This window comes from Bufo bufo, chromosome 11 (assembly GCF_905171765.1).
Source record: "Bufo bufo chromosome 11, aBufBuf1.1, whole genome shotgun sequence".
NCBI classification, from domain to species: domain Eukaryota; kingdom Metazoa; phylum Chordata; class Amphibia; order Anura; family Bufonidae; genus Bufo; species Bufo bufo.
The window spans coordinates 18359943-18648300 of NC_053399.1; the positions used below are offsets into that span (position 1 = coordinate 18359943).

Below are 288358 nucleotides of genomic sequence, written 5' to 3' on the forward strand. Positions count from 1 at the left end.
ATTTTCCGTTATAACGTGATTATAAAGGAAAATAATAGCATTCTTAAGACAGAATGCTAAATAAAATGGCCATTGAGGGGTTAAAAATAATTAAAAAAAACCTCACCTCATCCACTTGTTCGCGCAGCCGGTATCCTCTTCTTTTCTTGCTGAGGACCTGCAAAAGGACCTGCGATGACGTCACCCCAGGTCCTGCTGAATGAAGATAGAAGAGGATGCCTCTATTATTCCTACTGGAAGTTTATAAATAAATTGCCAGCGCTCTGCAATAAAGGACCTTCTGGGTGTGACTAGTTGGAGGTGTATCCTTGCACAGTCTGACCCTGGCAGCACTGATTTGGTAATGTCAGACTGGGCAGGGACACCCCCCTTCCCCCCCCCAACTTGTCACACCCAGCTGGATCTTTTATTGCAGACTGCTGGCAGTAGGAATAATAGAGGAACGGCACATAAGAAGAGATGCTCTGGAATTGTTATTCCATGGGGAATGCAAGTAGTTACTAAAACAGACCTGTCAGGACGGGGGACGGCTCCTCTTTAAGAGTAAATATTTGCCAGCAATTCTATTGATTTTGTAGTTTATCTGTCTCTGAGAAAGCTGAGTAGCAACCAGAACAGGGCATGTCACCCAGCTTTCCCAAACCCCTGAATTGCAGATCATCCTGGTCATGCCATTCAGGAGGGGGGGGGGCGGGGGGAGGATAGCCTATATTGGCAGCCATATTGGTTGCCACCCAGCTTTCCCAGGTACAGATACACATTTTAGAATTTCTAGGACCCAGAAAGAAGGGAAGGCTTCTTCTTACCGTTTGCTTCACCTCTTTATGAAGCTTTTAGGCCTCCTAATCCTCCAAAGCTGCAGCTTAATGCGCCGGTTATTGCGGCGTTAGCGTATTTAATCGCCGGCGATATAAATAATTACAGGGCAGTTTTGGGGGGAGACGCGAGATAAAAGTTTGCTCTTTGTGTAAGACAAGTAACTGCTGGACGTCCTGGCAAATAGTTTGACTTTAATTATTTTAGGTAACACGAGTAACTACCGAGGTGGGGGAGGGGGGGGACAGTCTGCTTTCACGACGCGTTCTGGAAATTTAATTTGAGCTGGTGGCTTATTCCCTGAGTGCTGCGTATTCCCCTAAAATGACCTGCAACAGAAGAGCGCCATCAACCTGCCTTAAAACCCCATCTTTTCACCGTGCAGTACCATGTTTCACCACTTCAGCTTCCCATAAACAGCAATGCAACAGCGCCCCCACCACTATCTCTCTATACAATATCCTTATCTTTGGAATGCATTATCTTTGGACTGAACAGTCACCCAGAAATATCAGACACCTCTTCCTAATCAGTAATAAGAGATCTACTTACACCTAGCAGCACATATCAGACGGTTTAACCCCTTTAAAAGGTAGCCGATAGGTGCTGCTGTGATTTACGGCAGAGAATTTGGAGGCGTCCTTGATGAATTTAGCGTTTCCCGTGACTGATCCATGTGGTCGGGGGAAGGAAATCATGAGAAATTCAGGAAATTACTTTAATAAATCTGCCCTGATGCAAACGCTAGAACTGGAATGTAAGAGGTTAAACCGGAGACCGATCACGTTAGAGACAGTCCAGGTTAGGAGTGAGTTAGGATGTCGTTTTCAGACAGCTTGGGATGTGAAGAAGATAGAGACAGCTCGGGAGCGTTTGTGGAGACTGTTTAGAACGTAAGAGACAGTTCAGAATCATTGGAGATAGCTCAGAACCTGAGAGACAGTTGAAGATCTGGTAGAGACACAAGGTAAGAGAAAGTTCATGATCTGATGAATATCTGATAGACAGAGGGAATGCAGCATCATTTGGAGACAGCTTGGGATCTGATGAGATTGAGTTCAGATCCAAGGGAGAGAGAAAGAGACTGTTTGGGACCTGATGGAGAAAGTTCAGAATCTACTTGGAACAGTCTTGGATTTGGTAGTCTGAGCGAGGACAACTTGGTGGTAGAGACAGTTCTGGAGAAACAGTACAAGATTTCCAGGAGACAGTCTAAGTAAGAACATAGTTTGGAGAGTGGACATTTTGTAGTTTGGAGACATCTTGGGACCTGAGGTGGAGATGATTCACAATCTGAAACAGATGAAGATTTTGGTGGAGTTGGAGACAGTTCAGGACATGATAGAGAGAGCTAAGGAGGAGAGAGTTCTGGACCTGGTAGAGACATTTCAAGATCTGCTAGAGAAAGTTATGGGTCTGAGTAGAGACATTGTAGTTTGGAGACCACATGGAAGGTGATGGAGACAATTCAAGACATAATAGAGACAGTTTAGGGCAGGGGTCTCAAACCTGCCCAGATATATGGGCCACGCAGAAAGATTTCCAGTTTTCGGGCAGCGTGCCTTTTAAATACGATACGACACACATGGGGTCACACTCACCGCACTCGGCCACCCCTGGGAATGACGCTGGACAACTCCTCCTTAATGCAGACCCCAGATAAGACTGCAAAATGAGTACAGACTTTCAGACTAGAACCTCAAATTCATACAGACCCTGAATTTGAATAGACACCCAGATCAGACCCCAGATTCATACAGACCACAGATTAGATTCTAAATGTATACAGACCCGAAATTTATAGACCCCAAATTCTTACAGACCCCAGATCAGATCCAAAAAGTATACAGACCCCAAATCAGACCGCTGCAGCCCCCATAAACCCCTGTCACACAACGTCAGGTCACAGTGTGCCCTGCACGTACATCCTGAAAGCTGTACGCACTCAGGACATAGGGCAGAGCCAGGTGAAGAGGATCAGGGAGCGGTGAGTAATGTCAGCGCAGAGCTAACCGTGCCATACTCACCGCTCCCTGAGCTAACCGTGACATACTCACCCTCCCTGAGCTAACCGTGCCATACTCACCGCACCCTGAGCTAACCGTGCCATACTCACCGCTCCTTGAGCTAACCGTGCCATACTCACCGCACCCTGAGCTAACCGTGCCATACTCACCACTCCCTGAGCTAACCGTGCCATACTCACCGCTCCATAAGCAAACCGTGCAATACTCACCACTCCCTGAGCTAACGTGCCATACTCACCACTCCCTGAGCTAACCGTGCCATACTCACCACTCCCTGAGCTAACCGTGCCATACTCACTGCTCCCTGAGCTAACCGTGCCATACTCACCACTCCTTGAGCTAACCGTGCGATACTCAACACTCCCTGAGCTAACCGTGCCATACTCACCGCTCCCTGAGCTAACTGTGCCATACTCACCACTCCCTGAGCTAACCGTGCCATACTCACCACTCCCTGAGCTAACCGTGCCATACTCACCACTCCCTGAGCTAACCGTGCCATACTCACCGCTCCCTGAGCTAACTGTGCCATACTCACCACTCCCTGAGCTAACCGTGCCATACTCACCACTCCCTGAGCTAACCGTGCCATACTCACCACTCCCTGAGCTAACCGTGCCATACTCACCACTCCCTGAGCTAACCGTGCCATACTCACCACTCCCTATGCTAACCGTGCCATACTCACCACTCCCTGAGCTAACCGTGCCATACTCACTGCTCCAGGAGCTAGTCGTGCCATACTCACCGCTCCAGGAGCTAACCGTGCCATACTGACCGCTCCCTGAGCTAACCGTGCCATACTCACCGCTCCCTGAGCTAACTGTGCCATACTCACCTCTCCCTGAGCTAACCGTGCCATACTCACCACTCCCTGAGCTAACCGTGCCATACTCACCACTCCCTGAGCTAACCGTGCCATACTCACCGCTCCCTGAGCTAACCGTGCCATACTCACCGCTCCAGGAGCTAACCGTGCCATACTGACCGCTCACTGAGCTAACCGTGCCATACTGACCGCTCCCTGAGCTAACCGTGCCATACTCACCCCTCCCTGAGCTAACCGTGCCATACTCACCGCTCCCTGTTCCTCCTGTCCTGTATTAATGAGCAATTTAGCAATGAAAGCGCTAGTTAGTTAGTACCGCCCCCCTTGATGTGCCACACAAAACTGCCATTGGGCCCACATGTTTGAGAGAGTTCAGGATGTGATGTTCTGAGGGGTCTGAGGTGGGACATGATCGTTTGGAGAAGACTTGGGATCTAAGAAAGGAGATTGAGAATCTAGTAGGAACAGTCTAAGATTTGCTAGATGGCGGTATGAGGACAGAGAGAACTGATGGTAGAGAGTTTAAGGAGGACCCGTCCCCTCTCCTGACGTGGTTATATTAGTAACGACTTGCATCCCCCATGTAATAATTCTGGAGCATCTGTTCTTATGACTTTTTGTTGTGCCGTTCCTTTATTATTCCTGCTAGAAGTTATGGAGACCGTATATTAGTAGTAGTTTGCAGTTAAGGTCCAGATGGGTGTTACTGGTTGGGGTGTGTCCCTACACAGTCTGACATTATACAATCAATGCTGCCAGGGTCAGACTGTGCAGGGACACACTCCTAACTGGTAACACCCATCTGGATCTTCACTGCAAACTGCTACTAATTTATCCATAACTTCTAGCAGGAATAATAGAGGAATGGCACATTCATAGAGTGATCAGATTAAATGCTCCAGAATTGTAATTACATGGGGGATGGAAGTAGTTTCTAAAATAGACATGTCAGGAGAGGGGACAGATAGAAAAAAAATAGTACAGAACATCCAAGAGACAGTTAGGTTCTGACACGTGAGACAGTTTGGAGATGGACAGAGACATTACAGGAACTTATTGAAATTCAGACAGCACTGGATCGGATTGAGGGAATTAGGTGACAGCTTGGGAGATTTAATGCTGATAAAGGACGTTCAGGTTGGAGAGAGTTCAGGACCTCAGAGAGACAGCTCACTGGGAAGGGTGATGATTGGAGACAGTCGAGAATTGGATTGAGTTAAACTTGCAGTACCACAGTTTCACCACTGTCTCTGGCAAACATTTTACATAGACACCAATGTAACAGCGCCCCCATCTCTATTTTAACCAAACTTTGGTATTTAAAATATAATTGGACTGAATGTCAGACCCAAATCCTTAATGTAGAATAATTAGAATCCCTTCCTATTGCTTGTATGGCATCCATAGGGACAGGGGGAGTAGCAAAGGTCAGACCTGTATACGGTTGATGCGACCCTTGGAAAGAGCCCTCCCCATAGATCAAGAGAGGAGAATGGGACAACGATGAGGAGATGTCATTATCGTAAGCCACGTCATATACACCCTATAATATACCGCCCTCCATACACGCACATGTCTGTGATGTAGAGTGTAAGCTCTGCGTCCGTGCACTTCTCTGTGTATCACTTGAACTATTTTTATTGTAAATTGACTTTCTAAATAGACAAAGGTATAAATAAATATACCGAAAAACTTCTGTCTCCTGGTGTGTGATCCCTGCAGAGTAAAATACGAAATGTTCTTACACGACTCAGTTCTATAGGAAAACAGGATGACAGCCTATATGGCCGAGAGAGAGATAATAGAGAGAGAGATAATAGAGAGAGAGATAATAGAGAGAGTGAGATAATAGAGAGAGAGTGATAGAGATAATAGAGAGAGAGATAGATAATAGAGAGAGAGATAGATAATAGAAAGAGAGATAGATAATAGAGAGAGAGATAATAGAGAGAGATAAATAGAGAGAGAGAGATAATAGAGAGAGAGATAATAGAGAGAGAGAGATAATAGAGAGAGATATAATAGAGAGATAATAGAGAGAGAGATAATAGAGAGAGTGAGATAATAGAGAGAGAGTGATAGAGATAATAGAGAGAGAGATAGATAATAGAAAGAGAGATAGATAATAGAGAGAGAGATAGATAATAGAGAGAGAGAGATAGATAAGAGAGAGAGAGATAGATAATAGAAAGAGAGAGAAAATAGAGAGAGAGAGATAATAGAGAGAGAGAGAAAATAGAGAGAGAGAGAGATAATAGAGAGAGAGAGAGATAATAGAGAGAGAGAGATAATAGAGAGAGAGATAATAGAGAGAGAGAGATAATAGAGAGAGTGAGATAAGAGAGAGAGATAGATAATAGAGAGAGAGAGAGAGATAATAGAAAGAGATAGATAATAGAGAGAGAGAGATAATAGAGAGAGAGATAATAGAAAGAGAGATAGATAATAGAGAGAAAGATAATAGAGAGAGAGAGATAATAGAGAGAGAGATAATAGAGAGAGAGATAGATAATAGAGAGAGATAATAGAAAGAGAGAGATAATAGAGAGAGTGAGATAATAAAGAGAGATATAATAGAGAGAGAGATAATAGAAAGAGAGATAGATAATAGAGAGAGAGATAATAGAGAGAGAGATAGATAATATATATAGAGAGAGATAATAGAAAGAGGGAGATAATAGAGAGAGATAGATAATAGAGAGAGAGATAATAGAGAGAGAGATAATAGAGAGAGATAATAGAGAGAGAGAGATAAGAGAGAGCGATAATAGAGAGAGAGAGATAATAGAAAGAGAGAGAGATAATAGAGAGAGAGAGAGAGATAATAGAGAGAGAGATAAGAGAGAGATAATAGAGAGAGAGAGATAATAGACAGAGATAATAGAGAGAGAGATAAGAGAGAGAGCGATAATAGAGAGAGAGATAATAGAAAGAGAGAGAGATAATAGAGAGAGAGATAATAGAGAGAGAGAGAGATAATAGAGAGAGAGAGATAATAGACAGAGATAATAGAGAGAGAGATAATAGAGAGAGAGAGATAAGTGAGAGAGAGAGATAATAGAGAGAGATAAGAGAGATAATAGAAAGAGAGAGAGAGAGATAATAGAGAGAGATATAATAGAGAGAGAGATAATAGAGAGAGTGAGATAATAGAGAGAGAGATAAAGATAATAGAGAGAGAGAGATAATAGAGAGAGATAATAGAAAGAGAGATAATAGAAAGAGAGAGAGAGATAATAGAGAGAGAGATAATAGAAAGAGAGGGATAATAGAGAGAGAGATAATAGAAAGAGAGAGAGATAATAGAGAGAGAGAGATAATAGAGAGAGATAATAGAAAGAGAGAGATAATAGAGAGAGTGAGATAATAGAGAGAGAGATATAATAGAGAGAGATAATAGAAAGAGAGAGATAGATAATAGAGAGAGAGAGAGATAATAGAAAGAGAGAGATAATAGAGAGAGAGATAGATAATATATAGAGAGAGAGATAATAGAAAGAGGGAGATAATAGAGAGAGATAGATAATAGAGAGAGAGATAATAGAGAGAGAGAGATAAGAGAGAGAGCGATAAGAGAGAGAGAGATAATAGAAAGAGAGAGAGATAATAGAGAGAGAGAGATAATAGAGAGAGAGAGATAATAGAAAGAGAGGGATAATAGAGAGAGAGAGATAATAGAAAGAGAGATAATAGAAAGAGAGAGAGATAATAGAGAGAGAGAGATAATAGAGAGAGAGAGATAATAGAAAGAGAGAGATAATAGAGAGAGAGAGATAATAGAGAGAGAGAGATAAGAGAGAGAGAGATAATAGAAAGAGAGAGAGAGAGCGATAATAGAGAGAGAGATAAGAGAGAGAGAGATAATAGAGATAGAGAGAGAGATAATAGAGAGATAATAGAGAGAGATAATAGAGAGAGAGATAATAGAGAGAGTGAGATAATAGAGAGAGAGTGATAGAGATAATAGAGAGAGAGATAGATAATAGAGAGAGAGATAGATAATAGAAAGAGAGATAGATAATAGAGAGAGAGATAGATAATAGAGAGAGATAGATAAGAGAGAGATAGATAAAAGAAAGAGAGATAGATAATAGAGAGAGAGAGATAATAGAGAGAGAGAGATAATAGAGAGAGATAATAGAGAGAGAGAGATAATAGAGAGAGAGATAATAGAGAGATAGATAATAGAGAGAGAGATAGATAATAGAAAGAGAGATAGATAATAGAGAGAGAGATAATAGAGAGAGAGAGATAATAGAAAGAGATAGATAATAGAGAGAGAGAGATAATAGAGAGAGAGATAATAGAAAGAGAGATAGATAATAGAGAGAGAGAGATAATAGAGAGAGATACTAGAGAGAGAGATAGATAATAGAGAGAGATAATAGAAAGAGAGAGATAATAGAGAGAGTGAGATAATAAAGAGAGAGATATAATAGAGAGAGATAATAGAAAGAGAGAGATAGATAATAGAGAGAGATAGATAATAGAGAGAGAGAGATAATAGAGAGAGAGATAGATAATATATAGAGAGAGAGATAATAGAAAGAGGGAGATAATAGAGAGAGATAGATAATAGAGAGAGAGATAATAGAGAGATAGAGATAATAGAGAGAGAGAGATAATAGAGAGAGAGATAAGAGAGAGAGATAATAGAGAGATAGAGAGAGAGATAAGAGAGAGAGCGATAATAGAGAGAGAGATAATAGAAAGAGAGAGAGATAATAGAGAGAGAGATAATAGAGAGAGAGAGAGATAAGAGAGAGATAATAGAGAGAGAGATAATAGAGAGAGAGAGATAATAGACAGAGATAATAGAGAGAGAGATAATAGAGAGAGAGCGATAATAGAGAGAGAGATAATAGAAAGAGAGAGATAATAGAGAGAGAGATAATAGAGAGAGAGAGAGATAATAGAGAGATAATAGACAGAGATAATAGAGAGAGAGATAATAGAGAGAGAGAGATAAGAGAGAGAGAGCGATAATAGAGAGAGAGATAAGAGAGAGAGAGATAATAGAGAGAGAGAGATAATAGAGAGAGAGAGATAATAGAGAGAGAGATAATAGAGAGAGATAAGAGAGAGAGAGATAAGAGAGAGAGAGATAATAGAGAGAGATATAATAGAGAGAGAGAGATAATAGAGAGAGAGATAGAGATAATAGAGAGAGATAATAGAGAGAGAGATAGATAATAGAGAGAGAGATAATAGAGAGAGAGAGATAATAGAGAGAGATAAGAGAGAGAGAGATAATAGAAAGAGAGAGAGAGATAATAGAGAGAGAGAGATAATAGAGAGAGAGAGATAATAGAAAGAGAGGGATAATAGAGAGAGAGATAATAGAAAGAGAGAGAGATAATAGAGAGAGAGAGATAATAGAGAGAGATAATAGAGAGAGAGATATAATAGAGAGAGAGATAATAGAAAGAGAGAGATAGATAATAGAGAGAGATAGATAGAGAGAGAGATAATAGAAAGAGAAATAGATAATATATAGAGAGAGAGATAATAGAAAGAGGGAGATAATAGAGAGAGATAGATAATAGAGAGAGATAATAGAGAGAGAGATAATAGAGAGAGAGATACGAGAGAGAGATACGAGAGAGAGATAATAGAGAGAGAGAGATAATAGAGAGAGATAATAGAGAGAGAGAGATAATAGACAGAGATAATAGAGAGAGCGATAATAGAGAGAGAGATAATAGAAAGAGAGAGATAATAGAGAGAGAGAGATAATAGAAAGAGAGAGAGATAATAGAGAGAGAGATAATAGAAAGAGAGAGATAATAGAGAGAGAGAGAGATAATAGAGAGAGAGATAATAGAAAGAGAGAGAGATAAGAGAGAGAGCGATAATAGAGAGAGAGAGATAAGAGAGAGAGAGAGATAATAGAGAGAGAGAGATAATAGAAAGAGAGAGAGATAATAGAGAGAGAGAGATAATAGAGAGATAGAGAGAGAGATAATAGAGAGATAATAGAGAGAGAGATAATAGAGAGAGAGAGATAATAGAGAGAGAGATAATAGATAGATAATAGAGAGAGAGATAATAGAGAGAGAGATAATAGATAGATAGATATGTGATAGACAGATTGATAGATATTAGATATAGATACAGTAGATAGGTGATAGATATGAGATGGATAGATACAGTTGATCACCCTAATAATGCAGTTATACAACTTTTCTTATATCTTTGCTTAATAATGAGACACATTTGCTGTTCCGGACTCCGGCTGACAACCCCAGTGAGAGCCGTGATGATTGTCACACTAGTTGTCAGACGCTTGTCTTGCCAGAAGAGTCCAACTCAAGATTTTCAATAAAATAGTCCCTTTTAGCCTCTTCTCAGAAGCTGGTGTTTAAAACCAAAGGCTGGAGACCTGCATGGACCTAACACTTCTCACACCTGAGGGTTTGTTACAGTTGTATCCAGTCTAGATAATCAGCTCGGACTGAAGACTGATACATTGTTACCTGCACTGATACATTGTAGACAACTGTCACATTTGTGCTGCTGATGAGATTGTCCAGACTTCAAGCATTAGGCCATGTACAGGTTTTCAGCCTTTGAATGTAGACCTGGATGCTCCTGTTCACTGACAGCAAGCAGAGATCTTGAAAAATAGTAAACCGTTGAAATGCAAACTGTATTAGGAAGTAGGAAATCTTTTCATTATACAATGCTGTTACACAGAACAGGAAGCAGAGCGATGACCTTCATTCCTACTCCTAATTGGCGCGGAGACGACCGCTGCAGCCGGAGCGCAGTCGCCCTGAACAGCGCCACGAATTATAAATCTTCGCCGTTAAACTTGATATTTTTTTTCTTTATGGTTTGTTTTCTCCTAGTCATGATGGTAAAGGTAATAGGAGGCAGCGCCATACGCTGAACCGATAAATCACCCCGCTCGCCGCGCCCTGCACTTTTACATTGCGTGTAATGACTAAGTCGTAGATCATGCGGGCTGAGAGCGAAGCGACCCCGCGGCGAATGACATTATGCATGACGTTTCCTTAAATCAGGTCTCGCGCTCCCCCAAAATATCGCACTGCAGGTAAATGGTAAATTAGAAACACACCTCACCCCCCCCCAGGGGGGCACAAACTTACATATTCGGTACCAGAGCCTTGTAAATTTGGCAGGTCACTAGTGTGAACGGAGCGCGGCCTCGTCTAGATACGTATATATCACCCCGGTCATTACATACAACTACTTTTCCATATTGTCTATTAGGTAACTTGGGGGGAGATTGATGCCCCCAGTGATTGCCTTAGCAGGTGCAGTGGGGGAGGGGAAACACCTGATTTCGAGGCGACGTCCACGCGGTTAATAAATTCTCGAAGTATATTCTCACAAGCAGATAATAATCATTGGCAGGGATAAAATTTTACTCTGTTCTTTTAATTATTTCTGTGTCTGGAAAAGCTGGGTGACAACCAATATGGCTGCCATAAAGAAGCTCTGCCAAGCTGTGTAACGCTATGAGCCCGTGCTGGTCACATTATACACTGCTCATATCCAGGACTTACGACCACCCTGCAAACCGATGGTCATGGTTGCACTTTTTCCTATAGTGTGAAAACACGACCACCAGCGCTGGATTGCAGGGTGGTCGTACCCATGGAAACAAGCCGTGTATAACGTGATGGGAAAATGAAGCCTGCAAAGGAGGCAACGTGGACAATCACAATACATTAGTAAGTGCCTTGTATTAACTTTCTCTACATGATAAATGCCATTTGCTAAAGTGAGACGACCCCTTTAAGGGCCCTGTTTTATTAGGGGTCCATTATTGCCAGAGCTGCGGCCCAATGAAGGATCCTCTGGTGGGCCAGTCCGACTCTGGGAAGATGGATAACAGGAGCGTAACAAGGACCCACGGGGCCCAATGGCAAATCTTGGAATGGGGCCCCACACCACCATGATCACCTTCGGTAGCATGAACATGAGAAACTTAGGATGATGATGGTCTTTCACACGGGCATGTGCGCCCCGTTGCCGTATTGCGGATCCGCAATACACGGGTGCCGTTCCGTGGGCATTTGCGGACCCATTCACTTCAATGGGTCCGGAGATGCTGAACGGAAGCACGGAACCTATCTTTTTGCAGAACGGCCTGATCGCGGACCCATTAAAGTGAACGGGTCCGTGATCCGCTGTGGCTGCCCCACGGACTGTGCTCGTGCATTGCGGCCCACATTTTGCTAGATAGATAGATATGAGATAGATAGATAATAGATAGATAGATAGATAGATAGATAGATAGATAGATAGATGATAGATAGATAGATAGATAGATAGATAGATAGATAGATAGATAGATAGATAGATAGATAGATAGATAATAGATGATAGATAGATAGATAGATAGATAGATAGATAGATAGATAGATAGATAGAAGATAGATAGATAGATAGATAGATAGATAGATAGATAGATAGATAGATATGAGATAGATAGATAGATAGATAGATAGATAGATAGATAATAGATAATAGATGATAGATAGATAGATAATAGATAGATAGATAATAGATAGATAGATAGATAGATATGAGATAGATGATAGATAGATAGATAGATAGATAGATAGATAGATAGATAGATAATAGATAGATAGATAGATAGATAGATAGATAGATAGATAGATAGATAGATAGATAGATAGATAGATATGAGATAGATGATAGATAATAGATAGATAATAGATAGATAGATAATAGATAGATAGAGAGATAGATAGATAGATAGATAATAGATAGATAATAGATAGATAATAGATAGATATGAGATAGATGGATGGATAGATAGATAGATATGAGATAGATAGATAGAGATATTTCTATCTTTCTATCTATTATCTATCTATCTATCTATCCATCCATCTATCTCATATCTATCTATTATCTATCTATTATCTATCTATCTATCTCTCTATCTATCTATTATCTATCTATTATCTATCTATCTATCTCATTCCAGACACTATCTCATTCCAGCTTATCGGTTAAGCTCTCCTTCCCAGCGCTTCGTCCACTGCGGCTTCATCCGGTTTTCCTCCATCATTCGCAGAATTACCGCGGATCGGCCCCTAATCCTCTCCATGGAACGATCCTAGCAGATGTTATCGGGCGGCGGACCTCTGCGTACAGCTCCCACGGTGGGACATCAGTCTATAAATCGTCAGCCGTCTCCGCGCACATCTGTAACGTATTACTGCGCCCTTTCCCTGCGCCGTCAGCTCGCCTAGAAAAGCAAACACGAGCGCCGCTAATCTCCGCATTAAACGCACCGTGACGGACATATTTGTACGGAATAAATATACAGCGGCGCAGCCGTACGTCTGTCACTGCGGGATGAAAGTCGCCGCAATCGTCCGCGTACGGTGTCAGTCTGCCTGATGGCTCAGCGCGAGCAAATGTGGGCTCTGCGCCGATCTTAACCCTTTTTTCCCCTGTACGACATCACACATAGGTACATAGGGGGGGCTGTGCAGAGGGTTAATATCTGCATCTGGGAAAGTTGGGTAGGTAGATAGGCTCCCTCAGCTTCCATACCTTGCTGCAGATTTGCTATTCTATAGTCTGGCAATAGCTACCCAGCTACTTATGTCCTATGTCCATGTCCATCCACTATCTCATCCATCCCATTATTACGTGTACGTATGTTTTTGTTTTAATAAATTGCGCTGTTTTACTTTATTGGCTCTCTGCGTGAACCCTTATGTTTGAGTGCCGGTCCAATCCAATTCAATTCAATTTTACTGATTGTGTAACTACATGACGGTAGAAGTATTACTCCATTTATGGGTAGTTTTGCCATTCAGGAGTCTAAGAAAGCTAAGTGAAATCTCCTATGGCCACCAATGTTATCTCCTGGCAGGTCTGTCTTGTTATGCAGCAATATGAATGTTAGAGAATGTATTCATATATACAGTACAGACCAAAAGTTTGGACACACCTTCTCATTCAAAGAGTTTTCTTTATTTTCATGACTATGAAGGCATCAAAACTATGAATTAACACATGTGGAATTATATACATAACAAACAAGTGTGAAACAACTGAAAATATGTCATATTCTAGGTTCTTCAAAGTAGCCACCTTTTGCTTTGATTACTGCTTTGCACACTCTTGGCATTCTCTTGATGAGCTTCAAGAGGTAGTCCTCTGAAATGGTCTTCCAACAGTCTTGAAGGAGTTCCCAGAGATGCTTAGCACTTGTTGGCTCTTTTGCCTTCACTCTGCGGTCCAGCTCACCCCAAACCATCTCGATTGGGTTCAGGTCCGGTGACTGTGGAGGTCAGGTCATCTGGCGCAGCACCCCATCACTCTCCTTCATGGTCAAATAGCCCTTACTTTCAAAGTTTTCCCAATTTTTCGGCTGACTGACTGACCTTCATTTCTTAAAGTAATGATGGCCACTCGTTTTTCTTTACTTAGCTGCTTTTTTCTTGCCATAATACAAATTCTAACAGTCTATTCAGTAGGACTATCAGCTGTGTATCCACCTGACTTCTCCTCAACGCAACTGATTGTCCCAACCCCATTTATAAGGCAAGAAATCCCACTTATTAAACCTGACAGGGCACACCTGTGAAGTGAAAACCATTTCAGGGGACTACCTCTTGAAGCTCATTAAGAGAATGCCAAGAGTGTGCAAAGCAGTAATCAAAGCAAAAGGTGGCTACTTTGAAGAACCTAGAATATGACATATTTTCAGTTGTTTCACACTTGTTTGTAATGTAAATAATTCCACATGTGTTAATTCATAGTTTTGATGCCTTCATAGTCATGAAAATAAAGAAAACTCTTTGAATGAGAAGGTGTGTCCAAACTTTTGGTCTGTACTGTATGTATATAACTGATTTGATAGCTTGGACATTGGCACCTATCCGTGTATATAGAGAGTGAGCCGTCCCATCACTATTTATTTACTAGTTACACAATTAGGCAAAGCTGGGTGACAACCTTAGTCAGTGCAATATTGGTTGGCTGTATTAGCGGCCATCCAGCTTTCTGAGACTCCTGAATGGCAAAGCCACCTAGTCATTATGTAATATATGCTCTCACATGGCCACTTGCCTTGGAATAGATTTGCTGGGTGACAATATGTGTAAATAATGAGGACTATATGGGTTGTCACCCAGCTTTCTTAGACTCTTGAACCGCAAACTTGCTCAGATATGTAGTGATACTGTGAGCTCAGTAGTATGTAGACTTGCTGGGAAAGCTGGGTGGCAGCCTTTGTCAATGCAATAATGGTTAGCTGTATCAGCAGCCACCCAACTTTCTTAGACTCCTGAACCGCAAACTTGCCCAGATATGTACGGATACTGTGATCCCCTACTCTCATATAGCTGCTGGGAAAGCTGGGTGACAGCCTTTACAAATCCTGGTGGCCCTATTAGTTCAAACCCAGCTTTCTTAGGCTCGTGCACACGACCGTTGTTGTTTTGCGGTCCGTTTTTCACGAATACGTTATTCTGTATCTGAGGTTTTTTTTTTTCTCTGATTTAAATCCTTATTCCACAAAACATATCCGTATTGTTTCCGTATTTGATCCGTTTTTTGCGGATCGGAAACAGTAACTTATTAATCACCAAACACATGAGCAATATGGGACTGGGCGCAGCATTTCTACAGTGTGGATCCGCAAAATACGGATGTGTTCCGTGTGCGTTCCATTTTTTGCGGACCCATCGACTTGAATGGGGCCTCGGACCGTGATTTGCGGACAATAACAGGACACGCACTACTTTTTTGCGGAACGGAAATACGGAAACGGAATGCACACGGAGTACCTTCCGTTGTTTTTGCGGACCCATTGAAGTGAATGGTTCCGCATAAGGTCCGCATAAAAAACGGGAATGGAAGCGGAAAGAAAATACGTTCGTGTGCCTTAGGCCTTAGACTGCTGAATGGCAAAAATCCCCTAGTCATTTAGTAATATCCATTCTCTCACTTTCATATAACTGGGAAAGCTGGGTGACTTTCGCCAATGGTTGGCGCCTGGCTTTCTTACACCCCTGACTGCCATTCAGTAATATATATTCTCTCCCTTTCAGATTTGAACTGTAATAAGTCCACATCGGTGGTCACCCAGCTTTCCTGAATGGGGTGGGGTCTCCCCTCTATGATGAGGCTGCCTTCGAGGGGTTAACCGGGGCGGCTGCGGATGGCCCTGGCAGGAGAGGGGTTAATGTAATAACGAGTGTTTATGCAGTTGGACCGCGTTAGGACGACGTAGCCTGTAATTGTTTCCACACCGGCGCAGACTCGTAATCAGCAGAAATCATCTCTCAGATCTCGCCGCCGCGGATTTACTGACCCCCAGAAAGCCCCCGGGCGCCTCCAACCCAACCCAGTGTAATAATAGTCCCAAAATCCCTGCTCTCCGCAAAAAAAAAAAAAATAAATTACTTTTAATTATCTGTTCCTGGAAAAGCTGGGTGTTAACCAGTATGGCCACCATGGCAGGCTCCATAGGGATGGTCTCCCAGCTTACCTTAGCTTTCTGTGATAACATTGTATTGGGTTACCGTCCCTTTAATGGCAGCCATTAGTATTAGTCATCACCCAGCTTTCCCAGGCTCCTGAATGGTACATGGGAATATGGGACGTATCCCAATAGAAGTGGGCTCATCCACCATTCAGAGTTCACGGAAAGCTGGATGACACCCCCCTTAACCCCCTCACTGCAGGCCTGTATTTATTTAAAGAGACAGAGTCCTAACTGTGACCGGTGACTTGTCACATTGTTTCAGGAAGAGAATGTTTAAATATCTCCGCCTTATCGCTCCGGCGCTAATTCAATATGGCGATTCATGGCTGGACGGATGGATGGTCACCTGGAATCTCCTGAACTTTCCAAAACCCCCCAAAAAAGGGGAGGATCTGTGACCCCCAAAATCAAATTATTCTATAACGTTCCAATAGAATGTTACTCACATGTAGCAGAGCTGAACGCGTCACTAAAATCATTCCAGTCTGCAGCCCTATGTCAGTGGTGCCAAAGGATGAACACAGCTCGTCTACCCTGACATTTTCACCACTGCTGCATCCAATGGAGGGACACACAGGACTTTTTCGGGGCTCCAGGTGATCACAGTTGTATACGTCGGCGCTCCCCCCCCCCCCCCCCCCCCCCCCCCGATGCCAATTTCTTAACCTAACCCCTGTGCCACAATGAAAGCGCTCACTGCCCATAGCCCTTCCGCTGCCCCCCTCTTGCCCCTACCTGGTGCTGCCTGAGGCGGTCGCCTCATTGGTGGTGCGCCCAGCAAGGGGAGTCACGGAAGCTCATCAATACTTTTAATCCGGCATCTGGTAATCCAGAAAGTGGCCATATGAGATTTCACTCGGCTTTCTTACGCTCCTGAACGGCAAAATATCCGGTAACGTATCGTCTCTCACTTTCAGATTCGGCTGTAATGGGTCCACACCGGTTGTCAGACGGCTTTCCTGAATGGCGGTTCCCCCCCCCTCTCTATGATGAGGCTGTCTTTGAGGGGTTAACAGGGGGCGGCTGCGGGTGGCCCTGGCAGGCGAGGGGTTAATGCAATAACGTGTGTTTAGGCAGCTGGACCGCGTTACGACGTGGCCTGTAACTGTTTCCGCGCCAATTCTATTAATCCGCCATCTGGTAATCCAGAAAGTCTGATCATCCAGAGCTTTTTTTTTTTTCGAAAAGGAAATCATTTTTATTTTTTTTATAACTGTCCAATAATCCAGAATATCTCAGAATCCAGCAGTTCAGTCTTAACTGCCTGCGACATTTGATTCCGAAGACTCACGGAGGCGTCGGCGGAGGAGCATCCCAGACTGCCCGAGAAAAATGAAACGTTAACCTCTTAGCATCGCCGTATAGAGCGAGGCAGCGGCGCAATAAAACAGGCTGGAAAAACACATTGGGTACCCCCCCGGGGGCCCCCAAATTTATAGGAAATCCAATAAAAGTCAGAGAACAAATAGCCGGGGCTCCCAGCGGCTCAGGCCGGGGCCAATAAAACGCTGTTCCAATCAAATGGGAAGGGGACAGGCGAGAGGCTTAGTCCCTGAGAAAACTAAACATCAAGACCGAAAATACGGAGCGCGGCCGCTCTCGCGCCAATAAAGTCCGGCGACGTGTCACCTGGGAGAGGCGGGTAACAAAAAAAAAAAAGCCAGCTTCTACAATGAACAGGAAGGAGAGGACTGAGAGCGGGGGGCCGCACCAGGGGAAGTCATCACGCCCGCACTAAAACCTTTACAAGACCCCCGGCGCAAACCTGTAAAAGGTGACAATACTAGCGGGAGTGTAAAGTACCGTGGACGACGCACATGTGCGGAGCCAACGTTAACCTCTTCAGCGCCATGGCCTCCGGAGGCGACGCATAGTTCAGGTTGGGCCCCAACTTCTGGAGGGGGCCCACGGGCTCTGACTGCAACAGGATGTATCATCACTACAATATTAGATTGTTTTAGATCACCGTATTGGTGACCTATAGAAAATGTGGTCTTTTTCTATGTTTTTTTTTTTTTTTTTAAATCAAGATCTCCTCTTGCTGTCAGTGAATGAGAACACCTGTTTACATTCAGAGGCAGTAAACCTGTCCATACCCACTCCTGCCCTCGGAAGAGAAGTGGATACAATTGTAGACTTGATACAATGTATCAGACCGGAATCACAGAGCGTCGTCGAGACGGGATACAATTGTATCTACTTGTAACCGAGAATTGTAAACAAGAGTTCTCATTCACTGACAGCAAACACATCTCTCCGCTGGTTTTATACAAATGTATCAGTCTGCAAGCAAGGGTGATCGGCTTATAGAGCATTGTCTAAACTTAATACCATTGTACCTATGCAAGTACAAGGTGACAGCCTGAATGTAAAGAAGAGTTTTCATTCATTGACAGCAAACACATCTCTCTGCTGGTTTAATACAATGTATCAGTCTGCAGTCCAGGATGATCAGCTCACCGAGCACTGTCTTGACTGGATACCATTGTGTCTAGCAAACACAGGGTGACAGCCTGAATGTAAACGAGAGTTCTCATTCACTGACAGCAAGCAAATCTCTCTGCTTGCTTGTTACAATGTATCAGTCTGCAGTCAAGGCTGATCGGCTTTATAGAGCATTGCCTAAACTGAATACCATTGTATCTAATTGTAACTAAGCAAGCACAGGATGACAGCCTGAATGTAAAGAAGAGTTTTCATTCACTGACAGCAAAGATCTAGAAAATGGTGATGGATCCAAATTTACTGGAAAGCTGTAGAACATTTCCTTTAGGCCTCATGCACACAACCGCGGTGTATTTTGCGGTCCGCAAATTGCGCATCCGCAAAACACGGCTGGCATCGGTGTGTGCGTTCCGCAATTTGCAGAACGGCACGGACAGCCATTGATATAACTGCAAAACGGACAAGAATAGGACAGGTTATATTTTTTTTTGCGGGGCCACGGAACGGAGCAACGGATGCGGACAGCACACGGAGCGCTGTCCGCATCTTTTGCGGCCCCATTGAAGTGAATGGATCCGCATTCCGACACGCAAAAACAACGGTCGTGTGCATGAGGCCTTATGCACTAATTAAAACTGATTCATTTACATGGTTCATCAGTCAGAATACATGGAGGATGAGGCCCCTGGAGGATGATAGGAGTAGAAGGACATTTGGACCATATATCAATTATTCAGAAAAAATATCATTCAACTCATAGGACAGAAACAAGCATCACATGTCTGTTCTGGTGTGCAGTGCACTGCAGTTCACAGTTTCACCAGTAGATGGCAGCATTTAAAGTGACATCAGGGGTATCTATGCAGTGAAACTTCTCACTTCTTTGAGAAAACCACTTCTGACCAAGACCAGATTTCCTGTCACACATTATATATATATATATTAGTCCATTGTAGTCAGAAATGGCTAGTGACATATAGCACATTGTCCCTGGTGGTCAGCAATATGAAGCACACGGTCTTATGGCCGGTGGTAGGAGGGCTGTACATGATTGGTATGTAGGACATTTATCCCCTGGTGGTCAGAATACAGTGGTGCACAGTACATGCTCCTCACCAGCGCCATATATTATTCGACCCCTGGTAGTAAGTGCTACATTGTGCAGAGTCCTGGTAGTCAGTGGTATTTAGTTAATGCTCACTGGTGGTCATTTGTATGAAATAAAAGGTCCCTGTGACTAGTAGAATTTAATTCATAGTCCCTGGTGGTCAGTGGTACACAATGTGCAGTTTCTGGTGGTCACGTAGCATGTAATGTATGGCCCCCAATGATGCCGATGTTATGTAGTGTATGCTCCTTAGTGGTCAGCAGTGTGTAGTGTATCATCCCTGGCAGACAGTGGTATGTAGTGTATGATCCAGGAAAGGCAATGGTATGTAATGTATGGTTCCTGGTGGGCAGTGTTATGTAGTGTATGATCCCTGGTGGGCAGTGTTATTTAGTTTATGATCCCTGGTGGGCAGTGGTATGTAGTGTATGATCCCTGGTGGGCAGTGTTATGTAGTGTATGATCCCTGGTGGGCAGTGTTATGTAGTGTATGATCCCTGGTGGGCAGTGTTATGTAGTGTATGAATTCTGGTGGGCAGTGGTATGTAGTGTATGATTCCTGGTGGGCAGTGGTATGTAGTGTATGATCCAGGAAAGGCAATGGTATGTAATGTATGGTCCCTGGTGGGCAGTGTTATGTAATGTATGGTCCCTGGTGGGCAGTGTTATGTAGTGTATGATCCCTGGTGGGCAGTGTTATGTAGTTTATGATCCCTGGTGGGCAGTGGTATGTAGTGTATGATTCCTGGTGGGCAGTGGTATGTAGTGTATGATCCAGGAAAGGCAATGGTATGTAATGTATGGTCCCTGGTGGGCAGTGTTATGTAGTGTATGATCCCTGGTGGGCAGTGTTATGTAGTGTATGATCCCTGGTGGGCAGTGTTATGTAGTGTATGATCCCTGGTAGGCAGTGTTATGTAGTGTATGATTCCTGGTGGGCAGTGTTATGTAATGTATGAACCCTGTTAGGCAATGGTATGTAGTGTATGATCCCTGGTGGGCAGTGTTATGTAGTGTATGATCCCTGGAGGGCAGTGGTATGTAGTGTATGATCCCTGGTGGGCAGTGTTATGTAGTGTATGATCCCTGGTGGGCAGTGTTATGTAGTGTATGATCCCTGGTGGGCAGTGTTATGTAGTGTATGATCCCTGGTGGGCAGTGTTATGTAGTGTATGATCCCTGGTGGGCAGTGTTATGTAATGTATGATCCCTGTTAGGCAATAGTAGGTAGTGTATGATCCCTGGTGGGCAGGGGTCAAGTAGTGTATGATCCATGGCAGCGTTATGTAAAGTATGATCCCTGTTGGGCAATGGTATGTAAAGTACGATATCTGGCAGGCAGTGCTATGTAGTTCATGATCCTTGGCAGGAACTAGTATGTGGAGTATGATCACTTGCAGGCATTATGTAGCATATGACCCCCTGGCAGGCAGTGGTATGTAATGTATGCTCTGTGCCTGGCAGTGGTATTACTGTATGACCCCTAACAAGCAGTAGTATATGAACCCTGGATGCAGTGGTATCTAGTGTATGCTTCCTGGCAGACAGTGGTATAAAGTATATGACCCCTTGCGGCAGTGGTATGTAGCGTATGACCCCTGGCAGGTAGTGGTATGTAGTGTATGATCCCTGGTGGGCAGTGTTATGTAGTGTATGATCCCTTGTGGGCAGTGTTATGTAATGTATTATTCCTGGTGGGCAGTGTTATGTAATGTATGATCCCTGTTAGGCAATGGTAGGTAGTGTGTGATCCCTGGTGGGCAGGGGTCAAGTAGTGTATGATCCATGGCAGCGTTATGTAAAGTATGATCCCTGTTGGGCAATGGTATGTAAAGTACGATATCTGGCAGGCAGTGCTATGTAGTTCATGATCCTTGGCAGGAACTAGTATGTGGAGTATGATCACTTGCAGGCATTATGTAGAATATGACCCCCTGGCAGGCAGTGGTATGTAATGTATGCTCTGTGCCTGGCAGTGGTATTACTGTATGACCCCTAACAAGCAGTAGTATATGAACCCTGGATGCAGTGGTATGTAGTGTATGCTTCCTGGCAGACAGTGGTATAAAGTATATGACCCCTTGCGGCAGTGGTATGTAGCGTATGACCACTGGCAGGTAGTGGTATGAAGTATATGACCCCTGGCAGGTAGTGGTATAAAGTATGACCACTGGCAGGTAGTGGTATGAAGTATATGACCCCTGGCAGGTAGTGGTATGAAGTATGACCCCTGGCAGGTAGCGGTATGTAGTGTATGACCCCTGGTGGCAGTGCTATGTAGTGCACAGTCCCTCTCATCAGCAGTATTTAGCGACAATCCATGGTGCTCAGTGGCAGGTGCTATACAGTTTTTCCTAGTGATATTAATATAGAAATACGTCCTTGAGGGTCAACAACACGAGGAACCGGATTTAGTACAAAACTGGTTAAAAGAAAAAGAGACCAAATGTCCTAATAAACTGAAATAATCCTCGTGCAGAGTTTAGAGGAAGATCTTATCTGGAGCCTTAATCTTCTCCCGAGCAGCTGTTTTCTCAGTAAAATGACAATTCTCGAAAATCCGGCCAAATATAAACAGGGAGGACGAGTCTGTAATAAACGTCACAGATCAAAATAGAAAGTGGTTCTACTGGAAACTGAGTATATGTTACTATCTCTAGTACTAATAACACATGAGGAAGAAAGGACCCGACCTGTCCCTGCCGCACCGGAGTGACGAGCCTGCAAGAAGACATCTGCTTATACAAACTTATACTACTGTACATAGCAGTAATATAGTAGTTATATTCTTGTACATAGGAGCAGTATTATAGTAGTTATATTCTTGTACATAGGAGGCAGTATTATAGTAGTTATATTCTTGTACATAGAAGGCAGTATTATAGTAGTTATATTCTTGTACATAGGAGGCAGTATTATAGTAGTTATATTCTTGTACATAGGAGCAGTATTATAGTAGTTATATTCTTGTACATAGGAGCAGTATTGTAGTAGTTATATTCCTGTACATAGGAGCAGTATTATAGTAGTTATATTCTTGTACATAGGAGCAGTATTATAGTAGTTATATTCTTGTACATAGGAGGCAGTATTATAGTAGTTATATTCTTGTACATAGGAGGCAGTATTATTGTAGTTATATTCTTGTACATAGGAGGCAGTATTATAGTAGTTATATTCTTGTACATAGGAGGCAGTATTATAGTAGTTATATTCTTGAACATAGGAGGCAGTATTATTGTAGTTATATTCTTGTACATAGGAGGCAGTATTATAGTAGTTATATTCTTGTACATAGGAGGCAGTATTATAGTAGTTATATTCTTGTACATAGGAGCAGTATTATAGTAGTTATATTCTTGTACATAGGAGGCAGCATTATAGTAGTTATATTCTTGTACATAGGAGTGGTATTATAGTAGTTATATTCTTGTACATAGGAGGCAGCATTATAGTAGTTATATTCTTGTACATAGGAGTGGTATTATAGTAGTTATATTATTGTATATAGGAGCAGTATTATAGTAGTTATATTCTTGTACATAGGAGCAGTATTATAGTAGTTATATTCTTGTACATAGGAGCAGTATTATAGTAGTTATATTCTTGTACATAGGAGGCAGTATTATAGTAGTTATATTCTTGTACATAAGAGCCAGTATTATAGTAGTTATATTCTTGTATATAGGAGCAGTATTATAGTAGTTATATTCTTGTACATAGGAGGCAGTATTATTGTAGTTATATTGTTGTACATAGGAGCAGTATTATTGTAGTTATATTGTTGTACATAGGAACAGTATTATTGTAGTTATATTGTTGTACATAAGAGCAGTATTATAGTAGTTATATTCATGTACATAAGAGGCAGTATTATAGTAGTTATATTCTTGTATAAAGGAGCAGTATTATAGTAGTTATATTCTTGTACATAGGAGGCAGTATTATTGTAGTTATATTGTTGTACATAAGAGGCAGTATTATAGTAGTTATATTCTTTTACATAGGAGCAGTATTATAGTAGTTTTATTCTTGTACATAGGAGCAGTATTATAGTAGTTATATTCTTGTACATAGGAGCAGTATTATAGTAGTTATATTCTAGTACATAAGAGGCAGTATTATAGTAGTTATATTCTAGTACATAAGAGGCAGTATTACATGTATTCTTGTACATAGGAGCAGTATTAGAGTAGTTATATTCTTGTACATAGGAGCAGTATTAGAGTAGTTATATTCTTGTACATAGGAGCAGTATTATAGTAGTTATATTCTTGTACATAGGAGCAGTATTATAGTAGATATTTTCTTGTACATAGGAGCAGTATTATAGCAGTTATATTCTTGTACATAGAAGGCAGTATTATAGTAGTTATATTCTTGTCCATAGGAGGCAGTATTATAGTAGTTATATTCTTGTACATAGGAGCAGTATTATAGTAGTTATATCCTTGTACATAGGAGCAGTATTATAGTAGTCATATTCTTGTACATAGGAGCAGTATTATAGTAGTTATATTCTTGTACATAGGAGGCAGTATTATAGTAGTTATATTCTTGTACATAGGAGCAGTATTATAGTAGTTATATTCTTGTACATAGGAGGCAGTATTATAGTAGTTATATTCTTGTATATAGGAGCAGTATTATAGTAGTTATATTCTTGTACATAGGAGCAGTATTATAGTAGTTATATTCTTGTACATAGGAGCAGTATTATAGTAGTTATATTCTTGTACATAGGAGGCAGTATTATAGTAGTTATATTCTTGTACATAGGAGCAGTATTATAGTAGTTATATTCTTGTACATAGGAGCAGTATTATAGTAGTTATATTCTTGTACATAGAAGCAGTATTATAGTAGTTATATTCTTGTACATAGGAGCAGTATTATAGTAGTTATATTCTTGTACATAGGAGGCAGTATTATAGTAGTTATATTCTTGTACATAGGGGGCAGTATTATAGTAGTTATATTCTTGTACATAGGAGGCAGTATTATAGTAGTTATATTCTTGTACATAGGAGCAGTATCATAGTAGTTATATTATTGTACATAGGAGCAGTATCATAGTAGTTATATTATTGTACATAGGAGCAGTATTATAGTAGTTATATTCTTGTACATAGGAGCAGTATTATAGTAGTTATATTCCTGTACATAGGAGGCAGTATTATAGTAGTTATATTCTTGTACATAGGAGCAGTATTATAGCAGTTATATTCTTGTACATAGGAGCAGTATTATAGTAGTTATATTCTTGTACATAGGAGCAGTATTATAGTAGTTATATTCTTGTACATAGTTGCAGTATTATAGTAGTTATATTCTTGTACATAGGAGCAGTATTATAGTAGTTATATTCTTGTACATAGGAGCAGTATTATAGTAGTTATATTCTTGTACATAGGAGCAGTATTATAGTAGATATATTCTTGTACATAGGAGCAGTATTATAGTACTTATACTCTTGCACATAGGGCAGTATTAGAGTAGTTATATTCTTGTACATAGGAGCAGTATTATAGCAGTTATATTCTTGTACATAGGAGCAGTATTATAGTAGTTATATTCTTGTACATAGGAGGCAGTATTATAGTAGTTATATTCTTGAACATAGGAGCAGTATCATAGTAGTTATATCATTGTACATAGGAGCAGTATTATAGTAGTTATATTCTTGTACATAGGAGCAGTATTATAGTAGATATATTCTTGTACATAGGAGCAGTATTATAGTACTTATACTCTTGCACATAGGGCAGTATTAGAGTAGTGTAGCATGCATCTGATCAGATGGAAATCTCTGTGCTCTTAGACAGACAAGCACTGAGTATTTTTGTAGGTCGATGTGTGGCATGTTACAAATGCAGATGGAATTGGGACTCGTAAAGTTTACATTGCTTTTTAGTCATTTTAGATGGTGTGTGATTGGCGGTGAATGGAGGTTTTGTGCCATAACTCAATCATTGCAATAATCACTACATTGTGCATTGTTTGAGCCCCATGGAGGATGAAATAACCTGAATGCACATTAAATTCAATCTTCTGTTTCCAGACTAAGACGTGACATCTTTATAGCCGTGTATTACAAATATTATTAAGGTCGGGATTACCCTGATTGCTCGTTTTTTTGTGGCTGTATTTAAATGTTTTGACATAATTCTGTGCACCGTACATTAAACATTTTATGCCCTTGTAATCCTATAGATCAGGCTAAAAGTTGCCACAAAGTAAATGTTTTGACCCAAATGGATGATTTTATGGTCTGCAGAGGGGTAGAGAATAAACCTGATCAGGTGACACGGGACAAAATCACTTCCTTTTCTATATAAGTAAAAAAATCAAACAACCAGAGAGGAAAAAAATAGTAATTTAAGATTTTTCTAGGGTTACTGCAAACCTCAGCTGAAAATAAAATAAATATCTGACATACTGTGAATATGCGCTTATATAAATAAAGTTAGAGACTTTTAAAAAGTCTAATTAAATAAACCTTACTGATAACTGTACAGTGTACAAGGTGAAACCAGTTTATTCAGTAAGTAAGAAACTTCCCAATAATGCACTGATTATATACTGTGCACAAAGTCACGTTTTAAAATCTAACTAAAATAATACTGCCCCTACATACAAGAATATAACTATATCACTGCCTATGTACAAGAATATAACTACAATAATACTGCCCCCTATGTACAAGAATATAGCTACAATAATACTGCCCCCTATGTACAAGAATATAACTACAATAATACTGCCCCCTATGTACAAGAATATAACTACAATAATACTGCCCCCTATGTACAAGAATATAACTACAATAATACTGTCCCCTATGTACAAGAATATAAATACTATAATACTGCTCCTATATACAAGAATATAACTACTATAATACTGCTCCTATGTACAAGAATATAACTGCTATAATACTGCCTCCTATGTATAAGAATATAACTACTATAATACTGCCTCCTATGTACAAGAATATAACTACAATAATACTGCTCCTATGTACAAGAATATAACTACAATAATACTGCTCCTATGTACAAGAATATAACTACTATAATACTGCTCCTATGTACAAGAATATAACTTATATCATACTGCCTCCTATGTACAAGAATATAACTACTATAATACTGCTCCTATGTACAAGAATATAACTACTATAATACTGCCTCCTATGTACAAGAATATAACTACTATAATACTGCTCCTATGTACAAGAATATAACTACAATAATACTGCTCCTATGTACAAGAATATAACTACTATAATACTGCTCCTATGTACAAGAATATAACTTATATCATACTGCCCCCTACAGACAAGAATATAACTACAATAATACTGCCTCCTATGTACAAGAATATAACTACTATAATACTGCTCCTATGTACAAGAATATAACTACTATATTACTGCCCCCTATGTACAAGAATATAACTACAATAATACTGCCCCCTATGTACAAGAATATAACTACTATAATACTGCCCCCTATGTACAAGAATGTAACTACTATAATACTGCCTCATATGTACAAGAATGTAACTACTATAATACTGCCTCATATGTACAAGAATGTAACTACTATAATACTGCTCCTATGTACAAGAATATAACTACTATAATACTGCTCCTATGTACAAGAATATAACTACTATATTACTGCCCCCTATGTACAAGAATATAACTACTATAATACTGCCCCCTATATACAAGAATATAACTACTATAATACTGCTCCTATGTACAAGAATATAACTACTATAATACTGCTCCTATGTACAAGAATGTAACTACTATAATACTGCTCATATGTACAGGAATATAACTACTATAATACTGCCTCCTACGGACAAGAATATAACTACAATAATACTGCCTCCTATGTATAAGAATATAACTACTATAATATTGCTCCTATGTACAAGAATATAACTACTATAATACTGCTCCTATGTACTAGAATATAACTACTATAATACTGCATCCTATGTACAAGAATATAACTACTATAATACTGCCTCATATGTACAGGAATATAACTACTATAATACTGCTCCTATGTATAAGAATATAACTACTATAATACTGCTCCTATGTACAAGAATATAACTAATATAATACTGCTCATACGGACAAGAATATAACTACAATAATACTGCCTCCTATGTATAAAAATATAACTACTTTAATACTGCTCCTATGTACAAGAATATAACTACTTTAATACTGCTCCTATGTACAAGAATATAACTACTATAATACTGCCTCCTTTGTACAAGAATATAACTACTATAATACTGCTCCTATGTACAAGAATAAAACTACTATAATACTGCCTCCTTTGTACAAGAATATAACTACTATAATACTGCTCCTATGTACAATAATATAACTACTATAATACTGCCTCCTATGTACAAGAATACAACTACTATAATACTGCTCCTATGTACAAGAATATAACTACTATAATACTGCTCCTATGTACAAGATTATAACTACTATAATACTGCCTCCTATGTATAAGAATATAACTACTATAATACTGCTCCTATGTACAAGAATATAACTACTAAAATACTGCTCCTATGTACAAGAATATAACTACTATAATACTGCTCATATGTACAAGAATATAACTACTATAATACTGCTCCTATGTACAAGAATATAACTACTATAATACTGCTCCTATGTACAAGAATATAACTACTAAAATACTGCTCCTATGTACAAGAATATAACTACTATAATACTGCTTCCTATGTACAAGAATATAACTACTATAATACTGCTCCTATGTGCAAGAATATAACTACTATAATACTGCCTCCTATGTACAAGAATGTAACTACTATAATACTGCTCCTATGTGCAAGAATATAACTACTATAATACTGCCTCCTATGTACAAGAATATAACTACTGTAATACTGCCTCCTATGTACTAGAATATAACTACTGTAATACTGCCTCCTATGTACAAGAATATAACTACTATAATACTGCTCCTATGTACAGGAATATAACTACTATAATACTGCTCCTATGTACAAGAATATAACTACTATAATACTGCTCCTATGTACAAGAATATAACTACCATAATACTGCCTCCTCTGTACAAGAATATAACTACTATAATACTGCTCCTATGTACAAGAATATAACTACTATAATACTGCTCCTATGTACAAGAATATAACTACTATAATACTGCCTCCTATGTACAAGAATATAACTACTATAATACTGCCTCCTATGTACAAGAATATAACTACTATAATACTGCTCCTATGTACAGGAATATAACTACTATAATACTGCTCCTATGTACAAGAATATAACTACTATAATACTGCCTCCTATGTACAAGAATATAACTACTATAATACTGCTCCTGTGTACAAGAATATAACTACTATAATACTGCTCCTATGTACAAGAATATAACTACTATAATACTGCCTCCTATGTACAATAATATAACTACTATAATACTGCTCCTATGTACAAGAATACAACTACTATAATACTGCTCCTATGTACAAGAATATAACTAGTATAATACTGCTCCTATGTACAAGAATATAACTACTATAATACTGCTCCTATGTATAAGAATATAACTACTATAATACTGCTCCTATGTACAAGAATATAGCTACTGTAATACTGCCTCCTATGTACAAGAATATAACTACTATAATACTGCTCCTGTGTACAAGAATATAACTACTATAATACTGCTCCTATGTACAAGAATATAACTACTATAATACTGCCTCCTATGTACAAGAATATAACTACTATAATACTGCTCCTATGTACAGGAATATAACTACTATAATACTGCTCCTATGTACAAGAATATAACTACTATAATACTGCCTCCTATGTACAAGAATATAACTACTATAATACTGCTCCTGTGTACAAGAATATAACTACTATAATACTGCTCCTATGTACAAGAATATAACTACTATAATACTGCCTCCTATGTACAATAATATAACTACTATAATACTGCTCCTATGTACAAGAATACAACTACTATAATACTGCTCCTATGTACAAGAATATAACTAGTATAATACTGCTCCTATGTACAAGAATATAACTACTATAATACTGCTCCTATGTATAAGAATATAACTACTATAATACTGCTCCTATGTACAAGAATATAGCTACTGTAATACTGCCTCCTATGTACAAGAATATAACTACTGTAATACTGCCCCTATGTACAAGATTATAACTACTGTAATACTGCCTCCTATGACATCAGTGTCAAGCTCATGTCTGACTTGGACCGCTTCTGGGCTAGCTTCACCAGGTTCAGAGAAGAAGAGAGCTGGAATAAGTTCAGTTTTATCCCCATCTCTAAGCCAGATACCATTAATGTCACCATCATCTTCTGGAATGAGTCGGTTTCCCACCAGGACATTGTAGTTTGGCTGAGGAGACATTGTGACCTTATGTTAGAACTCACTAAGACCAGGGATATGGACGGTATCTGGACTGGGGGGTGGAAGGTCTTGGTGAAGCTTCATCAACACCAAAATATAACTCAACATCTGCCCAATTCTTTCTTCATTGGCCGGGTGAAGGGTGTATGTTTCTAAGCAGGTCAGCCTAGAAAGTGCTTTAAGTGTGGGAAGACTGGTCACTTGGCGAGTGCGTGCACTATGGTGAAGTGCAACCTGTGTGGGGAGGTTGGTCATGTCAGTGCAAATTGCCAGGTCATTAGATGTCATTTGTGTGGTAAGATTGGTCATCCCCACAGGGACTGTCCTGACGCCTGGCATAACATCTGCAAAGACTTTCCATACGATGACTTACTAGCAGGGGCAGATGACCTAGAAGAGGACGCGATATCAGGGTCAGTACCGACTGGGACACAGTTTCAACAGGACATACTACACAGTGATCCAGCACAAACCCAACCCGAGTCAGAAATCAATGAGGGGAACGTGGAAGTGGTCACACAGGGTGTAGACTCAGAGGCTGTCTCTTCTTCTGCTCCAGTGTCCACCACTGGGGAAAATAAGCAGTCTAAAAAAAAGAAGAAAGATAAGTCTAGACGTAAGCCTGAGGGTGAGTGGACCACTGTCCAAAAGCCAAGTAAGGTGAAAGTGGACAGTAGAGCAGATGGGACAATGACCACCAATAGATTCAGTCTCTTTTCTGAGTCAGAGGCAGAAATGGAGAGTGAGTTAAAGCGTAGGATGGCTGAGTATGATGGGGACCCAAATGATGATCCTCCCTCAACAAAGAGACCTACTCAAGTTGAGCAACAGCATGATTCAGACATGGAAACTGGTGGTGGTCAGCGGGAGTGCTCAGACTCTTTATGATGAAGGGGTCAGTCTCTCTATTTTTTGTACTTTGTCTTACAGTGATGGCTGATTTTTACCTTAAATTCATCTCGAGTTATGTGAATAGCATGAAAGTAAGGAGAACAAGGCATGCTGTGTATGAACATCTGAAGTATTTGTATGCTGATGGTTTCTTCTTGCAGGAGACCCATCTAAATACTTTGGGACTTGTACGAGGGCGATCTGCTCCTTCCTTCTGGTCACTGGCTGTGGAACCATATGCCGGGGTCTCCATACTGTTTAACACCAGTGATGTGACCATACATTATAGATTAACGGAGGTTTCGATGGGAAGATGTCTAGTCCTGGAGGTTACTATCTGAGATAGAAGGCTCCTGCTCATCAATATCTATGGTCCACAAACAGTGACTGAGAGGCTTGACCTTTTTAATGAGGTAAAGCCATACCCGTTCACATCTGTTCCTGTGGTTATGGAGGGGGACTTTAATGCTGTTTTGACATCCAGTGACAGACCTACTGGCAGACCCCTTACTAGAGACTCGTGGTTCGGCCAGTCTTAGTCAGGGAGAGCTGTGCTGTAGAAGGGACAGATAGTGTAGGGAACTGAATTAAGTTTTTTTGTTAGGCAGGGTTGGTGTTAGAGACCCAAAAGTCCTTTTAAGGACTATTGTTGTGTCTGGCAGCAATATGTATTTTTAGCGCAACCTGCACTAAATTGCATGCAATCGTTTGGCCGCTGCAGACAGCGAAATTATCTGCGCTACATCTCCAGTATAAAGTGTGCGCAGCCTAAAAATATCTGTGACATCCAGTGTACTTTTTCCGTAGACGGTGTCCGCTGCGGACAGTGACATTACCTGCGCTATATCTCCTGTATAACGTTTGCAAAACCTAAATATCAGTGACATTCAGTCTAATTTATTTGCACATACACTTACAAAACCTGCGCTACTGTACGTGTGACAGACTTGCAAGCATACAGTCAGGTCCATAAATATTGGGACATCGACACAATTGTAACATTTGTGGCTCTATACACCACCACAATGGATTTGAAATTAAACAAACAAGATGTGCTTTACCTGCAGACTATCAGCTTTAATTTGAGGGTATTTACATCCAAATCAGGTGAACGGTGCAGGAATTACAGCAGTTTGCATATGTGCCTCCCACTTGTTAAGGGACCAAAAGTAATGGAACAATTGGCTTCTCAGCTGTTCCATGGCCAGGTGTGTGTTATTCCCTCATTATCCCAATTACAATGAGCAGATAAAAGGTCCAGAGGTCATTTCAAGTGTGATATTTGCATTTGGAATCTGTTGCTGTCAACTCTCAAGATGAGATCCAAAGAGCTGTCACCATCAGTGAAGCAAGCCATCATTAGGCTGAAAAAACACAACAAACCCAGAGAGATAGCAAAAACATTAGGCCTGGCCAAAACAACTGTTTGGAACATTCTTAAAAAGAAGGAACGCACCGGTGAGCTCAGCAACACCAAAAGACCCGGAAGACCACGGAAAACAACTGTGGTGGATGACTGAAAAATTATATCCCTGGTGAAGAAAACACCCGTCACAACAGTTGGCCAGATCAAGAACACTCTCCAGGAGGTAGGTGTATGTGTGTCAAAGTCAACAATCAAGAGAAGACTTCACCAGAGTGAATACAGAGGGTTCACCACAAGATGTAAACCATTGGTGAGCCTCAAAAACAGGAAGGCCAGATTTGAGTTTGCCAAACGACATCTAAAAAAGCCTTCACAGTTCTGGAACAACATCCTATGGACAGATGAGACCAAGATCAACTTGTACCAGAGTGATGGGAAGAGAAGAGTATGGAGAAGGAAAGGAACTGCTCATGATCCTAAGCATACCACCTCATCAGTGAAGCATGGTGGTGGTGGTGTCATGGCGTGGGCATGTATGGCTGCCAATGGAACTGGTTCTCTTGTATTTATTAATGATGTAACTGCTGACAAAAGCAGCAGGATGAATTCTGAAGTGTTTCGGGCAATATTATCTGCTCATATTCAGCCAAATGCTTCAGAACTCATTGGACGGCGCTTCACAGTGCAGATGGACAATGACCCAAAGCATACTGCAAAAGCAACCACAGAGTTTTTTAAGGGAAAGAAGTGGAATGTTATGCAATGGCCAAGTCAATCACCGGACCTGAATCCGATTGAGCATGCATTTCACTTGCTGAAGACAAAACTGAAGGGAAAATGCCCCAAAAACAAGCAGGAACTGAAGACAGTTGCAGTAGAGGCCTGGCAGAGCATCACCAGGGATGAAACCCAGCGTCTGGTGATGTCTATGTGTTCCAGACTTCAGGCTGTAATTGACTGCAAAGGATTTGCAACCAAGTATTAAAAAGTGAAAGTTTGATTTATGATTATTATTCTGTCCCATTACTTTTGGTTCCTTAACAAGTGGGAGGCACATATGCAAACTGCTGTAATTCCTGCACCGTTCACCTGATTTGGATGTAAATACCCTCAAATTAAAGCTGACAGTCTGCAGTTAAAGCACATCTTGTGTGTTTAATTTCAAATCCATTGTGGTGGTGTATAGAGCCAAACATGTTAGAATTGTGTCGATGTCCCAATATTTATGGACCTGGCTGTATATACCATTTAATATGAAGTAGGCGAGCAGTAAGGGACGGGGAAGTGGCCGTGCTGCTGATGGTGCACGCAGAGGCCGTGGTGAAACTGTGCCTGCTGCCAGAGCACCATAAACACACTCATCCACGATACCAAGCTTCATGTCCCAGTTTGCAGGGTGGCGCAGGACACCACTCTTGAAGTCAGACCAGTGCGACCAGGTGGTCGGTTGGATTGCAGCAGATAATGCTTCCAGTCGGTTAAGCACCACCCTGTCTTCCACAAAGTCCAGTCTCAGTAGCCAAGAGTCTGATCAACAGAATCCTCACCCTGATCCTCCTTCCTCCCACCCTGGAGAGTCCTGCCAAACAAATGATCCCACACTCGGATATTCCGAGGAGCTCTTTTCATCGCCTTTCCTTGATTTGGGCCTCTCGCCAAGCCCGCTTGAAGAGGGACATGAGGAGATGGTGTGCACTGATTCCCAAACTCTTGAGCATCCACAGTCAGAAGATGACGGTAGGGAACGGCAATTAGTGTTTCATGAGGTGGATGATGATGATGAGACACAGTTGCCAATAAGTCAACGGCAATTAGTGTCTCAAGAGGTTGATGATGAGGATGAGACACAGTTGTCAATAAGTGAGGTTGTTGTTAGGTCAACAAGTCAGGAGGATGACCAGAGTGAGGAAGTAGAAGAGGAGTTGGTGGACGATGAAGTCACTGACCCAACCTGGGAAGGGGACAAGCCGAGCGACGACAGCAGTACAGAAGGGGGGGGATCTGAAGCATTGCAACAGGCTGGAAGAGGCAGTGGGGTCGCAAAAGGGAGAAGGCGGGCCACACCAAACTGGCCCGCAACTGTTCCCCGGAGCACCCCCTTGCGGCAATCTCCCTTGCCAAGGAGTAGGTGTTTCGCAGTCTGGCTCTTTTTTGAGGAAAGTGCAGACGATAAAAAGAATTGTAATTTGCAACCTGTGCCGTACCAAAATGAGCAGGGGAGTGAAGACTAGCAACCTCACCCCCACCAGCATGATCTGCCACATGGCATCAAAGCACCGTAATAGGTGGGCCGAACGCCTGGGTTCACAATCTGGGTCTGTGGGTCACACCACTGCCTCCTCTTCAACTGTGCTACGTGCTGGCCAATCCCCTGTCCAAGACGCAGGCCCGGATGCCTCCCGCCCTGCACCAGGACCTTCGCAAGCACCATCAGCGACCACATCCACTTCTGTGTCCCAGCGCAGCGTACAGATGTCCATACCCCAGGCCTTAGAACGAAAGCGCAAATACCCAGCCACCCACCCACAGGCCATAGCACTAAATGCGCACCTTTCCAAATTGCTAGCCCTGGAAATGTTGCCATTTAGTCTTGTGGACACTGAGGCTTTCTGCAGCCTGGTAGCGTTGGCCGTCCCGCGTTACTCAGTCCCCAGCTGACAATATTTTTCCTGGTGTGCCGTCCCCGCCTTACACCAGCATGTGTCCCGTAACATCACCCGTGCCCTGACCAACGCAGTTATTGGGAAGGTCCACTTAAGGACTGACACATGGACAACTGCTTTTGGCCAGGAACGCTACATTTCCCTGACGGCAGACTGGGTGAACATTGTGGAGGCCGAGAGCGAGTCGTTCCCTGGGATGGCACAGGTGCTACCAACGCCAAGGATTGTGGGCCCTACTTACATAAGGATTTCCGCCACCACCTACGTTAGTGGCTGCAACTCCCCCTTCTCCTCCTCCTCCTCCACTTCCACCTCTGAATTCTCCTCTTGCAGCACCAGTCAGCCATCAGCCGGTAGCTGGAAGCAGTGTAGCACTGCAGTGGGGAAGCGGCAACAATATGTTTAGGTGACAAAAAACACACCACCGCAAAGTTGTGGCAGGAGATAAGGGACCAGACTGAACTGTGGCTCTCTCCACTCAATCTGCAAACAGGCATTATCAGCGTAACCATCCCACTTCTGTGTCTACTGAAACGCTCGCTGCTCACAATGAAGGCGGACGCTTTGCATGTGGAAGAGGTGGAAATAGAGGAAGACATTACACAGGGTGATAGCCAGACCACCCTCCGTTCATCTTCTCAGCGCGAATTGGATGATGATGATGATGAGGAGGAGACGGTTGCCTCCGCTACAGAGGGTAGTACCCACAGCAGGTTTATTCCATCTGTTCAGCGTGGATGGGCCAAAGAGGAGGATGAGGAGATTGAGAGTCATCCTCCTGATGAGGACAGCAAAGTCTTGTCTGTTGGTACTCTGACACACATGGCTGACTTTATGTTAGGCTGCCTTTCCCGCAACCCTCATGTTATACGCATTTTGGCCAACACCGATTACTGGTTGTTCACCCTTCTTGACCCCAGCTACAAAGAGAACTTCTCATCTCTCTTTCCTCTGGTGGAGAGGACGAGCAAAATGGTGCAATACCAGAAGGTCCTTGTGGAAAAATTGCTCCAAAAATTTCCAGCTGACAACGCTGGTGGCAGAGCACGTAGTTCCTTGGGCAACCGAGGAGGGGAGACGAGGGGAGCACACAGCAGTTCCAGCAGAGGCAGGGCAACACTCTCCAAAGCCTGGGACAGTTTCATGTCACCCCGCCAGCACCCTCACCCTGATGCGCGGCTGTGGCGAAACCAACCTCGCCACTGGGTTTTGGAGAGGACTGGCTGCTGGCCTCTTGCCCCAGGATTATGGGCCATATACTAACTTTTAAACCCCTGAACCGATTCAAGTGAATTTTGGATAGGTTTGTCCCCACGTTATACTGTTTGAATTAATGTAAGTTATATGTATGGCCAATGTAAACTCACAAAGTTGTAACAATCTATAATAATTGTAACTTGTCAGCTTGGGAGGAAAATGCTGGGTGTGTTTCTATTGTGCCATTGTCCCATTGTGTGTTTAAATGGTGATGTCTGTCCTGTTGTATCTACATGTGTATTGGCGATCTCCCTTTGTTCTGAGAGATAATTGGATTGCTCCTCAGGTTGTCTCCAGACAGAGGGGAGGAGACCATGATGCATTGTAGGAATATGTTGTCCTATGTCCCAGTCTTCATTCTGGTCCTCTGGGGGCGTGAACGATTGGTTGCTGTAGTTGCATTGTATGTGTTGTTAATTACTGATTGGTTGTATTTCAAACCCCTGTGGGCAGTACTATGTTTTTGGTTTGTGAATAAAAGAGGCTGTACGTGAAGTACAGTCAGTTCCTGTTTCACCTTCAACATAGAGCCTCGTCTCATGTGTGTGGGGATTGCTATACGTGTATACTCCCCTGGCTATAACTACTAGCTCTTTTAAGGGCTGTTCCTGATCTCGGGTTTTAGGAGAGGTCCACCCACTGGAGCCGGGAGCCTTGTCGTAGGTCCAGGGTGGGTAGGAGACGGTGAGACCTCAACCAAGCTTCGGCGGTTCGTGGGGTCTGCAGTGCGTACGGTGTCAAGTGGAGTGCTTGGAGTCCTCGGAAAGCACTAGGAGCATTCATTCAACGGAGGTACCCGGTCGGGGTGCCAGGTGATCCGTTACATTGGTGGCAAGCAGTGGGATGGCGTCCTAGTGTGAGGAGAAGCAGCTCGGAGACACCGTTCGTGGAGTTACAAATTGAGGGCAACGCTAGTATCCGTACAGCGCCCCTGGGAGCAGAGGTATCCAGCGACTTGGAGCAGACAAGTATGGAAGGCTCTGAAGATGACTGGCTGGCCGAGGTGAGGCAGCGAGTGGCCCAGTATGGAGGTAATGTGTCCATGGATATATACCAGGCCATCTGGAACCAGGTCACAGCCAAGCGACATGCAAGGATGGAACGAGAATTCCGACTGGCGAAAGAGAGCGAAATTGCCCAGCGGAAGGAGTGTTACAGCAGCCGAGCAGAGGCTGCATCCGAGGAGGTTAGCAGTCTCCCCCTGAGGCGGCCAGAGGAACCCGAAGTAGGGGTCCTCATAGACTGGTCCTGTGAGGAACCACAACAGGCAGGTGGAGACGGGACCGAGGTCTCTCCACCGGGATGCTGGGCAGCTGGCCCAGACGCTCAACAGCAGCCGGAGTTGCCAGGTGTGGACGCAGGTGGTTCTTACTCGCAACTGTTGAGGGACCTCACAGACTGGTCCTGGGAGGACCCACAGATGGCAGGTGGAGATGGGACCGAGGTCTCTCTACCAGTCCTACAGGGATGCTGGACGGTTGGTCCAGATCTCCAGCCATCTCCGCAGGGATACCAGGAGGAGGAGGTAAGCGAGCCCTCCCCTTCCCAGGTACTTCCCAACCGAGTTCTGGGGGCAGGGGATGAGCCTGCGATATCCACTGATCTCTCTCCCCAACCACAGGGGGACAGCACCCCTAACTCCGATGGTGCAGATGGGACCACGGTCTCTGCACCAGACCTACCGAGATACTGGACGGCCGGTTCAGATCCCCCACCAACCCTGCAGGAATGCCAGGAGGAGGAGGTAAGCGATTCCTCCTCTCCACAGCCGATCTGCAACAAGGTCCTGGGGATAGGATTCCCTGACCACATCCCAGCGGAAGAGCTGGCATCTGGGCAGAGCGCAGTCGGCCTCTGCCCTCCCCTATCCTCTTCTCCAGAGCCGGACTTCCCACAGGCTACCCCAGCAGAAGAGCTGGCATCTGGGCAGAGCGCAGTCGGCCTCTGCCCACCAAGTACCTACAGCTCCAAGCTGGAGAACCACAAGGAAGCGAGGAGTAGCAGATGCCCACTCAACAGCTGGGGACATACAGAACAGAGCCAGGCCCCAAGATTCAACAGGTCCAGTATTGGGTTGTGGTTGGACTGCCAGACTAACTCCGGTACTGACCGTGAGGTCAGGTATCTGGTTAGTCTTCCCTGGGAGGGGGAGATGTGTGGCGAAACCAACCTCGCCACTGGGTTTTGGAGAGGACTGGCTGCTGGCCTCTTGCCCCAGGATTATGGGCCATATACTAACTTTTAAACCCCTGAACCGATTCAAGTGAATTTTGGATAGGTTTGTCCCCACGTTATACTGTTTGAATTAATGTAAGTTATATGTATGGCCAATGTAAACTCACAAAGTTGTAACAATCTATAATAATTGTAACTTGTCAGCTTGGGAGGAAAATGCTGGGTGTGTTTCTATTGTGCCATTGTCCCATTGTGTGTTTAAATGGTGATGTCTGTCCTGTTGTATCTACATGTGTATTGGCGATCTCCCTTTGTTCTGAGAGATAATTGGATTGCTCCTCAGGTTGTCTCCAGACAGAGGGGAGGAGACCATGATGCATTGTAGGAATATGTTGTCCTATGTCCCAGTCTTCATTCTGGTCCTCTGGGGGCGTGAACGATTGGTTGCTGTAGTTGCATTGTATGTGTTGTTAATTACTGATTGGTTGTATTTCAAACCCCTGTGGGCAGTACTATGTTTTTGGTTTGTGAATAAAAGAGGCTGTACGTGAAGTACAGTCAGTTCCTGTTTCACCTTCAACATAGAGCCTCGTCTCATGTGTGTGGGGATTGCTATACGTGTATACTCCCCTGGCTATAACTACTAGCTCTTTTAAGGGCTGTTCCTGATCTCGGGTTTTAGGAGAGGTCCACCCACTGGAGCCGGGAGCCTTGTCGTAGGTCCAGGGTGGGTAGGAGACGGTGAGACCTCAACCAAGCTTCGGCGGTTCGTGGGGTCTGCAGTGCGTACGGTGTCAAGTGGAGTGCTTGGAGTCCTCGGAAAGCACTAGGAGCATTCATTCAACGGAGGTACCCGGTCGGGGTGCCAGGTGATCCGTTACATTGGTGGCAAGCAGTGGGATGGCGTCCTAGTGTGAGGAGAAGCAGCTCGGAGACACCGTTCGTGGAGTTACAAATTGAGGGCAACGCTAGTATCCGTACAGCGCCCCTGGGAGCAGAGGTATCCAGCGACTTGGAGCAGACAAGTATGGAAGGCTCTGAAGATGACTGGCTGGCCGAGGTGAGGCAGCGAGTGGCCCAGTATGGAGGTAATGTGTCCATGGATATATACCAGGCCATCTGGAACCAGGTCACAGCCAAGCGACATGCAAGGATGGAACGAGAATTCCGACTGGCGAAAGAGAGCGAAATTGCCCAGCGGAAGGAGTGTTACAGCAGCCGAGCAGAGGCTGCATCCGAGGAGGTTAGCAGTCTCCCCCTGAGGCGGCCAGAGGAACCCGAAGTAGGGGTCCTCATAGACTGGTCCTGTGAGGAACCACAACAGGCAGGTGGAGACGGGACCGAGGTCTCTCCACAGGGATGCTGGGCAGCTGGCCCAGACGCTCAACAGCAGCCGGAGTTGCCAGGTGTGGACGCAGGTGGTTCTTACTCGCAACTGTTGAGGGACCTCACAGACTGGTCCTGGGAGGACCCACAGATGGCAGGTGGAGATGGGACCGAGGTCTCTCTACCAGTCCTACAGGGATGCTGGACGGTTGGTCCAGATCTCCAGCCATCTCCGCAGGGATACCAGGAGGAGGAGGTAAGCGAGCCCTCCCCTTCCCAGGTACTTCCCAACCGAGTTCTGGGGGCAGGGGATGAGCCTGCGATATCCACTGATCTCTCTCCCCAACCACAGGGGGACAGCACCCCTAACTCCGATGGTGCAGATGGGACCACGGTCTCTGCACCAGACCTACCGAGATACTGGACGGCCGGTTCAGATCCCCCACCAACCCTGCAGGAATGCCAGGAGGAGGAGGTAAGCGATTCCTCCTCTCCACAGCCGATCTGCAACAAGGTCCTGGGGATAGGATTCCCTGACCACATCCCAGCGGAAGAGCTGGCATCTGGGCAGAGCGCAGTCGGCCTCTGCCCTCCCCTATCCTCTTCTCCAGGGCCGGACTTCCCACAGGCTACCCCAGCAGAAGAGCTGGCATCTGGGCAGAGCGCAGTCGGCCTCTGCCCACCAAGTACCTACAGCTCCAAGCTGGAGAACCACAAGGAAGCGAGGAGTAGCAGATGCCCACTCAACAGCTGGGGACATACAGAACAGAGCCAGGCCCCAAGATTCAACAGGTCCAGTATTGGGTTGTGGTTGGACTGCCAGACTAACTCCGGTACTGACCGTGAGGTCAGGTATCTGGTTAGTCTTCCCTGGGAGGGGGAGATGTGTGGCGAAACCAACCTCGCCACTGGGTTTTGGAGAGGACTGGCTGCTGGCCTCTTGCCCCAGGATTATGGGCCATATACTAACTTTTAAACCCCTGAACCGATTCAAGTGAATTTTGGATAGGTTTGTCCCCACGTTATACTGTTTGAATTAATGTAAGTTATATGTATGGCCAATGTAAACTCACAAAGTTGTAACAATCTATAATAATTGTAACTTGTCAGCTTGGGAGGAAAATGCTGGGTGTGTTTCTATTGTGCCATTGTCCCATTGTGTGTTTAAATGGTGATGTCTGTCCTGTTGTATCTACATGTGTATTGGCGATCTCCCTTTGTTCTGAGAGATAATTGGATTGCTCCTCAGGTTGTCTCCAGACAGAGGGGAGGAGACCATGATGCATTGTAGGAATATGTTGTCCTATGTCCCAGTCTTCATTCTGGTCCTCTGGGGGCGTGAACGATTGGTTGCTGTAGTTGCATTGTATGTGTTGTTAATTACTGATTGGTTGTATTTCAAACCCCTGTGGGCAGTACTATGTTTTTGGTTTGTGAATAAAAGAGGCTGTACGTGAAGTACAGTCAGTTCCTGTTTCACCTTCAACATAGAGCCTCGTCTCATGTGTGTGGGGATTGCTATACGTGTATACTCCCCTGGCTATAACTACTAGCTCTTTTAAGGGCTGTTCCTGATCTCGGGTTTTAGGAGAGGTCCACCCACTGGAGCCGGGAGCCTTGTCGTAGGTCCAGGGTGGGTAGGAGACGGTGAGACCTCAACCAAGCTTCGGCGGTTCGTGGGGTCTGCAGTGCGTACGGTGTCAAGTGGAGTGCTTGGAGTCCTCGGAAAGCACTAGGAGCATTCATTCAACGGAGGTACCCGGTCGGGGTGCCAGGTGATCCGTTACAGCGGCCTAGTGTCACAAGGAGGGAAATGTTTTGGAAGATGGTGAAGGAGTACGTAGCAGACCGTGTCCGCGTCCTCAATGATCCCTCTGTGCCTTACAACTACTGGGTGTCCAAGCTGGACACGTGGCACAAACTGGCGCTCTACGCTTTGGAGGTGCTGGCCTGCCCTGCCGCCAGTATTTTGTCTGAGCGGGTATTTAGTGCTGCTGGGGGCATAACAACTGATAAGCGCATCCGCCTGTCAACTGAAAATGCTGACCGGTTGACTCTTATCAAAATGAACAAGACCTGGAATGGCCCTGACTTCTCTACTCCACCAGAGGAAAGCGGCTGAACATAAAGGCACTTTAAATGTGTTTTTTATAATGTACTGAATACACTGTATTCCCATGCACCCCTTCCACCACAAACAAGGGTATATGGTTGAATCTTCCTTTTCTCCTCCTCCATCATATCAACATGCTTATTAGTCTGCCCTCGCTTCTAATGCTGTAGATGGTCACCAGCAGGCCATCAATCATAATTTTTCAAGGGTGTATAATGCCCTCCTTTATGTGTAATAATGGGTGTATTGGAGTGTCGGTTCCTTGTAATTTTTGGCAGCTCTTTCACTTAGTGCATAGGCTTTTTGAGTGTAGGAGTCCCACAATGTGAATGAGGCCCTCCTTTATGTGATATACAGGTTGTATCGGAGTGCCTCTTACTTGTAATTTTTGGCAGCACTTGTACTTTATATATATATATATATTTCTTTCCCTTTTTCAACAGGTGTGTCTTTAAGTTAAAAATTGTTTTATTGTGTTTTCCATAATGGAGAAATTGTATGAGCTCTGAATGTGATTTCTGTTTTGAACTGATGGAGACATTTTGTTTCATTTAATTGTATTTGTTTTGTTTTTTACAATAAAAATTGCCTCCTATGTACAAGAATATTACTACTATAATACTGGCCCCTGTGTACAAGAATATAACTACTATAATACTGCCTCCTATGTACAAGAATATAACTACTATAATACTGCTCCTATGTACAAGAATATAACTACTATAATACTGCTCCTATGTACAAGAATATAACTACTATAATACTGCTCCTATGTATAAGAATATAACTACTATAATACTGCTCATATGTACAAGAATATAACTACTATAATACTGCCTCTGTGTACAAGAATATAACTACTATAATACTGCCTCCTATGTACAAGAATATAACTACTATAATACTGCCTCCTATGTACAGGAATATAACTGCTATAATACTCCTCCTATGTACAATAATGTAACTACTATAATACTGCCTCCTATGTACAAGAATATAACTACTATAATACTGCCTCCTATGTACAAGAATATAACTACTATAATACTGCCTCCTATGTACAAGAATATAACTACTATAATACTGCCTCCTATGTGCAATAATATAACTACTATAATACTGCCTCCTATGTACAATAATATAACTACTATAAAACTGCTCCTATGTACAAGAATATAACTACTATAATACTGCCTCCTAGCTGTGAGGACGTGTGTCAGTAGCTCTCCTGAGGCTTTAGATGTCTGGAGAAAGCCCAGGGCGGGGCCACTCTGGGTGGGGATGCTCCCCAAGCAAGGCCCAGGCTCCAAGGCCTATTCTGGGAAATAATTCCCAGACTTCTCACTCCATGGATAATTATCCAAAAGTTTCTTTGGAAGGAAGGAATGTTCCGAGTGTTGCCAGTCCCAGTGCAGCAGGAAGCAAAGATGAAAAGAAAATGTTGGAAGTAAAGAAGGAGACATCACTGAGTAAGAGCATGGCTGCAGGTGTGCAATCCACCCCACCCGCAGGCAGACAGAGGAGAACTTCCCTGGAGAAGCAGACCATGCAGGAGAATCTGCAGCAGCCTGTCCTCATGCGGTCTGACCGCACACGTTACGGGAGTGGGAACAGCGCAAAAGTCGCCAACCCGACAGATGAGACCAGAGGGAATACTGAAGGAAGGCTTCATGGGGCCACAAGTGCAGTCACTGGGAAGAACCAGGGGCCCAGTCCCCAATCTGGAGATAGTGACCTTGCAGCAGTGACCACGGCTGCACCAAGTCCAGTGCAAGGACCAAGCAGAGGGACGCCTGTAAGGAGCCATTCTGTGAGTACACAACCCCCCAATACTCAGCGTGCACCTGAACTATGTCTGGCCGAGCGGATCCCAGCTCTGGTCAAGAGACTAGAGACATTAAAAAGGACAAAACTACAGCTGCAGAAACAGATAGATTGTGTCTATAAGCTAAAGGCAGCAAACCCCAACAATCAGGCCGTCCACGACAAGAAGCTGAGCTCCCTCGCTGTGCAGCTCGCTGAGACTGTGCAGGACATGGAGGCTGTACTGGAGCAGATGGGACCAGTCGCTGAATCCTTCAGGAACCAGCAAAGACTTGAGGGACATGGGGGAAGACCTGCGCCAGAACCATCTCCAACCTGTCCAGATGACACCCAGCAGGCCTGTGCAAGACCAGTCCTCAGACCAGCCAGCTTCCCTTTTGAGAAAGGGAATTTGTACAGAGAAGTGGGAGAAAGTGTCCAGCAACAGCAAAGACCTGCAGAGACTCCTCAAAAGGTACCACAAGTCCCAGCAGTTTGTGATGTGAAGCAGGACTATGGACTCAAACCAGAAGGTAACTCTGCAGTAGCAGTGCAGTCACCACAAGCCCTGGGGGGCAGTAGAGAGCAGCAGGACTGTGGACTCTCGCCTGAAGGTAACTCTGCAGTAGCAGAGCAGTCACCACAAGCCCTGGGGGGCAGTAGAGAGCAGCAGGACTGTGGACCCTTGCCTGAAGGTAACTCTGCAGTAGCAGTGCAGTCACCACTAGCCCTGGGGGGCAGTAGAGAGCAGCAGGACTGTGGACTCTCGCCTGAAGGCAGCAGTGCAGCAGAGAGCTCACAGGTCATGGCTCAGCAGGACTGTCGGGGCTCTGTAGAGCAGGATCATACTGCTAGTGACTGCATTGATATGACTGTATGTGATGTTACTGATGATGTTTCTGCAGAGGGGAGCGCTTCACAGTGTGTGTGGGATTTGGGGTCATCTCTAGAGTCGGGTCCACCATTAGATCAGCCTTCAGAGGCTTGTGACCTGCAGAGTATTATGGATGATGGTGGGGAGGGGGCTGTACAGTCTGATGCACAGCACTTCCCCCCTTTAGTTACACCAGGAGTGTCAGACCCTCATAGTGCAGGCGGTCAGCAGCCACCACAGCGCCCCCAAGTACAGCAGGAGGGTGGAACTGGTGGTGTCTCCTCTGGTAATGCCTGGAGCCGTGGGTCACCATCCTTCAGGTCTAATGTGAACTATACAGGTCAGGCTTTTAAGAGGAGGAACGTGGTCAGGTTCAAACATAGAGGGGCCAAGGAGGATTTGCCTGACAGGAGGTTTGTGGTCCGTGAACTTCTGTGCCACCAAATGGGTTTCCTGCCATCTAACATCCTGGCAGTGATAAACCTTCCTGACAGGCAGGGGTATGACGTCAGTTTTAAACTCATGTCTGACCTGGACCGCTTCTGGGCTCATTTCGCCCGGGTGAGAGATGCTGATGACTGGAATAAGTTCAGCCTCATCCCCATCTCTAGACCAGACACAGCAAACGTCACCATAATATTCTGGAACGAGTCGGTACCACAGCAGGATATTGTTGTATGGCTAAAAAGACACTGTGACCTAATGTCAGATCTGACCAAGACCAGGGACGAGGATGGCATATGGACTGGGGGGTGGAAGGTCCTGGTAAAGTTACGGCAGGTTAACAACATCACCCAACATCTGCCCAACTCATTCTTTATTGGCCGGGAGAAAGGGGTATGCTTCTATGCGGGTCAGCCTAGAAAATGTTTTAAATGCGGAAAGGCCGGTCATATTGCGAGTGTGTGCACCCTGGTAAAATGCAACTTATGCGGGGAGATCGGCCATGTCAGCGCCACCTGCCAGAACATCCGGTGCAACCTCTGTGGTAGGATCGGTCACTCGCACAGGGACTGTCCAGACGCCTGGCATAATGTTTGTAAGGACTTCCCTGATGAGGACTTGCTGGAAGTGGCAGATGACCTAGAGGAGGAGACGCTGTTGTCAGGGTCAGCAGTGACACCGCCCGAGCCTCAGCACAACATGGGTGACAATATAGGTGACATAGTGTCTGACCAGTCCCAGCCAGGAGCCACTGAGGGGAACGGGGAGGTCACTGAGCAGGTTGTGGGCACGTCGTCTTCTGCCCCAGCATCAATAAATCCGCAGAAGAAACGGAAGAAGGACAAAACCAGCCGTAAGCCTGAGGGGGAATGGACCACTGTCCAAAAACCTTCCAAAAAGAAAGTAGACCCCGGGTCAGGTGTCATGACTATCACAAATAGGTACGGTGTCCTATCAGAGTCAGACGCTGAGGAAGAGATGGAGAGAGAGTTAAAGAGGGTGGTAGATGAATTTAATGAGGACCAAGAGGGCGATCCCCCCACAAAAAGGAAACCCCCGCGAGCTAAACGTCTGTCCGAATCGGACATGGAGACAGGTGGTCGGCAGGTGGGCTCAGACCCAGATCTATGATGATGGGGGGAATATCTCTGCTTCTTGTGCTTTGCTTTGCTTTGATGGCTGACTTTACCCTTAAAGTGTTCTCCAGTAATGTGAACAGTGTCAGAGTGAGGAGGACCAGGCATGTGGTTTATGAACATCTAAGGTCTCTTGATGCTGATGTCTTTTTCTTACAAGAGACACGTTTGAATACTTTAGGACTCTTACGGGAAGCCGAGCGTGAATGGCGGTCTGGTCCATCCTTTTGGTCACTGGCTGTAGAACCAAGTGCCGGGGTCTCTATCCTCTTTAACACCAATGATGTACATATACATAGGTTGACAGAGGTATTGATGGGAAGGTGCCTAATTCTGGAAGTTACTATTCGGGGTAGGAGGCTCCGTCTTATAAATATCTATGGTTCGCAGACAGTGACTGAAAGGGTTAACCTTTATAATGAAGTGAAGCCATATCTCTTCACATCTATCCCTGTCATCATGGCTGGAGATTTTAATGCCACCAGGACATCTTGTGACAGGACCTCTAATAGGCCTCTTACCAGAGACTCCAAGGTCTTAAACAGAATTATTCAACAGGCCGGGTTGTCAGATGTGTTTGTGCAGGGTGGTCGGAAACCAAAATTTACTTATTTTTGTGGTGAAAGAAGAAGTCGGATAGATTTAGCTCTGGTGAGTCCTACAGAGACCATTGGTGAGAAAGATGAGAAGATCGTCCCTTATTCAGACCATCTGGCCTTATATTTCTGTTTGGGTGTCACAAAGTGTTCTGGGACAGGTAGAGGGTTATGGAGACTTAATTCCAGTCTATTAGAAGACCCTTCGGTTCAGAGTCATGTTCACTCTCTTATACAGAGTCAGCTAGAGAGAGTGGACTTTTATGACAATATGGCCGACTGGTGGGAGGATGTCAAGGATGAGATCCGATCCCTCTTAAAGAGACTGTCAGTTATAAAGGGGAAGAGTAAGTACGGCCAGTATCTCAAGCTGCGGAAAGAATTGGAGTCACTATATTCGGCGGGAGGGGATGACCAACAAAGGATAGACCGGCTGAAATCTGAGATAAGGCAGTATCAGTACAGCAGGTACACCTCCCTGGTTCTTGAACGGGATTATGGGACCTTAGGGTCTCCTGATCCCTTTGAGAATTGCCGGGAGCGAGTGGCAAATAAATCTGTCACCGGTCTCACTGACCCCCAGGGTGTTTTGCAAGAATCTCGGGAGGGTATCCTGGGGGTGGTGAGATCTTACTATGCTGACTTGTTTCAGAGGAAGGTTTTGGATAGAGACAAGATGACCCAATTCTTGGAGGCAACTCCGCTCCCTGATACTAATGATTTGGACCTTTCTCCTTTGACAGCAGATTTGACGGTGGCGGAGGTTAAAGAGGCAATTGATAAGTTACATCTGAAGAAGGCACCAGGTCCAGATGGGATAACAGCAGAATTCTATAGGACATTCAGAGACCTCTTGGCCCCAATCCTCGTGGATGTATATACAAATTGTCTAGAAAGTCACCTGATGCCTCCATCCATGAGAGTGTCCTCGCTGATTCTGCTGTCCAAAGGTAAAGAGCCGAGTGACATCAAGAACTGGAGGCCGATTGCCCTCTTGAATGTCGACAGAAAGATTCTGGCAAAAATTCTGTTTTCTAGATTAGTTTGTCTGTCCTCAGCACTGTTGTCAGGCTGTCAGTTTGGCACAGTAGAAGGGCGGAACATCTCTGGAGCAGTCCTCTCGATAAGGGAGATGTTTGAGAGATGTAAAGCCCTGAGGGGTGGGAGATATGTTGTGAGTCTTGACCAGGCTAAAGCCTTTGACAGAGTAGATCATGAGTATCTATGGGCCACTTTGTCAAAGTACGGTATTCCGGGGCAATTCATCGATTGGCTGAAGACTCTGTATTGCGAGGCTGAGAGCTTTCCTCTGGTCAATGGTTGGCAGGGTGATACCTTCAGGGTTGAGGCAGGGGTGAGACAGGGTTGCCCACTGAGTCCGCTGCTGTATGTATTTGCCTTAGACCCATTCTTGAGGTCACTGCAGGAGTGTGGTTTTCAGGGGGTGCCAGTCCCCCATTGCCTGCCCCTGAGTGTTGTTGCCTATGCGGATGATGTGACTGTAGTGATATCTGAGCCTCGTGAGGTGGAGATGTTGTCTGCGGCCATCAGAAGTTACTCGGAGGCCTCAGGGTCTCTGGTCAACCTTGAGAAGAGTCAAGCTCTCTGGATATCAGACAGTGATCCAGACTTTGATCTGCCACAATTTGTGAGAGCCTCCACCTATATTAAAATCCTAGGGGTCAAATTTGGGAGGAATGATAACGCCAAACTAAATTGGGAAGAGAAGTTGGAAGCCGGAAATGCAAAGGTTCAGCGATGGAAGAACTGGAGGCTGACCTATAGAGAAAGGGTTAAAATGTTGAAGACTTACCTGGTCCCTGTCTTCTTGTATGTCTCTGTCGTTTTTCCTTTGCCGGAATCTTTCTCCGCTAGGCTCTTTAGCCTGTTCTTCCAACTGTTGTGGGGGAACAGGTTGAACCTGATAAAAAGAGGGATCACCTACCTACAGAGGAGAGAGGGTGGGTTGGATATGCTGAATCCAAGGGTGTTCTTTGACTCCATGTTTCTAAAAGTTAATTTTGGTTGCCTGGACTCAGAGAACAGCTTCCTGTGGGTGAATAGTATCAGGGACTGGATAATGCCTTTTGCAGAGTCTTGGGTGCGAGGCGGCAGTCTCAAGAGGGGTCGATGGACGAGTGACTACCTCCCCCAGTACCTGGACTATGGGCTGAAGTGTGTGAGAAGGTGGAAGATAGAGAAGTCCTACATTGAGGGTAAGCCAAGGAAAGATCTATACGTGAGGGTCTGTAGGGCTTTCTTTTGTTCTCCACTTGTCTTGAGGGATTGTGTGACTAGCACTTTACAAGAAAGTCTGAAGCGCCTCAATGGGAATCGACTCCCCGCCAAATTATTTGACATAGCTTGGTTGTCATTACATGGAAAGCTATTTGTTAGGGGTAACCTGAAATTTTTAAGTGTTTCAGATAGGAACTGTCCTCTCGGTTGTCAGCAGGAGGAGACGATGGAGCACTTAATATCTGACTGCAGGGGTGGGAGGAGAATATGGGAAGAAGTGTCACAAAAGCTAAACATCCCATTACTGCAGTCCCTGACTTATGCTGATATAATCTATGCTGTTCCATCCAGAAATAGGAATGTAGACAGGGGGACAATGTACCTGATCATTTCTGTCATAAAATACTACCACTGGCACATGAGAACCCGCGTGTCTATACACAATGAGCCATTCCACCACACCACAGCCGTAAGCCAAATAATGTCCGAGCTCCAGTGGGTTAAGTCATTAGAGATAAGGAGTAACCCGAATAATAGGAAATTATGGAGAAATGTGTCTTTGGTTTAAAACAGAAAATATGATGTTATTTTGTGTTTTTTTTCTCTTCTTTTTCCCCCCCAGCAAATGTGGACTTTCTAAGTTTAATATGATTCTATAGTCATTCTAGATGAGTAGTCATTGTGTGTACAATGCCTGTTATTTTTTTGTTTTTGTAAGAATGTATTTTAATTGTTTTTTTTGTTTGTTTTCACAATAAAAATTGCCTCCTATATACAAGAATATAACTACTATAATACCGCTCCTATGTACAAGAATATAACTGCTATAATACTGCTCCTATGTACAAGAATATAACTATTATAATACCACTCCTATGTACAAGAATATAACTACTATAATACTGCTCCTATGTACAAGAATATAACTACTATAATACTGATCCTATGTGCAAGAATATAACTACTGTAATACTGCTCCTATGTACAAGAATATAACTACTATAATACTGCTCCTATGTACAAGAATATAACTACTATAATACTGCCTCCTATGTATAAGAATATAACTACTATAATACTGCCTCCTATGTACAAAAATATAACTACTATAATACTGCTCCTATGTACAGGAATATAACTACTATAATACTGCTCCTATGTACAAGAATATAACTACTATATTACTGCTCCTATGTACAAGAATATAACTACTACACTGCGTGCAGAATTATTAGGCAAATGAGTATTTTGACCACATCATCCTCTTTATGCATGTTGTCTTACTCCAAGCTGTATAGGCTCGAAAGCCTACTACCAATTAAGCATATTAGGTGATGTGCATCTCTGTAATGAGAAGGGGTGTGGTCTAATGACATCAACACCCTATATTAGGTGTGCATAATTATTAGGCAACTTCCTTTCCTTTGGCAAAATGGGTCAAAAGAAGGACTTGACAGGCTCAGAAAAGTCAAAAATAGTGAGATATCTTGCAGAGGGATGCAGCAGTCTTAAAATTGCAAAGCTTCTGAAGCGTGATCATCGAACAATCAAGCGTTTCATTCAAAATAGTCAACAGGGTCGCAAGAAGCGTGTGGAAAAACCAAGGCGCAAAATAACTGCCCATGAACTGAGAAAAGTCAAGCGTGCAGCTGCCAAGATGCCACTTGCCACCAGTTTGGCCATATTTCAGAGCTGCAACATCACTGGAGTGCCCAAAAGCACAAGGTGTGCAATACTCAGAGACATGGCCAAGGTAAGAAAGGCTGAAAGACGACCACCACTGAACAAGACACACAAGCTGAAACGTCAAGACTGGGCCAAGAAATATCTCAAGACTGATTTTTCTAAGGTTTTATGGACTGATGAAATGAGAGTGAGTCTTGATGGGCCAGATGGATGGGCCCGTGGCTGGATTGGTAAAGGGCAGAGAGCTCCAGTCCGACTCAGACGCCAGCAAGGTGGAGGTGGAGTACTGGTTTGGGCTGGTATCATCAAAGATGAGCTTGTGGGGCCTTTTCAGGTTGAGGATGGAGTCAAGCTCAACTCCCAGTCCTACTGCCAGTTTCTGGAAGACACCTTCTTCAAGCAGTGGTACAGGAAGAAGTCTGCATCCTTCAAGAAAAACATGATTTTCATGCAGGACAATGCTCCATCACACGCGTCCAAGTACTCCACAGCGTGGCTGGCAAGAAAGGGTATAAAAGAAGAAAATATAATGACATGGCCTCCTTGTTCACCTGATCTGAACCCCATTGAGAACCTGTGGTCCATCATCAAATGTGAGATTTACAAGGAGGGAAAACAGTACACCTCTCTGAACAGTGTCTGGGAGGCTGTGGTTGCTGCTGCACGCAATGTTGATGGTGAACAGATCAAAACACTGACAGAATCCATGGATGGCAGGCTTTTGAGTGTCCTTGCAAAGAAAGGTGGCTATATTGGTCACTGATTTGTTTTTGTTTTGTTTTTGAATGTCAGAAATGTATATTTGTGAATGTTGAGATGTTATATTGGTTTCACTGGTAAAAATAAATAATTGAAATGGGTATATATTTGTTTTTTGTTAAATTGCCTAATAATTATGCACAGTAATAGTCACCTGCACACACAGATATCCCCCTAAAATAGCTGAAACTAAAAACAAACTAAAAACTACTTCCAAAAATATTCAGCTTTGATATTAATGAGTTTTTTGGGTTCATTGAGAACATGGTTGTTGTTCAATAATAAAATTAATCCTCAAAAATACAACTTGCCTAATAATTCTGCACTCCCTGTATAATACTGCTCCTATGTACAAGAATATAACTACTATAATACTGCTCCTATGTACAAGAATATAACTACTATAATACTGCTCCTATGTACAAGAATATAACTACTATAATACTGTCTCCTATGTACAAGAATATAACTACTATAATACTGCCTCCTATGTACAAGAATATAACTCCTATAATACTGCTCCTATGTACAAGAATATAACTACTATAATACTTCTCCTATGTACAAGAATATAACTACTATAATACTGCTCCTATGTACAAGAATATAACTACTATAATACTGCTCCTATGTCCAAGAATATAACTACTATAATACTGCTCCTATGTATAAGAATATAACTACTATAATACTGCTCCTATGTACAAGAATATAACTACTATAATACTGCTCCTATGTAAAAGGATATAACTACCATAATACTGCTCCTATGTACATGAATATAACTACTATAATACTGCCTCCTATGTACAAGAATATAACTACTATAATACTGCCTCCTATGTACAAGAATATAACTACTATAATACTGCTCCTATGTACAAGAATATAACTACTATAATACTGCTCCCATGTACAAGAATATTACTACTATAATACTGCCTCCTATGTACAAGAATATTACTACTATAATACTGCTCCTATGGATTTGTATATAATTATGTTATCTTCCAGTCATTCTGTTTGTATTGTATTACAGATTATTAATTCTCTTTAATTAGTTGTTATTTTTGTGTTTGCGGCAGGAACATAGAGTTATTTCTGTGCAGAACAAGAAGGAAATTGCTCTCATCCATCAGTCGGGTTCTTTTTGAGTTGTGGTGGTTTTTTGTAGCTTCTTTCTTCGGCGTTGTTTGGTTGTAGCTGTTTTGCATCTTCTCTTTGCATTGAGCCTGTAAGGAAATAAGGAGCCAGGAATAGACACAACGTCGCCGTCACATCTCCTCTTAATGGGAATAGGGAGGCTTACTAAGAGATGGTGCGCCTAATATTTAGAAATAGCAAGTCCCTCATTTATTTTCATAGAGGCTCCTCTTCCAACTTGCTTTAGGAATTGGGACTCTTAAAGTGGGTGTACCTAGAGGTTTGGGGGGCCATAACTAAAATAATCATCAGACCCTATCACTATATCTCTGCTACCCAAAATGGGAAGGTCCAAGACTCTGCGGTTCATTCCTATCCCTTGTATAAGAGTGGTGTCAACACCTTTGGCCATTTTCTATTTGTTTTTATATTGCAGTGTTTTTTGGTAACAGGGAGGAGCTCTATAAATATTAGCACCGCCCATGAGGAACATAACCTAAACTGGAACCTCTTTTTTTCTGAGGACCCTTAAATAGATACGCAGAGTCAATAGTAAAACTGAGACAATGTATCCAGGATGTGAGAAAGATGTTGAAATTACCAGGTTTAGATACACACGTGATAGGTTGAGATACACCAGCACAGTATGACATGAGATGCTTAGATACATCAAGACAGTATAGGGCATTATCAGGGTTATATACAATGGGATAATATTATTAATAAGCTTAGATACACCAGCACAGTATTAAAACTATTGGCTCATGTACACCAGGACAGTATCACACATCATAAGCTTAGATACACCAGTACATTATTACACATCGTCATCTTATATACAGCAGGACAGTATCACACATTATAGGCTTAGGTACACCAAAACACAATCCCACATTGCAGGCTTATATATGGCAGGACAGTGTCACACATCATAAGCTTATATACACAGTATTACACATTATAGGCTGAGATACAGCAGGACAGTATCACACATCATAGGAATATATAAACCTGTACAGTAAAACACATCACAAGCTTAGATACACCAGTATTACATTTGATAGGCTTATATTTACCATGACAGTATTACACATCATAGATACACCAGGAAACTATCACAAGTCCTATCCTTATATACATTTGGACAGTATAGGTTTAGATACACCAGGTCAGTACCACACATGACAGATGTAGCCACACCAGGCAACGCTCTATAAATTATTCTATAATGCGGTATATAGCGGTGTAATGTGCACCGTCCTCACAGCTCTCCACTACACCTGGCGCCATGAAACCTTCCACGTGTGATGGATTTATTAGAAATAATAACCCGTATAGAAGCCGTATTAAAGGACACTGCCCGGCCCCGGGATTAATAGGGTGAGGCCGCATCGGGCTGCAACCTGCTTGTTACATGATAACTCACTGCAGCCTCTATATACGGTATATACAGTACACATGGCCTCTATATACGGTATATACAGTACACATGGCCTCTATATACGGTATATACAGTACACATGGCCTCTATATACGGTATATACAGTACACATGGCCTCTATATACGGTATATACAGTACACATGGCCTCTATATACGGTATATACAGTACACATGGCCTCTATATACGGTATATACAGTACACATGGCCTCTATCCTACGGTATACAGTATATATACACATGGCCTCTATACACAGTATACAGTATATACACCTTACCTCTATACACAGTATACAGTATATACACATGGCCTCTATACACAGTATACAGTATATACACCTTACCTCTATACACAGTATACAGTATATACACATGGCCTCTATACACAGTATACAGTATATACACCTTACCTCTATACACAGTATACAGTATATACACCTTACCTCTATACACAGTATACAGTATATACACATTGCCTCTATACACAGTATACAGTATATACACATGGCCTCTATACACAGTATACAGTATATACACATGGCCTCTATACACAGTATACAGTATATACACATGGCCTCTATACACAGTATACAGTATATACACATTGCCTCTATACACAGTATACAGTATATACACATGGCCTCTATACACAGTATACAGTATATACACATGGCCTCTATACACAGTATACAGTATATACACATGGCCTCTATACACAGTATACAGTATATACACATGGCCTCTATACACAGTATACAGTATATACACATGGCCTCTATACACAGTATACAGTATATACACATGGCCTCTATACACAGTATACAGTATATACACATGGCCTCTATACACTCACCTATACCTGAACTGTATTCACCTGAACAACCCTCTGATCCACCGATTCTGCTGACTCTGCACTCCTCTCCACATCTGCATAAAAACGCAGAATAATATTCTGTCCGCGCCTCTCATCTCCCATCTCATCGCTCCCCGGAGTCAGGACAAGTCAAAGGATTCTTCTTGTTTACTTCTATGTCTTCAGAAATGTGCATATATTTCAGGAAGATTAATGCATAAGCCTCATCTTCATATTCTATTATTACTGGTAGATAATGCTTATATTATACCAGCTGTACATATATAATTATATACTGAAATACCCAGGTTATACCAGCATGCTCCATATCACTATATACAAGAAGATGTATAACTTATACCAGCTGTACATATATAATTATATACAGGAGATACCCAGGTTATACCAGCATGCTCCATATCACTATATACAAGAAGATGTATAACTTATACCAGCTGTACATATATAATTATATATAGGAGATGCCCAGGTTATACCAGCATGCTCCATATCAGTATATACAAGGAGATGTATAACTTATACCAGCTGTACATATATAATTATATACAGGAGATGCCCAGGTTATACCAGCATGCTCCATATCACTATATACAAGAAGATGTATAACTTATACCAGCTGTACGTATATAATTATATACAGGAGATGCCCAGGTTATACCAGCATGCTCCATATCACTATATACAAGAAGATGTATAACTTATACCAGCTGTACATATATAATTATATACAGGAGATACCCAGGTTATACCAGCATGCTCCATATCACTATATACAAGAAGATGTATAACTTATACCAGCTGTACATATATATTTATATATAGGAGATGCCCAGGTTATACCAGCATGCTCCATATCAGTATATACAAGAAGATGTATAACTTATACCAGCTGTACATATATAATTATATATAGGAGATGCCCAGGTTATACCAGCATGGTCCATATCACTGTATACAAGAAGATGTATAACTTATACCAGCTGTACATATATAATTATATACAGGAGATGCCCAGGTTATACCAGCATGCTCCATATCACTATATACAAGAAGATGTATAACTTATACCAGCTGTACATATATAATTATATACAGGAGATGCCCAGGTTATACCAGCATGCTCCATATCACTATATACAGGAAGATGTATAATGTATACCAGCTGTACATATATAATTATATACAGGAGATACCCAGGTTATACCAGCATGCTCCATATCACTATATACAAGAAGATGTATAACTTATACCAGCTGTACATATATAATTATATACAGGAGATGCCCAGGTTATACCAGCATGCTCCATATCACTATATACAAGAAGATGTATAACTTATACCAGCTGTACATATATAATTATATACAGGAGATGCCCAGGTTATACCAGCATGGTCCATATCACTATATACAAGAAGATGTATAACTTATACCAGCTGTACATATATAATTATATACAGGAGATACCCAGGTTATACCTGCGTGGTCCATATCACTATATACAAGAAGATGTATAACTTATACCAGCTGTACATATATAATTATATACAGGAGATGCCCAGGTTATACCAGCATGGTCCATATCACTATATACAAGAAGATGTATAACTTATACCAGCTGTACATATATAATTATATACAGGAGATGCCCAGGTTATACCAGCATGCTCCATATCACTATATACAAGAGGATGTATAACTTATTCCAGCTGTACATATAGAATTATATACAGGAGATACCCAGGTTATACCAGCTGTACATATATAATTATATACAGGAGATGCCCAGGTTATACCAGCATGGTCCATATCACTATATACAAGAAGATGTATAACTTATACCAGCTGTACATATATAATTATATACAGGGGATGCCCAGGTTATACCAGCATGGTCCATATCACTATATACAAGAAGATGTATAACTTATACCAGCTGTACATATATAATTATATACAGGTGATGCCCAGGTTATACCAGCATGGTCTATATCACTATATACAAGAAGATGTATAACTTATACCAGCTGTACATATATAATTATATACAGGAGATACCCAGGTTATACCAGCATGGTCCATATCACTATTTACAAGAAGATGTATAACTTATACCAGCTGTACATATATAATTATATACAGGAGATGCCCAGGTTATACCAGCATGGTCCATATCACTATATACAAGAAGATGTATAACTTATACCAGCTGTACATATATAATTATATACTGAAATACCCAGGTTATACCAGCTGTACATATATAATTATATACAGGAGATGCCCAGGTTATACCAGCATGGTCCATATCACTATATACAAGAAGATGTATAACTTATACCAGCTGTACATATATAATTATATGCAGGATATGCCCAGGTTATACCAGCATGGTCCATATCACTATATACAAGAAGATGTATAACTTATACCAGCTGTACATATATAATTATATACAGGAGATACCCAGGTTATACCAGCATGGTCCATATGACTAAGAATGTACATATAACCTATGTTGTAGCGATGATGATGGTATAATAGGTGTTTTTTCACACCGTCTCTTATATAGGTCAGTACAGTAAGTTCTCCGTCATGTGTTTCCCTCCTGACAATGCAGATACCCCCGGGGGGGCAGCACCGGCAAGAGATGAAGAAATGCTGCACAACCTGTATCTCCGTAGACAGTATATCATGGTGGATTCCTCTTAAAGGGGCTGTCCACAAAGTGGGAGCGCTTCATTATAGCTGCCCAAAAGTAGGCCACCCCTTTAAGGGGAGGGTAGCCACAATAATATTTTTTAAAGGGCTACTCCATTTCGTAGGGCAGTTGCTGAGAATTTCCTTGGACACTGTAAATCAGAACTCCTGGATCATTTGTCACATCAGGTCTTATACTCCAGTCACACCCAGAGCTGCAGGTACAATTGTGCTGGTTGTCATTGAAAACAGGCAGCAATTAGCCCCCACCCATAGAGAGATGTTACCTTGGAGTTTAACTGTGATAGGCGCTCCCACAATGCACCGCTCCCTGGTAATCTGGGGAGTTCTGAACGGAGCTTTGGATGTAACTGGAGTATAAGCATCGTATTATGGAGATTTGGACTTTAAAATAAGAAAATCATATCAGAAGTAGGATTCTACTTTTCTATCGCTCTCAGTGTTTCGCCGGCTTCTCCTTCCCAGGCTAATAAATTAATAATCTGATCGGATGGCGTCCAGGGACGTGCATGGAATTCTCTATTAGGCTGCGTAGCTATAACCACTGAGCGCAATGTATATACAGGCTGTATATAAGACTGCGCACACTCCGTGACTAGGGTCAGCTGAGACTAGGTGACATCTCTTCTTAACAGTTATAACCCATAGGAACCTATTGATATAGTTTCCAGCTTGCAGAGCAGAGCTGCAGTGTAAAGCATGGTGGCCGCAGTCAGGCAGATTGCAAGTTTTAGATTTCAGATTACATTAGACTTAAAGGGGTATTCTAATTAGATGACATTATTCCCTACAGAGCTTAGCTATCTCCGGAGCTCCCTTAGAAATGAAAAGAGCGGCTGCATGCATGCCCATGACCGGCCTCTCTATTTAAGGGGGGCTGCAGGGGATACAGGGCCCCTATTTTTGTGATTGGTGGGGGTCCCAGTAGTAGTGCCCTCATCGATCTAATAGTTATCCCCTATCCTGTGTAATATACCCGGAATACCCCTTTAAATAGAGAATGCAGTGGAGTCATCAATCACAGCTGTGTCCTAGTCTAGCTGCAGTGTAAAGCATGGAGGAAGTAAAGAGAAGCGGCTAATAACGAAGAGAAGAAATGGCAGCATTCTGGGTGATTTTCTTCAGAAGTGACCACACTGACCACAGGGGGCGCCATAAAACAATGTACAAAGTAGGAGTTAGTGGGCAAAATTTTTGGGAAAGTTGGGTGGCTGCCATTACAGTTGCAATAATGGTTGTCACCCAGCTTTTCTAGAGCCCTGAAAAGCAAAGTTACTCAATTATGTAGTGATAAAAGCTGTAACCGCAGCGGAAATGGAATTCAGGACTCTAGGAAAGATGAGTGGCATCCGTTGTGGTCACCCATCTTTTCCGGTACTTATATAGAATTCTTGTTTTGGGCAAAGGTAGGTGACTCTGAGAGGGTAGAGGTGGGCAGAGTACAGGAAGACACATAGGACAGAGAGGGCTCGGCTAGAGCTCAGGTGTGGGTTTGGAGTAGCAGTGTCTGGCAGGGGGTATATGGGGAGTATAATATGGGCAAGGTCCAGATAGGTGGGCAGCATTATGGGCAGAGGGGTACAGTCAACACTCTCCAGATAAAATGACAGGATAGGTGTGTAGAGGGTGTAGGGTGGGCTCTGCCTGGGTGGATGGACAGGATATATGGGCAGAGGTTTATGGGGGGCACTGTAAGGTAATTGGGCAGGATACATGGGCAGAGGTGTAGGGCACTGTCAGGTAAGTGGGCAGGATACTTGGGCAGAGGTGTAGGTGGACACTGTCAGGTAATTGGGCAGAGGTGTAGGTGGGCACTGTCAGGTAATTGGGCAGGATATATGGGCAGAGGTGTATGGTGGGTACTCACCTGGTAAGTGGGCAGGATACATGGGCAGAGGTGTAGGGCACTGTCAGGTAAGTGGGCAGGATACTTGGGCAGAGGTGTAGGTGGACACTGTCAGGTAATTGGGCAGAGGTGTAGGTGGGCACTGTCAGGTAATTGGGCAGGATACATGGGCAGAGGTGTATGGTGGGTACTCACCTGGTAAGTGGGCAGGATGCATGGGCAGAGGTGTAGGTGAACATTGTCTGGTAAGTGGGTAGGAAACATGGGCAGAGGTGTAGGTGGGCACTGTCAGGTAATTGGGCAGGATACATGGGCAGAGGTGTAGGTAGGCACTGTCAGGTAAATTGGCAGAGGTGTAGGTGGGCACTGTCAGGTAATTGGGCAGGATACATGGGCAGAGGTGTATGGTGGGTACTCACCTGGTAAGTGGGCAGGATACATGGGCAGAGGTGTAGATGGGCACTGTCAGGTAAGTGGGAAGGATACATAGGCAGAGGTGTAGGTGGGCACTGTCAGGTAATTGAGCAGAGGTGTAGGTGGGCACTGTCAGGTAAGTGGACAGGATACATGGGCAGAGGTGTAGATGGGCACTGTCAGTTAATTGGGCAGGATATATGGGCAGAGGTGTAGATGGGCACTGTCAGGTAATTGGGCAGAGGTGTAGGTGGGCACTGTCAGGTAATTGGGCAGGATACATGGGCAGAGGTGTATGGTGGGTACTCACCTGGTAAGTGGGCAGGATACATGGGCAGAGGTGTAGGTGGGCACTGTCAGGTAAGTGGGCAGGATACATGGGCAGAGGTGTAGGTGGGCACTGTCAGGTAATTGGGCAGGATACATGGGCAGGGGTGTAGGTGGGCACTGTGAGGTACTTGGGCAGAGGTGTAGGTGGGCACTGTCAGGTAAGTGGGCAGGATACATGGGCAGGGGTGTAGGTGGGCACTGTGAGGTACTTGGGCAGAGGTGTAGGTGGGCACTGTCAAGTAAGTGGGCAGGATACATGGGCAGGGGTGTAGGTGGGCACTGTGAGGTACTTGGGCAGAGGTGTAGGTGGGCACTGTCAGGTAAGTGGGCAGGATACATGGGCAGAGGTGTAGGTGGGCACTGTCAGGTAATTGGGCAGAGGTTTAAGTGGGCACTGTCAGGTAAGTGGGCAGGATACATGGGCAGGGGTGTAGGTGGGCACTGTCAGGTACTTGGGCAGAGGTGTAGGTGGGCACTGTCAGGTAATTGGGCAGAGGTGTAGGTGGGCACTGTGAGGTACTTGGGCAGAGGTGTAGGTGGGCACTGTGAGGTACTTGGCCAGAGGTGTAGGTGGGCGCTGTCAGGGGTAGGTTTCTGGGCACTGTGACGCCAGGAGGGGCAGATTCCAGTGTCCGGGCGGGGTTCCTGGGCAGAGCCGCGGGCACAGCTGGCAGAGGAGGCCGGGCACACGTGGGTTCTCCCCTCCTCCTGCCCACTCAGGGCTCGGGAGGAGGAGCCGCTCTCCCTCCGCTCGTCTCTCCACTTCCTCGGTGAAGTTGTCGCCGCTGCTGCCGGGTGCGGTGCGGACCTCGGGGGGATCGTGAGCCCGGCGCCCCCGCTGCTGCTGCCCCCGCCATGGCCGGACACGAGTGGGACTGGTTCCAGCGAGAGGAGCTGATAGGACAGATCAGTGACATCAGGGTGCAGAACCTGCAAGGTACCGACCCCCGGCACAGCAGCCCGCCCCCCAATATACAATGCACAGCCCTGCACTGGGCACAGCTGCTGCAGAACATCCTGCCTGTCATCATCAAGCTACTTCTCTTCCCTTCTCTGGGGCTTTCTCCACGGTGCCTGGTTTACCTTGGCATTTTAGGGGTTAAGACATAATGACTAATCAATTGAAGAATTATAATTTGGCCATGCTGAGAGTTGTAGTACCCCAGAGGCTAGGGGAGGGGGTTATATATGCTGCTGCGGAAACTCTTTAGCCTCCGATGGCTTCCTATCAGGATGGGGCTGTAGAACTTTTGCCCAACTTTGTTCCCCTCAATGGGTTTTATTGGGGCATGGGGGGTGATAAGGTTGCCCATGCTGCGGAACTACAACCCCCAGCATGACCAGGGAACAATGTGGCTGGGGCCCCTTGCTGCCTCTTGTGACCCGGGGGCTGCCAACAACCAAGGCGGCAAACCAACCTGTAACTGCTGCTGCCATATGTATATTGTATTTATCTGTGCCATGATGGGAGTTGTAGTCCCACAGAAGCTTGACAGCATATGGTTTCCTACCTGATTTATAAAGGCAGAGACCAAGGTCAGCCAGCACCCTGGAAAGGTTCTGCCCCCGGGCACAGTGTTTTCACGGATCCGCTGCCAAGTGTATAATGAGGCGGAGAAGGATCCGTGAAGTTATTCCTGAGACACCAGGATGTGACTACAACTCCGCTCGTCTTCATGGGACCTGCAGGCTTCGTACTAAGTGCAGAGACGTCTCCTCTCCTGTCCAATATCCATTCAGTCACTACATGTATCTGTTTCTGGGAAAGCTGGGTGACAACCAGTATGACCGCCATTACAGTTACCTCAGGGGTGCCACTTTCTGATGCCCCTGAAGGGCAGAGCTGCCTTGGTATGTAGTGATTTGGGGGTGCCCGGTCTCACCACTGTATACCCAGTCAATTCTGCTGTGTCCAGAAAAGCTGGGTGACAACCAACCACACTTAAAACTGACGAAGGGGTTGTCACCCAGCTTTCCCAGACACCAGAGGAGTGCATTTCCCTAGATATGAAGGGATGCACCCTATTCTCTATGACTAGACAGTCTTGCTGTTCACATGGAAAAGCTGGGTGACAACCAACAGATACCCTTTGAGCTCACTAAGTGGTTGTCACCCAGCTTTCCCAGACACCAGAACAGCACATTTCTCTAGATATGAAATGATACCCCCTACTCTATACGAGGAGCCTTTCTGTTCATATGGAAAAGCTGGGTGACAACCAATAATAAGCTCACTAGGTGGTTGTCACCCAGCTTTCCCAGACACCAGAACAGCACCTACATATGAAATAATACCCCCTATTCTATATGAGGAGCCTCATATGGGGGTTGACAACCAATAACCGCCATCAGAGCTCCCTAAGAGGTTGTCACCCAGCTTTCCCAGACACCAAAGAGCCCATCTCTCTAGATATGAAGGCATACTCCCTATTCTATATGAGGAGACTTTCAGTTCCCATGGAAAAGCTGGGTGACAACCACTAACCCCCATCAGAGCTCCATAAGAGGTCGTCACCCAGCTTGCCCAGACACCAGAACAGCACCTACATATGAAATAATACCCCCTATAGGAGTCTCATATGTGGATTGACAACCACTAACCCCCATCAGAGCTTTATAAGAGGTTGTCACCCAGCTTTCCCAGACACCGAAGAGCCAATTTATCTGGATATAAAGGCATACAGACTATTCTATATGAGGAGCCTTTCAGTTCCCATGGAAAAGCTGGGTGACAACCACTAACCTCCCTTAGAACTCACTAATAGGTTGTCACCCAGCTTTCCCAGACACCATTTTCTTAGCTATGAAATAATACACCCTATTCTATATCACCAGGCAGCCTTGCTGTTCACATACCTGGGAAAGTTGGGTGACAACTCCCATATAAGTGTTATTGGTGGCCCTGACTACCCCCCTTCCCATGTATGCTACCAATCTGCCCACCCCAAGCCTTCCCTGGACAAACGGGTGACACTGACCACCCCTACGGAAGTTGTACCGGTGACCCAGCTTTCCCAGAAACAGCTAAACAACCTGAACGGAGTTTGTATAAACTGTGCCTACTCGTACCGGTCGCTTCCTACGGCTATGTTCACACTTATAGCAGCTTTGTTGCAGGAAATTCTGCGACGATTGACCTATTCATGAATGGAGCTTGCAAAAATCCAAGCACCCGCTGCAGAAACGTCCCCGTCTTCGTGCGTGGAACGGATTCGTAATTGCAGGGATTACCGCAACAAATCTGCCGCGTAGTAACAGGTAAAGGACGGATACATTGTTGCACTGTGCTCCGCACCCGGCTGCGAAGGGTTAATCAGCCGGTGACCTGCACCATCTGTCTTGTACGGGTTGTTCCTGGAAACATCAAAGGGCGGCCGTTTGTGGGTGAGAGCGTCGCAGGCTTGGGTGTATAGGGGCCGACAACCCACACCTAGCCGCGGCGGGAACATCGTAAACCGCGTTTTATTAAGTTGCATAAGTATTAGTCCCCTTATGTACTAAGGGACGCAGGATGGAAGGGTGATTCAATGAGACACTGGGGACACTCCTGCTGGAGTTAAAAAGCACCTGTAAGCATACTGCCTGGTAGGGGTGATCCTGCTGCTTAAAGTGGTACCAAAGCTGAAGTGCACTAGGCTACGCCCCTCATGCACTGAAGCCCTCATTCGCATAAAGAATAAAAGTCTTTCTTTTTTTTCATGGGAATATGGCAATTGGTTTTCACAAGAGTTTAAGCAGCAGGATCAACCCTATCAGGCAGCGATCCTACTGACAGATGCCATGCTTTCACACCCAAGGTCAGGACAGCCCGGGAAGTTTTTGGTGGCAGGAGCCACTGACTGTTTCGTCCTCTCATACTTGGTGACATTGACGTCATTTTGCAGGGGGGGGGGCCTGTGCGCATTTCTATAGGAAAAGAGAAAGGGGCGCTAGGACGAGCGTCTCCGTTTTTTATGGTCCCCAAAGCATCTACATGCACGTGTGTGGAGAAGCAGCCATAAGCCTTCATAAGAAGCAATATAGCAGCAAATCCCTAATATAAAAGCGATTGTACAGGTAGATTAGGAAATCAGGGCCACTTTCTTCCAAAAACAGCGCCACCTCTCTCCACAGGTTATGGGCGGTGTTGCAGCTCGGCTCCATTCACTTCAATGGAGTGGAGCTGCAATACCAGAAACAACCTGTGAACAAGTGTGGCGCTGTTTCTGAAGGAAAGCAGCCACGTTTAGTAGGGTTTCTAATCCTGTACAACCCCTTTAAGAGTTGGTTTTCCCCTCCCTCTGTGAATGTGTCAGCTGGCGTGCGGTGACTTCTCCTGGCTATGGTCACGTGGGATCGGTTCCTGGCAAAGGTCAGTGTTTTCTAGTGACGTCACTTGATGTCCTTGCTATTTTATCTTCACCTGGGCAGAGTTTTCTACAGGAAGCTCCTTGAGATCTGATAAAGTTTGGTGTGATTTCCAGACTACACCTCCCAGCAGGCTGCAGACTGGGGCTTGTAGTTATCTGGGTAGCCATGCACTGCTATAACTCCTTCTGTTGAGATGTGTAACCTGATCACTGTGGTTTGTCCCTCCTGGGCTGCCATAGTTTAGGTTCTGCAGAAGGGGGCAGATAATCAGAGTGGAAAGGGAGGAGAGGGCAGGGGCTGTGCAGTTCTGTGAGGCCTGGGTGACTCTGTGACTACAGCAAAGCTCCACAGCTCATAGAAATGGCTGCTATAACTTAGTTACCTCCTGGACCATGCGCAGGATAAGGCCTCTTGCACATGACCGTATGGCTTTTTCAATAGTTGGCGGTCTGCAAAAAACGGATCCGCAAAAAATACGGATGACGTCTGTGTGTATTCCGTTTTTTGCAGAACGGAACAGCTGGCCCCTGATAGAACAGTACTATGCTTGTCCGTTATGCGGACAATATTAGGACATGTTCTATCTTTGAACGGAACGGAAAAACGGAAATACAGAGTACCTTCTGTATACTACGGTTCGTATACAGAACGCAAAAAACGGAACGTAAACGGAAAAAAAACGTTTGTGTGCAAGAGGCCTACAGTAAAGATTTTATAGTCAGACTACTGTCACCCCCTGCTGAGCATAGTACAAATTGTAAAGAGGAATGTGGGATAGGAGGTAGCAACTTTTCTGAACATATACTTGTCAGAGATGGAATCTAGACCATGCATGAAGGGATCTGGGGGGGGGGGGGGGGCAAAGTGGAGGAGACAGAGGAGTCTGGAGGGGACATAGGGGTCTGGGCAGCACAAAGAGGACTGGAGGCCATAGAGGAGTCTGGAGGGGTAGAGGAGTCTGGAGGGGACAAAGAGGTCTGGAGGGGGTAGAGGAGTCTGGAGGGGACAAAGAGGTCTGGAGGGGGTAGAGGAGTCTGGAGGGGTAGAGGAGTCTGGAGGGGACAAAGGTGTCTGGAGGGGGTAGAGGAGTCTGGAGGGGTAGAGGAGTCTGGAGGGGGTAGAGGAGTCTGGAGGGGGTAGAGGAGTCTGGAGGGGTAGAGGAGTCTGGAGGGGTAGAGGTGTCTGGAGGGGTAGAGGTGTCTGGAGGGGGCAGAGGAGTCTGGAGGGGTAGAGGAGTCTGGAGGGGGTAGAGGAGTCTGGAGGGGTAGAGGAGTCTGGAGGGGACAAAGAGGTCTGGAGGGGGTAGAGGAGTCTGGAGGGGGCAAAGGTGTCTGGAGGGGGTAGAGGAGTCTGGAGGGGTAGAGGAGTCTGGAGGGGGTAGAGGAGTCTGGAGGGGTAGAGGAGTCTGGAGGGGGTAGAGGAGTCTGGAGGGGGTAGAGGAGTCTGGAGGGGGCAGAGGAGTCTGGAGGGGGTAGAGATGTCTGGAGGGGGCAGAGGAGTCTGGAGGGGGCAGAGGAGTCTGGAGGGGACAAAGAGGTCTGGAGGGGGTAGAGGTGTCTGGAGGGGCTAGAGGTGTCTGGAGGGGTAGAGGAGTCTGGAGGGGGTAGAGGAGTCTGGAGGGGGTAGAGGAGTCTGGAGGGGGCAGAGGAGTCTGGAGGGGACAAAGAGGTCTGGAGGGGGTAGAGGTGTCTGGAGGGGGTAGAGGAGTCTGGAGGGGTAGAGGAGTCTGGAGGGGGTAGAGGAGTCTGGAGGGGGTAGAGGAGTCTGGAGGGGGCAGAGGAGTCTGGAGGGGGTAGAGATGTCTGGAGGGGGTAGAGATGTCTGGAGGGGGTAGAGGTGTCTGGAGGGGGCAGAGGAGTCTGAAGGGGGTAGAGGTGTCTGGAGGGGGCAGATAATCAGAGTGGAAAGGGAGGAGAGGGCAGGGGCTGTGCAGTTCTGTGAGGCCTGGGTGACTCTGTGACTACAGCATAGCTCCACAGCTCATAGAAATGGCTGCTATAACTTAGTTACCTCCTGGATCATGCGCAGGATAAGGCCTCTTGCACATGACCGTATGGCTTTTTCAGTAGTTGGCGGTCTGCAAAAAACGGATCCGCAAAAAATACGGATGACGTCTGTGTGTATTCCGTTTTTTGCAGAACGGAACAGCTGGCCCCTGATAGAACAGTTCTATGCTTGTCCGTTATGCGGACAATATTAGGACATGTTCTATCTTTGAACGGAACGGAAAAACGGAAATACAGAGTACCTTCTGTATACTACGGTTCGTATACAGAACGCAAAAAACGGAACGTAAACGGAAAAAAAACGTTTGTGTGCAAGAGGCCTACAGTAAAGATTTTATAGTCAGACTACTGTCACCCCCTGCTGAGCATAGTACAAATTGTAAAGAGGAATGTGGGATAGGAGGTAGCAACTTTTCTGAACATATACTTGTCAGAGATGGAATCTAGACCATGCATGAAGGGATCTGGGGGGGGGGGGGCAAAGTGGAGGAGACAGAGGAGTCTGGAGGGGACATAGGGGTCTGGGCAGCACAAAGAGGACTGGAGGCCATAGAGGAGTCTGGAGGGGTAGAGGAGTCTGGAGGGGGTAGAGGAGTCTGGAGGGGACAAAGAGGTCTGGAGGGGGTAGAGGAGTCTGGAGGGGTAGAGGAGTCTGGAGGGGACAAAGGTGTCTGGAGGGGGTAGAGGAGTCTGGAGGGGTAGAGGAGTCTGGAGGGGGTAGAGGAGTCTGGAGGGGTAGAGGTGTCTGGAGGGGGCAGAGGAGTCTGGAGGGGTAGAGGAGTCTGGAGGGGGTAGAGGAGTCTGGAGGGGTAGAGGAGTCTGGAGGGGACAAAGAGGTCTGGAGGGGGTAGAGGAGTCTGGAGGGGGCAAAGGTGTCTGGAGGGGGTAGAGGAGTCTGGAGGGGGCAAAGGTGTCTGGAGGGGGTAGAGGAGTCTGGAGGGGTAGAGGAGTCTGGAGGGGGTAGAGGAGTCTGGAGGGGTAGAGGAGTCTGGAGGGGGTAGAGGAGTCTGGAGGGGGTAGAGGAGTCTGGAGGGGGCAGAGGAGTCTGGAGGGGGTAGAGATGTCTGGAGGGGGCAGAGGAGTCTGGAGGGGGCAGAGGAGTCTGGAGGGGGTAGAGGAGTCTGGAGGGGTAGAGGAGTCTGGAGGGGGTAGAGGAGTCTGGAGGGGGTAGAGGAGTCTGGAGGGGGCAGAGGAGTCTGGAGGGGGTAGAGATGTCTGGAGGGGGTAGAGATGTCTGGAGGGGGTAGAGGTGTCTGGAGGGGGCAGAGGAGTCTGAAGGGGGTAGAGGTGTCTGGAGGGGGCAGATAATCAGAGTGGAAAGGGAGGAGAGGGCAGGGGCTGTGCAGTTCTGTGAGGCCTGGGTGACTCTGTGACTACAGCATAGCTCCACAGCTCATAGAAATGGCTGCTATAACTTAGTTACCTCCTGGATCATGCGCAGGATAAGGCCTCTTGCACATGACCGTATGGCTTTTTCAGTAGTTGGCGGTCTGCAAAAAACGGATCCGCAAAAAATACGGATGACGTCTGTGTGTATTCCGTTTTTTGCAGAACGGAACAGCTGGCCCCTGATAGAACAGTTCTATGCTTGTCCGTTATGCGGACAATATTAGGACATGTTCTATCTTTGAACGGAACGGAAAAACGGAAATACAGAGTACCTTCTGTATACTACGGTTCGTATACAGAACGCAAAAAACGGAACGTAAACGGAAAAAAAAGTTTGTGTGCAAGAGGCCTACAGTAAAGATTTCATAGTCAGACTACTGTCACCCCCTGCTGAGCATAGTACAAATTGTAAAGAGGAATGTGGGATAGGAGGTAGCAACTTTTCTCAACATATACTTGTCAGAGATGGAATCTAGACCATGCATGAAGGGATCTGGGGGGGGGGGGGGGGGGCAAAGTGGAGGAGACAGAGGAGTCTGGAGGGGACAGAAAATTCAGGAGGGGACATAGGGGTCTGGGCAGCACAAAGAGGACTGGAGGGCATAGAGGAGTCTGGAGGGCGTAGAGGAGTCTGGAGGGGGTAGAGGAGTCTGGAGGGGACAAAGAGGTCTGGAGGGGGTAGAGGTGTCTGGAGGGGGTAGAGGTGTCTGGAGGGGGTAGAGGAGTCTGGAGGGGGGTAGAGGTGTCTGGAGGGGGTAGAGGAGTCTGGAGGGGGTAGAGATGTTGAGGGGGCAGAGGAGTCTGGAGGGGGCAGAGGAGTCTGAAGGGGGTAGAGGTGTCTGGAGGGGGCAGAGGAGTCTGGAGGGGGTAGAGGAGTCTGGAGGGGGTAGAGGTGTCTGGAGGGGGTAGAGGAGTCTGGAGGGGGTAGAGATGTCTGGAGGGGGCAGAGGAGTCTGAAGGGGGCAGAGGAGTCTGAAGGGGGTAGAGGTGTCTGGAGGGGGTAGAGGAGTCTGGAGGGGGTAGAGGAGTCTGGAGGGGGTAGAGGTGTCTGGAGGGGGTAGAGGTGTCTGGAGGGGTAGAGGAGTCTGGAGGGGGTAGAGGTGTCTGGAGGGCGTAGAGGAGTCTGGAGGGGGTAGAGGAGTCTGGAGGGGACAAAGAGGTCTGGAGGGGGTAGAGGTGTCTGGAGGGGGTAGAGGTGTCTGGAGGGGGTAGAGGTGTCTGGAGGGGGTAGAGGAGTCTGGAGGGGGGTAGAGGTGTCTGGAGGGGGTAGAGGAGTCTGGAGGGGGTAGAGATGTTGAGGGGGCAGAGGAGTCTGGAGGGGGCAGAGGAGTCTGAAGGGGGTAGAGGTGTCTGGAGGGGGCAGAGGAGTCTGGAGGGGGTAGAGGAGTCTGGAGGGGGTAGAGGTGTCTGGAGGGGGTAGAGGAGTCTGGAGGGGGTAGAGATGTCTGGAGGGGGCAGAGGAGTCTGAAGGGGGCAGAGGAGTCTGAAGGGGGTAGAGGTGTCTGGAGGGGGTAGAGGTATCTGGAGGGGGCAGAGGAGTCTGAAGGGGGTAGAGGTGTCTGGAGGGGGCAGAGGAGTCTGGAGGGGGCAGAGGTGTCTGGAGGGGGTAGAGGAGTCTGGAGGGGGTAGAGGTGTCTGGAGGGGGTAGAGGAGTCTGGAGGGGGTAGAGATGTCGAGGGGGCAGAGGAGTCTGGAGGGGGCAGAGGAGTCTGAAGGGGGTAGAGGTGTCTGGAGGGGGTAGAGGAGTCTGGAGGGGATAGAAGAGTCTGGAGGGGGCAGAGGTGTCTGGAGGGGGCAGAGGAGTTGAGCGGGTAGAGGAGTCTGGAGGGAGCAGAGGTACAATGTATCAGCGCAGGTACAATGTATCAGGGCAGGTACAATGTATCAGAGCAGGTACAATGTATCAGGGCAGGTACAATGTATCAGCGCAGGTACAATGTAGAGGAGTCTACCTGCCCTGATACATTGTACTCTGCTCTGATACATTGTACCTCCAGACTCCTCTACATTGTCAGCACAGGTACAATGTATCAGAGCAGGTACAATGTATCAGTGCAGGTACAATGTATCAGCGCAGGTACAATGTATCAGGGCAGGTACAATGTATCAGTGAAGGTACAATGTATCAGTGCAGGTACAATATATAAGCGCAGGTACAATGTATCGGAGCAGGTACAATGTATCAGAGCAGGTACAATGTATCGGAGCAGGTACAATGTATCGGAGCAGGTACAATGTATCAGAGCAGGTACAATGTATCGGAGCAGGTACAATGTATCGGAGCAGGTACAATGTATCAGAGCAGGTACAATGTATCAGAGAAGGTACAATGTATCATTCTGGAGTCCAGGCTGTTTACAGAAGATTATGTAGACCTGATATAATTGTAGGAAAGCCAGAGATATGAAAATAGTTAGGTTGGTATGGATTTTCAACCTCAAGATGCAAGCAAAAATGTCCCCGTTCAGTGACAGCAAGCACAGATGTTGTAAATGGTAAAGCATTTCAGTTAGAAGTCTGCAAATCTTTTCATTATACCATGATCCCCATAAATGTAATTATTTAGAAGCTGATACTTGTGCTGTCTCCGATAGAAACCAAGTGGCAGTCAGGACCACTGCTTGCTGTATGTGACTGTGCAGCAGTTTCTGCTTGCATCATGTTGTTATTCCAGCCTGTGTTGTTTCCTGGGTGGTTAGAGGGAATGTTTGTACAAGACGGAGTTGTCATGAGTCTGGGCCTGGAGGTCACCGAGCAGTCAACAGGCACCTGTAGCCCCCTGTGTTACCCCAAGGCTAGGGGCCTTTTGATGAAATCAGTGACCTGTGACACCAGCATCTATGGGGGAGGGAAGAATGAGAGTAGGGGTAGGAATGTCCCAGTAACAATGGAGTCTGTCTGTGATGAGGAGGAGCTGGTCCTAAATAGTTCACATTGTTCCAGGCATCATGGCTGCCATGTAACACGGTGACCCCCCAGGAAGGGAAATCTTGTCGTATCCATAAGACTGAGTTCACATCTGCATCGGAGCCTTAGTTAGGGGACAGATTCCACCAAAAGTACAGGACAAAAAAGGGTAGCATGCTGCCAGACTACTGAACGGACACTTGACGGACCCCATTATAGTCAATGGGCACCATACATGTCAGGTTTTGCCGGATTTGGCACTTTTTTATTATTTTCTTTGTTCTGTTCTTATATCGGAGCCAAACAATGAAAATCATTATTGCTGATGTGAAGAAGTCCTAATCCAAAATGTATTAAAAGTTTGCAGGTAATACAGGGATCCGTAAAGGCTGCTTCATGAGCGGACAAGCCACAAAGGGCTAACACAATATGACCAATGCACAATAAAGTGTGTGTGGGGGGGGGGGGGGGGGCTAAACATTATTCAATTTATCCATTACTAATCCTGATTAACAAGAATTATACTTCAGAGCTGCGCTCACTATTCTGCTGGTGCAGTCACTGTGTACATACATTACTTATCCTGTACTGATCCTGAGTTACATCCTACATTATACTCCAGAGCTGCACTCACTATTCTGCTGGTGCAGTCACTGTGTACATACATTACTTATCCTGTACTGATCCTGAGTTACATCCTACATTATACTCCAGAGCTGCACTCACTATTCTGCTGGTGCAGTCACTGTGTACATACATTACATTACTTATCCTGTACTGATCCTGAGTTACATCCTGTATTATACCCCAGAGCTGCACTCACTATTCTGCTGGTGCAGTCACTGTGTACATACATTACTTATCCTGTACTGATCCTGAGTTACATCCTGTATTATACTCCAGAGCTGCACTCACTATTCTGCTGGTGCAGTCACTGTATACATACATTACTTATCCTGTACTGATCCTGAGTTACATCCTGTATTATACTCCAGAGCTGCACTCACTATTCTGCTGGTGCAGTCACTGTTTACATACATTACTTATCCTGTACTGATCCTGAGTTATATCCTGTATTATACTCCAGAGCTGCACTCACTATTCTGCTGGTGCAGTCACTGTGTACATACATTACTTATCCTGTACTGATCCTGAGTTACATCCTGTATTATACTCCAGAGCTGCACTCACTATTCTGCTGGTGCAGTCACTGTGTACATACATTACTTATCCTGTACTGATCCTGAGTTACATCCTGTATTATACTCCAGAGCTGCACTCACTATTCTGCTGGTGCAGTCACTGTGTACATACATTACATTACTTATCCTGTACAGATCCTGAGTTACATCCTGTATTATACTCCAGAGCTGCACTCACTATTCTGCTGGTGCAGTCACTGTGTACATACATTACTTATCCTGTACTGATCCTGAGTTACATCCTGTATTATACTCCAGAGCTGCACTCACTATTCTGCTGGTGCAGTCACTGTGTACATACATTACTTATCCTGTACTGATCCTGCGTTACACCCTGTATTATACTCCAGAGCTGCACTCACTATTCTGCTGGTGCAGTCACTGTGTACATACATTACTTATCTTGTACTGACCCTGAGTTACATCCTGTATTATACTGCAGAGCTGCACTCACTATTCTGCTGGTGGAGTCACTGTGTACATACATTACTTATCCTGTACTGATCCTGAGTTTTAGAATCCCCTAAGCTGGCGGTGGATCTGCCGGAGTTATGAGGAGGCGTCGGACTCTCCATATCTTTGGCGGATCCTCAGCCACTTCTGAATGTAAAGTATGAAGAAGCCAGCACTCGCTGCCCGGAAGAAGAGCCCACTCCACAATAATCAATTAAGAAAGACTCCCAGCCGCTGTGTCTTGATGCAGATAAACTGTTTATTCCATAGATAGAAATGGTCCTACAACCAGGACGCGTTTCGGCAATGTGCCTTCATCAACAGTTGATGATACCTGTTGATGAAGGCACATTGCCGAAACGCGTCCTGGTTGTAGGACCATTTCTATCTATGGAATAAACAGTTTATCTGCATCAAGACACAGCTGCTGGGAGTCTTTCTTAATTGACTTCTAAATGTAAGACAGTTTCCTGCCGGCCGTCCCCTTCCCCGCCCCCACACCACGGCCACTTTTTTAGACCTGCCGTGATCGGGGAGAAGTCGCAGATTGTGGCGCAACTAACCATCTGAAATACGCCTAATTTTGCCGTATTTGAGCTTGATAAATGACCCCCTATGTGTGTATCGTAGTAGAGGCGCACTTTGTGTATGTGTTGTATATTATGTGACTGTTGCTCTTTATGTTATATACATGTAGTGTATGAACCTGTGTTACAGTGTGTATGTGCACATTTGTGCTATGTGTATTAGGGCTTATGCACATGAACGGCAGGCGGATCCAGACCCCCCATTCAACTTGAATGGGTCCGTGACCTGTCCGCGCCGCCCAAAAATATTTATTTTGCGGTGCGGAGGCACGGAAAGAAACACCATGAAGCGCTCCGCAGTGCTTCCATGCTGTTCTGTGCCTTAGTTTTGCACCGGGTCTGCATCCGGGATATGGTGTGCACGCGGCCGGTGCCCGTATATATTGCAGACCCGCTGTTTGCGGGCAACAATACGTGCACGGACGGGCAGCCTGAGCCCCTATGTTCGTGGCATGCAGCGTACGTGTGAATGTATGTTTATATTGTATATGTACAGTATATTATGTGTATACTGCTGTTACTATGTATGTGTGTATAGTGCGTGCATATTATGTACGGTGCATGTTTTATAGTGTCTATGTATATTACTGTATATCACATATTTTGTAAATGCTATATACATGTGTGTGATGTATTTATGTTACGCGTGTGTACAGTATATATTATGTATGTGTGTATGTACATTGTGTACAATATGTGTTTATAACTGTGTATATTATGTACTAGCGTGCAGTGTATGTATGTTATATACAGTACATGTGTGTAATGTACTTGTGTAGTGTATGTATATGTTAACTACATGTGTGTAGTACATTTGTACATAGTATACAGTACAGACCAAAAGTTTGGACACACCTTCTCATTCAAAGAGTTTTCTTTATTTTCATGACTATGAAGGCATCAAAACTATGAATTAACACATGTGGAATTATATACATAACAAACAAGTGTGAAACAACTGAAAATATGTCATATTCTAGGTTCTTCAAAGTAGCCACCTTTTGCTTTGATTACTGCTTTGCACACTCTTGGCATTCTCTCTTGATTAGCTTCAAGAGGTAGTCCTCTGAAATGGTCTTCCAACAGTCTTGAAGGAGTTCCCAGAGAAGCTTAGCACTTGTTGGCCCTTTTGCCTTCACTCTGCGGTCCAGCTCACCCCAAACCATCTCGATTGGGTTCAGGTCCGGTGACTGTGGAGGCCAGGTCATCTGGCGCAGCACCCCATCACTCTCCTTCATGGTCAAATAGCCCTTACTTTCAAAGTTTTCCCAATTTTTCGGCTGACTGACCTTCATTTCTTAAAGTAATGATGGCCACTCGTTTTTCTTTACTTAGCTGCTTTTTTCTTGCCATAATACAAATTCTAACAGTCTATTCATTAGGACTATCAGCTGTGTATCCACCTGACTTCTCCTCAACGCAACTGATGGTCCCAACCCCATTTATAAGGTAAGAAATCCCACTTATTAAACCTGACAGGGCACACCTGTGAAGTGAAAACCATTTGAGGGGACTACCTCTTGAAGCTCATCAAGAGAATACCAAGAGTGTACAAAGCAGTAATCAAAGCAAAAGGTGGCTACTTTGAAGAACCTAGAATATGACATATTTTCAGTTGTTTCACACTTGTTTGTTATGTATATAATTCCACATGTGTTAATTCATAGTTTTGATGCCTTCATAGTCATGAAAATAAAGAAAACTCTTTGAATGAGAAGGTGTGTCCAAACTTTTGGTCTGTACTGTATGTATATGTTATTGTACATGTATAGTGTATGTATATGTGAGTAGTTTCTGTATATGTTGTGCACATGTGTTTATTGTGTGTATATGTGTGTAGGATCTGTATATATATGTTATGTACATGTATAGTGTATGTGTTTGTAGTGTATATATGTTATGTTCATGTGTTTAGTGTGTGTATATGTGAGTAGTGTTTGTACATGTTTTTGACATGTGTATAGTATGTCCTCATAGATTGTAAGCTCTTGCGAGCAGGGACCTCTCTCCTCTAGTTGACATGTTTGTCGCTACGCTATTTATGATCCTGATTGTACCGCGCTGCGGAATATGTGGATTGTTATTATTATTATTATTATGTACGATGCACGTTTCCTGCAGAGTGAGTTCTGCTCAGCGATGTGGAAGCGAGCGCAGTCCTTCGGGGAGCGGTTTATTTTTAGTCTGCCTTTGGATCAGTCGCTATCGCCCGGCGCCGCTCTGCTCTCTCCGCCATCGCTGGGGGGATCCTGGGGAGAGACAGGTTCGGAGGCTGGAGGCAGCGCAGGCAGATCTGACAGCCGGGCGGACACCGATAATTAGAGGCTGAGCGACCTTTAAAAACCGCAGAGAAACGATGAGCTGAGAGGCAGAGCCCACCCGGGTGCGCAGGGTCGGATCGCAGGGTCGGTGCGCAGGGTATCCTCCGTCAGTCTGCCATTCAGTTGCTGTATCTGCGGCTGCTGAGCTGAATGCAGATTTTGCTCGGTTCTAGGGTGGTTTGGGCCATGCTGGGTGCAGGGTGGTGGAAGCCCCGGATCATGGAGCATTGGGGGAAATGCCTCTATTGTTTTATTATTATTATTATTATTATTATTATTATTATTATTATTATTATTATTATTATTATTATTTTACCCTTTTTACCTGGGCAGTCCTAAGGCAGGGATCAGCAGCCTCCATCACTCCAGAAACTACAACTCCCAGAATCCTTCTGTCACTTCTGTGGGGGTTACAAGAACAGCTGAGTAAATGTGCATGCTGGGAGTTGTAGTTTCATAGCTGCTGGAGTCCTGGAGGCTGCTGTTCCCTGCCTTAGGGTAAACTAACAAAACAAGATATCACTGCCTTGGGCACCCCCCAAAAAAAATCATTGATCTCTAGCCTGCGGGTCTCACAGGGTCCCCCCCCCCCCCATATATTTTATATATTGTCTTTTTGCCTGGCTGGGCGTTAAAGCAAAGCCTTCAGTAAATGTTTTCTGTAGAACACAAGCAGCTCCAGTGCAGACCTATTTGTCTCCATGGTTACAGACTACAAACAGACCCAGTGTGTAGTCGGATCCTGCAGTCCTGGGTTACTTCCCTCCCCTCTGCCTCCTCTTCTTCATATTCTCCACATAGTAGAGCAGTGAGGGGACAACACAGACGACACAGGGTTTATTCGTAGTCTGTCACCATGGAGACACCTAGGTCCGCACAGGAGCTGCATACACAAAACGGTAGCAGATTTTTAATCAATACTAATTGCCGGTATGCTATAAAAGGCTGGTTACATAATGCTCTACAGCCGACACTATTACTCCTATCAGTGACAGCAGATTATATTTGTTACTATGTTTCTTTAGGCATTAGTGTATCTTGTGCAGTTTCCTCCGCTCTCGTGCCACTTGGCTCCTTTCCCTTATAGTAAGTACTAGTGGCACCTTGTCCCTTGCGATGCCAAAAATAGAAGCTGGCACGGAGTGGAAATAACCCTTCTACACCCAGAGAGCGGGCATATTCCGTGTCAGCAGTTTTTTGCGGAGCCATTAAAATGAATGGGTCCGCATCCTATCCGCAAAAAAAAAAACGGAACGGACACGGAAACAAACAACGTTCGTGTGCATGTAGCCTACATTCCGTTTTTTTTTTTTGCTGACCCATTTAAATGAATGGTTCCGTATACGGACCGTAAGGCTACATGCACTATTTTTTTTTGCCGAGCAACAGAACGGACATACCGATGCGGACAACACACGATGTGCTGTCCGCATTTTTTGCGGACCCATTGAAATTAATGGCTCCGCATCATATCCGCAAAAAAAAAACGGATCGGACACGGAAACAAAATACGGTCATGTGCATGAGGCCTATACAGAATGCAAAAAAACGGAACGGAAACGGGGAAAAAAACCCGATCGTGTGCATGAGGCCTAAGCCAGGATAAACCCCCCCTGCTGTAATGGCAGCTGTAGTGGTTGTCACCCAGCTTTCCCAGACTCCCGCATGGGACATCTACCTAGTCATGTATCACTGTATAACTACGGCCTGAGGAGGAGCTATAATTGTCATCCTATCGGTTGTCACCCAGCTTTCCCAGGACCCTGAATGGCTAGCTTGCCTAGTCATGGATCCATCACTGTAGAACCACGCAGATATTCGGAAGCCGATGGATGGTGACCCCTGGCCATATTGGTTTTCACCCAGATTTTTCTGCAAGAAATAAAATCTTGACGGCTTGGGGGGGTCGTGCTGGCTGTGTGGAGACTATAACTCTCAGCATGCTCTGAGACTGGACAATGAATTTGGCCTTGTTTCTTTTTTTTTAAAATCTGACGCCAAAGACCAGCGGCGAACAATAAACTACTGAAAAGTCGCTGGAAGAAAGGAGGCACATTCCTGGTTAGTGGTTCAGCCAAGCAGAAAATGATCAGGGCGCCTCCAAAGTCCACTCTGTAGAGGCCCTTTAAGGGTTAAGGTCGTCTCACTCCAGCAAGTGGCATTTATCATGTAGAGAAAGTTAATACCAGACACGTGCTAATGTATTGTTATTCTCCATATTAGTTCCTTCGCTGGCTGGATTCTTTTTTTCATCGCTGCTCGTTTCCATGGTTACGACCGCCCTCCAATCCAGCAGCAGTGGTCGCGATTGCACACTATAGGAAAAAGCACTGGCCTATGGGCGCTCCCACGCTCCTGGCGCTTTTTCCTATAATGTGCAAGCACGACCACCGCTGCTGGATTAGCAGGGTGGTCGTAACCACTGGGAAAAATGAACCAAGCCAGCAAAGGAGGCAATATGGAGAATCACAATACATTAGTAAGTGCCTTGTATTAACTTTCTCTACATGATAAATGTGATTTGATAAAGTGAGACGACGACCCCTTTAAGAGCAATATATATTTAGATATATTGTGCATCCTGAGCTTATTGGAGCATGAATAGAATGCCAGAACTGCAGTGAAGACTGACACACTGGCATAGCGGTCTGGGAGAAGGTGCAGCAAGGTGGCGGTGTAAGACAGGTTTATATGCTGGGTATCTGGGAGATTGGAGGAACACCACACCCTCCCTGCCGAAATGGGGCTGAATTTCAGTTTTCTGCAATAGACCCGAAAGGGAGCGCCGCTGTGTAGAGAAAATGGGGCTGCAGACCCTCTGTTGCCATGATTAGTGGGGGACCCCCAGCTATCAGCAAGGATTAGCATATGCTGAGAAATAGCAATTTGGTGGAATATTCCTTTAAACGCCCGTTTTGCCCTTGTGTCTGTGTCTCTGCCCGTTTTCAGGGCTCCTACAGTAAGTACATGACTTCAGCACTGCTATAGAGAACCTTGTATCTCAATGGCTGCAGCTAACAGTGACACCTGCAGGTGATGTGCGGTACTACACCCGTGGTCTTTACGCATAAGATCTGTAACATCAGACGTCCTAGGATTAGGCCTCATGCACACGGCCGTTGTTTTGGTCCGCATCCGAGCCGCAGTTTTGGCGGCTCGGATGCGGACCCATTCACTTTAATGGGGCCGCAAAAGATGCGGACAGCACTCCGTGGCTCCGTTCCGTGGACCGCAAAAAGAAATATAACATGTCCTATTCTTGTCCGCGCTTTGCGGACAAGAATAGGCAGTTATATTAAAGGCTGTCGGTGCCTGTCCGCAAATTGCGGAACGCACACGGACGCCACCCGTGTTTTGCGTATCCGCAATTTGCAGACCGCAAAACACACAACGGTCGTGTGCATATAGCCTTAGGCCTCATGCACCCGACCGTAGTTCGGGTCCGCATCCGAGCCGCAGTTTTGGCGGCTCGGATGCGGACCTATTCACTTTAATGGGGCCGCAAAAGATGCGGACAGCACTCCGTGTGCTGTCTGCATCCGTGGCTCCGTTCCGTGGACCGCAAAAATAAATATAACCTGTCCTATTCTTGTCCGCGCTTTGCGGACAAGAATAGGCAGTCATATTAAAGGCTGTCCGTGCCGTTCCACAAATTGCGGAACGCACACGGACGCCACCCGTGTTTTGCGGATCCGCACTTTGCGGAAAACACACAACGGTCGTGTGCATGAGGCCTTAGGAATACATTTTCTGCACCTGTTGCTGTTCCTTTGTTATTTGCACTTGTTTTATTTTGATGTTTGGAATCTGCAGAATTGGATTTTTACTACCAAGATTCGTTACAATGTTGCGATGTCACGTGACCTTGTGTCAGCGCTCAGCGGACATGAACAAAAACAGGATTAGTTTGCAAAGCGTAAAATCAGATTAAGTATTATTATGTTATTTTCAGATATTTCGTCTTGGACGTACCCCATCCCCCACAGATGGTTTCATTTCCCGTTCATTTCGTTTCATTTTTAAAGAGACACAAACCTTTAAAAAAAAAAAAAAGTGAGAATTTTTGAGTGCAAGAAGTTATGATGGATACAGGGTAGAAGCGATGAAATCTTTCCGGATTACTCAATATTGCAGATTAGCAGGTGGACGCTGACGATGTCTTGGGCTATGCAGGGGAGAGGCTGAGAGTCGAACCATTTCAGGCTATGGAGAACTGACTGTAGGTCAGGGGATTGGATCTATTGCTCCCTGTTATCAGCCATTTAAAGGGCATCTGTCAGCAGTTTTGTACCTATGACACTGGCTGACCTGTTACATGTGCGCTTGGCAGCTGAAGGCATCTGTGTTGGTCCCATGTTCATATGTGCCCGCACTGCTGAGAAATATGATGTTATAATATATGCAAATGAGGCTCTAAGAGCAACGGGGGCGTTGCCATTGCACCTAGAGGCTCTGCTCTCTCTGCAACTGCCGAGGAATAATAAAGATGTATCTTTTTAATGACGTCTGGAAGCAGCGTGCTAATTCGGGAAAAGCTGGGTGACAATACGTTTGCCATAACATATATATACCCAGGCTCGGGTAGAGGTGAATCCCCCACTGGGCCCCTGAGCAAGGTGGGGCCCTAGTCCCTAGACAGGCAGCTCACAGCCTATGTTCATGTAGATTATTTAAAAAAACACCCAGTTTATTACTATAGAGATAATCAGGTAGCTGACTTAAAGGGGTATTCCGGTAGGTAAACATTATCCCCTGTCCACAGTATAGGGGGTAACTATCAGATCGGCGGGGGGATCCTACTACGAGAATGGGGTCCCCGTACCCCCTGCAAGCCCACTGCTGCTCCCCTGAGATGACCGGAGCGGCTGGTTGCACATGCGCGTCCTCTCCATTGATTTCTATGGGAGTTCTGAAGATAGCTGAGCTCTGTAATCGCTGTACTGTGGATAAGGCCTCATGCACACAACCGTACGCATAAAAACGGATCCGCAAAAAATACGGGTGATGCTGTTTTTTTTGCAGACTGTATGCGCAACGATTCATCTTAATGGTTCCGCAAAAAAAAAAACAGAAGGTACGTGCATTCCATTTTTCGGATGTCCGTATTTCCGTTCCGGAAAAAAATAGAACATGTCCTATTATTGTCCGCATTACGGACCAGGATAGTACTGCTCTATTAGGCTCCAGCTGTTCCGTTCCGCAAAATACATCATCCGTATTTTTTTGGGCGAATCTGTTTTTTTTACAGACCGCCAAATACACACGATTGTGTGCATGAGCCCTTACGGAAATGGAATGCACACGAAGTAACTTCAGTTTTTTTTTTTGCGGACCCATTGAAATGGATGGTTCTGTATGCGGTCCGCAAAAAAAACGGAACGCACACAGAAAGAAAATACGTTTGTGTGCATGAGGCCTAAGGAATAACTTTTACCTATCGGAGTACCCCTTTAAAGGTACGGAGGCAGCACAGCCAATCTCCTGCCAGAATCTGCCATAAAATTCTCCGTTTTTTTCCCCTCTGACGTCAGAAATTGCAAAACTTTTAAAGGGATGCAGCCCACGGCCGCAAACTCCGCTTCTTCACAATAATTCCAGGATATGTGTATTATTTTCCTTCCCAGGCTGGGTCAGGACCTTCATTCTGACTGTTTCCATGGCAACACATGCCTTCTGAGCGCAAAAAGCGACAGTGCCAGCCTTCTAGGGACATCTGTCCGTAAATTTTTCCTTCTAAGCGCTTATAAATGGCAAGAGCCTCCTAAACCCCCCCTTCCCCTGTCCTCATCGTCCGCCAGCCTCTACGGCCCTGGAATCCATTAGGACTCAGTTCCCACGAGTGCTAATTTGGCGCGCCTGATATAGCAGCACAGACTTACACAGCGGAAGCGTTCGAGGGTCTGTCGAACACTGATCACTATAAAATCCTCTTATAAGGGAGACTAAAATGGTGCTACTGTGACTTTAAGAGACCCATGAAGGGTTAAAACTAAATACGCCCGACCATGTTGTCCTTTTAGAGCAAATAGCGCCTCAGTTCTAGTAAAACATCCGGCTACGGTTTGCAAATATGGGCCACAGCAAAGGATTCTGGGAGAGCAATGTAAACAGCGGGATATCGGTTATGTAGCGTCCAAGTGCCTGATGTTTACTAATTTAAAGGGGACACGCACATAAAATACAGACAGGTGGCGATTAGTGTTATTACTAGTGTGAACGTTTTTTTAGTTGTTAACACTCAACCAATATCAGGGATCAACGACCTCTGGTGCTCCAGCTGTGGGGGAACTACAACTCCCAAGAGTGCACATTTGCTTGGCTGTTTTCAGAACTCCCATAGAAGTGAACAGTGCATGCTGGGAGTTGTAGTTTCACAACAGCTAGTATACCAAAGGCTACTGACCCCTGACCTATATTAACTGGAAGCTTAGAAGAGAGCAGTATTACAGTAGTTATATTCTTGTACATAGGAGCAGTATTATAGTAGTTATATTCTTGTGCATAGGAGGCAGTATTATAGTAGTTATATTCTTGTACATAGGAGGCAGTATTATAGTAGTTATATTCTTGTACATAGGAGCAGTATTATAGTAGTTATATTCTTGTACATAGGAGCAGTATTATAGTAGTTATATTCTTGTACATAGGAGCAGTATTATAGTAGTTATATTCTTGTACATAGGAGCAGTATTATAGTAGTTATATTCTTGTACATAGGAGCAGTATTATAGTAGTTATATTCTTGTACATAGGAGCAGTATTATAGTAGTTATATTCTTGTACATAGGAGGCAGTATTATAGTAGCTATATTCTTGTACATAGGAGCAGTATTATAGTAGTTATATTCTTATACGTAGGAGCAGTATTATAGTAGTTATATTCTTGTACGTAGGAGCAGTATTATAGTAGATATATCCTTGTACATAGGAGCAGTATTATAGTAGATATATCCTTGTACATAGGAGCAGTATTATAGTAGTTATATTCTTATACGTAGGAGCAGTATTATAGTAGTTATATTCTTATACGTAGGAGCAGTATTATAGTAGTTATATTCTTGTACATAGGAGCAGTATTATAGTAGTTATATTCTTGTACATAGGAGCAGTATTATAGTAGTTATATTCTTGTACATAGGAGAAGTATTATAGTAGTTATATTCTTGTACATAGGAGGCAGTATTATAGTAGTTATATTCTTGTACATAGGAGCAGTATTATAGTAGTTATATTCTTGTACATAGGAGCAGTATTATAGCAGTTATATTCTTGTACATAGGAGCAGTATTATAGTAGTTATATTCTTGTACATAGGAGCAGTATTATAGTAGTTATATTCTTGTACATAGGAGCAGTATTATAGTAGTTATATTCTTGTACATAGGGGCAGTATTATAGTAGTTATACTCTTGTACATAGGAGCAGTATTATAGTAGTTATATTCTAGTACATAGGAGGCAGTATTATAGTAGTTATATTCTTGTACATAGGTGCAGTATTATAGTAGTTATATTCTTGTACATAGGAGGCAGTATTATAGTAGTTATATTCTTTTACATAGGTGCAGTATTATAGTAGTTATATTCTTGTACATAGGTGCAGTATTATAGTAGTTATATTCTTGTACATAGGAGCAGTATTATAGTAGCTATATTCTTGTACATAGGAGCAGTATTATAGTAGTTATATTCTTGTACATAGGAGGCAGTATTATAGTCAGTGGCGTATCTATCACGAGGCAAACAAGGCATTTGCCTAGGGCGGCACTTGCCAATGGGGCGGCAAAATGCCTTGTTTGCCCCTTGTCCCATCCATCTTATACGCCGGTATACTCAGATCCGATGATATATTCTAACCCCCAGGCGTTCCCATGGTGACAGGGACGCTTGCCTGGGGGTTAGAATATACAGGGCCACGCCGCTCACAGGAGTACATTTATAAACTGTAATCAGTAACTTTAACTTTAATCATCGCTGATCTCTTTACTTGGATACCTTACTCTTAGCTCCGGTAACAGCAGGCAGTGCGGGTGGCGCTCACTCACTGACTTCACGCGCCTGCTCCGCCTAGTCGCGTCTGTGAGTGTCGGGGAGGGGGATCTGTGGATGTCACTGTTTAGGGGGGAGATCTGTGGATGGCTCTGTTTAGGGGAGGGGGATCTGTGGATGGCACTGTTTAGGGGAGGGGGATCTGTGGATGGCACTGTTTAGGGGAGGGGGATCTGTGGATGGCACTGTTTAGGGGAGGGGGGGATCTGTGGATGGCACATAGGAAGGGGTGGGGTTTAGAGAGGAAGGGATTTGGCCTTGACAGGAAGGGGTGGGTCAAATTTATATTAAGGGGGTGCCCGAGTTTAGTCTCGCCTAGGGCAGCACAAAACCAAGATACACCACTGACTATAGTAGTTATATTCTTGTACATAGGAGACAGTATTATAGTAGTTATATTCTTGTACATTGGAGCAGTATTATAGTAGTTATATTCTTGTACATAGCAGGCAGTATTATAGTAGTTATATTCTTGTACATAGGAGCAGTATTATAGTAGTTATATTCTTATACATAGGAGCAGTATTATAGTAGTTATATTCTTGTACATAGGAGCAGTATTATAGTAGTTATATTCTTGTACATAGGAGCAGTATTATAGTAGTTATATTCTTGTACATAGGAGCAGTATTATAGTAGTTATATTCTTGTACATAGGAGGCAGTATTATAGTAGTTATATTATTGTACATAGGAGCAGTATTATAGTAGTTATATTCTTGTACATAGGAGGCAGTATTATAGTAGTTATATTCTTGTACATAGGAGGCAGTATTATAGTAGTTATATTCTTGTACATAGGAGCAGTATTATAGTAGTTATATTCTTGTACATAGGAGCAGTATTATAGTAGTTATATTCTTGTACATAGGAGGCAGTATTATAGTAGTTATATTCTTGTACATAGGAGCAGTATTATAGTGGTTATATTCTTGTACATAGGGGCAGTATTATAGTAGTTATATTATTGTACATATGAGGCAGTATTATAGTATTTATATTCTTGTACATATGAGGCAGTATTATAGTAGTTATATTCTTGTACATAGGAGCAGTTTTATATTAGTTTTATTCTTGTACATAGGAGCAGTATTATAGTAGTTATATTCTTGTACATAGGAGGCAGTATTATAGTAGTTATATTCTTGTACATAGGAGCAGTATTATAATAGTTATATTTTTGTACATAGGAGGCAGTATTATAGTAGTTATATTCTTGTACATAGGAGCAGTATTATAGTAGTTATATTCTTGTACATAGGAGCAGTATTATAGTAGTTATATTCTTGTACATAGGAGCAGTTTTATATTAGTTTTATTCTTGTACATAGGAGCAGTATTATAGTAGTTATATTCTTGTACATAGGAGTAGTATTATAGTAGTTATATTCTTGTACATAGCAAGCAATATTATAGTAGTTATATTCTTGTACATAGGAGCAGTATTATAGTAGTTATATTCTTGTACACAGCAGACAGTATTATAGTAGTTATATTCTTGTATATAGGAGCAGTATTATAATAGTTATATTCTTGTACATAGGAGCAGTATTATAGTAGTTATATTCTTGTACATAGGAGGCAGTATTATATTAGTTTTATTCTTGTACATAGGAGGCAGTATTTATCATGGACCCTTCCGCAACAGGTGGCAGGAGATTGGTGAGACTGGCAACACGTGGTTTGATCTGACATGTTTTCTGTTTGGATCAAATGACCTCTGTGTTGTTTCTGGTGGTTGCCACTATTGATGAGCGGCATAGACAATATTAGTTTTTTGCAATTTTTTGCGAATTTATTGCATAATATTTGTAATAAATTCACGATTTCTAGAATTCATGATCTCCTGTCATTATTTTCGCGATTGCACAAATCGGCACTAGTGATGCACCTAATTTTTGTGCAATACATGCAACTTCACATTTTATCAGGTCTCAGTAGTGTGACACAGTGAGGGGTTGTGTCTGGCAAGGCAGTTATTTTCCTCCCAGCATGTGCGGCTGGGCTGATTTCCAGCCAGGTGAGGTCAAATACCGGACCGGAGTTTAAGTGCCGATCCGGGTTTTGGCAGCATTTGGCTGTCCTTAAATAGGCAGCTGGGCTCAGCAGAGATGTCTCTGTTTTTAGGATCTGAGGCTTTGTACCGTGCTGTAGGGCTGAGAGCCGCACGCTGGGGAAACAGGCCCCCTAAAGCCTGCTGTGGACTACTGGACGCAGAACTGCCAGCAAGGTGACTTGTGTTATATGAACTTTCCATTGTGTGTGAATTAACACCAAGACTGCAAAGTTACGTGCTGTTTTGTGCAATTGCCTCAAGTGTGAATAAATTCTGACGTTTTGAGTTAAGAACTTCTATTTTGCCTCTGTACTGCGTCCGCTAATTCTGTCTACCAGAGCGCAACCCCACAATTGGCGGAGGATGCGGGAAAGAGCAGTGAGGCTGGAGTGAACGCCTATATTTTTGGTTTCTGCATTTTTCAGACACTGTTGTATGTCGTACAATAAACTAGATGTATTACAACCAGTGCCCCACGACAAAATGGAGGCTGTTGTGAAGGCCCTCATGGAGGCTAATCTGCAGCAGCGAGAGACAAACCTGCAGCAATGCGAGGCTAATAAGCAGCAGCAGGAGACTAACCAGTTGCTGCTACAACTTGTAATTGCTTTGCAGACAGCAGGAGCAACCCCGAGCGTCCACGATGCCCGGAAAGCAGTCTGTGCCGTGATTCATAAGATGAACCCCGCAGACGACATCGAAACCTACCTGACGATGTACGAGAAAGTGGCGATCAGGGAAAAGCTACCCCGTGACCAGTGGGCTGAGGTCGTCGCTCCATTCCTGGCATCCGATTTCCAGCGGGTGTATTTCGACTTGCCGGAAGATCAAGCGGCCGAGTACCAAAAAGTAAAGGGTGAGATTTTGGCAAGACTGGGGATGAATGCGTTGGTCCGGGCCCAGCGGGTACATGGTCTGTGAAGAATGGTTTAACCAAACATTAAAAAATATGTTGAAAAAGGTAGTGTCTAAAGATGGGAAGGACTGGGACCTCCTTCTGATCTATCTCATGTTCGCAGTACGAGAGGTACCCCAGGCCTGTACTGGGTTCTCGCCCTTCGAACTGCAAAATGGCAGACACCCTCGCGATCTCTTGGACGTGGCCAAAGACGCGTGGGAACAACAATCCACTCCACATAAAAATGTCATTGAGTACGTTACCCAGATGCAAAATCAGATAGAGACAGTGTTGCCTCTTGTTAGGGAGCTGTGGAGGCCGCTCAGCGAGCCCAGAGTCGAGTATATAATCGGCAGGCTCGGGTCCAGATCTTTAACCCGGGTGATCGGGTTTTGGTTCTGGTGCCGACCGTGGACGGTAAGTTCCTGGCTAGGTGGCAGGGGCCCTACGAGGTACTCGAGAAAATTGGAGATGTAAACTACAAGGTACACCAGCCAGGGCGGCGAAAGCCGGAGCAGGTTTACCATGTGAATTTACTCAAATTGTGGAAAGATAGGAAAACCTGTACAGAAGGCAGCCCGTGGCCGGGTTTTCTAGGAGAAGAGGTAACGGCCCCTCTGTCTGATGCAAGAGAGGCGGCAGCCTCTCCTCTAAACAGACTCAGGAGGCCAGGGAGTTCGTTAGTCGGAACACGGATGTGTTCTCGGACCTCCCTGGACGCACTTCCATAATCCAGCATGACATTGTCACTGAGCCTCAGGCAAAAGTCTGATTAAAACCATACATTGTCGGTACGCGTTGGCTTCCCTGGACGATATTGTCATCCACAGTACCGACTGGGAAAGTCACCTACCCAAAGTGCAGGCTGTAGTGGACTCCCTTCGGAAAGCTGGCCTAACCGCTAACCCCAAAAAATGTGCGATAGGGTTAGAAGAGACTAAGTACCTGGGGTATGTAATTGGGCGCGGAGTCATCAAACCCCAAGTGAACAAAATAGAGGCGATACGGAAGTGGCCCCGACCTGTCACCACTAGGCAAATAAAGTCATTCCTGGGAATGGTGGGCTATTACAGGAGGATTGTTCCCCACTTTGCTACTCTAGCCGCGCCCTTGACAGGGCTCTTGAAGGAACGAAAATTAGTGATGGTTCGCTGGGATGATCGGGCGGAAGAGGCTTTTGCTGCTTTGAAGTTGGCCCTGTGTGGGTCACCGGTTTTGGTGACTCCCGACTTCAAGATGGAGTTCGTAGTACAAACGGATGTCTCCGAAGTAGGTCTCGGTGCTGTACTGTCTCAGGAGGTCAATGGAGAGGAGCATCCTGTTGTCTTCCTCAGCCGCAAGCTCACCTCAGCCGAGACCCGGTACAGTATAGGGGAGAGAGTGCCTGGCTATCAAGTGGGCACTCGAGTCTCTCCGCTATTATTTGTTGGGGAGAAAGTTCCGCCTGGTGACTGATCTCTCCCCTCTGAAGTGGATGAGCCAGGCCAAGGACAGGAAAGCTCCAAAATCATCTTCTGAGTGGAAACCCATTACAGTCTATGGGGTCCGTAGGCTCAATTCAGCTCAGTTATGTGCCGAATCCGTCCTTTCCGTTCTACTGCTCCTATGACGGAAAGGCTGAACGATGATGTGAACTCAGCCTAAGGATTAGGATCCAGATGGAAGCACAGAGCACAGCAATAACACTGCTCTCTCTCAGAACTGCAAAAAAACAGCAGAAAATGGCTGCTGGGGAGGTTCTTATATAGTAAGGGGTAGGCAATTTCCTATTGGTTGCTAGGGATGTTGCTAAGCTCAGACAAAGACATTGCAGCCTTCTCATTGGACCACAAGCAAGAAGGGAGGTTACTGATGGAAAAAAAAATCTAGAATGTTCGTGATTACGAACATATAACACTATATTCTACATCTTTGCGAATTCTCAAAGTGCCGATATTCGCGATTAGAATATTCGCAAGCAACACTACTTGCCACACCTTCTTTTCCCAGGTGTGACTATTATGGTCATTTAACCCTCTCTATTTATTGTTGCTTCTCCCACTATGCTATGCGGTTTATAGCTTCAGTTTGAGTTGTGTATAGCTGGTGTGTGGATCTCGGCTGAGTTCCTGGTGCTGCCATAGCCACTTGCGGTTAAGTCTTTCCTTTCCCTTTTGTATTTAGTTTGGGTTCTGTGTGTTGCATTTCCCTATTGTTTGTATTAGGCCTGAAGTAGACTCCTGTTCTTCCTTCCTTTTGGAGGAACAGGTAGTCTCATCCCTGCCATTAGTACCAGGGTCTTATAGGGCTAGATAGGATTCTAAGTATTCCTGCGTATGAACTCGCCTACTTCTCGGGTCAGTTCATACTGGTTGTTAGTCAGGACTTTGATTAGGATTTTACTAGGAGGTGTCCATCACCTTTCCCTAGTTTCCAGGCCTTATTCCCTCACCCCTTTCCCTCCTATGTTCGGTGTTGTGTTTCCCTCCCACACCCGAACGTGACAGTATAATAGCAGTTATATTCTTGTACATAGGAGACAGTATTATAGTAGTTATATTCTTGTACATATGGGGCAGTATTATAGTAGGTTTATTCTTGTACATAGGAGGCGATATTATAGTAGTTATATTCTTGTACATAGGAGCAGTATTATAGTAGTTATATTCTTGTACATAGGAGGCAGTATTATAGTAGTTATATTCTTGTACATAGGAGCAGTATTATAGTAGTTATATTCTTGTACATAGGAGCAGTATTATAGTAGTTATATTCTTGTACATAGGGGGCAGTATTATAGTAGTTATATTCCTGTACATAGGAGGCAGTATTATAGTAGTTAAATTCTTGTACATAGAAGCAGTATTATAGTGGTTATATTCTTTTACATAGGAGCAGTATTATAGTAGTTATATTCTTGTACATAGGAGGCAATATTATAGTAGTTATATTCTTGTACATAGGAGCAGTATTATAGTAGTTATATTCTTGTACATAGGAGCAGTATTATAGTAGTTATATTCTTGTACATAGGAGGCAGTATTATAGTAGTTAAATTCTTGTACATAGAAGCAGTATTATAGTAGTTATATTCTTGTACATAGGAGCAGTATTATAGTAGTTATATTCTTGTACATAGGAGGCGATATTATAGTAGTTATATTCTTGTACATAGGAGCAGTATTATAGTAGTTATATTCTTGTACATAGGAGCAGTATTATAGTAGTTATATTCTTGTACATAGGAGCAGTATTATAGTAGTTATATTCTTGTACATAGGGGGCAGTATTATAGCAGTTATATTCCTGTACATAGGAGGCAGTATTATAGTAGTTATATTCTTGTACATAGGAGCAGTATTATAGTGGTTATATTCTTGTACATAGGAGGCAGTATTATAGTAGTTATATTCTTGTACATAGGAGCAGTATTATAGTAGTTATATTCTTGTACATAGGAGCAGTATTATAGTAGTTATATTCTTGTACATAGGAGGCAGTTTTATAGTAGTTATATTCTTGTACATAGGAGCAGTATTATAGTAGTTATATTCTTGTACATAGGAGCAGTATTATAGTAGTTATATTCTTGTACATAGGGGGCAGTATTATAGTAGTTATATTCTTGTACATAGGAGCAGTATTATAGTAGTTATATTCTTGTACATAGGAGGCAGTATTATAGTAGTAATATTCTTGTACATAGGAGCAGTATTTTAGTAGTTATATTCTTGTACATAGGAGCAGTATTATAGTAGTTATATTCTTGTACATAGGAGCAGTATTATAGTAGTTATATTCTTGTACATAGGAGCAGTATTATAGTAGTTATATTCTTGTACATAGGAGGCAGTATTATAGTAGTTATATTTTTGTACATAGGAGCAGTATTATAGTAGTTATATTCTTGTACATAGGAGCAGTATTATAGTAGTTATATTCTTGTACATAGGAGCAGTATTATAGTAGTTATATTCTTGTACATAGGAGGCAGTATTATAGTAGTTATATCTTTGTACATATGAGCAGTATTATAGTAGTTATATTCGTGTACATAGATGGCAGTATTATAGTAGTTATATTGTACATAGGAGCAGTATTATAGTAGTTATATTCCTGTACATAGGAGGCAGTATTATAGTAGTTATATCCTTGTACATAGGAGGTAGTATTATAGTAGTTATATTCTTGTACATAGGAGGCAGTATTATAGTAGTTATATTCTAGTACATAGGAGCAGTATTATAGTAGTTATATTCTTGTACATAGGAGCAGTATTATAGTAGTTATATTCTTGTACATAGGAGCAGTATTATAGTAGTTATATTCTTGTACATATGAGCAGTATTATAGTAGTTATATTCTTGTACATAGGAGCAGTATTATAGTAGTTATATTCTTGTACATAGGAGCAGTATTATAGTAGTTATATTCTTGTACATAAGAGCAGTATTATAGTAGTTATATTCTTGTACATAGGAGGCAATATTATAGTAGTTATATTCTTGTACATAGGAGGCAGTATTATAGTAGTTATATTCTTGTACATAGGAGGCAGTATTATAGTAGTTATATTCTTGTACATAGGAGCAGTATTATAGTAGTTATATTCTTGTACATAGGAGCAAGTATTATAGCAGTTATATTCTTGTACATAGGAGCAGTATTATAGTAGTTATATTCTTGTACATAGGAGGCAGTATTATAGTAGTTATATTCTTGTACCTAGGAGGCAGTATTATAGTAGTTATATTCTTGTACATAGGAGGCAGTATTATAGTAGATATATTCTAGTACATAGGAGCAGTATTATAGTAGTTATATTCTTGTACATAGGAGCAGTATTATAGTAGTTATATTCTTGTACATAGGAGCAGTATTATAGTAGTTATATTCTTGTACATAGGAGCAGTATTATAGTAGTTATATTCTTGTACATAGGAGCAGTATTATAGTAGTTATATTCTTGTACATAGGAGGCAGTATTATAGTAGTTATATTCTTGTAGATAGGAGCAGTATTATAGTAGTTATATTGTACATAGGAGCAGTATTATAGTAGTTATATTCTTGTACATTGGAGCAGTATTATAGTAGTTATATTCTTGCACATAGGAGCAGTATTATAGTAGTTATATTCTTGTACATAGGAGGCAGTATTATAGTAGTTATATTCTTGTACATAGGAGCAGTATTATAGTAGTTATATTCTTGTACATAGGAGGCAGTATTATAGTAGTTATATTCTTGTACATAGGAGCAGTATTATAGTAGTTATATTCTTGTACATAGGAGGCAGTATTATAGTAGTTATATTCCTGTACATAGGAGACACTATTATAGTAGTTATATTCTTGTACATAGGTGGCAGTATTATAGTAGTTATATTCCTGTACATAGGAGACACTATTATAGTAGGTATATTCTTGTACATAGGAGCAGTATTATAGTAGTTATATCCTTGTACATAGGAGGCAGTATTATAGTAGTTATATTCCTGTACATAGGAGACACTATTATAGTAGTTATATTCTTGTACATAGGAGCAGTATTATAGTAGTTATATCCTTGTACATAGGAGGCAGTATTATAGTAGTTATATTCTTGTACATAGGAGGCAGTATTATAGTAGTTATATTCTTGTACATAGGAGCAGTATTATAGTAGTTATATCCTTGTACATAGGAGGCAGTATTATAGTAGTTATATCCTTGTACATAAGGAGCAGTATTATAGTAGTTATATCCTTGTACATAAGGAGCAGGAGGTGCACAGTAGAAGGCCCCTCCCTGGGTGAAGTGAATATAAATTATGTGCAGTATCCTGAGGCATGATGTGAGGGTCATTTAGAAGTTTTTATGATAGCGTCTGCTCGGGAATGATCTCTGCACTGTTGATGCCCTCTAATAGCCGGTTCAGCTCTGCTGTGTTATCTGTGTAGCAGCCACTTGTTTCCTGCAGCAGTCTGGCAGCTACTGTCACTCACTTTGTCCCCATTGCACTAATTACTATTATATAAGTGACAAGTTCCTGCGCTGTTTATAGAGAAGAGGATCCTGGGAGCTGCTCCACTTTATTAATGTGCAGTAGTAATTGTGTCTCTGCTCATTAACCCTTATGGGTAAGCAGTGGGGCCAGTTCCGGTAACTGGTGTCGCACACCTATGGTGTATCATAGGGTGTGGGTGCCTTGATTAAACACACATCTCTATGGGCAGGGTTACTGCAGGTGTACATTAATGTATGGTATTCACCAGGCTGACAACACCTTCATTCCAGGCACATTACCTGTGCACTGTGACTGCACCTCTCGGATCTGCTGCCTGCCATGGAGCTCGGGAAAACTTACTGGGGTAGGAAAGCTCTGTTACCTTCCAGGCCTGCTTGAACACCATGGGGGTTGTACTGCAGGTCAGCTATAAACGTGGAGGTGTTGTTCTGCTCAGCATCTTGAGGGTTATTCTTGGAACTTGAAGGCATAGCTTCCCAGCATAGGAGTTGTGGTTAGGACACCTCGCTAAGCATGAGAGTTGTAGTTCCGACACATACCTCTTAGCTGAGAATTTTTGGAATTGTAGTTCTAATCTCTACAGAAGTAGCTGCCACCATAAGCTGATCACGGTAGGGGTTGTAGTCAGATGTATCATGTGAGAGTCACGTGAGTCCTAGTTTTTGCACATGTAATAGTAGTTACATGGCCTATGTAAACATGATAGGAGTTGTAGTATGGATATATGACAGAGTAGGTGTATTGCTTGTTTAATCATCATCGGAGTTGTAGTTCTGATATATCTAATAGATACATGGCTGCTGTAAACATCCTAGGAGTTGTAGTTCTGACACATGTATTAGTAGATACATGGCTGCTCTAAACATCCTAGGAGTTGTAGTTCGGACACATGTATTAGTAGATACATGGCTGCTCTACGTATCATAGGAGTTGTAGTTCTGACACATGTATTAGTAGATACATGGCTGCTCTACGTATCATAGGAGTTGTAGTTCTGACACATGTATTAGTAGATACATGGCTGCTGTAAACATCATAGGAGTTGTAGTTCTGACACATGTATTAGTAGATCCATGGCTGCTCTAAACATCATAGGAGTTGTAGTTCTGACACATGTATTAGTAGATACATGGCTGCTGTAAACATCATAGGAGTTGTAGTTCTGACACATGTATTAGTAGATACATGGCTGCTGTAAACATCATAGGAGTTGTAGTTCTGATATATCTAATAGATACATGGCTGCTGTAAACATCCTAGGAGTTGTAGTTCTGACACATGTATTAGTAGATACATGGCTGCTCTAAACATCCTAGGAGTTGTAGTTCGGACACCTGTATTAGTAGATACATGGCTGCTCTACGTATCATAGGAGTTGTAGTTCTGACACATGTATTAGTAGATACATGGCTGCTCTACGTATCATAGGAGTTGTAGTTCTGACACATGTATTAGTAGATACATGGCTGCTGTAAACATCATAGGAGTTGTAGTTCTGACACATGTATTAGTAGATACATGGCTGCTCTAAACATCATAGGAGTTGTAGTTCTGACACATGTATTAGTAGATACATGGCTGCTGTAAACATCATAGGAGTTGTAGTTCTGACACATGTATTAGTAGATACATGGCTGCTGTAAACATCATAGGAGTTGTAGTTCTGACACATGTATTAGTAGATACATGGCAGCTCTAAACATCATAGGAGTTGTAGTTCTGACACATGTATTAGTAGATACATGGCAGCTCTAAACATCCTAGGAGTTGTAGTTCTGACACATGTAATAGTAGATACATGGCTGCTCTAATCATCATAGGAGTTGTAGTTCTGACACATGTATTAGTAGATCCATGGCTGCTCTATGTATCATAGGAGTTGTAGTTCGGACACATGTATTAGTAGATACATGGCTGCTCTATGTATCATAGGAGTTGTAGTTCTGACACATGTATTAGTAGATACATGGCTGCTCTAAACATCATAGGAGTTGTAGTTCTGACACATGTATTATTAGATACATGGCTGCTCTAAACATCATAGGAGTTGTAGTTCTGACACATGTATTAGTAGATACATGGCTGCTCTAAACATCATAGGAGTTGTAGTTCTGACACATGTATTATTAGATACATGGCTGCTCTAAACATCATAGGAGTTGTAGTTCTGACACATGTATTAGTAGATACATGGCTGCTCTAATCATCATAGGAGTTGTAGTTCGGACACATCTATTAGTAGATCCATGGCTGCTCTAAACATCATAGGAGTTGTAGTTCTGACACATGTATTAGTAGATACATGGCTGCTCTACGTATCGTAGGAGTTGTAGTCTGGCCCATGTAATAGCTAAACGCCTTGTCCAAACACCATGGGCGCGGTAGCCCGGGCACATAGAGCATTGTATGTATGACGGCTGTTGATCAATGAGAAATGTCTGCATAGTATTTGTGTAAGGCTTCTATTCATGGACAGAATGGCGTAAATGAGTAATGAAGTGTATAGAGTAACGCTCAGTGGGAGAGCTGCACCATATAGTTATAGAAAAATGTTGTTTTTATATTATGCTGCATCAGAACCATTACTTTTCATGGGATCCGCAGGATCAGCCCTTTCTGTTTTTCGTGAACCATAATGATGTTTAGATAGAATTGTAAACAGAAGAATGTAGGTCACATGTTCTCCGCGCTACATTGTTTCATCCATAGTCAGCTTCTTAGGCCTAGTTCACACCAACTGTGTGTGATCCATGGCCGTATTGCGGGCTGCAATACACGGCCACAGTTCCGTGTGCATTCCGCATCACGGATGCGGACCCATTCACTTCAATGGGTCCGCAAATCCGGAATTGCGGAACGGCAGGCACGGAACGGGACCCCTCGGAAGCACTACGGAGTGCTTCCGTGGGGTTGCGTCCCGTACTTCCGTTCCGCAAAAAGATAGAACATGTCCTATCCTTTTGCGGAACGGCCGGATCGCGGACCCATTAAAGTGAATGGGTCCGCGAGCCGATGCGGCTGACCTACGGCCGGCGATCGTGCATTGCGGCCCGCAATTTGTGGGCCGCAGCACGGGTCACACACGTTTGTGTGAACTCGGCCTTGGAATCCAGCTTCGAGTGGAGGCCTCATCTTCTTGGAAAATTCAGGAAAATTATAGAGGAGCCTAAAATCTGGAAACAGTTGTAAATATTTATAAATATTACCGACAAATTAAAAAGCCTAAAAACTGGAAAAAGTTGTAAATAAAATTCATAAATATTAAAGAAAGAGTGAAAAGCCTAAAAACTGGAGAAAGCAGTAAATATTTATCTACATTAATGAAGAGCTTATAAGCTGGAAAAACGAATAAATATCCACAAATATTAAAGTGTTTATTACTGGAGAAATTAAAACTCCTCTACTCCACCAGATTGCTTCCAGTGTTGTATTTTATTTAACAAGCGGATTTCCAGTTCCAATGAAATGTACTGAACGTTATCGGCGTCTAGCCTTCTTCAGAACACTGAAAGAGCCGCAGCGTGTAGAGAATTACCCACAACCAGCAGCAGATAGGGTGGAGGAACCAAAATGGCCCTGGTCGGTGCTGGGTCTAAACTGGGCAGCAGCCCTATAGGAATGGTGCCATGAGCACACGCACGGTGCCATCAATTGGATAGCGGCTGCGCATGATATTGCAGCCCAGGTCTATTCGTTTGAACGGGACAGAGCTGCGCCTAGGACATGGTCAGAATAATAGGACTCGCACGTGTTTATATATACACTCACCTAAAGAATTATTAGGAACACCTGTTCTATTTCTCATTAATGCAATTATCTAGTCAACCAATCATATGGCAGTTGCTTCAATGCATTTAGGGGGGTGCTCCTGGTCAAGACAATCTCCTGAACTCCAAACTGAATGTCAGAATGGGAAGAAAGGTGATTTAAGCAATTTTGAGCGTGGCATGGTTGTTGGTGCCAGACGGGCCGGTCTGAGTATTTCACAATCTGCTCAGTTACTGGGATTTTCACGCACAACCATTTCTAGGGTTTACAAAGAATGGTGTGAAAAGGGAAAAACATCCAGTATGCGGCAGTCCTGTGGGCAAAAATGCCTTGTGGATGCTGGAGGTCAGAGGAGAATGGGCCGACTGATTCAAGCTGATAGAAGAGCAACGTTGACTGAAATAACCCCTCGTTACAACCGAGGTCTGCAGCAAAGCATTTGTGAAGCCACAACACGCACAACCTTGAGGCGGATGGGCTACAACAGCAGAAGACCCCACCGGGTACCACTCATCTCCACTACAAATAGGAAAAAGAGGCTACAGTTTGCACAAGCTCACCAAAATTGGACTGTTGAAGACTGGAAAAATGTTGCCTGGTCTGATGAGTCTTGATTTCTGTTGAGACATTCAAATGGAAGAGTCCGAATTTGGTGTAAACAGAATGAGAACATGTATCCATCCTCTGATGGCTACTTCCAGCAGGATAATGCACCATGTCACAAAGCTCCAATCATTTCACATTGGTTTCTTGAACATGACAATGAGTTCACTGGACTAAAATGGCCCCACAGTCACCAGATCTCAACCCAATAGAGCATCTTTGGGATGTGGTGGAACAGGAGCTTCGTGCCCTGGATGTGCATCCCTCAAATCTCCATCAACTGCAAGATGCTATCCTATCAATATGGGCCAACATTTCTAAAGAATGCTATCAGCACCTTGTGGAATCAATGCCACGTAGAATTAAGGCAGTTCTGAAGGCAAAAGGGGGTCCAACACCGTATTAGTATGGGGGCACTAATAATTCTTTAGGTGAGTGTATATCCAGCATGCTGACAGTTTCCTTTTCATTATAAAACACAACTTCTTTAGATCGATACCTCCTAGCCTGGCAGCTCCCATACAGTCTATATCCTATACTTCTATCGCTGTGGGTATCTGACTGGCGTGTCCCATACTGCATGACATCCCTCCTAGTATGTGAGTCACACCGCTCAGCACAGATCACAGGAGTGGAAATACTCGGGGTGTGGAAATGTGGGTGTATCCGGAATATCTAATGATTTCTAAACTTAACTCGTCTATAAAAACAACTGTTACACAACAAGCCGGAACAGCGCCGCCAATTATCCGGGGTTCAGTCCGTGGCTCGCAAGGTGTCGTTACTATTTAGCTTCTTTGTTATTTTGCTCTATTGCTCGCTATTATCCGCCATGACAGGCCGGGAGGGGGGGTCACTATTAGGCCTCATGCACATGACCGTTATTCGGGTCCGCATCAGAGCCACATTTTTTGCGGCTCGGGTGCGGACCCATTCACTTCAATGGGGCCGCAAAAGATGCGGACAGCACTCTGCGTGCTGTCCGCATCCGTTGCTCCGTTCCGTGGCCCCGCAAAAAATATATAGCATGTCCTATTCTATTTGCAGACAAGAATAGACATTTCTACAATGGGCCGCCCGTTCCGCAAATTGCGGAAGGCACACGGGCGGCTTCCATTTTTTGCGGATCCGCAGTTTGCGTACCACAAAAAACGGCACGGTCGTGTGCATGAGGCCTTATCCGTGTTATCCGCCATGAGAGTCTGGGAGGCGGCTCGCTATTATCCGCCATGACAGGCCAGGAGGGGGGCTCGCTATTTTCCGCCATGACAGGCCGGGAGGGGGGCTCGCTATTTTCCGCCATGACAGGCCAGGAGGGGGGCTCGCTATTTTCCGCCATGACAGGCCAGGAGGGGGGCTCGCTATTTTCCGCCATGACAGGCCGGGAGGGGGGCTCGCTATTTTCCGCCATGACAGGCCGGGAGGGGGGCTCGCTGTAGGACAGGTGAATACAATCTGTTCTGTCATTTCAGGCTGGTGCAAGGCTGACCGCGGGGACTCACGCACCGTAGGTTTGGTCTGCGTCGCTTGCGGATCGGATGCGGACCCATTCCTTCCGCGGCCCCGCGAAAAAGATAGAACATGTCCATTTTGCAGACAAGGATAGGACATTTCTATTGAAAATGGCAGCATGCACACGGCTGGGACCCATGTTGTGCGTATCCGTGATTTGGGGACCGCAGAACGGATAGCTGCACCCTATACTGAAAGGCAAATCTGCTGGGACATACATTCAGGACTGGAAGCCGGCTGACAACCTTTCTGGAAGCTGTGATGACGGCTCTATTGGTTGTCAGTCACCCCACCCCATACATGTGTGTGCCCTCTATCTCCAGTGCATCAGATGTGGACGGGGCCGCAGGGTCACTGTAATGACTGACAACCTCGCTGCCGCATCCACCTCGTGTCTCAGTTGGACATCCTGATAGTGACAGATCCTCTGCGCTGCTGTGGCCCCCAGCCATAGAAGCACAAGGCTCGGCTTTCATGTCGCCCGGGGGGACACTGACTGTATATACAACATTTACATTCCTGCTCCTTCAGCCGTCCGCTGTACATACATTCCGCCATTTTCACATGGACTATGAGATCTTCACTTGTGTGGGCTGTGACCCGGTGACCCGCTCGCCCCAATAGACCTCCTGTCCCCATTAGGCTACGTCTACACGACGACATTTGTCGCGCGACCCATTTTTATAATGATAGTCTATGGTGTCGCACTGCGACATGCGACAGTCGCCAAAAATCCATATCTTTTTGCGGTGCGGAAGCACGGAACGGAACCCCAGAAAGCACTCCGTAGGCTTCCATAGTGATCCGTTCCGCACCTCCGGATTTGCGGACCCATTGAGGTGAATGGGTCCGCATCCGTGATGTGGAATGGCCACGGAACGGCACCCGTGTATTGCGGATCCGCAAATGCGGTCCGCAATACGGCAACGGGCATCACACGTTCGTGTGAACGAGCCCTTGGGCTACATGCACACGACCATATGTGTTTTGCAGTCCGCAGATTGCGGATCAGCAAAAAAAACAAAAAACGTTTGCCATCAGTTTTGTTTTTTTGCGGATCCATTGTAACAATGCCATGGCCTCTTTCACACGAACGTGTGCGCTCCGTGGCCGTATTGCGGACCGCATTTGCGGATCCACAATACACGGGCACCGTTCCGTGTGCATTCCGCATCACGGATGTGGACGCATTCACTTTAATGGGTCCGCAAATCCGGAGATGCGGAATGGTGCTGAACGGAACCCTACGGAAGCGCTACGGAGTGCTTCCTTTGGGGTTTCGTCCCGTACTTCCGTTCCGCAAAAAGATAGAACAGGTCCTATCTTTTTGCAGAACGGCCAGATCGCGGACCCATTAAAGTGAATGGGTCCGCAATCCGCTGCGGCTGCCCCACGGTGGGTGTTCGTGCATTGCGGCCCGCAACTTGCAGGCCGCAGCACGGCCACGGGGCGCACACGTTCGTGTGCAAGAGGCCTAAGACTGCGGCTCCAACAAAACGGACAAGAATAGGCCATGTTCTATTTTTTTTTCTGGGGCTACGTAACGGACATACGGATGAGGACAGCACACGGTGTGCTGTCCGCATTTTTTGCGGACCCATTGAAATGAATGGGCCGCATCCTATCTGCAAAAAAAAAAAAAACGGAACGGAAACAAACAATGTTCGTGTTCATGTAGCCTTACTTGGTGGTTTTTGTAACTCCTATAGAAGTGAAAGGAGGATTCTGGGAGTTGTAGTTTCAGAGCAGCTGGAGTGCCGGAGGTTGCTGATGCCTGCACTAGGATACACCCCCACATCTGTGAGACCCGCACCTGTCTCTACATGGGAGCCTTGGGCGCATTGGGAAAGCGCGGCCGCCCTCCATTCTTTCCTATGGGAGCGCCGAAAATAGCTGAGTAGTGTGCTCGCCCATAGAAGTGAATGGAGCTGTGCCCGCGCTTGCACAGTGCACTTCCCATTCATTTCAATGGGACTTCCAAAAATGGCACCGTTCTGCTATTTTCGGCGCTCCCTTAGTAATAAATGGAGAGCGGACACGCATGCTTGACTTTGCGGGGTCTGTTCTAAAGATACGGTAGGTGCGGCTCCCACCTGTGCCCCCAATGTTTGTTGGCGATAGCCGGTTGTTAGCGCTGGAGCATTCTGGAAACCATTTAACCTCATTCATAGGCAGCGACGCGGATGGTAGTTAAGGGGTTAAGCTGGTCATACACATTAGATAAATGCCGCTAAACTGACTTTTGGTTGTATTATTGTAACGGAAGAGTTTGTGCAGATCCGCGACGGATCCGTAAAAACAGCGAGGGTGAAAGTAGCACCTGGATGTCCTCCCCGTCCATCGGCCTCAGCAGATTGCTCCTCTCCCTTCTGACGAGGCGCTGCCTCAGACGTGGAGACCTTAGAGTTAAACAGTGTCATTCATTATTCGGGTCGGGGGCGACAGGGGTCATTTTTTTTCACCGTCTAGTACTTAAGAACTTGGCAAACACGAACCCTTTGCTGTCAAAATATGCCCGTCAGCCCGGGCCTCGCTCACCTCCTAAAGATGACATTATACAGTACTGTACCTTTAAATAAAACACGCCGCCTGCGTGCCAGCGGGAGCGAATTGTTCAGGCGCCCTATTAAAACCATCAATTGTGAGCGGCGCGGCAGACGGGGGTTTATTTTCTCTTCAATTTAGTTGTTTAAATCTGCAGTCCTCCCTGGCACTTGTGAGATGGAGGAGAAATAAACGCCCCCCTCGTGTTTATTGTGCTAAGTCACAAGACCCTGAAAACCGACTCCGCGCAATGTACCCGGGGTGATGCGTATCTCGTATACGCGTCGCATTCCATGTCTGTGCAAAACAATGGGGATAAGCGTTAAATGCCTCCTGCACCGCTTATCCTGGACGTTCTAGTTTTATGTAAGTAAGGGCTCATGCACACGAACGTTCAGGTTTTTTTTGGTTTTTTTTTTGCTGCCCCTATGCGGAACCATTCACTTCAATGGGTCCGCAAAAAAAAAAAAGGGAAATGTGTGCATTCCATTTCCGTATGTCCACAAAAAAGATGCCCTTTTGCGGACAAGGATAGGCATTGTTACAATGCATCCGCAAAAAAAAACAAAAAACGGATGCAATACGGATATCACACGGACGTCAGACCGGAACATCCATACGGTCCTAGGACTAAGGGCTCATGCACACAAACGTATTTTCTTTCCGTGTCCATTACGTTTGTTTTTTTTGAGGACCGTATGCGGAACCATTCATTTAAATGGGTCTGCAAAAAAAAAAAAAAAACAGAAGTTACTCCGCGTGCATTTAGTTTCCGTATTTCCGTTCCTCGAAAAAAGATAGAACATGTCCTATTATTGTCCGCATTACGATACAAGGATAAGACTGTTCTATCAGGGGCCGGCCTTTCCGTTCCGCAAAATATACGGAATGCACACGGACGTCATCCGTATTTTTTGCGGATCCGTGTTTTTCGGACCGCAAAATACAGACCGTCATGTGCATGAGGCCTTAATCGTTGTGCAAGAAGAAGTTCTGCGAGTTTGTGTTGCCATTTCCAAGATCTCTGCTTATGGTCAGTGAATGTGGACCCTTACTGGCTGACAACTTGTACGCCAGCAGTACGTCTCACAGCTGAGAGTTTGTTACAGTTGTATCCAGTCTGGACAATCCTCTGTTGATGTATAACAGCCAGGACTCCAGATTGATACATTGTAACAAGCTATGAAGACGGGGAGAGATTTGTGCTGCTGATGGGTTTAGCTCAGGGAGGATTGTCTAAACTGGATACACTGTAACAGCCCATCAGCTGCATACGGAGTACATTCAGGTTTTTTTGCGGACCCATTGAAATGAATGGTTCCGTATACAAACCGTATACAGAATGCAAAAAACGGCCCGCAAAAATGAAAAAAACAAAACAAACGGTCGTGTGAAAGAGGCCTTTAGATTGTGAGCCCCATTGGGGACTGTTGGTTGCTAATGAAAGCGCTGCAGAATATAATAGCGCTATATAAGTGCGTAAAATAAATAAATAATGTGTGCGGGCACTGTGGGTGGCATTATTGGAGAGGGCACTGTAAAGGACAGAAGTGGGTAAAACCAGTGACCCTTCCTGACCTCTCCATTTTTTATTTCTTTGACATTCTTTTTGTTTTTTCCCGTTTTTTTTTTCCATTTTCCCAGGTCGCCTCCCAGCAGTCCCATCTTCTGCGCGTTGCTGCGGCTGTAAACTACGGCTAATGACATGCAGGAATCAATATTGTATGAGATTAGCGAGCGCCCGGCGTCTGTCCTGTTGTGTGTTTGGCGATATCATCGAGAATAACAACATAAGCAGCTGCAGCCGAGGAAGGTGACCGGTGACAGAGAGCGAGCCCCTGCCCCTCACCCACCCGCCCGCATTTAGGTGATTAAAGGGGCTCAGGCATAAAGCTTCTGGGCTAAATGCAAAATCTGTAACCGACCCCCTTCCCCCCCCGATCTGTGCCATATATACCAGAGGGGCCTTAGGCTACTGCAGGTTTACAAACAGAAAATAGACACAGAGTTTCCGTGTTACTCACGGTTTTTGGTGCGGATTTGATGCGGTTTTGTCGCAGATTTCCTCCCATGCATGGCAAAGGGTGGAATGTGCATGCAAAAATAATTGACGTGCTGCGGATTTTAAAATGAAACATGAAATTTGTTTAATCTCATTCACTTTGCTGGTACTGTGTTAGGCCTCATGCACACGACCGTTCCGTTTTTTTGTGGTCTGCAAAACACTGAAGCCGCCCGTGTGCCTTCCGCAATTTGTGGAACGGAAACAGGTGGCCTATTGTAGAAATGCCTATTCTTGTCCGCAAAACGGAACGGAGCAACGCCGGCCCCTGATAGAACGGTCCTATCCGTGTCTGTAATGCGGACAATAATAGGACATGTTCTATTTTTTAGCGGAACGGACATACGGACATACGGAAACGGAATGCACACAGAGTTTTTAACTTCAGTTTTTTTGAGGACCTATTGAAATTAATGGTTCTGTGTACGGTTCACAAGAAAAAACGGAATGGACGCGGAAAGAAAATACGTTCGTGTGCATGAGGCCTTAGGGCTTGTTCACACGAAAGTTTTTTTGCGTTCCGTACACGGTCTGTATACAGAACCATTCATTTCAATGGTTCCTATTATTGCCCGCAAATCACGTTCCGTGGCTCCATTCAAGTCAAGGGGTCCGCAAAAAAAACTGTACACATGCAGAATGTACTCCGTATGTCTTCCGCATTCGTTCGGCTTTTGTGGAACCATCTATTGAAAATGTTATGCCCAGCCCAATTTTTTCTATGTAATTACTGTATACGCCATACGGAAAAACGGAACGGAAACAAAAAACTGAATAACGGAATCCTTAAAAACGCCCCGCAAAACACTGAAAAAGCCATACGGTCGTGTGAACGAGCCCTTATACAGGGAGTGCAGAATTATTAGGCAAGTTGTATTTTTGAGGATTAATTTTATTGTTGAACAACAACCATGTTCTCAATGAACCCAAAAAACTCATTAATATCAAAGCTGAATATTTTTGGAAGTAGTTTTTAGTTTGTTTTTAGTTTTAGCTATTTTAGGGGGATATCTGTGTGTGCAGGTGACTATTACTGTGCATAATTATTAGGCAACTTTAGGCTACTTTCACACTAGCGTTCTGCTGTCCGCTCGAGAGCTCCGTTTGAAGGGGCTCACGAGCGGAGCAGAACGCTTCCGTCCAGCCCTGATGCAGTCTGAATGGATGCGGATCCGCTCAGACTGCATCAGTCTGGCGGCGTTCAGCCTCCGCTCCGCTCGCCTCCGCACGGCCAGGCGGACAGCTGAACGCTGCTTGCAGCGTTCGGGTGTCCGCCTGGCCGTGCGGAGGCGTGCGGATCCGTCCAGACTTACAATGTAAGTCAATGGGAACGGATCCGCTTGAAGAGGACACCATATGGCTCAATCTTCAAGCGGATCCGTCCCCCATTGACTTTACATTGAAAGTCTGAACGGATCCGCTCAGGCTACTTTCGCACTTAGAAATTTTTCTAAGTTATTAATGCAGACGGATCCGTACTGAACGGAGCCTCCGTCTGCATTAATATGATCGGATCCGTTCAGAACGGATCCGATCAAGCGCTAGTGTGAAAGTAGCCTAAAAAACAAATATATACCCATTTCAATTATTTATTTTTACCAGTGAAACCAATATAACATCTCAACATTCACAAATATACATTTCTGACATTCAAAAACAAAACAAAAACAAATCAGTGACCAATATAGCCACCTTTCTTTGCAAGGACACTCAAAAGCCTGCCGTCCATGGATTCTGTCAGTGTTTTGATCTGTTCGCCATCAACATTGCGTGCAGCAGCAACCACAGCCTCCCAGACACTGTTCAGAGAGGTGTACTGTTTTCCCTCCTTGTAAATCTCACATTTGATGATGGACCACAGGTTCTCAATGGGGTTCAGATCAGGTGAACAAGGAGGCCATGTCATTAGATTTTCTTCTTTTATACCCTTTCTTGCCAGCCACGCTGTGGAGTACTTGGACGCGTGTGATGGAGCATTGTCCTGCATGAAAATCATGTTTTTCTTGAAGGATGCAGACTTCTTCCTGTACCACTGCTTGAAGAAGGTGTCTTCCAGAAACTGGCAGTAGGACTGGGAGTTGAGCTTGACTCCATCCTCAACCCGAAAAGGCCCCACAAGCTCATCTTTGATGATACCAGCCCAAACCAGTACTCCACCTCCACCTTGCTGGCGTCTGAGTCGGACTGGAGCTCTCTGCCCTTTACCAATCCAGCCACGGGCCCATCCATCTGGCCCATCAAGACTCACTCTCATTTCATCAGTCCATAAAACCTTAGAAAAATCAGTCTTGAGATATTTCTTGGGCCAGTCTTGACGTTTCAGCTTGTGTGTCTTGTTCAGTGGTGGTCGTCTTTCAGCCTTTCTTACCTTGGCCATGTTTCTGAGTATTGCACACCTTGTGCTTTTGGGCACTCCAGTGATGTTGCAGCTCTGAAATATGGCCAAACTGGTGGCAAGTGGCATCTTGGCAGCTGCACGCTTGACTTTTCTCAGTTCATGGGCAGTTATTTTGCTCCTTGGTTTTTTCACACGCTTCTTGCGACCCTGTTGACTATTTTGAATGAAACGCTTGATTGTTCGATGATCACGCTTCAGAAGCTTTGCAATTTTAAGAGTGCTGCATCCCTCTGCAAGATATCTCACTATTTTTGACTTTTCTGAGCCTGTCAAGTCCTTCTTTTGACCCATTTTGCCAAAGGAAAGGAAGTTGCCTAATAATTATGCACACCTAATATAGGGTGTTGATGTCATTAGACCACACCCCTTCTCATTACAGAGATGCACATCACCTAATATGCTTAATTGGTAGTAGGCTTTCGAGCCTATACAGCTTGGAGTAAGACAACATGCATAAAGAGGATGATGTGGTCAAAATACTCATTTGCCTAATAATTCTGCACGCAGTGTAGTGTGTATGTAGTAGGAGAATATCTACACACAGTGAACGTCTGTTAGTCCAGAACCCAATAGTCCAGAATTCCTGCTAATCTGGAAATACTAAATTACCCAGAAATCACCACATGTGGCGGTTGGGGGGGGGGGGGGGGGGGGATTTATTGGCTGCCATGTTTTTTTCTTATCTCACTATGAGGACTGTTCCCCCAAAACTTAGGGCTCATTACAAAAGGTACATGTGCCAAAAGTTGCCCCTGTGTACGTCAAAGAAAGCATCATTTTTTTCCCCAGCTACCAGAAGTGAAGGCGTCGTGCCAATGACGCTGGTTGATACTGACCCCCAATGAGTGGCAGAGCCGACCCTGGGCCTTGTTTTACGCGGATTTATCCTCCCGTTTGGTCAGACGGAGCTTCCTAGAAGGTATTTGGTGCCTCTTTAATGAGCGCAGCCTTCGTCTGAGAAGAGCTCAGCCTCTAATCTCTGGGATTGTGCAGGCGCCATGACAGACAGGCGAAGCGAAATGAGGGTCAAGCGAGGCGTACGGTACAAATCCTGGATTGTGGGGAATTGAAGCAGATGGGTAAAGATTAGCAAAATACAATAAATAAATAAATAAATAGAATCTTCACAGCTGCAGCGGCGGCGGCGACTGGATATTCCATTATAAAAAGCCACCGCCGACCGCCCAGTCACCTGAACGCTCCATCACGCCGTCACCTTCCGGCTTTCTGGACGCGTTGCCTCAATTTGATTTGCATGAACACGTTGAGCAGAGCTGAGCCGACACCTGAAATAATATCCTCGTTTCCATGGTTATTAGAGTTTTATTGTGTCTCTCGTGTTTTATTATGGAAATAATTCTATATAATTTTCTTTCCCCTTAGAATTCCTAGACGCGCCCTCTTCTGTCAGGTTCAGGTTGTTTCTGGGAAAGCTGGGCGACCACCAGTATGGCAGCCACCATAGTTGAGTTGTCACCCAGCTTTCCAGTCTCCTGTCCAGTTATAAAGGGACGCTGGGTGACAACTCTTGTGGCAACTGCTGCTGCGGCGACCATATAGGTTGTCAGCTGGGTTTACCATGTACAGACGTATGTGAGGGTGTAATATTCTATAGGGCATGCATGCAAACGTGTGCCGGCCGTGCCCGTATTGCGGCCTGCCAACAGCAGGTCCGCAGTACACGGGCACAGGCCATTGGCACCCCGCATCACGGATGCGGACCCATTCATTTGAATGGGTCCGGAAGCACTACGGAGCGCTTCCATGGGGTTTCTCTCTGTGCCTCCGCACCGCAAAAAATAGAACTTGTTGTATTTTTTTTGCGGTGCGGATGGATCACGGACCCATTCCAGTTGAATGGGTCTGGATCCGTCTGCGGAATCCGCACGGATGTTTCCCGTGCATTGGGGACCGCAAAATTGTGGTCCCCAATGCACGGAACGGTGAACCAACGGCTGTGTGCATGAGGCCTTTAAAGGGCTATCCCTTTTTATTAGGGCTTGTTCAAGTGACCGTGCCGTGTTTTGCGGATCCGCAAAACAAGGATGTCGCCCGTGTGCCTTCTGCAATTGGCGGAACGGACGGCCCTTTAGAAAGGCTTATTCTTGTCCTCAAAACGAACAAGAATAGGACAGGACTCGTAATTTTTGCGGGGCCACGGACTGAAGCAACGGATGCGAACAGCACATGGAATGTTGTCCGCATCTTTTGCGGCCCCATTGAAGTGAACGGGTCCGCACCTGAGCCGCAAAAAATGCGGCTCGGATGCGGAACCAAACCATGGTCGTGTGAACGAGCCCTTAAGCTGGGGTGGAGTGACTCTCGATCTAGAGGTTTGCCCTACGTGGCCCCCTTGCCCTTAGGGCTCATGCATGCGAACATATCTTCTTTCCGTGTCCGTTCCATTTTTTATGCGGACCGTATGTGGAACCATTCATTTCAATGGGTCCGCAAAAAAAAAAAAAAGGAAGTTCCTCTGTGTGCATTCCGTATCCGTATGTCTGTTCCTCAAAAGAATCGAACATGTCCTATTATTGTCCGCATTACGGGCAAGGATAGGACTGTTCTATTAGAGGCCGGCTGTTCCGTTCTGCAAAATACGGAATGCACACGGACATCCGTATTTTTTGCAGATCCGTTTTTTTGCAAACTGCAAAATACATACGGTCGTGTGCATGAGCCCTGACAGTTTGGACTTCAGACTGATACATTTTACCTATTCTGATACATTGTAACAAACTGCCAACCTAGGATGGGGATTTTTACTGCTGATGTGTTGTGTAGACTGGATCCAATTATAACAAATCCTCAAGTGTGAGAAATATTAGGTTTCACTGCCAGCAAGCAGAGATGTTGAAAATAATGAGCAATTCAAACACAAAATACGGTATATTGGAAAGGTGCATAAAAAAAAAAAAGTAATTAATTTACATAAAACCGGAGAGCCTTTATACGCCCTTCCATCCGAGTATTGCGCCTTGCCCTCTAACTATAGAGAATTTGGGGATGTTTTTATTCACATCAGTTCACTTCCAGTAAGTTTAGTGTATGAGCGACTTGAGTGCATTGACTCGGAGCCGTAAAAAGTAGCAATTTGTTCCACTACAACGCTCAGCATTCTTTGCTCGGCCGTCATTCCAAAACCACACATGTGACATAAAATTCTCACAAAGTTTAATCCCCCCCCATGAGTTCTTGTAGGTGCCAAGGTCTATAAAACCGTTATAGGATCCTATTTCCACTAATTCTGTTATTCCAGGTGTAGTAAGAGGAGGAATTTTGGTAAAATAAACATTCTGCGTTAAAGATTTACAGTGGCAAAAACTGGACACGAGGGACTCCTAAACCGGACTGTGTCTGTCAGCGGCCATGTGGCAGGTGTAAGGGCGTGCCGAGCATTAATGGTGGTCACCGCAGGGTTCAAATTAGCCTCAAATCAGGTGTTTGAATTTTTACGTGATTTTTATCATTCAGATTTTATGTATTTATTTTATTGCCAGGATCTCCCGAATGGAAACCTAACGGATCCTTTTTTTCCCGTTCTTCTGCTCCTATAACGGAGCAAAAGAATGGAAATAAATAGCGCTGATCTGAAAGCGCCTCAGATGAGCATTACATTCAGTGCCACTATAGAAGTATACAGCACTACGTGCCTCTTATACCCAGTTCTCTTTCCTCATCTTCTCCATTCAGCCCAGACCGCCATGACAAATTTTTTCAGACACGTCTCTTCTCAGACATCTTAGATTCATCACTTTTCCATCATCCCTCCTGGTCCCCCAACAGTGTTATCCGGCTGCTATCCCCAATACTGTGCCCCCTGTGCTCCCCAATGCCCCCAATTATTGTACTGCAGAAATAATGGTGCCACACAGATATTCACCTATAGTAATAGTGCTCCCAACAGTCCCACCAATAGTACTAATTCTCTCCCAGAGTGCCCCCAATACTGATAGTGCTCCCTGAGACTGCCGGCATTAGTAGTAGTGCCCTCCAAATTGTTCCTAATAAAAATTATGCCCCCACAATAACCCCAGTAGTAATAATACCCCCACAGTGCCACCAGTAGTAATAAGGCCCTCTATACGGCCCAAGTAGTAATATTTGCCCTCTACCCCTACTATAGTGGTCCCAGTAGTAATAATGCCCCCTATAGTGGCCCCAGTAGTATTAATGTCCTCTTTAGTGACTCAAGTAGTAATAATGCCCACTATAATGGTCCTAGTAGTAATAATGCCCCCTATAGTGGCCCCAATAGTAATAATGTCCCCTAAAGTGACTCAAATAGTAATAATGCCCCCTATGGTGGTCCCAGTAGTAATAATGCCCCCTGTAGTGGTCCCAGTAGTAATAATGTCCCCTATAGTGGCCCAGTAGTAATAATGCCCCCTATAGTGGCCCAGTAGTAATAATGCCCCCTATAGTGGCCCTAGTAGTAATAATGTCCCCTTTAGTGACTCTAGTAGTAATAATGCCCACTATAATGGTCCCAGTAGTAATAATGCCCCCTATAGTGGTCCCAGTAGTAATAATGCCCCCTGTAGTGGTCCCAGTAGTAATAATTCCCCCTATAGTGGCCCCAGTAGTAATAATGTCCCCTTTAGTGACTCTAGTAGTAATAATGCCCACTATAATGGTCCCAGTAGTAATAATGCCCCCTATAGTGGTCCCAGTAGTAATAATGCCCCCTATAGTGGTCACAGTAGTAATAATGCCCCCTATAGTGGCCCCAGTAGTAATAATGTCCCCTATAGTGACTCTAGTAGTAATAATGCTCACTACAATGGTCCCAGTAGTAATAATGCCCCCTATAGTGGTCCCAGTAGTAATAATGCCCCCTATAGTGGCCCCAGTAGTAATAATGCCCCCTATAGTGGCCCCAGTAGTAATAATGCCCCCTATAGTGGCCCCAGTAGTAATAATCCTCCTATAGTGAGTAATAGTGTCCCCTATAGTGCCTCTCTATAGTGCTCCAGTAGTTATAATACCCCCTATAGAACCCCAGTAGTATGTCCCCCCCCTAAAGGGACAAAGCAAACAAAATTAATATACTCCCCTGACGCCATGCCACCACCTGCATTGTATGTCGCAGGCCTCTTCCAGCCTGATGCCTGGGTTGTCTGCGTCCCGGAGCAGGTGGTCTCAATGATGTCATCACACTGCATCTTGGCGCAGCCCATCGTGATGGTGTCATTGTGTTGCCTGAGACCCGGCACAGAAGGTCATGATGATGTCATTGCTTCACGACCTCCTGAGCCCCCCAAATGCCTCCTCTGCTTGAGGCCTGTGGTCTATGAGCGTAAACGATGGGAATGAGAGGCCTTGTCTTCCATTGTCTTCCATTGTCTTCCATGCCCTGCTGCAGTATTTGACACTATCGCCATCCTGAGGACAGCAATACAGTTATATGTGTGGCAGCCACTACATTCGGGGCCCTGGGCATCGAACCTTGTGTTTTAAAGGGGTTATCCCATGATTAATGCAAAAAGTGAAAATCATACATAATCTAGTACATGACGACCTCTTCCTAACAAAGCCCAACCCTGCACCCCCCATGGATCCAGAGATCTCCCCATTCATTGCTTCAATTGTTCTGCAAAATGCATTTCTAGCTGTCAGTTTAGGGGGTGTCCTTTCCGCTGCAGCTGGTGGCAGTTGATGGATAGAACTGAGCATCTGCTTCCATCTCAATGAGCAGGACAGAGGGGTTAGAAAAAGGGCAGACAGCAGGTGGCGCTATACTGATAGATTTCATTGAATAAGGCCACTTTCACACGAACGTAAGGGCTCAGTGCCCATGCTGCGGGCCGCATACGGCGGTTCCACAATACACGGGTCGCCAGCCGTGTGCATTCCGCATCACGGATGCGGACCCGTTCACTTGGGTCCGCAAATCCGGAGGTGCGGTGCGGAACGGAAGCACGGAACCACTACGGAGTGCTTCTGTGGGGTTCCGTTCCGTGCTTCTGTTCCGCAAAAAGATAGAACTTGCTCTGTCTTTTTGCGGAACGGACGGATCGCAGACCCCATTCAAGTGAATGGGTCTGCGATCCGCCTGCGGCTTCCCCGCGGTTGGTACACGGGCACGGAGCCCTTACGTTCTTAGACAAGAGGCCGAACTAAAAAATTTTATTACATAAGTATTTGATCCAGGTGCTGGTTTGAAAACTGTTGAATATTTTTCTTCTAAATCGCTTGACTGCACTGTATTTTCATGGGAGCAGCTTCCGTTTACGTGTCGGTCTTCACTGTGGTTCTGGCATTCTGTTCAGTCATCAGGAACTCAGGATGAACCAAGCTGAAAGTCAGCGTTTGGTGGTAGTGCTGCGCCAATAGATAAATATGTGTTTTACTGTTTCTCTTCATGGCGCTGTGTTATCAATTTACCCCGTGAATAATGTGGAATGTGCAGGATTTCTGAACACATTTCTCCTGTTTGGCAGCCAATTGATTCTTCCTCAAAACCTCCAACACTTGTTTCACATGAGTCACATGACTCTCAAAATCAGGGTAAAAAATCAACACAACAATCACGAATTTACCCAAGAATTCTCTGAAAATATCATTCATAAAATTTTGGAACACCGCTGGCGCATTGCTGAGTCCAAAAGGCATTACAAGATATTCGAAGTGTCCATCTGGAGTATTGAATGCCGTCTTCCACTCCTCTCCCTCCTTAATTCGAATTAAGTTATATGCCACCTTGAAATCAATTTTAGAGAACCAGGAAGCCCCCATTACTTGATTAAACAGATCAAGACTCAACGGGAGGGAGTATTGATTCTTAATCGTAATCTTATTTAACTCCCGATAATCTATACAAGGTCTGAGGCCCCCCATAGGAGATACCGAAAGCCTAATGTGCCCCTTACTGAGACTCTCTTTAACATAATCTTCCATGGCCTTGCGTTCAGGTCTAGAAAGATGATAGATGCGTCCCTTGGGAAACCTGGCACCCTCTACCAATTCAATGGCGCAATTGTAAGACCTATGGGGCGGTAGTCAGATGAGAAGAACACATCCATATATTCCTTTATGACTAAAGGCAATGTATCGGATTCTGCTGAGATCCCCGCTTGCACCACAGACAAGCATGAGCTGCATCCAAACCCCCATTTCACCAGTTCCCCCTTGGTGTCACTGCCACTTCTGTGAGAAGGTCTGACAGATGTCCTTTTCTACCTCTTGCATGATGTTCTTTGTTTTGGTTTCACTTTGTCATCTCATTTCCTTCTCCCAGGTGTCACCTATTTAGACTAATCCTCTTTCCTTTATATTCCCTCCCATACTGCCTCACTTTGCGGTTTATACTACTTCCTGGATTGAAGTGTTCACTGCTGGAGGCTTCTGCTGCTGCTTGTTCAGATAAGTCCTTTCATGTATTGTGTTTCCTTGCTGGCTTGATTCTAGGTGACCCTGACTCCCTCCGTATAAAGTGCAGGGAGCCGGTGGTCATGTCCCCTCACTATTATAGGGTATTCAGGTGTCACACAGTCTAGGTACGAGGGCATGCAATCGTCTACCTCTGAGACCCTTGTATGTGCTTAGCAGTCAGTGCGAGCTCTTAGGGTTTAATAGGGCTCACCTTTATGCTCCTTAGTTTGCGATCAAGCCAGTCGGATGTTTATCCATAACTTCCAGCTATCTGCAACATCATCCGTGACACTTGGTCCAGTCAATAATGGGATTATGGAACTGGAGCCAAGGCAACTCCAGTACTACCTCTACTGGTAAGTTTTCAAGAACCAACAGGGAGCATATTTCGGAGTGACACCCCCCCACAGTCAAGGATATACTTCACGGTACCACCCACCAGGGGGGTGGAATCGATAGCCATGATGTGGATGGGACTGGGTAGTGTCAAAATCGGAATACCCAACCCTAGTGAAAATTTCTGATCAATAAAAGTGGCAGCAGAACCAGAGTCGATAAAAGCATTACCAGAACATTTGTTATTTCCCATGGAGACAGTAATAGGTACTAGTAACTTACTCTTGACCACGTTAGGAAATACCTGGTTCTTAAGCTCCCCCGTCTTGGTCGATTTACCGGAGGAAGGCTTCTTGGAGCACTGGTTAATCCAATGGTCTGAGTCTCCACAATAGAAACAAGCCCCATGTCGGCGACGCTGATCTCTACGAATCATCCTGACCTGCATGGGTTCCTCAGAAGAGATATCGGCTCTGCTCATATAGGACAGACCTTTGGCTGGACCACCTCCTGGGGAAAAAGCAAACGTTCCTGCCGTCTCTCCCTAACACGTCTGTCAAGTCGAACCACGAGTGTCATAGTCTCTTCCAATGTCTCAGGAAGGGGTGGTAGTTCACTAATGGGTCTTTAAGATTTTTGGACAAACCTGACCTGAACAGAAGAGGGAACACACCATCTTCTGAACTGGGTGCAATACTCTGTCAGGTTCATCATACAAGGTTCCCAGGGCCTGGAAGAACCCCTCGACAGAGCTGAGACAACCAGCGTCGGAAGGCAAGGAAAAAGCCCAATCCGGGGGATCTCCTTGGAGACGGGGGATTACTATGCCCACGCGCTGGCTCTCAGAACCGGATGACAAGGGGCGTAATCTGAAGTTTACAGTTTTCTTTGAAGGGAAAAACTTTTTACGGTCACCTGAGAATGGTTCTGGAAGCTTAATCTGGGGCTCCATATGATGACTAGATGAATGCGGAGTGGAGGCATGTGAGTCAAATTAGAAACATGCTCCGTCAGGATAACCAAAGGATTCCTGGTAACAGTGGTAATTATGGCCTGTTATTCTGTCACACACACGGGGGGTGGGGAAGTGACCACTGAGCTCAACCCGCGCCCCTGTCCCTGCCTACTTGCCTCGTTAGTCCTAGCGACAAGGGACAACTGGACGACAAACCCTCAGCTAGGATAAGTGCGGGGAAGACTAACAACACAAGCAACAGAGTAGTCAAGCAAGCCGAGTCAGAAACCAAGAGAGCAGCACGGTACCAGAGGAGCAAGCGGAGGATCGTCAGGAGAAGCCGAAGTCAGAACCAGGAGAAAACGCCAAGACCAAGGGATGAGACGGACGGGTAATCAGAAGACAAGCAGGACCAACAAACCAGGTGAGTAATATCGCAGGAAGGACCTCAATAACAGGCAATCTGTGGCCAGCAGATTGCCTGTTTAAATAGGGCGCTGGTGGAGTCATGTGACGTGGCCAGCGTCACATGACTCCTGAGTTCCAATACAGCCGAGCGCCGAGTGATCAGCTCGGCGCTCAGCCCTCATGCGGTTTCCACGGGAACGGGGCGACGCCGGGCGCGCTGATGACGCGAGCGTGCCCCGGCCGTCCCCGCCTCCAGGAACTCCGCACCGTGACAGCAGCTCTGGGAGTGACCACAGTACAAGTCAAGATAATGTTGATGGCGCAGCCAAGTGTCTTCAGCTGATATGTGTGGTACGTTGTTTCCCCATTGTTCGTCATAGGGCAGCGATTAGTCATGTAAGGTAATTTCAGGAAATCTTGTAAAATGACGCAATAGCGCAGTTTCAGATTCAAGTGCAGTCATCCGGGTGGTTAAGATGTAGACGTTTGAAAGAGAGGGAAGGGTTTGAAAATGTGACAGATCTGTAGGACAATTATCTCATAGGGAGGAAACCAGACAATTACATCGGGGAGGGATGTCAGCGCCATGATGTCATCACACGCAGCTGGGACTCGTGGTCAGAAGGAGACTGTGTTCCATGTAGAGATGGCTCATTGTGTCCCCTCAGATGACAGAGACAAATTGTAAATGGGCATTTGTTTGGGTGATGGAAAACTAGGGAAGATAAGGATCCCATTATATTGGTGACCAACTGACAATAGTATAAAGTATCACCTGGTCACAACATCTCATAAAATAGATACTAATGGTATGTATGTAACTAAGATATAATACAGTAAGAATATAACTACTATAATACTGCCTCCTATGTACAAGAATATAACTGCTATAATACTGCTCCTATGTACAAGAATATAACTACTATAATACTGCTCCACTGTACAAGAATATAAATACTATAATACTACTCCTATGTACAAGAATATAACTACTATAATACTGCTTCCTATGTACAAGAATATAACTACTATAATACTGCTTCCTATGTACAAGAATATAACTACTATAATACTGCTACTATGTACAAGAATATAACTACTATAATACTGCCTCCTATGTACAAGAATATAACTACTATAATACTGCCTCCTATGTATAAGAATATAACTACTATAATACTGCTCCTATGTACAAGAATATAACTACTATAATACTGCTCCTATGTACAAGAATATAACTACTATAATACTGCTTCTATGTACAAGAATATAACTACTATAATACTGCCTCCTATGTACAAGAATATAACTACTATAATACTGCTCCTATGTACAAGAATATAACTACTATAATACTGCCTCCTATGTACAAGAATATAACTACTATAATACTGCTCCTATGTACAAGAATATAACTACTATAACACTGCTCCTATGTACAACATTATAAGTACTATAATACTGCTCCTATGTACAATAATATAACTACTATAATACTGCCTCCTATGTACAAGAATATAACTACTATAATACTGCTCCTATGTACAAGAATATAACTACTATAATACTGCTCCTATGTACAAGAATATAACTACTATAATACTGCCTCCTATGTACAAGAATATAACTACTATAATACTGCTCCTATGTACAAGAATATAACTACTATAATACTGCTCCTATGTACAAGAATATAACTACTATAATACTGCCTCCTATGTACAAGAATATAACTACTATAATACTGCCTCCTATGTACAAGAATATAACTACTATAATACTGCCTCCTATGTACAAGAATATAACTACTATAATACTGCCTCCTATGTACAAGAATATAACTACTATAATACTGCTCCTATGTACAAGAATATAACTACTATAATACTGCTCCTATGTACAAGAATATAACTACTATAATACTGCCTCCTATGTACAAGAATATAACTACTATAATACTGCTCCTATGTACAAGAATATAACTACTATAATACTGCTCCTATGTACAAGAATATAACTACTATAATACTGCCTCTATGTACAAGAATATAACTACTATAATACTGCTCCTATGTACAAGAATATAACTACTATAATACTGCCTCTATGTACAAGAATATAACTACTATAATACTGCTCCTATGTACAAGAATATAACTACTATAATACTGCACCTATGTACAAGAATATAACTACTATAATACTGCTCCTATGTACAAGAATATAACTACTATAATACTGCTCCTATGTACAAGAATATAACTACTATAATACTGCTCCTATGTACAAGAATATAACTACTATAATACTGCTCCTATGTACAAGAATATAACTACTATAATACTGCTCCTATGTACAAGAATATAACTACTATAATACTGCTCCTATGTACAAGAATATAACTACTATAATACTGCTCCTATGTACAAGAATATAACTACTATAATACTGCTCCTATGTACAAGAATATAACTACTATAATACTGCCTCCTATGTACAAGAATATAACTACTATAATACTGCCTCCTATGTACAAGAATATAACTACTATAATACTGCTCCTATGTACAAGAATATAACTACTATAATACTGCCTCCTATGTACAAGAATATAACTACTATAATACTGATCCTATGTACAAGAATATAACTACTATAATACTGCCTCCTATGTACAACAATATAACTACTATAATACTGCTCCTATGTACAACAATATAACTACTATAATACTGCCTCTATGTACAAGAATATAACTACTATAATACTGCTCCTATGTACAAGAATATAACTACTATAATACTGCCTCCTATGTACAAGAATATAACTACTATAATACTGCTCCTATGTACAAGAATATAACTACTATAATACTGCCTCCTATGTACAAGAATATAACTACTATAATACTGCTCCTATGTACAAGAATATAACTACTATAATACTGCTCCTATGTACAAGAATATAACTAATATAATACTGCTCCTATGTACAGGAATATAACTACTATAATACTGCCTCCTATGTACAAGAATATAACTACTATAATACTGCTCCTATATACAAGAATATAACTACTATAATACTGCACCTATGTTCCTATAACTATGGATTATCACACACAGGAGAATGATGGGAGTTGCTCCTCTGTGTACTCTCACAGTTGGTTCTATATTTCTATTTCCTGGGGTTTTTCAGGGCAGATTCTTTGGTTTTTATGGAGAATTAGTCCTGGAGGAGTCAGTGGTCCTGGATGGTGGTTATTAATGGTTCACGGCTGGCATCGCCCAGTTTTTATGTAGTGGCGGATTATGGAAGTTGATATTGCTCCAGCCTCGCTCTCTACAGGGTCCGCCATCATAAACACCACCCGGTGAATGGTTGGCAGCTTCGGACGAACGCTCTTCCTATGAGCCATTGATGAGAACCATAATAACAGTGTGTGGTCTGCGGGCACCGGCGGGCACTTAAGGCATCGTCGTCTGTGCACATTTTTCCTACTTTATGAGATTTATCTTGCCATTAACTTTACTGCCATCTCGGAGTGCAGGTCCTCCGGTATGGCGCTGCCATGTACTGTGCAATGTGTGGGACATAAAATATTACAGCCTGATATTCCCTCTTGGCCTTTAATACTCCGTCCATGAAATGGAAACACATTTGGGGGAAGTTCATGTTACTAATGTTACCGTAATATGGGAGGTTGAAGGCCATGCAACGCCCCGTACCGCCAGACTGCTCTACACCAGGTGGACTGGGGGATGGATGTGAGGAGAGACTCCATCACATCCTGGACTTCTAATGACAGAGTATTTTCCACCTTAAAGGGGTGATCCATGATGAATCTAAAAACTAAAAATCAGATATCATCATATAGTGCATGAAAATCTCTTTTTAAAGGGGTTTTCCGGGCTTTAAATATCAGATCGGCGTAGGTCCGACACCCGGATCAGCTGCATGAAGGGAAGACGCACTCTGTGCGCAGGTGCGTCTCCCTTCTCTCCTCCTGCAGATAGACGAGAGACAGCACTGCAGAAAGGACATGCCCCCCCGAGCTGCCAGCTTGCCATAAGCGTCCGTAGAATGGGTCCGGATCCGTTGCGCAATTATGCGGAATGGGTGCAGACCCATTCATTTTCAATGGGGCCGGAAAAGATGCAGACAGCACACAGTGTGCTGTCCGCATCCGCATTTCCGGTCCGCGGCTCCGCAAAAAAATAGAGCATGTCCTACTCTTGTCTGCAGCTGCGGACAAGAATATAAATCCTCTATCAAGTGCCGGCGATGTGCGTCGTCAGTATTTTGCGGTTCGAAATTTGCGGACCGCAAAACACTACAGGCGTCTGAATGGACCCAATGAATGAACAATGAATAGGGAGATCTTTGGACCCATGTGAAGTACAGGGCTGGTTCTAGGTTTGTGAAAGGGGTACTCCGGGCTTTTCGTATTGATGACCTATCCTCAGGATAGGTCCAGAATAACAGATCGGCGGGGGTCCAACACCCAGCCCCCCCCCCCCCCCCCCTACCGATCAGCTGGATGAAGCAAGCAGGAAGAGAGAAGGGAGACGGCACTAGCACACGGCGTGTGCCTTCCCTTCATACAGATGATTGGCAGGGGTGACGGGTGTCTTGAGGATAGGTCATCAGCCCGGAGAACCCCTTTAACAAACCTAGAACCAGCCCTGTACCTCACATGGGTCCAAAGATCTCCCTATTCTTTGTTCATTGATTTATAGCAAGCTGGTAACTCAGGGGGGCGAGTCCTTTCTGCAGCAGCTCTTTCCCTATCACATGAAGGATGGAACTGAGCATGTGCGTCCACCTGAGCAGTGTGGGGGGAAAACTCCACACTGAACACAGGAGGGAAGGGGAACAGTAACTGGGCCTGGAAACTAGGGAAGAAACAGGTCACCTTCTAGATAACCCTAATCCGGGCCCTGACTACCTATCAATATGAATAGACCTTGAAGGTAGGAATATTCATATGCAGGATACCTAGGCCCTTATATCCCTATAAGGTCCTGGAAAAAGGTTAGGGCCAGAGACAACCCATTCCTCCCCAGATGGACGATACAAACAACTGGGAATATAACAAATACAAACAAACGTGACACTTAAAGGGAGTCTGTCAGCACATTTACCGCTTTTTAACTGTTCCCATAGCGCTGTAGCCGCAACACAGATGATTAAAACGGTACCTTTATATGCTTTCGTGGACTTGTAAAACTGCCAAAAACGAACTTTGATGCATATGTAAATGAGGGCTCGCAAGTGCCCAGGGGCGGCGTCCACCGCGTTGGTGCCCATGCAGCTCTGCCTCTTCGGCTCTTATCCCCGCCCAGCCTCTTCCTCTGCCCGCCTATCTGTTTTCTCTCCCGCTCAGCGAGATCCCACGCCTGCGCGCTGACTTCCTTGACAGGGGCATGCGCTCTGCGATGCCCATTGCTGGCACGGCATCGCAGTAGCTTATGCGCATGCGCCGGCTAACGGATCAAACAGATAAACTTACCTCTCTTGGCGCTCTGTGTCTGCAGTGACAGCTGCTCGCTCGGCTTTCCTCCTCTTCTCCTGCGCCGATGGACCGCCTCCTTTCTGCAGTTTTCGCGCCGTCAGCCGGCACATGCGCATAAGCTACTGCGATGCCGTGTCAGCAATGGGCATCGCCGTGCGCATGCCCGTGCCAAGGATCTCGCTGGCGCGGGATCTCGCTGAGGGGGAGAGAAAACAGATGGGCGGGCAGAGGAAGAGACTGGGCGGGGATAAGAGCCGAAGAGGCAGAGCTGCCTGGGCACCAACGCGGTGGACGTCGCCCCTGGGCACTTGCGAGCCCTCATTTACATATGCATCAAAGTTCATTTTTGGCAGTTTTACAAGTCCACAAAAGCATATAAAGGTACTGTTTTAATCATCTGTGTTGCGGCTACAGCGCTATGGGAACAGTTAAAAAGGGGTAAATGTGCTGACAGACTCCCTTAAACTTCTGTGGAGATGGAAGAACAGGAACACCAGAGACGACCTCACACCAGCTCAGCCAAACCCAAATGAAGCTATCAACCGCATAGTCAGAAGGGCGGGGTTAGACTATAAAGGGTAGAAGTGATGACCACTGAGCAACAGCTGGGAAAAGGGAAGTGGTCATTAACCCTATCAACACTGAATCAAGATGAAATTACGCTCAGCCAATCTCCTCAAATTCCTGACATCAGTCACCTGAAGGACCGTGACACCTTAGTGAGGTGGACCGAAAAATCAGGACAACAACAAACAGCAGGTGGCGCTATATAGACACATATTCTTTAATAATTACATGCAGTTACAAAAGTATTTAAATCCAGGAGCTGGTTTTAAAAAAGTAGAATTTTTTTCAGGAGACAACCCCTTTAAGTAAAAAAAAAAAATTTATTTTTGTTTCTGGGTAATCTGGGTGACAACCAGTGGGGCTGCCATTATTGATGCCATATTGTAGACTGGAGCGTATCTAAGCAGCTTTGCATTCAGGAATCCAGGGCAGCTGGGTGACGATTGTACTTGCCGCCATATTGTTTGTCACCCAACTTTTCCAGTCCAAGCTGTTTAACCCTCAGAGGATTGTCTGGACTATATACAACTGTAACAGACCCTCAGCTATGAGAAGCATTAGGATTATACAGGTTCTAGATGGAAAAAAACGAAAATATTCTCATTCACTAATTATAAATATAATTGTTGACCTTTTCAAGATCTCTGCTTGCTTTCAAGGACATTAATAAATACATCTCTGTTATACGGGGGAGAGGTATCTGAAAACCTGTAGAGACCTAATACTTTTCACAGCTGAGGTTTGTTACAGTTGTATCCTGTATAGACGATCCTCTGTGAGGCTGATCTCCAGACGGATACATTTTACCTGCACTGACACATTGTAACAGACTAGGACAGGAGAGAGTTTTGTGCTGCTGATCTGTTTAGCTTACAGAGGATTGGATACAATTGTTGCAAACCCTCAGCTGTGAGAAATATTGGTTTTTGGTTTGTGGGGGGAGGGTATGTGGGGGTTGGGGCCTTATGTTTGTATTATTAAAAAATGCTAATAAAAAATTACTTAATTTAAAAAAAAAGAAATATTGGTTTTCTACAGGGTAAGGTTTCTGCGTTCCGTATACGGAACATTCATTTCAATGGTTCCGCAAAAAAAACAGAATGTACTCCGTATGCATTCGGTTTCCGTATTTCCGTTTTTCCGTTCCTTTGAAAGATAGAACATGTCATATTTGCCCGCAAATCACGTTCCGTGGCTCCATTAAAGTCAATGGGGCCGCAAAAAAAAAAACGGAGCACATACGGAATGTACTTTGTATGTCTTCTGTATCCGTTCCGTTTTTGCGGAACCATCTATTGAAAATTTTACGCCCAGCCCAATTTTTTCTATGTAATTACTGTATATGGCATATGGAAAAACGGAACGGAACCGGAAACACTACTGAAACAAAAAACGGAAAAACTGATCCGTTAGAAACGCCCCGCAACACACTGAAAAGGCCTCTTTCACACGAACGCGTGTCCCCTGTGGCCGTGCTGCGAACCGCAAAAGTCGTTGGCAGCAAGCAGAGATCTTGATAATGAGTGAAAGACCAAAAATTCTATTAGAAAGGTTCACAAGTTTTTATTGTGCAACGAAATAAGATGATGATTTACGTAAACGATTTACAGAAATTGAAAAAATTCCTTTAAGGTGCTGGCGGACCCCCCCCCCCTCCCCCACAGGGCCCTGGCACATGGGATAGGCGGGCCCCTAGGTGCAGGTACATTATGCATATTTCCTGTAGAAGCAGTCTGACGAGTCGAGTCACAACATCAAAGGGCTGCACCCTGTGCCAGGCTGGCGTGCCAGTGTCGCCAGGCGGGCAGGGTCAGCGGGCGCGCGGCAGTCATAGGTGATCGGTGACATTAACACAGCGCCTTTGTGTGAGGAATGAAAGCTTCCATTGTCAGGAGTTGTCTAGTGTCAACATGGGCCGGTATTGTGGGTGCAAACACTTCCCGGTCTGTAACGCGTGTCGCACAGGGCACACCCAGTCTTGCCTGGCAGTCGTCTCACTGAAATATTTTAAGGGGCACTCCAGATATCATCAAGTGATCAATGGACAATCCAAAGAATTTGGAGTGGGGTTGGAATAATAGGTGGTGATGATGAAACCTACTGGGCTGCTTCTTTCTGCTTTCATGACTTCTTCTCCATTCACATCCAAAGCGGCTGGCTGCTCTTGAAAGCAGACAGCGGTTTCGCTCAACCCCCCCCCCCCCCCCACTGTGACCTAACGGCTGAGCTCCTACCGCGTCGGTGTCATCAGAGCTCCCATCATGCACTATGCCGAATTTAGCTTTAGACCTGATTGGAGAAGAGAACCTCACAAAGCTCAGAATCTGTGAAAAATGTGTCAGTGGATCGCGTGGGCGACTTCTAGTCCATATCTAATGAAATCGTCACGCGACATCCTCATGCCATCTCTGCGGTCATGCAGAACCGTCTCCCCTATCGCCCTCATGTATCTCGCCCCCTACAGATCAGATAACTGTATTTACAGGTAACCGCTCCTAGGTTACCAATGACCCAGTCCTACAGCTATGGTGGGGCACGCACAGGTATAGCAGAGCCGAACTTGTCCTATAACTCTCTGTGGCTGCAGTCCTGTGTAAAACCACTGAAAACTCAATGACAAACTTAGCTCTGCTACATTGGCATGTGTTTTTTTGATAAGTCTAGGAAGCTGTGATATAGGGAGCTGTTTTTTATTTATTTTTTGGACTGTAGAACTGTCATATATTGTCATTTTCTGGATCCAAATTTTATTAATAACTCTGACCACTAGGGGCAGTACACATTCAGATTCTGGGTGGCATCTATCCTCCATGGTATTTGTATGGAGGTATTAATGCACTGACACCTGGTGGTCATTGTTGGTCCTGCATACCTTTGTTGCACAGAGACTATTTAGGAACAGGGTGCACTTTTCCCAAACTGGTGGATGAACCTTTTACTCTTTGGTCCTCTTCTGCATTTTATGTAATTTTGGTTGGAGGCAGTATATTGGAAGACGACCTACTAACATATTGGGGGTACTTTCGTGCTAAGTAATAAAAGCTTAAAGGGACTCTCCAGTTTCCAAATTTTAGTAGCCCAAAGACTGCATATGTTTCATGTCAGCGCTTTCCTTCCCTTGTTCTGAGCGTCACTGAACCCTGACTGGATGTATACAATCATAACTTCCTCTTCTCATCTGCAGATGTAAACAGGAAGTGCTGCATGTTAACATCCTGCCAGCATACAACAATGCCTAGAACAGGGGAAGGAAAGCGGCTGTCGTGAAAAACGGTTATATGGAACAAAAATATACTGTGTTTGTGGTACTAGGAGCAGATAAAAAAAATTTATATTATGAAACTGGAGAACCCCTTTAAGGCTTTCTTTACACATATATGCAATTACAAACGTATTCAGATCCAGGAGCTGTGTTTGAAAAATGTAGACTATTTTTCATAGCATAACCTTTTTAACATTTGGGGGTCATCCACATGGTCCATTCTCAACCTTTGGAATAAAGGTGGACACGTGTGCATCCCTTTATGTCTATATATTCAGTTTCCGTGCACGACGTGAACCAGTTTAGTTTCCGATGAAGACAAATTATCAGTTAGTTCATCTTCGGGGGGGGGGGGGGGAGGAGATTTTCGCTGCCTTGATTTCCTTGGAGACGCTCATAACACGGGGTCAAGAAGAGAAATGCGTGAGAAGCTGCCGAGGAAATCCCTCAGGCCATGTCTTCTACTGCTTTAATTGTGTTTAACCCCTTCTTGCCTGGGGAGTCCGCCGTGATGACTGGTGCTGAGCAGGTATCGGGGCTGCCCGAACATTCTCATGCCCTGCGCTGCTTACACCTCCTCCCAAAATTTTAATTTTTTTCGATTTTCAAAAACTGGGGGCCATAACTTTTTTATTTTTCCTTTTCACATAGCTGTACGAGGGCTTATTTTTTGAGATCTAAATCCACCATTTAATATTGTGTACAATGTAGTGAGGAGCTGGAAAAAAAAAATTCCAAATGGGGTGAAATTGGGGGGGGGACGCAAACAGTTTTATGAGTTTTTCTTCTTTACGGCATTCCCTATACGTTAAAACGGACCTGCTACTTTTATTCTCTGGATTAGGCCTCATGCACACGACCGTTGTGTGCATCCGCGGCCGTTGTTCAGTTTTCCGTGTTTTTCTGCGGACCCATTGACTTTCAATGGGTCCGTGGAAAAATCGGAAAATGCACCGTTTTTCATCCGCGTCCGTGATCTGTGTTTCCTGTCCGTGAAAAAAATAGGACCTGTCCTATTTTTTTCACGGTCAACGGTTCGCGGACCCATTCAAGTCAATGGGTCCGTGAAAAACCATGGATGCACACAAGATTGTCATCCGCATCCGTGATCCGTGTCCGTTTTTAAAGGCAAACTTGACTTAGAATTTTTTTTCACTTTTCATGTCCGTGGATCCTCCAAAAATCAAGGAAGACCCACGGAAGAAAAAACGGACACGGATCACGGAACAACGGAACCCCGTTTTGCGGACCTCGAAAAAATACTGTCGTGTGCATGAGGCCTTAGTGTGATTACGGCAATACTACACATGTATAGTTTTTCTTGCATTTTAATACTGAAAAAAAAAAAGTAAAACCTTGAAAAAAAAGTTTTTTCTCTTTTCGGCGCCATATTCTGACCCCTATAACTTTTTTTTAGTTGCGTGTACGGACCTGAGTGAGGGCTCATTTTTTGCAGGGCGGTCGGTAGTTTTTATTGATACTATTTTGTTGCAGTTTTTTATATAGTTTTTTTTTCAGCCAAGGTGGATCAGGCGGGAAGGATCCTTCCTTTTAGATTTCCCGTTCCTTCTGGCTCAAAAAAAACTACGGCACATCAAAAACTGCGCCAGACACGGCATGTGTGATTCCCACCTAAATCTCTTCCATCCACGGAGCAGATTCCTGTACATCCCACACAGATGTGCGGGACAGTCACAGTAATTCCTGTACCAAATCTGCCTTGTGTGAATGCAGCCCTACAGATCTTCCCAGGCCTTCCTGTATCTCGGAGTCCGGTGATACATTACATTGTAGGCTCCGCCTCCGCTTGATACATTGTATCCTTCACACAAATGTCACTTTTTAAATTTTTTTAAATGTAAATTCCGCATAAGGTGATGACGAGCTGGGCGAGACGGATCCTACGGCCGGCCGTGTGCAGTTTACGGCGCCCAGTGGAGCCTGTATCTACATCCTGGACTATAATGTGATTTATAGGAAGGAAGGAGGTTTTCCGCAGCGGCGACCAGACGGCGTGATCCCAGCTGCGCCGCCGACACCCGCACTTAACAGAGGCGATGACATCATTGCGTAATGAACGCTGCGGATGTACCGGGAACCGGCTTTTAACTGTGCTCATCACTTCTGTGTGACTGAGACCAGAGCGCCAGGCTCTGCAGAGCGTCACCCCTCATCTGCGATGCTCTGCAGACAGTTCAAACCAGTTACTTAAGTTACTAGAAGTTTTATGAAACTTTTTATCTGCTTCTGGGAAAGCTGGGTGACAACCGATTGCCGCCTGCCTTTATAGAAACCGCGCAGGTGGTACCCAGCTTTCCCAGAGTCCTGAGGCAGATTTAATACATGACTGGTCAAATATAAAATCCCGTATGTAAAATTTATATTTATTATGTCTCTTTTATTTTTTACTAGTTGAACGAGAGAATGTGCAGAAGAGAACGTTCACCCGATGGATGAACCTGCACCTAGAGAAGGTAAGAATCACACCCGGGCCCCGGTGCCTGAGGGGCCCCCAAACCCCTCTGCTCTATAAGACAACAGTATTAGAAATTGCGCAAGATAGACGGGAGCCCTGTTTTTGCATTGGGGCCCAGGAACTTTGCTACGCCTCTGACTTCAGAGCTGAGGGATGGAGTGTCTGCAACAAAAATCTCCCCCCCCCCCCCCCCCATCCCATCCTATCCCAGAATACAAATGCCAACGAGGCCTTTGGTTGATATAATCATAAAGAAAAATCTCCAGAGATGTCTTGCCGATTCCAAGCAGAATGTCGAATGCTGCTTTGGATGTAACCAGAGTGTAAGACATGATCATTATTGGCCACTAGGAGGTGCTGTTTCATCTGCCCTTTATAAAAACAAAGTTCATTCCTAGACTATATAGTATTTCAATATAGAATGGATTCCAAGCAGAATTCTGAATGCTGCTCTGGAGGTAACCAGAGTATAAGACATGATCACTGTGGGCCACTAGATGGCGCTGTTTCATCTAATCTTTTAAAAAATGAACTCATTCCTAGACTAGGTGTCAGGCCTCACGCACGCGGCCGTTGTTGTGGTCCGCATCTGAGCCGCAGTTTTGGCGGCTCGGATGCGGACCCTTTCACTTCAATGGGGCCGCATCCACTTGCTGTCCGCATCCGTTGCTCCGTTCCGTGGTCCGCAAAAAAATATATATATAACCCGTCCTATTCTTGTCCGCGTTTGGCGGACAAGAATAGGCAGTTATATTAACGGCTGTCCGCGCCGTTCCGCAAATTGCGGAACGTACACTGACGCCATCCGTGTTTTGCGGTTTGCGGACCGCAAAACACACAACGGTCGTGTGCAGGAGGCCTTATTTCTATATGGCATGGACTCCAAGCAGGATTTTAAATGCAGCCTTGGATGCCACCAGAGTATAAGACATGATCAGCTTTGGATGTGACTGGAGTATAAGACATCATTTTTGTCCACTCATTCTACGGACTGTGCATAATTAGGTCATAAAAAAAAAAAATAATCTCCTGGAGGAGATGCATGGGCTGCCCCGCCTCCTGGTGCTCGGCGGTTTGAGGCCTTACGGCGGGCAGGTCTGAGGTCGGTGTCTACCTGTCGCTGACGGCTGTCAGAGGTTTTATGAAGTATTTGGCTTCTGTGAAAGCCATTAGTGAGGGGATGATAATTAGATCATGCAGGAACGCTCGGCCCCCTTCTCCATACCCGGCCCGGGACGCCTCAGGAACGTTCCCGGCACAAGACTTGTTTTGTTTGGATACCAAATTTTTTATTCTTTTTTTTTTTTTTTACCCAGTGCCTGGCCTGGCACCCCCTCCCCCATCACCTCTGGTACCCTTCAGCTGTCAAGTGAAATCATTTATTGGAACTTCGAGGCTGGGGATCGGCCGGAGCCAAAAAACGTCTTTTGCTTCTCTTGGCCGCGGCGATGAAATGGAACATAAAGGAGCATTGAGCGTCCGCCGAGAATTCCGTCCGGAGCGGCTGAAGGAGTTAATACTGCTCGGGACCTGCGCAGGAAGAGACGCAGCAGCTGGAGGTGCGCGGGTCCTTGAGTTCCCCCCTAGACTATAGTCACAAAGCGCGGTCCGATTGTGGTCGATCCGCAAAAAAACGGATGCCGCCCGTGTGCCTTTCCGCAATTTGCGGGACGGAACAGGAGGCTCGTTATAGAAATGCCTATTCTTGTCCGCAAAACGGGGCCGCGGGACGGAGCAACGGATGCGGACTGTGCTGTCCGCATCTTTTGCGGACCCATTGAAATGAATGGTTCCGTAGACGGACCGTATGCGGAACGCAGAAAACGCCCCGTGTGCGGAACGCAAAATAAGTTTGTGTGAACGAGCCCAAAACCATACGGTCATGTGAAAGAGGCCTACATGCAGATTTTACTTTGTGTTTTGACCTGTCTCCCTTTTCAAGATCTCTGTTTGCTGTGAGTGAATGGAAACATTTTTCATGCTATGCTTGCCTTGACCTGATCACACAGCTATGGATTTGTCACATTGTATCGGTGCGATGGCTGATGCACACTTTGTGTTTCGATCCCTCGTCCTTTTCTAAATCTCTGCTTGCTCTGAGTGAATGGAACATTCTTCTAACTATGTAGAGGCTGATAACGTCACCATGACCTAGTCCTGACCCCACAGCTGATGGATTTGTTACAGTGTATCAGTGTTAGGCCTCATGCACACGACCGTTGTTGTGTTCCGTGCCAGTGTTTCCGTTTTCCGTGATTTTCTGCGGACCCATTGACTTTCAATGGGTCCGTTGAAAACTCGGCTAAAGCACCGTTTGTCATCCGCGTCCGTGATTCGTGGTTTCAGTCCGTCAAAAAAATATGACCTGTCCTATTTTTTTCGCGGATAACGGTTCGCGGACCCATTCAAGTCAAAGGGTCTGCGAAAAAACGCGGAGGCACACAAGATTGTCGTCCGCGTCCGTTTTTTTCCTATCATTTGGAAAGCAAACTTGACTTAGATTTTTTTTTTACTTTCCTTCATGTCTGGTGATCCTCCAAAAATGGAACCTCATTTTGCGCAACGGAACACAACAACGGTCGTGTGCATGAGGCCTAAGGGCTCTCCAGGCACATGGGGCTTTCACTGCACCTTCATACATCATCCATTTCACGTGGAGGCATTCAGAGGGGTTTTCTGCAAAAATCGGGCTCCATCGGACCTTATATATAGAAAGGTAGGGCTCATGCACATGAACGTATTTTCTTTCTGTGTCCCTTTTTTTTTTTGCGGACCGTATGCAGAATCATTTATTTCAAAAAAAAAGGAAGTCACTCCGTGTGCATTTAGGTATGGACATTCCACAAAAAAAATAGAACGTGTCCTATTATTGTCCGCATTACGGACACGCGGACATCATCTGTATTTTTTGCGGATCCATTTTTTGCGGACCTCAAAATCCATACGGTCGTGCGCATGAGCCCGTATTCTCCTGGTGGAGCCTGTGCAGCAGAGCCCGGAGGTTGTGCGTTGCTGGGGATTCGTGCCTGTGTACATCGGCCTGGACTCTAGGACAGGAGAGGGATCGGTGCAGAGGATTACCTACACTGATACATTGTAACAAGCACTTCAGCTGTGTGTGAAAACCTGGATCAAGACAGATGATGCTTAATCTCCATTTCTCATTTCCAGTCATTGGCAGCAATCCATCTTCTTAAGTCATTATCTGTTTCTGGGAAAGTTGGGTGACATCCACTATGGCTGCTGACTTGCTTCTGCCAAGGTTGTTCCTGCAGTCCTGGATGTCTCACTCCAGCTGCTGTGAGACTACAAGTCCCAGCATGCTCCATTCACTTCTATGGGGGTTCCAAGATGAGCCAAGCAAATGTGCATGCTGGGAGTTGTAGTTTTGCAACGGCAGGTTGCTGACCCCTGGTCTAGGTTGACTGTATTACCCCCTTCTGCTTCCGTATTGCTACACAGCAAGGCAGATTTCCCATTCCGGACTCTAGGAAAGTTGGGTGATGACATGCAGTGGCGGACTTATCGGTTGTCACCCAGCTTTCCAGACTGAACGGAGAAGTTTCTAAACTCTCAGTATTAAGTCAGGACAGAATTCCTGCCACTTGATAAGAAAATAATGTTTCCAGTCACTGACAGCAAGCAGAGGTTTTGGATGAATAATTAAAGATATGAGCTTTATATCCCAAAAATCTCCGCAAATGACTCTTTTCTTATTTAGTGGGAAGGTCCAATGCAGGGCTTGTCATCCAACTTTCCCAGACTACTGAAAGGCAACTCTGCCTGGTTACAGCAAGCAGTGGTTTTATCATTGAGTATCTTGGCAGAGACGCCATTCATGAGCCTGGGATGGGTGGAGGAGGGCAGTAACTAGCAGGAAAACGGGTTGACACCCAGCTTTCCCAGAAAAGCGTTTCTTAAAGGGCACCACGCGCCCCCGGGTGACTTTGAAGTCCTGACAGCTTTTCCACGGTTCCTGCGAATGGAGCCGGTGATCTGCGGAGTCTCACATTCGCTAATAGCTTTCTCCCCTGCACAAGTATTCATACCCCGGCCTCCTGGACTGTGTCACCTGCGGGGACTCCGCACTGAGGCTCATTTACCCCGTGTTTACACGACTGTCACAGGACGTTATCGGAGGCCGCGCTCTCCGCCCTCGCGGACAGTGATTGATCACATTTAGAGCTGCGGTATTTAACGTGATAGACCGACCATGTCAGGCGAGCTCTGGGATATGTGAGAGCACTGACATCGCCACCGCCATATGTTAGAACTGTTTACATCACAGGCGCGCAGGTAAATCCCGGAATTGACGCCAAATGTAAGGAAAATATTAGCGGGGGGGAAGGGTGTAATTATCCGCCACTGTACCCTGATGAATGACCCCCGAGCAACTACATTCATAGGGCCGGATACCGGCCCGTGTGCGTTCCGCAATCTGCAGACCGCACATGGCCGCCACCGCCACAGAAAACGCCTATTCTTCGTGCATCTTCCGCCAACAACGCCCCCATAAAAGAAACAAAAGAGAATGCCAAGAAAATGACAGTATTAATGAATGACCCCCTTAATGTTTCAACGCTGAATCTATTTTTTGAAGATCTCTGTTTGTTGTCAGTGAATAGGAATATTCTTCTGGAGACCTGTTACATTTGTATCCAGTCTAGAGAATCTCCTGTAACAATGGACTCCAAGTTGATACATTTCATCTGTGCTATAAACAATGAGGGGCAGTTCACACGGCGGAATTTTGGAGCGGTACACAGTGCCGAAATACTGCTGGCGGCCACGTGGTGTCTGCCTCCCACTGTCTTAAATCCGCGACTACGCCTAGAAGGGAAACCATATGGATGCTTCTGTATGGACTTCTAACTGTGTCCCCCTTAGGCTACTTTCACACTTGTGGCAGAGTAATCCGGCAGGCAGTTCCGTCGCCGGAACTGCCTGCCGGATCCGGCGATCTGCAGACAAAAGGACAGCATTTGTAGACGGATCCGTCTTAGGCCCCTTTCACACGGGCGAGTATTCCGCGCGGATGCGATGGGTGAGGTGAACGCATTGCACCCGCACTGAATCCCGACCCATTCATTTCTATGGGGCTGTTCACATGAGCGGTGATTTTCACGCATCACTTGTGCGTTGCGTGAAAATCGCAGCAAGCTCTATATTGTGCGTTTTCCACGCAACTCAGGCCCCATAGAAGTGAATGGGGTTGCGTGAAAATCGCAAGCATCCGCAAGCAAGTGCGGATGCGGTGCGATTTTCACGCACGGTTGCTAGGAGACGATCGGGATGGAAACCCGATCATTTTTATTTTCCCTTATAACATGGTTATAAGGGAAAATAATAGCATTCTGAATACAGAATACATAGTACAATAGCGCTGGAGGGGTTAAAAAAAAATATATATAAATTTAACTCACCTTAGTCCACTTGATCGCGTAGCCGTCATCTCTTCTGTCTCCTTTGTTGAACAGGACCTGTGGTGAGCATTAATTACAGGAACAGGACCTTTGATGACGTCACTCCGGTCATCACATGATCCATCACAATGGTAAAAGATCATGTGATGACCGGAGTGACGTCATCAAAGGTCCTGTTCCTGTAATTAATGCTCACCACAGGTCCTGTTCAACAAAGGAGACAGAAGAGATGACGGCTACGCGATCAATTGGACTAAGGTGAGTTAAATTATTTTTTATTTTTTTAACCCCTCCAGCGCTATTGTACTATGCATTCTGTATTCAGAATGCTATTATTTTCCCTTATAACCATGTTATAAGGGAAAATAATACAATCTACAGAACACCGATCCCAAGGTTTGGGTACCAAACATGCGCGATTTTTCTCACGCGAGTGCAAAACGCATTACAATGTTTTGCACTCGCGCGGAAAGATCGCGGGTGTTCCCGCAACGCACCCGCACATGTTCCCGCAACGCCCGTGTGAAAGAGGCCTTACAAATGCATTGCAAGAACGGATCCGTCTCTCCGGATATCATCCGGAGAAATGGATCCGTTATCTATTTATTTCACATTTTTAGACGGACGGATCCGGCTTTGCAGTATTTTTAATGCGGGATCGGGCAACTGATCCAGAATTTTGGACGGAGATGATACTGAAGCATGCTGCGGTATTTCCTCCGTCCAAAACGCCGTTCAGTGACTGAACTGATGCATCCTGATCGGATTGCTCTCCATTCAGAATGCATGGGGATGAAACTGATCAGTTCTTTTCCGGTATTGAGCCCCTAGGACGGAACTCTATGCCGGAAAAGAAAAACGCTAGTGTGAAAGTACCCTTAAAGGGGTAGTCCCACCTTAACATCCACAGGATAAGGGCCCATTCACACGACTGTTGGCGGTCCGCAAATTGCGGATCTGAAAAACACGGATACTGGCCGTGTGTGTTCCACATTTTGTGGAATGGAACAGTCCTATTTTTGAGGACGACACGGAACGGACCTGCGGACAGCACGTGGAATGGGTCTGCATCTGACCCACAAAAAATGCAGATCGGATGCGGACAGAAAATACGCTTGTGTGCTTGAGCCCTAAGCGCCTGATGGTGGGGGTCCGACGGCTGTAACTGCTTGCCCTCTACCAGGCGCTCTGGTCAGGTGGTGACCCGCTCTCCCTTCTCCTCACAGTGCAATCCTCCGCTGGAAGTTAAAGATTTGTTTCTCGATATCCAAGACGGAAGAATCCTGATGGCGCTGCTGGAAGTGCTGACGGGGCAAAGTCTGGTGAGTGCTCCGACCTGCTGGGCTTGAAGGGGTTGTCCATTTGTATACTGAAAAGTACTGCAGCTTTCTCTATCAGTTCCTCATCATTTTGAAGAACTCTGCTTGCTGTCGATGAATGGAGATACTCATAGCAATTCTAATCCTGATCTAGTTTAGCTCACAGTCTGATAGAAGCTCCTCTAGTCGACTGTCTCATCCTACTTTCTGTCTGTTTCCAGCTCCACGAGTACAAGTCATCGGCGCATCGGATCTTCCGTCTGAACAACATCGCCAAAGCACTGAAGTTCTTAGAAGACAGCAACGTGAGTGTCAGCTCTGTGGTCCTCTGACGTCTGGCTTTAATGGTGTCCTGCAGGTTGAGTGTACAAAAGTAATGTAATGTATGTACACAGTGACTGCACCAGCAGAATAGTGAGCGCAGCTCTGGAGTATAATACAGGATGTGACTGAGAATCAGTACAGGATAAGTAATGTAATGTATGTACACAGTGACTGCACCAGCAGAATAGTGAGCGCAGCTCTGGAGTATAATACAGGATGTGACTGAGAATCAGTACAGGATAAGTAATGTAATGTATGTACACAGTGACTGCACCAGCAGAATAGTGATTGCAGCTCTTGAGTATAATACAGGATGTAACTCAGGATCAGTACAGGATAAGTAATGTATGTACACAGTGACTGCACCAGCAGAATAGTGAGTACAGCTCTGGAGTATAATACAGGATGTAACTCAGGATCAGTACAGGATAAGTAATGTAATGTATGTACACAGTGACTCCAACAGCAAAATAGTGAGTGCAGCTCTGGAGTATAATACAGGATGTAACTCAGGATCAGTACAAGATAAGTAATGTATGTACACAGTGACTGCACCAGCAGAATAGCGAGTACAGCTCTGGAGTATAATACAAGATGTAACTCAGGATCAGTACAGGATAAGTAATGTATGTACATAGTGACTCCACCAGCAGAATAGTGAGTGCAGCTCTGGAGTATAATACAGGATGTAACTCCGGATCAGTACAGGATAAGTAATGTATGTACACAGTGACTGCACCAGCAGAATAGTGAGTGCAGCTCTGGAGTATAATACAGGATGTAACTCGGGATCAGTACAGGATAAGTAATGTATGTACACAGTGACTCCACAAGCAGAATAGTGAGTGCAGCTCTGGAGTATAATACAGGATGTAACTCAGGATCAGTACAAGATAAGTAATGTATGTACACAGTGACTGCACCAGCAGAATAGTGAGTGCAGCTCTGGAGTATAATACAGGATGTAACTCCGGATCAGTACAGGATAAGTAATGTATGTACATAGTGACTCCACAAGCAGAATAGTGAGTGCAGCTCTGGAGTATAATACAGGATGTAACTCCGGATCAGTACAGGATAAGTAATGTATGTACATAGTGACTCCACAAGCAGAATAGTGAGTGCAGCTCTGGAGTATAGTACATGATGTATCTGAATAGCTGCTATTCCTGTAGATTGTTAGATATTAGTGTACAGAGGTGAGGCTGCACTATAATGAGGGTCTGTCGTGTAGTATCCCCCCGCAGATCACTCATCGAGTTCATGCTTTCTGTGCACTGACCCCTCGCTGTGAGCGCTGCTGACTTTTCACTAATCGGATTTATGAGGTTTACGGCCTCCTTGATTCGGAATAAATGTTTGAGCCTGGGCTGTGGACGCGTTCCAGATTACGGAGGCACGTTGGGGCGGCTCTGGACTTTGTAGTTTGTGTTTTGACCCGCGGCTCGTTATAAAGGGTCATTGTGAGGCTGCGGCCGGCGCTGGCGTCTCAGGATACCTTTGGTTTGGTGACATCAGGATTTTCCATGAATGTTTGTCTGTTTCTTGTAATGACCTCATAGACTCCTATGTCTCCTGTAGGTGAAGCTGGTCAGCATTGACGCTGCCGAAATCGCAGATGGAAACCCCTCGCTGGTTCTGGGCCTGATCTGGAACATAATCCTCTTCCTACAGGTAGATTCCAGGCTTCACTTTAGCCCTTTTTATATTACATCCAGTTTTCTGCGTAATCCTCATATAATGAAACCTTCTGCAGATTTACAATAGACTTTGTGTTACAATTCTCCACCACTTTCAACATCTCTGCTTGCTGTCAGCAAAAAGGAAATATTTCTGTTTGCGTCCAGGATCTGAAAATCTGTGCAGAACTAATACTTTTATGGCTGAGGGTTTGTTACAGTTGCATCAAGTCTAGACTATCCTCTGTGAGCTAATCACATCGGCTGCGCACATTTCTCCCCGCCCTGAGTGTTTGTTACAATGTATCAGTGCAGGTAAACTGTTATCAATCTGGAGATCGTATAGAATGGATACGATAATAACAAACCCTCAGCTGTGAGAGGTATTGGGCCAGGCTAGGTTTTCAGCCACTGAATGGAAATAGGTATGTCCCAATTCCCTGACAGGAACCAGAACTCTTGAAACCGGCGAAGCACCTGGATCTGAATACTTTTGTAATTGCATGTAATGAAAAATTTTGTATAGCCAGTGAGTTATTCAATAAAATCTATCTGTATAGCGCCACCTGCTGTTTGTTGTTTTCCTTGTCCACCTCACTGAGATGGTCGCACGTGCTCAGTTTAAATCTTCAACTGCCACGAGCCCTATCTCCTGTTAGAAGCTGTGGGAGTTACAGGGAAAGAGCTGTATCAGAAAGGACACGCCCCCTGAGAAAGGACACGCCCCCTGAGCTGCCGGCATGAAATAAAATCTAGTAGAACAATTGAAGCATTGAATGGGGAGATCTCTGGATCCATGTGAGGTCCAGGGCTGGTCCTGGCTTTGTTGATGTCTGATTTTTTATTTTTACATCAATCATGGCATAGCCCCTTTAAGCTCCATTTGCATACAATGGACAAACCCTTTAAAAGGGTTGTTCAGCATTTTGTTATTGATGATCTATCCTGAGGACAGGCCATCAATTACTGATGGGCAGGGGTCCGACTCACGGCATCCCCGCCAATCAGCTCTTTCAGAGTAGCTTTGGTGTCGGAAGTTGGCTCTGGACCTGCACAGCGCAGTGGACAGAGCTTGTAACTGCAGCGCTGCTCCCATTAAAGTTAATGGGAGCACTGCGGCAGTAAGCAGCTCTGTCCACAACCCAATGGATGGTGCAAGGCTGGGAGTGGGGTGTCAAAGGGTAAAAGTGGATCAGCCTGGCCAAAAGGAGTAACAAGGGAGCAGGTCACCTCCTACAGCGTCCCTAATCCTCACCGTATGAGCGGACCCCGATGGTAGGACGACTCATACTCAGGATTCCTAGAGACCCTAAGTCGCCCTGGTAATCCCTCACCAAGGAGCAGGGAAGAGACGATCTGTTCATCCCAGTAATGGAGGAACAGGAGTCTCTATCTGAGGCCAGGCTGCAGGGAGAGGGGAACACATACAGCATAAGGAGATGGCAGGTAAGCGAGACCAGTAACACACTTACCTGCCACAGACACACTGACTGGAACCAGTGCACAAGTGCTGCTGTCCACACCAACATTAAAGGACACAGCACACACCACAAACCGCACAGGAATCCAGGACAGCCATAGCTGCAATAAACATGAGACAGGGGAATGGCTAGTGAACATGACACCAAACACCACCAGACATGTAACACCCTGAACATAACCCACTCCATACAAATAGGGACAGGAAGGGAAGGAGACACCGGGATGACATTGATGACCACAAGGGTGGCCCTCACTGGACAGGTGGAATAACCAGACAAGGCGCTTAACTCCAGCACCAACCGCGGCTGAAGTACAACTGACTCCTGACCTAAAGCCACAGGTATAAGAAGCACAAGTGACCACACCCAGTCAGGGAGTTAACCCTAACATCACCAGACAGGGGAAGGAAGCCACTTAAAGGGGAAGTGCACACACAAGCATACCAAACCACGTAACCACCGGCAACAGCATGCGTGGCAACCATGTCACGGCAATCACCCAGAAGGCCGAGACACCGCCACCGCATGCTCTCACAGCAACACGTTGCCGCGGGCAACCGCAAGTGTGGCAGCAGTGTCACAGCGCAAACCAAAGGCCGTGACAGCTGTGTAGTTACATCGCCAAAACAACTCTGAATCGGCTAATCGGCGGGGTGCCGGACCCCTGTCTATCAGATATTGGGGATAGGCCATGTATTGTAAAATCCTGGACAACTCCTTTAAGCTTTATTCCCATTGGTCAGCCACAAATACAGAACAAAATGGAGGCTATATAGTTTGATCAGGCTCTATTGACTCCTATTAGCAAATATGGAGCTGATACAGATGACTTCATCTGAATGTTAAAGGAAGTGTCATGTCTAGCGCAGAGTCTAAGGGGGGCGGAGCATGACAAAGGACTTCCGAGACCCAAAGGGAGAATTTGAGTGTCCTATATGGCACCATTAGACCCATTATCATGATGCATTTCAGACAACAGTCTGTAAATGAGGACTGTGACCAAAATGCGTTTTTGCTGGTATTTTACTTGACTGCGGATTAATGAATTTTTTTTTGCACGTAAGCTGTGACCCCTCCACCGCAGCAGCGCCCATCTGTCATGGATTTTCCCCTTCATTTTTCCCAATGACTTTGATTTACACCAGCACAACGGTAATCCTGTCCAGTACAAGTCCCCATTACTGGGACAAACCAATTTGTATCATGACATCCTAGAGTGACACCCACTTAATGCCCCCTCAAGTGGTAATGGGGGTAAAAAAGGGTTTGGCCAGGTTCTTTCTCTTTTGGATAGCCATCTCAGTTATAACAAGAAGGTACACCAGACATCGTTCCCCACTCGTGACTCTCCTTTCAGTCCTTGGTGGGTTGTACACCGGTCAGGTTGTTGCCCCAGGGCGGGGTGCAGTCAGTTACTGTATCTGCCTTGTGACTCTTGCATTTTTGAAGGCTCTCAATGATCTGCATTTTCTTACATTTTGGCGGTGTTACATTGTGTCGTTCCCTTGTGTCGGTCATGCAGTAATAGTCCTTGCATTTATTTTTTTCCTGCAGATTAAAGAACTCACAGGGAATCTGAATAGAATGTCGTCCTCTTCCAGCCTGTCCTCACTGCCCAGCGGGAACGAGTCTGACACGTCTCATCCCAGCACGCCGAGCACCGAGAAGAGTATGTCGGTTTCAATTAGGGATCAACGCAGAGCGATCAAAGCTCTTCTCAACTGGGTTCAGCAAAGGACGCGAAAGTAAGAACTGAGCCACGGCTGCACTGTTATTATAGGTGTCAATGGCCGCAGAGTCTCCTGACAAATCATCAAAGATAACACCTTACTGGTCCCAGTTATTCCAGGGACCATCAGCAGATGTCATATCACTAGTGGGTAGAGCTAGTAATGTTCTGGTAAATAGGAGGAGTAATATAGTAGTTATATTCTTGTACATAGGAGGCAGTATTATAGTAGTTATATTCCTGTACATAGGAGGAGTATTATAGTAGTTATATTCTTGTACATAGGAGCAGTATTATAGTAGTTATATTCTTGTACATAGGAGCAGTATTATAGCAGTTATATTCTTGTACATAGGGAGCAGTATTATAGTAGTTATATTCTTGTACATAGGAGCAGTATTATAGTAGTTATATTCCTGTACATAGGGGCAGTATTATAGTGGTTATATTCTTGTACATAGGAGCAGTATTATAGTAGTTATATTCTTGTACATAGGAGCATTATTATAGTAGTTATATTCTTATACATAGGAGCAGTATTATAGTAGTTATATTCTTGTACATAGGAGCAGTATTATAGTAGTTATATTATTGTACATAGGAGCAGTATTATAGTAGTTATATTCTTGTACATAGGAGACAGTATTATAGTAGTTATATTCTTGTACATAGGAGCAGTATTATAGTAGTTATATTCTTGTACATAGGAGCAGTATTATAGTAGTTATATTATTGTACATAGGAGCAGTATTATAGTAGTTATATTCTTGTACATAGGAGACAGTATTATAGTAGTTATATTCTTGTACATAGGAGGCAGTATTATAGTAGTTATATTCTTGTACATAGGAGGCAGTATTATAGTAGTTATATTCTTGTACATAGGAGGCAGTATTATAGTAGTTATATTCTTATACATAGGAGGCAGTATTATAGTAGTTATATTCTTGTACATAGGAGCAGTATTATAGTAGTTATATTCTTGTACATAGGAGGCAGTATTATAGTAGTTATATTCTTGTACATAGGAGCAGTATTATAGTAGTTATATTCTTGTACATAGGAGCAGTATTATAGTAGTTATATCCTTGTATATAGGAGCAGTATTACAGTAGTTATATTCTTGTACATAGGAGGCAGTATTATAGTAGTTATATTCCTGTACATAGGAGCAGTATTATAGTAGTTATATTATTGTACATAGGAGGCAGTATTATAGTAGTTATATTATTGTACATAGGAGCAGTATTATAGTAGTTATATTCTTGTACATAGGAGGCAGTATTATAGTAGTTATATTCTTGTACATAGGAGGCAGTATTATAGTAGTTATATTCTTGTACATAGGAGCAGTATTATAGTAGTTATATTCTTGTACATAGGAGCAGTATTATAGTAGTTATATTCTTGTACATAGGAGCAGTATTATAGTAGTTATATTCTTGTACATAGGAGCAGTATTATAGTAGTTATATTATTGTACATAGGAGCAGTATTATAGTAGTTATATTATTGTACATAGGAGGCAGTATTATAGTAGCTGTATTTTTGTACATAGGAGGCAGTATTATAGTAGCTGTATTTTTGTACATAGGTGTCGATTACTACAGTAGGTTTAGTGCAGTATTGAATTGTGGATGGAGTTGCTCTTTAATCGTGTTAATAATACTCTGGAGGCAGATGAATTAATATTATCTATGTATTAATTAGTGATTTCACAATCAGTGGGGTCTCCAGTTGTAATATATGCAGCATAATAACTACCTCCATTCTGGTGAAGTGACTGTTCTGCTTCCAGCTTAGAATGCAAATGAGACCTAAGACAAAGAGCCGAGCTTGTAATATTCACTTAGAACCTTGTTCATTAAATCCTTGAGTCCATGGAACATAGCGTTCAGTATTTTCTGCAGATAAGTGCTGACGGTGGGTGGCCCTGGAATGTCTTAAGGGTGTATTACAGCTGCCGATTCTTCTGCAGATGATTGCTAATGAATGTTCGCACAGTAACGTTGTAACTAGGGATGAAACATTCGAAGTCGATTTGCATAAAACTTTGTTTAAATACTGTACGGAACGAGCGTTCCGTACAGTATTAGAATGTATTGGCTCCGATCAGCCGAAGTTATTACTTTGCGAAGCCTCGCGTACAGTATTGAAACAAAGTTTTATGTGAATCGACGCTGGATGTTTCATCCGAAGTCGATTCGCTCATCCCTAGTTGCCGCCACCAACTGCCCGATGAACGTGCAAACGTTTGATCATCGGGCAATCCAAATCTTTTGACAGGTTAAAAATCATCGTTTGCAGGCGGCGGATCGTGGTGTCTAATTACAATCTTTTCCCGGAAAATAATGATCCAGTATAGGGAAGAGCAATGTTATAACGATCGCTCCTCTCTATACTGAGGAGGAGATCGCTGCAAGTAATAGCAGAGGTCTTCTCCGCCATCGAGCGGGCGACTGATGGGAAGTAACGCTAAATCGGGCTGATACACCCGTTAATTATTTCTGGAACCTTCTATGAATGTGATGTCCGGTCATTAGTAAATCCATGTAACCCCCTCCCCCTCTGCTCTACTAAGGTACGGGGTCGCGGTGCAGGACTTTGCCAGCAGCTGGAAAAGCGGACTTGCATTTCTTGCCATTATTAAAGCCATAGATTCCAGCTTGGTGGACATGAGGAAGGCACTGGAGAGATCAACCAGGGAAAATCTTGAAGACGCCTTTAGCATCGCCAAGAAGAGCCTTAACATTCCGCGGCTTCTGGAGCCAGAGGGTAAAGTGCAGTGTAAACTATACAAATGAGTCTCTTTCCTTGTGCCCCGTAGAGTATAATGGGCCGTGCGTGTCCAAGCATATACTGCCATATCAGTCTGACAATGGGGGTTCCTCTAGAGTACAGGGATGCTCAACCTGTGGCCCTCTAGCTGTTGCAAAACTACAACTCCCAGCATGCCCTAATAGCTGTAGGCTGTCCAGGCATGCTAGGAATTGTAGTTTGGCAACAGCTGGAGGGTCGCAGATTGAGCATCCCTGGTCTAGACTGTGACATATTGTATCCTAATGCAGTGGTGCACCGTCAATGAGGCCAGGTGAGGCCATTGCCTCAGGCGGCGTGACCTAGAGACAAGTTGGCGCGGGAAATTAGAGCTTCTATTGTGGAAGTGCTCATCTCTCTATAGTCAACTGTATGACAGTATGCCTTTAACAGTAGGGCGGGGGGTTGCCATTTCAATATTCCCCCCCCCCTAGCAGAAAGGCTAGGTGCGCCCCTGTCCTTATGTCTGGAAGAATGTTAACCCTTAGAGTGGTTGTCTCACAAAAACCAGCACCTGGATCTGAATAGTTTTGCAATTTCATGAAATCTATCTGTGTAACGCCACCTGCTGTTTGCTCTTTTTCAAATTTCTCTGACCATCTCATTGAGGTGGACGCACATGCTCAGTTGAATCCTTCAACCGCCACCAGCTACAGCAGAAAGGACAACCCCCCCCCCCCCCCCCCCCCGAGCTGTCAGCTTGATATACAGTAAATCTAGCAGAACAATGAATGGGGAGATCTCTGGATCCATGGGAGGTACAGGGCTGGTTCTAGCTTTGTTAGAAAGAGATCTCCATGTCCTATATGATTTTCATTTTTCACATTAATCATGGGATCACCCCTTTAAATGATTATACCTGTAAATAACTGACTCTCTAACAGACTTTGGGGAATACTAATACTTTCTAAAAAGACAGTGTAGCCTCACCTTATTTCCGCTAGCCCACGTCTTGTCGGGCGAAAACTCTTTAGAAAAGTGGCCAAAACTCTTGTTAAATGGCAAAGGCGAAGCCAGTCTGCCAGTTTTTAGCACTACCGTATATTCCGGCGTATAAGACGACCCCCAACTTTTCCATTTAAAATAAAGGTTTTGGGCTATACTCGCCGTATAAGACTACCCCTGAATGCCCAGCCCTCCCTGTCTTCAAGACGAGCTTCTCCAGTCCAGGGAACTGACTGGGAACTGTGGATGGCACTGTTATGGGAGGGGGATCAGTGGATGACACTGATATGGCGGGGATCTATGGATGGCACTGTTTAGGGGGGATCTGTGGATGGCACTGTTTAGGGGGGATCTGTGGATGGCACTGTTTAGGGGGGATCTGTGGATGGCACTGTTTAGGGGGGATCTGTGGATGGCACTGTTTAGGGGGGATCTGTGGATGGCACTGTTATGGGAGGGGGATCAGTGGATGACACTGATATGGCGGGGATCTATGGATGACACTATATAGCATCTTATGCTATATGTGTCATCCACAGATCTACCCCATGACAGTGTCATCCACAGATCCCCCTCCCCATAACAGTGCCATCCACAGATCCCCCCTAAACAGTGCCATCCACAGATCCCCCCTAAACAGTGCCATCCACAGATCCCCCCCTAAACAGTGCCATCCACAGATCCCCCCCTAAACAGTGCCATCCACAGCATAGGCGTGCGCAGCCTATTGCATTAGGGTGTGCACCCTAAAGCACAAACACTCTGCGCGCGTGTGTGTATGTGTATATATATATAGCCTTTATGCCATTAGCCACCATTATCAGCCCTTATGCCTCATTAGCCCCCATTATGCCTCATTAGTTCCCATTATGCCTCATTAGCCCCATATGCCTCTCATTAGCCCCCATATGCCTCATTAGCCCCCATATGCCTCATTAGCCCCCATATGCCTCATTAGCCCCCATATGCCTCATTAGCTCCCATATGCCTCATTAGCCCCCATATGCCTCATTAGCCCCCATATGCCTCATTAGCCCCCATATGCCTCATTAGCCCCCATATGCCCCCAGCAGCCCTGCACAGCCGACAGCCGAGGACCAGAAAGCGGTAAGTACATAGCGTTCACCGCTTCCTGGTCCTCCGGTACTAATGAGCGCTTCCAAAATGGAAGCGCTCATTAGTATTCGACGGCCAGCATGCTTGATTAGGGTGTTCCCAGGCGCACCTGGCACACCCCGTGCGCACGCCTATGATCCACAGATCCCCCCCTAAACAGTGCCATCCACAGATCCCCCCCTAAACAGTGCCATCCACAGATCCCCCTCCCCGACGCTCACAGGAGTACATTTATAAACTGTAATCCGTAACTTTAACTTTAATCATCGCTCATCTCTTTACTAGGATACCTTACTCTCAGCTCCGATAACAGCAGGCAGTGCGGGCAGCGCTCACTCACTGACGTCACGTGCCTGCGCCGCCTAGTGGGAGGAGCAGACACGTGACATCAGTGAGTGAGCGCCGCCCGCACTGCCTGCTGTTACCGGAGCTGAGAGTAAGGTATCCTAGTAAAGAGATGAGCGATGATTAAAGTTAAAGTTACTGATTATGGTTTATAAATGTACTCCTGTGAGCGTCGGGGCCCTGTATATTCTAACCCCCAGGCAAGCGTCCCCGTCACCATGGGAACGCCTGGGGGTTAGAATATACCATCGGATCTGAGTATACCGGCGTATAAGACGACCCCCGACTTTTGAAAATAATTTCTAGTGTTAGAAAGTCGTCTTATACGCCGGAATATACGGTAATTTCTTTAAAAAAAACTGGCACATTTTCAAAAGTAAATCTGTCCCACTCCCTTTGTGTTTTAATTCTTTACTATTTTCAAGATTTCTGCTTGCTGTCAGGGAATGTAAACTTGTTTCCACTTGCATTGTCACATAGGTTTGTAGTTTTATATTCACCTCATGCTACAGTCATTGATGTTGACGCCTAAGTTCAACGCATTGGACTCGCAGCGTGAGAATGCGGTCAGTGTTATCCAATACGTTCCAGAACTGTACGGGCTCTTTCACACGAGCGGATGCCGTGCCGTTAATCCGCTGCGTGAAAGAGAGCCATGCCCCGTTCCGGACAGCAGAGCCACGAAGCAGTAACATGGCTGATAACGCTCCGTGCCGCTCTGTGACCTTTTTACTACAAAATCTCAGTGAGATAAAGTTGTCACCGTGATCTTGTAGTAAAAAGGTCCAAGAGAGGCAATCATGTTACTGCTCCGTGTCGCTGCTGTCCGGAACGGGGCTTGGCTCTCTTTCACGCAGTGCATTATCCGCACGGCATCCGCTCGTGTGAAAAAGCCCTAAGGGTTACAAAGCATCATAAATCAATATAATGCAATGAGACCCAATCAGTGCTGGGAGGTCAGGACAGGATCTGCCGCATACTCACGATGTGTGGAACTCGCCAGTCTGAAAGGGGCTTAAGTGACCCATCACTTACCTTCACATTTGGTTTGCTTGTAGACGTCATGGTGGCCTCTCCTGATGAACACTCGATAATGACCTATGTCACACAGTTTCTTGAGCACTTTCCAGAACTTGCCCCGGTGAGTTACCGATCTCTTTTTTGCTTGTTTTTTTTTTTTTTTTTTTACTGTATCAAAATGTTTCAAAAAGTAACTATAGATAGAAGTATATTAGTAGCTATATTCATCTGGAAGGGCTTCTTTCTGCAGCGGGTGCATGGACTTTTGCAAGCCCTATTTAGATGAATGGGACAGTCTCAGAACTTTGTAGTGTGTGCCTACACCCTAACTGCAGTGCCAGATCCACAGGGTACAAATCCAGCTCTATGTCATCACTGGCTGCTGATTATTGATGGTGCATCCTTCGGATAGGTCATTAATATCGGACCGCTGCTGGTCTGACTCCAATCAGCTGTCTGAACAGGCGGCTACGTTTGGGAAGTCACAGAACCAGCACAGCGCAGTAGTATGGGTAGTAAAGGTTCAGGGCTTATGCACGCGACCGTATGTATCTTGCAGTCCGCTAAAAATACGGATGACGTCCGTGTGACATCCGTATTGCTTCCGTTTTTTTATGCGGATCCCTTGTAACAATGCTTATTCTTGTCTGTAAAACAGGAGAATAGGACATGTTCTATTTTTTTTTACAGAGCGGCCATATGGAAACGGAATGCGCACAGTTATGTATGTTTTTTTACTGACCCATTGAAGTGCATGGGTCAGGATAAGGGCCAAAAAAAAACAAAAAACGGAACGGACACAGGAAAAAATACTTTTGTGTGCATGAGACCATTCACTGAGGAGGAGCAGCGCTGCGGTATCATTCCTAAGGATAGATCATCAATATAAGGCCTCATGCACATGACCGTTGTTGTGTTCCGTTCCGCAAAATGGGGTTCCGTTGTTCCGTGATCTGTTTCCGTTTTTGTTTCCGTGTGTCTTCCTTTATTTTTGGAGGATCACCAGACATGAAGGAAAGTAAAAAAAAAGTCAAGTTTTCCATGCAAATGATAGGAAAAAAACTGACGCGGATGACAGTCTTGTGTGCCTCCGCGTTTTTTCACGGTCCCATTGGCTTGAATGGGTCTGCGAACCGTTTTCCGTGAAAAAAATAGGACAGGTTATATTTTTTTGACAGACTGGAACCACGGATCACGGACGCGGATGACAAACGGTGCATTAGCCGAGTTTTCAACGGACCCATTGAAAGTCAATGGGTCCGCAGAAAATCACGAAAAACGGAACAACGGACACTGAATAAAACAACGGTCGTGTGCATGAGGCCTTACAGTCCCAGAAAAGCCCTTAATCGGTCTGATCATTGGTTTAATTAAAAGGATATTCCCTTCTGGGGTATTGATGGCATACTGCTAATATATGTCATCAGTGTCAAATGGGCCCCTGATGTGGAGGGACAGCCGCCAAGCAACCGCACATGCATGGCCTCCTTCCATCTATCTGACATGGATGGCATATCCTAGTGATATGCCATAAATGGTCGAGATGGGAATACCCCTTTAAGTCAACCGCATTCCTTATTAGGACAAGTAGACACCATAGAGGGACGTCCCCTTCCTAGGACCCCCTCCCAATATGGAGAGTCGCTAATGAATAGTGGCCAGCCTGCAATACAACATTTACCCTGTAGGGTAAATATGTATTGGAGTCTATGGGTGTGCCCCTCCTTTAAATGAGACTGTGGGGAGGAGCTTGTACACATGTTCAGTGAGTGCTCTAACCAATCACATTCAGTGGTGGTCAACCGTTACCGCGAGGTCACCTGGCAGGCCAATCAGCCTTTAGCATTACATATGTATTCAGGGCTGGTCATGGGCGTAATCCCTATTGAATATTCATGGGATGCCATTCAGGTAACTTCTTCAGAATCACTCAGAACTTGAATTTTTCTCCTGATCTTTCTCTGCCTTAACTTCAGGATGATTTCACAAATGAAGAAGCTCCCCTGGAGATGACATATGTGCGGTATAAAGATGGGCCAACCGAGGAGGAAGGTCAAATTATTACTGTCAGTAGAGAGGAAGATAAAGGCTACACAGTAGAACTTCAGACAAGGCCTCTCACACCACCGGAGATACACGACTATGCTGAAGTAGATATCTCATGGGATGATAAGCTGAGTTTGGAGAAAAGTGCAAAAAATCCATTCCAGATCCCAACCGAGAAGACGCGTAGGCAAGAGCTAAAAACGGAAGCCAGTGGATTCAAGTTAGATGGCGTCTTACGGAGACTAGAAAAGTCCCCAAGGAGATCTGACGTGACCAGGAAAATTCCTGGTGGACCTGATGTCAAGACTATAAATGGTGAAGGAGAGAATAAAGGTCCAGTTGACTCCTTCAACATGATGAATGGAAAAAATGCTCATCCTGACGTGGGCTCTGTGAAAAATGTCCAACGAAACTCTAATTCAAGCTTCAGGGATGCCAATAATAGCGAATCATCTTCATCCTTCTCTTCTATTTCCGATAAGGAGCCCAATGACATATTTTATCAGACAGAAGTTGACTACAGTCAACTAAAGCCAAGAGTGACCTCAGAAATAGTGACTTCTCCTAAGACGAGTGAAGACGATGACGCCTATAAGTATGTCTCTCATCAAGATAGTCCAGTGGACAACCACACCAAGCAGCTGACAGTCTTCCAAGCCTATAAAGGAAATGGGAACGACGGTCATCTCCAGTCTTCAGACAGTGAACCACATGGAGATGAGACTGACAGCCCACGTCCACCAAAGATTTCCATCATCCCTCATGATTTATTCTATTATCCTCATTACAGCGTCCCCATTGCAGACGTTTTGCAAGCCTTCTCTGACAACTGTCCGGATAGCCTCCTGGAAAAGTCCTTCACTTTTGATGTTTCATCCGAGGAACAAGGAGGTGACAATGAGACTCTCAGTAGTGGAGTCTACTTGGACACAGAGTCCACAGGAAGTGATACTTCACTAGAAGAGTCTCATGGGATGATTATAGGTCTGGAGGACTCTGTTCTGGATGTAAATTATGTAAAAACAAATTCACAAGTGATAAATGGATCAATAGCTCAAGGTACTAGGGATGTCTCGAACAGCGGTTTCATCTTCGGTCCTGGCTATAACAGAACATTTCAGGTAATTTTATTTAAGGTTCGATCTTCATTAATGTTCTTGAATGTTCTGTGATCTTTGGTATTATCAGGAACCAGTTTCCAAGGTCAGAAAGCAAAATGTTAAGGAATGAACTAAGCAAATTCCATAACTGAGGTTCCTGATGATTTAGTCTCTTGGCTGCACCCATATTTCTGAATATGGTTGAGTGGTGTCCTATTTGTAGGCTATACTACCACTGAGGCCATGGATTTGGGGCCTCAGAAAGTAACCCCAACTGCCTTTGTTATGGAGTCCCAATCCAAAACTGGCTCATGGTTGAAGGGGATTCTGCTGTTCCTCTCCACATAGGGTTTTTATATCTGCTAGTCTTAGTTTGGAAGGGGGTTGACAGCAGTTCAAGGGTCTTCATACAAGGAAGAAAGCCAAATTAGATTTTGAGAAGGCCCTCTATTCTGGGAGGATGCCCCTGGTAGGAATGGGTCCAATATTCTTAGAGTCCATTGACTTTCTGCAATATGGGTTCCTTCAGCCTGTGCAGCTTAGGTTGTAATATCCCATCACATCTTACTGGATCATTTCAGTTCTGCTTGGTTTTCCTTCATCAGGATGATGGTACAGATAGTTCAGAGGAGGAGCGGGAGGAGGAATGGTTAAGAAGAGAAGAATTTGTCTGTAGACGAGTAGATCTGGTGGATAGTGATGATTTACCGGAGGAAGAGGACAGAGCGGACAAACAAGCTGCAGAAACCGAGGAGTCCTGGCTGTCAAGGTAACATCCTGTCCGGTTACAGCTTATAGTGTTTCTGTGATAAAGATTGGGGCACCTCTCCTGAAATACTCTGTTCTGCTGGAGACTCTGCTCCTTCCACTTTGTAACTTTCATAGTGACCTCCCATATTTTCTGCACACGCCATCCCTCACATTCTGCTTCTTCTATTCTGTCACTTTCAGATAGTGACCTCCCACAAGCTCTGCACACTCCTTTCCTGAAATACTCTGTGCTTCTGGAGAGTGCTCCTTTTAATCTGTAACTCTCATAGTGAACCCCCATACATCCTTCACTCTCCTTTCCTGAAATACTCTGTGCAGCTGGAGACTTGGCACTTTCCACTTTATAACACACATAGTGACCCCACCCCCAACATATGGTATGCACATTCATTTCCTGAAATACTCTGTGCTGCTGGAGACTTGGCACTTTCAACTTTGCAACTCCCATATAGTGACCCCCCCCCCCCCCCCCAATATGGTATGCACATTCCTTCCCCTAAATACTCTGTGGTGCCCTGCACCTTCCACTTTGTAACTTTCAGATCGACACCTCCCACAAGCTCTGCACACTTTGTTCCTGAAATACTCTGTGCTGCTGAACCTTCCACTTTGTCATCCCCATATAGTTATGCACATTCCTTCTCTGAAATACTCTGTGCTGCTGAAGACCCTGCACCTCCCACAAGCTCTGCACGCTTTGTTCCTGAAATACTCTGTGCTGCTGGGAATCCTGCTGTACGCACATCTCATGTTTTTGTTTCTAGGACTCCTTGAAGGTTCTCTGGCTGTTCCATATATTAAGCACCATTTCTTTAATGTTAAAATTCTCTTGCAGGGATACAGAGAATGACAGCCGAGCATACAGGAGGGGAGAACAGAACGCTCCCGGACAGTCAGTGAGTACTGGGGGAAGACTGTGGCCCTAGCTGGGTTTGGGGGGCTTTCCCACAGACACTTGCAGACCTTCTATTTATAATATACAGATGTGAACTTGCCTTAGATGACATGGGCTGTATAGTATTATCAGTGGTCGTCCATTACTACGGTATTGTCATTTCTTGTATCATTGTTACATTCCTTGTTACTTTGTATCTCCTCTTCCATGTTCTGCTCCTCGCTGTCATCACACCACCATTATCTTATTTTCCCCGAAATGAAAATAATAATAATTTCTCCTTGTTTTCCAGAATTTTGCAGCTTATTACAATGTCAACGGAGAAGGAGATCAGCTTTTAGGATCCAGGTATGAATATTACTTCCATATTAGGTCCAAATTCTTGTACGGATAAGGCTCCATTCACACGTCCGTGGTGTGTTGCGGACCCGCAAATTGCGGATCCGCAACACACCCGCCCGGCACCCCTATAGAAATGCCTATTTTTGTCCGCAGCTGCTGACAAGAATAGGACATGTTCTATCTTTTGCGGAAGATCGGGGCCGCGCTCCGCAAATGCGGACAGCACACTGTGTGCTGTCCGCATCCATTCCGTCCCCATAGAAAATGAATGGGTCTGCACCCGTTTCGCAAAATTGTGGAACGGATGCGGACCCATTTGCGGACGTGTGAATGAAGCCTAAGGATTATTTCACACTACCGTATGGCTATTTTAGTGTTTTGCGGTCTGTTTTTCACTGATCCGTTGTTCCGTTTTTTTTGTTTCAGTTGTGTTTCCGTTTCCGTTCCGTTTTTCCGTATGGCATATACAGTAATTACATAGAAAAAATTGGGCTGGGCATAATATTTTCAATAGATGGTTCCGCAAAAACGGAACGGATACGGATGCATTTCCGTATGTGTTCCGTTTTTTTGCGGACCCATTGACTTGAATGGAGCCACGGAACGTGATTTGCGGACAATAATAGGACATGTTCTATCTTTCAACGGAACGGAAAAAAGGGATTCATGCGGAGTGCATTCAGTTTTTTTTGCGGAACCATTGAAATGAATGGTTCCGTATACGGAACGCAAAAAACGGCCGGCAAAACGGAAATGAAAAACGGTAGTGTGAAAGAGGCCTTGTCATTGTATATATTTATAGGGGTAAGAAAAAACTAAAATTTCACATGGACATAAGTATTCAGACCCTTTGCTATGGCACTTGACATTTTGATCTGGGGCCTCCTATTTCTCTTGATCATCTCTGAGATGTTTCTACACCTTGATTGGAGTCACCTGTGGTAAATTCAGTGGATCGGACATGATTTGGAAAGACGCAGCCCTGTCTATATAAGGTCTCATAATGCATATCAGAGCAAAAACCAAGCCATGAGGCGGAAAGAACTGCCTGTAGAGTTCTGGATTGTGTGTAGGCTCAGATCTACAGAAGGGGACACTGCACTGAAAGTTCTCAGGAGCACAGTGGCCTCCATAATTCTGGAAGAGGTTTGCAACAACCAGGACTCTTCCTGAAGTTGGCCATCCTACTCAGGTATGTAATCAGGGGAGAAGGGCCTTGTGATAGAGGTGACCAAGAACCCAATGGTCACTCTAGCTGAGCTCCAAAGATCCTGTGTGCAGATGGAAGGAACTTCCAGAAGGTCAACCATCACTGCAGCCTCCACCAATCTGGGCTTTATGGCAGAGTGGCCAGAAAGAAGCCTCTCCTCAGTAAAAGACACATGAAAGCTGCCTGGAATATGCAATAAAAATCACCTGAAGGACTCAGACTGGGAGAAACATTTATCTGGTCTGAGGAAACCAAAAATGTTACTTTTGGCCTCAATTCTACGCATCATATTTAGAGGAAACCAGTCGCTGCTCATTACCTGCCCAATACCATCTCTACAGTGAAGGATGGTGGAGGTAGCTTGGTGCTGGGGGACAGGCAAACTGACTAGGGTTGAGGGAAAGCAAGGTACAGAGATATTCTTAATGAAAACCTGACCCAGAGCGCTCTGGAGCTCAGACTGGGCCGAAGGGTCACCTTCCAACAAGACACTGACCCTGAGCACACAGCAAGGAGAACACAGGAGCGGCTGAATGTCCTTGAGTGGCCCAGCCAGAGACCTGACTTGAACCCAATAGAACATCTCTGGAGAGACCTGAAGATGGCTGTCCACCGATGGTCCCCATCCAACCTGACAGAGCTAGAGAGGATCTGCAGAGAAGAATGGCAGAAAATCCTCAAATCCAGCTCTGGAAACCTTTATCATCCTCAAGAAGACTGGAGGCTGCAATCACTGCCAAAGGGGCTTCAACTGAGTAAAGGAGCTGAACACTTATGTTGATGCAAGATTTTAGCTTTTCCTCTTCAATAAATTGTCAAAGATTTCAAACATTCTATTCTCACTTTTTCATTATGAGGGACTGAGTGCAGAATTAACGCAAGGAGCGGGATAAAAAAATGTAAAAAAATGAAAGGGTCTGAAGACTTTCTAAATGCACCGTGTCTCCATCCTCCTCTACAGATTCCGGGTCATGTCTGAATAGGAGAATATTAGATGTTAGGTGGAGTCGGCCTTTAATCCACCTGTGATTTTAATTCCTCATTACTGATAAGAACCGGTTATCCATTTTCCTAAGTAACTCACTAGCTCCCCCTGTCATTCTGATATGGAATCTCAAGCAGACAGATGTCTGACCCCAGTGTTTAAATACCAAGGGGCACATTTAGTCACCGGTCTTAATAAACCCCTAATCAGGCAGAGGATCCACCGGAGTTATGAAGAGGCGCAGGCAGCAGCAGGCTTACATTTACACCTGTATTATACTACAGGATGTAACTCAGTATTAGTACAGGATAAGTAATGTAATGTATGTACACAGTGACTGCACCAGCAGAATAGTGGGTGCAGCTCTGGAGTATAATACAGGATGTAACACAGGATAAGTAATGTATGTACACAGTGACTGCACCAGCAGAATAGTGAGTGCAGCTCTGGAGTATAATACAGGATGTAACTCAGGATCAGTACAGGATAAGTAATGTATGTACACAGTGACTTCACTAGCAGAATAGTGAGTGCAGCTCTGGAGTATAATACAGGATGTAACTCAGGATCAGTACAGGATAAGTAATGTATGTACACAGTAACTGCACCAGCAGAATAGTGAGTGCAGCTCTGGAGTATAACACAGGATGTAACTCAGGATCAGTACAGGATAAGTAATGTAATGTATGTACACAGCGACTGCACCAGCAGAATAGTGAGTGCAGCTCTGGAGTATAATACAGGATGTAACTCAGGATCAGTACAGGATAAGTAATGTATGTACACAGCGACTGCACCAGCAGAATAGTGAGTGCAGCTCTGGAGTATAATACAGGATGTAACTCAGTATTAGTACAGGATAAGTAATGTAATGTATGTACACAGTGACTGCACCAGCAGAATAGTGAGTGCAGCTCTGGGGTATAATACAGGATGTAACACAGGATAAGTAATGTATGTACACAGTGACTGCACCAGCAGAATAGTGAGTGCAGCTCTGGAGTATAATACAGGATGTAACTCAGGATCAGTACAGGATAAGTAATGTATGTACACAGTGACTCCACCAGCAGAATAGTGAGTGCAGCTCTGGAGTATAATACAGGATGTAACTCAGGATCAGTACAGGATAAGTAATGTATGTACACAGTAACTGCACCAGCAGAATAGTGAGTGCAGCTCTGGAGTATAATACAGGATGTAACTCAGGATCAGTACAGGATAAGTAATGTATGTACACAGTGACTGCACCAGCAGAATAGTGAGTGCAGCTCTGGAGTATAATACAGGATGTAACTCAGGATCAGTACAGGATAAGTAATGTATGTACACAGTGACTGCACTAGTAGAATAGTGAGTGCAGCTCTGGAGTATAATACAGGATGTAACACAGGATCAGTACAGAATAAGTAATGTAATGTATGTACACAGTGACTCCACCAGCAGAATAGTGAGTGCAGCTCTGGAGTATAATACAGGATGTAACTCAGTATCAGTACAAAATAAGTAATGTATGTACACAGTGACTGCACCAGCAGAATAGTGAGTGCAGCTCTGGAGTATAATACAGGATGTAACTCAGGATCAGTACAGGATAAGTAATGTCTGTACACAGTGACTGCACTAGTAGAATAGTGAGTGCAGCTCTGGAGTATAATACAGGATGTAACACAGGATCAGTACAGAATAAGTAATGTAATGTATGTACACAGTGACTCCACCAGCAGAATAGTGAGTGCAGCTCTGGAGTATAATACAGGATGTAACACAGGATCAGTACAGAATAAGTAATGTAATGTATGTACACAGTGACTCCACCAGCAGAATAGTGAGTGGAGCTCTGGAGTATAATACAGGATGTAACTCAGGATCAGTACAAAATAAGTAATGTATATACACTGTGACTGCACCAGCAAAATAGTGAGTGCAGCTCTGGAGTATAATACTGAGTGTAACTTAGGCCCCTTTCACACGGGCGAGTTTTCCGCGCGGGTGCAATGCGTGAGTTGAACGCATTGCACCCGCACTGAATACGGACCCATTAATTTCTATGGGGCTGTGTACATGCACGGTGATTTTCACGCATCACTTGTGCGTTGCGTGAAAATCGCAGCAAGCTCTATTTTGTGCATTTTTCACGTAACGCAGGCCCCATAGAAGTGAATGGGGCTGCGTGAAAATCGCAAGCATCCGCAAGCAAGTACGGTTGCTAGGAGACGATCGGGATGAATGGGGCTGCGTGAAAATCGCAAGCATCCGCAAGCAAGTACGGTTGCTAGGAGACGATCGGGATGGGTACCGGATCTTTATTATTTCTCTTATAACATGGTTATAAGGGAAAATAATAGCATTCTGAATACAGAATATATAGTATGTAACTCAGGATCAGTACAGGATAAGCGCTGGAGGGGTTAAAAAATAATAATTTTTAACTCGCCTTAATCTACTTGTTCACATAGCCCGACTTCTCTTCTGTCTTGTTCTGTGAGGGATAGGACCTTTGATGACGTCACTACGTTCATCACATGGTCCGTCACATGATCCATCACCATGGTGATGGGTCATGTGATGGACCATGTGATGAGCATAGTGACGTCATCAAAGGTCCTTTTCCTCACAGATGAAGACAGAAGAGATTCCGGCTGCGCGAACAAGTGGATTAAGGTGAGTTAAATTTTTTATTTTATTTTTTTTAACCCCTCCACCCCTATTGTACTATGCATTCTGTATTCAGAATGCTATTATTTTCCCTTATAGCTATAATCTACACAACCTTGAACCCAAACCTGAACTTCTGTGAAAAAGTTCGGGTCTGGGTACCACATTCAGTTTTTTATCACGCGCGTGCAAAACGCATTGCACCCGCACGATAAAAACGGAACGCAATCGCAGTCAAAACTGACTGCAATTGGGTACCTACTCGCGTGGGTTTGCCGCAACGCATCCGGACCTTATCCGGACACGCTCGTGTGAAAGAGGCCTTAGGATCAGTAATGTTATATCTGAACAGTTACACATATTTATATAGGCTGTGAACATAAAGCTCACAGTGGTCTGAGATTTTGGTTATTTATGTGATGGGTGGTTTGGACAGTGTTCTACCCGGCCTCATTAGATTATTTCTGTATGCCTAGAGAACATATTGGTGACCAGGACTGGGACATGTTTTGTACATTGCAATGTGATATCATTAACTCATCCTCATGTTCTTTGTAGGAAAGAAGGGTTGAATGAAGTCACCGTTCCTGGAAGACTTGCCATGAGCTCCAGACGTCCCTCCTCCAGTGGCCAGTTCCCGGACGTCTACTACCCGCTCATATTCCTGTGGCTCCTCTTCTACTTCCTGCTCATCCTTCCTGAGCTGGATATGAGCAAAGTTGCGTTTTTTGTAGAGAATGAGTAAAGACTGTCCCCGTGGTGCTGTCGGGTCATTTCACGGGGGCCCATGGGTGCACTGAACATGTTCTCCAGCAATAACAGCTCAACCTGCTTCTTCATTATAATGATGCAAAAAATAAGCAGGAAGGATACATGGGTGAGGAGGAGGTCGTTTTGTGCCTTTTGGGTAAAAAAAAAAAATGTTAGTAATTTCTTAATGCTTTACCTTTATATTCTGGTAATTAGTGGATCTTGATCAATGATCTGAAAGCCTAGCTAGATGCCTCCTGTGGATCAGCTGGTTATACGGGGCCCATAGCAAAATATAGAATGGGGTCCTCTCCTTGTGTTGCTTCATGTCAACACCACCAACCCTAGAAAGGAGGACCTGGATCTTGTTCACCCTTCCACTGCCAATCCCCCATTGGAGAGGATGGAGAACTTATCAGGATGGTTATTTCCACCTTTGCTGAAACTTGAGGTGGCCCCTCATCCTTCCCATGGGCCCTTTATAGCAAACAAGCCCCTCGGCTCTCTGCTGAACCTATTAGTATGTGGCAGCTCTTATAAGTCCTTCCATCAGCTGCCATGAACCTGATAATCTCATCAAACTACTGAATTTTAATAGTCGCTGACTACTTGAATGGGGTGCCCAGTGCTTGACCACTGCTTTTACTGGGCACTTTCTCATCCTCGACCACAAGGGTTTCCCAAACCCCTGTATTCAGCTTCTGAAAGACAACCTCTGTAGAAGCTCCGCTGAGCTATTCTAGTCCTGACAACCATAAGTCACTCTGTCTACCAGGTTCACATAGCAAAGCTCAACAGAGCAAAAGGAGCGTTATAGTAATATTATTATCAGTGCTGTACACCTTCAGATACCATTTATATATAGAACTAATCTACAGAAGAAAGTCACTATTACATTACTTATCCTGTACTGATCCTGAGTTACATCCTGTATTATACTCCAGAGCTGCACTCACTATTCTGCTGGTGCAGTCACTGTGTACATACATTACTTATCCTGTACTGATGCTGAGCTACATCCTGTATTATACTCCAGAGCTGCACTCACTATTCTGCTGGTGGAGTCACTGTGTACATACATTACTGATCCTGTACTGATCCTGAGTTACATCCTGTATTATACTCCAGAGCTGCACTCACTATTCTGCTGGTGCAGTCACTGTGTACATACATTACTTATCCTGTACTGATCCTGAGTTACATCCTGTATTATACTCCAGAGCTGCACTCACTATTCTGCTGGTGCTGTCACTGTGTACATACATTACTTATCCTGTACTGATCCTGAGTCACATCCTGTATTATACTCCAGAGCTGCACTCACTATTCTGCTGGTGCAGTCACTGTGTACATTACATTACTTATCCTGTACTGATCCTGAGTTACATCCTGTATTATACTGCAGAGCTGCACTCTCTATTCTGCTGGTGCAGTCACTGTGTACATACATTACTTATCCTGTACTGATCCTGAGTTACATCCTGTATTATACTCCAGAGCTGCACTCACTATTCTGCTGGTGCAGTCACTGTGTACATACATTACTTATCCTGTACTGATCCTGAGTTACATCCTGTATTATACTCCAGAGCTGCACTCACTATTCTGCTGGTGCAGTCACTGTGTACATACATTACTTATCCTGTACTGATCCTGAGTTACATCCTGTATTATACTCCAGAGCTGCACTCACTATTCTGCTGGTGCAGTCACTGTGTACATACATTACTTATCCTGTACTGATCCTGAGTTACATCCTGTATTATACTGCAGAGCTGCACTCAGTATTCTGCTGGTGCAGTCACTGTGTACATACATTACATTACTTATCCTGTACTGATCCTGAGTTACATCCTGTATTATACTCCAGAGCTGCACTCACTATTCTGCTGGTGCAGTCACTGTGTACATGCATTACATATCCTGTACTGATCCTGAGTTACATCCTGTATTATACTCCAGAGCTGCACTCACTATTCTGCTGGTGCAGTCACTGTGTACATACATTACTTATCCTGTACTGATCCTGAGTTACATCCTGTATTATACTGCAGAGCTGCACTCAGTATTCTGCTGGTGCAGTCACTGTGTACATACATTACATTACTTATCCTGTACTGATCCTGAGTTACATCCTGTATTATACTCCAGAGCTGCACTCACTATTCTGCTGGTGCAGTCACTGTGTACATGCATTACATATCCTGTTCTGATCCTGAGTTACATCCTGTATTATACTCCAGAGCTGCACTCAGTATTCTGCAGTATAATCAATGTAATGTATGTACATGGTGACTCTTCTCTACATGTAGATTTCTGCTTGGTGTGAACAGTAACATGGTATCTGGAGGTGGACAGGGCCTTTATGTATGATTAGTTTTACCTTATTACATAGCTCAGCATAATATACAGGTAACAGCGCTATACTAATGTATCAAGGGGCAAAGGCTCCATGTAATTGGCTTTTGTGGACTCTTACACTTCTATGGTAGTGTGCACTGCTGGGGTTAGTAGGGAGGACTGTAGGGATCGACTGAACGTTGGGACATTGATTGGGGGGATCTGATTGTTCTCTGCCAGTGAAATATTTTTTCATTGTTGCCAAAAAAAAAAAAGAAGCCAAAACCTTGGGAAGAATTTGGGATTTTATCTTTGCAATACTTTTATGGTATTTTATATATAAAGCGAGGACCAGGAAGGAATTCTGTGTATATTAGATTGTTTTATATTTATACTTAGAGCTTCTATAATGACGGTGCACATACCAGAGGTATCATGGAGGAAATACTTACAGGGACCTGCCCTTTAAAATTAAGGATATCTAAAGAGGTGATCATTATGGGGGCAAAAACGTGTTATATGATCTATGCCAACATGTGGCACTTCTAATGGATCTGTGATGGACGTGGCCCTCGTGTCACCCTGGAAGGTCATTCGTCCAACTGTCTTTATTATTGAATCTCTTCAGATACCCTAAGGCCTCTTGCACACGACTGGATGTCTTTTGCGGTCCGTTTTTGACGGATCCATTGTACCGTTTTTTGTTTCAGTAGCGTTACTGTTCCGTTTTGCCGTTTGGTTTCGTTTGTGATCTGTTTTTCGCGGATTGGAAACGGAAGCATACAATAATGTTTAAACAGTAAGTACATTAAAAAAATTGGGATACAGAAGACCTACGGATGCATTCCATTTTTTGGGCGGATCCATTGACTTGAATGGAGCCACGGAACGTGATTTGTGGCCAATAATAGGACATGTTCTATCTTTGAACGGAAATACGGAAACTGAGTACATTCCATTTTTTTTTTTGCGGAGCTATTGAAATGAATGGTTCCGCATACGGAACCTGCAAAAACGGAACAGGAAAAAAAAAAAAACTTACTGATTTCTTACTGTGTTTGTGATTACGGTCATAGCTGCAATGTAAAGTATGGGGGAAGGATATGGCTTTTGATTAGACACAAGGATTGGAGACTACGTGAGACTCCAATAGATAATGCAGCTCAGCTGCAGTCACTGATCCTACCGGTAAGCGTAGGACTCATTCACACATACGTAGACTTTCACGGACCGTGATCCGTGAAAACTCGTCCTGCCGAGTACACGGTGTCATTGGTTGATATGACGCCGTGCGTTTCGTGCCACTACCGCTGTACAGTAATTCACTCATATGATCTATATAATTTTATTACTGTACTGTGGTGGCGTCACGAAGTGCACGGCGTCATAGCAACCAATGACGCCGTGCGCTTGTGCACTCAGCAGGACGGGTTTTCACGTACCGTGGTCCACGTATGTGTGAATGAGGCCTTAGGGTGCATTCACACGACCGTAGTTATTTGCGGTCCGCAAAACACGGACAAGAAATGCCTATTCTTGTCTGCAATTGAGGACAAGAATAGGATATGCTCTATCCTTTTTGCAAAGCCGCAGAACGGAACTACCGATGAGGACAGCACGCGGTGTGCTGTACGCATCTTTTGTGGCCCCATTGAAATGAATGGGTCCACACCCGTTCTGCAAAATTGAGCCCTTATGCATAAAAGCATAGGAGCCTCAGAGGGGATAGATGGATTTCAGCCTGCCACAGACTCCAATGGGCAGTGCAGCTGAGCTGGAGTCACTGATCATAGCTATGGCCTCAGCACATGAGTTTCAGAGGAGATAGATGGATTTCAGCCTACCACAGACTCCAATGGGCAGTGCAGCTGAGCTGGAGTCACTGATCATAGCTAATAGATAAAACTGGTAAAAAGTAGCCAACATTTTCTAATTAGTACCCGGTAGTTGTCACCCAGAGACTTCCAGAACAGATCATCGGCTTCAGTAGGGGCTCACTGGCTGCCTCTAGTACCTGTAGGTGAATGGTCCACTTTAAATACAGTACATGAAGTTTATTATATATATGCGCAAAAAAAAAAAAAAAGAAATAAAACGTATTTATTTATTGTGTATTTGGCGATGGTGAGACATGTACAGTGATATTTTTCTACAGCGGAGGGCGGATGTACGTTTTGTATAGTAGATTCATATGATGTGCGTGATGAGGTTGACGTTTTAAGGAGGGCGTCATGTTTGAACGGGGGGGGTGACGTGTGACGAGGGTGATGTATGCGAAGGGGCGAGACGGGCGTGGTTACTGAGGCAGCGGACACGGATCTGATTAAAGGAAATTTCTATTTGTATCGGGGTCTGAGCGCCATATCTCCTGCCTTCCCCTCACACATAGAGCTGCATTATGGAATTTTAGCATCCTGCGGCTGCCACTAGATGGAGCCCAGTGCATGGATTTATACAACTCCCAATAGAAAAAAATCTGTATGCAGTGTGCTCCCCCTAGTGGTGGCTGAAAGGAAGCCAAGATCTCATCACCTAGCTTTGTATTCCTAGGCATGCGCTTCCTGACAATGGCATTAGAGGGCATCTGTCAGCAGTTTTCTACCTATGACACTGGCTGACCTGTTACATGTGCGCTTGGCAGCTGAAGGCATCTGTGTTGGTCCCATGTTCATAAGATGGAGAGAAGACCGCGGCACTCAATGTCTTCACAATATGCAGTTTAATTCGCCAACCGTGCAACGTTTCGACTCCTCAGAGTCTTTCTCTTTGCTTGAGAGAGACTCTGAGGAGTCGGAACGTCGCACGGTTGGTGAATCAAACTCTGCATATTGTGAAGACATTGAGTGCCGCGGTCTTCTCTCCATCTTAAGGTTTCTTGGAACTCGACGGGCTAGGGTTCAACACTGCGGGACAGCCAGTGTCACAGGTACAAAACTGCTGACAGATGCCCTTTAAAAAGACTGTGGGTGTTAATAGGAACCAGACAGGATTACCCTGCACCCCAGGCTGCACTATTAATGAGATGCTTCTACAGAATACTTTTAGATGGAGATCCCCTTTAAGCAGTCATTCTGTCCAGTTCTTTTGGCTGTTTCGTGCCCTTGTGACATCACTAAGCGACGCACTAAGACGCAGCGCAACGCGCAGTGTAAATACGAGGTGATAATAACGATAGTCGATCTATTTCTAGAGCTACTAGAAGAATCTTGTTATAGAGCAATTGTATATTATGTTGTGTTACTAAATCTTAATAAAAGACACTGAATGAATAAAAGCTCTGTGTATCCTATTTGTTACACTACACGGAAGGAAAACCTCCATTCTTTACACTGCATGCTGTATTCCGAGGAGTAATAATGAAAATAAATTTGTATACAAACTGACAGTTTACATTAGGGGTGCACCGAAATTTCGGCAGCCGAAAATATCGGCCGAAAATGCACCTAATCCACTTCGGCCGATATTGTTACATATCGGCCGAAAATATGGGGTGTGGGATTTGTCACCCACCATCTGCGGGCGGGCGCCGGGCGGGCGGTTTACTTTGTCACTGCATCTTAATTTTACCTTACAATCGTGAGGCTCCAGTAACTAACAACTCTGCAGGCAGAGCGGAGGGCGGCGTAACGTCACTTACTCACGTGACGCGCCTGCTCCGCCTCCTTCATTCATAAAGTGGGCGGAGCAGGTGCGTCACGTGAGTAAGTGACGTTACGCCGCCCTCCGCTCTGCCTGCAGAGTTGTTAGTTACTGGAGCCTCACGATTGTAAGGTAAAATTAAGATGCAGTGAGTGATGCTGTGAGCAGCAGGGCCGGGGCTGTTATGGGTAGGGGGATCGGTCTATGGCACTGCTATGGGGAGGGGGGATCTGTGCACTGCTATGGGGAGGGGGGATCTGTGCACTGCTATGGGGAGGGGGGATCTGTGCACTGTTATGGGGAAAGGGATCTGTGCACTGTTATGGGGAAAGGGATCTGTGCACTGTTATGGGGAAAGGGATCTGTGCACTGTTATGGGGAAAGGGATCTGTGCACTGTTATGCCCATAACAGTGCACATATCCCCCCCTCCATAACAGAGCCACCCACAGATCCCCCTCTCCATAACAGCGCCACCCACAGATCCCCCTCTCCATAACAGTGCACAGATCCCCCTCTCCATAACAGCGCCACCCACAGATCCCCCTTTCCATAACAGCGCCACCCACAGATCCCCCTCTCCATAACAGCGCCACCCACAGATCCCCCTCTCCATAACAGCGCCACCCACAGATCCCCCTCTCCATAACAGCGCCACCCACAGATCCCCCTCTCCATAACAGCGCCACCCACAGATCCCCCTCTCCATAACAGTGCACAGATCCCCCTCTCCATAACAGCGCCACCCACAGATCCCCCTTTCCATAACAGCGCCACCCACAGATCCCCCTCTCCATAACAGCGCCACCCACAGATCCCCCTCTCCATAACAATGCCACCCACAGATCCCCCTCTCCATAACAGCGCCACCCACAGATCCCCCTCTCCATAACAGCGCCACCCACAGATCCCCCTCTCCATAACAGCGCCACCCACAGATCCCCCTCTCCATAACAGCGCCACCCACAGATCCCCCTCTCCATAGCGCCACCCACAGATCCCCCTTTCCATAGCGCCACCCACAGATCCCCCTCTCCATAACAGCGCCACCCACAGATCCCCCTCTCCATAACAGCGCCACCCACAGATCCCCCTCTCCATAACAGCGCCACCCACAGATCCCCCTCTCCATAACAGCGCCACCCACAGATGAATTTCATTCATGAAAAAGAATTATTAATAAAATCATTAAAAAAAAAGTATTTTAAAAGTATTTGGGCAAAAAGGCAGTTTCGGTTTCGGTTTTCGGTCAAGGGCATCCTGAATTTTCGGTTTCGGACCAGAATTTTCATTTCGGTGCACCCCTAGTTTACATAGAGTACAATCTACGCTGTCTGTAGTGACATCAAGTCATGTGGCCGCATGATATCACACATGTACAGGCAGGGTATACAGTGATATAGATGTGGGCACACAGATACAGACAGAGTATACAGTGGTATAGAGGTGGGCACACATGTACAGGCAGGGTATAAAGTGGTATGGAGGAGGTGGGCACACATGTACAGGCAGGGTACACAGTGGTATAGAGGTGAGCACACATGTACAGGCAGGGTATACAGGAGGTGGGCACACATGTACAGGCAGGGTATACAGTGGTATGGAGGAGGTGGGCACACATGTACAGGCAGGGTACACGGTGGTATAGAGGTGAGCACACATGTACAGGCAGGGTATACAGGAGGTGGGCACACATGTACAGGCAGGGTATACAGTGGTATGGAGGAGGTGGGCACACATGTACAGGCAGGGTACACGGTGGTATAGAGGTGAGCACACATGTACAGGCAGGGTATACAGGAGGTGGGCACACATGTACAGGCAGGGTATACAGTGGTATGGAGGAGGTGGGCACACATGTACAGGCAGGGTACACGGTGGTATAGAGGTGAGCACACATGTACAGGCAGGGTATACAGTGGTATGGAGGAGGTGGGCACACGTATACAGTGGTATGAAGGAGGTGGGCACACATGTACAGGCAGAGTATACACTGGTATAGAGGGGGACACACAGGTACAGGCAGGGTGTACAGTGGTATAGAAGTGGGCACACAGATACACGGTGGTATAGAGGGGGCGGGTACAGGCAGGGTGTACAGTGGTATGAAGAATGCGGGCAGAGTATTACACTGGTATAGAGGCGGGCACAGGTACAGGCAGGTTACACGGTGGTATAGAGGGGGCGGGTACAGGTACAGGCAGGGTGTACAGTGGTATGAAGAATGCGGGCAGAGTATTACACTGGTATAGAGGCGGGCACAGGTACAGGCAGGTTACACGGTGGTATAGAGGCGGGCACAGGTACAGGCAGGTTACACGGACGGTGGTATAGAGGGGGGCACACAGGTACAGGCAGGGTGTACAGTGGTATGAAGAATGCGGGCAGAGTATTACACTGGTATAGAGGCGGGCACAGGTACAGGCAGGTTACACGGTGGTATAGAGGTGGGCACAGGTACAGGCAGGGTACACGGTGGTATAGAGGGGGGCGGGCACAGGTACAGGCAGGTTACACGGACGGTGGTATAGAGGGGGGCACAGGTACAGGCAGGGTGTACAGTGGTATAGAGGTGGGCACAGGTACAGGCAGGGTACACGGTGGTATAGAGGGGGGCGAGCACAGGTGCACACACACAGGCCGTCCGCACAGACACTCCCCCGGGTCACTTCCTCTCTAGTCTCCTCCCTTTCCGGCGGGCAGCGGTCACATGACCGTGACGTCAGGCGGCGCTCTCTTGGCGGTGGCCGGGCCCGATCTGCGCCGCTGTCTCCCCCTCATCTCCCCGGAGCCCGGGATCGCACAGTCCGGGAGAGGAGCCCGGCAGCCGGCCGCCTACATCCGCAGCTTGGGGTCTGATGCGGCAGGCCGGGCCCGCGGGTAAGCCCTCTCCTCCTGTCTGCGTGTATCGGCCCCGGAGCCCGGCACAATGCGCTGACAGAGGCTCCATGTGCCAAGGGAAGGGGCCTGCTGCCAGGCTACGGGGTACAACCTCAACAGGGCTGCCGGGAGTGTGCCAGCTGCTGGGTGTAATGGAGCCGGTCAGTGCCAGGCATTGTGTACGGGGGGCAGGTATTCAGTTGGCAGGTGTCATGGTGCCAGGCGGCTGTTTTCTGGACTTTGTGGTGCTAAGCAGCTGGTTGTCAGGTGGTTCAGAGCCAGGTTGTTAGGTGTTGGTTGTCAGGGTTGTGCCACATGGTGGACTGCTGGTTCTGTGCCAGCTACTGGGTGTAATGGAGCCAGTCTGTGCCATGTGACTGGGTGCCAGGGAGCTGGTTGTCAGACAGCCTTGTGCCATATGGCGGAGTGTTGGGTGCCACGTGGTGGACCGCTGGTTCTGTGCCAGCTACTGGTTGGCACGGTGCCAGGGAGCTGGTTGTCAGATGGCCCGGTGCCACGTGGTGGGCTGCTGTTTCTGTGCCAGCTACTGGATGTAATGGAGCCAGTCAGTGCCAGGGATCACTTATGGGTGTCAGCCTGTATGGTTTTTGGTGCTCCGTGCCATATGGCTGGGTGTCACGGTGCCAAGCTGCTGGTTGTCAGATGGCCCAGTGCCTTGTGGCTGAGTACTGGGTGCCACGTTGTGACTGCTGGTGCTGTGCCAGCTACAGGGTGGAATGGAGCCAGTCTGTGCCAGGCATCTCTTATGGGTGTAAGGTTGTCAGGCGGCTCAGTGCCAACGTGGCTGGGCGTCACCGCGTATTCCATGTGAAATGTGACGTTGCCTGGTAACAGCCCATGGATGCAGCGGGTGGCCACCTCTCCATCACCTCATATTCCACTCACCTCCAGAATTCCTCTTCTCTCCTGTCCGCCGTCCTGTCCATCATCCGGGGGCTGCAGGCGGCGATGAGGTGACCTTTAAGACATCACGTCCTGCCGGCTATGACATCACGTCTAAAGGGTTAGAGGCCCTCCTCCCACCCCGGCTGACCTGTCCGTCTTGTGGTCTTTTTAAATGCTCCACATTGTTCCTTTGTTGTTCCTCCTGGAAATGTATAACTATATTGACAGCGAGGTGTTACCAGCTGAGGGTTCTGTACACCGTCTGGTACGTCCAGCGTCGGCACGAAGGGGCACGCCCCCTAATGGGTAGCGCCCAGCTGGAGATCTTAGTCGTACCTTTCCAGGAGGGACGGCCCGATATACAGGTCTTGGGAACAATGGTCCAGAAAGGTTATATTTTTTGGGAGTGGAATAAAAATTATTTTTAAAAAATGGTGTAGTCCTGGACCTGAATTAAGCCCGTCCTTAAAGGGGATGACCGGGAATACATCATTTCGGACAGATCCCGGCAGCACGCCTCCCGTACTGAAGGCATCATTCTTACATCTACGCTACCCGATCCGGCAGAGGAACAGACTACCGGACTTCACCGTCACCAGCATAGCCAGATACTGCTGGGCCCCATTGACTATGATGGGATCCGGCTGGTTTCCAGCATGAGTGCCCGATTCCAGCTGGATCCCATTAAAGTCAAGCAGTTCCCAGCTATACCGGATACGGTAAAATCCAGTAGTCGGGTAGCACGGATGTGAACGTACCTGTTCCCCGCCGCGCTGGCTCTTGTGTCTCCACCTCCAGTCGAGGAGGCCATGTTAGGAATGATGCATTCCCGGACAACCCCTTTAAGGGGTTAACGAGGCCTGTATTGCTCTACTCACCCTCTACTCTCCAATTGCAGCTGTCAGATCTGTTTCCGGGAAAGCTGCAGGAGCGGTCACCCAGCTTTCCTGGAGCCCTGCGAGGAGAACTGTTTAGTTATGCCGTGAAATATTCCTCTCTTGCCTTCCGCTGCATAACCAGAAGAAGTCACCGCTCTGGGTTGTAGGAAAGCTGGGTGACAAATTTACGGGTGCATGTCGCCCAGATTTTTTTTTTTACATTTCTAAATATTTATTTATTTTTTAATACTAGTCCTGCTTACCGAGGTTGTTGGAAGAAAGCCCTGATCCATTGTAACGAGCTCTGCATCTGTCAGAAGCCCGTGTTCAGACTCTGGATGTAAATAACGATGTTTCCATTCACTGACAGCAATCCGAGATCAAAATTGTTTTCTAAGCCAGCGTACCTGAGCCCCGACGTAACGTGATGGCCCCCTCTGAGCATTACCAGAGAGAAGCGGTATCAGGGCTTTTACAAGGCATGCACATGGCATCCAAGGGGCACTTAGCTAATTAGAAGGGTCCCCCCCCAAAAAAAAAATAGAGGTGGGGGTGTGCACCAAGACAAAGCAGTAAGTGTTGGAGTCCGTGGTGACGGCGCGGCCTGGGCTGCTCCCTCGGAATCCGCTCCTCAGCCGTCCGCCCACGCTAATTGTTCTGTATCCTGGCACAAAGCGGAGGCGAAAACCACCTGCCAAAAAAAGCCTCAGCCGCTAAATGTGACGCTTCGAATTCAGGAGAGAAAAGAACTCCCCGGATTTCTGCTTCCTTCTAGGTCTGAGATGCTCGGGGACCGCTCGTAATCAGCGCCGAGGTCAAGGATCGCTCAGGTAGTCGTCGTCCCCCCCCGACATGGACCGAAAACTCCAGATTTCGCTAGATGGGCCTTTATAATCTCACCGTGATCTCCCCCCCACCCCCACCCGTATTAAGAAACAAATTATGAGATTGTCCATGCGGAGTGACCTCCTGGCCCGGCTTAAAGGGGCACAACCGGATCTGTGTTATGCCCAATGCAGGAACCGAGGGGGCGGAGTCTAACATATGGATTCTTTTGGGGATTTTGTGTCACGCACCGCCTCCTCTGACCATGCAATAGATGGACTACTGTGTTCCGTTTTTTGAGGGGTTTTCTTGGGTCCGACTTCTGGCCCCTCTGCTGATCAGCTGTTGGAAGGGGCCACGGCGCTTGGGTGTTTGCTGCGTCCTCTTCCTCCGTCCTGTGGCGTCTCGTCCGTCGGTCACGTGGCCTACGGTGCAGCTCAGTCCCATTCAGGTTGCGTGGGATGGAGCTGCAATGCCAAGCGCATGGCGTCCCCTTTATGGGCCAGAACCTAGAGCTGGGAGGTCCATACGTTACAAAGAGCAATCTGTGGCTGGGACCTGGTGATTGCAGCTAAGAGATCAGCGGGTCACTGTGCCGCTTATTTCTGCGAAAGGAAATGTGCATATGCTTGTGTGTGAAACATTTGTCTAATATCATATTATGCACAGATACTATATGTATGCTTGAAACGTCTATTGTGCCTTGCAAAAGTATTCACACCCTTGGCGTTCTTTCTGGTTTGTGGCATTAAATCCTGGAATTAAAATGGATCTTGGACACTGGAGTTTGTGCTCATTCTTCTCGGCTCCTCCAGGTTAGATGGTTGCACTGGCGTCTCCAGCAGTCTTCAGGCCTTGCCTCAGATTCTCCATTGGGTTGAGATCTAAGCTTTGACCAGACAATTCCAAGACATTTACACACATCCTTTTTAACCCCTCTTCTCCCCCCCCCCCCCCTCTGTGTAGCTTGAGCCGTATGTTTAGGGTCATTGTCCTGCTGGAAGGTGAACCCCCACCCCAGTGTCAAATCTCTGGCAGACTGAAAGAGGGTTTCCACAAGTATTGTCCTGTATGTACTGCCATATTTCCTTCATTTCTGACCAGTTTTCCAGTCCCTGCCGATGAAAAGCGTCCGCACAGAGTACGATGCTGTCACCGCCATGCGTGGTGTTCCTAGGATGATGGGAGGTGTTGGGTTTGCACCACACACAGTATTTCCCATAATGGCCTCATCTCACCAGAAAACCTTCTTCCGTGATTGGGGAGTCTGGGGAGGTTTATAGTGTCCTGTCCTATGGACAGGTCCTTCCATCTCCTGTGTGGAATGTGCGGCTTATAGTGTCCTATGGACAGATCCTTCCATCTCCTCTGTGGAGTGGACGGCTTATAGTGTCCTATGGACAGGTCCTTCTATCTCCTCTGTGGAGTGTATGGCTTATAGTGTCCTATGGAGAGGTCCTTCCATCTCCTCTGTGGAGTGTGCGGCTTATAGTGTCCTATGGACAGGTCCTTCCATCTCCTCTGTGGAATGTGCGGCTTATAGTGTCCTATGGACAGGTCCTTCCATCTCCTCTGTGGAGTGTACGGCTTATAGTGTCCTATGGACAGGTCCTTCCATCTCCTCTGTGGAGTGTGCGGCTTATAGTGTCCTATGGACAGGTCCTTCCATCTCCTCTGTGGAGTGTATGACTTAGTGTCCTATGGACAGGTCCTTCCATCTCCTCTGTGGAGTGGACGGCTTATAGTGTCCTATGGACAGGTCCTTCCATCTCCTCTGTGCAGTGTACGGCTTATAGTGTCCTATGGACAGGTCCTTCCATCTCCTCTGTGGCGGTACGGCTTATAGTGTCCTATGGACAGATCCTTCCATCTCCTCTGTGGAGGGTATGGCTTATAGTGTCCTATGGACAGATCCTTCCATCTCCTCTGTGGAATGTGCGGCTTATAGTGTCCTATGGACAGGTCCTTCCATCTCCTCTGTGGAGTGTGCGGCTTATAGTGTCCTATGGACAGGTCCTTCCATCTCCTCTGTGCAGTGTACGGCTTATAGTGTCCTATGGACAGGTCCTTCCATCTCCTCTGTGGCGGTACGGCTTATAGTGTCCTATGGACAGATCCTTCCATCTCCTCTGTGGAGGGTACGGCTTATAGTGTCCTATGGACAGGTCCTTCCATCTCCTCAGTGGAGGGTACGGCTTATAGTGTCCTATGGACAGGTCCTTCTATCTCCTCTGTGGAGGGTACGGCTTATAGTGTCCTATGGACAGATCCTTCCATCTCCTCTGTGGAGTGTACGGCTTATAGTGTCCTATGGACAGATCCTTCCATCTCCTCTGTGGAGGGTACGGCTTATAGTGTCCTATGGACAGGTCCTTCCATCTCCTCTGTGGAGGGTACGGCTTATAGTGTCCTATGGAGAGGTCCTTCCATCTCCTCTGTGGCGGGTACGGCTTATAGTGTCCTATGGACAGGTCCTTCCATCTCCTCTGTGGAGTGGACGGCTTATAGTGTCCTATGGACAGGTCCTTCCATCGCCTCTGTGGAGTGTACGGCTTATAGTGTCCTATGGACAGGTCCTTCCATCTCCTCTGTGGAGTGTACGGCTTATGGTGTCCTATGGACAGGTCCTTCCATCTCCTCTGTGGAGGGTACGGCTTATAGTGTCCTATGGGCAGGTCCTTCTATCTCCTCTGAGGAATGTACGGCTTATAGTGTCCTATGGACAGGTCCTTCCATCTCCTGTGGAGGGTACGGCTTATAGTGTCCTATGGACAGGTCCTTCCATCTCCTGTGGAGGGTACGGCTTATAGTGTCCTATGGACAGGTCCTTCCATCTCCTCCTTAGATCTCTGGAGCTCCTTCAGTTATCACTTGTGATTAATGCTCCCCTTGCCTGGTCTGTGAGTTTTGGTCGGTGACCGTCCCTTGTCAGGTTTTGAGTTCTGCCATATTCTCCATGTTATGTATATAACGGTACCCTGTGGGATGCTGAGAGGTTGGGATCAGGTCATGTGACACTTTAATTGTTGATTGCGTTAATTAGCTGGACCTGACCTTATTTCGTGGTTTCATAGCAAAGGGAGTGTATACATATGCACTCACAATGTTTGTTTTTATTAACATTTTTTATACAATGTATTTTTTATTGTATCAGTTTGGACTTTTGTGTCCATTACATAAAATCTACACTAAAATCCATTTTAATTGCAGTTTGTAATGTAACAAAACAAAGAAAAACACTAAGGGGAGGTGAATAATTTTGCATCTGCATTTCTCATATATTCGCCTAATATCTAGGAAATAACGATCAGTCTGCTTGATTTCCAGATTATAATAACTACCTTTTTTTATTATTTTTTATTTGCTTTATCAGATGCACCTGATTATAAGACGCACTTAGTTTTTAGAGTAGGGAAACATATTTTTCATCAGACCAGAAAATAAATAAACTTACTTACCTCTCCTGCTTCTGACAGCGCGCGCTCTTCCTGCACTCGCCACTCCCTGGTCTGCTGCCGGCACTGCGACCTGACGACCCAGTGTCAGGTAGTAGTGCATGTCTACGTACGCAACGTCCTGACACTACATGCAGTGCCAGGAAGACCAGGGAGCGGTGAGTGCAGCCAGCGCTAGCAGAACTACCTGCATACTAATGAGCGCGTCCATAATGAAAGCGCTCATTAGTATTTCACTTTTGGGCGGAAAAGTGCATCTTAAACTGTGAAAAATACAGTATTTGCCAATATTGGAACGATGTTGCAGTGAGTAAAGGTTCTGATGAGATGCATTCCTTCTAACCTCCTGTGATTGCCGGACTGTAATATTTCCTCTGCTCTTCCTTTGCAGTTATGACGATGTCACAGAACGTTTCAAGACTTTTGGCATTTGTGACCTCTCAGACTGACAGAGGTGAGTCACTCAGTAAGGCGGCAGGTGTCTGTAAACCTGCAGGACTGTGATTTCTATATATCTGGATATTTCAGTGTTTTCCTGACTATTGAAATGTCTTTCTTGGATTGCTGGACTATGCCTTCCAGTCCCCTCGTACAGTGCCTTCCGGTCGTCTGGCCGTAGTAACCCCTCGTACAGTGCCTTCCGGTCGTCTGGCCGTAGTAACCCCTCGTACAGTGCCTTCCGGTCGTCTGGCCGTAGTAACCCCTGGCACTTAAAAGGAAAGAATCCGGCTCTTGAACAACAGGAGACACTTTATTTAGCGGTAAAACTTCCAATCCTCATAGGCAAAAGTATATTTGCCTATGAGGATTGGAAGTTTTACTGCTAAATAAAGTGTCTCCTGTTGTTCAAGAGCCGGATTCTTTCCTTTTGTTTATTTGCTGTTACGGCCGTGTCCAGGCTGGTACCGTGCTCACTACAGGTGCAGCAGGTGAGAGCTGCTCAACCTTCTCATTTAACCCCTCGCACTGTGCCTTCCAGTCGTCTGGCCGTAGTAACCCCTCGCGCTGCGCCTTCCAGTCGTCTGGCCGTAGTAACCCCTCGCGCTGCGCCTTCCAGTCGTCTGGCCGTAGTAACCCCTCGCGCTGCGCCTTCCAGTCGTCTGGCCGTAGTAACCCCTCGCGCTGCGCCTTCCAGTCGTCTGGCCGTAGTAACCCCTCGCGCTGCGCCTTCCAGTCGTCTGGCCGTAGTAACCCCTCGCGCTGCGCCTTCCAGTCGTCTGGCCGTAGTAACCCCTCGCGCTGCGCCTTCCAGTCGTCTGGCCGTAGTAACCCCTCGCGCTGCGCCTTCCAGTCGTCTGGCCGTAGTAACCCCTCGCGCTGCGCCTTCCAGTCGTCTGGCCGTAGTAACCCCTCGCGCTGCGCCTTCCAGTCGTCTGGCCGTAGTAACCCCTCGCGCTGCGCCTTCCAGTCGTCTGGCCGTAGTAACCCCTCGCGCTGCGCCTTCCAGTCGTCTGGCCGTAGTAACCCCTCGCGCTGCGCCTTCCAGTCGTCTGGCCGTAGTAACCCCTCGCGCTGCGCCTTCCAGTCGTCTGGCCGTAGTAACCCCTCGCGCTGCGCCTTCCAGTCGTCTGGCCGTAGTAACCCCTCGCGCTGCGCCTTCCAGTCGTCTGGCCGTAGTAACCCCTCGCGCTGCGCCTTCCAGTCGTCTGGCCGTAGTAACCCCTCGCGCTGCGCCTTCCAGTCGTCTGGCCGTAGTAACCCCTCGCGCTGCGCCTTCCAGTCGTCTGGCCGTAGTAACCCCTTGCGCTGCGCCTTCCAGTCCTCATGTGTATTGTTTCTCTATTTGCAGAGCTGTGCCGACCCTCAGCTGCAATGATCTAAGTCACTGGACGATAGAAGACCCTCAGCATGGCTGGCCTGCAGCTCCTCACCCCGGCCTCCTCACCCATGGGCCCTTTCTTTGGACTGCCCTGGCAGCAGGAGGCAATTCATGATAATATATACACCCCTAGGAAGTATCAGGTATAAAACTGTATGAAACTGGGACACCTAGTGTGAGCACGTGAGGGGTGCTTGCACCTTGTTACATACACAGCTTGCCGTAAACTCCAAGCATGTCCTGACCACCACAGGCTGTACTGCAGGTGAACAGTTCTTGCTACTTTAAATACTAAGGAAGTCCGCCACACATGGGAGACTGACAACCTGTCTACACAATGAAGCAAGCTGTGGACTCCTACCAATCCGTCTGCGCTCTGCACCCCTGTAATCATGAAAAGTATGTGTAGACCTCTCATTTTCCTCTGGTTCTCCTGCAGGTGGAGTTGCTGGAAGCAGCTTTGGACCACAATACAATAGTATGTCTGAACTCGGGCTCAGGGAAGACGTTCATCGCTGTACTACTTACTAAAGAGCTGTCCTATCAGATCCGGGGGGCCTTCAATAATGCCGCCAAGAGAACCGTGTTCCTCGTCAATTCTGGTAATTGTCACAAAATGCTTAATCTTCTTGTGGCCGGAGGGGTTTCTGCTGGCGGACGGCGTTGTTGAGATGTGAAGCTCTCTACCCAGCAGGCGCCCAAGAGCACCAGTGTGCAGGGACTTGCCAAAGGGGCTGCAGTGGTCCTTCATTCCGAGGACTGATAGGGGATGGGATATCGCTAGGGGCCCCCCCTTCTGTGATGGAAAAACCCCTTGATAACCAGTCCTGTTTGAGGTTTTTAGTTGTTGCCTCGCTGCATTTCAGCAGCAATATGTAGAAAGGTTCCCCCAGTCCCCTGTCATGGTGCTCGGTGACCCAATTGAAGCGTCCCCTAGGTCTCCTTTGACTGCGGCAACCTGAGGGTCTAACGATCAGGATCAGAGGTTCCTCTGATACCGGCTGTTAGGGAGCTTAGATGACAATACCTAAACAATATTTATATCGCCCAGTGACCTTTATGGCTCCGCAGCCTCCTCTTTGCTTTTCTTTCAGCCTGCTTACAGAATTCTGTGATTATCTATTCTTTCCAGCAAAACAAGTTACCCAGCAAGTGTCTGCCGTTCGCACTCACTCGGATCTGAAGGTCGGGGAATATTCCAGTTTAGAAGCCGTGGAAAGTTTGTCGCAGGAGAAATGGAACGAAGAGTTTGCGACTCATCAGGTACGGAGGGCAGGGGCCTTTTGTTCCCTGCAGATAGAAGAAATCAAACTTCGCTTCGTGTGAGCCGCATAAACCTTCTGCTGGTGAGGGGGTAATCGCAGTGTTTCTCACGAGTCGGGGCTAAAGTTGGTCGTGCACTATAGATTATGGATGGCCAAAAAGGCCATTCATTTTTGGGACCTGATCCAGATAGACAGATGCCACCTAATGGCTGTGACGTCACTAAGCCCCAGATTTGGTCAGCGATTTATATTTTTTTTTTTTTTTTTTTTTTTTTAATTTCGGTGAAATGACAGCCTTCAGATCAACCATAAATGACAAGTCGCCCAGAAAATCCATCTGAAACCCCTAAAACCTCATGCAGACGTCCATTGAACAGGGTCCGTGAGATACCGGACTGGCATCCTGCTGAGTGCAGGAGCGCACGGCGTCATTGGTTGCTATGACGCCGTGCGCTTCGTGCCGCCGCTGCTATACAGTAATAAACTTGTATAGATCAAACGAGTGTATTACTGTACAGTGGCGGCACGAAGCGCACTGCGTCATAAGAACCAATGACGCCGTGCGCTCCTGCACTCAGCAAGGTGCCAGTCCGGTATCTCACGGACCGTGTTCCACGGACGTCTGCATGAGGCTTAATACGTGGCCAGCTTCAGCAGGAGGTAGCAGACTTGTAGACCATGTTGTGGTTCTGTGAGCCTTCTCCTTCACCCTGGGGGGGTCTGTGTGTGTGTAGAAGTAAAGGTGGCCATACATCTTACGGTTTACCCTGCAGCTTTTTCCCCTGACCCCCTGTACATATGCACGCTCTACTCGCAGGCATGCTCAACCTGCGGCCCTCCAGCTGTTGCAAAACTACAACTCCCAGCATGCCTGAACAGCCTACTTCTATCGGTCTACAGCAGGGCATTGTGGGAGTTGTAGTTTTGCAACAGCTGGAGGGCCGCAGGTTGAGCATGCCTGAACTGAATGCATGCGTTGTAAATGGAAAGGAGCCTGTCACTGCACCGGACCCCTGTGGTTCCATCTTCTGGCTCTCCGTGGTCCCCCTCTCTCTCTCCTCTGGCAGCGGATTATCTCCCTCGAGAGCAGAGATCCATCAATGCTGAAATCCAACATGCCCAATCCTTCTCTCTTGTGACATCAGCTCTCAGAGGAGAACCTGCACAACTCCATACACATTAGATATGATTTTTATATTTTTTTTCCTTAAATGTCACGTAGACGTTTGCAAGTGCACCCCATTTGGTCTGATCCGCAGTCCTTCCCCCTATTATCTTTCCCCTACTTTCAGTAGAGGTGAAAGAATTAGGAGTCCTTCTGTTTTCGTCACATTGCAGGCCTTGTCATAGCTGTCACTCGGCTTTTTTCCGATCCCTGAATTTGCTTAGTGACGCCAGCCACCCAGCTTTCCCAGATACGGATATGACCAAGAAGCTGGAGAGGGCGACACAAGGAATTACTGGATCCAGCCTCTGGGTGAGGGGTCGGCTATGACTGGCACCAGTTAAGCTCTGCACCTCCAGGAGAGCGTCGCTGGGTGGTTCAGCGCTCGATCTCCAGCCGTTCAATGCCGACATCTACTTTTATCCTCCATCATAACAGCACTAGGATTATTTCCTTGTGTTAAAACATCTGTCCTCTCATCGAGCCCCTGTACTGGGGGGGGGGGGGGGGGGGGGGGGTCAGGTATCTCCCCTTATATTGCAGGCTTGGTGTAACACATTTACCTAAGAAGCAACTATGGGGGGGGATCTGATTGTTACAAGGCATCTAATAAAAGGGGCAGTAATTTAAGTCGTGGCTTTAAGTTTTCGCCAGGACACTTGTCAAACTTCATTCCCCAGAAAACGTTTAGCACAAGAGCAATTTGGTGCGTGTCAGCCACTGGACGTGATGGGAATTGTCAGATAGTTTACAGAGGAATCATTGGAAACACGTGGGCGCTGAAATTCAAACCAGACGTCCGCAGGTTCCTGACGTCCTCCCCTGTGCTTTTATTTTCTAGATTCTGGTGATGACTTGTCACATCTTCCTCCACGTCCTGAAGAGCGAGAGCCTGTCCTTATCCAAGATCAACCTCCTGGTGTTCGACGAGTGCCACCTCGCCATCGAGGATCACCCCTATCGTGATATCATGAAGGTAGGAGGGGGGAGACTTATCCCTTATTAAAGGGGTTGTAAAAGATTAGAAAAACATGGCTGCCTTCTTACCTGTCTGCAGAGAGTGTATATCGCAGCTCTATCTAATTTTCTTTAGAGGAGCTGAGGAGTAATGCCAGACGGGGACGCCGCTCTTTCTGGAAGAAACCGCCATGTTTTTCTAATCCTGGACAGCCCCTTTGACCCTATGCCCTCCCCCACGGAGCAAGTGAATGAGTGATTATGCCAAGTCCTTCAGAGCATTACTCCTCTCTGGCTAATGGATCTTCAGCCGGGGAACCCACCCCACCCTTGACATGCAGAAATCGGCCTGATGGGGGCGCTACTTGAGGTCCACTTTATACCGGGTCATAATTGGGCAAAGACTTTTGAAACCTGAAAGGGGCTTGTCTGCGATTACAGAAGAAGGGAAAAAAAACAGCACCCACTCCTATCCATGGACTATTTCTATGGCCGCTGCAGTACCAGGCATATCCTGTGAACAGTAGTGGCGCTGTCTGTGGGAGAAAAAGTGGATGCTTAGAGTAGTGTGATAAGTTTGAGATGTGGGACCACCTCTGTTACCGAATATGAGGGGCTCCATTACTGGCCAAAACATTGGCTTCATAGAAATGAATTGGTGGGCCAGAAACTTTGCAGTGGGGCAAATTTACCATCAGTGGTGTTAAGAAAAAAAAAAAAAAAGTGCCTCAAATTATGACAAATGCCACATTTGCGCCGTGATTTCTAAAAGTGGATGGGGCTTATCAGCCGGATCCACCCACTTTTATCATGATTGGGGACAATCCAGCTGGGGAGCCAGAGCTTTGCTGCAGAGCACCCGCTCCCGGGTGGCGCCTGTGCAGGACTAATACTACTGCCTCCTGAAAACACCACAGGCCAGAATAAGGCCACTCGATGACCAGAAATTTGGCGGTCATTAGGGTTTTTAAGAACTCCCATTGTACATGAACTAGTGCAAGTAGCATAATCCTTCTCTGTGCATTTCCGATTTTTGGGGTGTAAGGACCCCCCTTGTGGGGCGTAGCTCATGTCTTTCATGATCTTATCCCTTATGAATTTTTCCAGCAGTAATCTCATTCATAACCTGCTCCTTCCCTGTCACGCACAGATCTGTGAAGGTTGCCAGACATGTCCGCGGATCTTGGGACTGACCGCCTCCATACTAAACGGGAAATGTGACCCCCGCGACCTTAAAGAGAAGATCCAGAAACTGGAGGAAATTCTGAAGAGCAACGCTGAAACGGCGACCGATCTGGTGGTTCTAGACAGGTAAACGCAATGCAGAGCTGGAGCTCATCTCCTGCTTATAAGGGATATAGGCATGGGTGGGCTTTTCTCCCTGCGGTGCTAGGTTAACCCCTTACAGGGCTTATCCCGTAAAAAAGTATTTATCACCTATCCACAGGACAGGTAATAATTGGTCTTCAAATCCCTTCTCTGAATGGAGCGGCATCGTGCATGTCAATCCACGGCTCCGTTCATTTCTATGGGATTAGTTTCTTAAATGTTATTTAACTTAGTTTGACTTTTATACACTTTTTCTTGACTATAATTTAACTTAATTCCAAAGCATTATTGCCTGTCGGTGTAAAACTGACAGGCACACTTTTAGACCATGCTTCTGGCAGACCTTTCATGGAAACCCATTGGTACCACGCAGTCATGCTGCAGGGTGCCAGTGGACCACTAGGGGGAGCACCCTCCCTATATTAAAATTGTTTTCTGAGACTTTTCTACTGATGACCTATCCTCTGCATAGGTCATCGGTATCTCATCTCATCGCCAATCAGCTGTTTGAGAAGGCTCTAAGCGCACCAAGCACAGTGCCGTCCATTTGATAACGGCTGTGCTTGTATTGGAGGTCAGCCCCATTCACTTCAATGGGGCCGAGCTGCGCCTAGGTCATTTGACAGATGAATGCAACATCACATGGCCTAGGAAAATCTGTGAGAAGTCGCCGGTGCTACTGCGAACTGCAGGTGCCTTCTCAATTCAGTCGATGGGTCATCAGACGAAAGCTCTCATAAACCCCTTTAAACTCCTTAGGTGCCACAGTTGTTATTGACCGTGGCATCTAAGGGGTTAAACAGTCGGGATAAGATATAACTCAACTATTATGGGACGTTTGCACCTGCAACTAATGGCACGGTCTGGTTCTTGTAAAGGTACGCCTCGCAGCCCTGTGAGATTGTTCTGGACTGTGGCCACTATCACGACAGAAGCGGACTCTACCAGAAGCTCCTATCTGAACTGGAAGACGCTCTGGACTTCCTGAAGGACTGCAACGTTCCCATCGTTTCTAAAGAGAGAGATTCGACATCCATCTCCAAGCAGGTACAAGAAGTCAGGACGTGGAAGTCCAGCCCTATTGCCTGTGGATGAGGTGGAGCTGGCGACCTCCGCTTACTGATCTGTAGTCTCTATGGCTTTGAGAGGCAGTCTCCTGTACTGATAAGATGGGCTGTGACCAGTTCTGTACTTAGATTTGCTCACATGGTTGTCTTGTCACCTAGACAGGAAGTTGCATTTCTAGGCAAAAAAAGTACTACTTCCTGGTGGGTACCATAAAATGTTGCCATAGATCTTAGAGGGAAAAGATGGCGCCATTTTATTTCTGACAACGCAGGTCTGACCATTGACGAGAACAGGGACCCCGTTTCAATGATGCTGTGGTCAGGCATATGCTCTGCACCTCCATTCACCTCTGCGGGTCTGCCAGAGAATGCCGAGAGCTTGTACTCATGATCATGGGAGCCACGGCGGTCTGAGCACCGCTAATCAGACGCTTCTCAACACTTCTGTATATAGGGGACAACCCCTTTAATCTTTTAATGACGCCTTATTCCAGAATACCAGGCTTTTCTGGAGATCATTGGCTGTCATGTCTGCCTTCCTGATTGCTCTATACACGGTGCTTATACGAGTGCGGTGTATGCAGTGCTGCCGCCTCCATTCGTTACAGTGATTTGCAAGTTGGCAGGTAACATGACCAAAACCACCAGTTCTACCTAGACTCGGGTCATTCTTGACAGATGGTTGGCACTTGTTAGTGTAGTCTTGACTGTAATGGGCTGCTATGGAAGAGGAAAAATGGGACTTGTTGTTAAAGGGCATCTGTCAGCAGTTTTGTCCCTATGACACTGGCTGACCTGTTACATGTGCGCTTGGCAGCTGAAGACGTCTGTGTTGGTCCCATGTTCATAGGTGTCAGCATTGCTGAGAAAAATGGATGTTTTAATATATGCAAATGAGCCTCTAAGAGCAACAGGGGCGTTACCATTACTCCTAGAGGCTCTGCTCTCTCTGCCTCCTCTCCATTTTGATTCACAGAGCCAGGCATTGTTATGTTATCACTGCCTGATATTTTCAAAGTGTAGAGGGCGCAGCAGTTGCAGAGAGAGATGAGCCTCTAGGTGTAATGGTAACGCCCCCGTTGCTCCTCGAGGCTCATTTGCATAAATGAAAACATAATTTTTCTCAGTAATGTGGGCACATATGGACATGGGACCAACACAGCTGCCAAGAGCACATGTAACAGGTCAGCCAGTGTCATAGGTACAAAACTGCTGAAGGTCCTAAACAACATACTGTCTCTCACTAGTGAAAAGCTTTCACCAGGAAGGGGTCTGACGTGAAACAATACCTTTGAGTGTGGGATCTTATAAATGGAGAACAAGGCATTTTGCACTGATGAGATATATTACAAAGCCTGTTCTATTGATTTTTGCAAACTTGTGTGAAAGTACAGTGGCCATTAAAATTATGATCAACATCCCCCCCCCCCAGTAACTTAGGGCTTGTTCCCCTTCCCCATGAACTCCTTACCAGCCCCCCAACTTAGAGCCTACTCCCCCTGCTGTAGCCCCTCTCCCCATCTCCCTCTAATTTGGAACCTATCCCCTTCCTTCATCTAACCTGGGGCCAATCCCACTTCTCTAATTTGAAGCCTATTCCCCCACCTAACTTGGGGACTACCTCCATTCCCCCAGGAGCAACGGGGGCGTTGCCGTTACACCTAGAGGCTCTGCTCTCCCTGCAACTGCCGTGCCCTCTGCACTGTAATTGACAGGGCCAGGCAGTATAAACGTGATCACACTTGGCCATGTCAATCAAAGTGCAGAGGGCGCGATGGTTGCAGAGAGAGCAGAGACTCTAGGTGTAATGGTAACGCCCCGGTTGCTCCTAGAGTCTCATTTGAATATGTTAAAATATCATTTTTCTCAGCAATGCGGGCAACCAGAGCTGCCAAGTGCACATGTAACAGGTCAGCCAGTGTCATAGGTACAAAACTGCTGACAGATGCCCTTTAAGGTCCTAAGCAACATGCTGTCTCCCACTAGACAGAAGCTTGCATCGGGAAGGGGGGGGTGTTGTGGCGTCTGTGCAGGTACCAACCCTCCGGCTATTGTCTGTGTTACACTTCAGTTGCATTAGAATAGATATTAGCCAGTGGGGCTTTCATTATAGCAGCTGACGGGGGGTCCCAGCTTATGGACGGTCACCAGTGCAGATGTGCAACATGTCACATACGATGCCCTAATTCTGTTCTACCCATTGGGTGCCCCACATTTGGGGACTGGTTTCCATCTCTTCCCCTAGATTCTCTCGGACTGCCGGGCGGTTCTGCTCGTCCTGGGTCCGTGGTGTGCTGATAAAGTTGCCGGGATGATGGTGAGGGAACTGCAGAAATATATTAAACACGAGCAAGAAGAGCTGCACCGGAAATTCCTGCTGTTCACAGACACCATCCTGCGGAAGATCCACGCCCTGTGCGAGGAGCACTTTTCTCCCGCCTCCCTCGACTTGAAATTCGTTACCCCCAAAGTCATCAAGCTTCTGGAGATCCTGCGCAAGTACAAGCCCTATGAGCGGCAGCAGTTCGAGAGTGTGGAATGGTACAACAACCGCAATCAGGACAACTACGTGTCGTGGAGCGACTCCGAGGACGACGACGATGAGGACGAGGAGATAGAGGAGAAAGAGAAGACTGAGACCAGCTTCCCCTCACCATTTACCAACATCTTGTGCGGGATCATCTTTGTGGAGAGACGATACACGGCAGTCGTTTTAAATAGGTAAAATTCAGTTCTAAGATATGTTCACATAGATGTTATGCAGTGATACCCCTACATCTGACCATGAAGAGACTGGTATCTGGCATTCTTTAGCAGTTTCTTCCTTGGCAGGCTGCATCTCTGATTTTCAGTTGTGTCTGAGATGATGGGTGCAGACGAGCTTCTTCCTATAACTCACTCAGAAGCAGCATATAGGACACTAGATCGAGACAGTGGCGTATCTAGAGTTCTATGGGCCCCAGGGCAAACTATAAATTGGGGGCCCCCCACCCCCATTAATCCGTAACCCCATTACCCCGCCTCTTGCTCTGTATATATTTCACTTGGCCCCCACCCAGACTGTATATATTTCACTTGGCCCCCACCCAGACTGTATATATTTCCCTTGGCCCCCACCCAGACTGTATATATTTCCCTTGGCCCCCAACCAGACTGTATATATTTCCCTTGGCCCCCAACCAGACTCTATATATTTCACTTGGCCCCCAACCACACTCTATATATTTCACTTGGCCCCCAACCAGACTGTATATATTTCATTTTGACCCCTGTACATAATTGAATGATTGGCTGCCCCTGCCCCCCTCTCACTCTGTATGGATTTTATTTATTTGTGGCCCCCTCTTATTGGCCTTTCTAAATTCAGTTCATAGGGCCACTACCAGGTGCCCCCGCCAGACTGCCACCCTCTCTGTATAGATTTTCTTTTCTTTTTGTGCTGGGTCGGTGCCGGGTGCCCCCAGTATGGCGCACAGCGTGTGCATGCCTAAAACAAAAATAAATACTTACCTCTGCTCTGTTCCGCGTTCGGTCGTCTCGACTCACTCTCGGCATCATCACATCTTCCTGCGGGACCCGTGACCTCTAGCGCCGGGTGTCGCCGACATTGAGCAGAAAAGGTGTATGCATGGGGATGTACGCAGCGCAGCCGCACTAGGTCACTTACTAGACTCGGCTGGCTAAAAGCACTTGCGCCAAGCCCCCCCCCCCCCCTCCCCCTCAGCGACCGAGATCGTTACGCCCCTGGATAGAGAGAAGTACTGAGCAGTATAGATGTGAATAAAGCACTGATAGTGAGATACAGTATACCAGTATTAGCTGCAGAGTCCTGTCTGTCTCTCTGCTGGTCATTGCTCTTCCCCTCTCCATAGACTTCTGTAGTCTGATCCTTCAGTGAGCAGGCAGCCTTTCTTGGTCTCACGAGATGCATGTGCGGCCACCCTCCATTCATTTCTATGGGAGTGCTGAAAATAGCAGAGTGCTGGCTCAGCTATTTCCATCAGCCACATAGAAGTGAATGGAGGGGTGGCCTCACTTGCACGGTGCGCTTCTGATTAATTTCAATGGGACTGGTGGAAATAGCAGAGTGTGCCGCTCTGAATTGTTGTCACTCCTATAGAAGTTAATGGAGGACAGCAGTGCACCCTTCTTCACTTTGCGGGGCCGGTTCTAAATAAAGGTGCAGGTCCCAGAAGTGGGACCCACACCCACCAGACATTGGGGGTATATCCTAGCGATATGCCCCCAATGTCTGATGAGACACAACCTCTGAGGGTGCGATCTGATAAATGGAGAACACTCTGAACAACCACCCTGTAATTTAAAGCTTGTTCCTCCTCCCCCTGATCTTATTAGCAGCCAACCTCTCTAACTTAGGACCTATCCCTGTCCCGTCCCTCCCCCCCTCCCCTAACTTGGGGCCAATCTCCCCTCTAATTTTTATCCTATCCCCCCACATCGCCGCCCTCTAACTTGGGCCCCCCCCCCCCCCCCCCCAACCTCTAACTTGGGGGCCCCCCCTCTAACTTGTAATTTAAGGGAGAATACTTTTCAGGGTTGTGTAATCCCTGTAGAGAAAGAAACGGCATGCAGTATTTTTAGTGCAGTATCTCGGTCGCCTGGCATCGCACGTACCCCATGCGTTACCGTCGTTTAATGAATTTTCCTGCAGTCTGTCTGGTTGAGGCGCTCTGTTACTTGTGTCCCAGCTGTAACATGCTATATAACCGCTGCTTGCTGCCTCACATTGCAGGTTGATTAAGGAGGCCGGGAAGCAGGACCCCGAGCTGGCTTACATTAGCAGCAACTTCATAACTGGACACGGCATCGGAAAGAACCAGCCCCGAAACAAGCAGATGGAAGTGGAGTTCAGAAAACAGGAGGAGGTAACTGGCAGCCCCCCTCCCCTGCTCACATTGGGAGAAGAGCACTTTTCCTTTTTGGCACAACCTCTGTCCTGAATTTTACGTTGTGTCTGTTCCCCTCCGCGGCCTGGATTCCCTCCAGCCCCTAACTATAATTATGCGCCATTATAGACCCGGAGCTATCACTTGTAAGGCCATTACAGGTCGGGTCTGCTTTGCTTGCAGCTTATTGACCCTGACAGTTAAAATACCGCCATTAACTGCATGTAAGTGGATATATAGGAATGGTCCGAGATTGGAATGGACTTTCCTGAATCCTACACTGCCACAGCGAACATGTCCTGGGTGCGGTTGGAAAACCTTGACATCATCTGAAGGGGCAGGAAAGTAGTAAAGGGAAATACTTCTCATAGCGTCAAACAAAGGAAAATATTCCCATAGTTTTCTAGGTCGTTAGATCCTTCATTGTACTACCAGAGGATGACTGTTTGTTACAGTACATCTATTAGGGGTTGAAAACTGCGTCAGCATGCGGTTTTACTGCAGATTGGCGCGGTTATCAAATTGAATAATTGATGCGCGGTTTTGCAAGTAAGAAATCTCACCCAAGCGCTGCAGGAAAAAAAATTCCTTTTGTGAAACTGACGTACAGATGCGGAAAGCACACAGATCATCAATGTGTGAAACGCATCCGGATTTTGCGGTTCTGTGATTTGCAGACCGCAAAATGCATACGAGTGTGAATGAGGCCTAAGTCCTATAGAGAATCCTAGAGCATGCTGTGCTTTGGAGTACGCTGCAGCATTTTTGACTTGATGGCGCTTCTTTTACTGATACACTGTAACCATCCCTTCAGCTGCGTGAGCGGGACTACGTCGCAGGAGGGGTTTTCAGCCTCTGGATATAATTTTAGGGTACTTTCACACTTGCGGCAGAGGATTCTGGGCAGGCCGTTCCGTCGCTGGATCCGTCAAAACGCATGCAAACTGATGGCATTTGTCATACGGATCAGGATCCTGATCCGTATGACAAATGCATTGAAATGCCGGATCTGTCTCTCCGGTGTCAGCCAGATCCGTTTTGCCAGAACACTCTCTGGGCCAAATCCTGCATTAATGCATGTCAATGGGGAAAAAATGTGCAAGTGTTCCGGAATGTTGGACGGAGATGAGACGCAGGATGCTGCGGTATTATCTCCGTCCTGAAAAGTCGAAACGACTGAACTGATGCATCCTGAACGGATTGCTCTCCATTCAGAATGCATGGGGATAAAACTGATCAGTTATTTTCCGGTATTGAGCCCCTAGGATGGAACTCGGTGCCGGAAAAGAATAACGCTAGTGTGAACGTACCTTTAGACTGTCATTCACTGATCACAAGCGGAGATCTTGAAAACAGCGAGAAGTTGATGTTCAAAATTTGATGCTTTATTCGTTATACAACGTCGGAACTCTTTCGGTCGCTGACTATGCCTCCCCTTTAGGTTCTTCGGAAGTTCCGCGCTCATGAAACAAACCTGCTCATCGCCACCAGCATCGTGGAGGAGGGTGTGGACATCCCAAAATGCAACTTGGTGGTGCGCTTTGACCTGCCAACAGAGTACAGGTCTTACGTTCAATCCAAAGGTCGAGCCCGGGCCCCCATCTCAAACTACATCATGTTGGCAGACACGGACAGAATAAACGGATTCGAAGAGGATCTGAAAACCTATAAAGCCATTGAGAAGGTATGAGATGATATTAATACATTCAGAGGGAACTGTATAGTAATAATACATTGAGAGAATGCGATGCACATCAAGAAGGTACCATATTATAACGGTAATACATCAAGAAGGTGCAATATAATACATAGCGCTGGTGTGATGGAATAATAAAATACAGTCCTGATCAAAAGTTTAAGACCACTCGAAAAATGGCAAAAAATCCTATTTATCATGGCTGGATCTTAACAAGGTTCCAAGTAGAGCTTCAACATGCAACAAGAAGAAATGGGAGGGAGACAGAACATTTTTTGAGCATTCAATTTAATGAAAACAACGAATAAACTGAAACAGGCTGTTTTTCAGCTGATCAAAAGTTTAGGTCCACACCTTCAAAAAAATACCTAAACCCCCCCCCCCCAAAACAGAAATCCAACTTCCAGACATGAACTCAGTAATGAGTAGCTCCGCCGTTATTGTTTCGGCATGCTTGATGCAAGCGTTTCCATGAGGTGAGTGGGAACATTTCTCCAAGTGGTGAAGACGGCCGCACGAAGGCCATCTACTGTCTGGAACTGTTGTCCATTTTTGCCACTCATCCCCAAAGGTTCTCAATTGGATTTAGATCAGGGGAACACGCAGGATGGGACAAAAGAGTGATGTTATTCTCCTGGAAGAAGTCCCTTGTCCTGCGGGCATTGTGTACTGTAGTGTTGTCCTGTTGAAAAACCCAGTCGTTACCACACAGACGAGGGCCCTCAGTCATGAGGAATGCCCTCTGCAACATCTGGACATAGCCAGTGGCCGTTTGACGCCCCTGCACTTCCTGAAGCTCCATTGTTCCACCTGAAGGAAAAAGCACCCCAGACCATTATGGTCCCCCTCCACTATGGCGCGTAGAAAACATCTCAGGTGGGATCTGCTTGTCATGCCAGTAACGATGGAAACCATCAGGACCATCAAGGTTACATTTTTTTCTCATCAGAGAATAAAACTTTCTTCCACCTTTGAATGTCCCATGTTTGGTGCTCTCTTGCAAAGTCCAAACGAGCAGTTCTGTGGCGTTCAAGGAGACGAGGTCTTTGAAGACGTTTTTTGTTTTTGAAGCCCTTCAGTCTCAGATGCCGTCTAATGGTTATGGGGCTGCAGTCAGCACCTGTAAGGGCCTTAATTTGGGCCTAGGATCGTCCAGTGTCTTGACTGACGGACAGCCAATTGGATCCTCCGGCTCAGTGCTGAGGACATTTTTTGGGGTCTTCCACTTGGCTTTTTTGTTCCATAACCCTCAGGATCATTTAAGAAATTCCAAATGACTGTCTTCCTGCGTCCCACCTCAGCAGCGATGGCGCGCTGTGAGAGACCCTGCTTATGCAGTTCAACAACCCGACCATGTTCAAAAAGGGAGAGTTTTTTTGCCTTTATCATCACAACGTGTGACTACCTGACAGAGAATGACAATGAATCCACATCTTTGCACAGATTTGGCCTTTTAAAGGCATGTGGTCCTAAAATTTAGATCAGCTGAAAAATAGCCTGTTTCAGTTTAATCGTTATTTTCAATTAATTGAATGCTCAAAAAATGTTCTGTCTCACTCCCATTTCTTCTTGTTGCATGTTGAAGCTCTACTTGGAACCTTGTTAAGATCCAACAATGTAAAATATGATTTTTTTGCCATTTTTCAAGTGGTCTTAAACTTTTGATCAGCACTGTAATACATCAAGGGGGTGCAAGCAAGAAAGAGTGATATAAAAGTAGTGCATCGACAAGGTGCGACATATACTAATAATGCATAGAGAAGGTGTGATATAATACACAGGGATGGTACTATATAGTAGTAATTCATGAGGAGGTACAATATAGCAGTAATACATTGAGAAGATGTAATGCATCAAAAAGGTACCATATAATAATACATAGAGAAGGTGTGATCTAATAGCACATTGGTATAGTAGTAATACAAGTATACAGACTGATGGAGTGGCTCAGGGGTTTCACATTCGCTTCCTTTGCAGATCTTGCGGAATAAATGCTCCAAGTCCATGGATTGTGGGGACACTGAGTCTGACTCCATTGTGGATGATGACGGCATCTTTCCTCCATATGTGTTGCGGCAAGATGACGGCAGCCCGAGGGTCACCTTAAACAACGCCATTGGTCACATTAATCGGTAAGCGCAAAGCTGCCTGCAGTCAGAATTATTTTTGGATCCATCAAGCCCTTTCTTTGGCATATTGTAAAGATTTTTATTCACTTTTACTTTTGATCTATACACTGTTGCTTAAATGTGGTCCCCAGTAAATTCCCACTCGATTTACCCCATCTGGTAGCTGTAAATATAGTCCTCAGTAAGTTTACAGTTAGCCTCCTCCCCCCTCTGGTAGCTGTAAATATAGTCCTCAGTCAGCCTCCTCCCCCCTCTGGTACCTGTAAATATAGTCCTCAGTCAGCCTCCTCCCCCCTCTGGTAGCTGTAAATATAGTCCTCAGTCAGCCTCCTCCCCCCTCTGGTAGCTGTAAATATAGTCCTCAGTCAGCCTCCTCCCCCCTCTGGTAGCTGTAAATATAGTCCTCAGTCAGCCTCCTCCCCCCTCTGGTAGCTGTAAATATAGTCCTCAGTCAGCCTCCTCCCCCCTCTGGTAGCTGTAAATATAGTCCTCAGTCAGCCTCCTCCCCCCTCTGGTAGCTGTAAATATAGTCCTCAGTCAGCCTCCTCCCCCCTCTGGTAGCTGCAAATATAGTCCTCAGTCAGCCTCCTCCCCCCTCTGGTAGCTGCAAATGTAGTCCTCAGTCAGCCTCCTCCCCCCTCTGGTAGCTGTAAATATAGTCCTCAGTCAGCCTCCTCCCCCATCTGGTAGCTGCAAATATAGTTCCTAGTAAGGTTCTCTGTATCATGGAGTCTTGAGCAGTGAAAAGAAATCTTGCTCACAAGTCAGTCCTCAGCTTTGCTGTGTATTGCTGTACGGCTGTGGTGTTTCTGCTCCTTCCTTGACGAGCAGGAGCGAAAGCTTTTTCTATTGACTGCCCTAAAGTGAACACAGGATCACTGTGTAAAGGCCTTGGCTGTGGGGAGAGTGTCTGAGCATGCGTGTCCACTAGTACTTTGCTCCAGTAGGTGGACCTGCACTTTTCGAAACCCTTTGAACACCAGGTGGCATCATACTATGCCAGTAAGTTAACCCCAGGTGGCGCCATACTATGCAATTAAGTGATCGTCCAGTGGCGCCATACTATGCAAGTAAATGTCAGAACTCTTCACTGGATCATTTATTTTCAGTAAATGGGCTACATTGTATATTTTTATTATCTGTACCATAAACTCTATTTACTGGTGACGGTGGTGCTTTCCTCCCTCTGTACACAGGTATTGTGCCCGGCTGCCCAGTGACCCGTTCACTCACCTCGCTCCAAAATGTAAATCCAGAGAGGTGTCCAGTGGTCTTTACCAGTCTACCCTCTACCTGCCAATCAACTCCCCGCTCAGAGCGCCCATTGTTGTAAGTACCTGGTAAGAATTTAGTGGCGAGGTTCCTCAGTATTGAGGCGATCCCTCGTCCTTGTCCATCAGATTTGAAGCTGCACCTTACATCTTATTACTGATTTTGTTATTTAGACATCTAATTCGTCTTTATACCCACTGCGCTCGTTTAATTTTCCAGGGCCCATCCATGAGCTGTGCCAGGCTCTCTGAACGAGCGGTGGCTCTCATATGCTGCAAGATGCTGCACCAGATCGGTAAGTCTCCCAGTTTTGGCTTTACTGTATGTTATAATAATTCGTTATCTTGTGTTTTCCTCGGAGCTTCCCTTTCTCCTGTGCTGTTTCTTGTGCCCGGACACTCTTACGTCTTCTTCAGGCCACTCTTCTCTGCACCGTCTAATGCCTGATCAATCCCCTTTCTGACTTGCACTGCACAGGCGCTTTACTCAATAACATTGGTGCTATGCGTCAAGTATGTGTTCCGGCTTAAAGGGGTTCTCTGGGTGTTTAATATTGATGAACTGTCCTCAGGAGAGCTCATCAATGCCTAATCGGTAGGGGTTCGACACTCTGCACCCCCGGTGATCAGCTGTTTGAACTGGTACTCGGGTGATCGCCGCGGCCTACTCAACACTTGCCCAGCACAGAACCATCCTTTGATTAGGACTGAGCTGCACTTAGGCCATGCGACCAATGGACATGACATCACAGGCCTAGGAGAGGCTGCGGTTTTATAGAGTGCTGTGGTCTCTTCAAACAGCTGATCATTGGGGCTGTCGGCTTTCAGCCCCCTCCTCCAATCAGATATTAATGATATACTCTGAGCAAAAAGTCATCAGTATTTAACACCTGGAAAACCCCTTTTAAACAGATTTTTGCAACAGCTCACATGCGGCCTGTAGTTTTTGCGCATAAGTTAAAGGGCATCTGTCAGCAGTTTTGTCCCTGGAGGTATCTGTGTTGCTCCCATGTTCCTATGTGTCCGCATTGCTGAGAAAAACTGATGTTTTATTATATGCAAATAAGCCTCTAGGAGCAACAGGGGCGTTACCATTACACCTAGAGGCTCTGCTCTCTCTGCAACTGCCGCGCCCTCTGCACTTTGATTGCCAGGGTCAGGTGTGATCACATTTACACTGCCTGGCTCTGTCAGTGCACAGGGCTCGGCAATTGCTGAGAGAGCAGATCCTCTAGGTGTAACGCACCCGTTGCTCCTAGATGTACATTTGCATCTATTAAAATATAAGCAATGCGGCAACATATGAATATTGGGCCTACACAGATGCCTTCAGCTGCCAATCGCACCTGTAACAGGTCAGCCGGTGTCAAAGGTACAAAACTGCTGACAGACTCCTTTTAATGTGGACAGAGACTTGAATCCACAGAGTGTTCCCCTGGTGGGAGCAGGGGGTAATGGTTGTGTAGGCTATCCTCACGTGTAATCGGTGATCGACATTTCTTTTTGGGATATTTAGCAGATTCTCTCTTAGATTTGCATGTAGGCTTCTGACAGTTCTCTATTGTGGAAGTAAACCTTGTAAATCCTCCTCTGTGCCCCGCAGGTGAACTGGATGACCATTTAATGCCAGTTGGCAAGGAAACTGTTAAGTACGAGGAGGAGCTCGACCTACATGATGAGGAAGAGACCAGCGTCCCTGGCCGCCCAGGCTCGACCAAGAGAAGGCAGTGCTACCCTAAAGCGGTACGTCCCCTCCCTAGTCCAAATTCACCCTTCGATATTAGCGGAGTTCCCTGGAATGAACAGATAATTGTCTCCCTGTGCTCGCTCTGGGGTCTTTATGATGGGGCAGCGATAACGGGGTGGGTCTGTGTTCTATATAGGGCCTGGTGTACACAAAATAAACACCCGATCTCTTCTTTCAGATCCCAGAGTGCCTGCGGAACAGCTATCCGAAGCCCGGGCAGCCATGCTACCTGTATGTGATAGGAATGGTATTGACAACCCCTCTACCAGATGAACTGAACTTCAGGAGGCGGAAGCTCTACCCTCCCGAAGACACAGCCCGATGCTTCGGCATCCTGACTGCCAAACCCATACCTCAGGTATCATCACTTTCTGCCCCCATTAAATAAACTGCTGTTTTAAAGGGGTTCTTCTTCACGTTGGAAGGGTCCCTTGACGATGAGCAGGTCTCAAAGTTTCCCCTGCTTGAGACCCCCAGTGATCCGCAATAACCCATCGGGAAGCCTGACTGTAAATGTTCAGGAGAAATGAAGTATTCCATAGTGCCCATTGACATCCATGTCCTCCAGAGCGAGAGATGCTGTTTGTAGCTATTCTCAATGGGAATCCCCCCTCTATAAGCTCAGAATAAAGATGGGTTTTCTGGCGTTGACAACCCCTTTAAGTACCATATCTCTTTGAGGGGGGTCGAGCACAATACAGTAATCTGATGCCGGAAGAAGCGACCATCCCCTTGCAGTGTAGGAGCTCAGAGAGGCGGTTAGGGCCACGTCTGCTGATTTGTCTATAGACACTAAATGTAGTTGTCTCTTGCAGATCCCACACTTCCCGGTCTACACCCGTTCTGGAGAAGTGACCATATTGATTGAGCTGAAGAAGTCGGGATTTACCTTGACTTTACAGCAACTTGAGCTCATCACCCGGCTGCACCAGTACATATTCTCGCACATCCTTCGTCTTGAGAAACCTGCACTAGAATTCAAGCCCACAGCAGCCGATGCGGCTTACTGTGTTCTACCTCTCAATGTTGGTAAGGCACCGCCGCGGATACATGCCGCCATCGGAGTACTGTGCGGGTGTATAAATGGAGCAGCAGGTCTCTCGTGCACGCAGTTGCTCCATTAATTCTATGTGGGACTGTTGGCGGTAGCGGAGTACATCACACGACCGTTTCCAACCGTCCCATACAGAAGGAAAGGAGCGACTGCGGGCATGGGCGGCCTTCCACTCTATTCATCCCGGGGCACGTGATTGCTGCATGTCCAAAGCTGTCAGACCCCCAACTGGCCAGGCATTTATCCCTTATCGCTGACAGCCTCTTATGATTTTTGGTGTAGTGTTGTCACGTCCGCCTTGTAATCAAATGTAATGGAAATGTGTGTGAACTGAAGGGGCACTTTTGTCATTAGGATCTCTCACTAGTGTAACATGAGCCTAGTCAGCAGGATTAACCCTGTTAAACCAGGCATACTGTCTGGCAGGGTTGAAGCTGCTGATTAAAATGACACCTGTATTATTTATGCAAATGAGTTCTTCAGTGCAATGGGAAGCTGAGGTGCACCAAGCGTCCAGGCCTCAGTGCACTGAAGCTCTTATTTGCATAAAGAAAAGAAAAAATCTTATTCTCATTGGAAAACCACAACCGATTTTCACAAGACAGATGTCATGTTAACCAGCAGGATCATCCCTATCCGATAGGATGTCTGTTTCATCCTGTAGGTGCTTTTTAAATGTCTTTGCTGGGACTAGAATATTGATGGCTTATTCTTAGTCTAGGTCCTAAGTATCGGATTGGTGGGATTGCTAGCCAGACCCCCGTCGATCCAATATTCGTCGCCTGTTCCTAGAATGAGCCATCAATATTCTAGTCTTGGATAAGTGTGTTTCCCATTGTACACTACAGGGACTTCTGTATGTTTTGGTGGTTGACCCTTAAAATCCCATGTAACACGACTTTGTGACTTGTGTTCTCTCCTAAGTTAATGACTGCGGCACTTTGGACATAGATTTTACGTTTGTGGAAGATATTGAGAAATCAGAAGCTCGTACTGGCATTCCTAGTACTCAGTACTCAGCTGAGAAACCTTTTGTATTCAAGCTGGAAGACTACCAGGATGCAGTGATCATTCCAAGGTAGGTCCTGTGGGGTGAAGGCCTTGCAAGTCAGTAAAGGACGCCGATGTGTCTCGCAGATATTAACATGATTTGCCCTGAAGACCAGACCTGCCGTGTGTCATCATGTCTGAGCCTGGTGCAGGGTCCTCTGGCTTTAACCTGTCCATCAGTGGGTGCATGCAGCAGGTGACCACGTAAGATCTCCACGGACGCCTCCTGTCCCTTGTTGATGAGGTATAGCTGTTAACCATACGTCATTCATTTCCGTTCCTGTAGAGCAGTGGTCTCCAGCTGCGGTGAAACTACAACTCTCAACATGCCGGAGACCTCCACTGCTTGGTGTCGGCGATTTTATGGTATGGCCACGCGTAGCTGGTCTGCTGTGGTCTCCATATCAGTGCTGTTTTTTTGCAACTGCCTCACAACCGTCATTGCGTCAAGTTTTCCAACGCTTTCTAAAATCTCATCCACTTTGCTTGTACTTTAAATGTTACGGATTTACCACCCGAAATTCCACTGTGGCCGTGCCCTTATGCTGACCTGCCTTTCCACCATGGGAGGATGGGTTGAGGGCAACAGATGTTTGAGTTGTACAATTGAACTCCAATTTCTGAAACCCTTCCTCATCTCTTACAGCCCGGTTCAGGTGACTCAAATTGTAAAAATGTGAATTTCTCGTTAATGGCATTGGGGGCCGCAGCTTATTGGATGCCCCCTTTCTTTTTTTTTTTTTTTACTGCAGTTGGATGTTTTGCCCAGCGCTTCGTAGCTATGGAACACAATCACATCTGTGGTGACATCACCACGATGGCCACTGGATGACATCATTGCACTGTGGCGACCCGTCATGTGTGAAATGGCGCAAAGTGGAATTTTAGCTGATGGGGAAACCCCCTTTAGAATAAGATTCTGCACCTGAGAATGCATGTTAACAAAAATGTATCTTCATTTTATCCCGCCAGATATCGCAATTTTGACCAGCCTCATCGATTTTACGTTGCTGATGTATACACTGACCTGACCCCGCTCAGTAAATTCCCTTCCCCAGAATATGAAACGTTCGCTGAATATTATAAAACGAAGTACAACCTCGACTTGACTAACCTCAACCAGCCACTGTTGGATGTCGACCACACCTCGTCACGGTACGCAAAACCGCCACGCTCTGTGGCGCATCGCAGCGCACTCTGTAGCCGTCTATTAGCACAGCTTGCCTGTTTGTCTCTGCTTGCTGTCTGTGACTAGAAGCATTCTTGGTTACATTCAAAAGCTGCTCCTGACTGTCTTACTTTAACAGTTTCTTACAATGTACCATAGATGTGTAGTTCCATCCTATAGGATATGTTGTCACTGTATGATTGAGGGTCTTACTTCAGTGTCCGCAGCACTGGTATAGCGTGGCATCCGCTTCTATGTTTTCTCTATACAATAGGGCCACTGCCACACTGTTGCGCAGGGGAACTGCAGCTGGCACCATTCCCTTGCATAGGGCTGCACTGTAGTACCCTGCATGGCAGAGAGACCCTGTGCTTTATTCTCAGGCTCATGGATGTCCCAGAGATCCCCCACCTATCATGGCCATATGCTATCGCTGTTCCAAACCCTCATCTGTGGTTAGAGGGGCTCGTTATAATTATTGGTGTTCATAAGTGTTTCCATTCACTGACAGCAATCGGAGACATTAAAACGGTATTAAAGTTGTATTTCACAAAATAATCTATTAATTTACCCCTATAAGGCTTAACCTGCTGACTCCACGGCACCTGAACCAGAAGGGGAAAGCTCTTCCTTTAAGCAGCGCAGAGAAACGAAAAGCCAAGTGGGAAAGTTTACAGAACAAGCAGGTAACTTTCCAAAGTGTTGTGCGTGCGTCACCGCAGACGGGGTGATCGTTCCCGGCCGTAAACGCGTCTGCTTTCTTCTATATGACAGATTCTGGTTCCAGAACTTTGTGCGATCCATCCCATCCCTGCGTCCTTGTGGAGGAAGGCGGTGTGCCTGCCAAGCATTCTGTATCGCCTGCATTGTCTCCTGACAGCCGAGGAGCTGAGAGCCCAGACAGCAATCGATGCAGGCGTTGGAGTGAAATCCCTTCCTGAGGATTTCCGGTGAGAGACGCTCAGATGTCTGTACACATTGTTATACACAACCCACTCCTCCTAGGTGAGGACTTCCAGCAATTTCTTAAAGGGGGTTCTGCAGAGAAACACAAGGTGATTGGTGGTGGTGCTGGGGATCAGTGCCTCAGCCCCTTCAGGCAGGTTGTCCTTGGGATAGGCGCCTCAGCCCCTTCAGGCAGGTTGTCCTTAGGATAGGCTATTAATATCAGATTGGTGGGAGTCCGACTGCTGCCAACTTACCAATCAGGTGATTTAATGTACTGCACCGTCTTTATTGCCGCCCAGGCACAGCACTGTCCTTTTGTTAGAGGCTCACTTTACATGGGTTATCCAGAAATTTGATATTGGTGGCCTATCCTCAGGATAACTTATCCATATCAAATCAGCGGGACCCCTTCTATCAGCTGCTTTCCTCACTAGAGCAGGCATGGCCAACCTGCAGCTCTCCAGCTGTTGTAAAACTACAACTCCCACCATGCCCTGCTGTAGGATAATAGATGTAGGCAGTCTGGGCATGCTGGGAATTGTAGTTTTGCAACAGCTGGAGAGCCTCAGGTTGGCCATCCCTGCTCTAGAGCTTCTGTGAGTGCCACGGTCTCTTCACAGCTTACCAAGCACAGCGCCGTCTCTTGTATAGTGCATGTGCTTGGTGTATTGTAGCTCGGCCCCATTCACTTGAATTTGACTAAGCTGGGCCTATGACATGCGATTGTTGTACGGTGACGCCACTGGCCTAAGCGCTCCTCTTAGCACAGCTGATCGGTGGGGGTGCCGGAAATCGGACCCCCGCCAATCTGATATTGATGACCTATCGTGAGGATAGGTCATCAATATCAAATTCCTGGATACCCCTTTTAATGGGGCTGAATTGTAATTCCCTGGCTCGGCCGCCATTTAAGTATGGTGCTGTGCCAAGTATACACTGAAGGGGACATGGCTCTCGCTCCTTTCATTCGGCTGATCGGGGGTGCTGAGTCAGATCCCAGCAATCTGATAACGGAGTTTGTGGAGCTGAAAAGACCCTTTAAGAACTAAGCCTAGAGTTCTGCATTGGAGAAAGATTTGTGCCACTACTGAATCTGGTTTACAAAATTGCCTACACTGATACATTGTAACAAACTGTTGCTGTGCAAGACCTTGAATAGGTCTCTAAGCAGAAAGTATACCTAACAGACAAACTCTTTCGTTCTTGCTTTTCTGTTTTTCTCCTACCGTTCTGTAGATATCCCAACTTAGATTTTGGGTGGAAAAGGTCTATCGATAGTAAAACCTTCATCTCGAGCCTCAACCCCTCGGCATCCGACCCGGATTGTAAACTGGGTGCAGCTGCAATGCCTGACCATGGTGCCAAACCGGGGGCACCCGCGGAAAATCAGGACCAAATGTCTGTGAACTGCACAGCGCCATGTCCGCATTCTCCTAGTGTCCCCCAGGCGGCTCGCGCGTCAGACGATGGCAAAGTGTTCGATGGCGTCTGCCATAACGGTCTTACTAATGGCGACGTTTGCCCCGAGAGTCAGTCGACTTGCTGCAAGCAACTACCTGTTCAATCCTCTACCTCATTACCCCTAGAGAATATACCTAACGAGAACCAGCCCACCGCCAACAGTGAATGTACTGTGAGTGACAGTAACGCTACCAAACCTACCTCAGGTGGGAGCCCCGGCCCCGCGGCCAGCGCAGTAGGTGAAAAGTGCGAACACGGGACTCCCAACGGGTACTCCTCAAAGACTCTCGGGCCAAACCCTGGTCTTATCCTGCAGGCTTTGACCTTGTCCAATGCTAGCGATGGATTTAATCTGGAGCGGCTTGAAATGTTGGGGGACTCCTTTCTGAAACACGCCATCACCACCTACCTATTCTGCACTTACCCCGATGCTCACGAGGGTCGTCTGTCTTATATGAGAAGCAAGAAGGTAAGTGTTCATTTCTTAAATGGCTCGTTTGCTCCAATGCACCTGAAATAATAAAAAATAAAAAACAAAAAACAAAGCAACTCCCGTTTTGTGTTTTTAACCCCAATACAGACCTATGGGTCTCTATGGTGAAAGGGTGATCCTGCAGTCATGTCACTCTTGCTCTTCCGCTTTATTCTGTGGCTAATCTGCGAGCGGATGCCCAAAGTGGTTTCCGCAAGAGATCATGCCAAGAAAGGGCATATCCTTTCTTTGCGTGATCAGGAAGTTTGCTCCGGTGCTGTGGCTGTGTCGGCTGTCGCATAAATCTGAGACGCCGCTGCAGTGGCTGGGATCGGAGCGAACTCCACTCCAGATCGTTTAACCCCTTTGTTGTCGTGGGCAGCGACCATGGCATTGAAGGAGTCCAGCAGAGACGGGCAGCTCCTTCTGTTAACCCATTGGTGTCCCTGCAAGGTGCCAGTGGGTTGTATTGGCAACCGGAGTATCATGAAGGCAGCGCCAAATAGAGTGCCCGTCAGTAAAGCACTGACGGGCAATAATAAACTGCAAGACAGGAGTATTGCAGTGTATTACCAAAGTGTTTAGATGTCAGTGAAGTCATGCCCTTCCCTCCGTTCCAGAGTAATTGGTACCGTTTGTTTCGGCTCCTGATAGGCCGTGAACTGTTAAAGGGGTTTTCCCATCACAGACAATAGGGGCATATCACGAGAGCGGTGGCTGGAGGACCCTGGGATCCGGCCACCCAAGTGAATGGGAGTGCACCGCGCTTGCGTGGCCACCGCTCCCATTTATTTCTATTTTTGCCAACGGAAATAGCCGAGCCAGTGTTCGTCTATTTTCAGCGGCCCCATAGAAATTAATGAAGGGCGGCTGCGCATACGCAGTGCACCCCCCACCATGTTTCCCCGCTCCGTTCTCAGTGTAGGTGCGGGTCCCAGAGATGGCACCCGCACCTATCAGACAATGGGGACATATCCTAGCGATATGCCCACATTGTCTGTGATGGGAAGACCACTTTAAGGGGGTGGCCACCAGTCCTGATTTTCGTTGGCGTGTGAACTAGAGCTGCGACACTGTTCGCACTGATGCGACCGTGTCGGAACGCTCTGGTTCACTCCGCTTTGAAAATCTGTGCTTCTGACTAGTATGCATCGGAATGGCATTGTGAGGGGAACGATGAGGTGAGTATCGCTTCTTTTATTGCACTGCACCACTTTGAATGTCCCTACTCGCTGCCAGCAAGCATAGATCTTGACACGGGATTGAAACAAAGTCTTTTAGGAAGTTAGCAAATCATTTAACTTGGCCTTTGGTGAAAATAATAATGTGTTAAGTCCATTTCTTGTCGCCCCTCCCCAGGTCAGTAACTGTAACCTGTACCGTCTCGGGAAGAAGAAAGGCTCGCCAAGCCGCATGGTCGTCTCCATATTCGATCCACCCGTGAACTGGCTCCCTCCTGGATATATTGTGAACCAGGATAAAAGTTGCTCTGAGAAGTGGGAAAGTAATGAAACTGTGAGTAAGAAGTGAAATATTGTAGGAATCACTAAAGCAGGCCGTGTGATATGAAATGTAACACGTGTGCGTCGCCCCCTTCCCTCCCCCCGGAGACCCCGCACACCTCGTACCGAGCAGGCCAGCCCAGCGCTTGCCCAATTTAATTACCTTTCGCTCTGTGGAGAAAATGTAGAAACTGCCGGGAAAGTCTCCAATCTGTGGAGTCTGCAGTCGTTCATGATGTCCCGGTGACTGTAAAGGAGGCAGGTTTTCAGGTTAGGCCAGATTCTTAAAGGGCATGTCCATTGTGAGTAAAAAACAATCTCTACTATTTCCTTGAGTCGCTTTCTTTTAGTTTTTTTTTATTGGAGAGGGAAAGTTTTGAATGAATCCTATTCCTTACTACCAGCTGCTTGGGCTGCAGTATACATAGTCTCAGTGTGTCTCTGCTTGCTGTCAGTGAATGAGAACACTTTTTTTTTTTTTTTTTGTCCATAGCAGTTGTATCCAGTCTGGGCCGCGAGCTTAGTACATGATGAGCTCGATACAGGTTTACTGCCTCTGAACGTAACCAAGAGTCTTCTCGTTCACTGACAGCAAGAGATTTTGAGGAATTAAAATGCAAAATCTATTAGAAAGTTAAACGTTTCTTTTATTTTTATTTTTTCAGCAGTTAAGCGTTATCAACCTAAAACTGGAAGACTCCTTTTAAATAAGGTCTCCAAGAAGACTATCTTGTAAAGTACGTTGATAAGCCTTCAGCAGCTGCAAACTATCTTTTGGCATCGCTGCTTTAACCCCTTAAGGGCTGAGCCTATTTTAATTTTTGCATTTTTGATTCTGAGATTTAGAGATTTCAGATTATGAGGTCTTATGTTGTTGTGGTGTTTTTTACTTTAAAAAAAAAAAATAGTTAAAAATCTTTGAGAAAATTAAAATTTCCCCTTTATTTTTTTTGACAGCCATGACTATTTTTTATATATATATATATATATATATATATATATATATATATGTGTCTACAGAGCTGTATGAGGGCTTGTTTTTTGCAGACGAACTGTAGTTTTTATTGGTAACATTTTTGGGGTACGCATGACTTTTTGATCACTGTAATTCCCAATGTGACATTTTCCACTGCGTTGGTTCCCTTTCCCGATGACTCCACGTCCGAGGCAAGGCTTCTAAGGCAGTGCCCTGTAGACACGACGTCATCAGCGACCTTGCCTCTCAGGGCAGTGTTACTTGGACCCTGCCCTGTTGACGTGGTATCAGCAATGATGCTGTGTCTTAGGGCTCATGCACACGAACATATTTTCTTTCCGTGTCCATTCAGATTTTTTTTTGCGTATCCTATGCGGAACCATTCATTTCAATGGGTCTGCAAAAAAACGGAAGTTACTCCATGTGCAATCCTTTTCCGTATGTTCGCATGTCCGTTTTTTTTTTTTTTTTTTTTACAGAACATGTCCTATTGTTCGCATAATGGACAAGGAAGGACTGTTTTTATATTTATTTATTTTTACTCTTTATTAAAGTTTAAATATTAACAGTTTTATAAAAACATATAATATTAGCATCTTTTTTTTCCCTGGACTGTTTTATTATGGACCAGCTGTTCCGTTCCGCAAAATACAGAATTCCCACGGACGCCATCCGTATTATTTTTTTTTTTTTTTTGTGGATCCGTGTTTTGCGGACCACAAAATACATACGGTTGTGTGCATGAGCCCTTAGGGTGGGGTTTTTCCAGTGGGGCTTTAATCTAGGTCTGCCATCAGAAATTTAAAGGTTCCATAGAGGCAAGCAATGTGTAACCCCCCCCCCCCCCCCTCCCCCCGCTCCTATGTTTACTAATCACCTTAAATAAATTGCTCACTATATTGTATGTGTTATTATGATTACAGAGATACCAAACACTGTTTTGTGATTTTACTTTTTTTTTTAAATAAAAAAATAATATAAGGCATAAAAAAAATCCCATCTTCACAGCAGATCTTTTCTATAGAGCAGTGGGTAAGGCAGCCGTCTACTGTACAGAAGGTCTGGGATTCAAATCTCACTGAAACCTGAAACATAATCTTAATCTCAATAAAAGTTATGGCAGAAAAATAGCATTTTTGCTTTCCGGTTTTTCTTTCAAGGTAAAAGTTATAATTTTCTGCAAAGTTTTTTATGGCAAAAGCCATTACAGTTTTTCTAACATCCTTAGTATGAAATATCCCAATACAGAATTTGGTATCCCTGTGTTCATAAAAGGCTGTACAATCCAGTGAACGTGTTTATGGTGATTGGTAGATGGCGCAATTGTTTTTTATTTCAGTAATATTTATTTATTTTTATACCTGTGAAGAAAATAGTTTAAGCACAAACTTCAGTCCTTCCAACAGAGCAGGTCTGTAGTGTGATGGTAACTCTTCTGCCTGACAAACAGAAGGTCTGGATTTCAAATCCTGATGAAGACCTGTTAAATCATTTCTTTAGTAAAAGTCTGGCAGAGGTCTTTTTTCCCAACCCATATCCAACACAGCTTCATTAGTATCCACTGCATTTGATCTGTGATGTGACTGAAGGGTGAAAATCCATCCACACAGATCAGTTTATGGTGTAGATTTCTTTTTTCACACAAAGGGTAGGTTCACACAGTTAGTTTTTTTTTTTGCCGGGTTTGAGGCCGATTTCTCTTCAGGTTTTTCAGCCAAGGTCAGAAGTGGAAGGAATGACTTGCACTTCTCCACACGGCTGGATCCACTTCTGGTTTTGGCTGAAAACTATGAAGGCAATCTGCCTCAAAACCACCTCCTAAAAACTCCTTGTGAACCTACCCTAGAAGTACTAATTTGAACACTGTTACGCGTACAGCTATAATTTAGACTTTTATTTTTTCTGCCATTGATGAGGAACCATTTTTCTGCAGGCCAGCGATGGTGTAACTGCTAATGGCAAGATGGATGATGACTTTGACGATGAAGAGGATGAAGATCTGATGTGGAGGAACCCTAAGGAGGAAGCTGAGTTTGACGACGACTTTCTGGAGTATGACCAAGAGCACATAAAATTCATTGATAGCATGTTAATGGGATCAGGAGCCTTTGTAAAGAAGATTCCGCTTTCAACCTTCTCCGCTCCTGACCCAAGTTTTGAGTGGAGAGCACCAAAGAAAAGCTCCATGGATCATTGTCAGTTCTCGCCCGATCTCGATGACTTTGATTACAGCTCGTGGGACGCCATGTGTTACCTGGATCCCAGCAAGGCTGTAGAAGAAGACGACTTTGTGGTGGGTTTTTGGAACCCATCAGAAGAAAACTGTGGAGTAGATGCCGGGAAGCAGTCCATCTCTTATGACCTCCACACTGAGCAGTGTATCGCAGATAAGAGTATAGCGGATTGTGTGGAAGCCTTGTTGGGCTGCTACTTGACGAGCTGCGGTGAGCGGGCCGCCCAACTCTTCCTCTGTTCTCTCGGCTTGAAAGTTCTCCCTGAGATTAACAAACAGGAGAACGGTGTTAACTTGAGCAAACGTAACAGCAAGACAACTTCTGACCTTTCAACCTGCAAAGGGGTGGAGTACGGTTACTTGCAGATACCCCCCAGATGCATGTTTGACCACCCAGATGCAGAAAAAACTCTTGATCACCTGATATCTGGATTTGAAAATTTTGAGAAGAGAATTAACTATCCATTTAAGAATAAAGCTTACCTCCTTCAAGCCTTTACTCACGCCTCCTACCACTACAATACCATAACTGGTAAGAAATGGACTGCAAAAACTGTACTGCCCCCAATATAATACCGCCCTCTATGTTCAAGAATATGTCCACTATAACACTCCTCCTATGTACAAGAATATACTAGAATACTGCCCCTTTGTACAAGGATATAACTACTATAACACTCCTCCTATGTACAAGAATATAACTACTATAATACTGCTCCTATGTACAAGAATATAACTACTATAATACTGCCTCCTATGTACAAGAATATAACTACTATAATACTGCTCCTATGTACAAGAATATAACTACTATAATACTGCCTCCTATGTACAAGAATATAACTACTATAATACTGCTCCTATGTACAAGAATATAAGTACTATAATACTGCTCCTATGTACAAGAATATAACTACTATAATACTGCCTCCTATGTACAAGAATATAACTACTATAATACTGCCTCCTATGTACAAGAATATAACTACTATAATACTGCCTCCTATGTACAAGAATATAACTACTATAATACTGCCTCCTATGTACAAGAATATAACTGCTGTAATACTGCTCCTATGTACAAGAATATAACTGCTGTAATACTGCTCCTATGTACAAGAATATAACTACTATAATACTGCTCCTATGTACAAGAATATAACTACTATAATACTGCTCCTATGTACAAGAATATAACTACTATAATACTGCTCCTATGTACAAGAATATAACTCCTATAATACTGCTCCTATGTACAAGAATATAACTACTATAATACTGCCTCCTATGTACAAGAATATAACTACTATAATACTGCCTCCTATGTACAAGAATATAACTACTATAATACTGTCTCCTATGTACAAGAATATAACTGCTATAATACTGCTCCTATGTACAAGAATATAACTACTATAATACTGCCTCCCATGTACAAGAATATAACTACTATAATACTGCCCCTATGTACAAGAATATAACTACTATAATACTGCTCCTATGTACCAGGATATAACTGCTGTAATACTGCCCTCCAGTGGACAAGGATTAAACCTAGTTACTGTTGCTATGGGGGCAGTATTGTTGTATATTCAGCTTTGTTTGTCAGACATTTTTCTGAGCTCCGAGCAGTTGTCACTTCCCTTCCCCCACTCTCACTGACCTCTTCTGCAAAACATTCAAACAGACTGAACAATGTTCATGTGGTTATTGGATCGGCCGATGTGACTTCTGGTAGCGGACTTTATAGTAAGGTTGTATGCAGTAAGTGACCTGCCGCGCGGTTTCATGCATTCTCCTTCTCCTTCTTCTTTTCAGACTGCTACCAGCGCTTAGAATTCCTCGGAGATGCAATTTTGGACTACCTCATTACTAAGCACCTTTACGAAGACCCCCGCCAGCACTCCCCGGGAGTTCTCACTGACCTGCGCTCGGCTCTAGTCAACAACACCATCTTCGCGTCGCTGGCTGTGAAGTACGACTACCACAAATACTTCAAGGCCGTCTCTCCAGAATTGTTCCACGTCATAGACGACTTTGTGCAGTTTCAACTGGAGAAGAACGAGATGCAGGGGATGGACTCGGAGGTAGCAGAATTATCCCTCACGGGTGGATCGATATGTGCCGTGGCGCTATTTATATTTAGGGGGGTAATCTCCCCCCCCCCCCCCCCCCCATATAATTATTATCCTTTCCTCCTCAGCTGAGAAGATCGGAGGAGGATGAGGAGAAAGAAGAAGACATTGAGGTGCCGAAGGCCATGGGTGACATCTTTGAGTCTCTGGCTGGAGCTATTTATATGGACAGTGGGATGTCTCTGGAAACCGTATGGCAGGTGTATTACCCGATGATGAGACCATTAATAGGTATTTCTATACATATATTAAAGGGAGCAATGATTGGTGGACGTGTGATGTCTGTAAGTTTTAAAGAGCATCTGTCAGCAGTTTTGTCCCTATGACACCGGCTGACCTGTTACATGTGCGCTTGGCAGCTGAAGGCGTCTGTGTTGGTCCCATGTTCATATGTGCCCGCATTGCTGAGAAATATGATGTTTTAATATATGCAAATGAGCCTCTAGGAGCAACGGGGGCGTTACCATTACACCTAGAGGCTCTTCTCTCTCTGCAACTGCTGCACCCTCTGCACTTTGACACGGCTAGGTGTGATCATGTTTTCACTGTCTGGTCCTGTCAATCAAAGTGCAGAAGACGTGACAGTTGCAGAGAGAGCAGAGCCTCTAGGTGTAATGGTAATGCCCCCGTTGCTCCAAGAGGCTCATTTGCATAAATTAAAACATAATTTTTCTCAGCAATGCGGGCACATATGAACATGGGACCAACACAGATGCCTTCAGCTGCCAAGTGCACATGTAACAGATTGTGTCATAGGTACAAAACTGCTGACAGATGCTCTTTAAAGGGCTATGTCGACGGTGTGTTACAAGGATTACAGTCACTGGAGGTCTGATCTCGTGGGGGCCCACAGTGGCCCTGAGAATGGAGGGAGATACATGGCTGATTGAGCACTCCATTGTCTTTACGGCCCGGTAAAGTAATTGGAGCTGCCGGATGCAGATTTCTACGCGGTCTTGTGGCGGTGAAGCGGCTCCCTTATTCTTCGGATCGGTGGGGTCCCCGAGGACTGATCCTGCAATCCATACTAACGCACTGCACTTCTTCTCACACAGCGGAGGCTCTGCCTGTTGTTCCTGTACTGTCAGATGTTAACTAAGCTGATACATTGTAACACTGTCTTCAGCTGTGTGTGAGCTTGACTACATCAGGACCGGTGTCGGCACCTGATTATAAAAGCAATGGGAGCATTTATGAATCAGTTTGCACCACTTTTGTGGCATAAAAGTCGTGACTTGTGCAGTCATTTGAAGTGGGTGGGGTTTAGCGGGAGGGGCGGGGCTATGGTTACTCAATTTTAAGCCATAAAATGGCGCAAAGAACAGTGCAAATCTATGCCTTATCATTGCAGACCATGTCGTTTTCTGGCTGCCAGACAGCCCAAGATGCACCTTTTTAAAAAAAATAATAATAATAATAATTGTGCTTTAATAAAATTGGAATGCAAAAGGTTTTATTAAAAAAAACATTGAGATTTCCCGGAAATTCTGAAGCAATGACAGGTGTTATAATGATGATTATACTATAGAGCACTTGTGCTCTTACTAATATTTGCTGACGGCATAATGTTTTTTTTTTTTTTTTCCAGAAAAATTTTCAGCTAATGTTCCCCGATCCCCTGTGCGAGAATTGTTGGAAATGGAGCCGGAGACGGCCAAATTCAGGTCAGTATGCGCATCCAATCCGTCCCCGAGACTACTCCTCACCCCACTATTTTTGGGGAACATTTTAGATTTTATTTTATTTTATTTTTTTGCTCGCTCTCCATTCATTTCCTGCCTTGTAGTAGCCATTGTGTGTAAAAATGCATTTTGAACTCCATTTTGTCTTCAGCCCGGCCGAGAGGACGTACGACGGCAAAGTTCGTGTCACCGTGGAAGTGGTAGGCAAAGGCAAATTCAAAGGGGTTGGCAGGAGTTACAGAATTGCCAAATCGGCAGCTGCTAGACGAGCCCTCAGAAGCCTCAAAGCAAATCAACCTCAGGTCGCGAGCAGCTGAGAAATCTCGTCGCCCACTGCCAACGCCCATCCGGAAAACAGATAACAATGTAATGACATCCAGACGAACCAATCACCGATTGAATGATATCAACTGGCCTTGTGGGACGCACCCCCCTTCCGCCCCTCCTGTCTGATCCTCTTTGCAGGCACACCCTTTCAGTGCATTGTGGGAAAAGATAATGGCATCAGGTCACCTATCCTGCCATCTGTCTAATCACGAGAGCGCTGTAGCTAGGACATCGCCAGTTGTGAATCCGGTCTCCATCTTGTCTTAGAACGTTCCATTTTAGGGGAGGATAGGGGCCAGGGTCAGATTTTTGGGTTCTTGAGGGGGCAGGGGGGGGAGAAAAAGTTTAGGTAGCCGAGAATGAAATCTATATATGTTCACATACGTCAAATATTTAATTCACTTATTGAGGGCTGTTTTTCTTTTTCTCATTTTTTTTTGGAGGGGGAGGGGTGTTGCAGAATTTATATTGGGTTAACTGGCCTGTCGGGAATTCCCAGTTTTTCCTCACTGTGTCATGCAAGAACACCCGTAACATTTACAATATACATTGCACTTCTAGTGACACCGCTGTGTCGAGGAGCGAGTGAAAGGATGAGAGTTACAAATGGTTTTTGTTTTGTTTTTTTCCCCCCCAAAAAAAAAAATTTTTGCAAAAATTTCCCACTGCCTTATTATAGACGCAAGACCTTTGTGGCATTCGTACGGATCTAGTCATTTCTGGGTTTAATGCACATGCAGTAATTACTCCTGTCAAATTGATTTTTTTTCTTCCACCCCCCAATGGAAATGTGGAAAAAAAATAAAAATAGTCACAAAATTATTTTTTTGTCAAGTGTTGAGCCGGGGCAGACATTGGAACACAAAACAAAAATATTCCTCCGGATGGACCTCCCGACCTTCGACATCTTCAGATGACTGCTGCACATACCGAGACGCGTCGGGCGTCACAATGTAACCTATCCGAAGAGCCTCCTCGCCCGTCTCCGCTTTCTTAGGATGCCACCACCATCTAATTGGTTACCAAAATTTTATAGGATTTTGCCGAAAAAAATCCAAAATGTGACCGGAATGAGACGCCGTGACCCTTTGTGTTCTGTGATTTTTTTTATCGAAGTGATTTTGTCATTTTAGTTTGGGCGTCATGGGTAAGGGGGAGGGGTTTGTAGTATGTCTAGTGTTTTCTGTGTCCACCCGCATACCCCCCTTTTTGTCTTATGGGTCGGGGGTTTCGCCTAAATTTTTAGTCTACGTAGGCAGTCTTTACTTGAATACCTCATTTATCTTTTCTTTTTTTTTTTTTCCTCCTGCATGCTTTTCTCTTTATTTTTTTCTTTTTTTTTGTCTTGGTGCTATGTTTATGTATTAAGCTTGAAATGCATATTTTTTTTATTTGCACTGTAACTGTATTACCTCCTTAATTTACGTGTTTCTTGTGTTTCTTTAAAAAAAAAAAATTGTGGGGTGTTTAGGGGCTTTCGACCACAGTCAAATTGTCAGAGGTTTGCTGCAATTGCTTTTGCTTTACTGATGTTTCAAGCCACAAAATCATGTTTTTTGCATAGGTTAAGGCCGGGAAGGGGAGACGTATCTGATAACTTTCAGTTTTCAACATAGAATATTTTTGCTTTTCATTTTGGATTTTTAAAAATGTTTAATCTAGCATGGTGTCACGCTTTCTAAAAAAGTCGGAAATGTTGATTGCTGCCTTCTGTTTCCTCCTCCTCTGTCCCTCTTCCATCATGTCACCCTTGTTCTTCAATTCGGTAACTTTTTTATTTTTTTTGGCTGCCGATTGTCAGACCAAAACATTTTTTGTTTTTTAATTAGTTTTTTTTTTGTAATTCACCTGTTTGCCAAGGGTTGAACATATTTCTGTATCGACCACCGGTTTATTTACCCCAGACCGATAATCTAAAAATGTCGTTTGTAATTTTTTGTATTTTTGAGATCCCAGGTTTTTCTCTCTGGATGCTCTTTGAGAATTTTTACATTGCATTAAACACCTTGTATACATTCATCCTTTCCAACCATAATCACAAAGGGCTTGAAGATTTTATTCAAAAATTTTCAAACAAAGTTTATTTTTAAGGATAAGGACATATTTTTTTTTATTTTTTTTTAAAGATTTTACCCAAAGTGCCAAAATTGAAGACCTCTTCATACGTAGTATGCAATTTTTTTTGTTCTATTACAGAAAATGTCTACCCCTCGAAAGGAAAAAATGTATAGTTTCCCAGAAGTGTTCCGTTTTGCAGAGCAATCCTTAATAATAACTTTCATCAGTTAAAAAATTCCCACAAAAAATGAAGGGGAAAAAAAAGCTACTGTGTAAAATAAAGGTGTAACAGATATTTCACTATAATACAAAAGGAAAATGAAATACGAGGCAGATAAATAAAATAAAATAGATAAAATGTATTTACAGTGACGTACGCAAAATGTTTTTGCTTTAAAAGGAGAAGAAAAATGGAATGATGCTCATTTTTGAAAAGCCTTTTTTTGGGGTCTTAAGCAAAATACAATATTTAAAAAAAAAATTTGCATCCTCTCGTAATGTCTTTCATTCTCTGCCAAATCCATTTGTGTCGAAGCCCATTGTGTTACGTTTTTTCCCCTTGTTTCCATTCTTACACTCTCTCTTTATCTTTGTGAATGTCTCAGTCAGCGCAAACCTCATTTTGACTTTTTGTGCCCCCCTCTGTACAATTTTATGGAGTTTTTTTTGGGTGGGAAATGCAAGTATACCTAAACCATTTCAGTACAAAGAAGAAAAAAAATAATCTAGAAGCTTTTTATTGCATTCTGGAGATGGTATTTGCTTAAAGTGTATATTTTTGACCCCCTTAGATTTACAATACTGTATTTTGAGTAGACCTAACTATGCTGCATATACGTGTGTGTTAAAGCTTTTTTTTAATTTTTTTTATGTAGCACAAATAAGCCTTGCACTTGGTACCGTGCTTTACCTCATTTCAGACTGACAATATGCTTAACGGGGGAGGGGAATAACGTGGTTTGGATTTCGCTGTCCTCAGAAAATAGGATAATTTTTATGCCTGCATTGTGTCATATTCTTGCGCAGCAAACAGCCTTGTACATTATGTAACTTTTTGGGGGGGGGGGGTTTTCTCCTGGTTTGTGGCTTTTTTTTTTTTCACTATAACATCTGGTTATTGTGTTTGTTTTTTTGTTTTTTATTCTGAATGTCGGGATTTTTTTTTTTTTTATTTTTTTTTTTCAATCGTGCAAAAAAAATAAAAAATGTCAAATCCTGTATATATAACATTACTTTTTCGCGGTGGATGTAACCTGATACGATATCTTCGCCTTTGTGGCCCATATGTTTAATCTGCGGCACTTGTCGTTTTTTTGAAAGTGAACCTGAGACTTCAGGTGTTGTCATGGATCACCGCCAAAAGATATTACGGGATGTAGGAATTGAATAGGGTTCGGGTTGTGAAGATGCTTCATTGTTTTTGGATAATTTATTTTTTTTTATATAAAAAAAAAAATTGGTCGCCCACAGACCAGCAAAACTGTGCACTTGCCCGTTATCTGCCCGGGAAAACAAAAAATTTTGAGCAAGATAATGAGAATTTGCAGGCAGTCCTATTGTAAATATTGCATATTGGGGCGGGGTTGTTTGAAAAGAGCGAGACCGTAATCTGGACGTGAAATTGTCAGTGTCACATGCTGCAGCTGTCTCAATGATTTTTCATACTGTAATCGTACTGCAGGAATTTGCAGTCTGCACCTTATGGATCACAAATACTTTTAATAGTTTTTGTAATAACTGTAGCTAAGTATATCTCCAATAAAGTTATGTTCTGGTTGTTGAAACTTTTGTCTGACTACTTTATTTCTGATCGATGTGAAAAAAAAAATTTTTACTTTCTTTCTTTTTATCTGTTTTCATCCACTTCCATTTTTCCCAGGAATTTTTTAGGAGTTGGATTGCAAATATTTCCCCCTTTTAGGTGGTTGTATATTTGCTTCATGTGTGTTAATACACACATGAAGCAAATATACAACCACCTAAAAGGGGGAAATATTTGCAATCCAACTCCTAAAAAATTAAAGGGGTTGTCCAGGTTCAGAGCTGAACCCGGACATACCCTTATTTTCACCCAGGCAGCACCCCTGATGTTGGCATCGGGGCATCTCATGCTCCGATGCGCTCCCTTGCCCTGAGATAGATCGCACAGTGCACGGGCTCTTTTGTTTACAATAACAAACTGCCGGGCTGAAGCTTCCGCCCGGCAGTGTGTTCGGTAGCGTCACCGGCTCAGATGGGCGTGCTTTAGCGCTGCCCTAGCCGTTTAACTGGCTAGGGCAGCGCTAAAGCCGGCCCATCAGTGTCGGTGGCGTCACCGGGCTTCCTGGCAACCCCATGGAGAACCCCGGTACGTCACCGGAACTCTTTAAAATGCCTTTGCCCTGCGCGATTTAGCACAGCGTAAAGGAGAGCATCGGAGCATGAACTGTTACAATGCTTAAGTCAAGGGGGCTGCCTGAGTGAAAATGGAGGTATGTCCGGGTTCAGCTCTGAACCCGGACAACCCCTTTAAGACCGATTTTATGCAGGAGTCCACATTAAAATAAACTCTCGCCAGGCTCCATTCTGTGCCTTCTATTGGGCCTTATACCCCTTGAGAAGCGCTGTCTCTTCTGCTGCTAATGGGAATAAGACATGGCTGCAGGATCAGACTACACGATATTTGTTTGTAGTCTGTAGTCATGGAGACACATTGGTCTGTTAAACACCAAACAATAGGAAATTTGTAATTTCAAGACTATTAATAAATAAAACTGCTTCACCCAAGTTCCTTCTTGATTTACAAGATAAGTCTACAAATGCCTTAAAGGGGTTACTCGGGAAAAGATATTGATGACCTATCCCTAAGATAGGTCATCAATATCCTATAGGCGGGGGCCTACTCCCGGACCCCCGCTGATCAATTGTTAGAAGAGGCCAGGTACTCGGTGAGTGCTGCAGCCGCTTCCTAGGCAAGTGACGTCATGTGGCCTAGTTGCAGCTCAGCCCCATTCCAGGTCAGTGGGCCTTAGCTGCAATACCAAGCACAGCCACTATACAGTGTACAGCGCTGTGGTTGGTAAGCCGTCAGGAGGCCGTGGTTGCGGCTCCCTGGAACAGCTGATCGGCAGGGGTGACGGAACTCAGACCCCCGCCAATGTGATGATGATGATGATCTATCTTTAGGATAAGTGATCATTATCATTTCCTGGATCATCAGAGATTTTCATCTTTATCGTCACTACCCATGATGGCATTGCTTCCACTGATTTACCTGTCATACTATTCTCGGGGACATCTCACAAAGCAGAACTTTCAGATGGGGTGTGTGCAGGCTGGGTTCACTAAAAGGTGCAACATCTCTTTTACGTGCACTACCTACCTTGATCTGTTTATATGCTATTTCTAAATATTTGGCTTCTTTAAAGGATATGTACGCATTTGGGGGGATTTTTTTTAAATTATTATTGCATTGTACTCATTTTGAGCTAAAAATTCTTTTTTTCAATTGGACTTTATAAAAAATTTTGAGCTGTTCTGTCACACAGGGTTAACTGTTTTTCTAGCGGACTGCATCTTGCTTTCACTTTCTGCTGGTCATGTAATAAACCTTATCTGGAAATTACTAAAAGGTCATAAACACTTATTTAAGGGCTCTTTCACACTTGCGTTCTTTTCTTCCGGCATAGAGTTCCGTCGTCGGGACTCTATGCCGGAAGAATCCTGATCAGTTTTATCCTAATGCATTCTGAATGGAGAGAAATCCGTTCAGGATGCATCAGGATGTCTTCAGTTCCGGAACGGAACGTTTTTTGGCCGGAGAAAATACTGCAGCATGCTGCGCTTTTTGCTCCGGCCAAAAATCCGGAACACTTGCCGCAAGGCCGGATCCGGAATTAAGGCCCATTGGAAGGCATTGATCCGGATCCGGCCTTAAGCTAAACGTCGTTTCGGCGCATTACCGGATCCGACGTTTAGCTTTTTCTGAATGGTTACCATGGCTGCCGGGACGCTAAAGTCCTGGCAGCCATGGTAAAGTGTAGTGGGGAGCGGGGGAGCAGTATACTTACCGTCCGTGCGGCTCCCCGGGCGCTCCAGAGTGACGTCAGGGCGCCCCAAGCGCATGGATCACGTGATCGCATGGACACGTCATCCATGCGCATGGGGCGCTCTGACGTCACTCTGGAGCGCCCCGGGAGCCGCACGGACTATAAGTATACCGCTCCTACTATGGCAACCAGGACTTTAATAGCGTCCTGGGTGCCATAGTAACACTGAAAGCATTTGGAAGACGGTTCCGTCTTCAAATGCTTTCAGTACACTTGCGTTTTTCCGGATCCGGCAGGCACCTCCGGCAACGGAAGTGCATGCCAGATCCCAACAACGCAAGTGTGAAAGAGGCCTAAGCCACATTAATATCCGTAAGATAAGAGTTAAGCTTTAATGAGTGTTTCTAAGGTCAGCGATGAGGAGCCGTCAGCTCCCTGCCTGAAGGAACAAAGAAAATTCAGAACCAGCTACTAGAGAAACTCAAGTGTAGAGGAAAAACGGCTCAATATTTTTAATAAAGATCAATTAAAAAAAAAATGTTTTGAGCTCAAAATGAGTAAATTGCAATAATAAAAAAAAATAATTGCCACCGAAGGTGCACATAGTCTTTAAGATTGTGCCTTTTAAGGGAAATTTTTACCCAACTCTTAAAAATGTCCATATATTGGTAAATAACATATTAGAGCTTAGAGCATTGGTTAATATTTTGTGTTGACTGTTTTTTTTTTCTTTATAATGTGGGAGATGGTGCCCCCCCCCCCCCCAGCGGTGGCCATTTTGTAGGAAACATTCAGAAATGTAACCTTATTGGCTTTCACATTTGAACTGACACTTTGTTCTTGTTAGAACGTGTTGAGAAGATTTAACCATCAGTTGGAAAAGGGCATTCAAAAGTGATGAGCAATATGGTTGCACTTCCTGTTGTCTTTCAAAATGGCTGCCTCTACAAAGTAAAGAAAAATCCCATTATCTCGGTAATTAAACGAAAACTTAAGTGCCAAACTTTGGCTGATGCTGTAACTTCTAATTTGCTAATAGTTGAGCAACTTAAAGGCGATTTCCAGACAAAAGCTAAAGTTTAAGTAACTTGACATGTCTCAAGTTCTGGTTTCTAGTCTCTAAAATCACCTGAGCCAATTTTCTGTAGGCGAATCCTCTGCTTTTGGCTCTGGCTGTGCAAAAATTCAGACACCAGCGAATTAAACTCGTGTTATGAGTTCTCTGCGCCTGTAAATTTCACTGCTGAGACATGGAAAACATTATTGAATGTATATAAAAATGTTCACAAGTGAATTATACCGGCCAGTTGTTATACGTAATATGGGTTTTAGCAGTCATTTTAATATTGCATAAAATAAGTGTTTTTTTTTTTTTTTTTTTTTCTTTTTCCCTAAAACAGTGCCACACCTGTTCACAGGTTGTGTGTGGTATTGCAGCTTGGTCTCATATGCTTCAATGGAACTGAGACTCAGTAGCAGACACAGCCCATGGGCAGGTGTGGCAGTCTTTCTAGAAGAACCATCTGAGGCAACCACTGTGTCGGACATCCACCTCTACCGTCCCTGATGGGGGGAAAAAATTATTTTAAAGGGCAATTCTAACCACCGTTTTATTCACATTAGTAAAATAAATATATATAGATATATAGTGGTAGTCACTCTCTGATATGATCTGCCAAGTATGGAGCGCAGATTTCATTTTCTGCTTAGCCAGGGAAGAGCTTTCTCCTGTGCTCATTGTCGCCCCCTGCTGACTAATGTCTTGCAATACAGTTCAAACTTTGCATACTGTTGTTTCTCGCACATTCCATTGGGGGACACGGACCATGGGTATAGCCTAGGTCATTACTAGGAGGAGACACTATGCAAATAAAAAAAGAGCTCCTCCTCCCCGGGCTATACCCCCCTTGCTCCACCGGGAGGACCCCAGTCTTGCTTAGTGTCGGATAAGGAGGTGACATTTGGAACCGGGCTCGACCTGCAGCTCCGGCGGCCTACCAGATCCGGGGTCACCTTTCCTGCCCTCTTACCAGATCACTGCCACTCCTTGTGCCAGCTGACTGAAGAGGTGACCCCCGTTGGTGTGGAGCAGAGGGCGAAGACTGCAGGACGCAGATAAGTATACGGCACTCCTGCAGAGCCCCCTTCCCTCCCTCTGTCTCCCGGTGCGACACTTAGGGCCGCTTGGTGGGTGAGTGAAGGGGGAAGGATTGCTGTCTGGGGCAATCGCTCTTACAGAAGTGGCAGCTTCCTCAGCTCTCCCACAGCGGTGCTCTATAGGAGCGGGTTCTCCTACCCTTCCGGCGGCCGCGACTCTAGTATTTTATTATCCTTGATGCAATTTGTGGGCGGAGCCCTATTTCTTCAGCTCCGGCGCTTCCATCTCAGCGCTCTCTACACATGCGGCTGCTCCCGGCTCCACACTTGTCGCTGTAGGATAGTGTTTACTCAGCGTGCTGCAGAAACGGTAGGAGACCCTGACCCCTTGTTCTTTGCAGGGATTGCCGCCATCATGCTGAAACCTGGGGCCCCCCAAAAACCCAAGTCGGCTCCTCAGGCCCCACTGGGGCCATGTAAGGTCTGCTGTTTGCCACTATCGGTCACTGGATCCTGTGACTCTTGCCTTGCCTCTGGACAGGATCATCCTCCCCCAGTCCTCCTTCTGCCCTGTCGGAGCCCGCGGAACCCGCTTGGGCCTCTGCCATTTCTAGGGTGGCCGCTGATTTAGCCCAAATCTCTCGGGCCGCCATGGCCCTCATGGAACGCATGGCGTCCACGGATCCTGTGGCTAACACCAATCTACTTCCAAGTGGTTCCCACAGAGGCCGCTCGGTCGCTAAGAGGCAGCGTACACAGCAGCATCCTCCCTCGGATGATTCTGCTTCCCCTCCTCGCCTGGAGGCCCTGTTCAGACACTTCCCCCCCCAGGGACCATAGATCGGAAGGGGAAAGATCCAGTTCTGACGGGGACACAGAGCTGGAACCCTCGCCCAAACTGTTCACTTTGGTGGCGGCGGTCCGGGATACTTTTGATATCCAGGGGGAATCTCCTTCCGCTGGTAGCCAGGAATTCCCTCTCTTCCACTCTAGGAAACCACAAATGGTTGTATTCCCTATCCATGGCGAATTCGACAAGGTCCTCTCTAAGGCCTGGGACCGCCCTAATCACCGGTTTTCTGCCACGAAGGATACTCTTTATCCATTTCCAGCAGAAAATGTGCAACAGTGGTCTTCTCCTCCTAAGGTTGACCCGCCGGTGGCCAGATCAGCTAAGAATACGGCCATACCTGTCTTGGACGGTTCATCTCTACGGGACTCTGTTGACAGGCGTTTGGATTCTCTGTCCAAAGCCATCTTCACTCTGGCAGGCACAGGCCTGTGGCCCGTTTTCGCCTCGGCCTGGGTATCCAGAGCGCTTTCAGTATGGTTGCAGCGCCACCATCAGGACTTAGCGGAGCAGGATGCCTCTGCGGACACCTTGAACTTTGTCCTCCAGATGTCTCAGGCGACTAAGTTTCTCTGTGAAGCTTCCTTTGATGTTAGCATTCTCTTTGCGTGGGTTTCGGCCCTTTTGGTCACTCAGCGCAGAGAAGTCTGGTTGAAGGTTTGGGACGCTGACGCTTCCTCCAAGCGTTCCCTCTCTAACCTCCCCTTTGCGGGTTCCAGGCTTTTTGGTGCTAAGCTGGACAAGATCCTCTCGGACGCGACGGGGGGTAAGAGTACCAACCTGCCCCAATCTAGATCCAAGCTCACCTTTGGAACTCTGTCCTCCGGTTCTAGGAACCAGTCCTTTCGTCGCTTCTCCTCTTCCAGATCTGCGGCGGCCCCCTTCCCGGGTGGCTCTCAGGACTCCCGCAAGAAGCCTGCCTTTAAGCCCCAGCCTTCCTGGCGGCCACAATCAGCCCGCCCCACGGCTCCCAAGCAGTCCTCCGCCTGAAGGGCGATTGGTGGGGGGCCGATTGCTCCCCTTTCAACAGGTTTGGAGAGCTCACATCCAGGACGCCTTGGCCCTGGAAATTGTAACATCCGGTTACAAAATAGAATTCGCTTCCAGGCCTCCGGAGCGTTTCTTCCCCTCTCGGGTTTGGGGGATCCGGTCCGGGCCTTGGCCCTTTTGCAGGCGGTCTCTTCCCTTTTTGACAGGGGAGTGATTGTTCCAGTCCCCCTGGAGGAGCAACGCGCAGGTTTCTACTCTAACCTATTCGTTGTGCCAAAGAAGGAGGGATCGGTGCGTCCGGTTCTAGACCTGAAGCTGTTAAACAGGTCTCTGCGGGTCCGGAGGTTCCGGATGGAATCCCTCCGCTCCGTTATTGCTTCTCTTCTTCCAGGGGAGTTCCTCGCGTCTGTGGACATCCAAGACGGCTATCTGCATGTCCCTATAGCAGAATCTCACCACAGGTTTCTGCGCTTCGCTATCGGCGGGCAGCATTACCAGTTTGTCGCCCTTTCCTTGGCGCCGCTCTTGGCGCTTCTCCGTACCAGTGGCATATCTCTGTTGCTCTACCTGGACGACATACTGATAAAGGCTCCCTCCCTTCCCCAGGCCAAGAACAGCGTCCGAATCACTGTTCAGACTCGAACAGTTCGGCTGGCTGATCAATGTCCAGAAGTCCTCTCTTCACCCCTCTCAGAGGGTGACCTTCCTAGGGATGGTTCTGGACACCACGGCAGCTCGGATATTCCTTCCGGATTCCAAGTCCTCTCGGATTCAGGAGTCTGTATCTCGCCTACTGCGCTCCCGACGTCTCTCCATCCGGGAGTGCATGAAGGTTTTGGGGCTTATGGTGGCCTCCTTCGAGGCCGTCCTCTTTGCCCAGTTTCACACTCGGCCTCTGCAACGGGCCATCCTGTCCCTTTGGGACAGGACATGGCGAGGTCTGGACTCTCGCGTCCGTCTGCCTCCTCGGGTTCGTGTGGAACTCCATTGGTGGCTGTCCCCTCTAAACCTGACTTCAGGGAGATCCTTCCTTCCGATCTCCTAGACAGTAGTCACCACAGACGCCAGCCTCCTGGGTTGGGGTGGTGTTCTGCAGGCCCGGACGGTTCATGGGCTTTGGTCGGCGGCAGAAACCCGCCTTCCGATCAATGTGCTGGAGGTCAGAGCAATTTTCCTCTCTTTCTCATTGGACTCCTCTCCTAGCAGGTCACCCGGTAAGGGTCTAGTCGAACAATGCCACAGCCGTGGCTTACGTCCACCACCAGGGCGGGACCCGCAGCCGGACGGTGATGCAGGAGGCGGAAAGGATCCTCCAGTGGGCGAGACTCATGTTCCAGTACTGTCGGCAGTGTACATCCCAGGGATCGACAATTGGAAGGCGGACTTTCTCAGCCGCAACACAGTGGATCCGGGAGAGTGGTCTTTAAATCCGGAGGTTTTTGAGGACGTCTGTCGCTGGTGGGGCCGCTTAGACGTCGACCTGATGGCATCCAGGCTCAACAACAAGGTTCCCACGTTCCTGGCCCGTGCTCGGGATCCGGAGGCGTACGGGGTGGATGCGCTGGTGTCTCCGTGGCAAGGCTTCCCCCTCCTTTGTCTTTCCATCCCTGCCTCTACTACCAAAGGTCCTTCGCAAGATCTCGTCGGAAGGGATAACTAACATTCTCATCGCCCCCGATTGGCCTCGCCGTGCCTGGTTCTCGGACGTCACTCGGATGCTGGCAGACGTTCCATGGCCTCTTCCTCTCAGGGAGGACCTACTGTCTCAAGGACCGCTCTTCCACCAGAATTTACGGTCACTATGTTTAATGGCGTGGCTGTTGAGACCGCCATCCTGAAGAAGAGGGGCTTCTCGGACTCTGTTGTGAAGACCATGATCAAGGCCAGAAAACCAGTTTCCTCCCGGATATACTATCGTACCTGGAAGGCCTTTCTTGCCTTTTGTGAGAAGCTAGGCATTTTTCCCCTTTGTTTCTCGGTTCCGGTGGTCCTCTCCTTTCTCCAGTCGGGCCTTACGATGGGAATGTCCCTGAGCTCCCTGAAAGGCCAGGTCTCGGCTCTAGCCATTTTCTTCCAGCGATCCCTGGCTCTGCTCGGTCCAGTGAGGACTTTCCTACAAGGGGTGGCGCATTCGGTCCCTCCGTATGTTCCTCCCCTGCCCCCCTGGGATCTCAATTTGGTTCTGTCTTCCCTCCAGGCGGCTCCCTTTGAGCCTCTGAGGGAGGTTTCTTTGAGTCTTCTCACCTGGAAGGTGGTCGTCTTGGTGCCCATTACCTCGATCAGGAGGGTATCGGAGCTGGCCGCTCTTTCCTCTAGGGAGCCCTTTTTGGTCTTCCACCAGGATAAAGTGGTGCTACGCCCGATCCCTTCACTTTTGCCCAAGGTGGTCTCCGCCTTCCACCTTAATGAGGATATAGTCCTGCCCTCTTTTTGTCCATCCCCGTCGAACCGCAAGGAGCGCGCTCTCCATTCCCTGGACGTTGTCCGTGCTCTGCGAGTGTACCTGTCGGTTACTGCCCCTTTCCGCCTTACGGATGCCCTTTTCGTGATTCCTGAAGGGCCTCGTAAGGGTCTGGTGGCTTCCAAGATCTCGGTGGATTCGATCGGCTATTGCCACGGCCTATCGTCCCCGTGGCAGGGTTCCCCAAGCTGGGGTTACCGCACACTCCACTGGGGGCCTCCTGGGCTAGGCGTCTCAAATTTGTAATACAGCCACCTGGTCGTCCTTACATACCTTTTACAAAGTTTTACCAACTGCACTCTTTGGCATCTGCTGTCCTTGGGCACAAGGTATTGCAGGCAGTGGTTCCTGTTTGACCGCTGGGCGTTCCCCCTGGAGGTGCTGATCTTTTTCCCACCCCATGGACTGCTCTGGGACGTCCCATGGTCTGTGTCCCCCAATGGAATGTGCGAGAAAAGGAGATTTTTTGTGAAACTCACCTGTAAAATCCTTTTCTCGTCTTTTCCATTGGGGGACACAGCTCCCTCCCATTCTTGCCTGTTGCAGGAGGGGTTGGTTTAGTTCTTCGGGACCTTAGGGTTATCGGTCCGATGGTGGTATTCCTTTGTTCTGGTCTCTTTAGTTTTTTTTTGTCTCCTTCTCCTACTGCTTTTGCACGCGCTGGGGTCCTCCCGGTGGAGCATGGGGGTATAGCCCGGGGAGGAGGAGCTCTCTTTTTTATTTGCATAGTGTCTCCTCCTAGTAATGACCTAGGCTATACCCATGGTCTGTGTCCCCCCCAATGGAAAAGATGAGAAAAAGATTTTACAGGTGAGTTTCACAAAAAATCTCCTTTTTTAAGGATAACATATACTGAAGAGTGAGTTCAGAAGTTTGGTCCCTTTTTCAGTTGGTAACTCTCACCTGCCTTTTGAGTTTGCAACGTACCCACAAAATTTGGTCAATTTCTCTTTGGATAAACTGGTTCGGTTCAGGTCATGATAAAATTTAATTTCAGTAGAGCCTCAGGAGGTTTTGGGTATTGTGCCCAAAATGCAGCCTGGTTATGGCAATCTGAAGGCTTCCTCAGGCATGATTGGAGTGGATCTGCTCACCTCTCTCTTTCCTTACCTCCAACTGTTCCTAGGAGGCAGTGACTAATATGCAGAGCTGTTCCTCAAAACTAAGTTTCTCTACACAATAGAGCATTAAAGTGAAAAACAGAGGTAATATAGTACAATCTTTCTAAAATAAATAAAAAAAAAAAAAACTAGAGCCAGCCCTGTACCTCGCATGGATCCAGGCCTCTCCCCATTCATTGCACCAACCGCTCTGCTAGATTTTCTTCAGACTGGCTCCTCGGGGGCATGTCCTTTATCAGGGCACGTGTCCTTTCTGTTTCAGCATTCTCTCAGGACTGCCTTTCCAGGTTCTCCATTTTTTTTTTCAGGGGCTGGAACGGAGGGAATTCAAAATGGTCAGAGAGATGTTTCTTTTTGACAAACAAATGTGACCACCCTGCCAGTCGCTGGCTACAAGATTACTCGGCTCGGCCAGCGATTGACTCAACAATCACATTGCTGTGTCAAGAGGGACCAGGAATTAGAGACTGGCCGGGAAGCATTGGAATGAGCATAGCTGGGGATCCGAGTGGTGAGTATGACTTTTTTTTTTTAAGCAAACCCCCCCCCTCCATTTTTTTTTTACTTTTTAATTATCGGTTGGACAATCACTTTAAGGATCTGGTGAGAGACCACCAAATCGTTAAAGGGATTGGAGGCTGGCCATGCATGCACGTCCACTTTCCTTCACTTTGCGGGCTCCGTCTCGGAGAGAGGTGTAACCCCCTAGAGGTGGGATCCGCACCGATCAGACATTAGGGGCATATCCTGGTGATATGACCTCAATGTATGAGATGGGCTTATGCAACCATTTTGCTTTCATCTGCAGGACTTTTTTTTTCTTTGACCCGCAATCTTTGACGTTTTTTTGTTTACAGACAATTTCTTTTTTTTTTTTTTTGCAATACTAACGCTTCCCCCTTTTTTTTTGGGTTTTAATTATCAGTTGGACAGCCCCTTTAAGGATCCTGCTGAAAGACAACTTCAAACATCTAGCTTTAAGATTTAGCCAAGCATTTTACAGATGCAACCGTTTCTCATTCATCTGCAGGATTTTTTTTTTCAATTTGACCCACAATCTTTTTTTTTTTTTTTTTTTTTTTTACAGCCGAATTATGTCTGAGTTTCCATAAAACCAGAGAATGACATGAGAAGCAGCAAAATATAAAGGCTAATCTTATTTAAAAGTAATGTGTGTTTCTTGAGTGGAAGCCCAGATACGCTCAGCTGGGACCATTGCTTTTTTTTTTCTTCTCTACAGAGGAGTTTAAATTTTTTTAAACTTTTTTTTTTTTTTTTTTTGCCAGAGCTAAATACTCTTGTGGCTGCGTTTAATAAAGAAACAAGTCTTAGGTAAAAGGATATGATTTTTTATGACATAAAGAATGCAAATAACTTTCAGCCTCCTTGCCTTAGACCAGGTTTCGGGCTGATGTGATGGGGTTTAATAGTGACTTATAACCTGTGTTGACAATGTGCAGGCCTCCACAACGTCATTTAACTCATTTATTATGCTTGCTGTAAAAACAAAGAAATGGGCAAATAAATATATGGAAAGTTCATTGTTTGTCAGGGGCTCCCGAGCCAAAAGTTTTCGGTGACCTTTTAAAATACGGTCCCCTGCTAGTACTAAAACGTCTGTCACTCAGCGTACACGCTCGCGTAATTTGCCCTCTTCACCCAAGCGGGCCTTGTTTTTCTCTCTTTCAGCTGCTTGTATGAATTTCCAATCGGCTGAAGCTGAATTTACGGAAAAAAAATAAATAAAAATTAAAATTTTTGCTTTTTTTTTTTTTTGCCTAGAAAGATAACAGTATATTGCAGGCTGACAATCACAGTGCGCAGGATTATTAATGGTTATACCTACTGATGTCCTTTCAGCGCTGAGCCGGGCCTGCGCTTACTCAGTCTTAATTAGATTCGGTGAGTGAAGAGCGGTCAAGTGATGCAAGGGGTCGTCCAAGGAGCTTCGCTTTATCGGAGGTGGATAGCCATTGATCATCGAGGGCTCCCCTCGACCGTGTCTAAACCTCTAATTCACCATCTACTTAATGAGTTGTTTTGGCTTAAGAGGCTCAGTCGCTTGACAGCGTCGATCTCCGCTAACAATGCTGAGCAGGTGGTTTTAATAAAAAGATTTTGTGGGATTTTTTTGGGGGGGAGCGGAGGGGCAGTTACTTAAGACAGAGCTGCAGACACAAGTTGAGGCCTTTAAAATAGGTCTGAGATCAGTGGACGGTAAGCTAACTCATCCACTCTCTCATTAGGCAAGAGTTCTGGGAGTTCACTCTGTTCTGGTTCTCTGATTGTCTGGAAGGTTTAACTCTTTAATTTCTTAATATAGCTTTAAATCTCTTACGTAATTCCTGCTGCCTGAAGGTGCCACCAGGTGGAGCTCAGGAGCTTACTGCGTACTGGTTATATATTAAATTCAATCATAAAGCAGTATGCAGTAAGCTCCCCCTAGTGGCGACTCTGAGCAGCCAGAATTTAAAGTCTAGTCAGAAGATTTGGAACTAAGCTCCGTATAGTCAGTGCAGAATTGTGGACCTATTTAGGTAGAGAAATATGTTCAGGAGCTGACATTCCTTTTAAGTATCCATAGTGTTTTCAAGGATGCTTTATACCAGCACGTGGAGTCACTCTGTGTTCCACTTCCACCCAATGCCTCTATGAGCCCACTACCCCCACGTGGCTACTAGAGGAGAGTACTCCATATTCCTCTTTATAAAATCAGATGAAATCTTGCATCGTTGTAATCTATTAGGGCTTCATGTCTGGTCTTGGCTCTTGGGTAGCTCCTCCGTCAGTTTCCTAATCTTGTGTCCTAGGTGCATGAGCTGAGGACTTGTCACCTAATAGATCATGTCATCAGATGAGGAGGCCATGCTTCCCCATCCTGTCTGCTACATCGTCATCCTATAACCTCATCCCCTCCGAGGCTCTAATACTTTTTACTGGATGCAAAGTCCACAATTGATGGGACGACTTGGGAAACGTCTTCTCGTTCTTGATCTTATTTGCTGACTTCACAGATAATTTCCCATCTTCCAGCTGGTTATATAGATGTAGCAAAACTGAATTTGTCATTTAACCCCCCCCCCCCTTTTGTTTCTGCACATGCCTCAGCTGCTGCAGAACATCACTTTGAAGTAAAAGCCGGACCTTCATTGTAGTCATTGGACAAATAACATGAGTTACTTCCACTTCAAAATGAGGTTCTACCAGTCGTCTGTCCCCCATAGAACCAACCACAGCCCTAATGCTGCAGTAAATACCTTCCACATGTTCCCCACCATCATTGTCCCCCCGCAGCAGGACTTTCTCGTATAACTGGCACCCGTCAGAAAAGAGATAAGTGGCGCCTAAAGTCCTAAGTGGAAGGTGCGTTGCATCTACTAATCATTCCCTCCAAAGTTCTAATTTGAGGTACGCTAGTAGCCCTCCTGGTCGTGATGTAGATGGGCCTATAGACTTATTTGATTCAAAAGGTGAATGAGTCTAAAAGTAGTCTTTAAGGGCACCTGGCAGTAGGATCAACCCTATTAAAAGAGACGCGTTACCTGCTCTGGTTGATCCTGCTGAACAAAACACCTTTATGCAGAAAACACATAAATGCCACGCCACTTGTGATTAACCTCTGTTTTCTCTGGAGCAGTGTGGCAGATTGTAGCCATCCAGGTGTCATTTTGATCAGCAGAATCAACGCCATGCCTGGTTTAATTGGGTTGATCCTGCTGATGGGTCCTGTTTAAGATTTGCCCTGGATCTGACCTATGATCTCATGGGGCTGTTTTCCCCTGTAACTGGGGCGTCTTTGGATGCAGACTTTAGAAAGTGTCAATGTCGCCAGAGGTCTTTTATGACCTCCTGGGGGTCAGATGGTGTGCAAAAATATACTGCATATATGAGTGAAAAACTTTTAGATAGAATTCACCAACCAAAACAGTCATAGGACACTGTACATATTATATTAAAACGACCAACACAAATTAGAAAACCCATTTTAAGAATTTATTTCGGTGCCAATTTCCTACACTTATTTTTCTCTTAAATTTTTTTTTGTATTTTTCCCCAAATAAAATAAATAAATCTACTAAAATATTAACAAGCTTCCCTATATGTTCCATAAAAAAAACAAAAAACATTGCAGTAATTATCTTGGTAGCCCAATAAATAAATAAATAAGAAACAAAAGTTTGGCCCATTAAGCCACCGCACGCGCTAAATCACACAAAAAAAGTGTCTGGTTATTTAAAGGTTAAAGTTCATGATTTGCTGATACAAATGTATCCACTTTTAGTAAATAAATGACATTAAAATGTATCAGTTTTCCTATAAAAAAAGCAAGTATTAAGTCTCAGTCACTGATGGGACAATTTGTAATCCAGTTTTGATAATGGATCAGCGGCTCATCTCCCGGGGTCACCGCTTCTCCTTCACTTTCTCCTTGATGAAGGCAGACGCCCGGGAACATTCTTCTTGATTTTGGACTTTCACATGACTAATAAATGTCCTTGTTCTGACAAGTGAGACGTGAAGCAGAAGATTGAGCGCTGCGCGGCCAAGACGTTCCTTGCGAGGGTCACACATGCGATCCCGCTGGCCGCCGTTCAACGCCGAACATCTGATACTACACAACGTTCATTATTCATAACCCAGGGTTACAGGGAGAGGAAACGCAGGATGGTCACTGGAGTAGAGGGCTTGTCATACACACATAAAGCAGATATATGAGCAGATGGCCGATGAGTTTATGCTGATGACATTTCTGCAATATTCACCTTCACAGCAGTCTCCTCCGTGTAGTGGAAGTTGACCCTTTGACCAGCAATACACCTAACAGCTCCCACAATGCACTGCGGTTTGGTAGCGGCAAAGCAGCAGATTTTTGGGAAGGCATCTTTGGGTGTGACTGGAGTATAAGACCTGATATCACTTGCAATGCAAGATCATTGAATAAGCAAAGTATTTGCAAAGCTTATGGTAGTTTATGAAAAACGGTCGACCACATAAGTGATCCGCGAGACATTTCACCCATCGGTCGGCGCTGCCGAGATCTACTGACTGTTTCACACTTGCGTTGTGGCTTTCCGGTTTTGAGATCCAGCAGAGGATCCCAAAACAGATCAGTTTTGTCCCCATTCATTGTCAATAGAGACGAAACTGATCAGGACGTGTTCCGTTCCGTTTTGTTGCTGCAAGCTGTGATTTTGTGTCCGGTCTGCAAAACGGAACAAACCAGATCCAGCACGAAAATCAATGCAAGGCTACTTTCACACTTGCGTTGTTTTCTGGTATTGAGATACGCCAGAGGATCTCAAAACCGTGGGAAAAAAACGTTTTCCGTTTAGTTCTCATGCATTCTGAATGGAAAGAGATCCGTTCAGGATGCATCAGGATGTCTTCCATTCCCGGACACAAAACCGCTGCAATCTGCGGTTTTCTGTCAGGTCATAAAAACAGAAAAAAAATGCCTCCGGCACTGAAAGCAATGTAAGTCAATGGTGACAGATCTATTTTTTATGGAGCCTAAAAAAAAACGGATTTGTCATCCATTGTCTTTGCCGTTTTGATTTCACACAAACGCATCCTAACAGAACGGATGCATCCTGAAATGCAAAATCAATCTTCTGCCAGATCTCAAAACCGGAAAACCACAACGCAAGTATGAAATGGGCCTTAGTAAGAAAGGAGGCAGGTAGAAAAGAGTAACATATAACTTGAAGGGTCAGACCAGCCATTGTCTCCGCCAGAGGAGGATCTGTCACTAATGGCTTCCTCCTCACCACTGCACGACACACTGGCATTAAACCAGTAGACGCTAGGGTCTAGGGATACAAAACGTTTGGACACCAGGGATATGGACACATGACCAGTGGACATGGACTGGCTTTACTAAAAGTCTGAACACCAGGGACTGCAGTGCAAATCTACTGGTCACCATGACCTGGGGAATTAAGCCATTGGACACCAGGGACTGCATTACTGAACTACTGGACACCAGGGACTGCATTACTGAACTACTAGACACCAGGGACTGCATTACTGAACTACTGGACACCAGGGACTGCATTACTGAACTACTAGACACCAGGGACTGCAGTACTGAACTACTGAACACCAGGGACTGCATTACTGAACACCAGGGACTGCATTACTGAACTACTGGACACCAGGGACTGCATTACTGAACTACTAGACACCAGGGACTGCAGTACTGAACTACTAGACACCAGGGACTGCAGTACTGAACTACTGAACACCAGGGACTGCATTACTGAACTACTGGACACCAGGGACTGCATTACTGAACTACTGGACACCAGGGACTGCAGTACTGAACTACTAGACACCAGGGACTGCATTACTGAACTACTGGACACCAGGGACTGCAGTACTGAACTACCGGACACCAGAGACTGCAGTACTGAACTACTGGACACCAGGGACTGCAGTACTGAAATACTGGACACCAGGGACTGCAGTACTGAACTACTGGACACCAGGGACTGCAGTACTGAACTACCGAACACCAGGGACTGCAGTACTGAACTACCGGACACCAGGGACTGCATTACTGAACTACTGAACACCAGGGACAGCATTACTGGACACCAGGGACTGCAGTACTGAACACCAGGGACTGCAGTACTGAACTACTGGACACCAGGGACTGCAGTACTGAACTACTGGACACCAGGGACTGCAGTACTGAACTACTGAACACCAGGAACTGCAGTACTGAACTACTAGACACCAGGGACTGCCGTACTGAACTACTGGACACCAGGGACTGCAGTACTGAACACCAGGGACTGCAGTACTGAACTAATTACTGGAAACCAGGGACTGCAGTACTGAACTACTAGACACCAGGGACTGCAGTAATGAACTACTAGACACCAGGGACTGCAGTACTGAACTACTAGACACCAGGGACTGCAGTACTGAACTACTAGACACCAGGGACTGCAGTACTGAACTACTGGGCACCAGGGACTGCAGTACTAAACTACTGACACCAGGGACTGCAGTACTGAACTACTAGACACCAGGGACTGCAGTACTGAACTACTGGGCACCAGGGACTGCAGTACTGAACTACTAGACACCAGGGACTGCAGTACTGAACTAATTACTGGACACCAGGGACTGCAGTACTGAACTACTAGACACCAGGGACTGCAGTACTGGACACCAGGGACTGCAGTACTGAACTACTGGACACCAGGGACTGCAGTACTGAACTACTAGACACCAGGGACTGCAGGACTAAACTACTGGGCACGAGCGACTGCAGTACTGAACTACTGGACACCAGGGACTGCAGTACTGAACTACTGGACACCAGGGACTGCAGTACTGAACTACTGGACACCAGGGACTGCAGTACTGAACTACTGGACACCAGGGACTGCAGTACTGAACTACTGGACACCAGGGACTGCAGTACTGAACTACTGGACACCAGGCACTGCAGTACTGAACTACTAGACACCAGGGACTGCAGTACTGAACTACTGGACACCAGGGACTGCAGTACTGAACTACTAGACACCAGGGACTGCAGGACTAAACGACTGGGCACGATCGACTGCAGTACTGAACTACTGGACACCAGGGACTGCATTACTGAACTACTGGACACCAGGGACTGCAGTACTGAACTACTGGACACCAGGAACTGCAGTACTGAACTACTGAACACCAAGGACTGCATTACTGAACTACTGGACACCAGGGACTGCAGTACTGAACTACTGGACACCAGGGACTGCAGTACTGAACTACTGAACACCAAGGACTGCAGTACTAAACGACTGGACACCAAGGACTGCAGTACTGAACTACTGGACACCAGGGACTGCAGTACTGAACTACTGGACACCAGGGACTGCAGTACTGAACTACTGAACACCAAGGACTGCAGTACTAAACGACTGGACACCAAGGACTGCAGTACTGAACTACTGGACACCAGGGACTGCAGTACTGAACTAATTACTGGACACCAGGGACTGCAGTACTGGACACCAGGGACTGCAGTACTGAACTACTGGACACCAGGGACTGCAGTACTGAACTAATTACTGGACACCAGGGACTGCAGTACTGGACACCAGGGACTGCAGTACTGAACTACTGGACACCAGGGACTGCAGTACTGAACTACTAGACACCAGGGACTGCAGGACTAAACTACTGGGCACGAGCGACTGCAGTACTGAACTACTGGACACCAGGGACTGCAGTACTGAACTACTGGACACCAGGGACTGCAGTACTGAACTACTGGACACCAGGGACTGCAGTACTGAACTACTGGACACCAGGGACTGCAGTACTGAACTACTGAACACCAAGGACTGCATTACTGAACTACTGGACACCAGGGACTGCAGTACTGAACTACTGGACACCAGGGACTGCAGTACTGAACTACTGGACACCAGGCACTGCAGTACTGAACTACTAGACACCAGGGACTGCAGTACTGAACTACTGGACACCAGGGACTGCAGTACTGAACTACTAGACACCAGGGACTGCAGGACTAAACGACTGGGCACGATCGACTGCAGTACTGAACTACTGGACACCAGGGACTGCATTACTGAACTACTGGACACCAGGGACTGCAGTACTGAACTACTGGACACCAGGAACTGCAGTACTGAACTACTGAACACCAAGGACTGCATTACTGAACTACTGGACACCAGGGACTGCAGTACTGAACTACTGGACACCAGGGACTGCAGTACTGAACTACTGAACACCAAGGACTGCAGTACTAAACGACTGGACACCAAGGACTGCAGTACTGAACTACTGGACACCAGGGACTGCAGTACTGAACTACTGGACACCAAGGACTGCAGTACTGAACTACTGGACACCAGGGACTGCAGTACTGAACTACTGAACACCAAGGACTGCAGTACTAAACGACTGGACACCAAGGACTGCAGTACTGAACTACTGGACACCAGGGACTGCAGTACTGAACTAATTACTGGACACCAGGGACTGCAGTACTGGACACCAGGGACTGCAGTACTGAACTACTGGACACCAGGGACTGCAGTACTGAACTAATTACTGGACACCAGGGACTGCAGTACTGGACACCAGGGACTGCAGTACTGAACTACTGGACACCAGGGACTGCAGTACTGAACTACTAGACACCAGGGACTGCAGGACTAAACTACTGGGCACGAGCGACTGCAGTACTGAACTACTGGACACCAGGGACTGCAGTACTGAACTACTGGACACCAGGGACTGCAGTACTGAACTACTGGACACCAGGGACTGCAGTACTGAACTACTGGACACCAGGGACTGCAGTACTGAACTACTGAACACCAAGGACTGCATTACTGAACTACTGGACACCAGGGACTGCAGTACTGAACTACTGGACACCAGGGACTGCAGTACTGAACTACTGGACACCAGGCACTGCAGTACTGAACTACTAGACACCAGGGACTGCAGTACTGAACTACTGGACACCAGGGACTGCAGTACTGAACTACTAGACACCAGGGACTGCAGGACTAAACGACTGGGCACGATCGACTGCAGTACTGAACTACTGGACACCAGGGACTGCATTACTGAACTACTGGACACCAGGGACTGCAGTACTGAACTACTGGACACCAGGAACTGCAGTACTGAACTACTGAACACCAAGGACTGCATTACTGAACTACTGGACACCAGGGACTGCAGTACTGAACTACTGGACACCAGGGACTGCAGTACTGAACTACTGAACACCAAGGACTGCAGTACTAAACGACTGGACACCAAGGACTGCAGTACTGAACTACTGGACACCACGGACTGCAGTACTGAACTACTGGACACCAGGGACTGCAGTACTGAACTACTGGACACCAGGGACTGCAGTACTGAACTACTGAACACCAAGGACTGCAGTACTAAACGACTGGACACCAAGGACTGCAGTACTGAACTACTGGACACCAGGGACTGCAGTACTGAACTAATTACTGGACACCAGGGACTGCAGTACTGGACACCAGGGACTGCAGTACTGAACTACTGGACACCAGGGACTGCAGTACTGAACTAATCACTGGACACCAGGGACTGCAGTACTGGACACCAGGGACTGCAGTACTGAACTACTGGACACCAGGGACTGCAGTACTGAACTACTAGACACCAGGGACTGCAGGACTAAACTACTGGGCACGAGCGACTGCAGTACTGAACTACTGGACACCAGGGACTGCAGTACTGAACTACTGGACACCAGGGACTGCAGTACTGAACTACTGGACACCAGGGACTGCAGTACTGAACTACTGGACACCAGGGACTGCAGTACTGAACTACTGGACACCAGGGACTGCAGTACTGAACTACTGGACACCAGGGACTGCAGTACTGAACTACTGGACACCAGGCACTGCAGTACTGAACTACTAGACACCAGGGACTGCAGTACTGAACTACTGGACACCAGGGACTGCAGTACTGAACTACTAGACACCAGGGACTGCAGGACTAAACGACTGGGCACGATCGACTGCAGTACTGAACCACTGGACACCAGGGACTGCATTACTGAACTACTGGACACCAGGGACTGCAGTACTGAACTACTGGACACCAGGGACTGCAGTACTGAACTACTGAACACCAAGGACTGCATTACTGAACTACTGGACACCAGGGACTGCAGTACTGAACTACTGGACACCAGGGACTGCAGTACTGAACTACTGGACACCAGGCACTGCAGTACTGAACTACTGGACACCAGGGACTGCAGTACTGGACACCAGGCACTGCAGTACTGAACTACTAGACACCAGGGACTGCAGTACTGAACTACTGGACACCAGGGACTGCAGTACTGAACTACTAGACACCAGGGACTGCAGGACTAAACGACTGGGCACGATCGACTGCAGTACTGAACTACTGGACACCAGGGACTGCATTACTGAACTACTGGACACCAGGGACTGCAGTACTGAACTACTGGACACCAGGGACTGCAGTACTGAACTACTGAACACCAAGGACTGCATTACTGAACTACTGGACACCAGGGACTGCAGTACTGAACTACTGGACACCAGGGACTGCAGTACTGAACTACTGAACACCAAGGACTGCAGTACTAAACGACTGGACACCAAGGACTGCAGTACTGAACTACTGGACACCAGGGACTGCAGTACTGAACTAATTACTGGACACCAGGGACTGCAGTACTGAACTACTAGACACCAGGGACCAGAACACTGAGCTGTCAGACACCAACACGAGGGTATTGAACAGAACACCAGGGACAATTGGATATCATGTTCTTCCTTTGGGCGCCAGGAACTGGGACTCTACATCACTGGGAAATAAATCGTAATAGCTCTTAGGGCTCTAAGCCTCTTTTGATCAGGAGAAAGACGACATCCACAACAGGGGAGACAAATGGTGACTCAATCCCCATTATACATAGTACATATTACATAATACTAGAGTACAAGTGCATATAACCATCTCAAACAATAAACAGAGTCTATTTACCCATTATGTGCTTCCTCTGGGATGGCGCGTTTCAGCGGACCTTCGTCTGGGTATGTATGGATTGTCATTTGTAAATTGTGTTAATAAATTATACTTGCGGCCTGGCAATCTTTATTGGCGTATAGTTATATACATTTGTTGCCATAGTCATGAGTGGATTGTGTCATGCATGGTATTGATGCGTATGGATGGTTGTTTCATTCATCCATTTATTGTTGATTTAGGGTTTACAAAAGTTTTTGGGGTATACTCTTTTTTATCAGGGACTGGCACTAACATTCCTAACAATAAACCTCTAGGCACCAGGCATTGGGAACTAAACCACTAGGCGATAGACCAATGGACATCAGAGATGTGAGAGCTAAACTATTCAACCCTAGGAATAGGGGCACTATACGCCTGGACATCAATGTCCCGGGGTCTAAGCCTGTGCTCCCCCAGAACAGACGCCCAGGCTAGGACTACACCAATGGGACTAAGTCAAGCTTTGCTTTAGACAGACCGGGTCTGGGGATGGTGCAAGACACAGGGATCATAAGAGAGAACCCTGCACCCTGCATAACGCAATGTGTCAAAGCTTCTTTAACAGAGCTGCAGCTGAATCCCAATGTAACTTTATCCAATATATGGCCATGGTTTAGTAAAGCAGTTTTGGGATTAGTTGGGTCCTTTACAGAGGGAAGGGGGTCAGTCCCATCAGAGTTTCTGATTATTTCGAAACACTTCAACCTGCAGTTTCCATTCATCTCTGTCCCTTGTTTGTTTTCTTACATAAACCCCATAAATTATTCCACCAGGTTTCCACGGTCGTCCCCCTCCGGCCCCCCTCACCTATTTGTTTTCCTTTTACATGTGTCCCATCAGATCACAGATTTGCGCACATACGATCCATGCTCCCTCCATGAAATCATACACCGGTGACTCATGCATTCGGGATTAGCTATCTTGCACATGGTATAAACAGCTACTAAATAAAACCCAGGGAAAGGATATTGCCTTTTTAAATAAATCCTGACAGCTGCAGAATATTCTGCACAGATGCAACGCTTAATATGCTGTTCACATTCATTTCTGAGGAGCCCGGACTCGTCCCCCCCCCCCCCCCCCCCCCCGCCCTGCGCGTCATATCGGTGGACTATATACATATGACATTAAAAGTGACATTCCAACCTTGAACCCCTGTTCTATCTCATTAAGTTCAAAATTCCGTTCTGAATAATATCTTAATATACGCGGTATCTTTATGGCGGTCAGAGCCTTGTTTTCCTGACTCAGAGCTCCAAATCCCCTGCGTAGCCATAGTGTTACATGATAAAAATCCTGGCTGCCTGCAGCCACCACTAGAGGGAGCCTAATGGATACTGCTTATACATTGAACTCAATTATAAAATAGTATGCAGTCAGCTCCTGAGCTCCCTCTAGTGGTGACTGCAGGCAGACAGAATATTAGCAGGTGACCCTTTATCTATGCAGGGGATTTGGAGCTCTGTATCGGAAAAACAGAACTCTAATGATATGATGAGAAAAGGTGGAGATTCACTTTAAAGGTTTGCAGGTGCCATAGAGATATTAGCATCTTAGGAAATATTTCATCTCATAATATCACTGACTTGCCGTACCCTATAGAATCCTATCTAATGGGGACAATGTCTCACTTTGGAGATGACTGGTGATGTATCGCGTATCGTACATAATTCTGCGCCAAATTATACCTCATACTTCCTATATTCCCTCCCTTTTAAATCTCTATACCTTAAAGGGGTTCTCTACTTTGGACAATCCCTTGTTAGAAGGGTTCTTTAACAAAGTGTCCCCCTGCGATTTTCTGTAACCTTGTGGGGGAGGCAACTCCCAGGCAATGTGAAATGCAAAGCATGACTAATTTACGATTTTTAAAAAGAAAAATTAAAGAAATATGTAAAAAAAAAAACTTCCTCCATCTCATGCTCTTTATCAGACTATGTCAGATAGTGAAACAGGTGCTTCATCCTGCACACGCCATTTCTCAGTGTATTCAGATAACTGGCATAAATACATTGATAAATCAGCTTTTCTTCACACAATATATTATAAAACTGCCTGCAGCCACCAGTAGGGGGAGCTCAGTGCATAGGAATTTTTACAGTTGCCGTTGATATTAATAGAAGCTGCAAACAATCTTTTTGCACTGAGCTCCCCCTGGTGGTGAATTATGAAAATTGCAGTCAATCTATGTCTCGTGGTCTGCTTCCACAGTAGGTACACCAGTGTTTTTGCGGCTTTACAACACTCTTGCCACTTTTAAAAGAGAAGGTGTGGTTAACTAGGCATGTGGGTACACAACAAAGTGCCATCTTTGGCGTAAATTGAGGATCCGCAAAATATGGATGCGGTCCTTGAGCCATCCACATTTTATTTGCAGACTCGTTGTTTTTAATGGGTCTGTGGTCCGCATCCGTGTACTTTCCACATCCGTTAGTTTCTTTCTGATAAAGAAAAAAGATAGAATCAGTCCTGTACTTTTCCACAAAATGCGGACCGCGGCAGTTTTTGCGGCTCGTATGCGAACCCATTGACTTCAATGGGGCCGCAAAAGATGCGGACAGCACTCCGTGTGCTGTCCGCATCCGTTGCTCCGTTCCGTGGCCCCGCAAAAAAAAATAGAACATGTCCTATTCTTGTCCGTTTTGCGGACAAGAATAGGCCTTTCTACAATGGGCTGCCCGTTCCGTTCCGCAAATTGCGGAAGGCACACGGAACGGTCGTGTGCATGAGGCCTTTGCGTGATTTCTCTCTTCTTTTCTGTTCTGTGAGCTCCGGAGCTGAAAACAAACATAATGGGAAGTAATGGAAAGATATCACAGCAGCACAGTACTGGTAGATTTCACAGATGCTTCTTAGTGAAATGCATCTAGCTGTGCAGCTGAAACACGGAATAACATGGCTGAAACAGACTTTATGGAAGCCCAAAAATACATATTCCTTCACAGTTATGATTGTATAAAGAAGCACAGCCATTATGCAAACTTTTTTTGAAAACTCAGGTACGCTTTAAGCTTGTTTAAAAAAAAAAAAAAACCTCATGTGAATTCTGATACTGTAACCAGCCGTGCGCCTTTGTGTCCATCATATGACAAGCTGTATTCTTATGCACTGAAAGTAAACAAAGAACGACAGCAAGCAGAGATCTTGAAAACCACGAGGAACATTCTTACTTTCCGTGATACAATGAATGAATATAGACGTGATGGATGGAAACCTGAGCAGGCTCTTGACGTGCCGTGCATTGCATTGGTTCCCTTGAAATGTTGCTTGATGGGATCAGACACTTGTGACATAAAGCAAGCACCGGGGGGGGGTGAGGACTTGCGCACAGGCATTGGCTTGTTTTAGCATTCGCAGGGTGACGGCAGAGCCGCCTTGACCTGTGCAGCTATTGACAGGACCTGTTTGTTTTCTAACACCCACAGGTTTGATTTTTGCCGCCAGCCCCCCCGCCCCCCCCTTCCCCAAAACAGACAGACGACGAGTTGTTTATGTGTCTCATAAAGACGAGGAAAATGTCGCGCAGCGTTTGTGGACGGTTAAACGGAGGAAGGGAAATGAACGGGGAGAGATTAACACTGCGGAATTATAGGATTAAATGTAACATTCCACACGATACAAAAGTGATACATTATTACAGGGAATTTTAACACTCGAATGACCATGGTATTTTTGACCTTAGCGATCAGACAGTGAACCTATCATTTGTTTTACACTTTTGGCTCAACTGACATTTTCTCCCCTTCCTTTTACTGATCGATGGTGGTCTCAGCACCCGGACCCCCACCGATTAAAACTTCTGACAGGTCGACTATGGTATCAAAAGATTTTTTTTAAATGACAGGTACTTTTAATCAGCAGTTTTTCCAGAAAAATTCCTTGACCAATCACCTGACTACTGACTAACGCTTCCTCTATTATATACACAGCTTTCGTTGTCACTGACAGTCGGTACCCGGCCGGCTGCATTATCAGCAAAAGTGCCGCACTGCAAAGTATGGCGCGTCAGCATAATAGCTCCAGTCGTAGTAAAATCAAAGGGATATTTCCAGAGGCTTACATAGAGATCAGGGGTAAAACAGTGCCCCCTTCTGGTGCCCTTTAACACACCTACACAGTAGAGTGCCAATATTCTGACCAGCAGCTAATATCCGTGTGCAGCACAGAGAACAGCAAAGGGGTCCGGAGTGACTCCATAAGGTCCTGGTAGGTGGTCACAGGTATCTGACTGCAGTGCACCCACAGCTGCTGGAGGGCGCATGGGGGAGGATCCATAGAGCGAACACGACCATCGGGGTGGTCCCACAGACGGTCAATTGGGTTTAAGTCTAGGGAATTAGGAGGCCAGGGTAGTACTTGGAAGTCTTGGTCCCGCTCTTCCAACCAATGTCAGACATTTCTATCTTTGTGACATGTCTCATTGTCTTGCTGGAAGATCCCATCTGCCCTGGGGGAGACAATCAGCATGTAGGGGTGTACGTGATCTGCAGGGATGGGTTCATACCCAAATCAGTTAGCGTTCCTTCCACATGGATGAGTGGCCCAGAGAATGCCAGGAAAACCTCCCCCAGACCATAATGCTGTCCCCACCGGCTTGTGTTCTTCCAGCAATGGCTGCAGGGTGTTCATCGATTCCATGGAGCAGAAAACATGTCTCATCGGAGAAGACAACCCTTTACCAATCAGCGGAGGTCCGATTCTTATACTACAGCAAAAATTGAAGCCTTTTCTGACGATGCAACTTCATTATCAGAGGAGCAGTGACCGTCCGTCTGCCCCGGGGCCCCATACCCAGTAGGTTCTCTGAAATGTTGTGTTAGACTCATGTCTGGTCGCCCCCATTTTATTTTGTCGGTGAGCTGCTCCTCTGTAGGGTGTCCTCCGCCCTCACCACAGCAGCGGAGAACAGTTCACACTGCGCAGGTTCAGAAATACTGACACCAGCGAGCCAGCTCAGCACACCTTATATACCCACCGAGCCAGCTCACCACACCTTATATTCCCACCGAGCCAGCTCACCACACCTTATATACCCACCAAGCCAGCTCACCACACCTTATATACCCACCGAGCCAGCTCACCACACATATACCCAGCGAACCAGCTCACCACACCTTATATACCCAGCGAGCAAGCTCACCACACCTTATATACCCAGCGAGCCACACCTTATATACCCACCGAGCCTGCTCACCACACCTTATATACCCAGCGAGCCAGCTCACCACACCTTATATACCCACCGAGCCAGCTCACCACACCTTATATACCCACCGTGCCAGCTCAGCACACCTTATATACCCACCGAGCCAGCTCACCACACCTTATATACCCACCGAGCCAGCTCACCACACATATACCCAGCGAGCCAGATCACCACACCTTATATACCAACCAAGCCAGCTCACCACACATATACCCAGCGAGCCAGACCTTATATGCCCAGCAAGCCAGCTCACCACATCTTATATACCCACCGAGCCAGCTCACCACACCTTATATACCCACCAAGCCAGCTCACCACACCTTATATACTCACCAAGCCAGCTCAGCACACCTTATATACCCAGCGAGCCAGCTCACCACACCTTATATACCCACCGAGCCAGCTCACCACACCTTATATACCCATCGAGCCAGCTCACCACACCTTATATACCCACCAAGCCAGCTCACCACACCTTATATACCCACCAAGCCAGCTCAGCACACCTTATATACCCACCGAGCCAGCTCAGCACACCTTATATACCCACTGAGCCAGCTCACCACACCTTATATATCCAGCAAGCCAGCTCACCACACCTTATATACCCAGCGAGCCAGCTCAGCACACCTTATATACCCACTGAGCCAGCTCACCACACCTTATATACCCAGCGAGCCAGCTCAGCACACCTTATATACCCACGGAGCCAGCTCACCACACCTTATATATCCAGCTCACCACACCTTATATACCCAGCAAGCCAGCTCACCACACCTTATATACCCACCGAGCCAGCTCACCACACCTTATATACCCACCAAGCCAGCTCACCACACCTTATATACCCACCGAGCCAGCTCAGCACACCTTATATACCCACCAAGCCAGCTCACCACACCTTATATACACACCGAGCCAGCTCACCACACCTTATATACCCACCGAGCCAGCTCACCACACCTTATATACCCACGAGCCAGCTCACAGCACCTTATATACCCACCGAGCCAGCTCACCACACCTAATATACCCACTAAGCCAGCTCAGCACACCTTATATACCCACCGAGCCAGCTCACCACACCTTATATACCCAGCGAGCCAGCTCACCACACCTTATATACCCAGCGAGCCAGCTCAGCACACCTTATATACCCAGCGAGCCAGCTCAGCACACCTTATATACCCAGCGAGCCAGCTCAGTACACAGGACTTTTTTCATGAGCTATGCGCTGCTGGCATGGAAAGTAGGTAGTGGTCACAATAATGGGACTCGACTGTGTATAAATACCAGGGGCAGGAAGACTTACCTGCCATATATTTACAATGACCCATTAATCAATTTCCCACTAACATTGTAGGAACTGTGGAATAGGATCCTCTTTGAGATAAGGTATGCAGCCGGCCCGGGCTACCTCTATCGTCCGCCCGTCCTTGGATCCCTCCCATAGCCGACCATTGTGGTAACCATGTGTTTTATTAATGTGGTCACTACTGCCAATAGGATCCTAAGGGGGTTTTCCGAGATCTTTTTATTGATCCTCTGGACAGCTCATCAGTATCTGATCGGTGGGGGTCTGACACCTGGGACCCCCGCCGATCAGCTGTTTGAGAAGGCACTGGCGCTCGCACTATTACCGTGGCCTTCTCCGTGCTTACAAACCATAGTACCGTAGAGTGCTGGTAATGTTCAGCTGGGGTCCCGGGTGTCGGACCCCCACCGATCAGATACGAGGATAAGTTATCAGCACAAAAAAGTCTCGGAAAACCCCTTTAATGGATTGGTCGTTCGCTGACCCCTTTAGTGGTATATAGACTTAAAAAATGGAGGCAGAATATAGAGTCGATATCTGCAGGAAATGGTCCTTCGAGCAGCTGTCGCGTTGGAGGACCCCCCCCCCAATGTATTATGTGGCTGGTCGCAGTTTCTGATGGCGGACCATATCACAAATCCATCTCCTCTCAGGTCATGACAGTTGGGACAGGTCATAAAACATGGCTGAACCTACACTATCCAAACGTCCCACGCCCCCATCATTAAACGGAGGGTAAAATATACCAGAAAAGGTTAAAAAAAAAAAAAAAAAAGCATAAAAAAACTGTACACTGCGGAAAATCAGCGCAAACCACATAAATCATGTCTCAGGGCTGCAACGAAACAAAGTTTACTCTGTAACTAATCATTCAACGGGGACAACAATGTATTTACTTAAAGCCGGTGCAGGCGGTTCCCCTGGAGTGTCTATGAAACGCGCAGGCCACCATTTCACCTACACGTTTGGGTCATCCACACAATCCGTTCTTTGTTCGTTTTTTGTTTTTTTTCGCTCCCCTCACGGGGGCACTTCATTCGTGCAGATGGAGAGGTGACTCTGTGATTCCCTTATGATTTCCCCGTGATATTTTCTCACTTTTAATTTGTGCACAGAATGGCAAAAAAAAAGGAAAGGGGGGAGAAAGCGCTCAGAAGGAGCCATGGAAAGGAAAAGAATTAAAGGAACGCAGGCGCAATCCGGCACGCTGGGCCGCGGCCAAGATCCCCTCGCTCGCACCGGCCCAGGTTCTAGAGAAGGTTATTATAGGGGATTAGTGATGTAACAACAACTAATTTACTTGTACTTTCCGCAGGTTCCTAATGCATTTGTCTTTAACACGTCGACCAGCTGCAAAGAAAATGGGGGGGGGGGGGGGGGGGCAGGGGATCCTATTACCCGGCTTGCAAATGACATATTTTAAGGGTTGGTAGGGTTTATAGATAGGTAAAATAATGTCCCTCTATGCCTCGCTGCTAAAGAAAAGAATAGGATATCCTCCTCTTCCTTCACCTTGTTTTTTTTGCCATATTACAATCAAAGGGTTAAAAAAAAAATATAATAATCCCTGCACCCATTTGTGTCCTACTGCTGTCCTCCCCCCAGGGCTAAAGCACGGGAAACAGTTCATTTTGGGAAAGGGGTTCCTTTATTTGTGGCTGGGGAGAAGCTTGCTGTAGCAGAAACCCCCCCCATAAGGCCTCATGCACACGACCGTTGTTGTGTTCCGTTCCGCAAAATGGGTTTCCGTTGTTCCATGATCCGTTTCCGGTTTTTTTTTCGTGTGTCTTCCTTTATTTTTGGAGGATCACCAAATCATGCAAATGATAGAAATAAAACGACGCGAACGCGGATGACAATATTGTGTGCCTCCGCGTTTTTTAGCGGTCCCATTGACTTGAATGGGTCCGCGAACCGTTTTCCGCAGAAATAATAGGACAGATTATATATATTTTTTTTTTGATGGACTGGAACCAAGGATCACGGACGCGGATGGCAAGCGGTGCACTATCCGCATTTTCAACGGCTCCATAGAAATAAATGGGTCCGCACCTGAAACGCTAAAATCGGCGGAACAGACGCGGTCGTGTGCATGAGGCCTATTACACAGGAGCATGTCAGAGTGGGGGTCGGTGAGGAGGTCTCTACTACTAAAATCAACAGACAGGTTTCTAAAATAGTATTTTGTTTTATTCTGTACTTTTATTTATTTTTCTTGTTTATTTATTTTATAATTTTTTATTTATTTATTTTATTTTATTTATGAAAATGACCTAAAAAGAAAAAATTATTCTAGAATTTTTTTCAGCTTTTAAAACGACCGCCCGTACATAAAATTATAACATAAGATATAAAATATTTGGTTTCATTGTATATTTTTAATTAAAATTGGATACTTTCCCTTAAATTGGGTTGTTCACCTTTGTGAACCTTGTCTAAAGCCCCCCCCCCCCCCTTCCAGTGTGGCCGGCGCTGCAGCAGGAATCTTACTTAGGGCTCCCTCAAACGAACGTGTGATGCCCGTTCATTTCAATGGGTCCGGAGAGATGCGGAACGGTAGCACGGAACGGAACACTGCGGAGTGCTTTCTGGGGTTCCGTTCCGTGCCTCCGCAACGCAAAAAGATAGAACATGCTCTATCTTTTTGCAGAACGGAGGGATCGCGGACCCATTCAAGTGAATGGGTCTGCGACCCCCATGCGCCTGCCCCACGGACGGTGCCTGTGCATTGCGGATCGCAATTTGCGGTCCACAGCACGGGCACGGGCTTCAACGAGCCCTTAACTGATCCCTGCTACTGGGTTCAGGCTTCATCTCTACCCTGCTGGCTCTGCAGGTCCCAGGTCCCCCTGCATTAACATCCGACTAGGTCAATTGACTGCTGCAGCCAATAACTGGCCTCAGCGGCGACGCGTTACCCATGTATTATGTCACCAGATCATGTGACGGAAGGCTGGCACATTACTGCTGCAGCCAGTCATTGGCTGCAGAGGTCACATGATCTGACGTCAAACCAGATGTTGACGCTGGGAGGCCTGAAACCTGCAGAGCCGGAGGGACAGCGATGAAGCCAGAACCCAGCAGTGGGTATCAGGTAAATATAGGTGTAGTCCGGCCATGGTGTAGGGTCAGCAGAGAAGGTAAACAGAAGTGAACGACTCCTTTAAGCTGAAAATGCATCTCATTGGCTGCAGGCAATGAAATTAGATTGCAAGCTCTGCTGCTCGGATAATTTTTCTTTTTTCCATCCTGACATTGGGCCAGATTTATCATTAGCTCAGGTCAGAATAATGGAGTGAAAAAGTCCCAAAAAAGTCCCAAACGCTAAAACTGCGCACAAATTTGCGACTTTTTTCTGCTCTGCACTATGCTCGCCAGTTTTCTGAAAGTGGGCGTGTCTTCTTATGTAAATGAATCTCTAGACAGATTTACTATTGGGACTATTTTAAAAAGTCGCAAAAAAGTCGCAAAAAAGTCCCAATTTCACTCCAGTGAGGACCATGCTTATCTTATGAGACTTTTTAATAGAACATGCGACTTTTTCATAAAAACGTGCGACTTTTTCGTAAAGATGTGCGACTTTTGTAAAGCTGCTTACTGACGGATAAACTGCTACCGTCAAACCACATTTATTACAGTCTTAAAGGGCCGATCATAAATCTGACTTGGCTAAAACTGACTTTAGCCATATGTTAAAGTGGAGTGAGCTGTCAGAGTCATGATAAATCTGGCCCATTGTGTTTTTGCTGGTTTGGCCTCCGGTTTTGCACACTAGATGGCTGTCTTGACTTCTCCATTTATAGCATAGAGACATGAAGATACGTAAAATGATGGGGGTTCTCTTACTTCGGCATTTGCACAGTAATAATTACGCTACATAAACCTGATTAAAACAGACGAGCTTGGAGCCTTAAAGGGCCAGTTTCAGAAAAATTGCACCAGCCTCGCCTTAGAAAAGTCACCTTTTGACCGGTGAGGCCCCCGAAGTGTTAAGTCAATCTACTAAACTTTATTAGTGACTTCTGAGCTCTCCTTGTGACGAAACATAACTCACATCTCCACTCGCAGCTCGGCTAATTGTTTGTGGGGTTTACGTGGCATTTTAACAAGGACAAATGTGACCCAGAATCGGCTTATTACTCTGCATTGCATGACCTCCATTTCTAACGGATTTCTAAAATATTATTTTGTTTTATTTTTTTCTTTTCTTTTCATTTTATTTATTTTTTAGTTATTAGTTTTCTGATTTATTGATGCAAATGACCTTTAAAAAAAAAAAAAAGTATCCCAATTCATTTGGCAGAGCAACCTCTTTCTGTAGATGCCATTTTTTGTACCCCTCTAAGACTCAACCGTATTAATCCAGATATACTGCCTGGTAGGGCTCATCATGCTGATTAAAACAATACCTTTCTTTTGTCTGTATGATAAACAGCTACAGAGAAATCTGCATCTTATTCAAATGCAAATGAGCAATTGGAGCACCAGGGGGCAGGGCTGAATCCTTGGAGCACTGTTTTGTACCATCCCCTGTGCTCTGCACATACCCCCATCCCCTTGATTGACAGGGCTAGACATCAGCATGCAGAGGGCAGAGCTGTGTCCTAGCATGTACATATCATATACACTATGTACTATAGCTTTACCACACTGAGATCTGCTCAGAAAGCTAATCTACATATTACTGCTTTATTCACACACACAAGATATCATTATACAGACATCAGTAATGTGTGTTAGCTTATAAGCATAGAAATAACCTATAGGGTAGTGCTATAGCTTGGGAGTATAGTGGTTTAGCCTGTATATAGACATCCTAGGTTCAAGTCCCAGGCGAGACATAACTTTTCTTTCTATTATTTTTTTTCCTTTTTATTTAAAACTATATTAAAAGGCTATATTATAATAAACATTATATAATCATATAATAATAATAATAATAATAAGGCCTTACTATATTGAGAATAGTTTTTTTTTGCTGATGCCTATTACCTATTTATTCACAGACACAATATATAATTATAAAGAAACCAGTAATACAGTATTTCTTAGCCTTCTCCAAAAAACTTTATTCTCAATATGATAAGGACATAGACTTTTCTTATGGGATAAATGTGGAAGAAAAATAATATCTGAAGAAAAAAACTTCAAAGTCTCTCCTAATATTCAAACCTGGGATATCTACATGCAAAACCAACAGCTTAACCTCTAAGCTATAGCATTACCGCATAGAGATTTATGTTATTTCTATGCTTATAAGCTGACTCATATGACCAGTGAATGTATAATCATATATTGTGCTTGTGAATACAGCAGTAATATGTAGATTAGCTTTCTGAGCAGATCTCAGTGTGGTAAAGCTATAGTACATAGTGTATATATTGTGTAGATGCTAGCACACAGCTCTGCCCTCAGCATGCTGATGTCTAGCCCTGTCAATCGAGGGGATGGGGGAGTGTTCAGAGCACAGGGGTGTTACATAGCAGTGCTCAGAATATTCAGCCCCGCCTCCTGGTGCTCAAACTGCTCATTTGCATATGAATATAAACGCTGATTCCTCTGTAGCCGTTTATCATACAGACAAGAGAAAAGTATCGTTTTAATCCACATGATCAGCCCTACCAGGCAGTATATCTGGTTTAATAGGGTTGATCCCGGTGACAGAGCCTCTTTAAGGCCTCTTGCACATGACAGTATTTTGTATTTGTGTCCGATCCACAATTTTTGTGGATTACATACAGACTCATTTATCTTTAGGGGTCCGCAAAAAAAAAAAAATGAAAGTACACAGATATCATGTATGCACTGTCCGCATCCATGTGTCCATTCCACAAATTATAGAACATATTGTGGACAAGAATAGTAATTTCTAGTGATGGTAGCAAGAAAAATGCGGATTGCACATGGAAGGTGACAGTATTTTGAGGATCCGTGGTTTGCAGACCGAAATAAGGACGCGGTCATGTGCATGAGGCCTAAATGTCATATTAATATAATTCAGCATGAAAAACTTTCCGTTGCAAAATTTTATATTCTCTTTACTTCATTATAATGGCTCCCCCTGGTGTTTAATCTGTACCGTAATGTGCATGTCCACCTGGTGGTTGCACATGCTCAGCTCCATCCTTCAACTGCCACCAGCTCTATCTACCATTAGAAGCTGTGACAGTTCATTGTGAGAGAGCTGCAGTAGAAAGGACGTGCCCCCTGAGCTATAGGGAGGGAGCTGCAGGAAAAAGAACACATCCCTAAATTGCACCAGAAAGTACACTCCCCTGAGCCACCAGCCTGAAGAGAATCTAGAAAAACATTTGGAGCAATCAATGGGGAGATCTCTGGATCCATGTGAGGTCCAGTGCTGGTTGTAGCGTTGTTAGGACGAGATTGTCATTGCTAACAAAGTTCCATCAGCAGAAAAGGCTTTAATTTTCCCTGCAGTATCAGAATCGGACCTCTGCTGATTGGTAAAGGGTTGTCTTCTCCGATGAGTCACGTTTTCTGCTTCATAGAACGCCTGGACGTTGGCGTGTCAGGAGAGAAACATCAGAGAGGAAACACCCTGAAGCCATCGCTGGAAGAACACAAGCCGGTGGGGGCAACGTTATGGTCTGGGGATGTTTTTGTGGCATTCTCTGGGCCGCTCATCCATGTGGAAGGAGCTCTCAACCGATCTGTGTATAAATCCTTCCTTGCAGATCACGTACACCCAAACATGCTGATTGTCTTCAATGGGGCGAATGGGATCTTCCAGAAAGACAATGTGACATGTCACACGGCTAGAAATGTCCGACATTGGTTGGAAGAGCGTGACCAAGACTTCAAAGTACTAACCTGACCCCTAATTCCCCAGACTTGAACCCAATTGATCATCTGTAGGAACACCTTGATGGTTGTGTTCGCTCTATGGATCCTCCTCCAGCAGCTGTGGGATGCACTGCAGTCAGCATGGATCCAGATACCGGTGACCACCTACCAGGACCTTATGGAGTCACTCCGGGCCCGTCTAGCTGCTGTCCGTGCTGCATATGGCGATTACTCAGGATATGAGCTTGTGGTCAGAATAATGGGACTCCCCTTCATTTCGCCCTCTAGGGTGGAGGAAACCCACAGAAACACAGGGAGAACATGTAAACTCCATGCAGATGTTGCTCCTTGTTAGATTTGAACCGACTACACTAGGTTGGCCATACTAGCCACTAAACCATTGTGTAAAAGTCATACAACATAAATAAATGACATAAGTTGGGCGTCTCCGTAAATGTACCGGCCAGCATAATAATGCTGTAAAAACAAGATTTAAGAAAAAGCCCAAAAATTGCTAAATGTTCTTTTTTCATTCCTCTAAAAACAAATAAATAATAAAAGATTTTTCAATGGAAATATTGCCATTTAGAAATAAAACTTATCCCTTAAAAGACAAGCCCTGATACAGCTATTAAGGCTCTGGTAAAGAGAGGGGGGGGGGGGAAAAAACGACCTGGCCATTAAAGGTTGAAGACTCAGGGTTAGAATCCCTAAAATTGGTGTAACTGAGGCCAGATTGGTTGTCACCCAACTTTCCCAGAAAGAGATATCATATCAAATTTCTGGATGGAAATGTTAGTACCTTGACAGAAGAAGATGACCCAGTGTTGTATTTAGATATTAGCACTTTTTTTTTTTTTTTTTAAGGAAAAGGCCATAAATAAAAGAATAATATATATTTTGATATTTTAAAAATTTAAATGATAAGTCCTCAGGATAGGTCATCGATGTAAGAAACTGGCCAACCCTTTACATTTTAAAATTCTGTTTGAAATCACAGAATTATTATACAAATTTTCCAAAACGTTTCTCTCAGTGAACTATTTGATACAATCCCAAAAATATAGAAACAATTTCAAATGATTTCCCTTAAAACGTCTCATTTTGCGGCTTTGAAAATCCATATAATGAGTTAATCAGAAAAGCAAACTGCGTTTAAAAAAGATGGTGAAAGTCATCTTTAGCAAGACCACAAAATGGTCAGCCTTTTTATGGTGCTGGCGGTGGAGGATATGCCTGTAATAACACGAGGCGTAACGATAATAACAGACGCTCCGGTTTCGCGTAGGACAGGACGAGAGACCTATAAACACGTTAAGAGGTTATCCCGGGATTACAATGGACACTAAGAGCAATTCTGGAAGTGTCAGGCATAATCCTGGTTAATAAAACAGAGACATCGCTTCATGTGGACGGAAGTTGGACGCGCCGGGAAGAAGGGGGGGCGGGGGGGGGGGGGATATTTTGACCGTTCTCCTATATGTCTATATTTGTTGCTGTTGAAATGAAGTAAATGAGGGGTTGGTTTTGTGATATAAGACGCGAGGGTATTCCATTACATTTTGGCTGCGTTGTACCGACGCGTTTCATCTCCTGGACGCACTTCAGTGGAGGATTGGTAAACCATAATTGTGCATTCCATTTGGAGCAGAAATGTTAAAACGATACAAATATCTGAACGGATCTAGAAGAGGAGCGCTCTCATTACCTCATCTTCAGCTGCGAGATGCCACATGGCTTACATTTTAGGTCTAATTAACCCTAAGCCTCGGCTGGAGATCTATCGGAGCAGCAGAAGTGGGTGACGTGTTATTTTTTATACTTATTCTATATATTGTAACATTACTGTGAAATTCCAATATGGCACTACGGAAACCGGGTGACGGGTAATCAAACTTTCCAGGTCAATGGGAAATTGAACTCTAGATAAGTTGGTAACTGTAGTATGCCAGCAGTGGACATCATCCAGAGCTGATTCGAAGTGATGCCCAATGAGGTGCAGAGATTGGTAAGTGCACCAGTTGCCCAAAATGGTCTCAAACATTATCAAGTATCATGACTAGCACAAATCCTCATAAGAAATTGTTTTTCAAATGTTTTAGTCAGAAGAACCTCTATGACTGGTAACTGCCCCAGTTACTGCTCCCTTCCCAGTCTGAATATTTCTCCAGAACTCCCTGTCCTACCCTCACCTTCAGTTCTTGGATGCCTGACACCTCTACTCTACCTCTCAACCCACGAACAAATGTATATGTCCCCATGAGGATCAGTTCAGTAACAGCCCTCCAAGCCCCATAGCACATATATACATTTACAGCACTATCCCACCAGGTCCTATAGCAAATACCCACTCCACATATTACACCATCCCACCAGACCCAATGGTAGATAGTCACCCACTATTCCACCAGTACCCATAGCAAATATGTACCCTACTATCCAATCAGGCCCAATGGCAGATACTTAACCCTTTATTTCAAAGCTCATCAGGTCCCAACAGATACCTACCCCACTTATCCCATCATTCTATCTGGACCCATAACAAATACTTTCCCTACTATCTTATCAGGCCCAATAACAGATATTTATCCCCTTATTCTACATCTCACGAGGCTCCAAACAGATACCTACCTACCTTATCCCACCATTCCACCAGAACCCCTATCAAATACTTGTCCTACTTATACCATCATCCCACTAGGTCTCTTAGTAGATCTTATACTACCGCCTGCCCAGATGCAGTGGTGGATACTTATCCCTCTTATTGTACCGTTACACAAGGCCCCAGGGCAAATACTTGTCCCACATTCCACCAGTATATAAGTACCATCTCATTCCGCCATCCTACCAGGTTCCTAACATATACTTACCCTACGATCGTTCCTGGCCAAATGGAAGATACATCACCCCTGTATTCCACCATCTCACCATACCCTATAGTAGATATTTGCACTAATACCCTACCAGGCCCAATGGAAGATATGTACCCCTCTTACTGCACCCTCACACAAGGCCCCATAGTAGATACTTGTCTCATGTCTCCCTAGACACATTAGCATATATGTACCACCTTATTTTACCATCCCACCACAGATAGTTACCCTGCCATCTTACTTGACCAAATGGAAGATACATAACCCCTTTATTCCACCAGGCCCCATAGCAGATACTCAACCCATTTCCAAAGTATACCACAGACTTCACTCAAACATGTGAGGTTGACCTAAGAGGACTTGTAGATTAAAATGACTCTATTCACCCATTTTTGTATACTGTCATCGGTCTGTTATAGGCAACATCGTACTAAAAATTAGAATAGCCCTACTTGACTAGTTACAGTATAAAGCAAACATTTGCAGTGGACACAAACATGACCTTTTGATGGGTTACATAAACCTCTCCTTTGGTACTTTACTAGTAAACGTCAATTGCCGGTTTAGATCTGCACATTAAGCTTTGCCTGTAGGACCGGGCCAAGAGTGTGGTGAGACCACTAACATGATTTTAAGTATATAATTATCCTAAAATGAAGCTCCACGAAGTTCCAGAGATGAAGGGAGCAAAGACAGAGATGCCAGTATGTTAAAGACATATCAACAGATGTATCTGGATAGAAGAGATGGCACATGGGAAGGGCCATGTGTCCATCCTGGTTATCAAAGTCCTAATTTTGAGGGAATCTGTTAGTAGGTGAAACCTGTTCAAATTGGGAAATCTATGTGAATGGGGAGATGGTGGTTGTATTTGGGATGAGGTGGATAGACCACCACTGTACCAGTCCTCTCTTCAGCAGTATTTTTTTCCTCTCTTCTATTCCAGTCTCCACCTCTCCCACCACTCTCCTCCCTGCACTAGTCTCTTCATCTTCCCCAGTCTCCTCCTCTGCACTAATTTCCTCCTCTTCGCCAGTCTTCTCTTCTGTACAAGTCTCCTCTCCACCAGACTCCTCTGTACCAGTTTCCTCCTCTTGGTGGCCTCTTTATCTCCAGTCTCCTCCTCTCCTACCAGCCTTGTTTTCTTCCACCGACTTTGTTCCAGTGTCCTCCTCTCCCACCAGTCAGTGTACATGTGAAAGCATAACCAACGTCCCTCTGGTTTATCCACCAGGAATGCAAACAGTCAATCTCATCAAACGATTAACATCAGGTGTTCAACAAGATTCCAAAAAGTAACATTTGACATCAGCATATCCTTCAATGGTTTCTTTAATCAAATAGATCCATAAAATGTACAAAAAGTGTGATAAAGTGTAACGCTTTGACTAATACCTAGTCTTGAGAAAGACTATGGGGGTCATTTACTGACAGATGTACACCACTTTTTTTCCTGCTCATGACATGTCTAGAAAAGGAGTTGTGGTGTGGGCGGAGAAGGGGGCTGGCCGGCTCATTTATCAATTTCTACGCCTGTGTAAAAAATGGCCTTAATCCACACCAGCCCCCTTGCAGGCGGTAGACAGGCGGTAGATACACCGAAGTTATGTAGAGGCTGGTACCGCTACATAAATTTGGTGCATACACCGCCAGCTGAAGGAGTATTAAGAGTGGCGCCTTAATAAATGACCTCCTATGTATTAATCGAAGTACATTTTATGGATATTTGATTAAAGAAACAATTGGAGGATATGCTGACGTTGAATGTTACTTTTTGGACACCTCTCCCACAAGTCTCATTATTTTCTCAGTCTTTTGTTCCACCATTGTACCAGTCCACAAATCTCCAACCAGTCTTTTCCTCTCCAACCAGTCTCTTCCTCTTTCCCAGTATCCTCCTTTGTTCCAGTCAGCCCTCCCTCCCCTACCATTCCCCTACTTTCTTCCAGTCTCATGTTCCATAAGTCTCCCCCTCTTCGCCAGACTCCTCCTCTGTACCAGTTTCCTCATCTTCATAGTGGCGTCTTCATTCCCAGTCTCCTCCTCTCCCACCAGTGTCTTTCTCCTCTCTAGTCTCCTCCTCCTTCAACAGTCTCCACCTATCCCACTAGACTCCTCCTCTGTACCAGTTTCCTCTTCTTCATAGTGGCACCTTCATTCCAAGTTTCCTCCTCTCCCACCAGTCTCCTCCTCTTCATTAGTCTCCTCCTTCTTCACCAGTCTCCACCTTTCCCTTTAGACTAACTCCTCTGTATCAGTTTAATCCTCTTAACCAGTGGCTTCTTCATTCTCAGTCTTCTCCTCTCCAACCAGTCTCCTCCTCTTCACTGGTCTTCTCCTGTCTCATTAGCCTCCTCCTCTCCCACCAGACTCCTCCTCTTCTCACTATTCTCTTCACTAGTCTACTTCTCCTTCACCAGATTCCTCCTCTCCCATCAGTCTCCTCCTTTTCACCAGTCTACTCCTCTCTCACCAGTCTCCTCCTCTCCCACCAGTCTCCTCCTCTTCACCAGTCTTCTCTTCTCCCACCAGTCTATCCCTCTTCAGCAGTTTCCTCCTCTTTTCCCACCAATTTCTCCTCTCCCATCAATCTGTTCCTTCTTCACCATTTTCCTCCTCTTCACCAGACTCCTCACCAGTTTCTTCCTGTGGCTTCTTCATCCGCTATTTTCTCCCACCACTCCTGCCCTCTTGCCCAGTCTTCTCCCTTACCACCATTCTCCTCCTTTATTCCAGTCTCCTCATCTCCTACCAGTCTAATTTTCTTTCCCAGTCTCCTCTTTTCTCATCATTCACCTCCTCTGTACTAGTCTGCTCCTCTCCCACCATTCTTCTCCTCTTCACCAGTCTACTCCTTTGCACCATTTTTCTCCTCTGTACCAGTCGTTTCTGCTTCTGAACATTCTTTTCTCCTTCACAATTCTCCTCTTTTTCACTATTCTCCTCCTTTGTACAAGTTTTCTCCTCTTCCATCAGTCTTGTTCTCTTGCCCAGTCTCCTCTTTTCCCACCATTCTCCTCTTCTTTTCAGTCACTTCCCCTCCCACCATTTTCCTCCTGTACACTAGTCTTCTCCTCTTCACCAGTCTCCTCCTCATCACCAGTCTTCTTCTCTTCACCAGTATTTTCCTCTTCACTAGTCTACTCCTTTTTCATCAGTCTCCAACTCTCCTAGGAGAATCCTTCTCTTCTCTAGTCTCCATCTCCTTCACCAGTCTCCTCCTCTTCACCAGTCTCCTCCTCTCCCAATAGACTGCTCATCTGTGTCAGTCTATTCCTCATTATCGGTCGCTTTTTCATTGCCTCTGTCATTAATCTCTTCCTCCTTAACTTGTCTTCTCCTCTCACACCAATCTCTAATTCCTTCATAAGTCTCCTTCTTTCCTACCAGTCTCCTACTATTCATCAGTCATTTGCTCTTTCACCAGTCTCCTTCACCAGTCTCATCCTCTCCCACCAGTCTGCTCCTCTCCCACTAGTCTGCACTTCTCTCACCAATATCCTACTCACCCACCAATCTCTTCCACCTTCAACAGTCTCCTCCTTTCCCAACAGACTCCTCTCCACCAGTCTCCTTCTCCTTTACACAGTCACTTCCTCTTCTCCATCAATCTCCTCCATTAACAGTCTCCTCCTTATTTCCACCAGTCTCCTTCTCCTCTACACAGTCTCCTCCTCTTCTCCATCAATCTCCTCCTCCATTAACAGTCTCCTCCTCTTTTCCACCAGTCTCGTCCTCCTTCACCTGTCTCCTCTTCTCCATCAATCTCCTCCATTAACAGTCTCCTCCTTATTTCCACCAGTCTCCTTCTCCTCTACACAGTCTCCTCCTCTTCTCCATCAATCTCCTCCTCCATTAACAGTCTCCTCCTCTTTTCAACCAGTCTCGTCCTCCTTCACCTGTCTCCTCCTCTCCACCAGTCTCCTCCTCCTCTTCACCAGTTTCCCCCTCCTTTACCAGTTTCCTCCCCTTCTCCATCAATCTCCTCCTCCATTAACAGTCTCCTCCTCTTTTCCACCAGTCTCGTCCTCCTTCACCTGTCTCCTCCTCTCCACCAGTCTCCTCCTCTCCACCAGTCTCCTCCTCCTCTTCACCAGTTTCCCCCTCCTTTACCAGTTTCCTCCCCTTCTCCATCAATCTCCTCCTCCTTTAACAGCCTCCTCCTCTTCCACCAAACTTTTTCCTCCTTACTTAAAGGGGTTAACGGTTCCCTCCTATCCTACCTATGGGAAAGTCTCCGTCATTCGCTGTTTTAATTTTTTTTTCCCCCAACAACTTTGAGGCTTAATAGCTTTAAAATTTTACAAGTTGTAAAAACAATTAAAGCCGTAATTTGAAAAATAAGCAGAACCGGCCCCTTCAAAAAGCCTGTGAACCTTTCACACTTCACGCTTAAATGGGACCTTGTGCTACAGTCAAAGCCGGGGCCGTCTATGACAAAACACAGAAGCGCCCTGCGACTCGGCTGATGCCAGTTTGGACTCGCTGTTTATTTTCATGATTCCATGGAAGAATTTTAATTTAATGAGTGTTTCGTCCGCTAATGTAAAGCATGGATGGAAGCGTGTAATTATGATGTCAAAAATATTTCAGCTTAAACAGCAGCAGCTGACAAAAGGGATTTGATTTGCATCTGAATTGTGTCAGGGTTGGGGGGCTGGAGGCGGGGGGGGGGGGGGTACGCAGACTCGCAGCGAGTAACCTCAAGGGCCGTATTGTTCCATGTCCTAGTGCCTTCCATGGCTTCTACTCCCAGGATATGAGAACATTTTGCACCTCATAATGTATCGCATGTTTTCTTTCCCCTTCTGCTTCGTACTTGCCGTGCTGCACTGGATGACGCCACTTCTGGTTGTTTTTCTTGCAGCTCCTTTAATAAGAAGAGGGCCGGTGGTAGCCCCCTGGATATAGATGGAGTGCCGCCGGCCCTTGTTCTGCTGATCTACCCTTCACCTTCATTTCTAAGCTCCATGATGTTGACACTAACCGGCAATTTGCTGACTTAGGTGTGAAATTTTGTGTCAGGCTCAAAGGTTATGGAGGCAAGAGGCACCCACAGGGGGCACTGTGCGGGGTAATGGCCTAATATTACATTGCATTACAATAATCAGTAGGGACAGTGTTCTGCTAAGACAGCTTATCTAAGCCTATCATGTGTGACACTGTCTGCTAACACAGTGTATCTAAGCCTATCATGTGTGATACTGTCTTCTAAGAGAGTGTATCTCAGCCTATCACCTGTAGCACCATCTGTTGAACCAATGTATCTAAGCCTATCTTGTGTAATGCTGTTGTGCTGTGAATCTAATCCTTTCATATGTGGTATTGTCTGCTGAGCTGTGTATCTAAGCCCTTTGTGTGTGACACAGTCTGCTGAGCTGCTGTATCTAATCCTATCATGTGTGATACTGTCTGCTGAGCTGCTGTATCTAATCCTATCATGTGTGATACTGTCTGCTGAGCTGTGTATCTAAGCCCTTTGTGTGTGACACAGTCTGCTGAGCTGCTGTATCTAATCCTATCATGTGTGATACTGTCTGCTGAGCTGGTGTATCTAATCCTATCATGTGTGATACTGTCTGCTGAGCTGCTGTATCTAATCCGATCATGTGTGATACTGTCTGCTCAGCCGCTGTATATAATCCTATCATGTGTGATACTGTCTGTGAGCTGCTGTATCTAATCCTATCATGTGTGATACTGTCTGCTGAGCTGCTGTATCTAATCCTATCTTGTGTGATACTGTACTGCTGAGCCGCTGTATCTAAGCCTATCATGTGTGATACTGTCTGCTCAGCCGCTGTATCTAATCCTATCATGTGTGATACTGTCTGCTGAGCCGCTGTATCGAATCCTATCATGTGTGATACTGTCTGCTGAGCTGCTGTATCTAATCCTATCATGTGTGATACTGTATGCTGAGCTGCTGTATCTAATCCTATCATGTGTGATACTGTCTGCTGAGCTGCTGTATCTAATCCTATCATGTGTGATACTGCCTGTGTTTCTAAGTCTATCTTGTGTGAAACTTTCTGAACTGTGTATCTAATCCTATCATGTGGGATACTGTCAGCTGAGCCACTGTCCCTAAGCCAATACTGATACTGTGATACTGTCTACTGAATCTAAGCCAATCATATGTGATGCTGTGTACTGAGCAAATGTATCTAAGCTTATCATGTGTGATACTGTCTACTGAGCTACTGCACCTAAGCCTTTACTATGTGATACTGATGATCTGCTGTATCTAATCTTGCCCTGTGTGATACTGTCTGCTGAGCTGTGTATCTAATCCTATCACGTGTAATACTATCTGCTGTATCTGATCCAGTCACATGTGATGCAGTTTACGGGACAGATGTATCTAAGCCTATCATAAGTGATACTGTTTGCTGAGCCACCGCACCTAAGCCTTCACTATGTCTGCTGATCTATTGTATCTAATCCTGCCCTGTGTGATACTGCCTGCTGATCTGCTGTATCTAATCCTGTGCTATGTGATACTGTCTGCAGAGCAAATTCATCTAAGCCTGTCATGTGTATGTAATACTATCTGCTGTATCTAACTCAATGACCTGTGATATTGTCTACTGGACAGGTGTATCTAAGCCTATTATGTATGGTACTGAACCAATGTATCTAAGTCTCTCATATACGATACAGTCTCAGAGGACTACTGCAATCCTCATCTTCTAATCCTATAGAATTACACTATTAAACAATATTCAGGAACAGTGTGCTGTGGGGCCCGTGTATCTAAGCCTAACATGTTTGATACACTAACACAGCATTTTTCCTGCCTCCATTAGCAGCAGTAGAACAGCGCCACCTAGCAGCAAAGTTACCATTAACATAAGCGAAATGTCACTTTTACCTATGCAGCTCAATAGCCAGATTTGGATAAAACACATGTAACTTGAACAACCTGATGCAAAAAAAATTTGCAAGGAAATAAAATGGTGGTCGCTGCCCCTTTAAGAGCTAGTCCATTATAGACATTGCATTGGCTAGTACTGGTATAATGTGCAGCGGGCAGTCTGGAGACTTTCGTTGAGTGATTTCCACTAAAAGGCACCACAAGCCGCAATCGATGTGAAAGCCGTCCCCGGAGTCCGCACTTTGTTTAGGGCTCGTGTGATACTTTCTTGTGCGGCTCCAGATCTGTAAACAGCAGCCGGCGATCTGTGACGAGGGGCGCTGGTTCCTGCCCTCCGCAGACGCTGTCCAGAGGCCTGCCTGACATTTGCTCCAAACATCTCTGTTTACAGAAAGTCCGATCTTGATTTTGGGAGCGGGATCCGATTCAAAGCAGCCCCCGGCCCGAGATTTACGAAAATCTAAACCTCGCCACAAAGTGTTCTCTAATTGTAGGCTTCACCCGCCCGGGCGCTTGGGTAACGCTTCATTCCTGTCCTGGGACTACAGCTGACAATTAGCCACATCAAGTTAAATCAAGGACTTTACGGAGGGAAAGGGGGTGTGGCCCGCTCCTTGTGAAGGTGACGGCGGTTTTGGCGACAGGGGATCGGGATGATTACTGTTAAATGGCTTCTAAAGTCCCTGTCACACAACACCGGCTTGATGAATGGAAAAAAATAAAAATAAAAAATTTCAAGGAAAACTCTACTTTTGACCTATTCTTGAATGCTGAATTTTCTGGTCTTGTACTGATTTTTAGGGGTTTATAAAGTCTTAGGGTATTTTCACACTTGCGGCAGGACGGATCCGACAGGCTGTTCACCATGTCGGATCCGTCCTGCGGCTGTTTCGCCGTGCCCCCGGGCCGCCGCTCCGTCCCCATTGACTATAATGGGGATGGGGGCGGAGCTCCGGCGCAGCACGGCGGTGCACGGCTTAAGGCCGCCGGACTAAAATTACTGCATGTCAGGTTTTTTAGTCCGGCGGCTTTCTCCGTGCACCGCCGTGCTGCGCCGGAGCTCCGCCCCCATCCCCATTATAGTCAATGGGGACGGAGCGGGGGCACGGCGAACAGCCACAGGACGGATCCGACATGGTAAACAGCATGTCGGATCCGTCCTGCCGCAAGTGTGAAACTAGCCTTATACTCCATTCACATCCAGAGCTGCATTCAGAATTCTGTTGGGTTCCTGTTACTGGAGAGCAGGGTATTGTTGGAGTTCATATAACAGTTGAGCTTCAGGCTTGCCATACACATTAACTAGGTGTCAGACGTCAGCTAGTCCTATCACCCCTCCCCCCATACACATGCATGCTTGGCTCAGCTGAGCTTTTATGTGATATCAGTAGAGAGGGGGAGTAAGCCGCCAAACATGTCCTTCCACCCCAAATACGTCCTTCCACCCAAGACACCTCCTTACCCTCCAGACACCTCCTTTCACCCCAGACACCTCCTTACCTTCCAGACACCTCCCTACAGACACCTCCTTACCCTATAGACAATGCCTTACCCTCCAGACACCTCCCTCTACCCCAGACGCTTCCTTACCCTCCAGAATCCTCCTTCCACCACAGACACCTCCTTACCCTCCAGAAACTTACTTCCATCCCAGATACCTCCTTACCCTCCAGATACCTCCTCACCCTGCAGACACCTTCTTCTACCCAAGTCAACTCCTTACCCTCCAGATACTTCCTTCCATCCCAGACATCCCCTCCCCTCCAGATACATCCTTCCACCCTAATCACCTCCTTCCACCCCAGACAGCTCCTTACCCTCAAGACACCTCCTTCTACCTGACACCTCCTTACCATCCAGACACCTCCTTACCATCCAGACACCTCCTTACCTTTCAGACACCTCCTTCCACCATAGACACCTCCTTCTCTCCCTGACACCTCCTTACCCTCCAGACACCTCCTTATCTTCCAGACACATCCTTCCACCCCAAATAGCTCCTTACCCTCAAGACACCTCCTTCCACCCGACACCTCCTTACCATCCAGACACCTCCTTCTCTCCCCGACACCTCCTTATCCTCCAGACACCTCCTTACCTTCCAGACACGTCCTTCCACCCCAGACACCTCTTTCCACCCCAGACACCTCCTTCCACCCCAGACACCTCCTTCCACCCAAGACACCTCCTTCCACCCCAGGCAGCTCCTTCCACCCCAAGCACCTTCTTTCACTCCAGACACCTCTGGCAGCAGCTTTTCTCTCCTGGGAACAAAATGATTAGACATATTGAAATCTGACTGCCTGATACTTCTCTCCCTCGACACTTGCCATCGGGGTAGAGTTGGGAGGCATTATCTGGTAGGCTGGTCTTGCAAAAATCAGCAGGCCATTTGGTATTCATCTAATCGGTATGGCACATTGTCAGCCAAGAGAATGTTTGATCCCAGATTTGGATGTGAATGGAGAGAAAGGCTTAAATAACAATCACAATATAAAATTTGTGGAGCAAAGTGATGAACATGATGTGTAGATCAAAACTGAAAGATATTGTGATATTACTCTCCATGTGCTGCCAAACTTCAAGGGACCTTTACCAAAACACATAAAAATTGGCCATGTACTAGTAAATTGGAAGTTTTTACATTACATTTATACCTAGATGCCTTAATCTTTCAGAATGCAATGGGATAATAAAAAACATATCTAAGGGTAAAGGTAAAAAATAAATAGTTCATAAAAGAAAACTTTTAAGACGCTTTCATTAATACAACATAATAATTTCTTTAAAAAAAATGATTTGCTGTAACAGACTGCATAGTGAAAACAAATGTCACAATACAATGAAAAATAACTTTTTATCATTTTTTTAAATTATTTTAAAGTAGATTTAAATCTCCTTAGAAATGTTTGTTTACTTTTATAAACAAAACAAAAAAAAAAAAAAAAAAAATCCTACTTCCAAAATGGAGCAAAAATAAAATCTCCATAGTCATTACGGTTGATTTCTTGTGACAACCTTTTATGACCTTTGACCTTCCCCTAATAACACATTCTAGTAGACATTCAACACTTCATCTAAAACTTCCTAGGTGACGCGTAGACTTTTATGGTTCTCTTCCAAAATTAATTTTGGATTATTTTTTTTTGTAAATGAAATACAAAATCTTCCAGGGCGCCCTTTGAATCCCATTACTCCTTCTGATTATTCCTCTTGCCCCTGTCTTTCTTATGTTCCACGTTAAACATGAAAAACCTTCAGTCATCCCGAGCTGTAACCTAAGTCCCAATATAAAACATACCCCGACAATTAACTACCGTGATACTTCAAGACTCCATTAAAGGCCTTGAAGTAAATTTTAGAATTTTTTTTTTTTAAATTGGGAATTACTCTCTTTTCATGTAAGTAAATTGTCCTCTGGAAAACTTCAATCCTAGGGAAACACAACACAGCGGTGATTGGTCTGCTTATGCCACAGTTGATTTTTTTTTTTTTTAAACTCAATTATATTTTGACAATTCGGCATAAAGCTAGGGGTGCATGTCTTTATTTAAACTGTATGCCTTCTCCTAGGAGTGGGTCGTCTGACGAGGCATGGCCAGCGTCAGCCCTAACGAGCTTTGACAAGGGCATTTGGTGGTTGTAACTCAAATCTAATTCAGAACATCTTAACACTCGACTTGTCAAGCGGCTAAATTGCAGCGTCCGCTCTGAGCGATGGGACGGCGTCGGCTTTACGTGGGCAAAGTTTACGCTCGGGTTTAGGCCGCAACAATTACGCTCTTTCTCAGGCGTGTTATAGAAATTCTCAGGCCTGAAAATGACTGGAAAATAGACTTCCAGGATTAAGGGTCGAATTTTGGAAAATTGAGAATTTACAAGAACATAGAATTGTTACTTTAGTTTATTTGCTTTAAGTTTCTGGAAAACGTTTCCATGATGGAGAAAATCTGTAAATATATGTAAAAAAGTCATTTTTTGAAATGGAAATGCAAATTAAAAATCTGTTTCTATAAGCTAGAGATGATCGAAGATAAGAGAAAGAAATAAAATGCAATAAAAAAAAAAAAAGTTTTAAAGTAAGAAACAAGAATGAATAGGAGACCTCATAGGGTCACATACAAATTTCCAGGCCAACTGGAGCACTTTCGATTTGGATGGATTTTGGAGAGGAGAGAGAGAGACAGAGAGGAAGAGAGAGAAAGAAAAAAGAGACTAGAGAGAAAAGATATATTAGTCCCACAAATTTTGTACACAAATTTTTAGGCCATTTCGAACAAATTTGGACCCAAATCAAATCGGTTGACCGATTTGGCTGAATAGAACCTGAATAAAATTTTGAGCAATTCGCTCATCTCTAATTATTATGGCTTTTTCACACAGTGTTTTGACCTTGGTTTTTGCCTCAAAACCTGCTAGTGGTTTTTGTAGTGCTTTTTTGAGCCATTTTTTTGACTTTTATTTACCCATATAGAGTGTTGTAGCAGCTGGCAATTTTTAATAACTTTTTTTGTATGCCTGAGGTTTTCTGATTTTTACATGAAATTATGTGCCCCTTGCATGTCACTTATTCTGGAGAGCTGTATGGGAAAAAAATTTATACAAAAAAATGCCAAGCAAAAACACCATTAATATATGCAAAAACTCACAAAGCACATGTTTTTTCAAGCAGCAAAAAATAATAAAAAATGGAGGTCTATGGGAAAAAATTTCAGAAAATATTCAGTAGCTGCTGATATTTGAAGAAAACTGCATTAATGCACCTCAAAGTTAAAAAATGCGCCACTACAAAACGAAATAAATAAATAAAAGTTCATCTTGTTTGGCTTGCATTTAATATTTGCCATAAGACATCCGTGTAATCATCTAGAACTGGGGGTTTGGCTTAAAAAACACAACAGCAAAAAATGCAAAATCCCTTAGAAACACTTAAAAGTATGTGTGACACCAGCCTAAAGATTAAAAAAATAAATAAATGGAGTGGTCATGAAATGGTTAAATATATTTCCCTCGCCATAAATCCTTTTGAAAAGTTGCCAACGAAACACTACAATTAACCCTAAATACATGAAAATGTGAAGGGGTTAAACACTCAAGTTTCCATAAACGCCTTTGATAGCTTTTGCCACCTTAAATTACCTCCACTTGAAGTTTTTTTTTACCTTTAAATCCGTCTGTTTAATACAGATGCTGTTTCTCATTTCTGAAGATCGGCTCGTCGGGAAAAAGAAAATCCCACCGTCAACCAAAACTAATTATAACAAAAAAAAAGTCAAGGTCTGAATTGTTTATAAAATGTGGAAACAGTGAAAAAAAATACTTTGAAAAATGAACTCCAGTTTAGGATAAAATCCACAGAAATCGTTCGGATTAAAGTAACCAACATGTAATTTCTACATGAAAATATCAAAAGATTTTGTATATGAAAAAAAATTGAGCCGAGAACATCTTTAAACAATTTCACTCCCCCCCCCCCCCCCCCCCTGAACACACAAGATCTAGTGAAAGCTTTCCAAAATCGGAGATTTGATAATTTATCTTTTTGTTAAATACAACAATAAAACATTAGCCCCCCCGGGGGCCCATAAACACCTTCCTCATGGACTAGAGCTCCCAGGGCCGATCCGTGCTTGGCAAATGATTCATGGACGTAGAAATGTCAATGATGTGATGTGCTAACCGTCAAGAAGGTCGGTGCTAATTGGAATTATAAACAGCAGATAAAATGCTATTATCCCCAATATTTCCATAGACTTTTACAAATTCATGATGCTATCAATTAAAATAACAGAAAGAAAAAGTTTCTTCCAAATTCTTTAGCTGCTTTGGTTCATGTTTTTTTTCCCAGGGTGAGCATCATTGGTTTGCTATGTTAAAAGAGAACTCCACCCAATTCCAAATGTATGCGGAACTTTGCCAAATTTTTTTTTAGTTGAGAGGTTCATGAGATTAACCAGCAATTGTCTTGTGACAACCTTAAAAAAATTAGGTTGTCAGAGTCCTTCCGCTTCACTGTATACTAGGATAGGGAGGAAATGTAGCATTACATGCTAGATATTGTCTCTCGGAGTACACATTCATAGCAGCTCTGGCTGCTAGAGGGTGGTCCCAAGCAGGAGACTCCTCCCTCGCCCATTGGATGCACCTATGCTCTAAGAAAATTGACAGGCGTTGTCACTGTGAATCAACACTTTCTGGTTGTCAGAGCCCATTACCTTCATTTTACACTAGGATACAAAGGAAATATGACATTACGTGCCTGACATTGTCTCCCAGAGTTCACCTACATAGAAGCTCTCTGTGTTCTGGCTCCTATTGGGTGGTCCCAAGAAGGGGATTCCTCTAAGTTGCTCTAGCAAAGAAACTGGCAGGGGTTGTAATTGCGAATCAACTTTATCAGGTTGTCAGAGCCCATTCCCCACACTGTACACTAGGAAACACAGGACATTTAGGATTACATGCCTAGAGAACACTTAGGTAACAGGTCTCTGTGTTCTGGCTCCTAGAGGGTGGTCCCGAGAAATGGACTCTTCTCATTGGATGAACCTATGCTCTAACAGAGAAACTGGCAAGATATGTCATTATGAGGTAACTCTTTCATGATGCTTTCACTTAACAGGGTTTGTCTGAGATCTCAAAATTTTTTAGGGTGGCTGGGTATGGGCTAAAAATCGGAAAAAGTCCACCTTGTTGGAGCCTCCTGATTCCAGTGCTGCACCTCTGGTCTCTAATACTTTCTGTCCCTGCTGGACCGGACAATTGATGTGCCCCCAATCAATGGCTTCAGCAGTGACGTGTGCAGGAACGGCACAGGACCATTGAGACTAAGGAATTATGAGCCAATACTGAAAGATTGCTGCTGAGTCCATTGACTGCCCATCAGCAGTAATGAGCGTGTAGACAACACATCACACTTCCACGGGGACTGGAAGAAGCAGTGAGAGGAGGTGCAGCACTGGAACTGAGAGGCTCTGACAAGGTGAGTATTGTTTTTTTTTTATTTTAAAATTTCAGCCGATGCATAACCACCCTTAAAATTATTTTTATCTTGGACAACACTTTTAAAGGGTATATTCACCATTGAGCACCATCTAACAGCTTGAGCATAGATATCATTATTCTCCAGAGCTGCATTCATAATTGTGCCGTTTGTCACTAGAAACATTCAAGAAGTTTGAAGCGAAAAGGATTCTGAACATCTTAGATGAACTTCTTTAATGCAAGGGTGTAAAAAAATGACGCTTTCCAAGACAGGTATCATTTTAATCAGCTGGATCCACCATGCCAAGTAGTATGGGTGGATCCTGCTGACAAGTTTTCTTTAAAGGCTATGTACATCTTTGGGGGCATTTTTTTTTTATTATTGTATTATACTCCTTTTGAGCTAAAATAATTTTTCCAATTGATCTTTATTACACATTTTTAACCTCTGTCTTTGCGCAGCCTTAAGTTTATTTAGTAGCAGGATCTGAATTTTCACTCTGTTCCGTCAGGCAGCTCAGTTGATGGCTCCTTATCTCTGCTCTCTGACCTTATAAACACCCATTATAACTCAATTCTTATCTTACTGATAACAATGTGGTTTAAATAATTGTTTATGACTTTGTAGTAATTTAGAGATAAGGTTTATTAGAAACAAAGTGAAACTAAAAAGTAGGATTCACACAGCTAGAAAAACAGATAACCCTTTGTGACAGAACGGCTCAATATTTTTTTAATAAAGACCGATTCAAAATAAGATTTTTTTAGCCCAAAATGAGTAAAATTCTGTCAAAAAAACTATTGACCCAAAGGTATATAAGGGGTTATCCGAGACCAAAATAGACCTCCCGAACGTAGCAGACCCACACTGGTGATAATACTTACCTAGTCCTCGCCGTTGGATTCAATTTGTGTGGCTCCCCGTCTGGTACTTCCGTCGTCGGGGGAGGGTATATGTGGCCGTTGCAGCCAATCACATGGCGCAATGGTGACCTGCTCCCCTTACGTCATGTGGTAGGTCTGTTTTGGTGTCGGATAGCCCCTTTGAGCTTTACTGCCATAAGACCCTTTATTACCCTTTAAATATTGCTCTCCATACAATGTATCTGCGGTGCTTTCACTCTTATCTTTGCCTTATGTTTGTTGCTCTTCCATCTTTGTTCCTGTCTATTCTCAGACTCTAAACTTCTCCCCTTCAGTCAGTTTCTGGCATTTTTAAACACACAGTACATTGGAATCTATCAGCTTCCCCGTCTGGCTGTCAGTCTTCTCTGTCCGCACTGTGTCAATTACAACAATCAGGACTGAGCGGAGAGCGCTGGGATTCATCAGCTCTAATCAGGACGAGCAAAATCCTGCATACTCAGGGCGGTATGGACATGAGGGCTGTAGGTGGCCCGTAATGCCTGCAAGAACCCCCTACTAACACTCATACCACCCACTGGATAGGGGGACCTGCTTATTACTCACACATAGGGGCCAGGTGCAACTTTCCAACATACTTTGTGTTTCAGTTCTTCGCCATTTTCAAGATCACTGGTTGTTGTCAGCAAACTTATTATCCACCTTTACCTAAAGCTTTTAAAACAGTTACGAGTTTGTTACATTGTATCAATTTAGGAAATCATCTGTCAGTTAAAAAACATTGACAGCAAAAATCTCTACCTACACCTATACATTGTAACAAATTGCTTGTGTGTTAGCAGAACTGGATCATGAGAGGTTGTAACTTGTAAGGCCTCGTTCACATCTCCGTTTTCAGATCCAGCAGGCTGTTCCCCGCTGGATCCCCATTAACTGCATTAGGGTCTGGTGATGATCCGGCAGAGTTCCGGTTTCTGCAATGTTTTTTAGACAGGCATCCGAAATGGAGCTGTGAATGAGGCCTTACTAAGGGTAACAATTAATGTTTTTGTTCACTGACAGCAAGCAGAGGTCAGCAGTTTATTACACTCCTCTGATTTCAAACAGTAAATTAGCAGTGGCGATCTGCCCACTCCATTTCTTGATGGGCCCCAAAAGCCCAAGGGACACCCCTAGGACACGTATGTGCTGAAACTACAATTACTATTAGATGGTGTGAGATTAGACCAGGCAGGTACAAGATGTGTCAAATGAATCACTGTGGCGCACATTGGATGATAGATTTGGCGCAACCTTTTCTAAACATGTCAACTGAGGTGCAAAAAGTGTCTACGATGCATAGTAAATCTGGTGCATCACTCTGACTATATCTCCCTCAATGCGTGCATACACCTTTAATTTAGAAACCATAATACATATGCCCTGTCACTTTAATAGGAGCTGGGCGGGGCCTAGAGCACCAGGAATGCATGCTCAGCGCTGCAGCAGTATGAATGCAGCTCTGACAACAACTGCCAATCAAGCAGGTATACTATAGAAACAAGAATCAATGGATGACCGAGAAAACTTGTGGTTGACACCTACCATATTTATGTCACTGAATTTACAGATGGAAATGGCCTGGAAAATCTTAAAAGTGAGCAAAAGAGATTTGTGTAGATTTACATATGATTTGCATCTCATTACACGCTACACTGCTGCCCAGCTGATGTGTACAGTCCCTGCAAAGTCCATTACATGTTATGTAAATAAAACTTTGATGTTTAAAAATTCCAGCACTGAACTCGACCTTATATAAACATGTTCTGATTAAATCAGATTATAACCCGCCCTGGGGCGCTACATGGATTTTTGAGAATAGAAAGATAACTGACAAAGCATACTGAAAAACTGCCCCTATGTGTTAGAAAATATCTACTAACATACTGCCCCTATGTACAGTAATACAACTACTATAATACTGCCCCTTAGTACAAGAATATAAGATACTATAATACTGTTCCTATGTACAAGAATATAACTACTATAATACTGCCTCCTATGTACAAGAATATAACTACTATAATACTGCCTCCTATGTACAAGAATATAACTACTATAATACTGCCTCCTATGTACAAGAATATAACTGCTATAATACTGCTCCTATGTACAAGAATATAACTACTATAATACTGCCTCCTATGTACAAGAATATAACTACTATAATACTGCTTCTATGTACAAGAATATAACTACTATAATACTGCTCCTATGTACAAGGATATAACTACTATAATACTGCCTCCTATGTACAAGGATATAACTACCATAATACTGCTCCTATGTACAAGAATATAACTACTATAATACTGCTATGTACAAGTATATAACTACTATAATACTGCTCCTATGTACAAGAATATACCTACTATAATACTTCTATGTACAAGTATATAACTACTATAATACTGCTCATATGTACAAGAATATACCTACTATAATACTGTCTCCTATGTACAAAAATATAACTACTATAATACTGTCTCCTATGTACAAGAATATAACTACTATAATACTTCTCCTATGTAGAAGAATATAACTACTATAATACTGCTCCTATGTACAAGAATTTAACTACTGTAATACTGCCTCCTATGTATAAAAATATAACTACAATAATACTGCTCCCTATGTACAAGAATATAACTACTATAATACTGCCTCCTATGTACAAGAATGTAACTACTATAATACTGCTCCTATGTACAAGAATATAACTACTATAATACTGCTCCTATGTACAAGAATATAACTACTATAATACTGCTCCTATGTACAAAAATATATCTACTATAATACTGCTCCTATGTACAAGAATATAACTACTATAATACTACCTCCTATGTACAAGAATATAACTACTATAATACTGCTCCTATGTACAAGAATATAACTACTATAATACTGCCTCCTATGTACAAGAATATAACTACTATAATACTGCTCCTATGTACAAGAATATAACTACTATAATACTGCCTCCTATGTACAAGAATATAACTACTATAATACTGCCTCCTATGTACAAGAATATAACTACTATAATACTGCTCCTATGTACAAGAATATAACTACTATAATACTGCCTCCTATGTACAAGAATATAACTACTATAATACTGCTCCTATATACAAGAATATAACTACTATAATACTGCTCCTATGTACAAGAATATAACTACTATAATACTGCTCCTATGTACAAGAATATAACTACTATAATACTGCTCCTATGTACAAAAATATATCTACTATAATACTGCTCCTATGTACAAGAATATAACTACTATAATACTACCTCCTATGTACAAGAATATAACTACTATAATACTGCTCCTATGTACAAGAATATAACTACTATAATACTGCCTCCTATGTACAAGAATATAACTACTATAATACTGCTCCTATGTACAAGAATATAACTACTATAATACTGCCTCCTATGTACAAGAATATAACTACTATAATACTGCCTCCTATGTACAAGAATATAACTACTATAATACTGCTCCTATGTACAAGAATATAACTACTATAATACTGCCTCCTATGTACAAGAATATAACTACTATAATAATGCTCCTATGTACAAGAATATAACTACTATAATACTGCCTTCTATGTACAAGAATATAACTACTATAATACTGCTCCTATGTACAAGAATATAACTACTATAATACTGCCTCCTATGTACAAGAATATAACTACTATAATACTGTTCCTATGTACAAGAATATAACTACTATAATACTGCTCCTATGTACAACAATATAACTACTATAATACTGCTCCTATGTACAACAATATAACTACTATAATACTGCTCCTATGTACAAGAATATAACTACTATAGGGGGCGGAGCCTGGCTGCAGACCTAGCAGGACACATGTAGGAGAGCTCTCCTCCTTACCACTCTGCTAACTGGTAAATTCAGCGGTCTAATTTGCTCAAGAATGGGAAAAGTCGGTAGATATATACCCAGAGAGAAACCTGAAGTCAGCAAACCGGAGCGCGGTGCCTCCGACATGGATAAATATCTCAACAAGAAAACTACAGCTCCTGTGCCGGCCGGTCCTAAGATGGTGCTGCCGGAACTAGATGTCTGGGGCAGGGATTCGGAGGGAGAAGATGAAGCTGCTGCAGAGCACACAGCAGGCCCCACATCACAAAGTGCTGCCCCGATATCCAGGCAGTTCCTGCAGCAGGCTTTATCAGCAGCCCTGGCCCCAGTGGTTCAGGATCTGCAGGAGATTAAAGCTGACCTGAAGCATATCGGCACGAGGGTGGAAACACTGGAAAGTAACCAGGCGTCCATCTCGAATTACATCAGAGCTGCAAGCGATCACACCATGGCTCTGGCAGCCTCACTGGACACTGCATACTCCCTCATAGAAGACCAGGAGAATCGGAATAGGAGGAAAAACCTCCGGATCCGCGGCCTGCCTGAAAGCACCCCACATGAAGGCTTACCAGAAGCTGCTGGCGCCATCTTCTCCCTGCTCCTGGGAAGCTCCAGAGCGGCCGAGATTCAAATAGAAAGAATCCATAGAGCGCTCAGGCCGAAGCCAAAAGAGAGAGAGAACCCCAGGGATGTGGTATGCGGTCTCCTGAGGTATGTGGACACTGCTGCCCTAATGCAGGCTGCCAGAAATATGAAGGAGATCATATATGAGGGGGCTAAAATCTCTATCTACCAGGACCTGGCATCCTCCACATTGAATAAAAGGAGGGCGCTGCGGCCCCTCACTGACCATCTGCGCCATCACAAGGTGCCATATAAATGGCTATTCCCCTTCGGCCTCACATTTGCTGTAGATGGGAAGCGCTGCACCATTCGCCTGCCACAAGATCTCCAGGCGGCCTGGGAGCTGCTGCAAACAGATCCACTAGATGTACCATCATGGCTGCCGTCTGCTGAGATGGGAACACAGCTGCCAGATCTCCCAGAGGCCTCAGGATGGCTTAAAGCTCCACAGAAGAAGAGGAACCAGCACAGATCTCGAGACACTTGAAGTCCTAGAGACTATACAGAGGAGTTATCTTACCTCAGATGAAGTTCTCCACAGACATCATAGAGGGACAGGTTCTTACTTGATTATATCACATCTTAAGTCTGCAAGTATACCTGTCTGTCATGAGTCCTGAATTGTTCCCGTTCTTGTTGTAATCTGCAGAGCAGACATTCTGCTTTGCAATGTTATTTTACTGCATTCAACCTAGACCATAATATGTAAGGTGCTATCCCGCACCAGTTCAGCAGGTGGCGCAATGTGGACACCATTATGAAGATATGGTTCCACTTTGTACCCCCCCTACCTACCAGGGTTATCTTGGCACAGACCTGGTACATGTGCCTGATTAAATGGCTGCTCATGCCCGCTTCACTGCAGCTAAGTGACCTGCTGCGGTGTTGCTGGCATGGGAGTCATTGCACTGTTATACTTGTCATGTTGACAGAAACTTTAGTTGTGATGTTACTTGTTCACTCCCTAGATACGGTCGATGTGAATAACTGGAGTTCTCCGGTTCCAAAGTCACCCCATTTTCTCAATGATGTCGTCAATTAAATGTACAACGTATAATGTAAGGGGCTTTAACACCCCACAAAAGCGCTCTCAGGTCATCCGTCTGCTAAAAAAGAACAATACAGATATTTGCTTCTTTCAGGAGCTGCATTTTAGAGAAACAAATGTACCTAAAATTCAGAACCCATACTTCCAACACTGGTATTTCAGTGCCTTTGAGAAAGCAAAAAGAGGAGTGGGTATTGCAATTTCTAGAAAAGTACCATTTACATTGATATCTACCCTGACGGACCCTGAGGGCCGCTTCATTTTCGTGAAAGGCCTCATAGGTACACAAAAGGTCACACTCGCTAGTTTGTACAGCCCTAACCGTGGCCAGAAACAATGGATCAAGATCACACTAAGTAAACTAGATCTGTTTGCAGAGGGGATTAGATTGATTGGGGGAGACCTCAATGTCACACTGAATCCTTTGATTGATGCTTCTGACAGCTCCTCCCAATTGACCCAATCAGCACTGGGGTGCATCAATAGGTACATATCAGACATGAACCTGTTGGACGTCTGGCGACTAGCCCACCCAGACACTAGGGACTTCACCTTCTTCTCGGCCCCACACAAATCATATAAAAGATTAGACTATATCCTACTGTCAAGCAATGCCGTGGATATGGTGGACTCGGCTGACATAGGTGTTGTGTCCGTCTCTGACCACGCCCCAGTCTCTGCTGCCCTCAGATTTTCCAGCTTGCCTGCCTCAGTTAGACAGTGGCGCTTAAACGAGACGCTGCTAGATAGACAAGCAGATACCTCAATCCTGGAGCAAAAATTAAAGGACTTCTTTATAGATAATGCGACACCAGGTATGCCCCAGACGACACTGTGGGAGACGCACAAGGTGGTTATCCGGGGAGAGTTAATAGCCTTAGGTAGTAGGGTTAAAAAAGAGAAACAAAAGATCCTACACGATCTCTTGGTTCAGATAGCAGATAAAGAAGCGGTCCATAAACGGTCTAGAGCAATAAAAGTCCAGACTGAACTGACCCAGCTAAGATCACAACTAAAAGACCATTTAAACATTCAAAACGCAAAAGCCTATCAATATGCCCAATTTAAACACTACTCACACGGGGATAAAGGTTCTAAACTGACGTCCTTCCTTATTAAACAAAGGAAAGAGTCCATGTTCATACCCAATATCAAATCCAGTACTGGAAATATGCTGCATAAAACAGCTGACATTGCAGAAGAATTTCAAAAATTCTATAAGCAACTATACGGCCTGTCAGACCCTAATCACCCAGATCCATCAATACCAGAAGCAACAGACTTGTTTTTGAAAGGCCTCAATCTACCCCAGATAACCTCCCAAGAAAGTGACACCTTATTAGAGCCAGTCACTGAACTAGAAGTGAAAAAGTTACTAGCCTCTATGCCCATGGGTAAAAGTCCTGGCCCAGATGGCTTTCCAGTGGGCTATTATAAAAAATTCTCAGATATATTAATACCCCACCTGGTAACGTGGTGCAATGCACTCCTAAATGGTGAAACCCTTCATAAACAATCACTGGAGGCCACGGTAACCATCCTCCCCAAACCGGGGAAAGATCCCCTTCTCTGCGGTAGTTTTAGGCCAATCTCGTTACTTAACGTAGATATAAAAATATGGGCCAAACTTCTGGCGACACGTCTGGGAAATCTACTTCCTAAACTTATCCACCCTGACCAATCTGGCTTTGTTCCAGGGAGGGAAGGGAATCATAATTCCTGTAGGTTAATCACAGCAATACAGTGGGCCAAAAAGAAAAACCTCCCCTTGGCGCTGCTCAGTGTGGATGCGGAGAAGGCCTTCGACCGGGTGAGCTGGGACTTTATGAGGAAGACTCTACTGAGGTTTGGAATCCCGACGAGATTTCAGGAGGCAGTCATGTCATTGTACAAGGATCCGAGTGCTAGAATCAGGGTCAATGGCACATTGTCCCCATCCTTCCCTATTCGCAACGGGACACGTCAGGGCTGCCCCCTATCTCCTGCCTTATATATATTGGTCATGGAGACCCTTCTTCAGGCCATTAGAGACCATGTAAATATACGTGGTGTGAAAACAGAAAATGACGCCATAGAATACATTAACGTGGCATATGCTGACGATCTACTGATCATGGTTTCTAACCCGGTCGAGGCCTTCCCGCATCTTTTGACATTGTTTAAAGAGTATGGTAGGCTATCAAACTACAAAATGAATTATACCAAGTCAGAAGCTTTAAACGTTAATGCTCCGGCGAGCTCCATAGCCATTTTGAAATCAAATACACCATTTAAATGGCAGTCCTCCTGTGTTTCCTACCTAGGAGTTAGGATTTCCGCCTGCACGGAAGATTTATTCCGGCTTAATTATACTCCCCTAATATCAGAGGTCCAAAACCTGCTCCAATCGCTACGCCTCCCTTATTCCTCTTGGATGGGAAGGAAGAATATACTAAAAGCGTTTGTCCTCCCAAAAATTATGTACGTACTACAGATGTTGCCAATATTTTTACCTAACTCATATTTTACAAAGATTCGCAGGCTTTTTATGACTTACCTATGGGGCGGCAAGAAGGCTAGGGCTCCTCACCAGAGGCTGATACTGGGGCGTGGTCATGGAGGTATAGCACTGCCGGATGTCCAAACATATTACAGGGCCATACACCTGAAAAGGTGGTTGCAGCTTCATTCCCCTGTCTACCGCACATTGGGCACGGAACTGGAACTAATGCAGCTCACCCAACCACAGAAAGCAGCACTATGGGGTCAGGCAAATGCATCACTCCATTCACATGTCCTCTTAAAGGGCACTAGCCTGGTCATTAAACAGCTCAACAAGACACATGGGCTCCTACAGAACCCCCCTAGTATAATGCCAGCAGATCTCATACCACACTCGATTCAGCCTCCAGGATCTCAGGTCTCGCAGATTTGGCACAGATTAAGAGATTTCTCCACAGCTGACTTTATAGGAAAGGTAAACGGCACTTTACCGGATCAACATCCCCTTAGCTTAGCCTGGAGTACATTTAACTTTCTAGACCTAATAACTATAAAATCTGCTGGGAAACAACTAACTACTCAGAAGTCATGTGTAATGACCCCGACATGGTTTGAAAAATTAGCAACCCCCCCTTCCCCTCAACGCAAATTGATATCCACTATATATTTGGCCTTGATCTCACCACAACGTCGCATTACTCCACAATATGTTCACACCTGGGCTAATGACCTTAAGGTTACCTTTTCGGAGACAGATATTCTCCGTATGCACGCACACTCGCATGGCTTCTCCCGCTGCGTGAAGATCCAAGAGCACTCATATAAGGTCCTCACACAGTGGTACCTCACCCCTAAACAACTATTTCTTAGTGGTCTGAGTGATCATGACAGGTGTTGGAGGTGTGGGGAAGAGAGTGGCACTCTTCTACACATTTTTTGGTCCTGTTCTAAAATAAGAGGATACTGGGATGACGTCTCTCGGACCATTAATGAAATTCTAAACACTAACCTGACATTAACCCCAGAGTTGGTTCTTTTATGGCTTCCAACAAAAGAACTATCGCCATCAAGGAACAAACTTGTTATACACTTGATTCAAGCTGCCCGTCTACTTATCCCCCAAAAGTGGCTGAGTAAAGAACCCCCCACCACCTCTCAGTGGTTAAGCAAACTAGATCATGTTCATCGTATGGAAGAGCTAGCAGGCTGGGAACTTAGGGCACATGAGAAGCACAAAAAGCTATGGGCCCCATGGATTACATATAGATATGCGAATGGTACACCAACATCTTAAACAATTTTCAACAGACAAACAACTTTGAAAATGTCCCCCCAGACAGGAACGACACATTAGTGAGAATGGAGGGTGCTAAACCTTCTTCCTCCCTTTGGAATCATCAAAGGTTATCTTAACAGCCTCAGACCGTATCTGTCCAGTTCTAAGGACACCCCCCCCCCATCCCCCATCCCCCATCCTCCCCCCCCTTTTTATATGTTTGTTTGACCTACCTACATCAGGTCACACACCAAATGTCAATTAGTTGGTTCTAGATGACCTTGCTCTGAAGACATGCACTTTATATATGTCATATGTATACTATGCACTATACTGTCAAAGTACGCTTTAGACTTGTCTGTAATAACTCTGATTTGTGCATCAATGTATGTAAACATCTCTTTTGATATGCTTTTCAATAAAAAGACAATTGACAAAGAATATAACTACTATAATACTGCTCCTATGTACAAGAATATAACTACTATAATACTGCCTCCTATGTACAAGAATATAACTACTATAATACTGCTCCTATGTTCAAGAATATAACTACTATAATACTGTTCCTATGTACAAGAATATAACTACTATAATACTGCCTCCTATGTACAAGAATATAACTACTATAATACTGCTTCTATGTACAAGAATATAACTACTATAATACTGCTCCTATGTACAAGAATATAACTACTATAATAATGCTCCTATGTACAAGAATATAACTACTATAATACTGCCTTCTATGTACAAGAATATAACTACTATAATACTGCTTCTATGTACAAGAATATAACTACTATAATACTGCCTCCTATGTACAAGAATATAACTACTATAATACTGCTCCTATGTACAAGAATATAACTACTATAATACTGCTCCTATGTACAGGAATATAACTACTATAATACTGCTCCTATGTACAAGAATATAACTACTATAATACTGCCTCCTATGTACAAGAATATAACTACTATAATACTGCTCCTATGTACAAGAATATAACTACTATAATACTGCCCCCTATGTACAAGAATATAACTACTATAATACTGCTCCTATGTACAAGAATATAACTACTATAATACTGCTCCTATGTACAAGAATATAACTACTATAATACTGCCCCCTATGTACAAGAATATAACTACTATAATACTGCCTCCTATGTACAAGAATATAACTACTATAATACTGCCTCCTATGTACAAGAATATAACTACTATAATACTGCCTCCTATGTACAAGAATATAACTACTATAATACTGCTCCTATGTACAAGAATATAACTACTATAATACTGCTCCTATGTACAAGAATATAACTACTATAATACTGCCCCCTATGTACAAGAATATAACTACTATAATACTGCCTCCTATAGGTAACAGTATTATTATAGCTCAGTTCATTGTCAGTCAGTATTTTTATTGGTTTCTCATATAGGACATGCATGAAAGGTGAAAGACATTGACCCTTCGTTTGCTGGTAATACGAGGACATGTCACTTACGATCAGGCGACATTTTCGTAGCCTTGACTCCTAATCCCAATAGACGCCTCAATTTTCCAAGTCCTTAGATAGTAAAGCCTGGTATAAGGAGTGCAGCTTAACCCCCGACTGCCCTTCTTAAACAAACAGGACCATCTATGTAGCGGCCGCCATTAGACTCTATCCGCCCCTAAGTAAAACAGATGCTCAGTTCCTAATACTGTCAGGGATTTTTCTCAGGCTAAAGTCAGGATGAGTTTACTTCCAGGAGGCCGGGACGGGGCTGTCACTACCCGGCGTGGTAATTACCAAAATTAAGGAATTGAAGCAGTTTTCCCTTTGTCAGCGCGGCCTGCCCTCCGTGTCGCTTTACCTTTGTTAATAAGCAGGCGCAATTATAAGACAAGAGCCGCATTGTTGCCTTTAGGACTGAGGCCTGAGCTCGCCTTTTTCTGGGATAGATGCGTTTGGACAGCGTAAGATTTATGGCGCTGCTCGCAGAAATGATTCCTCTTTTGCAGCGATTAAATGGTGTAATTATTTCCAGCTGTTGGGATTTTTTCCACTTCCACCGCTCGTTCAGACAGGAGCGGTGTCAGCATTGACTTTCGCCACGTCAGAGGCGGAATTCGTAATTATGGGATCATCTCGGAGCCTCATGTCTTGTAGGCCGGCAGTAGCCGGGCATGTATTTGCCGAATAGAAAAACGACATCCTTCCCTCCTATAAGGCCTAGTTCACACGAACGATTTTTTTGCGAGTGTACGGGCCGTTTTTTTGTGCTCCGTATACGGAACCATTCATTTCAATGGTTCCGCAAAAAAAACGGAATGTACTCCGTATGCATTCCGTTTCTTTATTTCCAATTTTCCGTTCTGTTGAAAGATAGAACATGTCCTATTATTGCCCGCAAATCACCTTCCGTGGCTCCATTCAAGTCATGGGGTCGGCAAAAAAACAGAACACATACGGAAATGAATTCGTATGTCTTCCGTATCCGTTCCGTTTTTGCTGAACCATCTATTGAAAATGTTATGCCCAGCCCAATTTATTCTATGTAATTACTGTATACTGCATATGCCATACGGAAAAACGGAACGGAAAAATGGAACAGAAACGGAAACACAACGGAAACAAAAAACGGAACAACGGATCCGTGAAAAACGGACCGCAAAACACTGAAAAAGCCATACGGTCGTATGAACTAGGCTTAAGACTCTCTTTAGTGAACATTAGGAACGTAAAAAAAGTTTTTAAATATTTTTATTCTAGGCTGAGATGTGATCACTTTAATTCACAGGCCCAAAGCCTGAGGCTGCAATACTAGATCCTTTCCTATAGGAATCCCTCCCTTTCTATAAGGCCCCCTGCACACGAACGTGTGTACCCAGTGGTCGTGCTGCGGGCCGCAATGCACGAACACAGTCCGTGGGGCAGCCGCAGCGGATCGCGGACCCATTCACTTTAATGGGTCCGCAATCCGGCCGTTCCGCAGAAAGATAGGACATGTTCTATCTTTTTGCGGAACGGAAGTACTCCGTAGTGCTTCCGTAGGGTTCCGTTCCGCATCATTCCACATCTCTGGATTTGCGGACCCATTCAAGTGAATGGGTCCGCATCCGGGATGCGGAATGCCCACGGAATGGCACCCGTGTATTGCGGATCCGCAAATACGGTCTGCAATACGGCAACGGGAAGCACACGTTCGTGTGCAGGGGGCCTAAGAGTCTCTTTAGCGCACATTACAAATGTAAAAACAATTTTTCTATATTTTTCTTCTAGGCTGAGATATGATCTCTTGAATTTACCGGCTCAAAGCCTGAGGCTGCACTACAGAGACATTTGGATGAAATTGTAACCCTCTTTTCATCACTTTCCTATATACTGTTTTATGAAGACCCAAATCACCATCTACATCCTACTTTCCTTGAGAAGTGGATGATATGAATGTATATGTGCAAACACTGACGCAGATGGTGACAATCTATATAGGCTGCACCACTGAAGCATTCTGATGACAATGCATCCCTTTTTTCATGACTTTCCTATGTACTGTTTTACGGAGACCCAAGTCGCCACCTGCATCAGTATCTATATCCTACTCTCCATAGCAGCCGATATGTGTATACACTAATGCAGATGGTGATAATCTCTGTAGGCTGCACCACTGAGACATTCTGATGACAATACATCCTCTTCCGAATTGCACTTGTACATCGTGTGGATCCATATCTACATCCTAAGGCCTCTTTCACACGACCGGTTTTTTTTTTTTTACGTTTACGGGCTGTTTTTTGCGTTTCGTATACGGAACCATTCATTTCAATGGTTCCGCAAAAAAAACGGAATGTACTCCGTATGCATTCCGTTTCCGTATTTCCGTTTTTCCGTTCTGTCGAAAGATAGAACATGTCCTATTATTGCCCGCAAATCACGTTCCGTGGCTCCCTTCAAGTCATGGGGTCGGCAAAAAAAACAGAACACATACGGAAATGCATCCGTAAGTCTTCCGTATCCGTTGCATTTTTGCGGAACCATCTATTGAAAATGTTATGCCCAGCCCAATTTTTTCTATGTAATTATTGTATACTGTATATGCCATACGGAAAAACAGAACGGAAAAACTGAACCGAAACAGAAACAAAAAACGAAACAACGGATCCGTGATAAACTGACCGCAAAACACTGAAAAAGCCATACGGTCGTGTGAAAGAGGCCTAAAGCTTCTATTACACCTGCACAGGCTTGGACTGGCCCTTGGTGGGCCCCTGAGCAGGGTGGGCCCCTAATCTCCCACCCCTTGCACATGTGGCACATGACACAGTAGACTTACTGCACTACATACATATATTCACTGTACGGCTCCTCCACCAGCCGGTGTTCATATAGAAACTTGATGGATCATTAAAGAAACTCCCCGGTTTATTATTATAGACACGATCAGAGCGGAGATGACTTCTATAGAGGAAAGCCACCAGTGTCCTCTTCTCCCCAGGACCTACCTTCTCAAAGTCCCTGCAGGGACCCCCATATTTCATCATCTGGTAGCATCTTGCTGCTGTGTGAGCAGGGAACATTTGAACGTATCCATATGGTGGCCCTAGGCACTCCAGTCCGACACTGCTGCACCTGCAGATCTTGCAGACGATTGTCGGGAGGGAAGCGTTCCTTCCCGGCAATTACCTGTAGTATTGTCATGGAGAGGTTGTGTGGATCCAAATCCTCATCTACATCAAGATCTACATCCGGCTTTCTTTGAAAAGTGTCAGATAAGTGTGTGTGTAAATATTGATGGAGATGGGGATAATTATTTACATTGTGATACTTTGTATCCATATCATATGTGGTATAAGACAGTGATACATTATGTATACAGTATATTGCTTTCATCTCCTGATGCCAGTCTATCAGATGTTCAGAATTATTTGGAGGCGTAGAGCAATCGGCCGGGTCTGTTGAGAATTTCAATTCTTTTTAAAACTGCTGAAGTTTTGCACAATTGCGACAAAAATGACTTATGTAAATAGACCCTGAGGTCACTTTCAGGGGGGTGTTTACTATGAGTGCTTTTTGCACATGTATTGCAGATGCAAGTAATTCACCAGAACTGAAGTTAGAGCCGCACAGAATACAAATGTCTGCGCTTCTAAGGCCTCACGCACGCGGCCGTTGTGCGACCGTTCCGTGCATTGGAGACCGCAACTGCGGACCCCAATGCACGGGCAACATCCGTGCAGCGGGCAGGACCCATTCAACTTCCATGGGTCCGTGGTAAAAAATATGACGTCATATTTTTTTGCGGTGCGGAACAACGGAAAGAAACACCACGGAAGCACTCCGGTGTTCCGTTCCGTGACTCTGTTCCGCATCTACGGAATTGCGGACCCATTTAAGTGAATGGGTCCGCATCCGTGATGCGGGGGGGGGGGGGGGCACACGGTCGGCGGCCATGGATTGCCTAACCCGCCATTTGCGGGCCGCAATACGGCCACGGCCGCGTGCATGAGGCCTAAGACAGACACAATGTCCTTGCCCGTGAGGATGCGCTCACACGCTGCAGATTTTGTTACCAAAACTGAAAATGGGTTACAGTCACCTGACCGGGACTTACGGAAATCCATGTACTTGCTGCCCCATTCAGATGAATGGAACTGATTTTAAGTCGAGGTAATATCTGCAGCGTGTGAATGCACCCTAATAAAGATCCAATGTCCTTGCCCGTAATGCGGCATTTGTGTTATACCGCTCAGAAAGCAGCTCGAGGTCATGGCTTTGTGGCAAACCCTTCATCTGAACATATCGCAGGGTGGAAAAAAATCCCTGCCATCATGTAACCATCCCAAAAACTCCAATTGCATTTTTTTTTTCCAAACTTTTGTTGCAGCTTTACTTACGGCGATGCAGTGTCAACAGATTGCTCTATTGTAATACTGCTGCGCTTCATGTATTAATCAGAATTTCTGAATTATCAGGCGTCAGATTAAAGGAATAGCAGTTTATATGCAGCTCTGATTTTGATGCATAGGCTTGTTTTTGGCGCAGTGGTTGCATCTACAGCAGCCACTTTTGCTCACAGTCGCCTCGTCCAGGTGTGCAGGTGTTAATGTGCGCACACAGCAGAGTCATGTGCTATCTGTGGTGAGCCATCGGCGTCCTGCTGCTCCCAGATAAAGATACAGCAACACACAATTTCCTCCCCATTTGAATAATTATTCCCAGTCATTAGGACAATTGGGCTCAGGCTGTGGGGGGCACTGTGTGTTTACTGCCCCTCTTACAAAATAATGGGAAGTAAACAGCTGAGAAGCAAAACCCGACACTTGATAATCCTAATTAATCTCTGGAGTTAATCTATGGGATCTATGTTCAAATTTAACATAACAGCAAGGGGGGCTGAGGGGGTTTTGTTAGGGGGTTTGTTGTCAGTCATTCACACTGGGGTGTTTTCAGCCATGAGGCTCTATAGCTAGGATTAACAAACCCACAGCTGTGGAACTACAAGTCCCAACTGATCCCTGGACCTATACTGGCTAGGTGCAAAAGGAGAAATACAAGAGAACAACTATGTCAATGTAAATTGATGATCTACTATGTGTAAGAATATAACTACTATAATACTGATCCTATGTACAAGAATATAACTACTATAATACTGCTCCTAAGTATAAGAATATAACTACTATAATACTGCTCCTATGTACAAGAATATAACTACTATAATACTGCCTCCTATGTACAAGAATATAACTACTATAATACTGCTCCTATGTACAAGAATATAACTACTATAATACTGCTTCCTATGTACAAGAATATAACTACTATAATACTGCTCCTATGTACAAGAATATAACTACTATAATACTGCCTCCTATGTACAAGAATATAACTACTATAATACTGCTCCTATGTACAAGAATATAACTACTATAATACTGCTCCTATGTACAAGAATATAACTACTATAATACTGCTCCTATGTACAAGAATATATCTACTATAATACTGCTTCCTATGTACAAGAATATAACTACTATAATACTGCTCCTATGTATAAGAATATAACTACTATAATACTGCCTCCTATGTACAAGAATATAACTACTATAATACTGCCTCCTATGTACAAGAATATAACTACTATAAAACTGCCTCCTATGCACAAGAATGTAACTACTATAATACTGCCTTCTATGTACAAGGATATAACTACTATAATACTGCTCCTTCTTACAAGAATATAACTACTATAATACTGCTCCTATGTACAAGAATATAACTACTATAATACTGCTCCTATGTACAAGAATATAACTACTATAATACTGCTCCTATGTACAAGAATATAACTACTATAATACTGCTCCTATGTACAAGTATATAATACTATAATACTGCTCCTATGTACAAGAATATAACTACTATAATACTGCCTCCTATGTACAAGAATATAACTACTATAATACTGCTCCTATGTACAAGAATATAGCTACTATAATACTGCTCCTATGTACAAGAATATAACTACTATAATACTGCTCCTATGTACAAGAATATAACTACTATAATACTGCTCCTATGTACAAGAATATATCTAATATAATACTGCCTCCTATGTAAAAGGTTATAACTACTATAATACTGCCCCCTATGTACAAGAATATAACTACTATAATACTGCTCCTATGTAAAAGGATATAGCTACTATAATTCTGCCCCCTATGTACAAGAATATAACTACTATAATACTGCTCCTATGTACAAGAATATAACTACTATAATACTGCTCCTATGTACAAGAATATATCTAATATAATACTGCCTCCTATGTAAAAGGTTATAACTACTATAATACTGCCCCCTATGTACAAGAATATAACTACTATAATACTGCTCCTATGTAAAAGGATATAACTATTATAATACTGCTCCTATGTTAAAGGATATAACTACTATAATACTGCCCCCTATGTACAAGAATATAACTATTATAATTCTGCCCCTATGTACAAGAATATACCTACTATAATACTGCTCCTATGTACAAGAATATAACTACTATAATACTGATCCTATGTACAAGAATATAACTACTATAATACTGATCCTATGTACAAGAATATAACTACTATAATACTGCTCCTATGTACAAGAATATAACTACTATAATACTGCTCCTATGTACAAGAATATACCTACTATAATACTGCTCCTATGTACAAGAATATAACTACTATAATACTGCTCCTATGTACAAGAATATAACTACTATAATACTGCCTCCTATGTACAAGAATATAACTACTATAATACTGCTCCTATGTACAAGAATATAACTACTATAATACTGCTCCTATGTATAATAATACTAGCAGAAGAACCTAGCTTCACATGGGTATATTTCATTTTATGTTTCTGTGTGTCGTAAAAAGATATCGACAGTTTCCCCCATAACAGTGACCTCTACAGTACCTGTCCCTTTAACAATGACCTCCACAGTGCCTGCCCCTTTAACATTTACCTCCACAGTGGCCGCCCTTTAACATTGACCTCCACAGTACCCACCCCTTTAACAATGACCTTCACAGTGCCCGCCCCTTTAACAGTGACCGCCCCTTTAGCATTTACCACCCCTTTAACAGTGATCATCATAATGGAAGCCTCTTTATCAGTGATCTTCACAGTGCCCGCCCCTTTAACTGTAACTTCCACAGTGCCCGCCCCTTTAACAGAGACCTCTACAGTGCCCGCCCCTTTAAAAGTGACTTTCACATTGACTGCCCCTTTAACACTGACTTTCACAGTGACTGCCAATTTAACAGTGGCCACCCCTTTAACAGTGACTTTCACAGAGACTGCCCCTTTATTAGTGACTTTCACAGTGACCTCCCCTTTAGCAGTGACTTTCACAGTGACCTTCCCTTTAACAGTGACTTTCACAGTGACAGCCCCTTTAACAATGACTTTCACAGTGGCCGACCCTTTCACAGTGACCGCCCCTTTAACAGTGACTTTCACAGTGGCCGCCTCTTTAACAGTGACTTTCACAGTGACCGCACCTTTAACAGTGACTTTCACAGTGACCGCTCCTTTAACAGTTACTTTCACAGTGGCCGCCCCTTTAACAGTGACTTTCACAGTGGCCACCCCTTTAACAGTGACTTTTACAGTGACTACCCTTTAACAGTGACTTTCACAGTGCCCGCCCCTTTAACAGTAACTTTCACAGTGACTGCCCCTTTAACAGTGACTTTCACAATAACTGCCCCTTTAACAGTGACTTTCATAGTGACTGCACCTTTAACAGTAACCGCCTTTTAACAGTGACTTTCACAATGACTGCCCTTTTAACAGTGACTTTCACAATGACTGCCCCTTTAAAAGTAACTGCCCCTTTAACAGGGACTTTTACAGTGACCACACCTTTAACAGTGACTTTTACAGTGACCACCCTTTTAACAGTGACTTTCACAGGGCCCGCCCCTTTAACAGGGACCTTCATAGCGCCCGCCCCTTTAAAAGTGACTTTCACAGTAACCGCCCTTTTAACAGTGACTTTCACAGTGACAGTCCCTATAACAGTGACTTTCACAGTGCCCAGCCCTTTAACAAGGACCTTCATAGTGCCCGCCCCTTTAATAACAGTGACCTCCACTGTGCCCGCTCCTTTTAAAACAGTGACCTCCACAGTGCCCACCCCTTTAAGCAGTAAAGAAAAATGGCTGGGTTGTTATGGAAACCTGGAGTAAAACTGTGTTTATGGCAGTTGGGATTGGAAGAGAAAGACTTGCAGGCTTGTATTGGTTAATGTGGGTCATTGTTTGGGAATATCTCAGGAACGGTACGTCCTAGAGAGCTGAGACCCGGTCTAAAACCTTCCTGGACACCTGGTGTACCTGTGTGCCAAATTTGGTGAACATCGGTCCAGTTGTTTGGTCGCGCATAAAGAACAGACAGACAGACAAAAACTCCTTTTTATATATATAAGAGATATCTACTATAATACTGCTCCTATGTACAAGAATATAACAAATATAATACTGCTCCTATGTACAAGAATATAACTACTATAATACTGCTCCTATGTACAAGAGTATAACTACTATAATACTGCTCCTATGTACAAGAATATAACTACTATAATACTGCTCCTATGTACAAGAATATAACTACTATAATACTGCTCCTATGTACCAGATTATAACTACTATAATACTGCCTCCTATGTACAAGAATATAACTACTATAATACTGCTCCTATGTACAAGAATATAACTACTATAATACTGCTCCTATGTACAAGAATATAACTACTATAATACTGCTCCTATGTACAAGAATATAACTACTATAATACTGCTCCTATGTACAAGAATATAACTACTATAATACTGCTCCTATGTATAAGAATATACCTACTGTAATACTGCTCCTATGTACAAGATTATAACTACTATAATACTGCCTCCTATGTACAAGAATATAACTACTATAATACCTGTCCTATGTACAAGAATATAACTACTATAATACTGCCTCCTATGTACAAGAATATAACTACTATAATACTGCTCCTATGTACAAGAATATAACTACTATAATACTGCTCCTATGTACAAGAATATAACTACTATAATACTGCTCCTATGTATAATAATATAACTACTATAATACTGCTCCTACTATATGTACAAGAATATAACTGCTATAATACTGCCTCCTATGTACAAGAATATAACTACTATAATACTGCTCCTATGTATAATAATATAAATACTATAATACTGCTCCTATGTATAATAATATAAATACTATAATACTGCTCCTATGTATAACAATATAAATACTATAATACTGCTCCTATGTATAATAATATAACTACTATAATACTGCTCCTATGTACAAGAATATAACTACTATAATACTGCTCCTATGTACAAGAATATAACTACTATAATACTGCTCCTATGTACAAGAATATAACTACCATAATACTGCTCCTATGTACAAGAATGTTACTAATGTTGCTGAAGTCCAACAATCCTAAAAAAATATATATATCTGATAATCTGGCTCTAATTTGAAGTTCTCTTCTTGGATTTGTTAGGACAGGACTTGCACTGATCTAATTCAACCATTAATCTTTATGTTGTTGTTGAGGTTTTTTGTTGCTCCCCCTGGAGTATTTTCTGGCGCTTCCCATGAGCTCCCAGTAATGAGAGGGGACTCCGTGTTACTGGCTGCTGTGAATTCGGGACTCCTCAGAGATTATTTGGAGCAGGATTTTCACCAGATCTTTATAAATTCCATGAAAACTTAATCCAGATCTTATATTTCTTGCTGAACATTTCATTTATTTGATTTATTGGAAACAAAGGTGAAAATTATTAAAATGTTACTAAATATAAAATCTAATCCTGACGAGGAAGAGGAGCTTCAAACGACCGGACCATCGTCCAACAACTCCCAGGCTGTAATCCCTGTAGAGCGGGGGTGCACAATCTGAGGCCCTTGACACCATTCTGTGCGGCCCCCAACTATCTGGTAACAGACATGTATGTCTATGTCTTGTGGCTGCTCACATATATTTTTCATGTAGTCTCCCACTAGATGGTTGTCCTGGAGGTGTATCCAGATGTTTGTAGTATATACTGTATGTACAATACGCAATAAATCACAGTATTTCAGTTGTTAATACCCCTTTAAATTTTATTTTCGGCCCTATTTGTTGGTTCAATCTGACAATGTGGCTCCCAACCAGAAAACGTTGTCCACCCCTGCTGTACAGTCACCATCCCTCTGACCACCAATTTCAGATTGTCCCTGGACTCATGGAGACACTTCCGACTCATCATACCTGTCCCAGGGGCGTAACTACCATAGCGGCAGACCTTGCGACTGCTATGGGGCCCAGGGCAAGAGGGGGCCCAGTCTTAGTTGGGATTATCTCCTCTTCAACTGGAGGTGAAAACTTGATCAGGAGTCTACCCTAAGGTTTTAGCAAACGAGACAGTGGAAAAATGGCCCAAGGTTCATTGAAAAGGGTTTAGGCAGAAACCCTTCTGTCCTGTGTGCGGGGTCCTTTCTATGGGGCCCTTACTTCTCTATGTACGCCACTGACCTGTCCTTACATAATTTACTGACAAACATCCGCAAGCAGAATTATAGTCACTGAGGACAAGAAAATACAGGATATTACATTTTAAAATTTTCCATATATTTTTATTTAAAGTGAGCAGAAGGCTCTGTCACACATAGGGTGTTTGGTGTATTCTGGTGTTTTTGTCTCACAAACATTCAATGCTGAACTATTGTAGAGCTGGATTATCAGTTTTTTTTTTGTATTGTTGGACTTCAACAACATTAGTAACATTCTTGCACATAAGAGCAGTATTTATCGGTATATTCTTGTACATAGTAGGCAGCATTATAGTAGTTATATTCTTGTACATAGGAGCAGTATTATAGTAGTTATATTCTTGTACATAGGAGGCAGTATTATAGTAGTTATATTCTTGTACATAGAAGCAGTATTATAGTAGTTATATTCTTGTAAGTAGGAGGCAGTATTATAGTAGTTATATTCTTGTACATAGGGGCAGTATTATAGTAGTTATAATCTTGTACCTAAGAGACAGTATTATAGTAGTTATATTCTTGTACATAGGAGCAGTATTATAGCAGTTATATTCTTGTACATAGGAGCAGTATTATAGTAGTTATAATCTTGTACCTAAGAGACAGTATTATAGTAGTTATATTCTTGTACATAGGAGCAGTATTATAGCAGTTATATTCTTGTACATAGGAGGCAGTATTATAGTAGTTATAATCTTGTACCTAAGAGACAGTATTATAGTAGTTATATTCTTGTACATAGGAGCAGTATTATAGTAGTTATATTCTTGTACATAGGAGCAGTATTATAGTAGTTATATTCTTGTACATAGGAGCAGTATTATAGTAGTTATATTCTTGTACATAGGAGCAGTATTATAGTAGATATATTCTTGTACATAGGAGCAGTATTATAGTAGTTATATTCTTGTACATAGGAGCAGTATTATAGTAGTTATATTCTTGTAAGTAGGAGGCAGTATTAGGGCTCTTTCACACCTGCGTTCTTGTCTTCCGGCATAGATTTCCGTCGTCGGGGCTCTATGCCGGAAGAATCCTGATCAGGATTATCCTAATGCATTCTGAATGGAGAGAAATCCGTTCAGGATGCATCAGGATGTCTTCAGTTCCGGAACGGAACGTTTGTTGGCCGGAGAAAATACCGCAGCATGCTGCGCTTTTTGCTCCGGCCAAAAATCCGGAACACTTGCCGCAAGGCAGGATCCGGAATTAATGCCCATTGGAAGGCATTGATCCGGATCCGGCCTTAAGCTAAACGTCGTTTCGGCGCATTGCCGGAGCCGACATTTAGCTTTTTCAGAGTGGTTACCATGGCTGCCGGGACGCTAAAGTCCTGACAGCCATGGTAAAGTGTAGCAGGGGAGCGGTATACTTACCGTCCGTGCGGCTCCCCGGGCGCTCCAGAGTGACGTCAGGGCGCCCCAAGCGCATGGATCACGTGATCGCATGGATCACGTCATCCATGCGCATGGGGCGCTCTGATGTCATTCTGGAGCGCCCTGGGAGCCGCACGGACTGTAAGTATACCGCTCCCCTGCTCCCTGCTCCTACTATGGCAACCAGGACTTTAATAGCGTCCTGCGTGCCATAGTAATACTGAAAGCATTTGGAAGACGGTTCCGTCTTCAAATGCTTTCAGTACACTTGCGTTTTTCCGGATCCGGCGGGCACCTCCGGCAACGGAAGTGCATGCCGGATCCCAACAACGCAAGTGTGAAAGAGGCCTTATAGTAGTTATATTCTTGTACATAAGAGCAGTATTATAGTAGTTATATTCTTGTACGAAGGAGGCAGTATTATAGTAGTTATATTCTTGTACATTGGAGGCAGTATTATTGAGCACACACTTAATCCAGCTCACCTCCCTGGTCGGAAAATGCAGTCCCGGTTCCAGGAGCCTTCGGGTGTGACCCCGCTGCAATCAGCACAATATTGAAAAGAATGGCTCCGGATTCTCATAGAGGTGACCTCTATGAGAATCCGGAGCCATTCTTTTCAATATTGTGCTGAGGCAGTATTATAGTAGTTATATTCTTGTACATAGGAGCAGTATTATAGTAGTTATATTCTTGTACATAGGAGGCAGTATTATAGTAGTTATATTCTTGTACATAGGAGGCAGTATTATAGTTGTTATATTCTTGTACATAGGAGGCAGTATTATAGTAGTTATATCCTTGTACATAGGAGCAGTATTATAGTAGTTATATTCTTGTACATAGGAGCAGTATTATAGTAGTTATATTCTTGTACATAGGAGGCAGTATTATAGTAGTTATATTCTTGTACATAGGAGGCAGTATTATAGTTGTTATATTCTTGTATATAGGAGCAGTATTATAGTAGTTATATTCTTGTACATAAGAGGTAGTATTATAGTAGTTATATTCTTGTACATAGGAGCAGTATTATAGTAGTTATATTCTTGTACATAGGAGCGGTATTATAGTAGTTATATTCTTGTACATAGGAGCAGTATTATAGTAGTTATATTCTTGTACATAGGAGCAGTATTATAGTAGTTATATTCTTGTACATAGGAGCAGTATTATAGTAGTTATATTCTTGTACCTAGGAGGCAGTATTATAGAGTTATATTCTTGTACATAGGAGGCAGTATTATAGTAGTTATATTCTTGTACATAGGAGGCAGTATTATAGTAGTTATATTCTTGTACCTAGGAGGCAGTATTATAGTAGTTATATTCTTGTACATAGGAGCAGTATTATAGTAGCTATATTCTTGTACATAGGAGAAGTATTATAGTAGTTATATTCTTGTACATAGGAGCAGTATTATAGTAGTTATATTCTTGTACATAGGAGCGGTATTATAGTAGGTATATTCTTGTACATAGGAGCGGTATTATAGTAGGTATATTCTTGTACCTAGGAGGCAGTATTATAGAGTTATATTCTTGTACGTAGGCGCAGTATTATAGTAGTTATATTATTGTACATAGGAGGCAGTATTATAGCAGTTATATTCTTGTCCATAGGAGCAGTATTATAGTAGTTATATTCTTGTACATAGGAGCAGTATTATAGCAGTTATATTCTTGTACATAGGAGGCAGTATTATAGTAGTTATATTCTTGTACCTAGGGGCAGTATTATAGCAGTTATATTATTGTCCATAGGAACAGTATTATAGTAGTTATATTCTTGTACATAGGAGCAGTATTATAGTAGTTATATTCTTGTACATAGGAGGCAGTATTATAGTAGTTATATTTTTGTACATAGGAGTCAGTATTATAGTAGTTATACTCTTGTACATAGGAGCAGTATTATAGTAGTTATATTCTTGTACATAGGAGCAGTATTATAGTAGTTATACTCTTGTACATAGGAGTATTATTATAGAAGTTTTATACTGTTACATATGAGGTAGTATTATAGTAGTTTCTTTTTGCACTTAAGAGCAGTATTATATTAATTATATACTTTTACATAGGAGAAAGTATTATAGTAGTTTTATTTTTTTAAATAGAAGACAGTAGTGTAGTAGTTACTAATAATAAATCATTTGAAATATAGAAATAGCACTCATCTCGGTTCCTCCCCCTGGTTTAAGACATTATGACAAGACTGTCTCAAGGAGTATGAGATCTTGGTGTCTTAGGAAAAATTCTGCCAGAATTTTCATTACTTCAATTACTTATTCTTTGTATTTTGTTCCATTTCCCTGTGCACTTTGCAGATGTAGCAGATTTTATAGCAGTGTTGCTTGCTCAGCTTTCACTATCGAGTACCATCTGTATGATGTAGAATTGGGTGGATGCTGTGGCTGATGGAGAGGTATGGCGGAGTCACTTGGTGACATTTAGTAATTTTTATGAAACTTTGTTAATTTTCTATGGATCCTTTTTAGTCAGTGTTCCCTTAAAGGGCCAGTCGTGTTAATGTTAAACAGCTTAGGCCCCTTTCACACGGGTAAGAATTCCGCGGCTGCATTGCGTGAGGTGAACGCATTGCACCCGCACTGAATCCGGACCCATTCACTTCCATTGGGGCTGTTCAGATGAACATTGATTTTCACGCATCACTTGTGCATTGCGTGAAAATCGCAGCATGTTCTATAATATTCTGCGTTTTTCACGCAACGCAGGCCCCATAGAAATGAATGGGGATGCGTGAAAATTGCAAGCATCCGCAAGCAAGTGCGCATGCGGTGCGATTTTTACGCATGGTTGCTTAGGAGATACTGTATTATTTTCCCTTATAACATGGTTATCAGGGAAAATAATAGCTTTCTTTAATACAGAATGCTTACTAAAATGTGGCTTGAGGGGTTAAAAAAAAATATATAATAACTCACCTCATTCACTTGTTCGTGCAGCCGGCATCTTCTTCTTTCTTCATCTTTCAGGACCTGCCAAAGGACCTTTGATGACGTAATCGCGCTCACTACGTGGTGAGCGCCGTGACGTCAGCGCAGGTCCTGCTGAATGAAGACATTCTATCTTCATTCAGCAGGACCTGCGCTGACGTCACTGCGCTCACCACGTGGTAAGCGCGATTACTTCAAAGGTCCTTTGGCAGGTCCTGAAAGAAGAAGAAAGTAGAAGTCCGGGTTGGGGTCTGGGGACCACAATCAGTTTTTTCTCACGCGCGTGCAAAACGCATTGCACTCCCGCGGAAAAAACTGAGCAACGCAATCGTAGTCAAAACTGTGTGAAATTGCGCGCGATTTTTCCTGATCGCAGACGCAACGCATCCGGACCTAACCCGGACATGCTCGTCTGCAAGGGGCCTAAGTCAGTGTATAATGAGTTCTTTAAAGGGTTTCTATCACTTCGTATCACATATTTAGGTGTCAGACACTAGCGATCCGCTAGTGTCTGCTCTAACAAACCATCCTAATATGATAGGTTTTGGGGCAGCCGTTTTGCTAAAATAACAACTTATATCTATATGCTAATGAGCCTCTAGGTGCTATGGGGGCGTCATTAGCACCTAGAGGCTCCGTCTACCTTCCTAAACTGCCGCCGCCCAGCGCGTCCCTCCAGACCGCCCATCTCTTGCTGAATGCGATGATCTGCGATCCTCTCCGTGCGCGTCTCTGTTCTGCGCATGCGCAGTGAATGTCTGACCGCTTCCCTGCTCAGACATCTCCACTGCGCCTGCGCCGATGACATCATAGTGCTCCGAGGAACAGGCGCAGTGGAGCTGTCTGAGCAGGGAAGCGGTCAGACATTCACTGCGCATGCGCAGAAAAGAGACGCGCACGGAGAGGATCGCATTCAGCAGGAGATGGGCGGGCTGGAGGGACGCGCTGGGCGGCGACAGTTTATTAAGGTAGACGGAGCCTCTAGGTGCTAATGACGCCCCCATAGCACCTAGAGGCTCATTAGCATATAGATCTAAGTTGTTATTTTAGCAAAACGGCTGCCCCAAAACCTATCATATTAGGATGGTTTGTTAGAGCAGACACTAGCGGATCGCCAGTGTCTGACACCTAAATATGTGATACGAAGTGATAGAAACCCTTTAACTGTCTAGGAACCCTGGGAAAGCTGAGTGACAACCCTCTTGGTAGCTGTTTTGTCATCCATATCGGTTGTCAATCAGCTTTCCCATAGTCCTGAAAGGCAAATATGTCTATTCGTGTAACCCCTGGTATCACTACATTTGTGGCCATAGTTTGTCTTTAGTTGCAAATCCAGATGTTGAGCCAGATTTGCTGCTTAGGTCTCTAGGAAAGCGGAGTGGCAATCTGGGTGCGAGCTGCACTGTCACCCATGTTGGTGGTCACCCAGCTTTTCCAGAGACAAAAAATAACTAAGTCACATCTGAAGAAAAATTGTAACAACTTCACAATTCTAGATTGTTCTCTTTTTCCCATAACAATACATTTTCTGAGCCCCCTCCACAGCCCCCCGAACCTGTGTCTGCGTGTGTCTGTTAATGTAAGAACCTGTGCCTTTTTAATAAAAACTATAAGTGTCCCTATGTGGCCCTTAGAAATGCATGGCCGTCTGGTATATGAGTCGTTAGGCCTGCAACAAACACCCTCGCACGGCCGGGCTTTCCAGTCTGCTTCCACCAGCAACCCAGTCCAAATATTTTTCCACTTAAGCTGCAGGTGGTTATTTGCCATGAAAGTACAGTTCCTGAAATCATAACCTGATGGTAATCACCCACTTGGGCTCTGGAAATCCTGCCCCCTCTGGGTCTGTTTAGACCTGA

The 288358-nt window shown here is 44.9% G+C and overlaps 2 protein-coding genes and 1 long non-coding RNA gene across 5 annotated transcripts; all 3 read left to right on the forward strand.

Annotated features, from left to right (window-relative positions):
- Positions 1–61064: 61064 nt before the first annotated feature.
- On the forward strand, positions 61065–156292 carry CLMN (calmin). Of its 3 annotated transcripts, none has more exons than XM_040412881.1 (13): positions 61065–61264; positions 126247–126308; positions 132960–133055; positions 133274–133357; positions 134958–135050; positions 138091–138281; positions 140847–141040; positions 144547–144629; positions 146485–147675; positions 148260–148423; positions 149261–149321; positions 149613–149668; positions 155074–156292. In XM_040412881.1, exons 1-13 carry the CDS (start codon positions 61183–61185, stop codon positions 155258–155260), a joined length of 2544 nt encoding a protein of 847 aa, XP_040268815.1. In that variant the 5' UTR covers positions 61065–61182; the 3' UTR covers positions 155261–156292. The 3 variants fall into 3 exon arrangements, with proteins under 3 accessions (XP_040268815.1, XP_040268816.1, XP_040268817.1); XM_040412882.1 differs by lacking the exon at positions 61065–61264 and adding an exon at positions 92774–92873; XM_040412883.1 differs by lacking the exon at positions 61065–61264 and adding an exon at positions 114769–114841.
- Positions 156293–163965: 7673 nt separating this feature from the next.
- Positions 163966–206929, forward strand: DICER1 (dicer 1, ribonuclease III). Its single transcript, XM_040412871.1, has 28 exons — positions 163966–164123; positions 170579–170641; positions 171977–172149; positions 172446–172608; positions 173139–173269; positions 175278–175412; positions 176544–176704; positions 177601–177769; positions 180035–180510; positions 182543–182675; positions 184138–184380; positions 186370–186524; positions 187718–187850; positions 188013–188088; positions 189396–189535; positions 189718–189897; positions 190355–190568; positions 191518–191671; positions 192616–192798; positions 193392–193497; positions 193586–193761; positions 194996–195689; positions 197052–197207; positions 200104–200935; positions 202222–202490; positions 202607–202769; positions 204127–204202; positions 204372–206929. Exons 3-28 carry the CDS (start codon positions 172036–172038, stop codon positions 204535–204537), a joined length of 5598 nt encoding a protein of 1865 aa, XP_040268805.1. The 5' UTR covers positions 163966–164123; positions 170579–170641; positions 171977–172035; the 3' UTR covers positions 204538–206929.
- Positions 206930–239278: 32349 nt separating this feature from the next.
- Positions 239279–242990, forward strand: LOC120982619. Its single transcript, XR_005774954.1, has 3 exons — positions 239279–239347; positions 242763–242842; positions 242949–242990. It is a non-coding gene; the product is annotated as an uncharacterized LOC120982619 (long non-coding RNA).
- The last annotated feature ends 45368 nt before the right edge of the window (positions 242991–288358 follow it).

What these genes read in the sequence shown, in the direction of transcription:
- DICER1 (XM_040412871.1), top strand. Translation starts at nt 172,036, where the DNA reads ATGGCTGGCCTGCAGCTCCTCACCCCGGCCTCCTCACCCATGGGCCCT. An exon ending in GATGCAGTGATCATTCCAAG is followed by an intron (nt 191,672 to 192,615) that starts GTAGGTCCTGTG and finishes TTATCCCGCCAG; the next exon opens with ATATCGCAATTTTGACCAGC. An exon ending in AGTGGGAAAGTAATGAAACT is followed by an intron (nt 197,208 to 200,103) that starts GTGAGTAAGAAG and finishes ATTTTTCTGCAG; the next exon opens with GCCAGCGATGGTGTAACTGC.
- CLMN (XM_040412881.1), top strand. Translation starts at nt 61,183, where the DNA reads ATGGCCGGACACGAGTGGGACTGGTTCCAGCGAGAGGAGCTGATAGGA. An exon ending in TGCTGACGGGGCAAAGTCTG is followed by an intron (nt 133,056 to 133,273) that starts GTGAGTGCTCCG and finishes GTCTGTTTCCAG; the next exon opens with CTCCACGAGTACAAGTCATC. An exon ending in GCGGCTTCTGGAGCCAGAGG is followed by an intron (nt 141,041 to 144,546) that starts GTAAAGTGCAGT and finishes GTTTGCTTGTAG; the next exon opens with ACGTCATGGTGGCCTCTCCT.